The following is a 246721-nucleotide window of genomic DNA, read 5'->3' on the forward strand; positions in this document are numbered from 1 at the left end:
CTTCCTAGAGAGTAGGAACTGTTATTCTCATTCCATGGACAAGGAGATTAATTACAAAGGTGTTCAAAGTGGTAATTAGCAAAGACAGGATTTGATCATACCTCTCCGTGACCCCAAAGCTAGCATCACTTGTAAAAAGGCACAGTGCCTGGTGTTTGCAGAGCACTCTACTAGGCTCAGTGGATATAAAATGAAGCATGAGATGGACATTTGGCAAGAACTTATTACATGTCAGGCATCAGAGACCCAAACATAATCAGGACACACCTTCCAGGAGTTTACACTCTATTTGAAGTGAGAAGCATGTGAAGAATAATTCAGAAAGCACTTTTACACTTATTCAGCAAATTTTTTTTGAGTGCCTCATATGAGCCAGGCATTGTGCTTGATGCTAGGGATTCATCAGGGAACAAAATCAGTCCTTGCCTTCGCAGAACTGACCACACATGACTGTCAGCACAACCCAAGGAACACTGCATATCTGGGTAGTCATGACAGAAAGAGGAAGACTTTGCCTTTTTTTTTTTTTAATGTTTTATTTATTTCTGAGAGAGAGAGACAGCGTAAGCAGGGGAGGGTCAGAGAGAGAGGGAGATACAGAATCTGAAACAGGCTCCAGACTCTACGCTAGCTGTCAGCACAGAGCCCGATGCGAGGCTCGAACCCATGAACCGCGAGATCACGACCTGAGCTGAAGTCAGACACTTAACGGACTGAGCCACCCATGTGCCCCTTGATGTCCGTTTTAATCTCAAAACCCATGCAAATTTAACATCCTTATAACATATCAAGGTTCATTTGAAAGTTATTACGTATTTCCTTCCTTATAAATCCAACAGTTAAGTTCCCTGCCTTTCTTTCACCAATGTCTTAGGAAGAGTTGAGACTTCAGGACACTGGTCATGTTGACTCTGAAACATAAAATAACTCCTAGCACAAAAGCTATGCTTAAGCCAATTAAATGCATAGTTGATGCATAAGCCAATTTAAAAGTACCTGGCGCCTAGGGGCACCTGGGTGGCTCAGTCGGTTCAGCGTCCAACTTTGGCTCAGGTCATGATCTCGCAGTTTGTGGGTTTGAGCCCCAGGTCGGCTTCTGTACTGACAGCAAAGAGCCTAGAGCCTGCTTCAGATTCTGTATCTCCCTCTCTCTCTGACCCTTGCCTGCTGGCTCTGTCCCTCTCTATGTCTCAAAAATAAATAAACACTATATATGTATATATCTACATAGTACCTGGCCCACAGTTCAATTTCCTCAAAAGGCCACTTTGAATATCTTCAGTGTCTTTTATGTGCTAAGCACTTTGCTCAGTGCAGGAGAAACAAAAACAAAAACAAACGACTAGCGACTAGCAGAGAAGTCGAACTCAAATGATTTCTATCGAATGAGATAAGAGCCATGCCCAAAGTCTCCACCAAGGGCAAAGGGAAGAAAAGAAGTGACACCACATTCCTAAGCTCCAGGCTCCTTCCATATTTGCACATTATAAGCACACAATAGACATTTTGGTTCATGGAGTTATATCAGCTTTGCCATAAGCTTGCAGAAGATTTATTCCTTGAAAAGCACATGGTTACAGCTGGCCTTGGAGCTCCGTGTGTGGCTACAGACAGAGGGGTCTGTCCTCTGAACCCTGATGTTGGACAAATTGTTTCTCTGTAAGGCTGCCCAGTCTGCCAAGCATCCTACACCCCAGCCCCACATCTTAGACCTGCCCTTTAGTAGCACCTATAGAAGTGGTCACTCTCCCCGCTCCCACCCCAAGCAAAGAGAGCTTCTCACACTGACCACAGAATGGATTTCTCAGTTCTTGACTTCTTTGGGGTTTAATCCCATTACTTTCTGGGTTGGACTGACAACTGCCCAAGAAGGATTTCCTCAGCCCCCCTGGGATACAGATCAGCCAGCAAGGGCCTCTCTCTATGTTGCCACAGCCCAAGCCCCACGTTGGGCTCTGTGCTGACTGCCAGCTCAGAGCCTGGAGCCTGTTTCAGCTTGTGACTCCCTCTCTCTCTGACCCTCCCCTGCTCACGCTGTCTCTCTCCTCTCTCTCTCTCCTAGAAATAAATTAAAAAATAAATAAATAAATAAAACACAAACGGCTGAATCATCACATTCTGTCCAAATCCAAACCCTTTATTTTTCCAGCCTCATTATAAGCTGTCCCAGACACCTTGGTCTCCCTGTTCTTTCTTCTGTCATGTATGTTCAAATTCAACTAACACCCACTGAGAGCCTACTATGTGTCTCTGTTGTTTACAAGAATTACTTAATTATACCTCCAAAGAGCCCTGAGAGGTAGATTATTGTTGTCATCTTACAGACAGGCTCCCTAAGGCTTAGAGAAAATAAGCTACTGTCCCAGTTACTAATCGGTGGTGGATCTCCAAATTCCAACCCACATTTCCAAACTCCAGTGGTGGTGTTCCTGCCTCTCAATGGCACTGCCCAAAGTTTGGAATGACCTGGGAAGATGGATGGATGGATGGATGGATGGATGGATGGATGGATGGATACATACATACAGAGATACAGAGCTATAGAGATTTTTTTTTTCATTCCAGGGTCCACCCCGAAACTACTGAATCAGAATCTTTAGACATTCTTAGGCAACTAGCCCAGCTGTTTCTGCCAACTGGAATTTATGAGCCACTGCAGGACACCACATGCAGTTTCGTCTGAAGCAAATTCTTCTTTTTAAGCACACAAAATGGGCAGTGACATGAAGAGTGAATAGGAAAGAGTGTTCTTGGGGCGCCTGGGTGGCTTAGTCGGTTAAGCGTCCGACTTTCGCTTAGGTCATGATCTCGCGGTTCGTGGGTTCGAGCCCCGCGTCGGGCTCTGTGCTGACTGCCAGCTCAGAGCCTGGAGCCTATTTCAGAGTCTGTATCTCCCTCTTTCTCTGACCCTCCCCTGCTCATGCTGTCTTTCTCTCTCTCTCCTAGAAAGAAATAAAAATATTAAAAAAAAAAAAAAAAAAAGGAAAGAGTGTTCTTGCCTGAAACTTTCTCTTCCCCTCATCTCCACGAGTGTCCCTTGCAAAAGTAGGTACTAGAGAATGCCAGAACACATGTTAGCCACCGCTAATAATTTAGTTTATGTAGCAAATATTTATTTATTCGGGGGCATGCCAGACCCTTCTTCAAATGATGTGACTACTAAAGAAAAGGGCTCAGTGCTTCCTCCACATGAGAAAAGTAAAGACGACGGCTCTGTAGTTAAGGAAATGTCACTGGGGCAATGTAAAAAGTGCAGTGGGAGCCAGCGGTGGTGGCAGAAAGAAATTTTTGAGGAATGTCTGTCTGTAGTCTCCATGGTGTGCGGCACAAAAAGAGACTCTGAGTGGGAAAGAAATGTAAGTGAGGGACAGAGACTTTACAAAATTCTTTGCATTTACTTTTCTGTTTTTTTCTTTTCCTTTTTTAAATTTTTGTTTACTATTTATTTTTTAAATCCACATCCAAGTTAGTCAGCATCTAGTGCCATAATGATTTCAGGAGTAGAATCCAGTGATTCATCCCCTACATATAACACCCAGTTCTCATCCGAAGTGTCCCTCCTTAACGCCCCTTGCCCTTCCCCCTACCCCAAACCCCTCCAGCAACCCTCAGTTTGCTCTCTGTATTTAAGAGTCGCTTATGTTTTGTCACGCTTCCTGTTTTTCTTCATGCCTCTTCCCCTGGCAAAAGAAGACATTAACTGGAGAGAAGAGATTTCACAAAAGTGGTGATAAATCAAGATGTGTTTGTTTTATGTTTTACACATGGAATTTTGAGTGATTTGCTGTTCATCTCCACCCTTTTCCACCCAAAGTCATTATGAACCTCAAATTCAGCCCTAGGTGGACTGGTTGACTCTTCCTCAGATGTCATAAATGTATCCCCTTACAAAGAATGGAAATGATGCCCAATGAACCCACCCTCTTATTCTCAGAGGGTCAGGGTGAGTCCCTGTGGAGGGGAGATGTTAGGCATCACACTTCTCAGAATCAGACCATCAGACCTGCTGGTCACGGTTAGAACCCCAAGAACCGTCAGGTTGAAGTTTGTTTCCTTCCCACCCCTAGGCTGCTTCCTCCATCCAGGGGCTCAATGCCCCTCCCCAGCCAACAGCTAATGGCTGGCACTCTCTCTTTCATCTCTGACTATGGGGAGAATTCTACATCCAGAAACATACTTTCACCTCTCACCATCTGACTCTGTAGTTCAATTTGCTTTCTTCAGGAGCCCTCCACTCTCTTCCTCATTATTTCTCTAAAAAGGCCATCTCATTCTCCTCCAACCCACCTGCCTCCAACCCACCTGTCATCATGTGAAACACGAATCTCCCTGCTTACCGTCTCCCATCGGCTCCTTTACCTGACATATTATGTCAGCCTCAACCCCAAAGGACACTTGGCTTGTGCACACCCCTGCTGTTCCCATTGGTCTGCTGGTGAAAGCCCAGGCTTGTTTGAAAGTTTGCCATGCTGTCTGTCACGCCACTGTCTCTTCCCGGAGTGGCATCTTCCCCATCAACACCAGGAGATCTACTAACCTCAAAGCCCCATGACTGAGTCTGGTCTGGTTCCAACTATGTCCCTAGCACCCAACTCTACATCTAGCAAGTAAGCAGGTGCTCAAGAATATGTACGTAATGAGTGAGTGACCAACTGAGAGAGTGAGGAAGAGGGAATCTCTGATGAGCCAGGGGCTTCATGATGAGACCTCTCCGAGATGCCCAAGGACAGTGCCATCCTCTTTCCTCGGTGCCCCCACAGCACGTTAGGCACCCCTGTGCTGTCACCCTTAACAACCACATGGCACTGGGCCCCAGCAGCCCTTATTGGACACAGTTGGTGCCATATTTCAGTGACACACAATAATCGTATAATACATAATCACTAACCATTTTAGGGACCCATTTACTCATATACTTTTCTTCATCCCCTCGCTTTCTTCTACAGTTTTACCTAATTCCCCACCTTTCACCTTAACCTTCCTATCTTCAGAAGATTTCAGATCTCACCCCCTTACCCCAGGATTACAAGCTGAGATGCCTTTCCCTGCATCTTTCCCCCTGCTTCTTTAAATCCTATATTCCTCAGAGCTAACAGAAATACCTCCCTGAGCCTCCTCACCCTACAGGAACATTCCTCTTGAGGCTCTCAGGTCTCTCTAATAATGATAATGATAAGCATCATGGCTACCATTTTTTGAGTACCAGGTATACTTTATATAATCACAGGTGCTTTATATAGTACATAAGTACAGACATTTCTATACCTTCTGCACACCGTTTCCAAAGACAGAAAACTGAGGCACAACCAGATTAAATAACTTTCTTAAGGTCAGCAACTGGTAAATGATAGCATATTCAAACCTGGATATCATCCATTTCTTCATTCAACCATTCATTAATCCATTGAACAAATCATTACTGGGTGCCTGTTGGGTAGTTTTTTCCAGACTTGGACACACTTTGGGATGGAATAATTCATTTGGCAAACACAGCCAATTTTGCTGTTTAGACAAAGCGAAGGCAGACAAAGGAGGGAAACCAGAAGGGATTACAGATTAATTGACTCAGAATTAAAGCAAGGCAGGCAAAGGGGAAGAGTGGGGAGATGAGTTTCAGTTTCAGACGAGAGCCCTGAAAAGAGAACAGTTTGTAGGGAGTAGCTTCCTTCCTCCAGGGCTCCTGGTTGAATGAACTCCCTGAATGAGAAATGAGTGTTGAGACTTGTTTTATTGGTTATTTAGAAAAGTAGGTTTTAAAGAAGCAGCGATTTGCAGATTCCACTTGGATGTGTCACACCCGTCTTTCATTCATCACACCAAAGAGAGCGGGGAAGTTGAAGGCATGGAATTTGAAAGCCTGCGTATTGTGAAAGGGGCAGCCTGGGACCCAGTGAATGATTTTTTCCAGAATGAAAGCAATAGCAGTGTCCGGGACAGGAGTCTATCTCCCTCTCCCATCTTCCAGGTAGTTAGATGCTTGTCAGTTTACCCTTTTAGGCTCTACTCAATTAGGGTTCATGATGAGCAAAGATGACTTGCATTTGGAATTACCTTTTTACTTGTAGATCCTCTTTTTCAGTAGATTGTTAACTTTTCAAAGACAGGGCCTGTCCCATTCATTGTTCACCAGCTTCCATGCCCAGCGTGTCACCTAGTGCCATGCTAGGAAGAGCTGCTGGGAAACAAAGGTTGGGTGGAAGGAGAGAGGAAAAGGAAGGAAGGAGAAACAGAAGCAAAGGATGCCTATTTCATATTTCATAGGGTAGTACTAACAGCGTGCACTTGCAATCAAGAGTTTCTGTGTTCAAACTCCAGTCCTGGCATCAATAAGCAGGTAGTACAGACTCTCAGAGCCTCAACATCTTATTCTGGGAAATGAAAATCAATAATAGTGCCTACTTTATCAGACTTCTCGGAAATTAAATAAGGTAATGCATTGGGCAATTTTTTGTAAATTTATCCAACTGTATGGTCTGATAAGAAAGAGGAGCTCTTCAAGATTTCAAGGATTGCCATCAGAAGTCAAAGCTAGTGGCTTTTACCAGGATGTTGCCGACTTATCTGAGCCATGTTCCTCTTCAAGACAACTCAGGTAATCAGCAAATACAGTCCTTGCAAGGTTTTATGTTTAAAGAAGAGATTCTTAGGGGAGCGTAGGTGGCTCAGTTGGTTAAGCATCTAACTCTTAATTTCAGCTCAGGTCATGATTTCATGGTTCATGAGATCAAGCCCTGTGTTGGGCTCTGTGCTGACAGCATGGAGCCTGCTTGGGATTCTCTCTCTCCTCTCTCTCCTCTCTCTGCCTCTCCCCTGATCTTTCCCTCTTTCTCTCTCAAAATAAATAAATCAATACTGTTTTAAAAAAGGAAAAGATACTTGGAGTGTACATTAAAAAGAAAAGATTCTAATTGCCATTGTCAACAGCAACACTTGTTGTGTTTGACAGTGAGTGAATTCTGTCACTTCTACTGGCATTTTTAAAAAATTTTTTTTAACGATTTATTTATTTCTGAGAAAGAGAGACAGCGTGAGCAGGGGAGGGTCAGAGAGAGAGGGAGGTACAGAATCTGAAACAGTGTCCAGACTCTGAGCGAGCTGTCAGCACAGAGCCTGATGTGGGACTCGAACCCACGAACCATGAGATCATGACCTGAGCCGAAGTTGGACGCTTAGCCGACTGAGCCACCCAAGCGCCCGTCTACTAGCATTTATTGAACTCTTATGATGAACATGGCATTCTGAAACATACTTATAAGGAGCTGAGCAAAGATAATGAAGATTCACCTCATCCCCCATGATGTTCAGTCCACTTCCTTTCCTACAACTGGTTTCTCCATTTGCCCAACAAGAGGTTGGGAAGAGCCATATCAGACTTTCCACCATGACCTTTCACAGTTTTATAATGCGCAAATGCCAGGGTACAAAGAGTAATTGTGATTACCTTCTTCTGGATGATTCTTCTGGGATAAAGCTATTTGCTAGGAATCCCAAACTGATGTCAGCTCCAAACAATGGTATGTATACAATTCACAGAGCACTCTCTAATACATTTGCTTACTGGATCCTAACTACCAGCTTGTACGGCAGTGTCCCCAGACTCATTTACAAAGAAATAATTGGGTCTTAAAAAGACTAAATTATTTTTTTTAAAGTAAAAAATAAAAATAAAAGAACTAAATTATTAGCCCAGGTCATTGAGAAAGAAATTAGCTGGGCCAGGGCATAAACCAGATTTTCTATTCATTCATTCATTCGTTCGTTTATTCATTCATTTGTTGTTTTTATTTTCATTCCAGTTAAAAACTATGGAAAGCCTCACAAATTTGTGTGTCACCCTTGCACAGGGGCCGTGCAAGTCTACTCTGTATCGTTCCAATGTTTAGTATATGTGCCGCCAAGATCAGCACCAGATTTTCTACCCTGAAACACAATTTTCTCCATCCCCTTTACTCTACAAGAGCTTTTCTGACCAGGTGATCGAATAATACTGGTTCAGGGAAGCTGAATTTAGCCAGAGGCTACTAGGACCCTTCCAAAAACCCTGCGTTACCTCCTCAAGCACTTGAGAGCCCAGAGTGGGTTAAGTCTTCCCTGGCTCAGTCCCAACAGACATTAAATTCACCTGTGCTTGCTCTGAAATAAATCAGTGTCCTTTTCTGCTGCTGCTGTTGTCTGGAAATAATGCAAATGCAATGGGCCTGCACTGACATTGTGCTTCCCTGGAAGGCTACACATAATAAATTGTCCCTTAATACTGTTAAAGAGACATTTTCCTCCTATTCAGGAGCTTTTGAGGTTGGCTGGGGCTACTCATCCAGCGAGGAGGAAAACATGGCGTCTTTTCCCTGGGCCCAGCCATTCATGTGCCCTCCCCATGCTCTTTGGCTTACTGCATTGCTAAGTTCAAGGATGCATTTTGTAGCCCCGGTATCAAGTCATAGGATTCTCTGCTAACCTAGACTGGTTTCCTCGTTTGTGACTTGACTTTATTTATTTTACTTTATTGTAAGCATTTAAATGTTTGGATGCTTAAAAGCTGAGGGAGACGGGAGGTCCTTGTCCACGCCATTCATCTTTTGGAAGAACGCCAAAGCTGTTTCCGCAGAGGACAGAAGGCATTGGTCTCCCCTGCAGGAAGCCACTGCTGCTCCTTAATTGTTTGCTAGAGGAAGAATCAAGGGTAAAATTTAAAGTAAATGGCTGGCCGGGTTGCGCTAATTCATCAAAGCATGTTTCAAGTTGGTAGTCAGAGCATGCATCAGCCCCTGGCACCACCACCTTCTATGAAAGTAGAAAACCCAGCAGACTTGCAAGCAGATGAAATCATTAGGAGGCATTCAGCAATGCTTGAAAAGCAAAGAGAGAGGAGGCAGGGATTGCTGTGCATGTCCCGCTTTGCCACATGGGGAAACACCAGTTGTCTGTGACCTAGTTATCTGGGAGAGATACCCACAAAACTGTTCGCTGCATGGGAACCTCACCCTCCAGTGCACCCTGGGTGCTCAGAAAACAATTAGAGCTTCTTAGTTTGAATCTATTCCATTTGCCTAGAGATTTTTTAGTTGCAGGAAAGACACACCCACTTAAGGTAGTTTAGAAAAAGGATAGTTTTACAGGAAGAGACTGCGGACAGGAAATAAAACCCAGGTTCATTAGAGATTAGAAGTAGGAACTGGAAAGTTTCCAGGAAACCCATCAGCATCTCCCCCACCCCCCACCTCAATACATAGTCCCTTGTCTGTGTGATGTTTCTTTCTCCTGCTTCTCTATGAAATCTCCTTGTTTTTAAGCATGGAATCATTGATTCATTTAGTAAATATTGAATTCTACCATGTGGCTGGCCCTGTTCAGGATGCTTGGATACAGCAGTGAACAAAATAGCCAAACACCCGTGCCCCTGTGGCATGCACACTGCAGTGGGGCGCTAGGCACTAAGATGATAAATAAGTACAGTGTGTTAGCATGAAGTACTTAGAAGAAATGGTAAGGATAGGAAATGTAATTTTAAGACGACAGTTAAAGTCTTGAATAGGAGGGTCATGGAAGATCCCACTGGGAACGTCATTTTTAAATAAGGACCTGAAGGTAGTGAGAGAAGTAGCCTCACAAATGACAGGCTGAGCACACTGGGTGGAGGGTACAGGAGGTGCAGAAGGATCTGGGGTGATTCAAGGAGTGGCAGGAGCCCAGTAGGTGGGGAACAATGAGTAGAGGACTAGTGAGATACAAAGTCTACACCTGGGGGTTGGGGGGAGTCACGGAGTGAGGACTTTGCCTTTTTCTCTGAGTGAGAAGGGAAGATCCAGAAAGTCTACCTCCACCTGAGTAACCACATGGTCCTCCCAATCCGGGAGTCATTTCTTACTGCTAACTTACTACTGAATCAAAATCCCTTTGTTTCCAAAAGAGAAAATCCAAGAGACACTGACCATGCCCACTCTGCTTCCGCAGTCAACCTGAGTTCTAGGGGCTTGCCCAAGTATCAGCTAACTAGGCTAAAGCCCCACTTGATAACTAGTGACAGCCAGTGTCTAGAAATAAATAATAGAAATAAATAGCCATTTCTATTTTTGCCTATTTCACTCAAGAATGCAGAGCAGTGGGGCCAGCTAGTCAAATTTCAGGGATATGGAGATCCAGCTATATCTCTTGGTCAATCTCTCTCTCTCTCTCTAACTTTCTCTCTCTCTGTTATTGCCTTCCCCTTTCTCTCTCTCTCTCTCCTCAGAATGCTTGAGGAACAGTGGACGGCACAGGGAGAGACTTAGTATCTGAGAGCAAGTACTCGTACCCCACCCCACACTGGGTCTCACAGAATCTTTGCTGAGTGAATGAGTTGACAGTGTTAATAAGAGTGTCAGGACCTTAGGAAACAGATCCTTTTAGAAAACTCCGATTCTCAGATTTTCACATCAGATCTTCAACAAAGACAAAATGAGAACATGTACAATCTCAGCAATCTCTTTACCCGGAGTCCTCAGATGTGCCAGAAGGATCCACAAGAATTGTCATGAACATTTGAGAAGGGGTGCCAGTCATGTTACTATTAATAAATACCATACTAGAGTTGGAGATCTTTTTGAATAAATTAGAATGAAGTAAATATTAACCCCAAAATATCATCATTCTCACTGCTCGCAACCAATATGCCTTCTGAGTGCAAGAGAAAGGGTGAAGCTATGGCTGGACCATCAGAGCTGTGCATACCTTAGACATGTACCACACACATATATCTTCCCTTTTGTGACTCTTGGTGGAAAATAGAATGAAAGCCACTTCTGTGGGGAACAAGACTGGCACAATAGGGTACTTATCTGCAGGGCAACTGCCACTTCTTTCTCAAATGACTGCCACAAGGACGGGCATGTTCTAGAACTTTCTTCTCCTCAATTCTAAGAGCACTGAACTCATGGAATGGCCAAGCAACAATGATCTTTATCTAAGAACAACCCTACAGTGTTTTACTGTATCATTCTTGTAATTAGATGCAAGAAAGTTACCATCTGTAGTTCAGCCATGGCTCTTCACATGGAAGAGGAAATGACTAAATATATATTTACATAGCTCTCATGAATATGCATTTTGTAAATGCACAAATATGTACAATTACTTGATAGACTGTTTTGGTTCCTATCTTTCGAATATTTAATACAACCATAAATGTTTAATTCATATTTACAGAGTTGATTGAACAGTTTTAAAATTATGCCAAGTCTTGTTAGAAACAAGAGTGGATGTCTCTAGCATATTTGTGCCGTGGGATTTGGCCCGCAGAAGCCACGCGGACTGGTTAAGTGATGGCTTTCTTGTAAAGAATATTGAATAAAGCTGCTCATGAAAATTGACTTGGCTGTAGCCAACGGCAATGGCACTGCATTTACGTCCCAAATTAGTCTCTGCCACCCCTTCGCAGCTCTTTCCATCACACGTCGTTTAAAGGATCTCCTCCAGTGGCAGCACCCATATGGAAAGGCTCTGCCGTTGTACTCTGTATATGCAAAACAGGGGCAAAACAGGGGTGTCTGCGTGGTCTTCAGTGAGGGATCTGAAAAGTGAACGCCGCAAAGTAGATGAAAACTTGCCCACGGGCAAGAGAGGAAGTAAAATGGGACTAGTCTTCTCATTAAGTAGGGAATTACTTTGTAGGGTAATTCCTACCCAGAAATTGTTAGGATTCAGCCAAATGCCAGGAGAGGCTATAAAACATGGCCCGTCCCTGCAGTGTGGACACAAAGCACTCCAAAATGTAGCCACTGCAGCAGGTCCATTTTGCAAAGAAAGTATGAGGGGAGGCCACACCTCCTTGGGGTATGGTATTGGACATACCCAATGACAGCAAATAGGGGACTGTATCCTTGACATTACAGAAGACCAGATGAAGACACTAGATCCCACAATGTGTATTTTGAGCAGTTTGTGACAAACTGAACCTTTTATGACACAGAATTCATCAATAATATCAGCCCAAACCAAAATCAAGGGATCATTGGATTGTGAAATAGATCTGTTAAAAAGGGATACACAGTTGAATGGGACAAGAAGACAATGGGAGAATAACAGAGAAACAGAGGACAAAGGATGAAGATAAAAAGGAAGGGCTCATCCTCGAACCAGGAGAGACACACCTCCCTAATTCTCCTGTCTACAGATGTCACCAATATTCTGGCAAAGAAAATTGCTGGTAATTACCAGAACCACACACTCTAGTTATAAATGGAAAGTATTTATAGCTTGTCATACATGTGCGGGGATGTTTAAGGGGATGTTTAGTGAACTGTAAATAGCGTGGGTTCAGTTCTGCCCTACTAATCCTATATGCCGTAATTATAAAGCCTCAAGTAAATACAAGCCCTTCAATTATCAAGAAGAGATATCTGAACCAAATAGAACTAAAGGGCAGTAGCAAACTCCTGATGCCCACAAAGGTGTGGAGAAAGAAGCACTTTCAGACTCTCTTAGGGCATTCTGAGCGAGTTACAAGGAAGTTAATTTCTGGGAACGAATTTTGCAATTATTTTTCAAAGGCTATAAAAATGTTCATAGTATTTATCTCCTTACTCCTCTCTATCCACTCTTACAACAACTTCTGGGAACACAGTCCACAGAAATACTACAAAGAAACGAAGTTATGTGCTCACAGGTGTTTGTGACTGCACGGTTTGGGATAGTAAAAAATGAGAAACACAAGCATTCAATTATTCTGTCTATGGTTAAGTATATTATGATGCTTCCCTTTTTTTTTTTTTTTACACTGAGGTTATGGAGGTTGTTTTATGAGTTTTGAAAAATGTATACAGTTGTGTAATCACCACCACGATCCAGTTACAGAACACTTCCATCACCCCAAAATTTCCCTCGAGTAGCCCATTCCACCCCCAGGAAATCCACTGATAAGATTGTTTCCCTATGGTTTTGCTTTCTCCAGATCATTACATGAATGGAATCATGGAGTATATAAATACTTGTGTGCCTTCTCTCACTCAGCATAACCCATTGGAGATTTGCCCAAGGTGTTGCTGGATGGAATTCTTGATACAGATGGATGCATCAATATTCGTTTATTCATTCACTATCCACTTTGCTTTTAAGAACTTTCTATTTTGAAATAATTACAGAGTCACAATCTATAATTATTAACTCACTAAATTAGGGATTAGAGAGATAGCGCCAAGAGGTGTCATGCACCCTTCACTCAGATTTCACAAACAGTGACACCTTACATTATGTCACTATGTCAAATGATAGCAACACCAGAAAATCGACCAAAGTGCGCTATGTGGGCCCAAAGTTCGATACCCTGTTATCACATGCCTAGAATCCCCGTAAGCACCACTGCAGTCATGATACAGAACAATTCATTCAGGGGCGCCTGGCTGGCTCAGTCGGTTAAGTGTCCGACTTTGGCTCAGGTCATGATCTCATGGTTTGTGGGTTCGAGCCCCGCATTAGGCTCTGTGCTGACAGCTAGCTCAGAGCCTGGAGCCTGTCTTTGGATTCTGTGTCTTCCTCTCTCTCTGACCCTCCCCTGATCACGTTGTCTCTCTCTCTCTCTCTCTCAGAAATAAATAAAACATTAAAAAAAATAAAGAAAAAAGAACGATTCGCTCACCATGGAGATCTCCCTTATACTTCCCCTTCCTACTCACACCCCCCCCCCACTTTTACTCTTTTTCACCTTCTGCCATTGATAAAATAGTTTTAAGTACTTTCCACTTTGACACCCTCCGATAACCACATCAGACAGTGCTATCATTTTGGTTTCAACTATTAAACATAATTTAGAACTCTCAGGAGGAGAAAGGAAGCCTGTCATATTTACACACGTTTTTACCATTTCCATTCATTTTTTGCTTAGGGGGATTCCTTTAGAGAGTCCGCTTTGCTGGTGACAAATTCCCTCAGTTGTCCTACACCTTAGAATATCTTTATTTCCCCCCTGTTCTATAAGAATATGGTCTCTGGGTATAGAACCGTGGGTTAAAGTTTCCTGTCCTTCAGCCCTTAGAAACAGTACGCCACTTCCTTCTGGCCATGGAGGTGGTTTCTGATGAGAAATACATTGTCAATCATGTTCTTTCCCCCCTGGGAGTAACCGTCATGTCTCTCATAGTGATTTCAAGATTTGCCTTTTCCTTAGTTTTTAGAAGTTTTAGTATGATGTATCTTGGCATAGGTGTCTTTGGGCATATCCTGTTCAAGGTTCACTCAGCATCTTGAATCTGTAGGTTTATCTTTTGTCAAATCTGGGAAATGTACCCATTATTTCTTCAGATACTTTCTCAGTTCCACCTTCTTTCTCTTCTCCTTCTGAGATGCCAATATCTCAGTGTTAGATATTTTGTTATTTTATTTTTAAAGTTTATTTGGGCGGAAGAGGCAGAGAGAGAGGGAAGGAGAGGATTCCAAGCAGGTTCTGTGCTATCAGGGTGGAGCCCAAGGTGAGGCGGTGGGGGAAAACTGTAAGATCACGACCTGTGCTGAAGTTAAGAATTGGACACTTAACCTAAGAATTGGACACTTAACCGAATGAGCCACCAGGCACCTTGAGATCTTTTATTTTAGTCCCACATACCTCTGATGCTTGCTTTCCCCGCCTTTTGATTCTATTTTCTTTCTGTTGTTCAGACTAGGTCAGTTCTATTGCTCTATCTTAAAGTTTTACCACTAGTTTTGCTTATTCCTCCATTTTACTGTTGAGTTTTTTTGGGTTTTTCGTTTTGTTTTATTTTTTGTTTGGTTGGGTATTTTTTTTTTAAGATAATCTAACATTTCCATTTGGCTATTCTTCATAGCTTTAACTTCTTTGCTGAGACTTTCTATTTTTCTATTCTATTTTTCAATCATGTTCAGAATGGCTCATAGAAGCACTTTTATAATGGCTGCTTTAAAATTCTTGCCAGACAATTCTAACATCTTAGTCATCTAGGTGTTGGTATCTCATAACTGTCTTTTCTCATTCAAGAATTTCCTGGTTCTTTGAAGTGATTTTTTTTTTTTATTGAATCCCGGATATTTAGGGTTATGAGACTCTGAATCTTATTTAAATCTTCTCTTTCAGCAGACTTCCTCTGAAACCAAGCCAGAGGGAGAAAGGAGCCACCACCTTATTTTCCTGGATGGAAGTGGAAGTCCAGGTGCCCCCTTGTCCTCTGCTGACACTCAGGAAGAGGGAGGGAGCCCCCCTTACCCCCTGGGTGGTGGGAGAGGATTCAGGCTCCTCTAAGACCTCTGCTGGTACCACTCTGGCAAGCAGTGGGAGTATGGGGAGCCAGGGCAAGGGGGTTGGGGGGTTGCTCATTAGTGCCCAGTCAAGATAAAGGTCCCAGGTCCCTACTTAACCTTCTCTGACACCACCCCAGCTAGGTGAGGGTGGAAGTCAAGACCTCCCATCCCATAAAGCCTCAGTTAAAGAGATGGTATGAGGCTGCCCTTTTCTTGAGGTATTTGGTAACTAGTATATAAACGTTTTCTTTCCTGCTAGGCTGGAAAGAAATTCCTTTTTTAGAGAAAGCAATCTTTCCTTGGGGCCTTTCTGTCTGAATGCATCAACATTGCTAGGATGCCAATTTCTCCAGTACCCAGTCTGGGATATCCAAGGCAAAAAAGAAAGTCCAGAAAACTCATTGCCAGGTCATTCCCTGAGCCCTGATGTCCCTAGCCAGTCTGCCTACTTTCCTCCACCTCTCAGAGTCCTCTTACGTTTGTTCGATGTGTACGTCCAGAGTTTCAAGCTATACTTACCCAGAGATACAGGGAAAAGTGCCTGTCCATTTCATTTCAAAAGCCTTTTTTGTAAATGTTTATTTATTTTTGAGAGAGAGAGAGAGAGAGACAAAGCATGAGCAGAGGAAGGGCAGAGAGAGATGGAGACACAGAACCTGAAACAGGCTCCAGGCTTTGAGCTGTCAGCACAGAGCCCACCTCAGGCTCAAACTCACAAACTGTGAGATCATGACCTGAGCTGAAGTCGGACGCTTAACTGACTGAGCCCTCAAACGACTTTTTATAAGACTGTGTTGGAGCATGAGAAAATAAAGATACAGCATTAGGTGAAAAAAAGATTATCAACTTTTCTGCCTAATGTGGTAACTTATCTTTTTTTTTTTTTTTTAAATCAGAAGTGTATAAGAAAAACGACTGGAAAGAAATATACCCAATCGTAATGGGTACTGAGTTTGTAAAACAGAAAAAAGGGGCGGAGCTTTTCTCCTCTACTTTCCAATGTTCTATACAATAGCAACATTACATTAAACGTATACATTAACAGAATAACTAAAGAAATTTGTCACTCAGATATGTAAAGCAGAGACTCTGAAAAATGGGCCCTTGAAGGAGCCCCATTCCAAGGTGGCTATGTTACATTCATAAACTGCATTGTAAACCTCACAATGAAGTACATAAAGGATAGGCAGGGCTCTTGCTCTATGTTGAACAAATCCAGCCGATATTTGAATGGGGAGAGTCATACGGTCAGTGGAAAGCAGTTTTATGGAATCAGTAGAGAAAGAAGTGGTGTTTTATATTGAAGCACATATTCTCTGGCACAAAGCCCACAATAAAATGAAATCGACACCAACAGTTGGCCCAAAAATAATCAACTGCAAATATGCTCAACGTATACGCATTCTTATGGACAGAATCACAAGTCGTGCTCAGCATTGTTCCTAACAGCTCTTTAGAAGTCACCAGATGCAGTTCTAGCGAAAATAACCCAGTGAGGTACAAGTTAATTACATAGTTACCAGCAAAATCACACACATTTTTTGCAGTAATAATGTGGTAAATAAATACACGCTCACTCCATGGGAAATGGTGGCAATTATCAGGAGCACATGTTCACACCATCATATTGCTCACTGATAATTGTGCAATTAGCCAATGGCAGCATGCTAACATGGAAATTTATGCTTCTCTGAGCTTTGTGTGCTATGTGGGGTGCATGTGAAAAGCACAGATGGGGAATTTCAAGGGTGAACCCCAAGAGTGTGAGTATTTTTGATGGTCCCGTCTTAGACCCCCAAACTTCCCCCAAAAGGGGGCCTCTGGTTTATTTCAATAACATCTATTTTTAACCAATTGCTTCACATGCAATTAATGCTCAATAAACTCTTCATTAACTGAATTAATAAAAGTTAATAAAAGATTTGTGTGGTGTGATTAATCCAAAAGGAATATTAAGCAGAATAACTTATGTTTGTGTTCAGGTTTCAGAAAGAAGTTTTGAGTATAAAATCAGAAGTTCCTAAACCAAACACCAGGTCTCCCAATGACTAATTAAGGAATTTCAAACAAATTACTTCCAGCCTTTGATTTTCAGTTTTCTCAACTATAAAAGGGAAGTTAAGAGGTTTGTTATGTGGCTCAAATGAGATAATGTACGTGCAAACATTTGTAAACCAAACAAAAATAGACGCATAGGAAATAGTTTTGCTAAGGTGCTACCATTTCAACAGCAGCAAATCCAGACCTACCTTCACAGAAGCATGTGTCATCTGAGAACCTCTCATTGGTAGCAAAAGAGAGAGAGGGAAAGAGAGTCAGCACAATTACTAGTCAGGAGGGTAAGGGGGTACCACAAAAGGATTCCATAATGGGTAATCTGCAGAGTGAATAATCAATACTAAAAAATGTTGGACATATTGAGTCTAATCCAGAACCAAGTCTATGGCAGGAAGTTCCTAAAATTATAAAAGCAGTGGGAATTGTGTAACTTCCACACCTGTATGACATACACATCAGCTCAAATAATCTATTTTTCTCATTTCAGTGGACTCATTTGGGAGAAACAATATATTTTCTAAATAATAAGGATAGAGGAATTTTTTTAAACATGGAAATTTATCTCTTACCAACCAATAATTCTATCTCTCTAAATTTCTGCTTCATGCCATCAAGAACAACATGCTAATCCTTAGGTTAATTGCAGTCAGAGAAAAAGCATCATGTCTAGAAGAGCTTTTATAAATCAGAAATAATTCAACAAAGTTTTTCTTATTTTTTACAATTTTCCAGCACAATAGAATGTTTTGTTCAATATGAATGGTTGGCTAGTTAATCGAAAAATCTGTTAATATGGATACACATCTTGTACATGTTTTATTTTAGTTGCAAATAAATAAATGTTCCTTTAGTCACCAATCTTTTAATATAAGGACAAGAGGTGTTTTTTGTTTTTGTTTTTTTTTAATTCATGGATCCAGTGATTGGAGATCAAAGGATGTGTCCTGTGTAAACACACCCATTATGAATTGTCTACAAGTCCTAATCTTTCCTGGGGTGGAGTGACAACGTCAAACACTCGGGAAGAAATCTGAGTACAGATCTCTTGTCGATTCCTATGAATGTTTTCCCAATAATTTATAGATGTCTCAATAACTCCTAACTCAATAGCAATTTTATGAAAAAGTTGTCTTTACCAAGTCTTTCCAGAGCATCTAACTTCAATTTCACAGACATCTTAATTCTCACTTCTGTACTCATATATTATCAGTTTATATAATAATTAAGCGATATAATTACAAGAAATAGTTTAACTGACATAACCAAATTTATGCATAAACACAACTTTACTGCAAAAGTCCTGGGTTTCCACTTCACCTTCTCCGAAAGAATAAGAACAGAGCACTTCTCAAACTACAATAAACTAAACTGAAATTTTTAAGTTCTTTAAGTTTCCACTACCCTGTACAAAAACATGTGCTCCATATTTTTTGCCACCATCAGGGATGGGGTCTCTTTCTTCCTTTCCCTTATAAGGTAAGTAACTTTATCCTGTTTCTCTGACAGCTCTGGGAGGTACCTTTGAGTTGTTATAAGATACATTTTCCTACTAGTTTCTATTTTTAAAGTAAATGTTCATTTTAGAATAGTTTCAGATTTACAGAAAAATCTCTAAGGTAGCACAGAGCTCCCATATACCCCACACCAGGCCTCCCCTATCATTAATGATCACTGGTGTTTTTAATGTAACTTTGAAGCATTTTATTCAGAACCAAAGACTCTCCCACCTTATAGAAGTCATCAAAATATGCAACATTTCTTTTGTAATGTTATCACGCCTTTTTGTATTCCCACCACAGATCCATGACTACAGCTACCAAGGGTGTGGACACATTTATTGTTTTGGTTGCCCAGAACCCTTTCCTTCTACTAGGGTGTAAGTACCTGATTTCCAGTATGAGGAACAACACACCCTCACTCACAATTTCTGTTATTCAGGTGGAGTGATTCTAAGGGTGGACACGTGACCGGGCCTGGCTAATCAGAGCACCCCTCACTTTGGCCACAATAATCGAGGTACTCTTAGGGTAGGTTATAGCCACCTGGTGGGAACAGCCTAACTGAGAATATGATCTAAGAGAAAAGCAAAGAAAGAGACAGAGAGCAAAAGAGTATTCTAATGACGTACATGCCCAATCATTGGGACTAACTAAGTTTTTACCTGTTATTCTGATGTAATAATTCATAGAATTTTCTTTCACCTTCAAAATTATAAATGATACAGTCAGCCTAATGAGAGCCCTCAATTTATCAATGCATGAAGTCAGCAACCTCTGTTGTTACATGAACCAAGAAATAGTTTTAGGAAGAAGACAAAGAAGATTGGCCTAAAATAAGTTGAGAAGAAGAGCGTTACTTGCTGTGTTCCTCATCACACATCCATGACTGCAATCACAAAGTCTCGTTGACCGTTTACAGTCCATCTGTGCATAACCTGCAGAGACTAAGCTTGAAGATTTCCCTACGAGGTACATGCAAAGACCTAGAAGCAAGAGAGGGAACAATGTATTTCAAGAACTAAAGGGAGATCAACAGGCCAAAGTGGAGAGAGAAGTAAGAGGGAAGGGAAACAGGGAGGCTGAGTTGCACACCCTTTTATGGGGACTTAGGCTCTATTTTAAGTCAGAGAGAAACTGGCAAGGGTTTCAGTTCAGAAGGAGAGTTGCCATCACTTATTCATTTTGCAAAGGCCACTCAGTCTTCCCTACAAAGGGAAGATATAAAACAGGAAGCTGACCCAGGAAGCAATGAAGTCTTGAGTTGGGGCCATGGTAGCAGTAATGGGAAGAAATGGATGTAATGGAGTTACTATATAGCTAGGCTGCTCCCATACGTCAAGCTTGGAGTCCTGTTAATAGAAACCTTGCCTGAGCCTGGTCCCCTTTCTCTGTTCAGACCAAATCACTAGTGCCCGAAATCTAGGCGTGCGCAAATCAATATTTGTTCAATTAGTGAATCTCAAAAATTTGGTAGTTCCAAAGAATTGGTGAAAACAAGGTGCCTCAAAATTCTCCAATAAAAATATAATGTCTCAGTTCCCAGGGTTTATGCACTCACAGAGGAAGTATTCAGGCATTCACACTTCAGTGTGCCCACCTCAGTTTTCTTGGGCAAAAGCAGAAGTCATACTTCTAAGATTTTTTTTTTAATGTTTTATTTATTTCTAGGAGAGAGAGAGAGAGACAGCGTGAGCAGGGGAGGGTCAGAGAGAGAGGGAGTCACAGACTGAAACAGGCTCCAGGCTCTGAGCTGGCAGTCAGCACAGAGCCCGACGCGGGGCTCGAACCCACGAACCGCGAGATCATGACCTAAGCGAAAGTCGGACGCTTAACCGACTAAGCCACCCAGGCGCCCCATACTTCTAAGATATTCAAATACTTTATTAAGGGTAACCATTTGTATTCCCTTGCCCTTCAAACAATATAGAATCAGTATTTTCTTGGTTCCGTTGATACTAAATAGAGCTATTGACTCTCCTCTTTTATGGCACTATAAAACATGTTGTACTGAAATAAAAGTTTACTTTGCAACTAAGAATCCATGGGCAAGACTTCCTGCTGACATTTCAGAACCCTGGTCACGTGTGTTGCTGTCTTTGTTGATGGTGGTGTTTTTAGAACCAATTAACTGTCCTTTCCAGAGGATTCTTTGCATGAGAATAGCTTTCTTTGTGTGTGTGAGTGTGAGTGTGTGTGTGTGTGTGTGTACATGTTTGTTTGCACATGTGCACATGCATATATGTGCTGGAGAAGAGAAAGTATACCATGTGTACATGAGTAGTGGCTTTTGTACTAAATTAAAAATTTGCCACTGACAGCCTGTACTGTATCCATTCCACTAGCTTCTGCTCAAAGCAGCCGCTGACCATAAAACCATCTTGTTTCCTCATTCCACAGAGGCTAGAGTTGTTTTTTCCTGATGGGGGAAAGGAACCCTTGCCAAATTTCTCCTGTGCCTGAAAGGAACGGACAGAAGACAGAGAGTTCCCCCCAAAATGATGTTTAGCCAAGGCATTTAGCTCAAGACATTGACTCTGTGGTTCTTTAGTCCTTAGACTAATGGTAGAACATTTGGGCTTCAGTGTCATGAGACTGTGAAGCAGGAAGGGGTCTTTGTGCCCAGCAAGACAGAGAGGCATCCTGAAAAAACGATGGGCTCTGGTGTCAGAAATTCCAGGCTTGAGTTCTCTCAGGATTGCTTCTTAGCTGTGTGGCTCTGGGCAAGATGTCCCATCTCCTTTGAGCCTCATTTTCCACATCTGTGAATTGGGGAGAGCAAATGCTGAGGGTAAAACTATCTTCCTTGCTTAACTGTAGTAAAGACTGCATGATCTAGTGACATACAAAATGTATCTGTGAACTGTAAAGAACTAGAGGGATGTATCTTGTTATTGTTCTTCAGTTTAATCCCCCCCCCTTTTTTCCCCCAAAAATGAAACTAGGACCCAGAGAGGGAAAGGAATCATCAAGGTCGATGGCCTGACTATCATCTAGAGTTCTGCTTTTCTGAAAGCTTCATACCCTCAAAGGACCTCCCAATTATTCAGAGCCCCTCCAGCAGGACTAGGCTCATGCAAAGTGCCCCCTTCAAGCCCCGGGAGCCTCTATGCTCAGTAATCCAGTAGTCAACATTCCGATGGGGAATCTTGGAGTATCCAGGCTTATAATTTCTGCTTTTAAGCCCAATCACTTAACCAAAGAGTAGAGGCATTTCTTTTCCCCAGCCTTCTCATCCTCACAATGAGTTACTGATATCACCCAGGTGACTAATTAGTTCCAGTTTGTCTGACATTGGGCTCCTTCGGCACTGAAAGTAGCCCATCCCATGACCCTCCTCAGCCCCAAGCAAACTGAGACCATCACCCTAAAGTTCTACATTTCACTGGTGTCTGCATTGTGCAGACACTTTGCTGAGTTCTCAATCTTCTATTTATTCATTCCAAACAATCTGGGTGGTGCGTATGGTCACTTCCACTTTATAAGATGAGGACCCCCAGTTCTGAGGGACCCAATAACTTGCTCCAGGGCATACAGCCCACATGGGCTGGACCTGGCGCTCAGGACCTAGGGTGCTCTGAAGCCAGGGTCTGTATTCTTAGCAGCATGCGTTGCTGACTCCCAACACTCCCTGAATACTCTCTGGAAGAGGAAGGGCAGGTAGCTTGTAAGCTGGATTATTTTACAATCAGCCAGTCATAACCGTTCTGGTTCTGGACTGATTGGAAAACACTTCTAGTAGTTAAACATCAGTGATTTTGTGGGAAAAAAAAACAAAACAGTGAAGAAGCTTAAAGATCTCAATTCGAGTTTCTACCACCCTGTTTCCCCACTTTACCTCCTATCATGTGACACAGAGAGACCAAAACCTACATCAAAGTGATGCCCTGAGACTCAAATAAATAAGCATATGAAAACGTATTGTGATATGAAAATCTTAATACATTAGTAAGAAGGGGTTAATTTATTCACGTTGAGGATTTATATGGTGTCTCTCTTGCAAGCTAAACAAAACAAATGAAGAAAGGAAAAACTGACAAAAAGAAAAATCAGACAAATGCAAAGAACAAACTGGTGGTTGCCAGATGGGAGGTGAGTGAGGAGATGGGTGAAATAATAAGCGGGATTAAGAAGATAGTTCCCGTGAGGAGAACTGAGAAATGTACAGAATTGTTGAGTCATTATCTTGTATACCCGAAAGTAATATAACACTGTATGTTAATTATACTTCAATAATAACTAACTAAATAATAAATACTCTGTCAGCCACCACTTTTTCATTGGTTTCCTAAAACGCATTCCACTACTAGAATCTTCCAGATCCTCTTAGCAGACACCCAAGTTTGCCTACACAGGAAGCTGTCCTTCCTCTTTCTAACAGGCTCCTCATTTCCAAGTGGGACCACCACTCTCCCCCATGTTAAATCATGGGTTTCGCCAATGACTGGGTGGGTCCATCCATCAGTGAGACATTTGCTAGAAAGTCTGGAAAACAGAAGTTGCCTTCATCTTTTACGAAAATGTTGTCTCTTCCCCACTGGATGTGAGCAAAGACAGCCATAGCCTCCAGCTGCAGGGACATTAGAAGTGTGAGTGGGACAGAAGAGAAGAGCCTAAGTATCATGGAAGCAGAACCAAAAAAAAAAAAAAAAAAGAATGGAAACAGAAACAAGACATTGGTCATGTTAATTTATCCTTAAATCAAGGCACATACAAGTTCCGGGTCTGTCTGTTAATGGCCAAGTGACCTTGGAAAATGTCCGCTAACTCCCCCTGGGCTTCTGTTTCCTTGTTTCTATAACAGTGATGATTGTCCACTCCTCATGGTATTGTGGTGGGTGTTGAATTAGATGACAATCACCACATCTTAGAACAGACCCGGAGAACAGTAAGGACCCAGCTGATGAAGGCTCTCCCATGGCCCAGCTCCTAGGGAGAGGGCTATATTGGGATGATACAGGAAAGATTTGAAAATGAGATTCTTCTTGGAGTTTGAGAAGAATCAATGCCCTTCGCTCATGCTACTTTGTGCAATACCTCACCTCTGTAAAGGGCGGGGGTGGGGCAATCAACACTAAACTATTTCTTACTGTCTTATTTTCATTTCTGTTTGTGTAATTCCATTTGCATTTCCATTTGCATACTAATTCACTTTCCCAGACAACCCTGGACCAATATGGAATAGAATGTGTGTGTGTGTGTGTGTGCATGAGTGTGTGTGATACAGAGTGTGCATTTGGGGAGAGGGCAGCCAGGAACCTAATAAACAGCCAGCTAGAAACACAATTCCCCCAGTTACAGCCATCCCAAACCGCGTCATTTGCAACCTCTTTGACCATATACTAAGGCCCCGGTCTCACTCAGTGCAGAATTGTCTAATTTTAATGAAATCCAGAGAAAGGAAAGAGACAGAGACAAGAAAAGATAAGGAGAGACAGAGAGATCTTTATTATTAGAGGAGACAAGTTCTTCTCTTGCTGTTCAGATATATCTGGGAAAACCAAGGGCCCACCTGGTTCCTTCTCAGCAACAGCAGTAGATACGGAAGCAACATGTCTGACCTATTTGAACATCGTCCAAAAGGAAATCCTCTCCCCACCTGCAGGAAACTCGAAGACTACACCTGGCAAGAGAACACAGGCAACAAGAGGCAGCCACATGGGCGGGCAGGAGCATAAAATCAGTGATTTGCAGCCAGCTCTGTCCCTACCGCCTATTTCCTTTTCTAGCCCCAGGGTCCCCAGCTGTAAAATGGGCTGTCAGTAATAACTCCCCAGAATGAGGACTAATGTCAACCTCCGGTCTGCTACTTCCAGGCCAACCCTTCAAGCATATGTCGCAGACAGGAAAATAGGAGATGTCGAAGTAGGAGGAAAATGAACACCCCAGTACGCCTTCCAAAACTCCTGTTTCACAAGATCTGTCCCCTGCCCGCAGCAAAATCCTCTTTATCTCCCAACTCAATGTTGCCTCTTTTGTGATGACTTCACAATACTCATTACCCAGGCAAACCCAGGTATCCTCACCTCCAGGTCCCATACGGCTTTGAAAGTCTACAAGCCCCTGAAAGATTCGGATGCATGGCTGCTTTCAATGCCTGTGCTCCCCGCCAGGATGTGAGTCTTCCCATGAATGCTGCGGGGTCTTTTCCAAGCCACTGAAGAATCAAAGTCAAATAAGAGGAAGAGCCTGCAGTCTGGCAGTGGATACAGAAGGGAAAATATAATTGCAAAAGAGATTAAAGCTGACTTAAGGGACAGAAGGGGCACAGAGGTAGAGGGGTAGGTTCTGTTGGGAAGGGGTGAGAGGTGCAAGAGAGGCCTCCCAAAGAAGAGGTACCTCAAGTATTAGGATCTGCTACAGCACCTGGCCCAACTGCTCCCCCAGAATGCCTGCTGGGTGGATGAACGGTATCAATGCCAGTGTTTTCCATTCCCTGAATATTCAAGATCCCAGGGACATCTTAGAAAATTACTCACAGCCTCATTCAGTTGTTCTAGCAATAAAAATCAACTTGGAACTCTGCAAATCTATGCTGGCATTTATCATTTTAGATTCAAATGGAGGGTACCAGCCACGTGGCTGAGATGAGATCTAATTCCGTGTTCAGCCCGAGATTCATTAATTATTAGGGAATGATTTTGCTCTGTTCTCTGTGAGGGTTGGAACTGGCATCATCTACTCGAAGACCGGTATTCAGCTCAGCCCAGTATTAATTCATTCAGTGATTCAACAAGAATGTATTGACCACCTACTGGATACTGAGCACCATTCTAAACACAGGGATAACTACAGAGAATAAGACAGTCAAGCCTCTAGTCAGACCTAGTGGGTTTGAAAAGCCTGCCTCTACCTGTCTGCATGTTTCAGAAATCCCTTCTGTGGTTAAATACTCCTGGTTTGTCAGTCACAGTATTGACTGAAAGTGCCTGTAGTTCCCTGCACACACAATGCAGAGCATGACTTTTGTCCTTTTTGCTCTCTCTACATTAATGCCATTCCCTCTTTCCCTCCCATTGCCTCTTTCGTCCTTGAGATTCCTCTCTGTTTCCTTGAGATTCTAATAGAAACTCCATGAAGGCAAAGAAACTTGTCTGATATGTTTGCTGCTGTGTCCTCAGCACCCAGCCCCGGGCCAGACATACTGTGAGCATTCAATAAATATTTGTTGATTGAATACATGGCGTGATGGATGACAAGATAACAGTGTCTCCTTTCGGAGAAGGCTTCTCTGATTCCAAACACTTCTCCTGGCTGCTCCCACAGCCTCTCTGCCAGGTCCAGGAGGACACATTTTCCATGTGTGTCTGTCTCCACTGTGAGCTATACTAGAAGAAAGGTCGTGAACGTTTCATCTATAATGCCCTGGCTCTAGCCAAGGGACAAGACTCAGACAGTAAATAATGGTTCAACGAAATGGAAACCCTCAACTCCGAGGTGACTCATTGCAGACTGGCCCTTGATCAGTTTCCAAGGACTCACTCTACCACCTGAAAACTTCCCAGGTACTGAGGAGCTTCCTAAAGCCCAAAGCACCCGCAGGTTTGGGGTGTATAAAGATGGGAGTATGTTGGATTGACTGTCAGAAGCCAAGAGCCCAGTCACAGGTGTGTGAATGGGGGAAACAGTGAATTATAAAAGCGCTATTGTTTATTGCCATTAAAACTAAACATTCCGTTCTGACTCTGTATGCAGAAGAATCCTGTGCATTCTCTAGAATTCAATTGACATTGGCCCAACGATAGGTAGTGCTAGATCACAAGGGCCACAATAGCAATAGTGCAGAAATGCTGCTTTGTTTATCCCAAGGAGGCATCTCATAGGCTCTCTCTTCTCTAGGTTTCCTGACAGGGATGAAAGAGGCCAATTCAAGGAGGCACCACTTGCTGCTGGGGATGGCACTATGGTCAGAACCCTCTTCAGCTGAGAGTGCTATGCCCAGGCAGCCCTGCTGTGATGGCAATTTGGGTCGGGGGTGGGGTGGGGGAGAGAAGGCACAGAAGGCAGGTTTTGCCACGGATGACTTTAACTTCCTCCCAGTAATGCTGCCCCCACCAATGTCCCTCAATAACCACAGAGGTGTGCAATCCCAGCAGCTATTAACCCATGGACACCTCCTTCATTTATTCATGGAACATATTCACACAGGTGCATCACAGAAGTCCCAGTGTGGCCACGGGGTCAGCTCACCCAAAGCAGGGATTCGTTGGTTTCTCCCTCTCACTGCTACTCAGAGTGATACTTCACTGGGAACATGTACAGTTGCAGGAACCTTTCTAGAAGTAACTCCTTACTCTGCCAGAGCCAATGATTCCTGGAGAGAACATCTGGTAAACCGCAGGACCTTTTTCTCCTTGGCAACATCACCAGATTTGCATGCTTTATGTAGCAGAGTGTTATTTCTACTGGGAAATCCCCCCAAAATGATATTATGCCAAAAAAAAAAAAAAAAAAAAAAAAGACCTGGCTTCCATTGGAGCTAATTGCTTAATTTCTCTGTATCTCACTTCCCTCATATATTAAAAGAGGAATAGGGGCACCTGGATGGCTCAGTTGGTTAAGCATCCTGCTTTGGCTCAGGTCATGATCTCACAGCTCATGGGTTTGAGCCCCCCATCAGGCTCCATGCTGACAACTCGGAGCCTGGAGCCTGCTTCATATTCTGTGTCTCCCTCTCTCTCTGCCCCTCTCCCACTCACGCTCTTTCTCTCTCTCTTTCACAAATAAATAAACATTTAAAAAGTTAAAAAATACAGAGGCATAAAAATACCCACCTCCTTCCAAGGTTGTAGAGAAGAAGGGGCAGCTCCCTTCTTGAACACATGATATCTCAGCAATGTCAGTCACTACGTGGAGATTGTTAAACTTGATCATGATAAGAATAATAAGGACTACCTAGTGGGAGAATGTAGTTTTGAGTGTTTAACCATGTGCTAGGAAGTGTGTTAAATACTTACACTTATTATTACACTTAACTTTCACAACAAAGCTATGAGGGAGGTTTGATGATCAATTCTATTGTGGAGATGGAGAAACAGGCTCAGAAAGACTGAGTGATATGCCCAAATCCCCATGGCTAATTATGTAGAAGAATTACGCAGGCTGTTTGAATCCAAGTGGCCTTATTTCAAAGCCCAGATTCTTAGTTAATCTATGTTGGACTAAGGAGACAATTGGTGGATGTATAAATCAGAGACTAGTCCAGATTTTTAAAAAAGCTTGAGGAGTTTCTCTTCCCAACTGCCTTAACTTTGCAGATGGGGAAAGTTTTGAAATTGGAAGCTTAAGCCATTGTCAGCCAATACCTTGGCAAGAATAAGTTTACCCAGGCTGTCTGCAGTTCCAACAGCTAAGATCGTAGGCTAGTAGCACACTCTGTGTGTGGCAGTCACTCAAGTAATATTTATTTAAAGAAAGAATGGTACCTTGACCTAGACCAAGAAGCTCTAGATCTATACCCATATTTCACCATTAAGTGTAATGATCCCTTCTCTGTGGACATTTCTTTGTCTGTAAAAGGAGGATGGTGTGTTGTTTTTTTTCCCCTCAGCCATCAGACACCAAAACAAGTTAGATAAATTCATGGAAGTGTATTCCAACAGTGTACTTTTATACAGGTCTTAGCTTTCTGATGGCTGGGAAAAGAAAACCTTCATAAAATTTTTTTTAAAAACAATGAAGAAATAATAAATGAAAATGTTCATATTGTTACCAAACTGAAGATTCCCTGTGGATAGAGACCATATTTGTATTAATCACCATGAGTGTATCCTCAATGCTGAGATGGTATATGTGTTTGGAGAATAAAGGAGTATTTAAGTACGATGTAAAGAGATTTTCAAGATAAAGGTGGATGGGAAAATGTGGTATAAAAAATTTGGACGTACAGCATAAACTCAGCTCCATTTTATTATTTTTTGTTTATTTTTGAGACAAAGAGAGAGTGGGGGAGGGGCATGAGTGGGGGAGGGGCAGAGAGAGAGGGAGACACAGAATCCGAAACAGGCTCCAGGCTCTGAGCTGTCAGCACAGAACCCGATGCGCGGCTCGAACCCATCAGTTGCAAGATGACGACCTGAGCTGAAGTCAGACGCTTAACCGACTGAGCCACCCAGGCGCCCTAACTCAGCTCCACTAAAAAAAAAAAGTGCATAGGAAAAAATTTTAACCTAGAAGGAAACATGCAAAACACAAAGTGCTTTCCCTTTAGATAACAGGATGATGGGAAATCATTTTTCTGCCCCATTGAATTGTTCCTGAGCTCCCCAAATTTTCTGCAATGATCAACTGTTAACTGATCATTAGATAATAAATACAAAATAAAACTGCACCCAGGTCCCAGCTTCATAACTCAGATCCTGGGAGAATGAGGAGGTAACTCTGAGTCTCAGCCATGAACTGCTTACTTTCCATTAGAGTAGATGCTTGCCCTCGCCAGGAGATGGGACCCAGTGTGGATGAATGAGAAGGGAGTTGTTAGGAACACATGCTTGCCATCTGCACCAAAATCTGTGCAACACACTTGCTGAAAGCCCCCTGGACCTCTTTGGTGCAGGCCAGGAGGGTGGACAGTGTCAGCGTATCTCAAGACAGAGGAGACCAGAGGCATCCCAACACAAAGTCACGGCCATGGCTGTTTATCAAGTGAAGCCAGAATCTAAAGAACAGATCTAGAAGCACCTCGTGCAGTCACGTTGTATCTCCTTCACCAGCCGCTTCAATTTTTTGCAACCTATAAATAAGCATACTTCTGAGATCCCCAACACAAATCCAGTGGAGCCAAAAAGGGTAAGGAGATGGGAGGAGAAGGGAGATGAAGAATTATAGATGTACCTCAGGTGGGTATTTCATGGCAACTTGCAGAAATTTTACAGAGTGATGGAATGTTCCAGGACCCATCAGTACACTGGGTGATGCTCATCTTGGAAGTGATGACCTGGGCCCTACCACTTCCATTCCTTCCATGAGCTCTGGTTTATGGCTCTGTCTCTGGTTGCCTATTAACATGACTTAGTGCCTGTATTTTATAGTCCAAACCTCCACAACAAAAAAACGGCTATTCTGAGGGCTAGGCGGCCATCCACAGGAATGACCACATACAGAAAGGAAAGTGACTTCTCTGTGTGTTCTCTTTCACCATCTTGCCCCAGTGGAAAGCTATAAATCTTGTCATGAGTGCTTCTGTTCAGTGGGTGCTGGCCCCTGAGCCTTTAAGGCATGGTCCTGCTTCTCTCCTTCTCCATCGCCACCATTCAGGTGAGAGATGCCAGACTCCTCACCACTCTCCTGCACTGTCTGCTTCCACCCTGGCCTGCTATGGCCCATCCTCCACCTGCAGTCAGAGTGAGCTATCAGAAATGAGAATGAATGGGGCACCTGGGTGGCTCAGTCAGTTGAGAGTCCAACTTCGGCTCAGGTCATGATCTCACAGTTCGTGGGTTCAAGCCCTGCATCAGGCTCTGTGCTGACAGCTCAGAGGCTGGAGCCTGCTTCTGATTCTATGTGTCCTTGACTCTCTGCCCCTCCCCTGCTCATGATCTGTCTCTCTCTGTCTCTCAAAAATAAATAACTGTTAAAAAAATTAAAAATTTTAAAGTTTAAAAAAAAATAAAGAAATGAGAATAAAATAATCATATTACTCCTCTGCTTAAGACATCTCACTGGCTTCCCATAAGGCTAAGAACAAAATCAAAACTCTTGACATGGACTTACCAAGAACTGCATGACTTGACATTTCTCCCTGACATCTGGATTCACTTGCCTCCTTTGCTGTGTTTCAACCATGTTGTTGGCAAATGTACTCAGTTTCTTCCTACCTCTGGATTTTGCACTGGTAACTCCTTCTGCCAAAAAGTCTCCCTACCCTACCTCTTACCCCTCAAACTCTTCTTAAATTGGCTCCTACCTGGCTTTCAGCACCTTGCCACAAATACGCATCCCCCACCACTCAGTCACTCTCTATCACATGACCCAGCTCAATTGTCTGTACATTTATTGGCAGCTTTTAAATGTAATGTCTTGTATTATCTATCTTCCTCCTTAAAAAAGCAAAGCTCATAAAAGGCCAAAGACCTTGACATCTTAATTTAAAGCTGTGTCTCCAGAATCTAGGATATTGCCTGGCAATGTCAATTTCTTTAATGCATTCCTGAGTGAATGGATGAGTGGACAAAATTCAAGCTTAAATGCAACCCCAAATCACAGAGGGGCTGTTCTTTACACTGTTACTATGTGCAAATGTCCCTTTCACCTCAAATCATCAAAGGTGAAGTAAAACTTCTTCAAGAGAAAAAGTGATTCTGAATCCTAGTTTGACCACTGACTCTCTGTTCTTTGGTCTTCTCTCCTAAAATAGGGGAAGCAAAAAAATAGGGACCCCCTACATCATAAGCCATGGTGCTGATTAGACGAGTAGATGTGTATCGAGTGCTATGAACAGCACTTGGCACATGAAGTCCTACACAGGTGGTCCACATTACCACCATAATTCTATTCTAGCCACGTTGGCTAAACTGGGTAATAGAGAGAGCCCTTAGTTCTACCACTGGAAATAGTGCTACAGGGAGCAAATCTAAAAGCATGTTAACAGCAAAGAGACTAGTCACTCCCACAGCTGAGCGGTAGTGAGGCTGGACTAGGTTGGGGGGGGGGGAGGTGTGAATAGACTTGAGCTGCTGGATGAACAGGGCAACACAGAGGTAGAGTTAATAGCATTTGAGGCCACAGCTTGAAATTGGGTGTCTGCAGCTCTGAAGAAGGTCTTCTCCAGAACCCAGCTAGGATGGCAATCTGACGGTGGGCCTTCAGCCTCCAGAACTATGAGAAAAACACTGATTTTGTTGATAAGCCACCAACTGTGTGATCTTTTGTTACATCATCCCTAATGGACTAAAATAAGGACTCTACCTCTCCCTTTCATGGGCTTTGCTTCTGAATGTGTTCAAAGACAAGCCACAGAGGGGACGGTGGTGAGGAAGGCACACCCAACATAACATTAGCACTTTCTCTCTTCCATTCCCTCGCTCTCCTCTGTGACTTTCCAAGCCCTCACCTCTAAGGAAATACTCTCACCAGGTCACTAGCTCCTGCTCTGAGGCAGTATCCAACTCACACACCTTTCCCTCTGACCAGCCATCCAGGCAGACTCTGTATGCCTACCTAGACCCAGAAAATCTTCCTCTTTTCTATGTTATTTGGGATATATAAGTAACAAGTACTCAACATTCTTTCATTTAAAAAAAAAATAGTGTTCCTTTCTAATGTTATAAAGAAAAGGAGGCAGCCTAGAGAACATTCTATTCCCTTAATCATCCTCCTGTAGGCCCACCAATCATCAGGCGATTGATGACAAATAAACACAGAGACCCTAGGGACACAGAAGGATGACAACCATGGACCCTTAGGGATCAGTTAAGGTCTAAGATGCAACAAGAATTGAACGAGATACCTTAAAAGCTATCTCTCTCTCCCTGGATTCCCCAGGGATCTCAATACTATCTCTACATGAGGGCGTTCTGAAGCCAAACATTTGTAACTCTGAGGTCTCCTGTGTATAACTGGGCAGACCTACACTATTCAGAAGTTAAAGTCCAAGAAAGTCAAAGGAAGATGAGTTCCACCAACAACTTTGGGGAGAAAGTGGACCTTAAGCCTACATCTGGACATACACATGTAGGAAATCACCTTTCAAGGGATCAAACAAATGTTAATTTGGCAACTGAGTAAGTTTCTATCTATTGGGGGAATCAAAGTCTTTTCAGGGGTAACAAATTCAAAGGCCATTAGGGGTTAGCAGATCCAACAACACATATCATGACCAAGGAGTTGGGGGCGGGGGGGGGGTGTGTGTGGAGTGGTATAAAAACCAGACAATGCAGCTCTCTTTTAAAGGCTCTCAATTTCAGAAACATTTTCAGCTCCATGACTGACAAATAAATACCCTTTGAGAAGTAAAGTTTCATAATCTCACACAAAGCTCCTTAGAAAAGAATCTCTCAACCTGGGCACTATTGACATTTGCGTCCAGATATTTCTTTGTTGTGAGACCTTATCCTGTTCATTCCAGGATAACTGGACCCTTCACACTAGATGCCGGAGGCACCCCCACAGTTGTGCAATCGAAAACATCCCTGAACATTGTCAAACGTACCCTGGGGAACAAGACAGCCCCCTCTTCTCACCACTTGAGAAAAAAGTACAGGATGTCACCAGAGCAAACTGCAGGGCGAGAGGACCCCACGCTTGGAACAGCATCACGAACAATCCCGCCGCGTCCCCACAGCAGTCTGGTGAGGAAGGACTTCGTCCCTAGACGAACAGGTGAAAGAACAGAAGCGAAACCAATTTGTGGTTGGATGTAGCAGAGGTACTCCTCACCAAAGTTAAGCCCTTCTGTATCAAAGCTGCAGTTTTGAACTGCCTGTCATGCCTCAAGCAGGGAATGTCTATGGTGACAGTCAGAGAGAGCTGGCCTTATTCTGCGTTTGGAACATCTCTCCAGCCATTGCTCTATCCACGGTATGGAAGATGAGCTGGAGAGAGGCCACAGCAGTTCTGGGCTATTGCAGTCATACTGATGATAAATGGCAAGGCCCTGTGTTTGAGCAGTGGGAGTAGGGATATAGAAGAAGATATGAAAAATATATAAAAGACAAAATTGGCAGGATTGGTGACAAAATGAACTAGGATTAAGAAAAAAAAATGGCAAATTCTAGAATAATCCAGCATTAGTGTTGATAATTAACATCAGCTGGTTTTTTTTAAGGAGCCCTTTTTTTTTTCAATGTTTATTTATTTTTGAGAGAGAGAGAGACAGAGTACAAGCAGGGGAGGGGCAGAGAGCAAGGGAGACACAGAATTTGAAGCAGGCTCCAGGCTCCAAGCTGTCAGCACAGAGCCCAATGTGGCGCTTGAACTCACTGACCGCGAGAGCATGACCTGAGCCGAAGCTGGCCGCTCAACCAACTGAGCCACCCAGGCGCCCCTGTATCAGCTGTTTTAACAAACAGTGCAAAACATCTCAGCAGCTTAACAAAGGTTATTTCTCACACACATCATAGTCCCTTTGGGTGTTTGGCTGGAAGACTTTGATGCGGTGATTCAGGGATCTTAAAGTCCTCTGATGTACCATCCTCTAGGTCAGAGGTGAGCGAACTACAGCCTATGGGCCAAATGTAGTCACTGCCTATTTTATAAATAAAGGTTTATCGGAACACAGTCACACTCATTTGTTTACATATTGTCTACGGCTGATTTCACACTATACTGGTAGTGTTGAGTAATTGCGGCACAGACCATATGGCCAGCAAAGCCTTTTTTTTTACTTTTATTTACTATCTGGCCCTTTTCAGAAAAGAATTTCCCTGGAATTCCCCCACTGAATCCTCCTCAGTCAACCAATGACTTAAAAGAGCAAGTAAGAAGGATCACACATGAAGTTTTATAGCCAGCCCTAGACACTGTGCAGACCCTTTCTCTCGCCAGACAGCTCGCATTGGCCAGCACTTGGCCACATGGCTGCCCTCACTGAAGTCAGGCTGGAAGATAATGGAGGAGTCCATGGCTAAGGGTGAGAACAACCAGTCCATGCCATGCATTCATGGCTCTGGACAAACTTCCCTTTGCTTGAGGATCATCCTGTGGTTTGCACAGAATGGAAAATCCACATATTCTTGCAAAGTTCTATAAACAACCGTATCTCACTGAGAAGCATTAATGACTAACATAAACTACTAAGTCCCGAGTTTAAACAAATGTGTTATGTTAGTTGATAATAGTAGAATAAACATGACCCCAATTAATGAATTTTCTCAAAGTTATATAGTCTTTATTAGTTGAAGTAGAGACGTAAATGGAAATTCGTTTAACTCAATAATACAAAGTGTCTACTTTATGCTCCATGCCGTGCCAAGCCGAAAGGAAAATAAAGACATACCGGATACCTGCCGGGGACTTCAGCCTATGCGTGAAATGCATAAATACAGAAATAACAAAAGAAGTATTATGGCTAAGTTCAAAGAAGGTAGAGCTTTATCTTTTCATCAGCTCAAAGAAAGAATATACCATGAGGACTAGGGTAGTTGAGACTTACTTCCTGAAGAAGAAAACTAAAACCCATTGTGATTTATATCTGTTTCCCATAAAAATTAAAAGAAGAGTGAAGGTTGACAAAATCTGAAAAGCGTTTTTTTACGTAGAGGTCATTCTCACTAAGTAATATCCTTAATAATTGGCCAAATCCTGTGAAATTGGCATCATCGGGACTAACTCACTGCCACTAGAACGAGTCCGCGGTCACGACTTGCCCGGGGACATGCAGCTGGTGAGGGAACAACAGGCATAAATCAAGGTGTAAAATTTTCTTTTTTCCTTTGTTTCCTTTTTTCCTTCTGATTTCTAATCCAGGCCTCTTTCAACTCGATCACATTGTCATTAAAAATAAAATAGTGTTCTTTGACAGACTTATATTGTGATAACCACAGAGAGCTCGTGATGTGTTACAAAGCAAACGGCAGCCAAGAAAAACCTTTCCACACAGACAGTGAAATTTCTATTGGCCCGAAGACAACCCAGCCAAGGGTGAGAGAAACAAAGCCACGGGCTGAAAGCTCTCTCCAAAGATTGCTCCATCCAGTTCTCAGGTTGAAGGCAGCTTTGAAGTGAAAACACAGCATCCCAGCAGGTAAAGGAAGTGGACCCGTGAGGGATGTCAGTGCCAACAAGTTCAACAAATGAATTAGGCACAGAATAGTTGACCAAGAATGTAGTGGTCCTGTGCAGATGGCTCCAAGGAATTCTGGATCCTACTTAGGGTCATGATCCTTGACCCCCAGGTCCCTTCCATTTGTCATCTTGACTAATAGGCAGCTAGGACAGTAGGCTTCTGAATAACCGAACATAATTTGAATATGTGACATATATGTATACACAGCTTTCTGCCTATGTTAGCAGGAGGTTCCCCCAGGTCAGGGGAACAGAAAAGTGCCATGTCGTGATAGAATATAGACCCGTTATGGTCCATTTGAGCCAACATTTCCATTTAGATGATGGAACAATCGCCTAAACAATCACAAAGCAGCAACAATCACAAAGACCAGTTTAAACAAGGATTTCTCTTTGGGGAAGCTACCCATGGAAATGGGAAACAAAATGAAGTCCAGTTTGCCTTGGCCCTAAATGATAAAGTCTACACGACCAGCATGACATATAAGCTCTTTGGGTTCTGGTCCCTATCCACCTAGCTATCTTCCTGCACCCACTCCCTTCTCCCCCATGCTCCATCACTGTGACCCTCTCAAACATATCACTCAGCACGTACCTAGGCTTTTTCATGATTCCGATTTCTGGTTTGGGGTATGCCTCTCTCACTTTCTCCACCTGTAAAAAACTCCCACACAACTCCCATACTCAATTGCTAATGTCAGTTTCTCTATGACAACCTCTCCAAGCTGTCCTTTAGAGCACAAGTCACACTCTGTTGGAATAACATGTGCTCTTGTCTGTCTTCCTAACTGGTCTGGAAAGTTGAGTGAGCAGACATGATGTCTAATTCTTCTCTTTTTCTCCACACACCTATGATAGTGCCTGCCATGTAGCAGACACTCAACAAGTGTTGAGGGTGGTAAATCTCAGACAAAAATCTGGCCAGAGGGGAACTGTAAAAGAAGCCTAGAACTGAAGCTTGACGTATCCTAGACCCAGAGTTACTCACCAGGGGACTTCAGACACACCAGCAAGTATCTGGAAAGCAGGAGTATTTTTGTCTACCTCACAGGACTAGAGTCAGGATTAAATAATAGAAAGTTAGGGGAAAATCACTGGTTAATCATGTCAACAGTGAATCACTACGAACATGAATGGCATTTTCACCATGCCCTGAGAGCTGCACTGCTCCATTGCTATAGAGTGTTCAGTCAAGAGAAAGAGGAGATGGTATCAACCAATAGGATAAGAGGTCTTTCAGTCAGTGAGCTGGGCAAAAATTCAAATTTATAACCAAATGGTCATTTGGTCCCAGAATCATGGGAAACAGAAAAATAAGAAGGCAGAGACCTCACTGAATGAAATCATGGCTCTCTTTATGCCTCTGGATGCCATTTAGTCACAGTGTTGGTGGGCGGTTGCATTTGCTTATTAACATCTGTGTTCACTCAAAGACCCACACGGCTCACTCTCAGAATTTGGCAACTCTGAAGAGGGTGGTTCCACTGTAGGTGGATTTTCTCTTCTCAACCAGTAGTATTGCCTTACAGTAGAGAGTCCTGCATCTGCCTTATTAACCAGTAGTACTGATGGTGGTGGAAAGTGTAGGAAGCAAAGGTTGTACTAAGAATATTCACATTTATTGAAAGCTCACTGACAGCCATGAACCAGGTGGTCATTTAAGCTCACACCTCATTATACCTGCAAATCCCACCTGTAAGTGACTCACTCTCTTTTATTCAACAGATTTTCAATGAGATGTTCTAGACACTGGGGATATAGCTGTGAACATACTAAGCAAAGTCTCTGGTCTCCTATCAATTGTTACCTACTGGTGGGAGAAGAAAGACAACAAATAAACCAACAGTAATCACATTAGATACTGAGTTTTCTGAGAGGTATATGTAACAGAGGAACCGAAAGGTGGCTTTATTTTAGATAGTAGGGATGTTATAATTAGTTTAATTTGATGGGTGAGGATACAGAGGCTCAGAGAAGTTCAATAATGACTCCAAGGACACATAGCTACACACTGACGGAGCAAGACTTTAAACCCATGTCCTTCTGAACCTGAAACAATAAAATAGCCCACACAAAATAATATAGTCAAGAAATAAATATATTATTCTCGTAGCCTTTTTTAGTAGCTTTTTAGGAATAGGACAAAAGTCAGTGTTGGCTGGAATGAGTACAGATATCTTCACGAGGGGGATAAACTGAAGCTGGTCTTGAAGTTAGGATCTAGAAGAGAAGGAAGGAAGGAAGGAAGGAAGGAAGGAAGGAAGGAAGGAAGGAAGGAAGGAAGGAAGGGAGGGAGGGAGGGAGGGAGGGAGGGAAGGAAGGAGGGAGGGACGAAGGAGAAGAAAGGAAGAGGAAGAGAGAGAAAGGAAGAGGTTGTAAGCAGGAAGAAATAGTTGTTAAGATAATAATAAACTTATTAAGTTTCAGTCACTAGACAAAATATTTTAGATCTGGTATCTCAATAAGTACTTAAAATTTGTTTTTTTTAATATTTGAATATATCCCCAGCACATTTTAATCAGCTTTTTAAATTAAATTAAATTTATTTTTTTAAGTTTGCTTATTTATTTTGAGAGATAGACAAGAGGAGGGAGAGAGAGAGAGAGAATCCCAAACAGGCTTTCTGTGCTGACAGCCCATCGCAGGGCTTTAACCCACAAACTGTGAGATCATGATCTGAGCCAATATCAAGAGTTGGACACTCAACCTATTGAGCCACCCAGGTGTCCCAGTACTTAAACTTTTTAAATAAACAAATACCAAAGCAAATATTTAGTCATTCTACAGATAAATAAACTGAGATTCAGGAAAATTAAGTGGCCTTCCAAGGTGACACAGTTGGTGAGGAATGACACTCGCCATTAAGCATGTAGGTAGGAACGGGCATGCTGTGTTCATTGAAGACTAAGATAGTAAGGGGCCTGAGTCAGAAGTCCACACCTGAGATTACTGAGAACTGTTACTCAGTTAGCAAACCAATCAGAGCTTGCAGAGGGGCGCCTGGGTGGCTCAGTCAGTAAAGCGTCCAACTGTGGCTCAGGTCATGATCTCATGGTTCATGGGTTCAAGCCCTACATGGGGCTCTGTGCTGACAGCTCAGAGCCTGGGGCCTGTTTTAGATTCTGTGTGTCCCTCTTTCTCTGCCCCTCCTTGCTCACCCTCTGTCTCTGTCTCTCTCTTTCTCAAAAATAAACATTAAAAATGTTTGAAAGAGATTGTAGAGAATATTCAAGGGGATGAGGTGGAAGCTGGAATTGACATAGGAGACAATAGGAGGCTACAGCAGGATTTTCGGCAAGAAAGTGAAATTCAGAGGTGAAAACTGAAGCTGTCTTGGACTCTCCTCTCTTCCCTTAAAGTCATGACTCCTAAGTGTGGTTCTCCAAAGATGCTCTCTCATATTACCTTAGAGCTAGTTAGACCTCTGCTAACTGGGCTTCTCAGCAACACAGCCTACATCATTCTAGTCTCTCCATCCTCTTGGCATTTGGCACAGGACCAGGGACAGAGTGTCCAATTCCAGCCTGCAAAGCTCAACAGGCAGGCAGACAGGCTGCAGATAGTAGACGATGGAAAAGATAGCACCAAAGTGGAGTCCCAGTGACAGTGACAAACCAGGAGGGGAGTCACCCACAGGGACTGAGGCAGTGGAGCCAGAGAGAGCTGAATCTGAAGCTTCTAAAGTAAGAAATCAGGATTGTTGCTGTGAAGGGGAGGCAAGCCATCAATTCTAGGTGTGAATAAGGCAAAACTGAAATAAGAAAATGAGCCAGGAGGTGAGAAGGAGAATCTAGAACAAAGTGGAATACGGTGTGAAGAGTGCGTTGGGCCAAGGGATCTGAAACTAAGACCATGAATGATGAGATTCCTAGAGGGAGCTCCCCTTTGTCAGTGGCCTAGAACGAGTAACAGAGCAGACCTCTGGGCAAAGGCCCAGTGTGGTTCAGTAGGAGGCGCTAAGAGCCAACTATGGGTGCAAACAGAAACGAGGCAGAAGAGTAAGGTAGGACACAAAGGGTTTCTCTGTGCTATGATAAGAACTTGGACTTGTTCTAGTGGGTAGGGAATTGTTGAAAGGGTTGGGCATCCAGGAGGAACTTGGTCAGAGTTGGGGCATGGATGGCTCATGATCAGGCTATTAGTTAGGTTCCCAGCATTTCTTCCCCTGCATGAACAAGGGGACTGCAGCAGCGGCCAATGGAAGATCTTTCCGTGCCCTCGGCATCCAGGGAAGCCAAGATTACCACTCAGTCATTGCCTCTGCAGCCCTCAGGCAAAAGCAACAGGACCAGAGACAAGAATGAGAGCACAGGAAAGACCCTGGGCGAATCCCCCTATCGTGCCCCCTGGCTCTGGGTCACCTGCCTACAGAGAGCTGGTGCCTACTTCCGTGCCATGTCTCACATTCCCCAAACTAGGATCCTCCCCACACGTGGTCTGAGCAGCCAGTATAGATCAAGCAGGACAGGAGATAATCAGGTTATTCAGGAGTGGGTGGAAAAAGAAAGATAACTTCCTGATCTGGGTTTACATCATGAGTCGGGGTTTTTGTTCTTCCTTCAGTTCCCCAAATCTCAGTGGTATCTTCTCTACCTCAAAAGAAGGGTGGATTAGGAGGTGATTAATATAGAAAGAACTGCCATGGGAAGGATGTCCGCATGCGACAGTGCCCAAATTCCCTCTTCCTGACTGGTCCTTCTGTTGATGGGACAGCTTAATGGAAGGGGCCAGTTTCCTATTTTTGTTCCTGAAACTTCAGAGTGCCACAGAAGGGGAAACAGGACCAGGTTGCAGTCTGACATGGACAGAAGTCCAAGAAGGACCCCACCACTCAGACGGCGTCTCACCTAATAGAAAAGTATGCATCATATAGGTAGGTGGTCTGAAATTCAATCCCAAGTTCCACTTCCTGTGAGATCTTAAGCCACCTGCTAACCCTTTCTAAGCTTCACTTTTGTTATCTATAAAATAAGGACAAAAATCCTAACTCTCCTGAAATGTTATAAAGTGAAAGTAATATATTCTAAATGCCAATCACAGAATTTAGCATGTTCCAAAGATATTGCATCTGTTATTAAAATTATACCTTCATGGTTTTTCGTGCAATTTTGAATGGGGTCAGTTTCTTGATTTCTCTTTCTGTTGCTTCGTTATTGATATATAAAAATGCAACCAATTTCTGTACATTAATTTTGTACCCTGCAACTTTGCTGAATTCATGGATCAGTTCTAGTAGGCTTCTGGTGAAGTCTGCTGGGTTTTCAATGTAGAGTATCATGTCGTCTGCAAAAAGTGAAAGTTTGACTTCTTCTTTGCCAATTCTGATGCCTTTTATTTCCTTTTGTTGTCTGGTTGTTGACGCTAGGACTTCCAGCACTATGTTAAACAACAGTGGTGAGAGTGGACATCCCTGTCGTGTTCCTGATCTCCGGGGGAAAGCTCTCAGTTTTTCCCCATTGAGGATGATATTAGGTGAGGGCTTCTCATAGATGGCTTTTATGATGTTTAAGTAAGTTCCTTCTATTCCGACTTTCTCGAGGGTCTTTATTAAGAAGGGATGCTATATTTTGTCAAATGCTTTTTATGCATCTATCGACAGGATCATATGGTTTTTATCTTTTCTTTTGTAAATGTGATGTATCACATTGATTGACTTGCGAATATTGAACCAGCCCTGTAACCCAGGAATGAATCCCACTTGATCATGGTGGATAAATTCTTTTTTTGTGTTGTTGAATTCAATTTGCAAGTATCTTGTTGAGGATTTTTGCATCCGTATTCATCAGGGAATTGGCCTGTAGTTCTCTTTTTTTGCTGGGTCTCTGTTTGGCTTGGGAATCAAACTGATGCTGGCTTCATAGAATGAGTCCAGAGGTTTTCCTTCCATTTCTATTTTTTGGAATAGCTTGAGAAGAATGGGTATTAATTCTATTTTAAATGTCTGGTAGAATTCCCCAGGGAAGCCATCTGGCCCAGGGCTCTTATTTGTTGGGAGATTTTTGATAACTGATTCAATTTCTTCACTCGTTATGGGTCTGTTCAGACTTTCTATCTTTCCCGTGTGAATTTCGGTAGTGTGTGTGTGTGTTTAGGAATTTGTCCATTTCTTCTAAGTTGTCCAGTTTGTTGGCATAAAGTTTTTCATAATATTCCCTGATGATTGCTTGTATTTCTGAGGGATTGGCTGTAATAAATCCATTTTCATTCATGATTTTGTCTATTTGGGTGCTCTCTCTTTTCTTTTTGAGAAGACTGGCTAGAGGTTTATCAATTTTGTTTATTTTTTCAATATACCAACTCTTGGTTTCATTGATCTGTTTTAACTGTTTTTTTGGATTCTATATTATTTCTGCCCTGATTTTTATTATTTCTCTTCTTCTGCTGGGTTTGAGGTGCTCTTGTTGCTCTCCTTCTGGTTCCTTTAGATGTGCTATTAGATTTTGTATTTGTGTTTTTTCTAGTTTCTTGATATAGGCTTGAAGTGCAATGTACTTTCCTCTTCAGATTGCCTTTGCCGCATCCCAAAGAGTTTGGATAGTTGTATGTTCATTTTCATTTGTTTCCATATATTTTTTAATTTTTTCTCTAATTCCCTGATTGGCCCATTTGTTCTTTAGTAGAGTCTTTCTTTAACCTCCAAGTTTTTGGTGGTTTTCCAGACTTTTTCCTGTGATTAATTTCAAGGGAATAAACCTAACCAAAGATATAAGAGATCTGTATGATGAAAACTATAGAATACTTATGAAGAAAATTTAAGAAGACACAAAGAAATGGAAAAACATTCCATGCTCATAGATAGGAAGAATAAATACTGTTAAAATGTCATTACTACTCAAAGCAATCTACACATTCAATGCAATCCCAATCAAAACTGCACCAGCATTCTTCTCAAAGCTAGAGCAAACTATCCTAAAATTTGTAGGGAAACACAAAAGACCCCAAATGGCCAAAGTAATACTGAAGAAGAAAACCAAAACAGGAGGCATCACCATCCCAGACTTTAGCCTCTACTACAAAGCTGTCATCATCAAGAAAGGATGGTATTGGCACAAAAACAGACATATAGACCAATGGAACAGAATAGAGAACTCGGAATTGGACCCACAAATGTACGGCCAACTAATCTTTGACAAAGCGGGAAAAAGTATCCAATGGAAGAAAGACAGTCTCTTTAACAGATGGTGCTGGGAGAACTGGACAGCAACATGCAGAAGAATGAAACTAGATCATTGTCTCACAATAGTCACAAAAATAAACTCAAAATGGATAAAGGACCTGAATGTGAGACAGGAAACTATCAAAACCCTAGATGAGAAAGCAGCAAACAACTTCCTTGACCTCAACCACAGCAATTTCTTACCTGACACATCCCCAAAGGCAAGGGAATCAAGAGCAAAAATGAACTATTGGGGCCTCATCAAGATAAAAAGCTTCTGCATGGCAAAGGAAACAATCCAAAAAACTAATAGGCAACTGATGGAATGGGAAAAGATAGTTGCAAATGACATATCAGATAAAGGGTTAGTATCCAAAATCTATAAGGAACTCACCAAACTCCACACCCAGAAAAACAAATAATCCAGTGAAGAAATGGGCAGAAGACATGAACAGATACTTTTCCAAAGAGGACATGCAGATGGCCAAGAGACACATGAAATGATTCCTAATCAGGGAAATACAAATCAAAACCACACTGAGATACCACCTCACACCTGTCAGAGTGGTGAAAATGAACAAATCAGGAGACTATAGATGCTGGCAAGGATGTGGAGAAACGGGCACCCTCCTACACTGTTGGTGGGAATGTAAGCTGGTGTAGCCCCTCTGGAAAACAGTGTGGAGGTTCTTCAAAAAATTAACAGTAGAACTCCCCTATGACCCAACAATAGCACTGCTAGGAATTTATCCAAGGAATACAGGAGTGCTGATGCACAGGGGCACATGTACCCCAATGTTCATAGCAGCACTCTCAACAATAGCCAAATCATGGAAAGAGACTAAGTGTCCATCAACTGATGAATGGATCAAGAAGATGTGGTTTGTCTATACAATGGAATACTACATGGCAATGAGAAAGAATGAAATCTAGCCATGTATAGCAACATGGATGGACCTTGAGGGTGTTATGCTGAGAGAAATAAGTCAGGCAGAGAAAGACAGATACGATATGCTTCCACTTATAGGAGGATTAGGAGAAACTTAATGGAGGACCATGGGGGAGGAGAAAGGGAAAAATAGTTGGGGAGAGGGAGGGAGGCAAACTATGTGAGACTCGAATACCGAGAACAAACTGAAAGCTGATGGGGGGGGTGAGGGGAAGGGGGGTGATGGGCATAGAGGAGGACACTTTTGGGATGAGCACTGGGTATTACATGGAATCGAACTTGACAATAAACTATGAAAGAATAAATAAATAAATAAATAAAAAGCAGGTAGAGTTGATAAATGCAGATAAAATAAAGTATCTCCCTTCTATAGAGGTTACATAATTCTAATGCTCTTAATTTACCTAGTAGCAGAAGTATTCCACTTACTTGTAATGATAAAAACAAAAACAAAAAAAAATTAAAATAGCTTACTACTTGGAAAAATAAAAATAAAAAAATAAAAAGTAAAAAATAAAAATAAAATTATACCTTCAGGAGAACCTGGGTAGCTCAGTCAGTTAAACGTCAGACTTCAGCTCAGGTCATGATCTTGTAGTGTGTGGGTTCAAGCCCCACGTTGGGCTCTGTGCTGACAACTCAGAGCCTGGATTCTGTTTCCGATTCTGTGTCTCCCTTTCTCTCTGCCCCTCCCCCACTCATTCTCTCTCTCTCAAAAATAAATAAATGTTAAAAAAAATTTTTTGATTATACCTTCAGTTGACAGCTTGATGCTCAAGGCAAATCCTCAGGTTCACAATTTAGTCATGCATGATATACTTTAAAAAAATAAAAATAAAAACCCTGCAACATGAAAAGCATAATATACTGAAAGGAGCGTTTGAAGAGATAGTTATCCTATTACTGGCTAAGATTTTCCAAAGCTTCCTTGACTGGCATATAGCAGGTGCTCTGTAAACTTGTTGATTAGACAAATTATTTAGTTAATTAATTTCATACATGAGATAATCAGACTTTAAGAATATAAACCTACATAAAACAAGTTCTAATATACAGGAAGTTTATTTTTACTAGTAAGACTGAAAAAACTAAATTGCCAAAGGATTCAGAGAACAACTCAGAGAAGAGAAACTTGAAATCACAGATTTCACTCATATGTGGAATTTAAGAAACAAAACAGATGAACACGGGGGAGAAAGAGAGAGAGGCGAACCGTAAAACAGACTCTTAACTATAAAGAACAAACTGAGGTTTGCTGGAGGGGAGGTAGGTGGAGGGATGAGCTAGGTGGGTGCTGGGCATTAAGGTGGGCACTAGATGTGATGAACAGTGGGTGTTTTATGTAAGTGATGAATCACTGGGTTCTACTCCTGAAACCAACACTACACTGTATGTGAACTAACTGGAATTTAAACAAAAGCTTGAAATAATAAAATAAGAAGAAAATAAACCTAAGTGTGAAATCACAGATAGGTACCTAAACAAACCCATGTTCAACTCACCCACAGTTGTATAAACATATCAAATTGGAATGATTATCAAATTGGAAATGATTTTTGGGGGCTTCTGGAAGGCCAAGTCGGTTAAGTGTCTGACTTCGGCTCAGGTCATGATCTCACCATTGATAGATTTGAGCCCCGCATCAGGCTTTGTGCTGACAGCTCAGAGCCTGGATCCTGCTTCAGATTCTGTGTCTCCCTCTCTCTACCCCTCCTCCATATGCTCTCAGTCTCTCTCTCTCTCAAAAATAAATTAAAACATTAAAATTAATTTTTAAAAAAAGAAATGATTTTTAAACTGGTAGCATTTTATGATGACCTGGGTCTGGTGCAATGAGTCAATTCATGCACAGTTGGTCAGAATGCACATGTATTAACTTTCTTTTTTTAATATTTTTTATTTATTTTTGAGAGACAGAGAGACAACGTGAGCGGGAGAGGATCAGAGAGAGGGAGATACAGAATCTGAAGACAGTCTCCAGGCTCTGAGCTAGCTGTCAGCACAGAGCCCAACACGGGGCTCAAACCCACAAACCGTGAGATCATGACCTGAGCCAAAATCGGATGCTTAACCGACTGATCCACTCAGGCATCCCTGTATTAACTTTTTCTGGGAAGCCATTGATCTAGTCCTATTAAGAGCCTTTAAAGTATCTGAATATTCTGATGCAATAATTCTACTCTAAGAAATCTACAGTACAGAAACACCAATGCCACAGATGAAGACTTCTCTTTCTTTCTTTTTTTTTTTTAATGTTTATTTATTTTTGAGAGAGAGCAAGCATGAGAGAGGAGGGGCAGAGAGAGGGGGAGACATAGAATCCGAAGTAGGCTCCAGGCTCTGAGCTGTCAGCACAGAACCCGATGTGGGGCTTGAACTCACAAACTGCCAGATCCTAACCTGAGCCGAAGTTGGACGCTTAACCGACTGAGCCACCCAGGCGCCCCAAAGATTTCTCTATAGAAATGTTCATCACATTATTATTTATATAATAGCAAGAGAAGAGGAGGAGGAGAAAAGCAAAGTAAACATTTGAAGTAGAGATGGGTTCAAGGGAAGGAACATCCAGGGCAGCTCTACAGCCAGGCAGCTGGCTGAGAAATTAGCTGAGCTAAAGTATTATACATTTTCTGTGTTGTTCTAGGGTACAGTAAAAATACTAAATTTAGATTTTGTTAACCTAATAGGTGTGTTGAAATCTCTAGGTAACTTCTGAAACTATACTCAATAGAGCGTATAGCTGCCAATGAGTGAGGAAAAAAGTAAAAGGAGAAAAAGAAAAAAACTAAATCAATCACAATGAACACAAGAAAGAAAAACAGTGAAAAGACACATAAAAGACAGGACAATTGGAAAGTACATGATCAAATTATAAAAATAAATCCAAATGTATCAATGTGTTTGTTGGCTTTGAGGGCCATAATAAAATATACTGGCTGGGTGGTTTAAACAATGGGAGTTTATTTCTTGCAATTCTGGAGGCTGGAAGTCTAAGGTCATGGTGCCAACCCGGTCAATTCTGTTGAAAACCATCTTTCAGACAGACACCATCTTGCCGTATATCTGCATGGCCTTTCCTCAGTGCACACGCATGGAAATAAAGAAGAGAGCACTTAACTCTAATTACCTTCTTAAAGGTTCTATCTTCAATACATTCGCATGGGGTAGGGGGTCAGGGCTTGAACATATTAATTCGGCATAAACATAATCCAGTTGCTTATCAAAGAAAAACACCTTATTATTTATCCTCCAAAAAATAGAATGTAAAGTTGTTATTTACATATATTATATTAAAATTAAGTCACTCCTCATAGGGGAAAGGTTATAGTTTTGTTCAGCATTCATAAACAAAAAGCATCTAAAAGGTAAAAAAAAAAAAAAGGGTAAATCAAATCTTTTCCAGTAAAAATGAGATAGAAACTATAATTCTAAAGAGATACATTTACAATGGCATTATAAAATGTAATGCATGCAATAATTAACAAAAGTATGTACACCATTTCTAGATACTATAAAACTTAATGGGAAGATATTAAAGAAAATGTAAACAAATGGTGAGCTATATAATATTCTAAGTAAGAATCAGTATCTTGAAGATATGAATTCTTCCCAAATTGATCTATAGATTTAATATTATCTCACCAAAATCCTAATAGTATTTTTTCATAAAACATGATAAACTGATTTTTAAATTTGTGTGAAAAAGAAAAGTCCAGGAATAGCCAAGATGCTCCTGAGGGTATAGTACAAAGTTATGGGGCTTCCCCTGTAGGATATCAAGAATTATTATGAAGGTACGGGAATTAAGCCAGCATACTACTCCTGAAGAAACTAACACAAAGAAAGAAAATAGAGACCCATGAACAGACACACACATACATAATGGAAAGTTTATTACCATAGAATAGCCATTGCTGATCAGTGGGGAAAGGATGAACCATGTAAAAAACTGCATTGTGATAACAGTTATTCATAAATGCTAACATGATATTTGATTCCCAGCCAACACTCAACTCTAGTTGAATAAAAATTTGGAGGTAAAGGACGAAACTATAAAGCTTTTACAAGCAATATAAGAAACAATATTTAATGTTTGGTGGTAACAAAGTATTTTTTAACAAAACACAAAAATCACAAACTTTGATAGAAAATACTGACAAATTTCACTATGTGGAAGTTGAGAATTTTCATCAAAAGACACGATATATTAGTGAAAAGCTTCAGGCTGGGTAAAGATATTTGAAACCAATCAATAAAGGCTCTGCATTTGGTACATAGAGATATTTCCTACATATCAACTTATTTTTTAAAAAAAAATTTAACATTTATTTATTGTTGAGGGACAGAGAGAGGTAGAGTGCAAGCAGGGGAGGGGCAGATAGAGAGGGGGACACAGAATCCATAGCAGGTTCCAGGCTCTGAGCTGTCAGCACAAAGCCCAACACAGAGCTTGAACCCACAAACTGTGGAGGTCATTCCCTGAACCAAAATTGGATGCTGAACCAACTGAGCCCTCCAGGCCCCCCAATACCAACTTATTTTAAAAAGACAAACAGCCAGGTAGAAAAGGGAGAAAGTTGGGGCACCTGGGTGACTCGGTTGGTTGAACATCTGACTCTTGGTTTTGGCTCAGGTCATGATCCCAGGGTCGTGGGATGGAGCCCAACATTGGGTTTCATGCTGAGCATAGAGCCTACTTAAGATTCTCTCTCTTTCCATCTTCTCTTCTCCCCCACTCACCCTCTCTCTCTCTGTTTCTAAAATGAAAAAAAAAAAAAGAAGGGAAGAAAAACGGGAAGGAAGGAAGGAAGAAAGGAAGGAAGGGAGGGAGAGAGGGAGGGAGGGAGGAAGGAAGGAAGGAAGGAAGGAAGGAAGGAAGGAAGGAAGGAAGGAAGGAAGGAAGGAAGGAAAAGGGAAAAAATAAAAAACAAGCATTGCACAGAAGAGGACATACAAATGATCTCAAAACATAGCATGCTCAGCCTCTTTGGTTAAGGGACATTTTCAACAAGGAAATGAAAATCAATCCCACAGTGAGCTACCATTTCACACATAACAGTTGGTGAAAATTTAAATGATATGTAACACCAAGTATTGGTGAAATTGTGGAGCAATAGGCCCTCTAGCCCATTGCTGTTGAGAAAACATGCTGGCATGGCCATTTGAGAAATATTTGGCATTAAAGAGTAAAACCGAATGGCACCTGCGTGGCTCAATTGATTAAGTGTCTGACTCTTGATTTTGGCTCAGGTCATGATGTCATGATTCATGAGTTTGAGCCCCACATTGGGCTCTGTGCTAACAGTGCAGATCCTGCTTGGGATTCTCTCTCTCCCTCTCTCTCTTTCGGCCCCTAGGTCACTTGCTCTCTCTGTCTCTCTCAAAATAAATAAATAAACTTAAAAAAATTTTTTAATAAAAAGTAAAATTGAGCATGCACATATATCCTCAGCAACTCTATTATCAACTCTATAATCTTGTACTACAAGATTCTGACATCATGAGCCCTTGGGCCAGCCATCAACATCCTGACCCCAACTCCCTCACATCTCACCCCAGCCTAGCAGTCAGACTCTTCAAGTTCCATCAGAGGGAGCTTTACAAATACAGCCCAAGAGCAGATGAGCAATATCTGGTGATCACTGCTTCACTAGGACATGCTCAGCATGGACAAAGATGCCATCATGAACAGAGGTCCTGTCTAGAATCCAACATATGGCCACTGGCTATCAGAGCCTGAAATAAGGGAGGCCAAGTATGAAGTCCTAATGGGTAGGCTCACTGGTGCTAGCTACCCACTGATAGCTACCACCATCTACCTAATGATAACATCCTAATGGTGTTCCACATCTCTGACCATTTCTCATCGGTGTCACACACTTATGTGCCTTCTCAGTGGTACTGAGGACAGCTCGGATGAGCTGCCTGTGCATTCTAACCAAGCATTGCTCCTGAACCTCCATACACATTAGAACTAGAGTTTCATCATTATTTTGAAGCACTTGATAAGACACTGCTTATTGGGATTTGAAATTTATTTGCACTGTGACACATGATTTTAATACAGCATTTTTCAATAAGAGAAATGTTACTAGATCCCACCAATGTTGTAAAACTTTAGAATTAAAAAATACGATGCTCATATTACATCACCTACTGGTGCAAAGTTTCTCATATCTAGTGACCATCAAGAATTGAAGAAATCTCCATTAAAAAATTTCACTGGGGGGTTCCTGGGTGGCTCAGTCGGTTAAGCATCTGACTTCGGCTCAGGTCATGATCTTGCAGTTTGTTAGTTCGAGCCTTGTGTTGGGCTCTGTGCTGACAGCTCAGAGCCTGGAGCCTCCTTCAGATTCTGTGTCTCTCCCTCTCTCTGCCCCTCCCATGTTCATGCTTTGTCTTTCTCTGTCTCTCAATAATAAATAAAAATGTTTAAAAATTTTTTCATTGGAAATCATATAGAGCCACTTTAGGCAAAAAGTTTCATATAAAGATTATATTTATGGAAACAAATTCACATTTATGAAAAATTTGAAAATACTATATTTTACTTTACTTGTATTATGATTATTTATGTAATATAAGTAAGAGGTAATGGTTTATCCCACATGCTCTACTAATAATATTGTCATTTTCTAAGAGTTTCATGACATGAGGAAGATTGGGAATTCGTGCTGGAAAGGAACAACTGCACATGCGTTCCAGAACAAACATTCAAGAGTGTTCTTCACAGTCTTGTTCATTATAGAAAAAATGGAAACTCTCCCAGCTGCCTGTCACCAGTAGAATAAGGGTTGGTAAGCCCCACTCTGCACTACTATGTAGCAGTAACAAGGAAGGATCTACAACTGACTGTGGGCATTAATATGGATGGATCTCAAAATTACAATTAACCATCAAACATTAGGGAATTATCTGTAGGTGGCAAAGTTATCAAGCCAGGCAATGGAATGATAAACACAAGAGGAAGGAGAGGCAGGCGTGTAACAGAAGAGGGAGAGCAATCCTCTAAAGAAGGGACATCATGTTCCCAAGCTAGATGGCAGTTTCTTTATTATTGAAATGTTCTTTATCATTTCAAAGTGTGTGTAATGAATTATGTAATTAAGTAAACAATGAACAAAAAATAGGAGCTCTTACATTTGCCTGCCATTTGGTCAACTATAAATGGAGCAGAGGACAGAGGGATGTGGGGGAGGGATGGCTGGCGGAGAAGCAATGGAGAGGAAGAGAGAGGAAAACACTTAAGTGCATCTAAATCCATTACTTTAGAGTAAATTCCCTGATGCCTTCTTTACTGAGTTCTGCATCAGCTCTAATCACCTTTGCCCTAGGTTCTGGGAATTTCAATTTGCATGTTGATAATGACTCCTCAAAGCACTTGCTCTAAAGGGAAAATATTATTCTAGAAGAATAAACCTGTTACCAAATTCCGTTCCGCATGAAGCTATCCAAACACTCTGCCTTGGGAAAGCTGGCCTTAAAATGGAACAGCACTTAAGAGATGAATCAGGTGAAGAAATGAACTTACAAGTGAATAGAGAAAGGGCAATTCTAATGTGTAATTTACCTCATATAAACTGGTGTTCTTATCTACCTCTTTTTATCACTCTGCAGTTTCATGATGTCTATCATCACAGCACCAGGGCCATTAGATAGGAAATATTAGATCGGGAGAAAGCTGTTAAATAAATGGGGCTTCGGAGAGCCTAATGAAATGTACTTTCCATACACAACAGGCCCTCAGAGGGAAGAATCACCAGTTTACAGGATGATTTATGTGCTCCCTGAAGTTAGGTCTATGCCAGATTTTTCCGTGCTGGGTAAACTCATTTAATTCCGTATTTTATTAAGCACAGGTTAATAATTTCCGACAGTTTTACACGTCGGCCATAGCATAGTGCAGGGGATATAGAAGTGAGTGCTGGCTTAAACACTATAACTCAGCAACTGTGTTACTTTGAGCGAACCAATGACCTTAACTTCCTGTGTGTATAGTTCTATACAATGCCTGCCCCACTGACCTGTGGGTTTGTGTGTGTGTGTCAAATGCTTTCTTATATGGAAATGTGAAGAGGTAGCAAAAAAAGTTTGGATCACTGTAAATGGGCAATCATGTACACTTAGGTTCTGGAGTGTCAACACAAAATTTCAACATGGGTTCCTTTTCCCTTTAGAAAAACCAACAGATGATAGCCAAAGAGTAAGAACAAAGATTTTTGCAACCTACCCCCTACCTGAAGCAAGAGAAGGTTTGCACATAGGCTGACCAACATATCTAATTCCAATGAGACCATACCCTTATAAGAAATAGAAGAGGAAGATGCAGAGGTGTAGATGTTCATCCAGATTCCTAGTGAGTCCAGTTCTACAACTCTCTCTCCAGAACACAATCCATAATAGGGTAAAGTCCAAAATGCAGTGGAGGGGGAGGTTGAATCTGTGCCCAGAAATATTCATTGCAGAATGGCTTGTAATTCAAAAAGTTGAGGGAGGGGAATGTGGAATACGTCATACGTGAAATAATCAATTAATTGTGAACACTTGTGTGCTAGCCACTGTCCTGGGATTTTTACATGTATTTTCTCATATAGTCTTCACACTTACCCTATGAGATGCTTATGTCCAACCCCATTTTACAGAACAGGAAGCTGAGGCTCTGAGAGAGTAACTCTCAAGTAACTTTGTCTAAGAGTGCATGCCTAGACTAGATCTACCTAACTCATTCCGCTATGAATTCTTGCCATTATTCCCCTGAGTCTGGACTCTGGGGAGGGGTCAAAGGTGGGGCCACATGTTATTAGTTGGATGTGCTGGCTATCTTTTGTGTGCCCATCCACCTCCATTCTCCCTCCTTCTCTACCTATTCTCAGCCCAGGAGGCTGACCTGTGTGGGCTGAATTGGTTGACTCTTCCCCATCCCTCTGGCAAGAGGGGAGACAGGGAAGTCTGAGTATTGGGATAAAGGCTGACTGTGTCCCTCATGTCAAAGTTGCAGTCCCTGTCTGGAAAAATTCTTTCTCTGTGTTCTGAAACCACCCCCACACCTCATTCATTCAGCCGGGGGGATAGTACTGCCCCACTGTACTAGGTCAAGGTACTGCACTATCCCTTTGGGTTCCCTATATCCTTTCATGTATTTATATAGATAGATCTTTATGGAACTGTCCTCAAATACAGATTTAGTGTGTCACTTGGGTACCTGTATGGACCCCAAAAGATACAAGTAGCAGAAAAATCTGAACAGAAGAGGGCAGGGGCAGGGTAGAGCCAGAGCTGGTGAGGTCCTAAGGCCATACAAGGGATCTCCCACGTGGTTCTTGATCAGTCAAGTCAATGCCACACATATTTACTGATCCCAAATGCTTTGGTTCAAATGGGGTATTTCACATAAGGAGCTCGCAGTCTTATGGGACAGACCAAGATGACATAAACAATGCAGGACTCTGATAGGTACCACAAGAGTGATCAGAACAAAGTGCTGAGTGGGCAGGGGAGAAAGACTATCTAATTCTGCCTTGAAGCAAAGCCTTCAAAGGGGGGGAGGGGTGAAATTTGAAAGAATAGTCGAGTTTTGCAGGCAGAGAGAACACAAGGTCATCTAACTAGTAGGTAGCTAGAAGAATTGATTGACATCTGGAATTTCATATCTAGGTAGATTTAGACTCATCTTTTCCAACCATCGCCCAAGAAGGGATTTAAGTCGCCAGGCCCCACGGGCCGACTGTGACAGCCCTCTTCTCTTCCCTTGGCCCAGGGCTGCAGGAAGCTGATTTCTCTTTACATTAAGACTCATCCCCCTGGCAGCCCCTCCCCAGATGGAAACAGAATCCCAGCAAATGGATCTTCTATAGCTTTCAGCCTTAAAGACAAGATTTTTGTTGTATAACCTGTCTTGGACAAAAATTGCAGAATTCTGCCTTAATTAACACATTAAACCTTTTAGTATATACATGCCTCATTAATGTTCAGATATGCAAATTCCACACAGGGCAAGTCAGACTGCCCCCCTCCAAACACAACTCCAGGCAGTGAATAAAGACTGCAAACCCAGCTCAATCTTCCAGCACTGTAGGGTCTTCCCACCTGCCTCTTCCTCTCTACATAATGGCATACAACTCAGTGTGCTCCTAAAGCAATGTGTAAATCAAAGGCAAAGTGGCATAACTAACTAAAATGTCAATGTCTTTGAAAACAAGGCAAGGTGGAGTAAGCCTCCTCAATGACCAGCAAACTCTGGAAGATAAAAAGGACCACAGCTTAAGTGGTTGTGGGCTTCTTGAGCTGGTGGGACCGCATTCCCAAAATCTCTACTCCAAAAGCTTAAGCAGAACACTAGGTCTGGTGACCTATTTCCCAGAGACACAGAGCCTCCTTTCCTCTGGACTTTACAATGATACAGATGCTGTTATTTGGCTACATGTAATCTCTTAATGTTTATCTGGGGAATGACAATATTTGTCTAATGAATATGGCGGGTGTCTCAGGCCAAGAGCAGGATTATGGTGCAAGGCCTTGTATGTAGCCTGGGAGTCCAACAGATGTAGCCTCGATTCCCTGACTCACCAGCTGACCTTGGGCAATCCACTTAACAAATCCATTCCTCAGTTTCTCCAGCCATAAAATGGGGATAATCATAGTTCCCACCAGAGATACTCTTTGTGAGGACCTTTGATGTCAGTTTCCACAGACAAAGGGCTGTTATAATTATCCTGGGTACAGTAATAAGGAAGGCAAAAAGCCAGACAGATTTTTATAAGATTTCTCAGGTGCCAGTTTCCGGCTGCTGCTTATGAGACATGTTGGACAATAGGCCCACTTGCTCATGGAGAGAATCATATTCATGTGGTGGGGAGCAGAGTGAGGCTGGAGGGATGTTTGTTCAAACTTTGTAGGTCTGAAGGGTACCGTGGTTGAATGAAGACTTCAGAGCCTGACAGGTGTGCACTTGTATCTCTTTTCTGTTCCTTATTTTTTTTTTTTTTTTTCACGAACTTGGACAAGTTACTTAAACATTCTGAGCCCGAGTTCTTTAATCTACTGTTCACCTGTTAAAAGAATCAATGAGTAGTGTGTGCAAAGGGCCCACCACAATACCTGGAACATTGTAGGTGCTAAAATATGAATTCCTTCTTTAAACAGACTCAGAGGCACCTGGGTGGCTCAGTTGGTTAAGCGTCCGACTTCAGCTCAGGTCATGATCTCCTGGTTCATGGGTTCGAGCCCCATGTCAGGCTCTGTGCTGACAGCTCAGAGCCTGGAGCCTGCTTTGGATTCTGTGTCTCCCTCTATCTCTGCCCCTCCCCTGCTCACACTCTGTCTTTCTATCTCTCAAAAATAAATAAACATTAAAAAAGAAAAAAAAGAACTTTAAAAAATAGACTTATTTAATAGTTTTAGGTTCATAGCAAAATTGAGTAGAAAGTACAGAGTTTGCATATGTCTCCTGCCCCAACACACCCATAGCCTCCCCAGCTATCAACTGCCCAACTAGAGCAGTACATTTGTTACAATTGATGAACCTACACTGACATAGTTTACACTAAAATTCACTCTTAGTATTGTCCATTCTAGAGTCTTGGAAAATATATACCGACAAGTATCCATCATTGTATAACACAGAATAGTTTCACTGCCCCAAAATTCCACTGTTATCCACCTATTTGTCCCTTCTACTCTCCAGCCACTGGAAACCATTGATCTTTTACTGTCTCCATAGTTTTGCCTTTTCCAAAATGAAATAATAGAGTATTTAGCCTTTTGGGATTGGCTTCTTTCACTTGGTAATAAGCATTTAAGGGTTCCCCCTATCTTCTGGTGGCCGGATAGATTGTTTCTTTAGAGCACTGAATAATATTCTTTTGTCTGGAGGTATTGCAGTCTACTTATCCATTCACCTACCAAAGGACATCTTAGTTGCTACCATGTTTTGACAAAAATGAATAAAGCTGCTACAAACGTCTGTGTGCAGATTTTGTGTAAACCTAAGTTTTCAACTCCTTTGGGTAAATACCAAGGAGCACAATTACTGGATCATATGGTAAGAGTATGTTTAGTTTTATTAGAAACAAACTGTCTTCCAATATTGCTGTACCATTTTGCATCCCACCAGCAGTGAATATGAGTTCCTGTTGTTCTACATCTTCACACGCATCTGGTATTATCAGTGTCTGGGATTTTCACTATTCTTATAAGTGTGTTATCTTCTCTTTTTTGGAATCACAAATATCTCAAATTGATCCAAGACCTAGAGAGCAGCAGTACCCCCAAATACTAATAAACCCCCAACCTCTACATTTTAGAGAGTATTTATCTCCAATGTTCAATACATCACCAACTGGTATTTATCATACCTTCTATCCAGTCTGCCTTGATGTCATTATGAGCAAATTCTAGCCACAGAATCCAGGCTCAGAATGGGTAGGCACACCTCACCATGCCAGGGCCCAAAAAGTGAGCAAAGGTTTAGAATTACACAGCCACCTACTTTTTGCTTATTCCTTTTGCAGCTATTTATCCAGTACCTACTGGATTCTTGAAAGGCTTTGACAAAATGAGCAAATGGTTTTGCAGAGAGATGAGACCAGAGACCATCAGAGTAAGAGTCAGGTTGGGATTGGGCAAGGGTTGAAGCTCTTCCATTTGGAGAAAGCTACATAAGCCAGGGGACTGAGAAAGTTTTGCTTCTGGGGCAGGAAGATGAAGGAGAATGGCAAAGGCTGTAGCTTGTCTAGATCAGACTCAGCTCGTGATGGGTACAGTCTAATTGGACTATGTTCCGCCTTGCTAACTAAAGAGGGTTGAGAGGAAGGATGCGTGCTGTAGTCAACACATTTTGTTTAAGGACACCTACTGACATCTCATGAAAACACTTTAATATATTTGTTATAGTGCAATGCTTTCATTAGTGTGTGGAGAAAGCATTTAAGAGTTCATTTAAATAAGGCAGAAAACAGAGTTATGTCTTGCAGTTTAACTAAAATATAGGACAATTTGGGTGGCCATCCAGTTGAAATATTTGACACTCACTACAGTTTTCTTTCTTTGTGTTTTTATTTTCCCAAAATGAGGACATGAGAGAAAACCGTGTTTTAGGTCCTTGTTATTTTATGCATATATGATTTTGTCTTAGGATAAGATAAAACAATTTACCTCCATTGACTACCCAGTTATTTTGAGTGTCATCTTAACTAGCAATTAAGATTAACATGCTACTCAAGGTCGCAGAGGAAGGTTATGACGTAGCTCAGATGAGGACATGGGTTTCATGCTTTTTGTCAGGTTATTTGCCACCCTGAGCACTATTGGCAAAAATGAACAATAAATTATAATAAGAAAGGTAACTGATTTTGACTTTAAATAAAAAAGAGAGCAACAATTGAAGTTCATCTTTCCTCAGACCATGAGAACAATTTGCCCAGCTTTATTAACGGGCATCTTCACATCCTTACCAACTTTAATTGCTAATTAATTAAAAGATGATTGGATAAACAATAGTTTGTACTATAACATGCAGATAACAAAATTTGCTGTCATGGTGCCTAATGAACATTCCTTACCCTATTGTCCTACTAATCTTTCAGCTCCTGGGTTTCTGAAGTAAAGAAACCCAAGAGCTAGTTCCTGAAAATTAGAGTTAAATCACATCAATATTAAAAGACTTCTAGGTCAAAACGTGTCGAAGACCAGCCCTAGGCAATCATAATTTAATTGAAGTGGAATAGGAAAATATCATAGCAAGTGAAACAGTCTGGAATAGTGACAAGAACAATGGTCTTAAAATCAGAATGCCTATGTCTCAAACATTTGCTAGACACTGTGGACAGATACTTCAATTTTTCTGAGCCTCATTCTTCTCATCTGTAAAATGGAGATAATCAGTTCAACCAAAAGGAAGAGAGACACAAAAATAACAGTGGTCTGAACATAGTAGACATTTATATCTCTAATCTGTAAAAGATGCAGAGGTGGACAGTCAAGGACTTTTGACAGCCTTGTCTACAGAGATTTCAGAGCCTAAGTTCCTCCTATCTTGTTCTTCCTCCATGCAAGGGGACGTTATTTCCAAAATCATCCCTTAGTTTAAGAAGGCTGATCCAACACCTGCCTTCATACATTCACATCAACAGAAATGAATGCATAACGGGGGCGAAACATTTATACCCATCTCTAGTAAGGAAAGTTTCTAGAAACATGCAGCTAACACCCCAGCTTACATCCCATTGACTGGAACTTAGTCACGTAGCCATATGTATCTGCAAGGAAGGCTGGGAAAATTTAGTGTTATTCTGGACAGCTATGTATCTAGAGTGGAAAATTTTACCACTATGTCAATAGTGGGGAGTGGAAATTAGGGGATACTTAGTTGTGCCTAACCCAAGATATAGCTCACAGGATTGTTATGAGAGCCTAATAAAATTATGGATGCTAGCAAAGTGTCTGGCTTACAGAATGTGTTTAGTAATTACTGGCTGAAACTTATTGACAAGAGAACATAGTCCCTCTTGCACTGTTAGTGGGAATGCAAACTGATACAGCCCACTCTGGAGAGCAATATGGAGGTTCCTCAAAAACCTAAAAAAAGCACTACCCTATGATCCAGTAATTGTACTATTAGGTATTTACCCAAAGGGTACAAAAATACAGATTTGAAGGGGTACATGCACCCCAATATTTATAGCAGCATTATCATCAACAATAACCAAACTATGGAGAGAGCCCAAATATCCATCAATGGAGAATGGATAAAGAAGACGTGGTGTCTGTGTGTGTGTGTACATAATATATATATATATATATTACTCAGAATATTACTCAGCCATCCAAAAGAATGAAATCTTGTCTTTTGCAATGATCTGGATGGGGCTAGAATATATTATGCTAAGCAAAATAAGTCAGAAAAAGACAGATATATGATTTCACTCATATGTGGAATTTAAGAAACAAAATAGATTAATATCGAGGGTGTGACAAGAAGAAAAGAAAACAAACCATAAGAGACTCTTAATGATAGAGAACAAACTAAGGGTTGATGGAAGAAGGTGGGGGGGATGAGCTGATGGGGGATGGGCATTAAGGAGGTCACTTGTTGAGATGAGCATTGAGTGCTGTATGTAAGTAACAAATCACTGAATTCTACTTCTGAAACCAATATTGCGCTGTATATTAACTCACTAAAATTTAAATAATAATAATAATAATAAAGAGAAAATAAAGTTTTGAGAATCTTGGACTTGAATTTTGAAAAACTTGAACTTTAAAGAGTAATGGGAGAGTGCTCCTGTAGAATATGCATTCACAAAGGGATCCCCAGGGGCACTGATAAGCCAGGGAATGACTTGTCATTGAACCCAGCTTCTGTTTCAGTCTTTAAGGGGCCAAGAAGTGCTAATTGTCTTCTGTGTCTCATTCCTCCATGTCTTTGATTACACAGTTTTCTCTCCAAAATCTTCTCTTGCTCCTCCTTCACTATGCCAAGACTCAATCCAGATATCACTTCCTTCACGCAGCTTCCTATTACCCTAGCCTGGGTTAGGTTCCCTTTTTGCTGAACTATCATATGGGATATAATAGGGAATAAAATAGATAAAATTTTCTTCCTCAACTTGCTGAATGCCTATGGGCAGGACCTGGCACATACTGGATCTTTAGTGAATTCCTGTTCTACACAACCAAATTGACTGAAGATGAAAATTGAGAAACCAGTGTTCCAGAGCAGACCCTGACAAGTTTGGAAAAGATAGAAATCATATGTCAACTCTGTGGGTACATGAACTTGGATACAAGAGAAGGATGGGAGAAATAAAACTAAAAAATAGGCTTAGACATTGTGTGTCAACTATACTCATATTTAAAAGAAAAAAAAATTAATTGTAAAAGTCAGATCTGGCTTTTTTAGGAAGTCAAAGCTTTTTGGTTACCTCCAGAAATTATATTAAGGGAGCAGCTAATGGTTTATCATGGTAAACTTCCAGAATCAACATAACTAACTGAGCTTAAACAAATAAGGTATTTAGGAAGAAATGGAATTAAAGCATGTCTTTTTATAGTAGCCATATAGTTATAAAATAAGAGTCATAGATTTACTGTCCCCCCAGAATGTCTAGGGTACATCCCAAGATTAGGGCTGTGTTCAGGCTGATTGCAGACTATAAATAAAAACAATGCTTAAAGGAAAAAAAATATATGCATAGAAACTTAGTTAGAAGGCAGAGTAATGAGAACTTGGTGATTGGATAAATATGACAAAAGATAGAGAAAGAAAGATATCAGAGTAACTCTAGTTTAAAATATGAGTGGGGCACTTGAGTGGCTCAGTGGGTTAAGCATCCAACTCTTGATTTCGGCTCAGGTCATGATCTCACAGTTCGTGAGATGGAGCCCCCAGTAGAGCTCTGTGCTGACGGCATGGGGCCTGCTTGGGATTCCCTTCCTCCCTCTCTCACTGCCCCTTGCCTGCTCTCTCTCTCTCTCTCTCTCTCTCTCTCAAAAATAAACTTAAAACTAAACTAAACTAAAGTAAAATACAATACAATACAATACAATACAATACAATAAAATAAAAAAGAGAAAGCATTGAGAAAACAAAGGAGGCTCGGCTTGGAACGAAGCCTTCATGGAGGCAAACCTGTTGTCTCCACATAAGAAGGGCTTTATTCCACGAAACAGTTGCTGGGTTTGTTTGGTGTGATCTCAGAGGTTAAAACTGGAACCAGGGTTGGAAGTTCAGGAGGATTCTGTTTGAATGGCATGAAGAATTTCCAGAGATTCACTGCTGTCCAGGAATTAACACAGGCGGCAGCAAGAGGTGGTGACCTTCTCATCAAGGCTGCGCCCAGGGAGACGTTAGATACAGCCACTTTAGGGGACATCTGTGGACGAGGGCTGTCTGCTTCTCATCTCCCCTCTGGTGACATTCTGTCTTTGAAGAACCACTCCTTCCCCTTCTCTCTCGGTCCATGGGAGTCGGGTGAGGCTGGCTCTCCTCTGCCACTCCCGGGATGCTCTTATGGCCCAGGCCTGCACAGTGAAGAGTAAGTCTTAAAGAATGGCTGTAAGGGAGTATGTCATTCAAGCCTGGAAAATAAGGGTTTTTGCAGAAATCTTAGGGGAGTTTTGTTCTCTGTGCAGAGCACCTTCAATGGTAGACAGAAAGTTAAGCTCAGAGTTCCTGGAGGGTATTCAGACCCACTGTAGGGAAAAGGGGCCTAGAAATGAAGACAACACGCAGGAAAGCCAAGTGGAGAAGGAGAGAGACAGAGGCAGAGAGAGAGAGACAAAGATTCAGGAGACAGAGAGAAAGGAGAGATTGAGATGGAAGGAAAAAGAAAGATTCAGAAGGAGAAAGAAAGAAAAGGGGGAAGGGAAGAAGAGAGAGATTCAGAGAGAGAAACAGAGGTTGAGAGAGAGGGAGAGGAAGACATACGTAGAGGGAGAGAGAGACCCAAAGAACTTTTTAAGAGAGTCCTGTACATCGTTATGCCTCAGACTAGTTGCATCTTTTTAGAGACTTAAAAAGAAAAAAACCTTTTTTTCTTTAGCCAGCCAGTTCAAGATAAACTTATCGCCATTCGGCCCTCAAAGAATCCTTACTATGGACACTTATTAAAAAATCCAAGTATAATATGAGACATGGCTCCCAGACAAAAGATCAATGTCAATGAAGCTTTGAAACCAGTGTATTTTGATTACAACTGGACATCTGTAGGCTAAAAATAATAATAATATTTGACATGATATAAATATTAAAATAAACCTGGACTATAGTGTTGGTCCCCAACCCTACTGGGAACTTCCCAGGTGTAATCTGAACCCAACCTCCATTGGAGGGCAAGTAGAGACTGAAGAAAGAGACAGGCCACTCAAGGCTGGTAAGTGGCAGTTTTAATAATAGCAAAGGCCCTAACAAGGCACAGTCATGTATACCATGCAGGCGTTGTCAACACCACACCACTCTCTCAAGGCCATGTCCTTAGAACAGAGCAGCCTCGGGGCGCCTGGGTGGCTTAGTCGGTTAAGCGTCCGACTTTCGCTTAGGTCGTGATCTCGCGGTTCGTGGGTTCGAGCCCCGCGTCGGGCTCTGTGCTGACTGCCAGCACAGAGACTGGAGCCTGTTTCAGAGTCTGTATCTCCCTTTCTCTCTGACCCTCCCTTGCTCACGCTGTCTCTCTATCTCCTAAAAATAAATAAAAATATTAAAAAAAAAAAAAAAAAAAGAACAGAGCAGCCTCTGGGAGCAGGAAGGGCAAGCGGAACCCACATTCCAAGGCCATGGGAGGGGGTGAGGAGCCTCCAGGGCTCAGATCCAGCTTAGGGGTCAGTCTTCTTGATGACATTCCCCAACAAATAATAATAACAAAGAGATCTTTTATTGTTATGGTCCTTACAGAATTTACCAAGCGCCTTCTAATGCATCAAAGGGGAGCATATTTCACCGCTGATCCTGGTTATTATTTGTGGAAATTATAGCACCTCCCTTCAGAAATACGGTGACAAAAGAAGAAAGGAAAAACAGTAAAAATTCTCCAAATCCAGAAAGACAGAATTGGAGGGAGAAATACAAAATACCAAAAAGCAACCTTTTAATTCTAAGTACTTTGGATGTTGCAAGCACCGTAACATTCTGGTGTGGGTCTTCCTCCCTGAAAATGCCTTTTAGCACCTCCCCGTAAGACCAATAGCATACTAAGTAGAACTGAAATGTTCTTTATTACACCACTGGATCATGCTTTTAATAGGAGAGTATAATCTCATTACAGGCTCTAGTAGTCATCCAGATTACAATCTTAATTGCCAGTATAGGTAAAAGTGTAAACATATATGCTTATCCTTTTTTTTTTTTTTTTTTTTTTTTTGTAACGGCATAATTAAAGAAGAGCAAGAAACTCTTTCTGTGAGCATGCCTTCTTGGCCTCCGGCTATTACAGACTTTCCCCCACTTTTAAATGTGGTATGTATGTGGTATCAGTTCTTGGAAAACTATACAATATCTTAAAGACTCTTACGTTTTTGGGAAGTTGTAGAGTGGGTCATTTTTTCCCCTCCCCAAATCTCTTTCCCTCCTTCTCTTCAAATGCTTCTGTTTAAACCATGTTATGAAAATAAACCTTAAACACAGAAAAATCTATGTTCATCTGCTGACATGTCATCACTTCCTACTTCTGTTGACCTTGAGGAAATCAGTTGACATCTATGGGACTCATTCTTCCTCATCCATGACATGGGACTGTAAATGTCTCCTACACATGTGGACTAACTTACAAAAACATGTGTAAGATTTCTGCAACTATAAACTATTGTATCACTTTAAAATGGATTTTCAAGTCAGGCAGAGAAGGACAGATATCATATGTTTTCACTCATATGTGGAACAGGAGAAACTTAACAGAGGACCATGGGGGGCGGGGGGAATAGTAGGGGAGAGGGAGGAAGGCCAACCATGAAAGACTTTTAAATACTGAGAACAAACTGAGGGCTGATGGGGGTGAAGGAGAGGGGGAAATGGGTGATGGGCACTGAGGAGGACACTTGTTGGGATGAGCACTGGGTGTTACATGGAAACCAACTTGACAATAAACTATAAAGTAATTTAAATGAATAAATAAAATGGATTTTCACTGAGCACTTTGTATGACTGGTACACTGGGATGATACACCTTACTTAATTTTTACTCTTCTTTTTTTTTTTTAATTGCTGAGAGAGAGAGCATGAGCAGGGGAGGGTCAGAGAGAGAGGGAGACACAGAATCCAAAGCAGGCTCCAGACTCTGAGCTCTCAGCACAGAGCCCGACGTGGGGCTTGAACCCACAGACAGTGAGATCATGACCTGAGCCGAAGTTGGAAGCTTAACCAACTGAGCCACCCAGGCACCCCTACTTTTTACTCTTCTGATATAGAACCTCAGAGTTGGAAGGGATCTTAAAAGCTCTCAAGTACCAGGTACATTCCTCCAAGTTAAGTCGCCATCCTCTCACGGTTTCCTCTGTACAGCTGGTGTCAAGCTTCTATGGAGGAATGGATTTCAACATGTAGCCAGGAGTGGTATGGCCAGGAATGGAAGCCAACCTCAGAGTCTTGAACAGGAAGGTATCTACGGGCATGGATGAGGGTCAGAGATGGGAACACACACAAGCCAATGATGTGAATCAGATCAAGATGGAGGAATGAACATATGTCCAATGTAGATTCTGAGGATGAGAATCAGGAACTGGAATTGGATCAAGAAGCAAGAATCAATCACTCAACAACATGAGACTTTGCGGATCTAGATTGAACAGGTAAGTCCTCAAGTTTTGCTCAAGTTCTGGAACCTATTTGGGTGATCACCTTTGGACAGTGAGAACCCTCAGGAGAATAGGAACAACTTCGCAGAGTCATTACCACTTCCAGTAGATCCCTACCTCAGGAGGAATCTATGAGGCCCAAGTTGAATGACTGCATGAACTTTTAGTAACATAATTACATGGCTTCAAGTTTCTCTAATTTTAACTTTTCTTGCTCTCCCTTCTGACTATATTATCAGCACCCAGTGCAAGGTTGAGCACAGCCTTCATCAAAAGGTTAATAAATGTGAATTTAGATAGTTCCTGTGCCCTGAACTGAGCTTGGCAAGGGAAATATGAAGCTGAAAAGATAGGCATGGCTCATGCCTAGAAATTATGGTTTGACCATGAAGACAGGCACTTAAAAGCAATTTTGCAAGCACTGCTATTGGTAAAGCACCAGAAATAAAAGGGAAACAGATGCAAAGGGAAGACAATTAGCTGAAACAGGGCTGACAGACAGATACAGCACCAGGAGGAAGTAATTGATTAGAGGCCACATCCTTCAAGGGGCATGGCACATGAGATCAAGGTCCAATCCAGTCATCAGACCCAAGAAAGGTTTCCTTTGGAAAACAGCACATGACCTCAGTGTATAAAGGATGGAGCAGAGCAGAGCACACAGCATGACAAGTGGCCATGTCAGTGTGCAGAGCACAGCTCCAGAGGCTTCCCTTCATGAAGGCTCCCTGGCCTCAGAGCCAAGATAACCAGGGCAGTAGACATAAGCCAAGTTAGCCATGGGAATTTTCCTAGAATATGACATAGAGCTCAATGAGAGCATGTTGACAGATGTGGTGGGTAGTCGTGTACAAAAATCAGCAATGTTGCGTAGCTACGATTACCCAGATGCCTACAATGTGCTTAGCGTTCTTCTGCGATATACATATATTTTAGAATAGACTGTTCATTTGTGTGTGTATGTGGGTAGATTTCTTCATTTACTCTTCATAGCAATCCTCTAAGGTAGGTGCTATTTTGTCCCCATTTGAAGGATGAGAAAACTGAGACTCAGAGAAGTAAAGTGAGCTGACAGAGTTTGCATGGGGCTGGGGCACAAACCAGGAAGTATGGCTCCAGAGCCCATGAGAACCAGCATCTTGGGGAAGGAGAGACGGTTCATTGCCAAGGACCTAAGTGATCCAGCAGAGAAGGACTAACAGAAACATCCTCCCCGCTACCCCCCAGTTTGGAGACCAGCGGCTTTTGCTGTGGTTATGGCTCTTGGGTTTTATTGCCATTCTCTCAAGAATAATACAACAAAACCTATTTCTAAACCCAACAGTTTATGAAATGAGGACCATTGATACAGTGGCTTCCACCAAACTAGAAAGGACTGGGATAGACTATATCTCACTGGATGTTTCCGAGGAACGGCTTGGGCAGGGGCAGCTAACAGGGTATGGCAGGAACCTCACAGCCTCAACACAAATAATACTTCTCAATTGGAAGTAACGTGAATTTAGTGCAGGTCAGCTGTCCCAGAAATCAAATTCAGGTCCAAAACATCTATCCTATATTAACCTTTTATGTTTCCAAATTGCAGCCTTAATCTCTTTCCATCAGCTTACTTGTAATTGCATCAGAGACCCCACAAACCTGTCATTATTCCTCTCTGAGGCCCCGAGGCAAATCATTTGTGTGCCCTCTGATTGAGTGCCCTGTTAGTTAAGTGGGGAAAAGGAAAAAACCTTTCTCACCTCAGTGCCGTGAAAATTCACAAGATTCCTGCACATGGCACTTTGGAGATAAGTTATTCCCTTCAGAGAAAACTTGCCCTTTGATTTTCAAGATGCCCAGGAGGTCAGAGGAAAGGGAAAACCAAGGTTTTGATTCTTGCTTGTAGAGCTCTCTCATTCATTCATTTAAAGAGTAATTCTTGAGCATTTACTATATGTGAGGCATTGTGCTAGGTATTAAGGAGTCAATGATGAGCAGAACACACCTTCAAGCAGCTCTCAAGCAGCTTATAGTCTGTTTAGAGCAATGGTTCTCTGTCCTAGCTGTACATCATAATGGACTTGGAGACTTTTTTTTAATAATATAATTTATTGTCAAGTTGGCCAATATATAGTGTATACAGTGTGCTCTTGCTTTGGAGGAGATTCCCGTGATTCATCCCTTACATAGAAGCCCAGTGCTCATTCCAACAAGTGCCCTCCTCAGTGCCCATCACCCATTTTCCCCTCTCCCCCACACTCCCCCATCCACCCTCAGTTTGTTCTCTGTATTTAAGAGTCTCTTACAGTTTGCCTAGACTGGAAGACTTTTAAAAAGACCCATGTTCCACATGTACCCCAATGTTCATAGCAGCACTTTCAACAATAGCCAAATCATGGAAAGAGCCTAAATGTCCATCAAGTGACAAATGGGTCAAGAAGATGTGGTTTATCTATACAATGGAGTACTACATGGCAATGAGAAAGATGAAATCTGGCCATTTGCAGCAACATGGATGGAATTCGAGGGTATTATGCTAAGTGAAATAAGTCAGGCAGAGAAAGACAGACACCATATGTTTTCACTCATATGTAGAACAGGAGAAACTTAACAGAGGACCATTGGGGAGGGGAAGGGGAAAAAATAGTTAAGGAGAGGGAGGGAGGCAAACCATAAGAGACTCCTAAAAACTGAGAATGAACTGAGGGTGGATGGGGTGGGGGGAAGGGAAGGGGGGTGATGGGCATGGAGGAGGGCACTTGGGATGAGTACTGGGTGTTATATGGAAACCAACTTGACAATAAACTATAATAATAATTAAAAAAAGACATGTTCAGTGGCCCTACCCCAGACCAATTAAATAAAAATATATAAAGTTAAGCCTCCGGCATTTGTATTTTTCAATCTTCTAAATGATTATGATAGCAAGAGACAGATTAGAACCATTGGTTTAGAATGAATGAGTTACCCTCTCTGCCTTTGGCACAGCTTTTTTCAGAACACCATTATACTTACAGACCTTTGGCACCTGTGAGAAATACCCTTGTCATTTTGTCTACGTGACAGTCAGGTGGTCATTTCTAGCTTCTCTGAGGCAGGAGTTGGAACTTTTGAATTGGAAAGCTGGGTATAGAAGTAAAATCATCAGCTCGTGACCCAGCCTGAGTGACCCTTTTGTATTCATTACTCCATGTCCTTTGAAGGGAAGGATTCACGTCTCTACAATCTCTGTGAATAGCCAAGAAACTGAACCTAATAAATGATCGATTAATCTATGGAGGTGGGAATAGACATCTTTTGTTTTTATTTGCCTGGATCCCTTTGTCCAAGAATTCCCCTCTACCATTTGAAGAATGACTTATTCTTCTCTCTCTCTAAATTCATGTGGGTTTTGATAGGGCTACCCTCAATCCCTTAGCGCCAAAAAAGTCTTCATGGCCCATATCAAGCCAGTGAACAACACTGTATACCTTTTGCCTCTGACCTACACTAAGCCAATCACTGTCCATCATCAGCCTTGGCTGAAACAATCAGACATCGTTTTTGCTTATGGTTGCCCAGCTGACATACAGTAAATTGAAGTTGTTGGTGGGCCTTTTAGGCATCAGCTGGGGAAGACTCTGGCTGAGAATAAGGTCAGTGCAGATTTCTGATGATCTGGTTTGAATACCTGGATCCAGAGAAGCCTGAACACTTACCCTTGATCTTCTCATTATGTGAACTAACAATTTCCCAGCTGTGGCTTTAAGCGCATTTGAATCAGATTTCATCTCCTGCAGTCAAAGAAGGCTCATGAATAAAGTGGATAAATGAATGAATTCTCTGGTCCCTACTCTTCAGGTAAGGAAACAGCATGGCTTCTTCCATAGTCCTCTAAATAACTGAGAAGGTTATGATGCCATCAAAGTACTGACTTGCTTGTCTAGTAAAAGTTTCCCAAAATGTGCTCCTTAGAACATTAAATTTTTCCATGTTGAAATAAGTTTAGAGTGGAACTGCTGAAAGGTCTCTGTAGTGCAAAATTTCTCAGACCTTGTGAGAATTGTAAATCTTTCCCAAGAACTGTAGTAGCCTATATTTTCCCAACTTATTTAAGTACATGGCTCTTTTCTGTCCTTCCTCTCCTGGGACTCGGGTTTTGGAGGGAGTGGCATTCAAGCTGCAACCTAAAGAATGTTCTTCCTTCTGCCTGGAACACTCTTTCCACACCCTCACTCCCAAGCCTGTCCAATTCCTCCTTCATGGTCATGCCTCAGCTTGAATTCCATCTTTTCCAAAAAGCCTTTAACAGAACCACTAATGTCATCCTCCCCCAACTCGAGAGAAGGCAACTTATACTTATCTTTTGCTGTCTCGAGCTCTATACTTCCCATTTTATATGTTATTTATCACACAGAATGATAATTGTGCATATGTTTCCCACTTAGATTCCATGGAGGTCACTCTTCAATATGGCTGCCAATGTTCCTTACCTACTGGTATTCATGCTTTTGGGAATCATCTCCCACACTGACTCGTGACTGGCCAATTAAATATGGCAGAAGTGAAAATGTGTAACACCCAAGGTTAGGTCATAAAAGGCACTGAAGCTTCTGGCGTGGGTTCATGAGTTGCTCACTTTGGAGAGAGCCAACCACCAATACCATGAGAACACTCAAACATCCTCATGCAGAAGTACCAGGCCCTTGGCCCACAGCCAGCACCAAATGGCCAGCACTATGAGAGTAGCAAGTTGGAAGTGGATCTTTCAGCCCCAGTTAAGCCTTCAGGAGAATAAAGTTCCAGCCAACATTAGCCTGAAGTCTAGTGGGAGACCATAGATGATATCTATCCATCTGAGCCCTTCTCCCATTTCTGACCCACAGAAACCATGAAATTATAAATTCATCAGGGCCCACTCTGAATTGCCTGCTATTATACCATGCCCTCCACAACACACATGCATACATGCACACACATGTACAATTACACACATACCCAAAAACACACACACACACACTACACAGATCCTAATTACAACACCTGAAGCAAAAAAGGCACTCAACATTTATCAAATGGATAAATAATAAATGAATGACTATGTAAATTATAAATAGATATGTATAGATACATATATATACACATAAATACCTGTGCGTGTATGTGTATATATAGTGGGAACTGGCTGATAATTTGGGTTATGAAGTAAGAGAGGAGACACGCTCCTTTTAAGTTACTTGATACTTAAGGGGCGCCTGGGTGGCTTAGTTGGTTAAGCATCCGACTTTCACTTAGGTCATGATCTCGCGGTTCGTGGGTTCGAGCCCCGCGTTGGGCTCTGTGCTGACTGCCAGCTCAGAGCCTGGAGCCTGTTTCAGTCTGTGACTCCCTCTCTCTCTGACCCTCCCCTGCTCATGCTGTCTCTCTCTCTCTCTCTCTCCTAGAAATAAAAAAAAAAAATTAAAAAAAAAAAGTTACTTGATACTTAAATCCTTAGAAGACTCTCAAACAAAATTCATATCTCTCACTGTGACTATGGCCCCAATATGGGAAATTCAGAAGACCTGATGTTAGCGTGAGATCTGTATGTTTTTAGGCAATTGCTATATTCTCCCTGGAACTCACTCTGCCTACAATGGTAGAAAACAAAAGGGTTAGGGTAAGGTATTTTCAAAGGCTGTGTCACCTCTACATTTTAAAGACTCTGAGATAGCAAACTTGAACAGCAGCAGTGGAAGTCAGCTTGGCTAGTTCAGAGTCTTTGTGTGACAGAGCCACGGAAGGAAGCCCAAGTCACCTGCTGATGTCCTGTCTTCTTCTGATGCTCTTCCACTGCTTTTAATTTGGGACTGGGTAGAGCTAATGGGACCTCAGTCTGCAGAGGGCAGGTGAAGTCTCTGTCAGGACAGCTGTCAGATCTCTGGAGCACACCTCCCTCCCGGGATCGTCTTAGAATGGTGTTGGTCCTTGGCCATGGAGGTGATCGTGGTGGTGTCATTTATAGTCTTTGGAACCCTACTTCTGAGTCAAAAAACAGCTTCTGCCAATGGTCTCACATAGTCAGCTCTTAACAGATACAACAGCTGCTTTCTAAGAACACAGTGTAGCTTTTAGGCAGTCTGCCTAGAAATTCTTTTTCACTGAATTCCTGGAAGAGGCTGCTTGATTTTCTCCACACCCAAGACTCAGAGGAGCCCAGCAGGCCAGAAAGCCAAGAGCAGCCACACACTGCACCTGAGGAAATTATGTCTGCTCAACCCAGGCTCGTGGGGGGAGTGGAAAAGGCTGTTCTGTGAGGATCTTGTGCGTGTGAGCAAAGAAGGAGGGGCCATCATTATGATTCAGTAGCATGTTGGGGGAGTACAACAGAGATTAAAGTTGCAAGTAATATGTATTAAGGACTTACCATGTGTCAGGCATGTGACATGTGTGTCTCATTTAATTCTTAGGAGTTTCTGAAAGGCATGCATATTTTTTTTATCCATTTTATGATTCACAGGACATTGGGTAGCAATGCACAGAAGAGTCTTGTCTCAACCCAAGCCTTCTCAACCACCAGGCTATCTTGCTTTCTAAACAAAGTCGCTGAGGGTGAGTGAGCATGTGGCATAGAGGAAAGGGTAAAGAAATAAATACACTTTAGAGCAGAATTTGGCCAACTGTGGCCTGTGGGCCAAATCCAACCCACTACCTGCTTTCATAAATAAAGTTCTTCTAGAACACTGGGAAGCTCATTCATTTCTGTTATTGTCTATGATCACTTCCACACTACCATTCTCGAGTCTGCACAGCCTAGAATATTTATCATCCTGCCCTTTAGAGAAAAAGTGTCTCAGCCCCTATAAGGCTGTGGTAATATAAGGTCTTGCTGCAATTCTAGGTTCCAGCTAATTAAAATTTCTAATTAGCTTTGCTTAAATATGGAAAAGAATTAGAAAACTGACCCAATGCTATTCACACTTAAATGTCCATTTACAGGACAACTTGGACTAACAGTGTTCTTGTATTCTAGAAGTTGCTAATAGAGCTACAGCCATTGATAAAATCAAACCAGGCATTCAGTGTAGAGCCACACTGAGTAAGGTCGGCTCTCCGAGGGGATACATCCCCACACCATCCTCTGAGGGGTTCAGGTCATATCGGTTCAAAAGAGCTGTCCCCCAACCCTGTTCTGTGGGGCAGTTGGAACAGTCACTCAGACAAGAAAGAATGTTAACAAGACTGAATGAGTGGTAACATTTCCCACGGTCTCCGCCATTCCCTAATTCCGCCCACCGACTTCCCAACCTCGAGCACAAGGTGCCCCATTAAGAATTATTGAGCTCAAAGAGTAAATGGAGGGAGGATATCCCCACAGAAATCTGGGAACTACTGAAGAACCCCAGAGATCAGTGTAATTCAGCAGAAACAAAGCTCTGAGATGGTAAGTGACTCTCCACGACAGGACAGAAGTGCTTACTCAAGTCCCAAAGTCCCATGCAGGTCTTGCTCCAAGGTGACTCTGAGCATGGATGTTTGCAGGCAAATGAGGAACTTCTTCTGACTCCACTCTGGTCCCTCCCATAAAGGGACAATATGGGCCTGAATCAGTGTTTCTCAAACTTCAGACATTTCTGGACCCACTGTTAAAATTTTGCCAGGTCGGTATATGGCATATACCATCACTGACTTCATATATTTAATTAAGTCATTTTTACCATAATTTACCATAAATTATAGGAAATTATGCCGTCACATAAATGGAAAAATCAGTATGGGTCACCCTAAGTAAAAAATGCCACGTAAGTATGACAACAGTCTTACATTCCAGGTAGATAACACTGCTCACCGAAACTCTGTTCCAGAGCCCTCCTCACTCCTTGTTTCAAAAGAATGGAACAAACATTGGAAACGTCCAAAGGAATAGCACCAAACTGAGCATCTCTACAGAACTGAGAAGAGAACAACTTTCTCACAGCCTCATACGATTAGCAGTATTCTCTCCAGACAATTGGGAAACACTGAAACCAGACAGTCTGATTTCATGAGACTTACAGAGCCAGCCAAAGAGCTGGGGAGAGGGAGGAGAACGTAAGAAGGAAAGTCTCCCTTCCTAAGATGGATTACATTCTCCAGTCTCTTTGTTGGAATCTGGTGCACAGCAGACCGTGATCGATGTGTGGTAACCTCGGTGGAAACAGCACAGTACACTAGAGCTTGGATATCAGAGTCAGAGCTGAATCTGGATCCTGGTTACCAAATTTTGACTGCATGTCTTTGGGCGGGTTACATAAAAGCCTAAGTGTTTTCTCATCCAGTTACAAGAAGCGGCAGGAGGCATTAACAGTAGCTACACTGCAGAATCCAATAGCGTGTATATGAAAAAGTGCCTGGCATATAGTTGGCATCCTACAGATATACTTCCTTCCTTCTTCCCTGCACCTACCCACCCAGAATGGATTTCTCCTGCTTTCAACTTTCTGTTTTTGAATTTTTCTTACCTGGTCTTAGAGTACTTAACAAATTAAATGTGTTCTAACTTTGGAAATGAGTTTACTATTTTCTGAGACAAGCAAAGACATCCAGAAACCTTCTCTTCCCTGTAAGTTCCAGCTGCCCAATGACCAAACTGAGCTCTGTAATTAGGGTCTGAGAGTCCCTAGCCCCTGCCAACACCACACAGCATACCCCCTCACAGGATCCTAAGGGGCTGAAAGAAAATGCCATCTATAATGCCAAACACAGCCCCGGGGAAGATACAGTCTATGTCATTGAAGACTCAAGATCACCTGTAAGATTGAAACTCTATTCCCATTTTGGAGATGGAAAAACTAAGGCCCAGAGAGATTAAGTAACATACTCAAGGTCACAGGGTTTGTAAGTAGACACAGTAGAGTTTGAACAGAAGTGTGTTTGATGCCACAGGCCACTTCTTTCTTCTCTACCATTTAATAGCTGAATTCTGACTCCATCATAATCTCAATTGTCCCGCCAGAGATCAAGCCCTGCTTCCTGGCTAATGAGCATAATTGGTCCCTGTCCTTCTCAGCACATCCTTTCATGTGCCTGCTACAGTATGAACACCTCACGTAGCTCAGCCTTCTCTGTGCATCACCCAGTCCGTCTTTCTCAACCTCCTCACATAAATCCAGCCCTGTCAACCTTTTCTCACTCTCTGCTGCCTCCTTTTAACTGCTTCCAATCCCTCAGTGTCTGCTCATTAGTGGGCTGTCTGGGACCAAAGGCAGTCAGTCGGGAGACCCCGAAGGCACATCAGCCCTGAGTTGAGTAATTACCTGGTGCAGCGTGAACGAGTTTCTTACTGATTCCAGCAAGGGGAAGGTGCCAGCTAGAAGTTGAGGGTTACAAGAGAGGGTAAATGGGCAACCTTTGAGAAAGGAAGAGAGTAACAGTGGCAAGAAAAGTAGACAGAGGTAAGCTGGCTTGTGCACAAGTGTGAACATGGAGTTCATATCCATGCAACAGAAGTCAGTACTGGATGCTGACTTGGCATAGGGCATGTTCCAGGCACAAAGATGTTTACAGTAGAGATACATCGAAGAAGAAAAGACAGGTGTTTTCCCCCAAAGGACTCACTATGTGGCTCTTCACTGTCCAACATAGGAGCCACTTGGCACAGGTGGTAATAAGTACTTGAAATAGGCTAGTTGAAAGTGAGATGTGCTGTGTAAATACACACCATATTCTGAAGACTTAATATGAAAAAAGTATGTAAACTATCACACTAGTAATTTTTTACATTGATAACCGGGTGGCCTGATAATATCATTACTTTACTGGGTTAAAGGAAATACACTATTAAAGGTCATTTCATGTGTTTCTTCTTACTTTTCTTTTAATACAAGTCTGCTAGAACATCTAAAATTACACGTGTGGCCCTTGTCATACCCCTGTTGAACAGTACTGGTCAATTCAGCAGGGTAGGCATGGATTCGACATATGAAACTCATGAAATTTTGATACACATTTAACTAGACACAGGTCTCTCTCATGGCGTGGGCAGCCTTCCAAGTGGGGGGAGCACAGCTATTACTTATTTACACAGTACACATCATTTCCACAACATGCATTTCCCACCAAAATTTTTTTCTATTTTTCTCACTCTTTCCCTTAGGTATGACTCCATCAGAGAGCAAACTGTACAGATGACACCGTCTTCCACCTTAAGGTCACCCAGCACCACTGCTAGAAGACACTACAATTCTAGACACACAAGACATGTCTGTAGGAGTCGATGGGTCCAGCGTGTGTTTATCTAGACCCTATTTCACATGCGCCGTTTCTATGTGGACGAGTATCCGAATGGTAGAGAAAGGCTTTTGATGTGAGAGCAGAAAGAACAGACACATGGAGATCCTCAAAGAGAAGGCAGGAAGAGCAGGCTCTCAGCCAGATGCTCACCATGTAATATCTGACATAAGCTTTACAGAACTCTGTAGAAAAAAGTCCACTTCTATTTTACAGACGAGGAAACTGAGGCCCTAGAGGTTACGTAACTGCCTTAAGTTAACACGGTTAATAAGGGGGCAGGGTTGGGAGAGATCATGTCTGTCTTCAAAGCTCAAGGATTTTAGCTTCCGCTTTGGATAACATGGCTGACTTTAGTACAAGCAATTTTGCCGAGCACTTGGGGAAAGATGTTGTGTAAATACCTGTGTCTCTCTGTAGAAGGGAAATCCAGAGAGACATGGGCCAGATGCCTTTGCTTCCTTCTGGGCCCAACTGCCAAGATTAGCTTCCTTTGTGGCTCCAAATTGTGTTTTATCCCACAGATTCACACTCTGTAGACTCCCAAACCCATAACCGAGCACTTGGAAACCAGCCAGCGGAGGAGGGAGGGAAAGAATATTTCTGCAATTGCTAAAGAGCTATTCCTGGAGCAGGGGGCTGTTGACACCAGGCTGTCAGAGAGGGAACAGAGAAGGACTCTAATTTGGAAACATTTTATACCGTGTACTTGACAACGTATACTAGGTGGCAAAAAACAGTGATGGAGGCTCATATTGGGTAACTGAATATGGGCTGGCTTACTGTTGGCCTTGACATATACTAGGTGACAAGAAAGCAGTGACAGTGGCTCAGATTGGGTAACTGAATACGGGCCGGCTCATCGGTGGGCTTGTTAGTACAAAAACTCCAACTTTCCAAAGGTAATGGGAGATATCGGTTGCTGGGGTTCAAATCCCAACTTTGTCACTTACTGGCCACATGACTTTGACTAAATTCAGCTCTCTGTGCCCCATTCCCTCATCTATAAAATGAGGCAATAATAATCCCTGTCTCATGAAGTCATTATAAGATTTAATTCAAGTCAAATATATAACATATTTTCAACAATGTAAGTAGCAGCTACAATTGTTCTTATGGTTTTTAGTGGCCTATCCCAGATGCTGCTTAACCCCACCATCTTCAACAACAGGGTAAATCTAGGTAACCCTACCCAAAAGGTCATTCTCTTCCCACTGATGCATGGAAGTGGTGTGGTTTTCTTCTTATGTTTATACTTAGAAGGGAAAGATACAGAAAATGTTGGTGGAGAGGAGGAATACAACAGAAGGCATAAAGACATTAAAAATGAAAGCAAAAAGTTATTAAAAATGTAAACTTTACATAAGATAGGCTCACATTATCCAGGTTGAGTGTGATCACAAGCTTTCCTCATCTCTGTAACTTCTGATTATTTTCTCCCCTTGCTTTGAAGTGATGTGTCCAATGCGGCTTTATGAAGTAATAATTATAAAGTTCTAATAGCATGTGTTATTTAGAGATGCAGCTAAGTGCTCTCCGAGCTCCTGGAAAGACTGAAATCACCAAGTTGTCTGGAGTTGATATAATTCTACTCTGGAGGCTGGTGTGGTAGTGTGAACTCTACAGAATGGTCAGTGGGTTCTTTAAAAATCCTGAAGCCGATTCATTCAATTCATCACGGACATCAGACTGAAACAGAGTGTTAGGAACCACCATATCTGGAGCTCCTTCTCTTTCCCTGATTTGTCAGAAAGAAGTCAGACATAAAGCTCAGGGTAATTGCAGAGCTGGACAACAATTTTCAGAACTGATGGTGCTTTGACCATGAGCTACAAGCTGTTCAACACGCAATATCTGCATTGAACAGTGATTTCCTTACACGATAATTTCTACATTACATCTCACTTGTGCTTAGCACTTATGAGAAAGATAAATAAAAGAAGCGACACCCCCCCAAAAAAAATCACTCTCATGATTATTACCTCCAAGTATGCTTCTGCCTCTTCTGTGTGATTAGTGTTGAAAAAGGTCAAATGGCAATTTCTTACATGAGACACCATCACGCATTGCAGTCTAGCACAAAATGTTTGGTTTCAGTGTTTGTAAAATGAGGCTCAAGCACTTACTCTTGATGGGAGGTTTGTGGACTAGACTTGCAGCTACAACTTGAGTTTATCCTTTCCTTCTGTGGAAGCTGCAAATAACCAAAATAAGCAAGTAAGGGGGCAAGCATGGGTTTTGTGGCCAACTTTGAGGTCTTGGTCCCAGCTCCATTATCTCATGCCTGTCACCTGGGCAAGTTGCCTCTCAGAGCCTCAGTCTCCTCATCCAGAAAATTTCCCAACCAGCCTACTCTGCTGATCAGCTCCACTGTCTTCCCTGCAGTGAGGAACCAAGGAGAACATTCAGTTCCTGAGTTCAGGATGGATGGGATCTATTTTTCTTTCCTTCATTTATTAAATACCTATTAAGCACCTGTGTGTACATTAACTATGTTGTGAAACAAACCACCCAAAATCTGTGACCTAAAACACTGGCCATCTATTTAGTTAATGGTTCTGCAGCTCGGCAATTTTCACTGGGCACAGCTTGGTGCTTCTTCTTATCACCACTTATCTTCCTCATGTGTCTGCAGGCAGTGGTAGGTGACTGTCACATCTGGAGGGCTATCCCTTATGGTGTCTTGATTCCCATCCATGGGTCTCATGCTCCATGAGTGTGTTTCCCTCTCCTTCAGCAGGCTGGGTCAAGCAAGTTCTCACAGCAAGGCCAAGGTGGAAACACAAGGAAGCCTAGCTGTGCAAAAAGACTGAATGGAAGCATGCAAGTCCTCTTGGGGCCTAGCATGAAACTGGCATGTGAGGGCTGACCTCACTGACTTTACAGCCTACCAGAGGAGAGGAACAGTTAAACACTGGTAATGCGATGGGATGAATCTGGGATCCGAAAAGCCTCAGAAATATTGAGTGGGTGGGTGTTCCCCATTGCGTCAATAATGTTCAGCCCCTCCACCTTCTGGAATTCCCCCCCTCATGCAATAGAGGGAAGCAATATGTTAGGACAATCCCAGGCCATAGTTAAGAACAAGTTAAGAAAAGTTCTGACTTTTTCTGTGTTCAAAAGCTAGATTTGAGTCTCAACTCTCCTACTTGATAGCTGTGTGACCCAAGACAAGTTAATTGACATCTCTGGGCCTCTTCTGCTCCTCCATCATATGGGGAAGTATATGCCACCCGTTTAGCTTTGAGCAATTTTCTTCCATTTTCTAAATTCAGTTTCCTCATTTGTCAAATGAGGCTAATAATATAGTCTCTCACCACCACCACCACCACCATCATCATAATAGAGCCTTCCCATTACCAACATTGCACATCAGAGGGCACATTAGTTACAACTGAGGAAACTTCACTGACACCTCCTTGTCACCCAAAGTCTATGGTTTACATTGGGGTTCATTCTTGGTGTTTCATTCTATGGGTTTTGAAAAATCTGCGATGACATGTATCTACCATTATAACTTCGTAGAGAACAGCCTGATTGCCCTAAACACCCTCTGTGTTCTGTCTATTCATCCCTCCCCTCCTCAACTCCTTGAAACCACTGATCTTTATATTTTCCCCACAGTTTTGCCTCTTGACAATGCCATACAGCTGGGATCAAACAGTGTGTGGCCTTCTTAGGTTGGCTTCTTTCACTCAGAGATATGAATTTTCCATGTCTTTTTGTGGCCCGATGTCTCATTTCAGTTTAGCCTTGAATTATGTTCTATTGTCTGGATGTACCATGGTTTCTTTACTCATCCACCTATTGAAGGACATCTTGGTTGCTTCCGAGTTTGGGTACAAATGAATAAAGACACTATAAACATCCGCGGCCAGGTTTTTGTGTGGACATACATTTTCAGCTCGTCTGTGTAAATACCAAGGAACACAGTTGTTGGATCATATAGCAAGAACACGTTTATTTTTGTGAGGAACTGCCAAACTGTCTTCCAAAGTGGCTGTACCATCCTGCATTCCCACCAGCCATGAAAAAGAGCTCGGGTTGCCCCACAGCCTCACCAGCCTTGGCTGTTGCCAGGGTTCTGGATTTGGGCCATCCCAATACATAGTAGTAACACCTCGTTGTTGCTCTAATTAGCAACTCCCTGAAGGCAAAGAATATGAAACATCTCTTCATATGCTTATTTGCCATCTGTATATCTTACTTGGGCACAAATCTTTTGCCCATTTTTAAATCAGGTTCTTGTTATTACATGTTAAGGGCTCTTTGTGTATTTTGGATACCAACTTTTTATCAGTGGCGTCTTTTGCAAGTATCTTCTCCCACTCTGTGGCTTGTCTTCCCATTTTCTTGAGAAAGTACAATTTCTTTTTTTAAGTCTGAATTCCTTGGCTGGGACACCCAGGGTCTGATCTTCTATGATTTGGTTCTTCCCTTTCCCTCATGTGCATTTTCCTGACACAGGCTTGAACCCTCTACCCATAGAGGATGACTCAAAACTCTCCATCGACCCCACACTCTGGGATGCTCAGATGCCTCTTCTCAATGGGCTTTCTCTTCTGGAAAGACCACTCTGCCATTACCCCCTGTGCCCACACTCCTTTTCCTCCAAAACATGGCTCAAACTTCACCCTCTCTGAAGTGTCCTCACAACACGGGAGAAGTATCCACTTTCCTGGGAGCCTCCACTGTCCCCTGCACAGACGTCTCTTTGTCTATGCCCCAAAGCTCCTTGCCATGAGCCTGCTGGGCTCCAGGCACTACAGAAGAACAATAGTGCTCTTTCTCATATGCTTATATCCCCTTCTAGACACCGTGGCTCTGAAGACAGAGATGTCTTATATAAGCAGGACCTGCCATGCCAGGTGCACAGTCTACATGTGGCAAATGTTGGTGAATGGACCAAATAAGTGGAGTAAATGAATGATCACTTAATTCTCCTTTGAGTCCAATTTGTGAGGAAGAAGTCATCAATATGATTGAACCATGATCCAGTACTTACCCAATCACTCCTCAAACCATGCTCTTTTCTCTTCTGTAGATCACTGTTTTAGGTTCCTATTGCTGGTATAACAAATTGCCACAAATTTACTGGCTCAAAAACCACAGAAACGTTATCATCTTACAATTCTGAAGGTTAGAAATCCAAAATGGGTTCCACGGAGCTAAAATCAAAACATCAGCAGGACTGTGTTCCTTCTAGACTCTAGGGAAGAATCTCTTTTGCTTCCTTGCCTTTCCAGTCTCCAGATGCTGCCTGCATCCTTTGGTTCTTGGCCCCATCCTCTGTCTCAAAAACCTGCAGTGCAGCATTTTCCAATCTCTTTATGTCCCTTGTCTCTGCTGTCACATGGATTTCTGTGAGACCCTAACACTCCTGCCTCCTTCTTATGAAGACCCTGTGATTACTATGGGCTCAGTAATAATGCAGGGTAATGGCTCCGTCTCGTGATCCTTACATTACCCACATCTGCAAACTCCCTCTTTCCAGGCAAGGTTACACAGCCATACATAGGGATTAAGACAGGCACATATTTGTGGGGCCATCACTCCACCTACTACAATTACTGATTATGACCCAGGAGATAAATGAGATCATCCAGGGAGAATGTTTGGAGCCAAGAGAGACAGAAACACAGAATTTATGGGGAGCATCTGGGTGGAGAGTCAGCAAAATAAGGGCAAATTCTGCAGAGAGCTAGAAGAACCAAGTGGAAGTGGTGTCCCAGAAGCCTTGGAAGAGGGAGTCTCCAACCTCTGGAGCCATGGTGCCAAATACTCAGGGGTGCCTGGGTGGCTCAGTCGGTTAAGCATCTGACTTCAGCTCAGGTCAAGACCTCACAGTTTGTGAGTTCGAGTCCTGCATCGGGCTCTGTGCTGACAGCTTAGAGCCTGGAGCCTGCTTCGGATTCTGTGTCTCCCTCTCTCTCTGCCCCTCCCCTGCTCATGCTCTGTCTCTGTCCCTCAAAAATAAATAAATGTTCAAAAAATTTTTCAAATGCTCAGAACTCAGGAGAGGGCATAGGGATGCCATGCCCTGTGGGAGACCACCAGTGACCTTAGCAGGGAAGCGGTGGCAGAATGGAAGCCACACCACTCTGCTAGCAGGAAGCCTCAGCCCTGCCTCTTCTCTCAGCCAGTCCTTATATCCTGTGAACTCAGCTTATTGAAACCCAAAGAGCCTGCAGCTGTCACTTGGATATAATTTGAAAAGTCAGGAGCTAGCCTTTGGAAAAGTTGCTTCAGACAGCAAGAATATTTTAGCTCAGGGAGAAATATATTCATCTGATGAAAGGGTTGGGGACTGGGGACAGGAGGAAAGCAAGATTCCCTTGGTCCCTCCCAGAGCCTCTGTGCCCATTTTACTTCATGCGGTATCGCTGTCATTTTCCAACACAAATGGTGTGACTGTTCAATGAATATTTAATCATGACAGGGTTCTCTTCTCGGCTGCACCTCCAGTTCCCGAGCTCGAGCCTTTCTAGAGTAATAATTCCACTCATCAAACACCAAGATCAGCACCTTCCCACTTCCATGCTGGGTCTGTGGCAGAGACTTTAGCTTGGGTTCTGAGCGACAGGTGGCTGGTTAGGCTGCAAGGGACAACTCCCAAGGATGCCGATTGATGCTGGCCTAGATTACCCCAGGGAGGATCATTAAACCCCAGAAGCCATTTGGCAGTTCTATTAAGGCACCTGCACGTGTGGGCCGCCGCCAACAGACTCGTCTCAATTAGGCTCACGCACAGTGATTTCTCCCTGCCGCACTCACTGACGTGCGTGGATGTCAGGGAAGAGCATGAGCCTCCGCAGAGTGATGGAGAGAGGAAGGAGGCCGAGGAATGCTGGGGAAATCTTTCCTCCTCCTGCACTGGGGCATGAGAGAGAAATGCAACACACCCTTCTTTAGGAAGGACCACCGACAATGGGCAGCTGGCATTGTTCTAGCCTTTACCTGCTCCAGGCCGCACCCACCCGGACACATGGGGTTACTTTTACCCCATTTTTAGGTATGTGGAAATCCAGGCTTCGACAGTTTAGGTAAAGTCCCCAGGGTCCTAAGGATGATGAGGGGCCGTGCCAAGTTCAAGGTTTCAGCCACATCTACATGACTCCAGGACCAATGTGGGTACTTACCACTTTTCCTGTGCCTGGTGCTGGGCTCATTGCTTTGCATGCATTATATCACTTAATAGGTGTGTTGTGAGAGAGGGAGAGACAGAGACACAGAGACACAGATAGAGACAGAGAGAAGGAAGGTACATTTCTGGCTGGCTAAAGGCAGAAATAAACCAAAGTAGAAATAGGCAATGCAGGATGCCTGGGGGGCTCAGTTGGTTAAGCATCCGACTTCAACTCAGGTCATGATCTCATGGTTCATGAGTTCAGGAGCTGCATCAGGCTCTCTGCTGTCAGCACAGAGCCTGGAGCCCACGTCAGATCCTCTGTCCCTCTCTCTCTCTGCCCCTCCCCTACTCATGCATGTGTTCCCTCTCTCTCTGTTTCTCTGTCTCTGTCTCTGTCTCTCTCTCAAACACAAACATTTAAAAAACTGCCAAGCAGTAATTACACTTCTAAAGAAGAAGGAGGAGGAGGAGGAGGAGGGGGAGAGAAGAAGAAGAAAAGAAATGGGCAATGCACGTACAGGGGACTTTCACTTCTTAGCTTAACAAATATTTATTGATAACATCTATGTGCCAGGCACTGTGTTAGGCAGAAAGGAAATGGCCGTGAATCAGATATGGTTCAGAAGAGAGACTGTTAACAAACACATCAGTATCACAATAACTGTGATAAAATTACAAAGTTAATGAGCAAGAATATGAGATCAGAAGCGATGCAAGTGTCTCGCCCTGTCTGGGAGGTTAGCGAAAGACTCTCTGAAATGGAATCTATGAGCACGTCAGTGAGTAAGGAAGTAGGGTTTATGCTCTCCTGGATATAGGGTGAACAGTAATTCAACAGCGAGCTCCTCTGGGAAGTACGCCTTGGTACCAAGCCACCCCAGCACTGGGACAGAATCAAAAGCAGGAACTAGCCTGCGGCTTCATTAGCAGCCAGAAGACGTGGCATCAATCAAATGAGACTCTATAGAGTTGGGACTAGAAATCTCAGGCAAGTGCCAAGAATATGGGCCTCCCAGGAAGTTGCCAGGCTCCCTGGAAGGGGCACCATTCATCTGTGAAGCTCCAGCACCTTTTCCAGACACTGTAACCACAAGGCATGCTTAGTTAGCACGCATTATCTCATCTGGGCTTCCCAACAAACCCACGGGGTGGGCGTGGCCAGAAATATGCAAACCTGACCCAAAGGGGAACTGGGAGACGGCGTGCCTGAAGGCACCCAGACCCTGGGATTACACAGGGGACCTCCCATCCTCAACCAAGACCCCATGCACAGGCCTTGGTCATTGAGGAAGACCAGACTAAAACTCACCTGCTACTTAGTTTTCAGTTAGAAATAGCCGTATAAAGAATGCTTGCATAGCCTTTCATTTTTATGTTCCAAAGCACTTTGCTTCCATTATCTCACTGGAGCATCTCAACAACCCTGCTATAAACAAACAAACAAACAAAAAAACAACACAAAACTCACACACACACACACACACACACACACACTCAAGGCTCCAAGATATCACGTGCTCGAAGCTGTGCAACTAAAACAATGGAAAAGCCAAATCACAAATTCAGGCGTTCTCCATAGAATCCTTTGCTCTCTTTCATACACCACACCACACCATCCCGCAATCGGTCTATTCCACAAATACTTACTGAACATCTCCAGTGTGCAAGCGTGGTCCCAGGTACTGGAGATGCAGTTCTTCCGAGGAATTCACAGAGAACAAACAACCCAACACCTTACCGAACCATATGATCAGGGTTCTAGCCATGGTGGGAGCAAAGTACTGAGGGTTGGGGTATTCAGAGGAAGCAGGAACGCAGGCTGAGTGTCAGGGTTTGGGGAAATGGGGGAGTCCCTAAAGGAGTTGGCATCTGGCTGAAGCATAAGGGGTGAACATGAGTTTTCCAAGACAACGAAGCTAGAGAAATAGTTGAGGCAGACAGAACAAGGGCTCAGGCATTCCAGGAAATGTGGCCAGAGCGGGTACAGGGGAGACAGGAGAGGAGGCTGAAGAGGAAGGGGCAGGCGTGCGCCAGAAGCAAAGGAAAGCCGTGCAAGTGCTTTCAGCAAGGGGTGGGCGCTTTGTTGTTGGAGGAAACTGGCTGCCTGAACATGGTACAAAAAAGCAGGGAAGGAGCCTGAAAGCTGAAACCTCAGGTTTGAGGGTGACGGTGCAGGAAGGACATTGTGTCTGAGAAAAAAATCTGGGGCTGCAATTAGCAGAACTGAGTGACTTATTGGATGAGATTGTGAGAGAGAAGGAAAAGGATGCCTTCTACCTTGAGATGCTGGGGAAAGAGCAAGCCATTGAGAGAACGCTTGTTTCTTCAACACATACACAAACACACACATACACACACACACACACACACACACAAACACACAATACAAAAATACAAGACAAATGGAATACACTTGCACGTTAGCAGTGCTTAGCCTTAAATGACAAATACTTTCCAGAATTTTCCAGACATTCTAAAATATGCATGTATTGGGGCACCTGGGTGGCTTAGTCGGTTAAGCATCCGACTTTCGCTTAGGTCATGATCTCGCGTTTCGTGGGTTCGAGCCCCGCGTCGGGCTCTGTGCTGACTGCCAGCTCAGAGCCTGGAGCCTGTTTCAGTCTGTGACTCCCTCTCTCTCTGACCCTCCCCTGCTCACGCTGTCTCTCTCTCTCTCTCCTAGAAATAAATAAAACATTTAAAAATTAAATAATAAAATAAAATAAAATATGCATGTATTATGATGAGCAAAAGTTAACGGCTTAAAATGACTATTCATAATAATAGTTATGCTTTAAACTACTACAACATTCTCCTGCTTTGTGAGGTAAGGACATCATTATCCCCATTTTATAGAAGAAAAATGGGAGCTCAGAGAAGTGAAGTAAGCTTCCCAATGACACACATCTATTAAGTGGCCTGTCACAACTTGGGCCCAGATCTGCTTGAGTTCACAAGCTGAGGTTTGACTGAATACCTAATACTGACATAAAAAGAACCCAAAAATTGTTCCAGAAAGTCTGAAGCACTGAGGTGACCAGAGATGTTTTTATGCGCATTGAGGAATCCACAGTGATGGAAAAAGACTATCCAAGGATAATACATAGACTGAGAAGAGAAGGAAACTGCTGAAGACGACCCGGTAAAGAAAGAGAGGTCGTGAGGGAGATATGAACTTGGGAGCCAAGGGAGAGGAGAATTTCAGTGAGCTGAGAAAAATCAGCTGGAATGAAGTAGCCTTTGGGTGCAGTCTTGTGAGGTTGGCAAAGAACTTCCAACAGCACAAGCCAGGCTGCACCTGTCAAGGCAGGAAACATGGAAAGTTCTTTCAAGCATGGAACTTGAGGCGAGAGGGGCTTCTCTGAAGTGTTTCTCAAATGTAATCATTTCGTATTCTGGCTCTTGATTCTCTCACGGCAAAACAAACCACTCCAAATGGAAGATGTAGTGGGAAGCCACCTGCTTCTGTGGGTCATCCCTACTGTGATGGGCCACGCCAGGGATGGCTTATCTCTGCCCCACTGTGCACAGAGCCACATCTGGGATGACTACAGTCACTAAGGGTGACTCTGATGGCTGAGAACTAGAATCACTTGGCTCTCGCACACGCATATGGCTGGTGCCAGGGCTGGGAGGGTGTGAAGGCTGGGCTCAGCCAGGCCAGGAGCTAATGCTCCACATGCTTCTCCATGTTCCTTGACCTTCACACAGCATGGTAGCAGGGTCCTGACAGCAGATAACAGCACCCTAGGTATCATCACTACTGCCTCGCTGAAAGCTAAAACCAAAACACAAGAACAAACAAACAAAAAGCTACAGTTCAGGAAGGCTAAGTCATTTGCTCAGTTTCACGTGACCTTTACATCATGATCTCAATTTCATTCCAAAAATGGATTCACACCACATACAGGAAAATGTCTGGAAATACACATGCTAAAGTCTTAGAAGTAGCTGTCTTTGAATGGTGATTTTTTTAAGTTTATTTATTTATTTTGAGAGAGAGAGACACAGAGACAGAGAAAATCCCAAACAGGCTCCGTGCTGTCAGTGTAGAGCCCAATGTTGGGCTTGACCCTCCAAACCATTAGATCATGACCTGAACCGAGATCCAGAGTTCAACATTCAACCAACTGAGTGGCCCAGGTGCCCCTTGAATGGTGATTTTCATCTCCCATTACATTATGTGCTATGTTTTGTTTTCATTTTTCAGCAACGATTATGCATTACTCATAGCTTGAAAATATTTTTTTAATAAAGCATTTCCAAAGCAACTTAGCGACCTCTTGGACTTGGCTGATTTCAGGACAAGCCCAGGTGGTATCTCCCAGTTGCAAACACAAACCAACCTCTGCCAGCCACGGATCAATGGCTTCATGCTCGGCACCACCTCGTCTGAGAGATGAGGTTCCCACACTTGGTACTGACTTAGACATTGTGCAGGACAGAGAAACTGAGGCTGGCTGAGAAGGTCCTGTGCATGCCACATCACAGGTGGGGCATGAAGGGGCCAGGATGTCACTAAGTACCATGACTGTCCTTCGACATATAGGACTGTAACCAGAAACCTGCATGCCTTTTGTTGACAAAACAAACTTGATTTTGGGCAAAGGACCTGAAACTCTTCCAAGATTTTTATAACCAACTCATACTTGAAACACATTAAGGACATCTTGGAACATACTAGCATCTCCCCTGAAATCATGCCCCTCACATATGCAGGGGTTTTCTTAAGTTTATTTTTACTTATTTTGAGAGAGAGATAGAGAGCAAGCCCAGAAGAGAGAGGGAGACAGAATCCCAAGAAGGCTGTACACTTTCAGTGCAGAGACTGATGCGGGGCTTCAACCCATGAACCGTGAGAGCATGACCTGAGCCTAAATCGAGAGTTGGATGCTTAGCCAACTGAGCCACAAAGGCATCCCACCTTATGCAGTTTTAAATTAGGGTTTTTACTGATTGAAAGGGAAATGGAAGAATTTTTATAAATTGAAGTTTTTAAACGGCAGGTTTTGAATTGGCTTTCAACGAAACATAAACAAAATGTAGGTTCAAATTCAACTACCCTTACTGAGAGCAGTGCCTGGCCCTATGCCTCATTCAGCAGCATGCTCATGTGACTTCTCTGTCACCCAGGATGGAGAGAGGCCAGCAAGCACCATCTGAACTCAACTGCCAAGTTCACTCAGAATCTCGTTGACCTTGATTCTGGGCAGCATGTTTGGGTGACAAGTTAAAAGACCACCCAGCTTACAGGCTTGGGACTCATCCTCCACTTAGCTGCCTGCAGAAGGAGGACAGGATAAGGAACCAGACCAGACAATCTTGAAGACCCTTCCAGCCCGAATTCTCTGTTTCTTCAAGTCCCAGATGCAAACATGTCTCTTGTTACATCAGAGCCGCCCTTCATCTGTCATCAGACAGCCACACACCCACAAATTACCCATTGAGAGACATACAAACACACCTCCACACACACATCCTGAGCCCACACCCCTGCAGCAAACAGCCTCACCCAGGCTCACACCCAAGGAGAAGCCACCTGTGCCCCTCAGACCCAGAAACCCGCCCCCCAGCTGCTCTTCTCAGCTCTCTCAAGGTCATTTAAGAGAAGTATTTTTCTCGCTGAAATTTTCTTCCCACTAAAAAGAGTTGGAAGCCCCCTCCTTTCTTGCTTTCTCACTCTCTGGAATTTAATCCTATTTATTGCAATTGCCTATTTACCCATCTCCATATTCCACTCGACTATAAATGTCCATGAGGAAAAGAGGAGCCGTGTGCCATTTTATTGGGTGCTTTGTCTCCAGCAACTAGCTCAGAGCCGCGTGTGAAGTTGCTGCATGCCGGGTATCCTTGTCACCTCTCCAGATCCACGTTTTCTCTGACACTTCTCCCACAGACAGCTGGGGTCCGTAGCCGCTTCCCTCCAGTTTGGGAAGGCAGATGCTATTCTTATTATCTACCTCTCCTTTGTAGGGAGAAAACAGCAGCTCGGAGCTGTAAAGCCCTGTTCAAGGTCACTCAGGTAGCAGGTGGCAAAGCCGAGATTCCAGCTGAGTGTCACTCCAAAGTCCAGGCCCTCCGTCACCGCTGGGGTATCCTGCTTCCTACACAAAGTTATTGAGGTGCTTGTGTGTGGCACTGAGGGAGGCGTAGGAAAGACAAATGCCTTCTACAGCAAGGGCTGGCAAAGTATAGCCCGTGGGCCAAATCCAGCTTGTACTTACGGATAACATTTTATTGAGATGTGGTCACACTCATCCATTTACATATTGACTGTGACTATTTTCACACACGGAGGCTGCGTTAAGTGATTGTGACAGAGATACCGTGGCTCACAAGGCCTGAACCACTATCTGGTCTTTCCAGAAAGTTTGATGCTACCTATTCTAAAGGCCCAGGGTAAAGGATTACTCACACTGTCTCAAGGTCACTATAGGTTTTGTTATACCCAAGGCATCATAAAGGGTGACTGACTTGTCCCCGTTTGCCCCAGACCCTCCTAAGTTTTTCCAGGGAACTTCCTGCCTCGTCCTGGGTAAGCCAGAACACTTGGTCATGCCAGTTCTAGCTAATGCAGCGCAGACTCTGGGCAAGGACAGCCCTGCCCCACCTGGAAAGGCCCTACACTTAGTGCGATAGATGCCAACAGGGAATCAGATGCCCTGGGCACTGGAAGGCACCACCTCCTCTTCCAAGGTCCTGCTGCAGAGCTGACCCAGGGCAAGGTCGTCCTGTTAATGAGCTTAATTGGATTTTGCCAGCTGGGCCATGAGCTCATTGTCCCTGTCAATCCCTTGGCTTCAAGTGCCAAGAAGAATTCCTAGCGGAAATGACAGTGACAGACCTGAGCCCTTTGTATCCCCCTCCCTTCCTGGAAAGGCACACGCAGTCTTGCCTTCATGCATCTCAGGACAGTAAGGAGATAATATCGATGATGGAATCTTCTTGGGAAGTTACATTTTAATACTGAAACAAGGTTTGAGTCTTTTTTTTTTTTCTAACCATTAAGTTCCGTGCTTTCGGGGAGCGGGTGATGGGAAGGGAGAAAGTATAATTCTGGGTGATGTATATATACACTGTCTATGCAAATTTTTCTTCAGAAACATGAACTTTTATAGGCCTAATAGTCAAACTAATGGTCCCCGCACCTTGGAGATTTGCTTCTTGATGGGCAGGGGGCCTACATAAATGAGGCTCTGTGGACAAGCCAGTTGTTGGCATAATCACCGGACATGACAGTAAGTAGCCAGGTACGAGCTGATACTGGGAGGGAGTCAGCCCCCAAGGCAGCTCTCCTGCACAGTTACCAGCGAGGGGCCAGAGCTACACCAATGGGGCTGAGAACGCTTCTTGCCTTCCTCCGGCCTCAACGGCTACTCTCTGATGATTCTCAAGGGACAGACTCAGCTTCTGCAGCCTCAGGGTCAGGGCCAAGGGAAGGGGGTAAAGACTAGAACAGGGGCAGCAAACTGTGGTCCCCAGGCCAAATCTGGCCCGCCACCTGTTCTGGTACAGCCCACAAGCTAAGAATGGTTTTTACATCTTTAAATGGCCAAGACAATTAAAAGAATAATAATATTTTCTGACATGTAAAAATTATATGAAATTCGAATTTGAATCTCCATCAGTAAAGTGTTCTCAGACCAGGGCAAAACTCATTTGTTTTTGTTTTGTCTGGGGCTGCTTTCCCTTTTACAGCTGAAGAAACTGAGGTCCAGAGTAAGGAAGTAAGTACATTCTCCCAACACCACACCATCTGTAAGAGTCAAAGCTAAGATTTGAGCCCAACGAAAACATCATAACTCTGATGCGTCATCATCTTGAAGGAGGCAAAGAAGTAGGGTGCTGGGTTAGTGGGCAGATGGGGGGGGGTAGAAATTCAGATGAACAATATGAACACAGGCCTGAGACACACTCGGCACCAACTGTCAACACTGGCTGGCTAAAGCAGCGTGTACAGACAACTAAGTAGAAGAAGAAAGGGACATTGAAAAATACAAGTTCTTTATTTTACAGAAGGGGAAACTGAGGACATGAGGGAATTGGCCCAAGATTATCTTGCCAGTTGGCACAGGAGGTAAACACCAGTGCATCATCAACCCCAAGAGATGAGGGATGGGTCCCTGTCGCCAGAGATGGAGTCAGGGGGCAATCACTAGCAGTCAAGAGCTCTGGCCGGCAGATTCCAGTTTCATGGAGGACCTCACACAATGCTGGCTATAGTCTGTGAGCCAGAGGCCAAACTGAGCCTGAATCCATTTACCCTTCCATCCCCAAAGTTCCAGAAAACAAAATAAATTAGTATTTGAACAACTGAATAATAAATGTGAAATAAATTACACACATAAAAGTGTGATCAGTTTGAAAAGAAAGAAAAATGTCATGAGAAGAACCCAACTCTAGAGCCTCATATTTGCGGTGAGAATATGAGTGCCAATCAGTGACTTCTTCTGTGATACCTGTACTTTCTCTTCCAGTCTTGACCAGAGAATGGGAGACCAGAGCGGGGACGAGAGGACCAGGTGCTGAAGTCACCAGACCCAGACCAAACACCTGCTGTGTCCCAGGCTGTCTGCATGTGCTATCAGTCCTGAGGCTGAGTGGAAGGAAACTGAGGCTCAGAGTGATTAACTAACCACCAAAAGTCACGCAGCCAGAATGAACAGGATACCTCCGCCTTTAGAGGAGGCTTCTGTGGGGTCAATAGGGAAGAAGACCTGTTTCTCCTCCACCAGCTGGATTCCTCTTAGCCCGGCTGCTGTGACCAAACCTTGCTTCCCCGGCAAGATGTCTTCGGGACATCTTTGGTCTAGTTCTGATGGCTGAAACCAGACTATTGGTGGGAAGCTGCTGCCTTGAGAAGTGTATGCTCAACAGATGCAGATAAAAGTGCCACTGATTGCCATTAGATGGCCCAGATTTCCCCCTTGGGGTCAAATGCCACCACCAATGTCTTTCTGATACAGTCTTGAGGAACTGATAATGCAAACCTTAACAACACAGGCAGGGCACTTTTCATCTCCCTGCAAGCTACGTCGCTCATCTCAGGATGAAATGGGCCGCAGGGGAGGGTTTGCAATTCAACTCCTGACTCCAAAGGCTCCCGAAAGATAAGCCCACACCCTATGCAAAGTTATGACAGGAAGCCCCACCAGGCTCTTGGTGATAAGCTCTCCAAGCCCATGGCCGGGACTGACAATTGTTTGGCAAAGGGGTGGTATCCACTGCTTCAACTGTGACTTTGGACCAGAGAGTTCTAACAGACAGACGTGACTCGGGCCAGTCATGGCACTGTATCTGGTGTTAGGGCCTGGCTGAGATTACTTGGAGAGGGAGATCGAGGCTCTGAAACCCCTACTTGGTTTGAGTGACAGTCTAGCGGCAGGTGACAATCTTGGATGCCTATCAAAGAGACAAGGGGACACATGTTGAATCGGCTGGAGCTGAGTTTGGGGTTGGGGAGTGGTATATGCACTTTGGCTTCCACTGAGCTTGAGCTTCAGCCTTTCTATTCTGCATAACAAATAACTCCCTGCAGCTTCCAGATATCTGGCCCTGTGATTAACCCTCTCTGGGGGAAAAAAGCAGGCATGCCTGCACCAGAACAATCTGTGGAATCCTGTTTTATCCCCTTTTGGGGAAGAGTTAAACTGCGTTCCCCATCCCCCCACCCCCAGAAAACTTAAAGATGCTGGCAGCCCAGCCCATTTCCACAAAGCTGTCCCAACAAATCTCTAGCACTTTTTTCCATGCTCCAAGAGGAACCAAACCATGCTAGGAGCCCCTGGATATATGTAAGATGCTATTTCTTGTCCCTGGGCCTTTGCACATGCTGTGCTCTCTGCCCTAAAACTCTGCTTCCCTTCTTGTCCCCCTGTCTATCCCCTCCTGCTCCTCTATAACTTGGATCAGATGGCATCTCTGAGCTGACTTTTCCCTGAGCCTCCAGGGTGAGCTGTACCCCTCTTCTGCCCCCTCAGGGCCCCACCATGACCTCTGTCACTACTTCCCCTAGGAAACATAACTGCTTGTGGGTCAGTCTTCACACCAGCCAAGCTTGCTGAGAACAAAGACCCTGTCTCCAGCATCTCTATGGCCTCAAAGGAGCTGCTTGACCACAAGAAATGTTCCCTAAATGCTTACTTAACTAGGCAGCGTGAAGAAATGAGCTCAAACTACAGAGCAGATCCAGAAATCTCTGCATTCACTCGTTCAGCAAATATTTTTGCTTACCTGAGGGCGTCTGCAGAGTGGAAGCAGAGGACACTGGGTGGAGAGCAACACAGGCCTTCTCCCTGCCCTCGGGGAGTTTGCAGGTGACTCTAACAAGCAGACGTACAACATTTCACTGGAGTTTTTGACTGGGGGCAGCCAAGATCGGGGCCAGGATTGGGGCGAGGCCAGTGAGGCACTCACTCAAGGTGCAAAATTTAAGAAAGTGACCCCAAAAGAGGCAAGGGGAAAATTTAAGGAAACATTTTCCAAATCAAAATTACTGCAAAAACAGGCATGATGAACAATACATCCAAAATTTAAACACAGACCGTGCCCAGCCAAGCCCTGTTGGAGCTGAAGGAGGAAAAATGTTTACATACATGTTTTTACACATTTTAATAGACTATTTTCCCCCCCAAAACATTCAAGCACTAGAAAACACTGAAAAAAATTTTAAGGTGTATTAAAACTCTATTTTATGTTTAAATATTTTTTATTTCAAAACAGAACACATCATTTTACATCAGTTTAACTCAGAAATCATAGAAGATCGCCACTTGGTCAGAGAAATTGTTGAAGGTGAAGGCGGGGAGATTGCTTCCAGAGCACACATTTTCCTTCTGGCCTCAGGCACTAAGTTGTCTCAGGACAGAATAGGTGTTTATTTAGGATGTGTTACTTAAGACTGTTATTGTGTTCATCATTCTTTTGCATTAATTTTGATACTTTGAAATGTTGAATTAGAACTTGATCACTGAGGGGGTTTGTGGGGTGGGGGGAGGGCATTTACTTGTATTTTGCACCCAAAGCAAGATACGTCATCCATTTCACCTTAATTCCAGCCTTGCCAAAGATTAGAGGAGCCCAGAGGGTTTCACGAAAGCCACGCCCACCCCCCCACCATGGAACAGTGAGCCTGAAGCCTGTAGGGGGCGTAAGGCTGTAAAGGCTGGAGAGAGTCCTCCCTACAGTTCAGCCCCAAGCTGGGAAGAGTCTCAGCAAAGCATAACAAGTATAATGGTGAGCGCATATAAGCCTAATATGCAGAGGCACCGTTAGGGGAAATAGACACGGATTTAATCCTCACCACAAACCCTATGAGACAGGGATTACTATCCCCATTTGAAAGATTAGGAAGTGGAACACAGGTTCAAAGTTCAAAGTCACACAGACATGAAGTGACAGAGACAGAATGAGAATCTAGGCAACCTCATGTCTACTCTGTTCAAAAAACCCTCTGCTTTCTCACTTAGGAAAAAAAGATAGTTTGGCTGGAGGGGAGTGAGCCACCAGGAGCCGAGCATGAGAGGAGAGTGAGATTCAGGGCCAGAAGTTTGAGCCTTGGGAAGGTCCCCACGAGAAGTTCAAAGCCCTGAAGGGAGAGTAAACAGTGCCATGTTAAAGCCCTCACTGCCATCTCTACACGTGTCTTGTGCCTCCAGCTTTGAAATCTGGAAACATTTGGCACAAGCGGTCCCTGCAGAGAAGTACAGGAGGAGCATTTTAACATAATTTACTTTAATTCAAAGGAGGACTATCTCGGCCAAGCCAGGGTGAATTCCATGTACCAGTGACGTAAAGCTCTGCCCATACAGCCAGGGGACAAGGGACCTGCCACAAATAGGAACCTCAGCATCTTTCATCACCGACAACCTTCCGAGCACTTTCACTGCGGGTGGTGATGCAGAGGTGCGGTCCAAGATTCTGGCGTCAGACTGTGTTTTCAGTCTTGACTTTGTGACCCTGGGTGTTACCTGCAAACTCTAAACCTCAGTTTCTCATCTTTAAGAGGAAGTATCATTACAGAACTGGCTTAGCTGGTCACAAACCCAGTCTCCTCTTCTCCTGGCACACAGCTAGACTGTTCACAGCCCCCGTGCCATTAGGTGTGGCTGTGACTAAGTATTGGCCAACAGAATGTGGGAAAGAAGCAGTGGGTACCACTTCCAGGCCTGACTCACACTCCCTCCTTCACCATCCTCCTCCTCTCTCTCCTGGTCTGCTGGTGGGATGGTTACCCGGGGGGGGGCGGTGGGGAGGGTGGTTTGGAAGCACCATCAGCTGGAATTCCTGGTTAACTCCATGCACCACGGAGCTGTCTGGAGCTACGTTCCCTTGGGGCAGGACCTGGGATGGGGACTGAAGTGAACGGGAGCCTTTGATGAAGGGTCTTAGGGGAAGGGAGGGGGGAGGAGCAGGCCAGGCCAGGGATGGGAGCGAAGCAAGGATGCGATTTCAGCAAGTGACTAGCTTTGGCCTGACCACCTGAACTACATCCCAGGGCTGGTTCTACCTCAAGGCAGGACGGAGTGGGGTGCTGGCCTTTGTACTTGTCATCCACTGAAGGCCGCCACCAGCATCCAGGAGGTGGAGGATGTAAACTCCCTCCTGGGCAAGGGAGCCTCTTCTCCCTTCCTCCCGCCATTCAGCAGAAGTCTATTTCCTGGAGAAGGGGGTGCAGCGGGGAGCCACTAGCCACCAACACAGCAGCTGGGGGAACGGGCACGGAGTGGGGCACTAGTATCATCTACCACAGGACCCCCCAGCCTGCCACTCAGGAATTTCTTGTGGACTTTGTTTGAGTGACAAATGAGCACATTCTTTGTTAAGCCACTGCAATTTCTGGGCTTTTGCACATCACTGTAACAAGCATAAGAAAAATCTATTGATTGAGTTGCACAATGATTAAATGAGATGCTATCTGATTGTGGTGATTAGAACCACAGGTTATGCATATGTCTAAAATCATCAAATTCTATGGATTAAATATATGTAGCATTGGGGGTATCAATTATACTGCTAATAAAGCTGTACAAAAAAATCTGAGTAGATAAGGATCAGAAAAAAATTAGAAGTCATAAAAACTTTCACTTAAAAAAATATTTAAAACCACATATTGAAAGGGATACCATGTGCCTGGGAAAATAGACCCAAAGCAGCCAAGAGAGTAACAAACTCTGATAAATCTACCTTTCAAGGAAAATAAAATAACTTATTTGACTACCTCCCTCAACAATGAGATGCCACACTGAGGCTGCGTAGCACGTGGGTGTGCTCAAGGACTGTCAGCCATCATTAGTGATGATTTCTCTGTGGCGGGTCCTGGAGATGTGGAAATGTCCATTCTGCCCTATCTGGTGAGCCTCATGGTTTGAGGGCAGAAGACACACAGAAACAGATGATTACAGAAATATGGTAAGTAAGTAAGGGCAGTGTCTGAAATATGTGCAGGGGAATTCACACCTGAATCTACCTAAGGATGGAATAAAACCCTTTAAGGTGACAGTGAAGCTTGAGTTGACTTTACAAGGATAAGCAGGTGCTCTCCAGCAGACAAAGGGGAGAAAACACTCCCAGAGCAGGGGCCATGCATTTATGATTAGGTCGGGCACCTCTCCTCCAGGCTCCAGAGCTCCATGTATGTATTTACGCAAGTACTGGTAGTATCTGTTGTATGGGTCCCATCTGCCTCTCGGTTGTATGCTCTGGGACAAATCACGGAACATTTAGAGCCTTAGGTCTGCAGTTGTCATGGGGAGATGATGACACCTGCCTTTTAGGCTCGGGTTTGATTCCAGGACTGGGTAACACAATCCCTGACCCGAGTAAATTCTAGGTTAAGGTTAGGAAGCCCCTCCTCCTTCCCCCGCATGCCTCCCGCCATCGTACCTGCCTCAAGAGCCTCCCAGTCACACAAAAGCTCCCACCTACCCAACTGCACCTATTCTACCCAAACCAGAGCCTGAGCTATCGGCTGTGGGCCGGGCACCCCCCCAGCCCCTGCTTACAGCCAAGCCTCATCCCCCCTGCCCCTCCCCCCAACTCCTACCTCACTTGTCAGCAGAAGTTTGGGGGAGTCTGTATGTGTCAGATACAGAGTGGGTTCCAATCCTCTGATGGCCTGCTGTATTTTCAGCAGACACCCAGCCTCCTGCACACCTCCCCCCAGGTCCTTGGCTGCCAGGTCTTTTCAACAGAAGCAAGGACGTGCCTGGATACAAACAAGATTCGAACTCTGAGTCCCTTTTACCTAAATATTTGGAGCTCCAACCAGCGAGTCCAACTGTCCAAGCTTCTGCTTGTGAACTTGCTTCTTATTCCCCACTCTCCACTTCTTATTTTTGGTTCACCACCAGGAGCCATCATTTCCATTTCCCTATAAACGTGCAGGGAGAAGGTTCCGTCTCCAAACACAAAGATCCTAGCGTAGGTGGGAGAGTGGAACCATACTGGACAGTTCAGCAGGGCCAGGGAAAACCGAGGCTAGGACACATCACACAGGAGAGGGGATTTCAGACTTTAAAGACGGGGCAACTGGGTGGCTAGGTGAAGCATTGATTTCAGGGTTCTTGGGATCGAGCCCTGCACCCAGGCTCCACACTGACAGCACGGAGCCTGCCTGGGATATTCTCTCTCTCTCTCTCTGCCCCACCCTGCCAGGTGTACATGTGCTCTAAGAGAGTTTAATAAATAAACATAAGAAGGGAAGGGAAGGGGAGGGGAGGGGAAGGGAGGGGAGGGAAGGGAAGGGGAGGGGAGGGAAGAAGAAGGAGAAGGAGAAGGAGAAGGAGAAGGAGAAGGAGAAGGAGAAGGAGAAGAAGAAGAAGAAGAAGAAGAAGAAGAAGAAGAAGAAGAAGAAGAAGAAGAAGAAGAAAGGAAGGAAGGAAGGAAGGAAGGAAGGAAGGAAGGAAGGAAGAAAGGAAGGAAGGAAGGAAGAAAGGAAAGAAAAGGAGAGAAATTTTGCAAAGAACCTCGGGATTGGTTCTCATCTATTGCTTCAACCCATGGTGTTTGACGGCCCCAGCTAAGGACAGGGGAGCTGGGCTCTGGTATCATTGGACCCAAACTACAATGGCCACACAGTGCTGTCCACTCCACCTGCGAGCAAGCCCTGGCCCTGGGGTGCAGGCCAGACCTCGGTCCCATTAGCCAGACTCTCTCTGGGCCTCAGTCCCCTCCTCCGCAGAGTGGGGTTGTCACCGAGGCCTCCCTCACAGTGGTCCTGTGAGCCCTGGGGGAGATCACTTACGAAGTGCTTCTCCCGGAGCACTGCTCCGCTCACCATCAGCACTCAGTAAAGAGTTGTTACTATTATTCTCGGCCTTGACATTCATCCACACAACAGTCCTGTGAACTCCATGAATTAGGAGCACCTGAAAGACAAGATCAGTTTCTTATTTTTCTGCAGCCCCAGCACCCGCTGTCAGAACACACACTCGCTGTTGGCTGGAGATGAAAAGATAGCTGGTGTCATCCTTACTTCATAGATCATAACAGCCAGGCTCCGAGGAGGAAGACAAACCTAGCCTGTCTGCCTCCAGCTCCTCTCTTCACTGAGCCAGGGCCAGCCTCCAGTGCCTCATTTACAGAAATGACAGATAAGGTCATTGTGGGCATTTGTCTGAGGGGTGAGGAAGGCTAAGTGTGTCCACATTATGGAACAGACCCAGACAGGTGCCCTCTGGTATCCTGGCATCATGTAGAGACGCCCTGAGTTACCAGCCCTAATCTCTAGAATTTCTGGGCTGTTGGTTCATTCGTTCATTCATTCATTCATTCATTCATTCATCAAGGATTGACTGCAAACCTTGGAGGAGGAAGCAAAACATAAAGAGACACAGGATCTTGCTCCTGGAAACTCAAGTCTATCAACAGATGTGGGCTTGTACGTAAATAATGCAGATACAAAGCGATGCAGGTTTCAAAGGAGATTTGCCCAAGGTCCCCATGTGAGATGAGAGAGCAGGAGGTCTTCACTACTTTGGAGGCAAGAAGGGGGATCAGAGAGGACTTCCTCCAGAAGGAAAGGCTGGATCTGGGAGAACATCCCCCGGGTGAACAAGGAGGGAAAGGGCATCCCTGGCAGAGAGAATACAAGACCAGGAGGCACCACTGGACAGGAAGCACAAAGACCACAAGTGACTATAAATGGCAGGATCCAGGGAGAGAGCTCAGAGCAAGGAGTATAGAGAAGGCAGCAGGAGCAGACTGCACAAGCCTCATGGGCAGTTTGCTTCACCCGAGGACAATCACAGACCCTCGAAGAATCTGAGGTAGGGCCATGATATAATAGGATTTGTGTTTTAGGAACAGAGTGCATATTTCTGACCCACACATGAGCCCATTCAAACGAGGCATCTCTATTTTCTTTTTCTTCCTGTCAGTAACGTCTGTCCCCTTTTTGTATTCCAGAACTGAGCACAAGCTGGGCTCTCCTCCTGCTTTTCTGACTATGCCTTCCCTGCTTTCTGAGTAAGACTTTCTCTCTCACCCCCCCCTCAGACTTTCTAAACATGAATGTCTCCCAAGTTTCTGCCAAGAGCCAACTGCCTACGTTTTCTCTCCACTCTATCCTCTGGGGATCTCATCCACATCTGACGCTCCAAGATGGAAGTGCCCTGAGGGTGAGCCCTGAACCCAAATCTCCAACACAATCTTATAAATGATGGGAAGGTCTCCACAATTCTGCTAAATTACCTGAATGTTATTGGCAAACATTATTTATAAAGCTGTTCTAGAAGAGCAGATTTCTAGTCCTAAAAGAAGACAGTTTAGCTGAGTCCAGTTGTATGTTGAGATTGCCCCAAGTGTATCAAAGTACCAACTAAAGAAGTAAAAAGTAGCATCTATACATATTATTTTGCATATCAAATAGATTCTTAGCTCTCTTGGGACACTTAGGTAGCTCAGTTGGTTAGGTGTCCTACTTTGGCTCAGGTCATGATCTCACCGTTTGTAGGTTTGAGCCCCGCATTGGGCTCTGTCCTGACAGTTTGGAGCCTAGAGCCTGCCTCAGATTCTGTCTCTCTCTCTCTCTGCCCCTCCCATGTTCATACTCTGAGTCTCTCTGTCTCAATAATAAATAAACACAAAAAAATTTTAAATAGAATCTTGGCCCTCTTAGAAGGTGTTTACTGGGAGCCTATTCAATATCCAGACCTGTGTTGGGCAATGCAGAAAATACAAGGCCAGCCTTCAGCCCTGTTCTTTCTTCAAAGTGCTTCCATTTCAGTGGGCACAGGATGGGGGACAATGGGACATCATGACCAAGAATACATGCTTTGTGCTTTCATCCTTGCCCCTTACAAGCATGATCTTGGGGAGGGAATTTCACATCTCTCAGTCTCAGAGTCTCCATCTGTAAAATGGGAACCAATAAGACATCCCTTATTGACTTGCTCCAAGGATCCAATTCAATTAAACTGCAAAGTACAGTGTCTGGCGTGTTATCAATGAGCCATTGTAGGAAGGAGTTAGGTCATTCCTTAAAAAGTGAAACATGGAGTTACCATCAATGTATGACCTAGCAATTCCGCTCCTAGGTATGTACCCAAAAGAAATAGAAACACATGTGCACATACAAAGGCCTGGACAAGTTCATTGCCACATTATTCACAACAGCCAAAAGGTGACCAAACTGTCCATCAATGGCTGAACAGATGACAATTGTGGAATATCCATACTATGGAATATTATTCAGCCATAACATGGAAGGAAGTATTGATACATACTATAATGTGGATGAACCTTGAAAACCTTGGGCTACCTGCAAACAGCCAGACACAAATGGTCACACATTGTACGATTCCATTAATCTGAAATGTCTGGATAGAGACATAGAGACAGAACACAGATTGAAGGTTACCAGGGATGGGGGAGGGAAGAATGGGAAACAAATGCTTAATGGGTCCAGAGTTTCCTTTTTGGGTAATTAAACTGTTCTAGATAAAGATGGTGGCTGTACAATATTGCGAATGTGGTAAATCCCACTGGATTGCTCATTTTAAAATGGTTAATTTCATGTTCTATACATTTCACCTCATTTTTTTTTAAAAACTGAGGTTTCACCTTTTCCTAAGCCAATCATGATCATCCGGTTGGCTTGAAATTAGCCCAAAACCTCACAGTGCCCAGGGTGCTTGGGTGGCTCAGTCAGTTAAACATCCAACTTTAACTCAGGTCATGATCTCATGGTTTGTGGGTTTGAGTCCCACACTGGGCTCTGTGCTGACAGTGTGGAGCTTACTTCAGGTTCTCGGTCTCCCTCTCTCTGCTTCTCTCTCTCTCTCTCAAAAAATAAAAGTAAATAAAAAATAAACAAACAAACAAAAGAAAAAAACTGCCATGCAGGCAGGAGCCCTCAGCACCTGTGTGGCCCTCGGGCCCAGGAGAAAAACAGGAGGCTGCCCCTGCCCCAGGGAGCTCATGGATAGTCACGAATGCCCCTGAGCTCTGGAGTCCGGTTCTCTGGGTGTGCATCTTACACCTACTGCAGTCTCTGTGCAAAACATTCAAAATCTCTGGCCTTCAGTTTCCTTACTGGTGAAATGGAAGGAACAGGGGCCCCTGGGTGGCTCAGTCGGTTAAGTGTCCGACTTCAGCTCAGGTCATGTTCTCATGGTTCATGGGTTCAAGTCCTGCATCGGGTTCTGTGCTGATGGCTCAGAGCCTGGAGCCTGTTTCAGATTCTGTGTCTCCCTCTCTCTCTCTGCCCCTCACCCGCTCATGCTCTGTCTCTCTCTGCCTCAAAAATAAATAAAAACTATAAAAAGTTTTTTAAAAAAAGAAATGGAAGGAAAAATGGTGCCAACAGCAGAGATGTGAAAATTAGGGGGATGGATCCTTTTCCTGGGCCTACCCCAACAAATTAACACAAACCGGGGGGCTCAGGACAACAAACTTTATTCCCTCAAAGTCTAGAGACCAGAAGTGTGAGACCAAGGTATCGACAGGGCCAGGCTCCCTCCAGAAACTGCAGGGAGAAGCTGTTCTTGCCGCTCCAGCCTCTGCTGGCTCCAGACACACCTTGTCTTCTGACTGCATCCCGGCCTCCACCTGCACGTGACCTTCTCCTCTTCCCAATCTCTATAGGAACACTTGTCACAGGATTTAGAGCCCAGCTGGATGATTCAGGGTGATTTCCTCTTGACATCCTTACTTTAATTGTATCTGCAAAGCCCCTTTTGTCCAAATAAGGTCACGGTCACAGGTTCTGGGGATAACAACATAAACACATCTCCTGGGGGGGCCACCATTCAACCCACTATGGAGAGAATCCAGATGAAGGGCTTCTGTACCACTTTGTAAATGTCAGAGACTTCATCATCGTCCCCATCATTGTCACAGTTATTAGCTAAGCTGTGTCTCAGTCTCTCTCGGGAATAGTTGAAATCTTCAACTCATTGGGGCTCCTTCCTTCCAGGCCACAGACATGCCACCACCTTCATTAGGAGGCTTGATTTCCCCTTCCCCATTCTGAGTGAATTCTCACAGGGCTTTTTACAGCTCTTCTTCCTCATCACCAACCATCTAAAGTCTCCCATATCTGGGTCCCGCCCACTACTCTGATATTAGACCATAGTCCACACTGGCTGCATACAGTTATGGGGCAGCCCCAGTTACCTCTGCCCCATGCCTCCCATTCAAGCTCCTGCTTTCCTCCCAGTTGCTGCCTCCAATCCTTAACTTGGGAGTTTATAAAAATCTAAGGCTCAGGCTGTATCCCCAAACCAACTGAGTAGGAATTTCCTGGGAGTGGAAGACAGTCATTCAAGAATGGCAATGTCCCATACCCAAGCCCTTGGAATTCCCAAGATATCCATGGGGCTCAGCCCACTGTGCAGACATTAAAAGAAAAACTTTGCACTTACTGGGTAGTCCTGGACCAGAAAGAGATATAATGACAACAGCTTGGGTTCTGGTGGCAGGTTTGGGATCAAATCTTGCTACTGACTAAGCTGTATGGCCTTGGCCATGTCCCTTAACCTCTGAAGCTCTGGTTTCTTGTGTTGAAAATGGAGACAGTAATGTTTACCTGAGAACTAGTTTATGTAGTGAAGGATATTCACATCTAGCAGTGTCTGGACCATAAAAGGAACAATCAAAAGCCCTTCTTCTTCTCTTCCTCCTGGAATTTGCAAAAAGTTTGAATCCAAATTCAGACGCCAAAACCGTACCTTCTATAAGTGGCCATGTGGCCCCAGGAAGGAACTGATTGTTTAGGCTAGATTCCTTAATGTTTTATTACATGAGGGGCAATTCCAGAAACCCACTCCAGGATTACTAACATAGAGGAGAGCAGAGCTGATTGGTTCACGGCTTCCAGACACGTAGTGGTCATCTGCCTGGTTTAACACAGGGAGCACACAGAGATCTGGCCCTCTGACAGGTGACCAGAGCTGGTAGCTGTAGACATTCTGTTGAGCAACTTGGCCGAATTCTCCATCTTCCTGCCAAAGCAAAGAACCCAGAGGCGCTGGTTCCAAGACGCTTGAACTTCCGGGGGAGCCCCCGAGTCCCTACTCCTGACCACCCCATGTTTTCTTGGTCATCCCTACAAGTGAGGGGCAAACTCCTCTGAGAAACCAGAAACCAGAACTCACCAGGCTGGGAAGCGAAGAATCAAAACCCTCTGCATTTTGCCTTCCCAATGAGCGCTCCTAGAATCTTGCTACCCCAATAAAAACTCAAACCAAAAGCCCCTTCCTTGCACTTGTCATCTTTTCATCCTTCTCATACCTGCTGCAGTTCTTCTCCTATGATATAGCAAAGCTGGAGGTAGCTCTGCGATCTTTTCCCATCTTTTCCCCCCATCTCTTTTCCCCAGGGCCCAGTTGAACATCTGACACAGTTAGCCATTGATTTATTCAGTAAATACTTATGGAGCTACGTGCCAGGCCTTGTGCATGCTTCGAGAATGGCACACAGAAGACAATCCACCAAGTAATTGTTGAACTGACTTAAGCTTGGGGCGCCTGGGTGGCTTAGGCGGTTAAGCGTCCGACTTTCGCTTGGGTCATGATCTCGCGGATCGTGGGTTCGAGCCCCGCGTCGGGCTCTGTGCTGACTGCCAGATCAGAGCCTGGAGCCTGTTTCAGTCTGTGACTCCCTCTCTCTCTGACCCTCCCCTGCTCACGCTGTCTCTCTTTCTCCTAAAAATAAATAAAACATTTAAAAAAAAATTAAAAAAGAAATGACTTAAGCTTATTTAGAAGCCACTCATACCAGCCAACTGGTTCGCAGATACTATGCTGGCACAATTCCTATGGGACATATCATTCTCATATGTCCTGAGCAAAATGTGTAATTCCATGGGGAGACCAACATCAGTACCTTAAATCTTCACCATGAAAGGAATCTTGGCGGGGGGGGCACCTGGGTGGCTCAGTCAATTAAGTGTCTGACTTCGGCTCAGGTCATGATCTCATGGTTCGTGGGTTCGAGCCCCGTGTCAGGCTCTGTGCTGAATGCTTTCTCAGAGCCTGGAGCCTGTTTCAGATTGTGTGTCTCCTTCTCTCTGTCCCTCCCCACTAGTGCTCTGTCTCTCTTTCTCTCTCTCAAAATAAATAAATGTAAAACTTTTTTTAAAAAAGAACTCTTAGGGTTCATATAAAACACTGGATCCCAACTCTGGATCCCCAGGTGATTCCAGTGTACCAGCAGAGTTGAAACCACTCAGCTAGTCCAACCTTTCACCCAAAAAAATACATGTCCCTGCTATGGCTCCCCATTGCCTTTTGTATAAAATATCCAACTGTTTTGTCATGACCTACAGTGCCTGGCACGATCTGGCAGCTGCCCGACCAAACCTCACTGGTCACAGTGCCCAGACACACAGACCTCTCTCCGTTCCTGAGAGCACCGAGCAGGGCCTTGGTCTTTGCTGGTCCTTTTGGTCATGTAGGACTTACACAAGGCTTATCCCATCAGAAACAGCTTTTCTGAGTGTGCAATGGTAAATACAACACACTCCATGCACACATGCACACAAAAACACACGTGTGCACATATACACCCACAGTTGTTCTTGTACATCTCCTTTGGTTGTGCTGACACCCATCGCCAGCTACAGCAATCTTTGTACCAGTTTCTTCACGTCTTTCCTGATTGTCTCCACCCCTAGGAAGGAAAGTTCATGAAAGCAGGGACCTTGTGTATCTTGTTCACCACAGGATCCAGCTGCCTCATGCATAGAAGATGCTTAGTAAGTACTAAACTAATGAATCAATCAACAGATCAGTCATTGAACTAAAGCCCCTACCTGCATGCCTCTAGTGACAGAAGGAAGCATCTTTCTCCCTCCCAAGGTGATCTCATGCCACTGTTGGCCAGGTGAGACTGTTAGAAAATTGTTGCCAGGGCACTTGGGTGGCTCCATCGGTTAAACGTCTGACTTGGTTTCTGCTCAGGTCACGATCTCGCAGTTGGTAGGTTCAAGCCCCTCATCAGGCTTCATGCTGACAATGCAGAGCCTGCCTGGGATTCTCTCTTTCCCTCTCTCTCTCTCTCTCTCTCTCTCTGCACTCTTCCCCTGCTCTGTCTCTCAAAATAAATAAATAAACTTAAAAAAATTGTTTAGAAAACTGTTTCCAATACCAGGCTGGTACCCGCAGCTTTCTCTCCTCCTGCCCCTGACTTTACTGTCACTCCCTGCAGCCACCCCATCGAGGCCAGTCCTCCTGCCCCATGATAGGCCTCCAAATATTTGGAGACTGTCAAGTTTCCTCGCGGCCTTCTATCATCCGGATGAATAGCTTCCGGGAGATGTCGTCAAGAAACACGGCCGTGTTGGCCTTTGATGACTGTGTCCATAAAACAATTCATCTTCCTGAATCTGCAAACGGCCTGTGTTTTTATTTTCCAGGACAGCTGCCTACACGCTGCCAGGGCGGGGCCTGCATTTGCGTTTTCCCCATCTCTGAGCTGTCACTGCTAAGGTCCAAGTGTCCTCTTTAGAGGACCCTGAGAAATGTGCTCCCGGCCATTATCAATTTCCATGAGAGATTCTTAGAAGCTTCTTAAAGACAAAAATTTTTTTAAAGAGCTATGTGGGAAGAAGTCCCTCTAGGAGCCCACTGCTGTGTGGGTGTAAAGAAGGGAGCATAGAATTCGTCTTCCTTCAGATTCTACTTTTATCTCCTCCACCAGGCTTCCCCCATCACCCTTTCTGAAATAGCACATACACCCCCTCTCTACCCTCTAGCAGCCAGCACCTTCTACCCGGTTCCAAAGTTGTGTTTTCTTTAAAGCACACTGTCCTATTTATCTACTTAGTCCCTTGTTTATTGTTCCCTCAACTTGAATGGAAGCTGTGTGGAGACAGGGACCCCACCTGCCTTATGAAACATGGTATCACCAGGAATAAAATGACACCCGGTGCCCTGACAGTGCTTGATAGCCAAAGAGAGAAGAATCAAGGGATGCCTGAAAGGTTGTGAGATATTAGACAAATCAGATCTCAGTTTCCTCTTCTGTAGAATGGGGAGAGGAGATGGTAATCCCCTCCTTACCTGACAAGGGGAAGGAGCAACTCAGACAATGCCTGTGGAAGTACGTCACCAGCTGTAACTCCATCAAATGTTCAGGGTTATGGTGTCATACACACACACACGCGTGCGCACACACACACACACGCACACACACACAGGGTTGCATTTGTAAGCAGAAAAAGTCAGTAGCTGCCCCTTGAGTGTGACTTAAAGGGCCTGATTGCTCTCAAAGAGTCTCCCTTATTGTTTTACTGTCTGAAAATTCCACCATTAGACATTCCTTTCAGTAAAGGCATCGTGTTTCCACTAACAGAGAAATGCTTCCCTCGATCTGAAGATGGGAGGGTAGAGATAAGGGAGGGGAAGATAGCTTTCTTTCTCTTTACCGCAGCCATTTTCCTTTCAGCCAGGGAGTCTTGCTAATTTTTACAACACTTCAGATGCATGAGCCTGGATTACTTTCCCTGCCAACTATTTTTAAAATGGAAGGATAAACTCCACTATCATCAGCCTATCTTTCCAGCTTGGCTTAGGACTTCGGAGGCATTTTCCATCTGGACCTCAGTTCTGTCGCAACGCACATTCCATAGGAGGAGAACCTCACCGTCAAGTGTTTCCTGTCTTGCCAAAAAAAAAAAAAAAGAAGAAGAAAAGAAAAAGAAATGGGCTCCGAAGATGAGACTCCAGGCAAAGCTTTGGCCCAGATGGGTGCAACAGGATTATCACTGTCTGGAAGTAGTGGCAGGGGATCCCCTGTACCTTCAGGAGTGGCAGGAAGAAGTAAACTTGGGAGAAGACTTGACCAACTCCCCATGGTGATGCCTACACTCCAGCTAACCCAACTGTCGGCCCTTCCCTATGCCCTCTTTCCTGTTCCCGCATTCCAACCTTGGTGCTGGCTGTCCCTCAAAACCCAGTCACTTATTTAACAAGCAAGGGCTTAGCTCCTGCTCTGACCTGGAGTCATATGTGATCTCTGTCCCGCAAGACTTCAGAACCAAGTGAGGGCACCAGAAGAAAATGGCAAGCAGGATGCACGGAGACAATCCCAGGATGCTGGGGTGCTCGGAGGAGGAACATCGAAGGGGGTCATTTAATAAGGTCTCAGAAGGTTTGGGAATACTTGTGAGAGTAGGGGGTAAGCTGAAGCTTAAAGAGTAAGTGTGAGCTAGCCCTGGAAGGAAGGGAAGAAGAGTACCACAATTTCCGGGAACAGAATATGCAAAATGAGAGAAGGGCATCTTCAGGGAAGTGAGGGAGGTTGGTTTGGCCCAAGAGAAGAGCATGCAAGGCAATAGCCAAGAAGGGCCTGGAACAGCAAGTGGGTTCAGATGACAACAGCCCCACAGGGTGTGCTGAGGGGGATGGACTCATCTCTAGAATGTCATATCCCATAAGCCACTGACGGAGTTTTAAATGATCAGGGTTGCCTTCAGATCAATTACTACAGCTGCACTTTGGAAAATGGATCCCGGGGAAGGAGGCTTGATGGAAGAGTGGGGAACAAATAAGAAGCTCTGGCAAAACCCACCCAAATGGTGGTGACATCATAAATGAGGCAGTGGCAGTTCAGGGAATGGGAAGAAACTTAGTTCAGGGCATGTCAAGTCCCTTTGGTCGTCCTACGGACCTGGGTCTTTATCTTGGCAGTGCTCTGCCTACTCGTGTGGACCTGGGAAGACAACAGGCTTTCAACACAGTCACTTTATCTGGAAAAGAAGATAATAATACCCAGCTTGCCAGGTTGGGAGGATTTGAACTACAAATGCCCAATGTCAAGTGCAGTGAAGAGTCAGGCACACAGTAGGTCTCCAACAGAGAACAGCTTTTCTGTTTATCTCCAACATTAAAGAAGAGAGATCCAAGATTCCAGATCTGCCAGTCTTCTGCATTTAGCAACACCAAGTCTCGTAGTTATGGGCTACCCAATGTTGTATGAAACTTGAAACATCCTATTTCCTCCTCAACAGGTGTGAACAACTTATAAAGCATGTCATCGTCTTAAGGGAAAAAAGCAACAGCAACATGAACAACCATCAACCTACAGGTATTTAGTGGCTGCCTTCCGCACGCGTAGCCCTGCACTTGAAAGTGCAGAGACCCAAAGAAGAACCCAGCAAAGTGCTAGATATAATATCTGCCTCAAGATATTTACAGCTGGTTGGGGAAATGGATTAGAAACCCATGAGATTCTTTAAGAACAATATCTCTTTTCATTTCTTATCTTAGAAGAACTCTTAACAGCTTTTGTCCCTAGTGACCTTGCCTTCCTTCCTGAAACTCACTTTACCCTGATATTCCAGGGCACCACTGTACACTAAGGAGCTGTTTTTCCAGTCTCTCTTCGTGGTTCTTCTTCCATCTGCCATTCACTGTCGGTGCTCCCCAGGGTTCTCTGCTCCTTTTGTCTTCTCACTGCACACAGCTCCTGATTCACACCTCCAAGTCATGGTTTCATGGACCTCCGTGCTGAGATGATAGCTGAGCTACCACCACCCCAATTCCAGGCACAACCCCTAGGTTTCCCATGCACATGCCAGGCCTAAGATCCTCAAGGCTGAACCCATTGTTTTTTTCCCTCAAACTTCTTCTTCCTGCAGGCCAACCCCAAGTTCATGATTTTACTATCTACTTAGCCGTCCAAGTTCTGTTATCCAAGTGATAGCTCGCTCCATGGTTAAAATCGCAAGTGCTAGAACTGGGCCATCTGGGTTCAGGTCCTAGCTCTCCTCCTGATTTGCTCTGTGATATGTAAATTACTAAACATCTCTATGCCTCAATTTCCTCACCTATGAAATGGGTACTTTAGGGTACCTATCATATAGAGGTGTTAGGTGGAGGAGATGAGTGACTATTTATATAAAGTGTGTCACACACATCACGTATGGCACATTGCATGTGATCTATAAAGGTTGGCATTTATTACTATTATCTCAGATTCTTTTTCCTTCATCAAACCTCTACAAATGATTTGCCCTCAATTGCAGCAAATTCCTGTTGCTTAGATGCTCACTTATCCATTCCAGCTGCTACTGTCTGTGTGTGGGCCTTCATTATCTGTGGCAGGAGGTCCCCAATCTCACACCTGCCCATGGAAGAGCCCCAGGGTGGAGGCGCAGAAATCACCTGGGTGGTGCTCCTGAAACGAATGCCAAGACCTTCTAACTCTCAGATTCTGTGGTTCTAGAACCCCAGTGTCCAACCCAGGTCAGCATGAGTCCATGTAAGTTCAGAAAAGGTTTCCCCCCCATACCCACTCACCTCTAAAATGTCCCCTATCGGGATTCTTCCTACTCTGCTTTCCTGCTTTCAGCCCTCCCTTATTCCCTGGTCCCTTTCAGTCTTCAGACAGGTGGGAAAAGAAAGCAACCTGGCCTTTGACTCCCACTTGCTCTCCCCTAGGATCCCTCCTAGTGGATTGATAAGGGCAAGAACATTCAAGCCACAGATAAGACCTCAGCTCCTGGCTCCTGCCCCTCCACTCCCTCTAGCTCCACTTTGAAGTTCCCAAAACCCTGCCTCTGTGGGCTGATTGTGTTATCTTCACAGCCAAGGTGAGAGCGCAGAGAATGACTTTATGGTTTCCCGTAAGCAGCTCTCCCCAAAGTCATGATTTCTTATAAGAAGAACAAAAGGAAGTGAGGAGTTGGGATGGAAGGAAGCCCAACAGTTTTACAGCCCTTAGAATGCCATTCCTCATGAAGTGAAGGCCCCGTGCGGGTTTAGAGAAGGGAAGGGAGATATGCTTAGCAGGTATTTGATTCACATTTTGAGCAGAGGTTCTAAACACAGGGTGATCTTGCTGTCCAGGGAGCATGTGGCAAAGTAGGACCTATTTCTGATTGTTACAACCTAGAGGCATGGGCGCTCGCAGCATCTGATGGGCGGCCCCAAAAGAATCCTAAACATCCTGCAAAGCACACCACAGCTGCCCACGATAAAGAGTTATTGGGCCCCAAATGCCAATCGTGCTGAGGTTCAGAAAATGGTTTAGAGAATGGAAGGAACAGAGGAGGGAAAGAGAAAGATCCTTCCGCTAACATGAAGGGCAAGGTACCACAGCAGTTGTTTGCTGCTTTTTAATCTTCCAGTATCTATACTACTAAGAGGTCTCATATCCCACTCTGATTTGCGTGGGGCGTGGGGGACGAAAAGGTAAGTGGGGTACATTCCAGATACACACACAAAAGAATACACATGTTCCTGATTCTCAGAGACGTTATTCCACCGTGGCTCTGTCTTTGGTGACCTACCACATTCGGGCAAGTGGCCTCAGCTGGCTTTTCCGCACAAGGAAGGAGAGGGATCCAGGGTTCCCGAGTTCCAGGGCAGAGTGGGTGCTCCTGGAAGCAAGAAGGGGGGGAACCTCAAAAGGGGTCAGCCAGGTGGGCTGGAGAGCATACTCAAGGAACAGAGGTACAGGAGCCAGACCCAGGCTGACCCACCTGACAGCTACCGTAATTACAGACAGCCCCCCCACCCCCCTAGGATGGGAAAGCTGGGAGAGAGCACCAAGACCATCTCCTTCAGTGATCAGCCATATTTCCAGGTAAGAGCCTTTTCAACATGATTTCCTCATAATTTTACTTGTATCTCTATTGTCAATTTACTAGTACATCATAGCAAACAGGTTTTTTTCCAAATCCTGCCAAATATAAAAGAATGTGTGTTTTTGTCATCACAGTGTCCATGTGTTCTTTTTTCTTTCTTTTAATAGACCACTTTTTACAAGAGTTTAAGGTTCACAGCAAAACTGGGAGGGAGATACAGAGATTTCACAGATACTGCCAGCACCGCCCCCCCCCCCCACATATGCACAGACTCCTCCATGATCCATGTCCCCACCAGAGTGGGACCTCTGTTACAGTTGATGAACCTACATGGGCACATCATACTCACCCAGACTCCATAGTTTAAGGAAGGATTCGCCCCTGGTGTTGTACATTCTCTGGATTCAGACAAATGTGTCTGTACCATTATAGTATGATGTAGAGTAGTGTCATTGCCCGAAAAGTTCTCTGTGTTCCATCTATTCATCCCTTCCTCTCCCCAGCCCCTGGTAACCCCCGATCATTTACTGTCTCCATACTTTTGCTTATTCAAGAATGACATATAGTTGGAATCATATAGCAGGTAGCCTTTTCAGATTGGCATCTTTCACTTAGTAATATGCACTTAAGCTGCCTCCATGTCTCTTCTTGGCTTGATAGTGCATTTATTTTTAGCACTGGGTAACATTCCCTTCTATTACCTATAATATTAATGTCTATAATATTCTATTCACCTACTTACTGAAGCACATCTTGCTTGCTTCCCGTTTGGGCAATCATGAATAAAGCTTCTATAAATATCCATGTGCAGTTTCGTGTGGACATAAGTTTTCATCCATGTGCTTTTGAGAAATGGCCATATATGTATGAGGCACCTTGAACTGTGGTCTCTGGGTAATGCCCGGAGGAGAAAATGATGGCTGAGTTTCCTGGAGAGACCCCGTGGCTCCCCTATAAATAGTAGCTAAAAAGGAATCATACTTCAGATCATCCAAACTAGGCTTCATCTAGATGGCCATAGTTCTTTCCTAGGAGACTCCAAAGGATAGCCCTGGGCTCTTGCCTACTGGCTGACTCTACCTGCCCCCTCCCCTTCTCTCTGATACCCTTGTCTAAAATCTCTCCTTAGACGAGGGGCATGCCTCAGCCAGTCAGAACAACCCAGCAGTATGGTTAACTACAGAGTACAGTTAAAGAGTCACATTCCTCCTCTGACAGATAAGTTCCTAGAAGGATCTTGCCAGCTCTGAGGCAGGGAAGCACAATGACGAAGGCCCTGAAGTCAGATTCCATTCTTCATTTAACAAGTGTTTTGGGGGGCACCTGGGTGGCTCAGTCAGCTAAGCATCTGACTTTGGCCCAGGTAATAATCTCACAGTTTGTGAGTTCAAGCCCCATGTCTGGCTCTGTGATGACAGCTCAGAGCCTGGAGCCTGCCTTGGATTCTGTGTCTCCCCCTCTCTCTGCCCCTCCCCAGCTGATGCTCTGTCTCTCTCTGTCTCTCAATAATAAATAAATGTTAAAAAAAAAACAACACACACACACAAGTATTTTGGAAGATCTATCTATGTCAAACACCATTCTAAGAACCAGCCATGGTGGAGAGCAGGGTAGCTCACAACACCTGAGTTTCTGGCTCGGCCACTTACCAGCTGAGTGACCTTAAACTATGGTTCAATATCTCTACGTCTCAGCTTCTTCATTCGTGAAATCGGATTTTTGTTAAGTGTGTGCCCACATGGGAAATGAGATAACATCTGGACATTTCTTGGCCAATGCTGGCAAATCATGAGCACATGATATAAGTTAGCGACTAATTTCAAGAGACAAAAGGAACTGGGACATTCCAGGTGGAGACTTATGTTAAAACTCTGAGTCAAGTGGATTGCAGGGCCTCCCCCATTAAATGACACCAAGAGTAAAAGCAGGTGCTTTTTTTTAATGTGAGTGCTTGTGCACTGGCACAGACCTCCCTTCTCCTAACCTCTGTGCAATGGCTTTGAAGAGAAAATACATCCTTTTGCCCAGGAGCTGACCTACCCTTTCCTTTGCTTCTTGAGTAGCCATTAATGGCGAGTGTGGCTCCCATCCCTCAGAATCCCACTTATCGCTGGGATGGTTATAGTGGTCAAACACCTGAGCCTCTGCAACTGCATCACGAAATCCAGGTCCCTCCAAAACCAAGCTTTTAGTTTCAGCATTTATAGGCACGCCTACAAAGGGGCTAAGATGTAACAGGAAGCTTCTATACCTTTGACTTGTATAACTGTTTGTGTTTTAAATTCACAATACTTTTCAAAAGCTTAAACAAAGAAAAAAGCCCTCGTTGTATTGATTCAGCAATGGGTCTTCTTAGGCCTGGGCTAATGGAGCACTCAGAGGCTTCTTCATTAGATAAAGTCTGTCCCTTTTCTGCTTGAGAGTCTCATATCTACACAGAAGTCTTCCTTTGTGTATTCTAAATAGCTAGTAAGGTCATAAAGAATCAATGGGGCTTTCATAAACCTAGGGGCTTCCTTTGTCTTGGCAGTAAGACCCTGTGAGATGACGGACTCGACTTTCACCTGAAGATTCTACTCACGAGTCTGGCCAAAGGCTTGAGGCACAGCCAACACCTGTCACACCCGTCAGCGGACCTGGGAAAGCCGTGAGGGAGCCCTACCATGTCCTAGGGGTTCGGGCATCCTTGATGGCAATGAACACCTGTGGCTCCGTGCAAAATGAAGCCACAGGCTCAGGATAATAAGAATCACACTCTTTGTATCCAGACTAGGTGTGCGCGTGTGTGTGGGGTGGGGGGGGTGCCGTCATCAAATCCCCAATGAAAGTTTCAGGTCAGGAGGTAAGCCTTCCGGGGAATGAGTACAGAATTCCAGAAGTTCTCTGCATCCTAACAAAGCAAAGATAACCACAAATCCGGAAAGTGCCCCAGGCACCATGGTTAACAAACCCAAATCTGCAAGGCTCTAGTGGCCCTCATTGTCTTTGAAGTTCCTCCTTTCCCTTCAGGTCAAGTCTAAACTCCTCAACCTGGCTGTCGAAATCCTTCAGAAGTTGACCCAAATCTAGGGAACTTATCGTGATGGCAAAAGTAAGGCCACAAGATTATAGCACCGGGAACAGGAGGCGCCAGGTCGGAGGCCTGGCTCCTGGAGTTCGCAGCCCTGCAGCCCTGAGTGCTGGGCAAGTCTCAGCAGCAGCCCTATGAAGTGGGTCTTATGGGAGAGAAAAGGGAACAGTGGCCGGGGATGGAGGGTTGGGGGGGGTGGGGGGGTGGGGGGGCGAATCCAGTGACTTTTAGGATTTACAGGAGAGTCAAAGGCACACCCAGCCGGCCGAGAACAGGAGTTTGCTTCCCGAGCCCTTTGTTCCTTCTCTTAGGCCACGCCTGCCCCTTTCTGCCTCAGAACATCTAACTCACACTCTGTACAGGTCTTTACGTACGTAGCCTTTGCACTTCTGAAAGTTTCTGCTAACTAAAGTCTTGAGCTTTCCTTACTCTGCTTAGATGCCGCGTGACTGTTTGCATCCATCCTCCATCCATGCTTTGCCCATTAGATGCCCTTCAAAGAGATGATGCAGGAGGATTTTCCTTCAGTGACATTCACCTTTTGTTCTCCCATGAGAATGTCCCTTAATTCTGTCCATTTCACTTTTTTTTCCCTTCTCCCTGACCATGAACCCAACCTCAACTTACAGAAGCCTGAAATTTTCATCAAATAATTCTCTATGGGCTAGACAGGCTAAGAAGCAGATGTGGTTTATCTATACAATGGAATACTGCTTGGCAATGAGAAAGAATGAAATCCGGCCATTGCAGCAATGTGGGTGGGACTGGAGGGTGTTATGCTGAGTGAAATAAGTCAGGCAGAGAAGGACAAATACCATATATTTTCACTCATATGTCTTGAGAAACTGAACAGAGGACCATGGGGGTGAGGAAAGGGAAAAAAAAGTTACAGGGAGGGAGACAAACCACAAGAGACCCTTAAATACAAAGAACAAACTCAGGGTTGAGGCGGGGGTGGGGTGAGGGAAAGTGGGTGATGGGCATGGAGGAGGGCACTGGGTGTTGTATAGAAACCAATTTGACAATAAATTATATTTTTAAAATTATATAACTTATAATATATAAAATATGTTGTCATATATATCATGTTAATTATATACACATTTTATATACACATTATAATATAAATCTTTCACATGTTTATACATATAATTTACATATACATGCACACGCAAAGGAGTAAAGTCAGAGTGCATACATAATCAATGAATAAGCTTTCAACATCACCCTGAACCCCCTAACTAGAAGCTTGATGCCCACACATGTGAGGAGGACCCTTGAAGGCTTAGTCAATAGAAAGGGGAAAGACTGGGAATGATTCCCTTTCCCCATTCTCCAAAATGAGCAAGTCAGAGGCTTGGAGGTACAGGGGAGAGATTTGGGAATGGATGAGGGGAAAGCACAAGAATGAGGGAAAAACAAGGCAGTTCGGGTGGTTAATCGTCCAATTCTTGATTTCAGCTCCAGTCATGATCTCACGGTTCGGGAGTTCGAGAAAAGACAGCAAGGAGCCTGCTTCGGGTTTTCTCTCTCTCTTTCGGCCCCTCCCCCACTCATACATGCAAAATAAACAAACTCTCTCAAAATAAATAAACTTTAAAAAAATGAGGGAAACACACTCAGATGTTTTTCTTTTCTTCCTCCAAGACTACTCAGTCTGGCTCATTATACCCAGCTGGTTATCCAACACCCCCCAAATGTCCGTGCTTTCATTCAAGACAAGCTTGTTTCTTCTCTCCTACAGCAATTCAGTGTGAGGACTCAGTGGTCCCCTGTCCAAGGGGTCCTGCTGAAGCCTCTCCCCTCAGAGACACAGGTGAGGGAAAGCACCTCACCCCTGCCCCATCAGAGGGTCACAGAGCCCAGCCCGCAAGCTACTTGTACCATCAAGTCCTCTTCCCCCGTGCCTTCATATCCTCATGGGGGTGAGGGACGTACCCAACTGACTCTTGACCACCTACTTTGCAGAGATTTTTCTGGGCGGTCCGTCTCATAGTACACTATGGTATGTGATAATCTGTTCCCTTAGGGTCTCCGCCAAAAGTTTCATGTTGACATCCTTCGATACAACCTTTACTGTTCTGTAACTTCCCCCTGAGCAAAGTCCCGACCCTCTCACCTTTGTAACCCAGCCCCAGACAGAGTGCTCGAGTCTCTGCTTGCATGAAGGAACGAATGGGCTGACCGACGCTGGAGAAATGCGCACACCATGTTTCTCAAACACTAGGACATCAGTCTGGCTGGGGTAGAGTTTGTTGAGGAGAGGATCCGGAGCTCAGTTTAGAAGAAAGCTCAGACCTATTTGGAGCAGAGAAAATTATAAATGATGGACTGAGGAACAGGTTGAAAAAGCATGTGCACCAGGAACACACGGGTCCAGGTGGACACCTCGCTCTCTCCCTAAGGTTAACTGGGGACCAGAAGCAAATTACTGAAACTCTCTGGTTCTCAGCACTCTTGTTGTTACATACATACCATCATTCCTAGCTGGTAACGTTTACGTGAAGTTTCACAGAAACAGTGGATACAAAGTATCTGCTACAGGCTTATCACACAGGGAATAATTGACATAGGATCTTAATTATAATTTAAAAACCATATTTGAGTGCTTGCTGGTCTCATGAAATGACACACAGACTATGTCAAATGCTTTATAGGCATGATTTTGTATAATCCTTGTACAAAAGCCACAAGACAGGGGAAAGTCAGCCTGCTTTTAACACAAGGAATTGTACTTAAGTGTCTTGCTCAAAGTCGCAAAGCTAAGTGAGAGATAGACAGGATTTGGACCCACATCTGTCTTTCTACAGAGCGTGCTATTAGCCTGACATCCCTATGCATCTTTCATGAAGGGTCATCTCCCATTCTGAAACTCCAGGAAACAAACAAGAAAGAGTGCCAGATTTCAAGGAGCAAACCGTGCTAAAAGCAATTACAAATTCTCCTTTCTCGATTAAAAACAAATCACTGATGTCGGAACCAAAATATTTGTTGAAAATCTCTAAGGGAATGGGAAAATGTGACTATGAATGGACCTCACCCTGTGTATGGGGGCCCGTGGAGAGGATGAGAGGAAGGAGTGTGAATAATACTGGGAAGCCTGTGAAGGGCTTTGGGGAAAGCGGAGGCAGTAGGCTTCCAAAGGTTTGGGGAGAACTGGGTTATTCTCCCCCTCTCCACTACGGTGTTCTTCCCACCAAAAGCAGAATAAGAATGCTAAGGAGAGAAGGAAAAGGCAAAATACATGAGGATATTTTGGAAGGGCATCCCACCAAATTCACAAAGCCCAAATCCCAAAGAGAAAACCCCCACTGAGCTGGAAAAGCAAACAGAGAAAGCCTAGTAGGCTAACTCAACACATGTTTCATCTGACGCCAGGGCCAAAAGCCAGAGTGACCTAGATATCAAACTCTAAAAGACTTCCAGAATATAGTACTAAAAAGGCAATTGCTGATACTTAGGAATACAGATGGCAAGCATGACGGCACCCAGTTCTAATTCATGAGGCCAGGATGGATGGCCAAACACAAGGGCTGGACACTTTTGAGGCGGTCTAGTGGAGTCAATGGGCAGAGTGATCAACACAAGCTCCTCCCGTGGCTTCAGCTTTAAATAGACCTTTCGCATGATTAGCTAAGAACAACAAAGATAATAATAACAATAACCACAACATTGACAGTGTCGTGCCTTGAGAGTGTGCATTATACATAACACTTTTCATACGTGAGTCAACTTAATCCTTATCACCATCCGACAGACTGGCTATTTTAATCACGAGTTTAGTAAAGACACAGAAAACAAGACATGGCGGTATTAATGACTTGCCTGAGGTCACACGGCTAGCAGTGGTAGCACCTGAATTCCTAAGTCCCTGCTTACAATCATTCTGCCATATTACACATGTTAGAGGGTCAGGAACCAAACCAGAGGCCAGGATGAAGATGGGAAGAGATGGTAGCATGAACCATAAGCAAAATGGGAAAAGATGTTGGGCTCTAGAAGTAGAGTGCGTGGCTCCAGTCTTTGCTAACTAAAAGACCTTTTAGCAGGTTACTTCACAGTCCTGTTTCTTAGTTTGTTCATCCATAAAATGGGGATAGTAATACCAACTACTTCCTAGAGTTGTTGTAAGGAATCTTTGAGTTAACAGCACACAAAACTCTTAGAAGTGCTATCTCAGCTACTGTGGTTATTAAGATGGGTGGGCCAACCTGTGTGTTTGAGACCCCCTTCCTGAGTGCCAGGACCAGATGGCTCACAGGAGCTTCAAGGAGCGACAGTGAATTAGAAGAAGTTACTGTTGGTTTACCTACAGTAAGCCTTGGCAAATGCATGGATTTCCCTCTCCTAATGGGGTTTCAAACCAGAAATGCTGACACATAGTAATCAAAGATTTTGAGGTCTCTTAGCACATTTTGGTAGCAAGAGGGAGAACTGTGATCTTCCCAAAGTTACAGGTGGTAGATTCACAGAAGGTCGAAGAATGTACCTACAGAAAGCCATCAACGGGTCCATGTGGTCATCATCTACTGGCCAAGCCAGGGCTTTAAACTTGCTATTGGTTTTCTTATTAGTCTGGAAGAAGACAGCAATAAAAAAATAAAAAAAAAACAAACCCACCATACTTGTCAAGTAGGCAGGTGACTCCAAACTTAGAAGACAAAGCAAATACATGGGATGATTGACAGATAAATGTTCAAAATGGCATACCTTGTCAAGATGGGAAGGAGAGACAAACTTACATGCTAAGGGATTGATGTAAAGTCCTGCCCACATATTTTAAAAATTAGGCTGAGGTCTAAATGAGAGGACTTCGCAATTTTCATCGAGGAAGAAGAACAAGAAGAAGAAGGAGAAAAGGCAAGGGGGAAGAAAAGGAAGCAAAGGAAGGAGAGAGGAGGAGGAGGAGAAAGAGAAGGGGTATTGGAGTTGAAGTGCATGCTCCATGCAAGTCAACCATAAGAAGGAGAAGCTCCGAAATTAAACAAATCCTGCTGATATTTATCAAACACGCAAGCCCTTAACAAGGAGCCAGAGACAGACCTGAGCTCTGGAGCAGACAGGTCAGGACTGAAGTGCCGTGTTCTCGTCCAGGGAGTGCTTACACAGAGGAAACTAGCATCAGACTCAGCCGCATTTAGGAGAGGGGACACTATCTCAGAATCATGTCACAGCTGGAGCCGTTGATGGAATGAGAGGTGTTTTCCTTGGGGAACTGAATGCAAAAGGGACCAGGCCAGCTATCTTCAATATTTTAAAAGGGCTGTCATGAAGACAGGGATTCAACATAGTGCTCTGTGGCTCCTGATGCCAAGTTAGGATCAAAAAATAGAAGTGACAGGGTGGGAGATTTCAACTCCAAATCGAAGAATGAAGACACTGAGCCGGTAAAAGGGGTAGATGATGGGCTTCTTAGTGGCAGCGAAATATTTAGAGATGTTTTGTGAACATAGAGAGTTACACCTCTCTGGTTGCTTTCAAATCTGACATTCCACCATCCTTTGACATGGTGACAAGGACTCTTCCCAATAGGTAGCAACAATAACTACTGAAATTTGTAAACTTCTTTGCAGTTTACAGGTGTCTTTCCTCTACATTATCTAAAAGAACACTCTACATACTTGGACCATTGCAAAGAAGAATCTTTTCATTAATTGACTTATTTCCTCATTCAACAGATTGCTTTTGCATGCCTGCCATGTTCCAGTCACACTTCTAGCTGCAGTGGATACAGTTGCCTAAAAATAAAGCAATCCCTCTCTCACGGGGGTTATGATACAATGGCTGGGGATAAGCAATAAATATATATGTCAGGTTCTGTTAATCTCTGTAAATAAAACCCAAGCCATGAAAAGACACAGAGGAAACTCAAATGTGTATTACTAAGTAAAAGAAGCCAATCTGAAAGGCTACATACTCTAGGATTCAAAATAGATGACATTCTGGAAAAGGCAAAACTATGGAGACAGTGAAAGAAGATCAGGGGTTGCCAGGGCTTGGGGGTGGGGACAGATGAATAGGCAGAGCACTCAGGAGTTTCACGTCAGGGAAACTCTTCCAGACGCTATGAGGATGGTGGGTACACATCTGTATACATTTGTGAAAACCCACAGGATGTAGATTATGAAGAATGAACCCTAAAGTATACTTGGACTTTGAGGGATAAAGATGCATTAATTAGTATGGGTTCATCAATTATAATAACTGTTCTGCTCTGGGATGGTAGGGTGTTGTTAATGGGGAGGCTGTGTGTAGATGGGAGATCTTTGTGTCTGCCTTTTAATTTTGCCCTGAATCTGAAACTGCTATGAAATGATAGCTAGATGATGGATGGATGGATGGATGGATGGATGGATGGATGGATGGACAAATGATAGACAGATCAATAGAGCAGGAAAAGGAGACTGACCATGACAGAGAAAGTTCTTTCAGGTGGGTGTTCATTGGGTCTCCCTCACACAGGGACTTTTGAACAGAGATACAAATAACGTCAGGGATAATGCAAGGGCAGTGCATTCCAGGCAGAGGGAGCAGTGCCTGTGTGCCCTGCACAATGGCTAGGGTAGCATGTGCTGGAGTGATGAGAGCAGGAAAGAATCTGAGTGATGAGCTTCAGGGAGTCAGGGTGCTCGTCAACCTCGAGAACCACTGTAAGAACTTTGGAGTTTGCTCTGAATGTGATGAGAAGCGACTGGAGGGTTTTGAGCTCAGGAGTCTGTCAATCTAATACATATTTTGAAACTATCACCCAGAGAATAGGCCACCAAGGAACACAGCTGGAAGCAGGAGAAGAGTTAGGAGACCAGTGCAGTAGAAGAGGCAAGAGATGAACAGCCGGTGCTAACAATGGAGGTCAGAGAAGTGTCACATTCTTCCTGTATTTTAAAGGTGGAACCACCAGAATTTGTTAATGGATCCAGTGTGAAGAGAAGAGACATCAAAGACGAGTCTAGATTTCCTAACTGATCACTTGGAATTGAAGAAAGGAATGGTGATTTACTAAGAAAGGGAGACTAAGGCAGGCACACCTTCGGTCTTGGGATAGACCAGGAGTTCAGTGTTGATCTTCGAGATCAACTGGGCAGGTAGTTGGATATAAAAGTCTGGGGCCCAGAGGGGAGATCTAGATTTGAGATAACACTTTGGAGTCCTTGGTATATGGATGACATTGTAAAAATGTGCAACTCTTTGGAAACAGGGGAAAGAAGAAAAGCAAAGACAGCTTTGCTGGGGCCCTCCAACAACTTAGGATCTAGAAGGCGAGATGAGGAGGACTTACTGAGCAAGAGTGGAAGCAGCCGGCGAGGTGGAGGAGGACCCAAGGAGAGGGAGGCTCTTGCAGCCAAGTGCAGAGTGATTCCACAAGGAGAGGACAATCAGTTGTGCCACATAAGGCACAGGTGGGCGGGTGAGGCCACTTGAGGACGGAGGCTGAGGTTGAGACTAAGAATGCTGAATTGATGACTAGATTTAGCAACAGAGAGGCCACTGGTGATCTTGATGGAAGCTGGGTTTAGTGCAGTCCTGTGGCCACGGCCTGCTTGGAATGCGTTGAGAGGGAGTGGGAAGAGAGGAAACGCTGACAAGTCCAGACAATTCTTTTGAGAATTTTTCTACAACTGCAGGAAAGTGGGATAGTTGCAGGCGGGTGTCCAGAGTCAAGGACAAACTCCAGTGTCTTTTAATACTATTTTCCAAAGACAACACTTGTGGAAAAGAAATGTTAATTTCTGAAGGCTAGAAAAAAATCTATTGATTGATCCATGCTGACTATTTAATTATGTAAGGGTCTAGAGTAATGAGACACTTCCTTGGATGTGACACACTGGACTGCCCATGGTGACAGAGACCAAAGAGGCCATGTTAAAAGTGTCCCATGCTGAGGTCGGCTCAACACCAATTATCTACAATATTCCCAGAGAGGAAGGTAGGAACCTACTTTTTTTTTAATGGAGCAAACATATAGGACAAGGAAAATATCAAAATTAAAATTCTGGATACCTTATCAAGTCATTGTTGAAAGAGAAACATTCTCCCTGGCAATCTCCAGTGCTAAATTAGACAAAGTTTGGTGTCCCTGAATTTACAAACTTCCTTTAAATTTACATCCATTAACTCATTTAAGCCACACAACAGTCCACGATGTAAGCACCTACTGCCCCTTGAGTACTGCTGTGTAACAAACATCTCCAAATGTAGGGAAATGACAACAACGATTTTATTAGGCAAACAACATCTATGGGTCAGGATATACATGGGGCACCATGTGGGAAGGCTCTTCTCTGCCCCATGATGTCTGGGATTTCCCTTGGGAAGATTCAAACAGCTAGGGGCAAAAGGCTGGGGGGCTGCCTGCTATTATCTGCAGGCTCATTTACTCACATGTCTGGCTCCTGGGCTGAGATGGCTTGAAGGCTGTTAACCAGAGGCCTCTCCACAATGTCCTTGTCATGGTCATGGTAGTTGCCTCCTCATCTGCAATGTAGAGCCCCGAGAATAAATGTCACAGCAAATGAGACAGAAGCTATGTGGCCTTTTATGACCCGACTGTGGTAGGGTCCCCTCCCTAAGGAAAGAAAAAAAAAAAAAACAACTTCAAGGCAACCTTGCTCTTTGCCTACTTGACAACATCTTTCACGACCTTGTAACATGAGACCATTTAATCAGACTACGTGTTTGTGCATTACCATATATGGGAGACAAAGAAGTAAAAAATATATTTAAAAATCTATGCCACATGGTGTTCAGGGCTCAGTTCCTTGGGGATGAACCCAACTGAGAAGTGCCGGCAGGAATAAAGTTGCTTCCTGGAAAGAAAAGCCTCGGAGTCACCACTCTGTGCAAGAATCCTGCTACATGACCTCAGAAGTCACAGGGTCACTTCTATGGTGCTGTGCTGAGCAAGCAGTCAGTCACAAGGCCACCCAAACCCAAGGAAATGGGACACAGACTCTCAAGGACCTGCAGCCATTTTTCCAAAGCACCACATCTGTTTTGCACAGGGAGGAAAATTAGCACAGGTGGTTATATCACTCACCCAAGGTCACGGAGCTGGTGGTGGAAGTTTAGCTTGGCTTTTTCACAGCCTGACCCCCCTCTATACATACAACCCCTCTGCCTCCCCAACACCTATGCCAACTAGATGGCTTCATTGTCTCTATAGCACCAGTCACCCCGGACAGGACCCAGGAACGCAGAGCCTTGGTCTCGCTCAAGCTCATGTTCTTATCCCCCAGAACGGCACCCAACACACAATGGCTGCTCTGAAAAATTGCCCCATGGCAACAAAATTCTGTTTATTTGGCCACTACCAGATATTTCAAGAAACTCTAACATCCTCAGGAGGTCAGACTTTTAAAATTAAGCTCTGCTCAACTAAAAGCCTTAAACATGGACATTGTAAACCCTTCAAACACCCTTGACTCTCTTTAGAGATTCTTGGGTTTATCTCAAGGAGGCAGTAGGTGGTTTTTGCACTTACAACATTGTTTGAGAGACTGCATATTTAGGGATGTACATTTTAGTGATATAGGAGAATAAAAACCACACACACACACATACAAATAAACCCACTTTTCCTAAATCCACTTCTGTTCTGTCTCTCGCTGCACAGCTCATTTGCTGAGACCTTCCCATCTCTCATCCCTCCTCTGCTTCCAACATGAACCCCCTCTCCCCTACTCAGGCCCTTGGCCCTAGACACCCCCAACTCCTCGGATCCACCCCACACACACTATGCTATCATGTCTCCCTGCACCTCTGTCACTTTTATGGAAATGTGTTTCTGTCCACTTTTATTTCCTGGCTCAAAATAAGCATAGCCTCCTAGAGTGGGCTGAGTGGTACCCCTCCCCCACCAGCAAATGTCCATTCTTAACCCCAGAACTTGTGAATGTTACCTTATACAGTAAAATATTTGCAGATGCAATAAAATTAGGGATTTGGAGACGAAGAGGCTCTCCTGGATTACCTGTGCAAACCTACGAAGCCATGACAAGTAACCTTATTATAAGCGAGAAGCAAAGAGAAACGAGGCAAAGGGAGGAGGGGAGGCCATGTGACCAGAGAGGCAGAGATTGGAGTGATGCAGCCACAGGCAGAAACAAAAACAAAAACAAAAACAAACACCACCTACCAGCAGCCAAACCGGGAGAGGCAAGAAGAATCCACCCCTCCAGCCTCCAGAAGGAGCTCTACGCTGAGGATACATCTATTTCAGCTCCGTGCAACTGATTTCCAACTTCTGGTCCCCACAACTGTGAGAGAGTAAGTTTCTGTTGTTTTAAGCCATCAAGTTTGTGCTCATTTGTTACAACCAGCAAAGGAAACAAACAAGAAAACCTGCCCTGACCCTACCCCACCCACCCCTGCCTTTCCGCCAAGCCTCAGGCAGGTGGTCCCAGCTGCAATCCCTTCTTCCTTCCTGCAGAACTCTCCCACCAGGGGATGCCAATTCCCTGCCCCCAGGGCACCGTAAGTAACATCAGCGTGTGCCGTGGCTGGGGGTATGCGGTACAAACACCAAGAGCACTTGTCCCCGCAAAGCCAAAAGAGTCAGGAACCGCAACAAAAAGATGAGCAAAGACTGTGAAAAGTACTTACTAAAGGGGATGTACGGATGGCCAGGAGGCATAGGAAAAGGTGTTCAAACTCATCAGTAAGCAGAAAAAAATCAAATGAGATGAGACTTCAGTAAAGCTGGGAAACACCAAGAGTTGGTGGGTCTCGGTGGCGTTGGGGAATGACCACACCCCACAAGGGGCAGCGAAATGCTGCAGCTGTTCTGGGGCGGGGGGGGGGAATCAGATACACATGCAACCCTATGACCCAGCCCTCCCTCTCCTGGATGTGTTTCCCCAGAGGATTCCTCCCACCGGTTCGGCAGGGGACATGGCTTGCTCTGATTATCACAGCAGATGGCAGACAATGGAAGCACCCGTGTGGCGGTCATTGGAGGAGAGAGTGGATGTACACAGTGGACACTGACCCCAGCATAGCCAGCAGCAGTGAGCAGCTGTGGTGCGCAAGCGCACGCACACACACACACACACACACGCACGCACATACACAACAATGCACTAGACCTTAAAACCCAAGGCTGAATCCAACAAGTAAGACACAGTATGAGATCTCTGAAATAGCACCATTTATGTAAATTAAACTGTGCGCACACAAAGCGCTATGTATCATACCAGAACACCCACAGACAGAAAGATAAATGTCACATACATGACAATGTTGCCTGTGAGGAAAGGAGGATGGGCATTAAAGGGGAAAAATAAATAAGAAGATAAATAGATGCAAACATAAACGAGCCGGGTTTTGCAGGGACCAGCGGTGTGAGGATGGCCGCGTGCAATTAACTGAGTTTAATTAACTCCGCCAGCTGTATCTGAGGATCAGGTTAAAAGAATAAAATAGCACCTGCTCTTTGGAGATTTGGGGGGAGAACAGGCTACAATTTTTTGCCTCCTCCTATCAGTGCAGCAGAAATGATGCTTTTGGGACTTCAGGGGCTGGGCCCTGGACGGGATTTCCCCTCCCAGAATACTCCCCTCCGAACCCAGCAAGCAGGCGCTGAGATTGAAAGCACAGGCGCCTGGAGAAGCAGGGTGGGGATGCGGGACTGATGGTCCCGGCTGAGCCCCACCTTCAAGGGCACCAGACATGAGCAAGAAGCCATGATGGAAGAGAACCCCCTCCTTCACCCGACCACAGCCCCACCAGTCCCCAACTGCTGGAGTGACCTCCAGAAAGTCTTCCCAACTCAGACCCCACACATGGTGGAGTGAAGACATGCATCTCCCCGTGTCCTGTTCCCATTCTTGATCCATAAAATCTGTGAGCATAAAAAGATGGTTACACTAAGATTAGGGTAACTGGAGACTCAGCTTTCCACAACCAAAACATGCCTTCTCTAAAGGCCAACTACTACTCGGCTCCCACTCTTTTCCCAGTGAAATGGGTGCCTAGGTTAGCTAAATATTCTGGGGTTTTTTCAAAAGAACGGGAATATCTAGATTTTTCTTCTGATTTTTCAATTTTACTTTTTCAAATGTTTTTCTTAAAATACAGCGGAGGCAAACAAATCCCTTCTGCATTTCCCGGTTGGCCCCAAGCACCCATTTGCAAACTTCTGTCTGTCGTTTTCCAAAGGTCTGTGAGCTCATGTGTTTATCTCTTTGTCCCTCACACTTTCACAGCATAAAGATGAGACCCCGAACCAGGGACTCCATCTCCCAGCACTGGCTTCGGCCAGCAGATGTGGATGCCTCGCTGCCCAGCCAGGGTCTCACTGCACTTCCATTACCTGCCAAATGGGGGCACCAATGACTCCCTTAGCTGCTCCGTGAGGGCACCATGAGGCTGGATTCAAAGAAGTGTGTGTATAAAGATCAATTTGTGAAGAATGAGACGGTCAGTACAAGTAAGGGGCTACATGGTGGCCCCCGCAAAAGTTATGTCCATGTCCTAATCCCTACAATGAGCAAATGTGACCTTACTCATAAAGGATCTTTGTAGAGGTGATCTGTTGACAATTGTCCTTACAAAAGACACAGAGAGGGAGACAGACACACACAGAGGAAAAGACTGTGTGAGGATAAAGGTAGAAATTAAAGTGATGCAGCCACAAGCCAAGGAATGACAGGAGCCACCCGAAGTTGGAAGAGACCAGGAATGAAATCTTCCCCTGGAGCCCCTAGAGATTCCCTCTTTTCACCCCAATAATCCCTACAGCTGTGCTCTTCACCCCTTTCTCTGTGCCGCCTTCTCCCCAGTGCATGCACTGCATAGCATAGAACCTGGGGCCCCAGACGAGGCCACCAGATGACACGTGTTTAAGTTCCAGGACCAGGACTTACTAGTTGTGTGATCTGATCTTTCTGGGCCTCCACCCCCTTATCTCTACAATCGGAATTGTTATAAATCTTAAATGAGGTGATTCTTGTTAAGTATCAAACATGGTGCCTGGAACGTAGTAAGCAACTAAAATTCCATGCCACTCTTGTTATTATTTTGCAGAGAAGTCTAAACTACAATTAAGGCGTCTTTATTTTGCTCTCCAGACACCCACAGAGAACTGATGAAGACAATCCATGATGAGATGTGTGAATCACAAAATCCCAGGCTTGGGAAGAACCTCAGAGATAATTTGATCCATCTCATTTTACCAACCACAATAGGACTATATCGTTATGACTGGGGGTGGAAGTCAGAGGGCTCTGTCTGTGTGACTGAAGGATCCAGAAAAAAACAAAAACACACTGCAAACCCCATCTTCACAACTCCCTCGAGGAACGGATGTGCGGCAAGGACTCACAGCCCCAATTTCTAGATGAGGGAACTGAGCCACAGGGTTATGTGACCGACCCAGTGACACAGCCAACAGAGAGGGTCAGCTCCTAGATAACCTCCCCCATGCTGTCAGCAGACAACCTCAAGACCAGGAAGTTGTTTGGGTCACAAAAACTGTTCCTGTGGGAAATGAATGTGAAGGGGTAACGTGAGCTTAGGGGAAATGGAGCAAAGGAGGTCACGTTCAGGTTTTGTTGCTGTTCTTATGAAACCCTGGGCCATGGTGAACACTTGTTTTCCTTCATTCCAGAAAAGTCTTATGATGAGAGCAGGCAGTGAAGCATCAAGGAAGGCAGCATGGCCTCATGGGATGTGGGGATGGTTTGAAATCCAAAGGCCCAATTCTGAGAGCCCAGCCCTGCCTGGCATTAGATGGCAAGACTCACAGATCCTACGCCCCAAGGGCTCCATCCTCAGCTCTAGGACAGGGCAGTGGTAATGCCCCCCTTGTGGCATCTTAGATCAGGATCTTAGAGATGTGTGTGGAATGCCTGACTTATGCTAGGCCCTCTATAACTCTACTGCTATATGGCTGGGGCTGTTGGGGCAACTACAGATATAAGCTCCCCAGGAGGAGGTGAAAGGTGTTTGAAAAGACCAGCTCAAGTGTTAGAGAGGTGGTGCCTACAAGAAATAATAAATCTTCATTGAACGCCTGCTCTGCGCCAAGCACAGGCCAGCACCCTACAGTCATACTCTCATCCCTGTGTCCCCCACCCCGGGCACAGGGCCCAGAAATCATTCAACGAAGTTTGGTGACTTATGTTATGAATTCAGTGGATGAATGAGGGAATGAATGGATGAATGAATGAACAAGCAATGGCATTTAACTCTCACCACCAAATAAATATTATGATTTTTTCCACCTTCTAAATGAAATGAACAGAAGCCTTGAGCAGGGAAGTCACTTCTCCAAAGTCTTATGGTTAATAAGCAGAGGAATCAGGCAATGGGGTAAGGCCTCTTTTGCAAAGTGATTTCAACAGAAACCCAGAAGAGGAGGCTGCAGTGAAGGAAAGAGCACAGGGAAGAGAAGTCCAAGTAGAGGAAACATCCATGCAAAGGCCATAAAATGGGGTAAGAACTGCATGTTGGAGAAGCAGAGAATCCCGGTGTGGTCTGAGCACATGAATCTCGGCCTAAGATGAACTCAGGGAGCAAGGTAGGGGGTTCAGAGCAAATAGGAGATTGTATTCTTCAGTCAAGGTTTTGCATTTTATTCTGGGCATCAGGGTAAGATGTTAAAGCCTTTTCAGCAGAGGAAGGATATGATTCCAATCTCATCTTGGTGCAGTTTAGAGAATGGCCAGGAAGAGGGGACAGAAAGAGAGGACAGGAATAGAATCCAGGAAGCTTTTGCAGCAGAAGCCCAGAGAAGAGCCGAAGTGCTGGTGTCATGTTGAGGTGGATGAAAATGAACAGTCTAGAGAAGTCTTTGGTTAGTAGGCCCAGTAGACCATAGGTTGGCAGAGAGGATTAAGGAAAACTCAAAACAGTCTTCTGCCTGGAGCCATTTCCTAAGACTTCAAAGGCTAGATGAAAATCAGGTGGGGGAAGACCAAGCATGTAGATGGAGCACCGTGAGGCTGAACAACCATGAGACATCCAAGTGCAGATATCAGGCAGATACGTGAGGGCTGGGTAGAGATCTGCCTTCAAAAGTCCTTCCTTTATACATTGTGGGGTTGTATAAAGTCACACTGGCTTGGAGTGGAGAGTGGGAAAGTTAAATATAGCGTGAGAAATGCACCAAGCCCTGAGGAATATTTAGAGCCTGAGAGGAGGAGGAGGCGGAGGAAAAAGAAAAGAAAATGTGATTAACAACCAAGGATGAAAACCAGGAGGATTGAGGATGCTTCAGGAGACAAAAATGGGCATTGACTCAAAGTAAACAGAAGTCTAAAATTAGGGCAGATCCACTGCTTTAACTGCCTTGTGTTCATATGGGAATCTGCAGGCCACATAAGGGAAGTGGCTTGCCCAAGATCACACAAACCAGATAACCTCAGAAGAACTTTCTAATAATGAGAACGACTACCCAGTGGTGACATAGTCTCTCTTCTCATGTAGCGGACTCTCTGCTGTGGACAGATGTGAAGGGAAGCTAGATGTCAAGGGCAGCTGTGTATAGTGGGGATGGAGGTGGGGAGGAAGGTAGAGGAGACTTCTCTCAGCTCTAAGGGCTCAGGTAGAGCCAGGAAAAAACTTTGTATCTCAGGATTCCACGGGCCTCTTTCATTGGCACATGAATGTGAATCAAGATCCACAAATGCGAGTAAGTGACCACATGGGTGAACAATGGAATAGTTGGACAAAAAGCACATTTACAAAAAGCACCTTATAACAGGAGTTTCTTGCTGATGCTCTGTAACGATGCCAGGAAAGCAATCAGACGTATTCACAGGTCTCCATCCGGTCCCCCACTCTGTGGGGGAAGCCTCTGTGTCTGTACCACTACTCAAAAGTATCAAGAGCTTGAAGACGGAGGATTCTGCATCTCCGGTGCTGTGTGAACCCACGATGCAAATTCCAGATGCCAGCCCACCTGGGGTCAGAGGTCGATCCCCTCCCCCCAGGATTCCTGGGCCAGGGTCTCCATGCAGGCACCTGTGGGATAGAGCACAAAGCCCTTTGTCAACTCGATCTTCATAACTTCCCTATGAGGCAGCGAGGTGAGGCAATCTGCCCCCAACGCTCAAAGGGAAGCAGAGAAAGATAAGGCCATTGAGAGAACACTCAGTGGTAAAATAAATAAACCAAAAAAAAAAAAAAAAAAAAAAAACCCAGAACATTGGAGGGAAGGGCTAAGTACCTGTCTCCCTTTTCTTCTCTCTGTCACCACCTCGGCTTTCCTACTGCCTTTCCCTTTTTCTCATTCCCTTCCTCCTCCTTCCTTCCCTCTCTTCTCTTACTCCTACCTGCCCCATGTCATCTGGTCACTGTTTAATCGCAGAGGCTAGGGGTGGGGGGGCTACGGTTTCTGACAAGGGTCATAGGGCCCCTAAAACATAAAAGGAGGTGGAGGTACAGATGAAGATAAAGTTTTCATTGCACAGAGGGCAGAAGCCGAGGGGAATTCCACTCGGGGAGTGACTCTATTTTCTCCCAAATAACAGTACAGGTGAGGAGGAGGTGGGAACTGAGGGCCAGTTACAGGGCTGAATAAGAGACACAGCTGGCCAAGGGCCAACAAGAGGAATGTCAGGGGACCCGGGGCCCCAGCACAGCAGCGATGCTGTGAACCTGTGGTGGCAGCCATCTGCACAGCGGCGTGACCCGCCCCACCAGTGCTCAGGGGCCCAGGGCCAGCAGGGAAGGCTGAAGGACTGCCCAGGTCCGGTGCAGTGGGCAGTGTTCCCGGGCCGGTGAGGTCCGTCCTAATGATGACAATGGTGAGGTTAAGGGAAAGGCGCTGAGTCAGGACCAAAGTCTCCAGCCAATAGTGGGGAAGGGACACTGGCAGCCACAGGATGGGGTGAGCCTCCAAGGAGAAGGCAGCATCATGGGAGGAAGGCGCAACAGAAGTCTAACCGAGCAGTGGGGGCCAGGAGAGGCCGCTCCGGCACTGTGAACCCACCCCATGATCGGAGGTGCGGCGCGGGCAGGAGCACCGCAGAGGGAGCAGGTTCTCGCGAGGAAGCAGGTTCTCGCGAGGGAGCCGGTTCTTGCGAGGAAGCCGGTTCTCGCGAGAAAGCCAGGTCTTCTGAAGGCCGGAGCAACGTTTAGTGAGGAGGGTGAATGCAGAATAGTAAACAGAAGGGAAAGGTTGTGAGAAAGGACAGGAATACAGAATGCACAGAAGACAAAGATGTGTAGAAAACTTCTACTTTGGAATCCTTAATGAGGGATGTATAGATAATATGTGTTTCCTTTTTTTTAATTATTTTTTTTAATGTTTATTTATTTTTGAAAGAGAGACAGAGAGGGGGAGACGGAGGATCCGAAGCAGGCTCTGTGCTGTCAGCAGATTGACCGATGCGAGGCTCGAACTCACAAACTACAAGATCATGACCTGAGCCCAAGTCAGAGGCTTAACGGACTGGCCCACCCGGGTGCCCCAGATATTATGCGTTTCTTTGTCAAATACTATTAATGGAGTGTTCTTGTCAAAAATCAAAAGCATAACCCAAATGTCGATCAAGAAGTTAATGGGTAAACACAATGTGGTATATCCACACGACGAAGTTCTAGTACCTGTTACAAGATGGGTGAACCTTGAAAGCTTCGTGCTAAGTGCAATGAGCCAGACACAGAAGGACAAATATTGTATGGTCCACCTACGTGAGGTCCACTTACCTGCCTGGAATAAGCAAATTTATAGCGACAGGAAGTAATACAGAGGTTACCAGGTGGGGACTGGTGTACCGGGGAAATGCAGAGTTCTATCTGGAATGATGAAGTTCAAGAAATGGAGAGTAGTGATGATTGCACAACATTGTGGATGTACTTAAAGCTACTGAACTGTACATCTTAAATGATTAAAATGGTAAGTTTAATGGGCACCTAGGTGGCTCAGTCAGTTAAGTATCTGACCCTTGATTTTGGCTCAGGTCATGATCTCATGGTTCATGGGATCAAGCCCCCCGTCTGTTCTGTGCTGACCACACAGAGCCTGCTTGGGATTCTCTCTCTCTGCCCCTCCCCTGCTCGTGCTCACTCCCACTCTCTCTCTCAAAATTAATAAACATTTAAGAAATGGTAAGTTTAATGTTATATGTTTTTTACCACAATGAAAAATAATCAAAACCAAATCTGATCATGCCATTGAATGCTATGCCCAAGTTCCAGGAAAACCAGAAGACAAAATCATGTATTAACTGGCGCCACTGAGGTGCTATACAAAAATTCTTAATTTAAGAAACTCAAAAAACAACAAGCAGCCTGGCTCCTAAAAGAACAACAAAAACTCAAGGCAGAAACGGAAAAATAAAGAGAAAACCCATTCACTAAAATAGGCTCAAAAGACATATCCACATGGACTCCTGATTTGAACAAAGTAATTGAGATCATTTGAACACTGACTGGATATTTAATAATACTGAGGAAGTACTATTAATTTATTTTGGCATAAGAATGATCTTGTGAGTAAGTTTTTAAAAGACTCTTTATCTCTTATTTTATTAGGAGCCTTTATCTTAAAGATACATACTGGAATATGGGTGAACTGGCATGGTGTCTAGGTTTTGCTTAAAAACAATTGGAGATCCAATGTCATGGGTGAACACGAGTCTTCACAAATCAAGACTGTCCATGTGTTGTAATTGATAGAGTTACTGGTGGTGACGTTTTCATGCAGGTTCGTTATGCTATTAGTCTCTCTACTTTTGATTTTTTTTTTTATTTATTTCTAGGAGAGAGAGAGAGACAGCGTGAGCAGGGGAGGGTCAGAGAGAGAGGGAGTCACAGACTGAAACAGGCTCCAGGCTCTGAGCTGGCAGTCAGCACAGAGCCCGACGCGGGGCTCGAACCCACGAACCGCGAGATCATGACCTAAGCGAAAGTCGGACGCTTAACCGACTAAGCCACCCAGGCGCCCCAAGTCTCTCTACTTTTGAATAGTTGGGAGTCTTCCATAATACAAAGTCGATGGAAAATGGACTTTGATGGGATAAGACGAGCAAAAAGATATTTTAATGTGCATAAACATAAATCCTACATTTGAACTCAGAACAAGGAGGGGAGAGCAGGTGTCAAGAATTCAGGAAAAAATGGTCTAGGGATGTAGTTGGACCCAAGATCAGTACGAGCCAGGAACAGGAGACATCTGCTATAAAAGTCAATCCCACCTCTGGCCAAGAGTCCCCTCATATGACCTTCTGTGTCTAGGTTTGCGAAGGCATGTGTGGAGTAGTGTGCTCCGCTCTGGACCCCAGAACCTTCAGGGGTAAGGAAGCTATGCACTGCCAAGTTCAAGCTGGAGAAAAGAAGGCTCAGTTAAGGACACATAAGGACACAGTGGTGGAGAGTCCAGAGAGGCAGCTTTTGGCTAAATACAGGGATTTTCTCCACATCAGCAGGTAGCATGAGACATCAAAGAGCTTTCCAACATTTTTGACTCTATCAGGCCCAAGAATAGAGGAGAATAAATACACCCCCCTGAGGAAGCAGCACAGACCAGACATGTCTCAGATATTTGTCTGGTCTTTAAAAATCAGGTGTGGGGGGACCCGGATGGCTCAGTCAGTTAGACATCTGACTCTTGATTTCCACTCAGGTCATGATCTCATGGTTCATGAGATCGAGCCCCACATCTAGCTCTGTGCTACCAGTGTGAAGCCTGCTTAGGATTCTCTCTCTCTCCCTCTCTGTCTGCCCCTCCCCCACTAATGCACATGTTCTCTGTCCTCTGTCTCTCAAAATAAATATACTTTAAAAAATAGATAAATAAAATAAATAAGAATCAGGTGAATTTACGTTCTATGCAACAATACCTGGAGCTGTCAAAGATGATGACCCAGAGATAGAGACTCATCTTGTGGCCTCCCCTACCACTAACACAGTATCCCATATTGGATGTAAAAGGAGATTCACCCCATGGTGAGACGTATGGGGTGTGGCTAGAGCCCCTGCCCCTTCCTAGCCCTGTACCTTTGAGTAAGGGAGTTAACCTCTAGGAGTCTCAGTTACTCAGCTATAAAATGTGACTGTTTATCCTTACCTTACTGAGTTTCATGAAAGGCTGTTACAATCCCAGCTATCATTTATGGCACATTTGCCATGAATCCTGTATAGTCAGCTCTGCGATAATGATTATTTTGAAAACATTCATTTGTTCCGGCACAACCGATGTATGAGGGAGCAATTCGAGCATAATGCCAATTTCATGTTTGCTAATGGGGGACTTCGTCTGTGAGAAACAGTAGATACACCCAGCCAAACCACACTGGGTAGGGGCATACCGAACACACTTCAAATATCTACCGGCTACCTCAGGTGGAAACGCAGGGTGTGTGTTATGAGCCGCACCCATGCACATCTGGTGTAGCAACTTCTCATCTGATTTCACATATACTCCTGTCACGGCTTTACGATGCTTCACAAGCTACAGCCCTTCTGACACCCACAGACGCGAGGAAACTTCAGGTCACTCTGATACTAAAGTGACGTATTTATCACAGTGTTTATGCAGTTCTTGGCCATTTAGTGTGTCAGACTGTGCTACCCTTTTATTAGGCCCCTATCACATGCATATATTCGGGTACGGGTGTGTGGGTCGCTGGTGAAGTCAGTGAGTGTTTTTCCCCTCACCCCATTTTCCCCTAAGCCCTGTGGTTTTATTGTGTGATTTTGCATAGCATGGTGATTTTTAGGAGTGCAAATGTTGTGTTCCAGCAGATCTGGCTGTACTAAGCAATTCACATGCTTTCAATTTTCAATAACTCAGTGACATGGATGCTATTTTTGTCATCACATCATAGGTACTCAGTAAATGGCAGCTGCTGCTGGGACTAATAATCACAGTTAAATCAGCCCGGGATTGGGAAAAGGCCCCTTGTCTACTGGTAGGAAGGACACTTTTCCTCACTGATGGTCAAGCAAGTGGATGATCGGTGGTAGGATTTTGCCTGGGTGGTGTAGGCCCTTCCGTTTTTCTAGAGCCTCCCATTCTGCAGCCCTTTGACCAAGGAGATCAAACCAGAGGCCTCGGTGGACCAGCCCCCTGGTCATTCACCCATCAGACAGGTCAGGTAAGCCTGTGGCCTGGCCCTTCCCTCCCGTTCAGCCCTAGGAGATGTCTTTTTAATCTTCCCTTTCCTCGCTGACTCAGTACCTTCACTGAAAGAGCAATTTGCTGCAGAAGCTTCTTACAGTTCAATCAAATGCTTTCTGTAAAATCTGCGTGATTACTTATGGCCCAGATGTCTTCAACGTCTGTCACTTCCTGTCCTGGGTTCTCTCTGAAAAAGGCCCAAAATGAGTCATTGAAAGATTCAGGCAGTCGATCAGAATTTGCTCCGGAAGCCCTCCCAAGTCCGTGTCTCTATTTCTCCAGGCTTCCCTTCTGGAGAGCTCTTTGTGGAATAAGCGACCTCTTGAAATCAAAAGCTGAGAAACTCGTCTATTCATCTGTCACCGCCCCTGGTCGAGAGCCATAGCTGTGCTGTGCTGGGTGCAGGTGGTGGGGCACAGCTGACCCCATCCACTCTCATGGAGCATACCCTCCAGTGAGTTCACAGAAATAATATAACACAAGTCTGCCCATTTTAGACACATCTTCGAATTAAATTATGGGAAAGATGCCCACAATCTTTCCTTTTACTAGGATTTCAAGGGCAAAAAAAAAAAACCAAAAAACAAAAAACTGGCAGTTTACAAATCCCAGCTTTGTGGCCTTTTGCGTTTATCACCAGAAATGATTTGGTTACCTTCTCTCAGCCTCGGTGTCCTCATCTGTACATTGGGGACCGTACCCATGTTGAAAGGTTGCTGTGCAGATCACAAAGTTTATGGCACGTAAGTCATCCAGCACAGTGGCACTTGACATAAAGAAGCTGTTCATTGTCTCCCCCTTTCAATGCAATTGGCCCTTGGCCTTCAGGGTGGCAAGCATTTGGCACAGAGAATTCTGAGCCAGCGCTTTTTGAATGTCCATCCCGTAAGGAGCACTTCTGGTTCACTTGGGATCTTCACTCAGGCACAGATATTTATGGATTGGGATCCAGAAGTCAGGGGCGTAGCCTTGGGCAGAGACAATTTACCCAAAGGTCTTGGTGTAAGAGCCCGCCCATGCTCTAGCTCTGCCAGCTTGGCCCCTGGCAACTTCTCCATGGTTCTGGACGTGACGAAAACCAACCAGTCACTTTAATGGTGAACGGAGCAACACAAGCCACCAGTCTTCCCCACCCACCCCTGCATTTGCTCCTCGGAAACTGAGTTTTCTTCATTCCCTTTAAATGGTCCTTTTAATCCATTAACCCACTTTTGACTACCTGCAACACAGATGTTTGCTTGCTGGCTTGTTTTTTGCCAGGAACTACTGACGGAATAACTCTGACATCAAGCCAATTCACAAAAGGTTTTTTCATTATGAAATGTAAGAATCCCTTCTTTTTTCCCAGCATCGTCCGGAAATGAGTTCTGAGGAACCACCAGAAAATCATGGCTTTTGGCTTGGACCTGGGCTGTGCAAGAGAATTCCAAAATGCAGTCTCTTCCCCCATGTTGGTTCTTCCTGAGGACTTACCTGAACTGCATTTTAAAAATATTAAATGTGGGGCATCTGGGTGGCTCAGTCGGTTGAGCGTTTGACTTCGGCTCTCATGATTTGTGGGTTCCGGCCCCATGTCGGGCTCTGTGCTGACATCTCAGAGCCTGGAGCCTGCTTCAGATTCTGTGTCTCCCTCTCTCTCTCTCTGCCCCCTCCCCCATTCATGCTCTGTCTCTGTTTCTCAAAATTAAATAAATGTAAAAAAAAGGTTAAAAAATATTAAATGCATTATCTCTAACCTCTCAACAACCCTTGGGAATAAGTACTATTATACTCAGCTAACAAATAAGGAAACTGAGTCCCAGAGAGATTGAGACCAAAAAATGTTTACCGGCCGGTTTCTTGGGATGGCCTTTCTTGACTGTTAGGTCCCCACGGAATTTGGTTTCAGAACACTGAAATATGTTCATCTAATGATACTTAATCAAAATTGAGTTCAAAGATCCATTTCATTTTTTGTTAAATGCCTCTTTTCTCCCTGGTCAGCAGAGTCCCCACAGTAAGGGATACTGTCTGCATACTTCATTTGGGCAACAATTATGGGAGTCCCCTGGATGCTAAACTCTGGTCCAGCCACTGGAGACTCAGGTGACGATGACGGAACTGGACCCTACGGACATTGGAGTCCCACTTTCATCACTGCAGCCCTGGCTCCCAGCTTGGGGCCTTGTGCACAATAGGCATTCAAAAATGCCACTGACCGCACGAATGCCTGGGACTCAGGCCCCCTGTCCCCAAGACCTGATATGCCTATGCCTCAACCATCAGTGCCTCTTTGGGGTCCTTACCAGGTCCTTCATGATCACAGTCTCATCTGCTCCTTTTCCAACCCAGTAGCCCGAAAACAAACATGCCTTCATCAGATAACACTCTCAGATCTCCCTGCCTTTGAATGTACGATTCCTTCCTCCTGGCTTGGAAAGCCCATCTGACTCAAACCTCCACCTAAAGCCACCTCCTTTCTGAAGCCTTCCTCACCCTTCCAGGGCAGACCAAGTCCATTCCCCTGCACCATCCTGAAGCACCTAGTTTATAACTGTATTATGGTATTAATTGGACCACACTGGCATTAATTGTTGCCTTGCAGCCTTTAAAACCAGGCCGTGAGATCATGAAGGATAGATAGATAGATAGGCCCATGGTTTGCTCACTGTTGCATCATCTTATATCTGTTAGGAAGCTTCAAACTGCAAGTAATAGCCAACCCAATGAAATGGTCAAACACTAAAGACATCTGTTGTCTCACAAAATAATATAAAGTTGGGTGCAGAGACCCCAGGACTGCTTAGTTCAAGACTTTGATGAACTCTTCAAGAAACCAGCACATTCCAGGGGCCCACTCAGCCATCTCTGTTAGCAGTACCTCTACTGTGATTACAAGATGACGGCCACAGTTTCAGGTGTTACATGTGGACACAGCAAGGTCAGCAAAGGGGAACTGTGAGAAATGGGGAAATAACCCCTCTCTCATGTCTCCTTTTAATATTGAAAACCTTTCTCAATCATCCAAATTTCCTTTCATATCCTATGGGCCCGAAATGCCTCACATGTATACACCCAAACTATTCCGTGGCAAGGAGAACGAGGCCATCTTCATTGCTGAGATTCATTCTTTCTCTTCTTTTGAAAGACACAGCCTCCAAAGAAGGTGAACAAAAACAAGGCTTTGTTAGCAGGGAAGAAGTGTTGGGAATAGATTAAGTTGACAAAGCAGTGGCATCTGCCACACCCCTTGTGATTTCTTACTGTACAAACTCACTGTTCTCCTGAATTGCATAGGCTCACTACCCACAATGGAACTCTTGCCATGGTAGACCTAGATAAAAGCTGGCTGCTTTATTGGGAAGATGTCACCAGGTCACCTCTGGCTGGCTTTTCACTGTGCAGGCCCGACTCCGTCTCGGTCTTACTGCTTGCTCTGGGTTGGTGCAATGAATTCACTCAACAGAAATGTGTTGAGTTCCATCATGTGACAGCTCATAAGTTTTGGAGTCCCAGGAAATAAGCCACAGGCTCTGTTCTCAGTCTACTTCATGGCCTCATTTGTTTTTTTCCTCCAAAACATGAGACAGGCAAGGAAGACCTTCCCCTTGGACAGATTAGGATATTCAGGGACAGATGAGTGAGGTGATATACAGAAGCTCTTCTCAGACAGAAATGATCCGAAACGCAGCCAGCCATTTCTAATTCTGGTCAGCTTACAGACAATGGCCCTCTTTGAGGTCTAGTCCACAGGCTAAGGTGGAAAACAAAGCATTTCATCCTAGAAGTTCCTGGGAAGAAAAGAGTCCCATGGTCAATACTTTAGTGCTGCCCACTGGCCCCACCCCCCTCTGAAGAGCACAATTCACTTTAATGCACTGAAGTCTCTGAGAAGTTCCACAAGAAACGATCTGGTTCCAATCAGCAGGTCAAAATGGTATTTGCTCACTGAACACTTTCTCATTGCCTAACACTTCCTACATCATTCATTCATTACATAGTTAATGAACATCTTCTATGTGACATGCACTGGGTATATTTGAACAAAATAGACATGGTACCTGTGTTCGGGAACTTTATTAAGGTAAATGGAACAAAGTCCAACACCATGAAGAGCAGTGCTTACTGGGGTAATGAATGTTATTATGAAATGTATGGTTTGACAAGTGTTTTTATGACTAAGTACTGTACTTACATTAATTCCCACATATACTATTATCAACCCATCCAAGGGGGCACAGATAAGAATCAAATCCAGGACCATTTCCCTGAGGCCATTATTATCTACATGATCCATGTGTCTCAGAATATCCTTGGACATGTTGGTCAGATTTGGGAGCGGTCCCAAAAGCACCAAAGTCTTGGTAGCTTAGAACAACAGCAGAAACTTATTTCTAGCTCCTGTGGTATATTGATGGCTGAAGGTCAGCAGTGGTAGCTCTGTTCTGTGGATTAAATATTACTGTTCCCTCAGGATTCATATATGGAAACCTAATGCCCAATGTGATGGTGCTTGGAGGTGGGACCTTTGGATTTGATAGATCACAAGGGTGGCACCCTCACGCATGGAATTAGTTCCCTTATAAAAGAGACTCCAGGGGTGCCTGGGTGGCTCAGTCAGTTGAGTGTCCAACTCTTGACTTTGGCTGAGATCATGACCTCAGCGTTTGTGAGTTCCAGCCCTGTGTCAGGCTCAGCGCTAACAGCACAGAGCCTGCTTGAGATTCCCTCTCTCTCTCCCTCTCTCTCTCCCTCTCTCTCTCTCTCTCTCAGTGTGCCTCTCCAACTTGCTTTCTATCTGTCTTTCAAATAAATTAAAAATAAACTTAAAAAATTAAAAAAAAAAAAAAGAGAGGGACACTTCAGAGAACTCACTCATCGTTTCCACAGTGTGAAGACACACAGCACAAAGATGGCCACCTATGTACCAGGAAGCAGGCTCTCACCAGACAACGAATCTTCCAGTCCCTTGAGCTTGGGCCTTCCAGCCCCCAGAACTGTGAGAATAAATGTCTGTTGTTTATAAGCTACCCAATCTATGGTATTTCTCTCATAGCAGCCTGAACAGACTGAGACATTCCGCTCCACATGTCTTCTCACACTGGGATCCAAGCTGAAGGAGATCCAAGCTGTGTGGAGAGTGCCACTCTCGTGGGAAAAGCAAGAGCACTGACAGAAGTGTGTAATGATTCATAATGTGGTATGTGTCACATGCACTTACAATCTACGCTCCATACCAAGTCATATGGCCAAACCCAAAGTCAGTCAGGGAGGCTGGGCAGGGGGGAGGGGGACCTCCCTCCCTTCTACAGGGGACACTACCAGTCACGCAGCATGAGGAGGAGGGGTGTGTGCAATCCTACCACAGGAAAGGGGCCGGCGGTGAATAGTTCTGGACAACATAGCAACATGGGAAAGAGAAGAGTAGTGTTATATAGCATTAGAAGGATGAGCTCTGAAGCCAGATCGACCTGAACTTGAATTCAGCCCTGCCAGTTATTAGGTAGGTGGCCTTGGGGTGTTAAATAAACCTTAATCCTCAGTCCCATCATGTGTAAAATGGGAACAGTAGTGCCCACTGGGTAAGGTTCTAGAGAAGATTTAATGAGTTATCTCATTATCTCAAGTTCTTCACGCCATGCTTGCTATGGTGAAATACTCAGTGAGTGGCAAATATCCTGCTGGAGTTTTGTTGGCATCTAAATCAGTGTTCTCAGATGAGATGTCGAGAACCATTCTGTGATTCTTACCCCCCCCCCCACACACACACACCATTCTGACCTTCCCTTGGCAGGTCTGTGTCTCACAGCCTTTTTAGGAAAAGGCCACTGGGTCCACAGTGAAGTGAGGAAGAAAAACAAAGAAAAAGAAAATGAATGACAGATTGGACAAGCTGTTCCTTCAGCAGCCACTTAATTATGGACAAGTCAACCCGAGAGACCTGTGCAAATGACACACCCAGAACAAGTAAATATACCTTGGCCTCCTGGTATCCAAATTTGGCTTTGGAAGAAGAAGAAAATTCATCCAGGAGTGGAAAACGAGCAACTGAAGGCTTATGGGAGGAGGATCAGGATAAGGAGACTCACACCCCAGTGACCTCAGACTAAGCCATGAGCCTTTTTTTTGGTCAGTAGAACATGGGTGAAACTGTATGCCACGTCAAGCAGGAGCAGTAAGAGGCATGTCATTCCCACCTCACTCTTCTCTGCTACAAGAATGACAGTGTCCCTGATACCAGCTGCCCCTTTCAGAGAGAAGGGAACATGGTAGAGGTATAGCTGACCTGCAATCAACATGAAATGTGAACGAGAAATACATTTGGTTCTTGTAAGCCACGGAGATGTGGGCGTGGTCTGTCACCATAGCATCACTTCCTCTGAACCCCACAACAGCTGTGACAGATGGAGGGAATCCCATTTTACAGATGAGGGAATAAAGGCTGCAACTTTTTAGAAGCTGCAGAGCTGGACAGTGAGAGCCCAAGCCGGTGTCTCTTTTCCCCAAAAGTTGTGCTCACTCCACTACCCTGTCTCCTTCCTGAACAAAGCTTGGTTCCCTCATGGAACTTGTCATAGTCCAGGGGCACCTGGGTGGCTCAGTCAGTTGAGTGTCTGACTTTGGCTCAGGTTGTGATGTCACAGTTCGTGGGTTCAAGCCCTAGGCTGGGCTTTTCACTGACAGTGAGAGCCAGCTTTGGATTCTCTGTCTGCTTCCTTCTCTCTGTGACCCTCCCCTGCTCACACTCTCTCTCAAAAATAAATAAATATTAAAAAAGAATTTCTTATAGTTCAGAATTTCATTTATTTTTTTTCTTCTTTTTTTCTTATTTCTCCATTGATCTAAGCTCCACAGAGGCTAGAACCGTGTCTGTTTCATCAATTCATCCTCAGCTCTTTGTACAGATTGAACACCACACCTGGATGAATGAATGAATGAATGAATGAATGGGTGAATAGATAAAGCAGCCTGTTCATTGCCTTCCTTCCTGTCTTGATGCTGGGGAGACAAGATGTCCACACAAAGAAGTAGAAACATTTTAGCCTAAAAAGAGACAATAGAGCCAGTGGCCTGGTCAGAACCAGGAGATGTGCTGGATGGCAAACTTATTGCCTGAATTATTCACTTCCCTTACCACTTCCACCGCCACCACTCAGCCCGGGCCTGGGGAAGGGGCGGCTACAGCTCTGCCCATTGGCACCTCATTGAGTCGCACGCAAACCCATCTCTATTCTTCCTCAGACCCGTCCCTCCATTAGCATCTGCTGCCTTGGTCAGGGCACAGCCCTGCCCAGTCACCCTACACAAAGACCCAGGGGTTCTCCTAGATTCTTGGATCACTTTCCAAGTATAACCAGTCACCATGCCCAACTGACATGTGAGATTTCTCTTCACCTCCCTGGCTCTCCTGACCTGACCTCCAGACCTCCTGTCCTATCCAGGGACCTCCATTGTCTCCCTGGCTCCTCTAGAACATGTTCTGTACTCCTGCTGTGGAACTTTAAAAATAGGCAAACCACACACGCAAATACACATTCAGAAACAACAATCAGCCTCCTGCTTAAAAAAATATGAGTGGGGGGTATTTTACATATAGCTGGCATGGTGTCTTTCAAACTTTCATCGTAAGAATCGCCTGAGGGCACTTGTTAAAATGCAGGTTCTTGAGCCCCACCCTTAACCTACTTACTAGGAGTCTCCTAAGGAAGGGCCTGGAATCTCTTTTTAATAAATGCCTCTAAGGATTAGGAAAGTTTGGGAAACACTGACATAGCCTACCAGTTAGATGAGATTCAGCTATGTTGGCTAAAAATACAGAAGTTCGACATAGAGGGGCTTAAATAATGTAAAAGTTTATTTGCGGCACACAGTAACAGTTACAGTATCCCATGGGGGGACAGGGGAAGAACTACAGCAAAAAAACCTATCTTTGTGCCATTTTCTTCTTTAATCAGGGAGAGCCTTTTTCCAGAAGTTCCTCAAGCAGGGTACTGGTCAGAGCTGGCCACATGCTTACCTATCGTCTAGCTCAAACACTGGTAAAGACAAATGGAATCACCATGATGTCATGAGAGCCATAGTGATTTGTCCCCTAAGGCTTAGCACACTGTGGCCCTAATAAAGTCAGGTTTCCATGAGCAAGAAAGAAGGGGAAAGAACTGTTAGAGGCCGTGGGCATACTCAGTGCTGTTCGCCAAATATATCTAGTTCTCTACCCTTCTGGTACACGGTGGCATCGCCCTTCCCCTCTCTGTCTAGTGAAGTGTGAGCAAGAGTAATCTGTGTCGCTTCCAGAAAAAGCATCAAGAACCAATGCAAGCTCTACCACGTTCCCTTTTCCTGCCTTGAAATTCACGGAACTGGTTTCACGGAGCCTCTCTCAGGGGGATCCTGGAGAGGCCAAGATGATTCAAGCGCCCCTGCTAACCCCCAATGGATGGGTAACGTGAGTAAGAAACCAACCTTTGAGTTGGGGGCTACTTGTTACTGCAGCACAGCACAGCCTGCCTGGCTGGAAAGAGGACCTTACAGACCACACAGGCTAGGAAGTCCACCTTGGAAACACCCACTGGGAAAACTATACAGAGGCAGGAAAATTTCATTTGCAGCAGCTGGTGTAACAACTGGAATACCTCCCTCTTGACTGTTGTCTTGCTAAAAACAAACAAACAAAGAAACAAATAAAAATTCTCCCTCTGAAAGAAGCAAGTGGCACCACCCATGGAAAAGGTAACCCCATTTTCTTTCTCTCCCCTGCTGATTGTCTCAGAATTAGGAAGCGAGTAATCCCTGCCACAGAAGCATTTACTAAGCGCTTATTATGTGCAGAGCCCTGTGTTAAACAACTGTGAGAGATTGCTGCTGTTATTATTACTCTCGTTTTTCAAAGAATAAATTGAGACTTAGAGAATTTAAGTAACGTGCTCTAGACCATGCAGATAGCAAATGTGGAAGCTACAATTCAAAGCCCATCTGTTGGATTCCATTCTGCGTGTTATACTGTATGTTTTGTCTGTATGGGATGTTCTTCCCAACACCAACTCCCCTACCTATGTTCCTTATACATCTGTCTCCCCCCACTGCACTGAAAAAATAGAAAGCACAGGGAGCAAGTACATTTTATTAATTTTCACATGCCTTAAACTAGGCTCATTGCCTAGTATATAGTTTGTGCTCCATGAACACATAAATGAATACTGTAGCCTTACCAAGACCTGAATTTTCATGTTTCTACAGCATCTTACTGTCTACAGATGCTTTGACTATCATGATTCTTAACAACTCTGTGAGTTACTCAGGGCAGAATCCATTCCCATTTTAAGGAGGAAAAATCAAAGTTCCAACATTTCAAGTGACTTGGCCACGATCACCAGTGAGCAGTCTGTATGACCAGACACCAGACTATGTTAAACATGTAGCAGAAACACAATAATGCTTGTTGGGGAGATAGGAAGAAAAGAGGAGAAATGGAGAGAGAGAGGAAAGACAGAGGTGATTTGGATCCAACCCTGACTCAATGGTCTGACCATCTGCCCATGATAATTTGGCAAGACCCACGTCGAGGGGTTGAATCAATGATTGTTTTTATAACCAGAGATAAGTGGACACATTTTCGCGTTGACGAATTATCAAACAGCAATATCAATAATGTCTTTAGACTGTAATAGAGATAAAATGCAATTTAGATATGCATATCCTCTTTCTAATAATCATTTGTCCATCAGCCTTCTAGGTCAAGTTGAGTTTAATCTTCCTCGGTGACCATACTTTTGGTTTCAGTCTCCCCATACTCACTGTGCCTCCTGTAACTTGCATCTAGCACATAATGGGAAAGGCATGTGTCTGGAGACTGGGAAGGGAGAATGATTCTTCTTTGTTAAAATAATACAAGAAAGGTTTGTTGTAATGCTACTTTTCCTCAGACCCCCCAGCCTTGTCCACACCTCCACAAAGATACCCGCTTGAATACACTGATGTATATTTTAGGCAACTCTCAATGGTTCTGCAAACACAGATGACTGTTCATAGAGGTTTTTCAGCAGCTTTGGAAAGCGTGATGTTTGAATTCTTGAAATCATCTATTTTTTATGGGTAAATAAACAGTGGGAGGAAAGGAGAAGGCATCCATACAATTTTAATGAACAAGATTCCCATCGGTCATCAAAAGAAAACAAAAGGTAGCTTAATGGGCACAAGGAAGCTATTTTTCTAGTGATTTTTCTGCTCAGCTCTCCGGGGAAGAGGAGTGGCTTCTAAATTAAAAAGAAAAAATGATGCTCTGAGTATATTTTTTTCCTGTCATTTCATTGTCTTTGATCTTGCATTTCCTAAGAAAGAAGCACTTAACCTCCAGTGTCAGATCAATGTTGGAAATGCATGCTTTATTTTAAGATCCTTCTTGAGTTCATAGAAACTGTGGATCTGGCCAAATCTGTATCTTCACGTATGAACTTACAGAGATTCAAACAATAGGTTACATTCAAATAACCAATGTACTTCAAAACGATGGGCTGAACTCGGGTATATAACCAGGTTTTTCACCAAGCAGTAATGAATTATTTTTGAGATAGCAACTATTTTCCACTATTTCCTTAATTACCAAATTTACTTAGCTAAATTTAGCTAGTCATGATGTTTTAAAGCGAGTTTACACATGGGTACTAACCAAGTGGATACACCCTTAACCAAAATGGTGGATTCTCCACAGATTTCTCCTGAAGGGAGGTGAAAGGCCCCCGCAGTCACACAAGCAGTCTATCATGGATCTGTTTGAATTCCCTTTTCAGGTGAAAGAAGTGTATTATGTTGCCAGAAGGATACTCCATCATCTATAATAAATATTCATCTGCGTGTATCATGCACTTGAGCTGCATGACTGATGAACTCCAGTTCCAGAAATGAATGGGAAACTCACTAAGACAAATGTCACCTTTCAGTGCTGTTCTTTCAGATAAATTGCAGTTAGATTTAAACAAAGTCAGTAATTTCATGCTTTCCAACTGGTCCCGATTCAGTTAGACAGCCCCCACTGTCTGTATAAGGGTACTAACACCCAATTTGATTTGTTGGATTTTGGCAAGCTCTACCAGGGAACAATCAGCAATTTCTGCCCAGCAGCCTTATTATTGGAATACAATAATGCTAAAGGTATTTATGCAATTTGGCCAATTTAAAATTTGGGCAGCTTCACTCATAATTGGTAGGGACATACAAAGGTACAGCTCTTTTGGAAACCAATTTGGCACCATGCTATAAAATCACATTTACTCTTTTATTCAGGAATCCCCCATCTGGAGATTAAGCCAAAATCTTTTGTAAGGGGAACCATTTATCTCCCAGTCCCCTGGGTTATTTTCATAGGGGGAAATTCCATAATCTAGAAGGGTCAGAACCCTTCCCTCTTTCCTGTTAGTCCAACTGGGAGAAAAGGACTCAGCAAATGGGTACATTTGGGACAAGAAGCCCAACAAGAGCCTTCAGACATATGTTTGACCTCCTCTCTCCATGCTGCCTGCAGGAGACTTGTTTTGTTCTTCATTGAGCAGGAAAAGATGTGAAGTTTGATTCAAGGGAAATTCATATGGTTGATAACTTACCCTCCATCCTTCGGACTCTAATGCTTCTCTCTCATTGTACCAGGTCTTAGGAGAGGAAGAGAAAGGTTTGTGTATGTTAGTTTTTATGATATACCAACACTCTTTAGACTCCAAGATATCCACTGTGGTATTATTTACTATCCAACAATGGAAAATTTTCAGGAGCATAATTCACTGACTGTAATGTGCAATAGTAGACAGCCACTGCAAATAATGTAAATATGTGCAGAATTTATTTTAAAATGAAAAAGCAAAACACTGAGGGATAGATAAAACAGTGTCAGCAAACCCTCAATATCTGTTAAAACCAAGTCCTGAAAATGTTAGTGTCCATTACACTGATTTCTCTCTAAAGATATTCAAATGAGGTAAAATGAGATGTGGGTCACACTTACCTATTTGAATAGATTGATTCAAGTTATTGATTTGAATAGATAACCTCTATTTGAATATTTACTTTATATGGATTTTTATTCAACTTTCCCATATGGTAATAAAGGTGCTACTTAACTACAGAGTTTTGTAGCTTGTTGGATTGCCGAATAACCAAAGTGTATTCATGTAATGGGGTTCAAAACAATGTGCACTGGGGGTCCCTTGATGGCTTAGTTGGTTAAGCGTTTGACTCTTGATTTCGGCTCAGGTCATGATCTCATGGTTCATAAGTTCAGACCCCACACTGACAGTGCAGAGCCTGCTTGAGATTCTCTGTCTCTCTCTGCTCCTCCCCAGTTCATGCATGCTCTCCCTCTCCTTTTCTCCCTCTCCCAATAAATAAATAAACTTTAAAAAACAAAACAGTGCATACTGAAATATTTAGATCTGCAAAGTCTTTATGGAGTGTACATGCCAGACTGTCCCCTTATTTACTGTTGCCCCTCCCCCCCCACACTCACTGAAATGTTTCAAGTATAATTGTTCTTGTATAACTTTGTACAGAACTCTGAACGTGTGCTGGAGGCCTTTTAAAGTTAAAATATAAAAAAGCAAAAATGTTAACATCGATCCAGCAGGTGTGCTCCTTGTTTCTACCTCAATGAGTTGAAAAGTTAGCCCATGAAAAAATCTACACACAAATATTTATACCAGCTTTATTCATAATTGCCAACACGTGGGAACAACCAAATTGACCTTCTATACACTGGTGGCTAAATAAGCTATGGTACATCCGTACAGTGACACATTATTCAGTAATGGAAATGTATGCGCTATCAACTCATGAAAAGATGGCGGAAACTTAAATGCGTATTGCCAAGCAAAAGTAGCCAATCTGAAGAATCTATGGACTGAATGATTCCAGCTGTATGACATATTGGCAAAGGCAAAACAATGGAGACAGTAAAAGATCAGTGGTGGCTGTGGGCTTGAGGGGATGGAAGAAGGGGAATATGATGGAGCCCACAGGAATCTCAGGGCAGTAAAACTATTCTGTATAATCCTGTAAAGCTGATAAATATCATTCATAATACATTTGTCCAAACCATAGAAGGAACAATAGAGTGAACCCTAATGTATCCTATGGTCTTCAGCTAATAATAATGTATCGATATTGGTTCTTCAATTGTAACAAATATACTAAATTAATACAAGATGTTCATAATAGGGTAAACTGTGGGTGGGAGCTGGGAGGTATAAGGAACACTCTACTTTCTGCTCAACTGTTCTAGAGACCAAAAGCTGCTCTTAAAAACAGTCAATATTTTGTAAATGATAATTCGAACATGATGATTACGATAGCACTATGCCCCAAGTACATGCCCGTGACTTCTAAAGTGGTGAAGACATAGGTCCAGTCTTCCAGCCACTTCTCTGATACTGCTTTCATGGCCAAGGCCATGAGAAGTTCTCAGTGACACCTGAGACCTTATCTTCATAGACTCTGCCTGCGCCTCCTATTCCTTTGCTCTTGGAAAATTTACATAGTTGGAAATAAGTCAGAATGTCCAGTGATTGACAGGTGCAAAGTCAGACAGCTCATACATTAAACAGCAACAACGATGACACTAATGTTTATTAAAACCACTCAGCAACATCAAAACGCTTCCATAGTACTGAATTCAAACAGGAAACATGAGGACACAAAATTCTATACACATGAAAAAATAAGAGTGTGTCCTCAACTGAGCTTCTATTTAATATCTGATTTTATGGTCCTAAAAAAATCATTATGTATGTTATTTGATTGGAATTACAGTTAAAACTGCACTTGAATATATGACAGGAAAATTTAAAAGACCAGAAGAAAACTACCTGGAGTTGGCGTTGCTACATTAAGATACTGGGATTATGTGTGATTCGAGCAAACCTTTATGACTTTCATCATTTCAATGTATTTTTTGGAAGCTGATCATCAGTCATTCAATTGCGGAAAGAGGATTCTATGTAAAGTATTCTGCATTCTTAGGGAGTGAGTCCTTGGGGGTGCCAAACATCTTTTACATCTCAGGCTCAAATATGAAATGGGGAAATTAAGGCCAGAAATTTGCCCAAATCTCATCATTTGGAATGAGGGCTAAAATCTGATGGTCCTCATACCTTTCTTGGGGAAACACTTCTAATATTGACCCCACCACCCCGTATCGAAATTCTTGTCTAGGACTCACTAGACTGCAAGCAATGTTCTTCTGACTCATTCCCATGTCCCCACGACACAACCTAGTCCCCAATACGCAGTAGGTGCCCAATAAATGAACACGTGAGTTCGATTAGTAGTACCCTGAGTTGCCTTTCAATGGATTCCTCATGAAGAATTGTAACTTCTTTGACAACCAGGATGACCTCAGCTTATACTCTTCTAGCATCTTTGTAAAACACGATACGGGGCTCGGTGAACTACATCCATCTACATTGACAGATGAATGGAGGGGAAATCAAAAGCTGACAAACCTACCAATCCATTTGGCCTCATTGTGGGTCATTGACCTTGAGCATTTTAAACCTTACAGGATTATAATAATGCCAAACACTCAGGACACCTGGGTGGCCCAGTCAGTTATGCCTTTGATTTTGGCTTAGGTCATGATCTTGTGGTTCGTGGGTTTGAGCCCTGTGTTGGACTCCAAGTTGACACCTCAGAGCCTGGAGTCTGCTTGGGATTCTATGTCTCTCTCTCTCTCTCTCTCTCTCTGCCCCTCCCCCACTCATCCTCTGTCTCTCTCTGTCTCAAAAATAAACATTAAAAAAATTTTAATAATACCTAATACTCATTGAATATCTACTGTGCACCAGGCACTGTCCAGAGCATTTTTGGGGCCTTTTCTTAGTCACCACATCTCTATGCTATACATACTGTTCAGGCCCCTATATTCTAGTTGAGCAAAATAATGAGGCACAGAAGAGCTAAGTCCAAGGTCCACAGCTACTGAGAGGTGAAGCAGGGGTTCAAATCCAGACGCTCTGACCCCAGAGCCCAAGCTCATCACCATCTTTTTGCAGTGCTTATTCCTTATGAGTGAGATCTTCCCTCTGGCAGAATTTGCAAGACAGGAGTAAGAACTTTATCCACAAAGGGTCCGGTGTATTTTCGTTATTGCCAAATAAATCAAGCTGGCATCACAGAGTTATTCATCATGGTTTCCATACAGCAGAAGGTCTGCCAACAGGCTGCCACACTATTTGACTTCACATTGACACCACGTGATAAGAAGTCAGATCACAGAGGTAATGCTGTCCTGATTCCCAAACAGATGAAGTCTGGCAAACAATATATTTTTCCACTCAACACTGACTCCAACTCCAAAAATTTCTGGAGCTGGCAGTAGCAAAATGTAAACATTGTCAGTGCTTTTAATAAATGATGTTTAATAAAACCTGAAAAGATTAGAGCGGAGAAGCCTAACTTCCTGTGTTTCCCATTATTTAATAATTTATTATATGAAATCCATTGACCTTTCAGTGGGCTTTTTTTAGAGGAAGCCGGAGCGTTAATTATGGTTTAGCTACTTTATTGAGCAGCATTAGCATACAAATAGGACATCAATAACCAATTACAATCTTCATCTTGGAAAAGCAGGTCTCTTCCAGAGCCTCTGTGCCTGCTAACTCAGCCACTTAAAGGTCTCAGCAGCTAATGATGGTGGCATTCAAGGCTCTTCCTAATCGACCCCCAGGGGGGTCTCTCCAGCCTGACACCATGCTCCTCCCTTCCAGACGAGACTGTACACCTGCTGCCCCCACGTAGAGCCTTGGCTCATACATCAGCACTTCCTGTCTCCTGCTGAGCGGGTCCACCCAATCTCGGGCCCTTTGATTTCCTGGTTCTGTGTCGCCCTCAATTCTTCATTCATTCAGCAGATGTGTATTGGACCTTGGCTAATACTAGTCTTTGGGGAAACACCAGGGGCAAGGTAGGCACGATCTCTTGCTACTGAGGCTAGAGGCTGGTGCAGGGATTGGAAAATGCTCTCTCTAAAGGGCCCTGGAGTGCATATTTTATTTTCTTTTTTTTAAATATTTTTTTTATTTATTTCTAGGAGATAAAGAGAGAGACAGCATGAGCAGAGGAGGGTCAGAGAGAGAGAGGGAGATACAGACTCTGAAATAGGCTCCAGGCTCTGAGCTGGCAGTCAGCACAGAGTCGACGGAGGGCTCGAACCCACGAACCCCGAGATCATGACCCAAGCGAAAGTCGGACACTTAACCGACGAAGCCACCCAGGCGCCCCCCGGAGTGCATATTTTAAACTCTGCAGGTCACAGGGTGTCTGTCACAACTGGTCAACTCTGCCATTGTAGTGGGAAAGTGGCCGCTGACAAAACATAAACAAATTCAGGTGTCTGTGTTCCGATGACAATTTATTTAAGAGTAAACAGAGAGTAGGCTGGATTTGGCCCATAGGACATGGTATACTGACCTCTGGCTTAGAGCCTGGACTCTGGAGTCGGAAACCTGAGTGGTCTTCAGGAAGTGACGCTATTTCTCTGCCCCTCAGTTTCCTCATCTGTGAAATGGAGAATCTACAAAGTACACCAGACTCTGCCATTCTCCCGTTAAAACCCGCCCAATACCTTCCCTTGAGTCAAATGAAGGCTCTTCACTGTGACAGATGAGGAAGCCCTTGAGTGACCTGCCTCCCACTTGGCTCCCTTCACTGCCTCCTTAGCAGTGTCCCCGTCGCTGACTCCATTTCTGTCAGGCTGATCTCCTGTCCCGGCCAGAACCTTTGTGATGCGGCCCTCATTGCCTGGAACTCTGTCCCTCCCACTCGCCGTGTGCGCTGCTCCCGTCCCTCAGGGTCTAAGGCCAAATGCAGTCTTCTCCAAGGGGCCTTCTGTGACAATGCCAGCCGAAGAGGCCCCCTCACACATGGCAAAGAAGCCACCCACCCCTTATTTGCTTCTCATGGAGCCTTATCCCTATTCGTCTTCATTTAATTCTTCATTGCATCCTCTTCATTTAATTCCCCCACTAAAACATCAATTCCATGAGTGTTAGGACTTCATCATTGTGCTGCCGGCACCTAGTCCAGTGCCTGGCAGAAATAGGCAATCAATAACTGTGTCATTAATAAATAAAATCAATGGACGTCAGTAGTTGAATGCATCTCAGATAAGGAAGTGCCTGGCATTTTAAATCTTCCACCGTTAATTCATGGTAGGCCAATGACTCACATTCCTTCAAAGAGCTGATTTTTTCTAACACTCATTTCACCTTATAGCATGGTGATGGTTTGATTTCTGGGATGAATAAATCATGAACTTATAGCACTTAATTTGATTGTGCCCCTAATGTCCCATATCGAGCTACCTTCTCAGGTTCCTAGGACTACCTGATTATTTCTGGCAACATCCCTTTCCATCTATGGAAGACCGGCTTCAGACCGAAAAACAGAAGGACCAAGGCAGGAAAAGCTGAAAGCTCTGAATTCTGGTCCCAGCTCTCTCAGATTTGCTGTGTGACCCTGGATAATTCAAGTCACCTCTCTGAACTCGGTTTCTTCAACAGTTTCAGCAAACAATCCAACATTCCCTGAAGCAGCCCTCAGCTGTGAAGCTGCTGGTGCGGACACATAAGAGTGAGGAAGAGAAATATTGAACCCACCTGCTTCATGGAAACACACTGCTTCAAAACAAATACTTCGGTGCTACCCACGCTGTAGAGCTCTCAGGCAGAATGGACTTTCTGGGGCCAAGGCAGTCCCCGAAATGATTAATTATTGTAACAGCAGAAAGGTAGATGAAGAAGCGACAGATGGCCCATGTGAAATAGCCTAGAATCACCTGCTATGAAATTAATTCCACATCTTGGAGGCTTGGGGCTCAGAACACCGTGCAAAAAATGACTGTTGATAAATCGTGTGTGTTTGTGTGTCAGCCTCTCTGCAAACACCTAAATAATATATGTCATGTCATGTTTTCTTTCCTCCATCTCGTTTTCATACATTATCATTTATAGAAAACTGTGGGGAAACGTGGAACATCAATCAAGCCATTAATTCCTGAGATTATGCTAATGAGATGCCTGGAGCGTTTGTTTCCCAGAATAGCTGCTCCCCCAGGAAGGATGCTCCGGGCTCCCCCCTGCTCGGCCCTCCCTGCTTAGATCGGGAGCCAGGGCTCCACGGTGCTCCTCTTAAAAGGGCACCCAGCACGCCAGCTCTGGCACAGGCAGAGATGGCCCAGCCAGGCGGCAGAAGCCAGTGGCTTCCCTGGCAAGCTGCGGATGAAACGGAAACGTGTGCAACATGAGGGGAGGAAGATGGGAGACCCCAGCTAACGAGCTTAGGAGGCCTCCACCGCATCTCCCACTCCTGCTGGGGAGAAAAGTGGAGAAGGAAACCCAAAAGGAGATAAAGAGCCTCCTCAGTAAGATGCTCGTCAGCTGGCGTGACGAGGGGGGGCCAGAATGGCCGTGACTTCCATTCATGCGGAAGAAAATCAGGGTAATGAGGTTGATGCCAAAGGAGAAAACCTCGATTATAGCAACTATCACTCACTGGGCGCTTATTGGCTGCTGTACAACCATGCGGCACCTTCTCGCAAGCACCGTCACCGCATCCTATCCACAGGCCCGAGGAGGTGAGTCAAGGTTGCCCAGCTGGGGAGGAGCCCTGCCTCAGAGCCAGGCGTGCTATGGCCGAGAGTGTATGCCCGTTCTATTCTGTGCCCTGCATACAGATGAAAACTTTGTGGATTTTAACTCACCCTTTTGAAGTCGTCCTGAGAGACAGAACGCGGGTTTAGCCAGCACTGTCTCTAAGATGCTTCAAAACGAAAATGACAGGCTGGAAATGGATATCAGGCGGGAGTGTCGTGGCGATGAGGCAGCTCTGTGTGTGGACCGTGGTGGTGGTTAATCAAATCCATATATGTGATACCACCACGTAAAACCACACACACACACACACACAAACACACACACATGAAAGAGCAAGGAAAGTCACTACAATCTGAATAAACTATGCAGTTGGACCAATGTCACCTTCCTGGTTGTGATACTGTCCCATATCGAGGCAAGATGTCACCACAGAAGGGACTGGGTGTTAGGTACACAGAACCTCCCTGTACATTTGCTATGGACCAAATGCTTGTGTCTCACTCCAGATTCATCTGTTGAAGCCCTGAGCCCCAGTGTGAAGGTACATGGAGATGGGGCCTTTGGGGGGTGATCAGGTTTAGATAAGGTCATGAGGTCGGGGGCCCCTATGATGGTATTAGCATTCTTGTAAAAAGAGGAAGAGACACCGGAGCAAGATATGACTACACAGTGAGAAGGCAGCCATCTACACGCCAGGAAGGGGTCCTAAGCCGTCAGTAGGAAAACAATATACGACCCCATAAAAAATGAGCAAAAAATCAGAAAAGTCAATGGAAACACAACTGGTCAATAAACACGTGTAAAGAGGGGCATCTGTGGGGCTCAGTCAGTTGAGCGTCTGCCTTTGGCTCAGGTCATGATCTCACGGTTTGTGATTTGAGCCCCTCATCAGGCTCTTTGTTGTCAACACAGCCTGCTTCAGATCCTCTGTCTCTCGCCTCTCTCTCTGCCCCTCCCCTGCTCACACTGTCTCAAAAATAATTTTTTATTAAAAAAAATTTTTTTTAAGTTTTATTTATTTTTGAGAGGGGGAGAGAGAGAGAGACAGTGAGTAGGGGAGAGTCAGAGAGAGGGAGACACAGAATCTGAAGCAGGCTCCAGGCTTTGAGCTGTCAGCACAGAGCCCGACATGGAGCTCGAACCCACGAACTGCGAGATCATGACCTGAGCTGAAGTCAGACGCTTAGCTGACTGAGCCACCCAGGCACCCCTCAAAAATAATTTTTTAATTAAAAAAATAAATAAACACATGTAAACATGTTCACCTTCACTGGTAGCCTGGGAAATACAAATTCAAACAAGGATACATCGTTTCCCATCATCAGATCTATAAAAATGCTAAGGTCAGACAATGCCACAAGCAGATAGGTCAGAAATTTTCGTACATTCAGAGGGAGTGTGGATTTTTGCAACTAGTCCAGGGAGCCATTTAGCAGCACTAGGTCAGCCTGAAGGAGTGCGCATGTACGGGCTGACGACTGCTCTCCAAGCTGTATATACCCCCAGAGACACTCCCATGGGTGCACAGGCATGGGTCTGGAGCTTTATTTGTGACAGTAAAACATCTGGAAACAATCTCAGCATCTATTCGTGGGTGGGTCTGGGTCCGTGAATGCTGGGCCTGACTTCTTCAGCTCCGCCTGGTCCTCCCAGGTCTCAGCTCAGCTGAAGGACAAAGTTTCTGACAGAAACGGCATCCCACGGGGGCAGTCTGCGCTGTGTAGGTTATGCTGATGTTCTGGGTTCTCTGATGTCAAGTCCAGGGAATTCAAACACATTTGTGAAACGTAAACCCACTCCCTTGTTCTAAGAGCCACCATCGAGGTTGGGAGCTGGACCTGGATGGTGACCACGTGCAAGGAGGCGGCCATGTGGAATTTTTCCTACTCCAAGAGCACACCGGGCATCAGAGGAGGGAAGCCAGAGGCTGGCGAGGTTCAAAGCAGGTGAGGAGGACTCCTTTTGTGTGAAATCTACAGAGAGGGTGGACCAGACAGCCTGGGGCAAGTACAGTGGGGGGCAGGGCAGGGAGCTCAAGGTCAGAGGCTGCCATGAACAGCTATTAAATGGGAGGCGGGATGAAAGAGACACACATCGACCTAGCGGAGCTAGGGGATATCCAAAGGTTGTCTTGTTTAATGCAACACTGTCCTTCCTTTACAGAGATGTCAAGACTGAGTTCCAAAGGTGTTCATCAAGTTGCAGGCTGTATGTGATGGGTCCAGGATTCAAACCCAGGCCAGTCACAGCCCAGAAGACACCGTCATTCATCGCTTGTCACCTCATCACCATTCCCTACAGTGAATTCTGCAAGCAATCCATTCATCTGTACTTTGGTTAATGATATTCTGGACCATTGGCTCAGATTTGGGTCTGGCTGGGGCGCCAACTCATTGAGTTTGGTAGCATCACTAGCTGGTTGAGAAGAGTTGGTTTTTTGAGTTGTCTTTGGAAAGATCCTAAAACTCTCTAAAGTTCAGTTTCCTATGCTGTAAAATGGGGGTAAGAGAAACAGTACTGATCTCATCCGATGCAATGAGGTAACACTGAGAGCAGGTCCAGCCTGGTTCCTGACATAAGGGCAAGACTTCCATGGGAGTCTAGTATTCGAAGCACTTCACGTCTATATGTGTGTCCATCTTCTTTCCCCAACTAGATTCTAATACCTACGGGAGATGAGCTAACTCCTGTTTCGTTTCCATCCTGCACACACAATGCCTAGAACAACACTTTCGGTCTCATAGGTGTTAAACCACAGTGTACCGCACAAAAACAGTCTTTCACTGGACTGCGAAATCTGGAAGTGCCCTTTCTATATCCTGAGGCTTTACATTCATGAGTCCTGGAACATTCCAGGCCCAGAACAAATATTAGGGCTGGCCAACCTGGGCACACTTGTCACCAAAAGCTGGAAATAGTACGAGCACCAGAAATAGAAGGCACATCTTTTAGGTGTTGTTTGGTTTTAGGTAGTTGGTTCATCTTGTGCTTACCCAGAAGACTTTTCCTGCCCGTTTTCCTACAAATTTTGAAATCCTGGTACCTCATTACATTATAATTGGAAAACATACTTTAAAGCACACCATAAGGGGCGTCTGGATATCAGTCGGTTAAGCATCCAATTTCAGCTCAGGTCATGATCTCATGGCTGGTGGGCTCCAGCCCGGATTAGGACTCGGTGCTGACAGCTCGGAGCCTGGAGCCTGCTTCAGATTCTGTGTCTCCTTCTCTCTTTGCCTCTCCCCTGCTCGTACTCTGTCTCTCTCTCTCTCTTTCTCTCTCTCTCTCAAAAATAAATAAGCATAAAAAATTTAAAGCACACTTAAGATATAGGAAGGGAAGTCTTGAGAAACAAGCTGAAAGGTGGCCAGATTTCTGTTTATTATGTCATAGTTAAAATAGGGGCATCAGACAGAAATATGACAGTGACAATAGTAGCTTGTGTTTGTCTGGCTCTGGCTCATGCCTTTTGTCATGTGACCTTAACCATAACACTGGTGAAGGTCATCGTTAGACCCATTGTACAGAAAAGAAAGCTGAGACCTCAGGTGAATGGTCAGGTGATGAGATACACGCCCTCGCAAGGGAAGAGGCAGAGCACAGCCCCTGGGGCTTCTGGCTCCAAACCAAAGTCCCTCGCTTAGGCCTTCCCACGTCAACCTCATTGCCAGCACCTCTCCTGTCTGATCGATGACCTCTTTCACTGTTTCTCAGTTTAAACGACTAATTCATTCATGAGTTTCAACTTCTGCAGGAAACTCCACAATGATTTCTCCCTTCCTGACGGCAGGGTGAGCCCCGCCCGCCTGGCACACACGATGCGTCTTCTCTAACCCACGACGAAACGCCACAGGTGAGAGGCCGGCACCCTGGACTGCGGTCGGGGCTCTCCCATCAGTCCGCTGCGCGGGTCCCTTACCTCTGCCTTTGTTTTATCACCTCCAAGTGGGAATTCCAGCCCTGAACCATCTCCTCGGGTTGTTGTGAAGCCACATGCAGATAACATATGTAGAAGCATTTTGAAAACGTTACAGGCGCTATACAAATGTAGGCATCATTATTGCAGAGGCAGTAAAAGGGTTGATCTTGCTGATAAATGGCGAGTGTGTTTTCGTGCCTTCAGAGTTTCCAAGAACAGCTAGCACTGCACTTGGCAGATATATCCATGGCAGTTAACCAAAGCCCAGAGTACTGGGGAAAGGCACAACTTGGCCAAATCCAAATGATTTTAAAAGACTCTATAAAAATAAACAAGTATTCCGATATAATTAATTCCAGTCCCGTCAACCCTTCCCGGTACGTGGAGCCGCACAGCGTGTTAGGAAGCAATTACCCTTTGAGTCCTTTTAATCCCAGCTGATCATTTTCAGCTTTAATTGTCTTGCTGGGTTTGAATGTTGTTATAGTTCAAATGCAGCCAATTAGCACGGGCCTGGCCGCCCTGGGATTGTTTCCCATGCAGTGAACGCGCCACCACGTCCCTGGGGGACTTTGTCCCAGGTTGTCCCAGAAGCCACAGTTCACACCCTCGGGTGCGGTCTTGGGGTCAGCTGAGGTGCAGAGAAAGCCCCAGAAGCGGTGGGACACGTTCTCCTGAGCACGACAAAAAGGATAACAGTCTCATGATGCTCGTGCCAAACCTGTCCCTGGATACCTGGGCAGCGCAGAAGGCCCTCGTCACTAGAAATGTCCAAGCAGACGGCACAGGAGGGAGCTGAACATCTGGATGGGGGCAGGCACAGGGAGGGGGTGGCTAGTCTTTATGATCACAAAGATTTCTCCCCTCCCCGGAGGTCTGTGATCTGACGTGATTAGGTAAGTGAGAGAACAAATGTGCGCCGCGGAGAAGTTAAGAGGGACAGCTCTGGACCCAGAGTACGCAGGTTCAAATGCCACCCACTGCCTGGAGGAGACAGACCGAGAGGACACATCTCTTCTGGGTGTTACTCAACCTCTCTGTGCCTCAGGTTCCTCCCCTGGGAAACGGCAGTCATAGCGGCACTTTCTTGGTACAGTTGCTCTGAATATTACAGGAGCAAGCACAGAAGGGCTCTGTCCTGTGGCCACCTCATCACCATCTTTACTCTCTCTTTGTTGGTGTTAGAATGACTGTTCCTCCCTCCTGCCCTGCCCCCCCCCCCCGCGCCGACTCCTGCCCCCCACATTGCTGCTGCAGGCTCTAAGTCCAATCCTGTTCTTCATTTGAATACAACTCTTCTGTTGTTTTCCACCACCCACAGGGTAAACCCTTGTCCCTTGGCCTGGTGGGTAACTCACTTCAAAGCCAGTTCTGGCCACTCTCCTCATCATCATGTCCTTCCCCCTTTCCCCAAAGCCCCCCGCCCACCCCACCTTGCAGCTTCTCTCCCAAATGACTCAGTGTTCCCCCGTGCCTGGCCATAGTGAGTGCTTAATGCATGATAGCTATGTATCTTTTAAGTCAATGATCTCAGCACATCTGGGATACGTATGCGGGGGGGGGGGGGGGGAGAAGGGAACTTTAAAGGGGAAAGTACGAGTGCAGGCTCCATTCTGAGGTGTGGCACTGGGCAAGTGTCCCGAACACTCACAACTTCCTCGTCCTCATTAGTAGATGGGAATAACAAGATCTTTGCTGTAGAACAATGACGGAGAGTAAACGGGATGACCTATGTGCTGATTCTACCACAATGCCTGGCGAACAGCGGGAGCTCCCGGGCCACTGGCTTTCCTCCTTTCTTCCTAATCTCCCCTCGAACCAGCAAGCAGAGCATCACAAGGGAAGACTTGAGAATCCAGAGCAGGCTGCCCCGGGCAGGAGGTGTGGCTGTAACCATCTCTGCAGGAAACGACAGCACTGGCACTGGGGGTACAGATCAAGAACACAGATGCTCGTGGGGGGCCTCGTCTCACATGAAAGACCCACTGCACCTCAAAACAGACTTGCAGAAAATCACACAGGGAGGCAGGTTATAGGATGAAGAGGAAAGGCCACTCTCCAAGAGGCTCTGAAAGGGCACGAGTGTGAGAATTTAGTCTCTCCCCAAATTTGGGAAAATTAGTCAAGCTTGTCATTTCCCTCCTTAGCAGTCCAGTATAAGCAACAAGGCAAGTGACCCCATCGGGAACTTTCTGATGAGTGGAAAAACCAAAGCCACATTGACAGAGACCACACGTGAAGGATTCATCCTACGTACCATTCTCCCAGCTGTATTATTCAAAACCGGACAATCGCAAGAATATAAAAAAGACTACCTGTCTCAGAATCTTGAGATCACTCCAGGCTGGCGGAATCCCAGAGTGGTATGTTGCCTGGGCCCATCATAGCACAAACCCACCCTCCCCACTGGCTCTCCCCAATGCTCCCCCATCAGCCATATCCTCCTCTCCTGGTGCATTTTGGGTGGATTTTCTTTCTCCTTCAATGCTGGTTCTGATTTCACCAGGCTGTAAATACTACAGGGGAGGCATGAAGCATGGCTTATCTGTCTACGCCACCACACCCCCAGAGGACCACCTAGGATCTGACCTGCCCTCCAAAGTGAAGCAAGGATCTGGAGCAATGAGACCTCTTGCCCACCAGCAGCAGGAATGGAATAGGGTAAAATCCTATCACTCCAGTGGAGAGTACACGGTGCTGGCTCCCTGCCTGAGCTGTCCTTCCCTCTGTACCTCGACGTGCTGGCTCCCTAAGTGAACCAGGTGAATCTTACCTGGGCTGGGATCCCTAAGATGAACTTCTCTGGTCCAGATTAGCCCGTATCTCACCTCCCATCCTCCTCCCAAGCATCCGGAGGCAGCCTGGGGTCAGCGAGCAGCAAGTCTATCATGAGTTTCAGAGTCTCTGCAAGCTCGATGTCCAGCGACTCTCCCGGAGCCAGTTCCTGCTCTTGACTGAGAAGTTCAAGGACGCTCGGGGCATCCTGAGGGAGTGCAGGGGCCACCCCACCCTGTAGGTGCCCCTATATCGGTACTGGGGACACTCCCTGAACAACAACTGCTTGTTACAAGTCTGTGGTACGGTAGCCACCAGGGCCCCCCTCGCTCTTGTCCTCAGAAGACCTGACCCCTGAGCATGGCCTGCAAGCCCCGGGCCTGTCCCAGCACCTCTCCGGGATAGCCATCCCCGGCGGGCTCCTGTGGCCTTTGTGTTAAATCGTATCTTACTTTGCAGACCAATCTGCGCGGTCCTCGTGAGAAACTTTGTTTAGAATGTGAAATTCTGGAACCGTTACCAATGATAAAGAAATCCTTAGATGTGGGAAAAAAAATTGTTCTGCTTTGGAAAACAATTTGGAAGTTTCTTTAGAAGTTAAATATATACCCACCACATGATCCACATGCTCGTCTTCTAGATCTTTAAGAAAAATGAAAACATATGTCCATACGAAGACTTTTATATGAATGAGTATAGGTTTATTAGTAAAACCCCAAAACTAAGAGTAACCATGTGTCCATGTAGAGTAAATGGATCAACAAATTGCAGCGTATCCATATAATGGAATACTACTCTGCAATAAACATGGATGAACCTACATCAACATGGATGAATCTCAAAATAATGAGACTAAGTAAAAAAGAGTCAGACCCCTCCCTCCCAAAAAAGAGTACACACTGCCTGATTTGATTTATGTAAAATTCTAGAAAATGTAAACTAGTATCTAGTGGGGAAGGAGGGAAGGAGAGATTACAAGGGGGCACAGGACGCTTTGGGGAGTGATGGATATGTCCCTTATCTTGATTGTGGTGCCAGTTTCGCAGATACGTGCATGTGTAAAACCTTAACACTATACACTCTAAATATTTCTATTTATTGTATGTTAATTACACCTCAATAAATATTTCTACTTATTGTATGTTAATTACACCTCAATAAAGCTGATTAAAAATAAAAGATGCCTGATAAACTGAACAAGTATCAGGTAAGAAGGGAAATGAGGGCAATGAGAGATAAGGATGAGGGTGTGGGAGGAGGGCCTGAATCTCAGGTGCCCGTCTCAAGCAGAGGCATGCCCCCCAAACCGTTTATCGCTGGAAGTGGACTTTGGTCTACCAGAGTTCAGGCAGATAGCAAGTGGAAAGAGAAATGTTGACACTAGACCAATATGCTATAGCTTGGGGTGAAATCCCAAGTATTTGGGCAGACCTGGTTTACTCAGAGATGTGTAGGAGTAAACATTTGGGTGACTTACTTAGAAAGGAGTGCGCGAGTGTGTGTGCACGCGCGCATGCACACACACACACACACACACGCACATTTAAAAAGAGTGCCAGCAACCAGTGTGGCAAGACGAGAATATGTTCAAAACCAAGCAAATGTTTGGCTGGAACCAATCACTCTGAGCTTCTGATATTGCTGGTGTGTCGGACGGTAGCAGATGGAAGAGGAGGCCCATCGAGGAAGGTCTGAGTATGAGCTGAGAAAGGAAGGAGGTCTCAGCAAGCCAAGGATCAACCCACAGAGAGGGAGAGGCGAGACAGAGCAGAGGGCCAGCAAGGGGCGAGGCAAAGCTGACCCATGTGCTCATCAATTACCAGTGGACAAGTATCAGCTTTTACAGGATACCAGTGGATACAAGTTAAGAAGGGTTGAAAGGTTCTACCTGAGGGTACTCCTACTTTGGGGGATAAAGAAACTGGGGCTCTGAGGGGAGAAGCAATTTCCTCAGAGAAATCTAGCTTTTTGTGACCGTACACTACACTGACCACCTCTTAAGAAGAATCCGAGAGGCAGAACCAGCTGCCTGGCCTTCTAGACTGTTTCCCCCACTTCCCCTGCAGCTGAACTGCTATTAAACTGCTTCCCCACCTGTAAAATGGAGCAGACTAAGAATACCACCTCATTGGGGCTGTATCAGTCAGGCTTCTTCAAAGAAACAAAACCAATGCTTTGCATATACAGAGAAAGAGAGGTTGAGAGAGTGAGATTTCTAAAATTCGGCTCATCTGATAATAGAAAGTGGAAAGTCCAAAGTCTGCAGAGAGGGCCAGTGGGCTGGGGACCTGGGAGAGACTTGCAGGTCAAGTCCAAAGGCAGTCTGCTGGCAGAATTTCTCCTTCCTTTGGGAAGGTCAGTCTTCTCCTACCCAATCCTTCAACAGATTGGATGAGGCTCACCCACATTGTGGAAGATAATCTACTTTACTCGAAATCTATTGATTTAAGTGTTAATCTTATTGAAAAATACCTTCAAGAAAACATCTAGACTAATGTTCGACCGAATACCAGGGGTTTGTGGCCCAGCCAAGTTGACACGTAAAATCAACCATCACAGAGGTACTAGGAGAAGCTCTTTTCCCTTTCCAACACTTCGTCCTGACAAATTGCACAACAGTGTTTATGCTTAGATTAGGTTTAGTAACAACTGGCCTCTCCATCTTCTCCCTCTTCTTTACTCTCATACTCCCTCCTACAAAACATCTGGTAGCTCCTCTGCCCCACCTTGCTTGCCCCAGGGTCTTATCAGTACCCCCCACAGATCTGCCCTTTCTACAATCCCCTGTGCTCTCAACCAGTGGCTACATGTGAGAATTATCTGGGGACTTTTTAAATATCCCCCAAACTAGGCCACACGACAAACAAATTAAATCAGAATTTCTGCAGGCAGGGCCTGAGCATTCGTACTTTTTTGTTTTAACTCCTCAGGAAATTCTAATCTCCAGCATGTGCCCGCATCTTCCCTGTCTTCCATTGCTCAAGCCCCAGCCCACAGCAGGTGGTCAGAAATCTCAACTGCCTCTACCTAGTGATGGACTCAATGTTTGCTTTTATACGGCTCCTCTGGAAACAGTGCCTCACTGGGTGTGTGACTCATGAGACAAAAGGGTGAGAATCCCAGACAGACCACCGGTGGGGCGTGGGGGATGCAGTTTAGGGTACTATGCTTCCAAGATGACATTTCTTAACAGGCCACCTGCTCGGAGGGTCAGCCTCATTCATGCCACAGCTCCTGGAAGAGCACCTGTCCACTAGCCATGGGTGTCAACAGCAGCAAGAAAGAAGGAAAATATGAACACACTCAGTGAGTCAGATCAGCCCAATCAGCTCTGGAGGCCAATGAGACACATGAATTCAGATCCCACTGGTACAGACCAGTAAGAATAAAAACCATCATTAACTGGGCATGTTGCCAGACCTAATACTATGGTGCCCAGCTTTCATTTCTTCAAATCCTCACTACTCGAAGTAGATTTTTAAATCCCCATGTTAAAGATGAGGCTGAGGAATTATATATACACCATGTGGCCAACATTGGGCAATTATGAGGACCAGAGTGAGATTTGCAATGCATTTTCATATCCATTGTCTCATCGGATCTTCAAGACATCACCTCTCATTTTTCTCAGAAGACTGTGCTTCCTTTTTCTAGCAATTGACAGAGGTATGTGTTTCACAGATGAGGAAACTAAGGTACCCAGAGTTTTTGAGATATCTCACCCCAGTCACATACCTGGACTTGCACCTTCATTTCCCCCTGCCAGCTCTCCCCTGTTCTCATTTATATACGGCACTCTTTTTCCACTCTTGGCCTTCGCAGAAAGCTGACATGCTCTCTGCCACTTTACTAAGGTGTATGCATATCATAGTAATTTGCTCAACTTAAAGTAACTTCTCTAACTTTCTCCACCACCACCCATCCAAACAATGGGCTCCCACCAGCCATATTTGTACAACAGGCACCCTATCCCTGCCTCAGTGAATGGGACCACCAGTGTGTCTCTCTGACTCAAGCTGAGCCAATCAGATTCTCTTCCTCAAGAATCTGGAATTATACTGAGGGAATGTCTCCTTCTCCATGTGGCCAGCACTATAACATGTTGACTTGGAAGCTGAGAAGTAAGTAATAATAATGTGGAAATCATTAGTGATGCTTGCCAAATATTTCCAGCTCCCTGCTTTCTGGGCACATGGTAAGATTGCACGTGGAGAGTGTATTTCTGGGCCCCTTGTGATTGGGTGGGTCCATGTGCCTAGAGCCTGCCAATGGGGTTGTAACCGGACATGCCGTGTGCACTTCTAGGCATGATCACCTCGTTGCTGCTGTAGGACCCTTAAAAGCTCTCCCTCCTTTGCCCTCAGACACCAGAAACATCTGGCTGCTTTATCAGACTAGGTCTCAGTGTGAGGAGGCATGGAGTGGAGCCCCAAGCCCACTCAAAATAGACGTGCAGTGTGAGCAAGAACGAAATCCTTCTTTTTATAAACCACTAAGATTTTGGAGCTGTTTCTTAACACAGCCTCATCTAGCCCATTCTGATGGGTAATTATAGAATAAGACTAAACCCTTACAAACCAGTAAAGTTTGGGGATTGTAACTAGAGACCTAGACCAAGGTTGGCAAAATATAGTCTATAGACCATGGCTTTTAAATAGTTTAGGGGCACCTGGGTGGCTCAGTTGGTTAAGTGTCCAACTCTTGATTTCGGTGGAGGTCATGAACTAATGGTCACAGGATCGAGCCCTGTGTTGGGCTCCATGCTGAGCACGTAGCCTGCAGCCTGACTGGGATTCTCTCTCTCCCTCTCCCTCTGCCCCTTCCCTGCTCACGTGAAAGAAAGAAAGAAAGAAAGAAAGAAAGAAAGAAAGAAAGAAAGAAAGAAAGAAAGAAAGAGAAAGAAAGAGAGAAAGGAAGGAAGGAAGGAAGGAAGGAAGGAAGGAAGGAAGGAAGGAAGGAAGGAAGGAAGGGAGGAAGGAAGGAAGGAAGGGAGGAAGGAAAAGAGGGAGGGAGAGAAAGTTTATTGGAATGCAGCCATGTTCAATCATTTGCGTATTGTGGAAGGTTTCTTTCATGCTACCGCAGAGTTGAGTGACTGCAAACAGGCCTAATGAAAAGCCTAACATACATACAATCTAGCTCTGAGTAGAAAAATCTGCTGACCCCTGACTTAGACGTGCTGACTGACTGCAACAACAATAGCAAATACCTACATGGTAATGGGCCTGTGCCAAGCACCATCCTAAGCATTTGATCTACATTAACTCACTCAATCCGCTCTACCTACCTGGATTTCTCTGCCTCCATGCTGGCACCATGTGGGTTTAAAGTTTTCAATTTGCCTCCAGCACCTACCTCTCACCTACTATTAAAAAAAAAAAAAACAGTCTTCTCATGACATAAAAGACCCTCCATAATCTGAGCCTCCTCTCCATGTCCAGCTTTATTCTTCCTACTCTTGCTACAAATTTTACATTCAACCAATTTTGCCTATGCTGTGCCTCCTCTTGGAACTTGCCTTCCCTCCTTTCTTGGCACAATTAACTCAAGTCTTGGCTCAAGCTCTATCCTCTCCAGCAGTGAGTCCCTAAAACCTCCCATACCAACCCCTCCAGCCTGACTAGTGCCCATGTCTGAGCCCAAAAACTGTTCTGTGATTATATCCATCTTAATTGCTTGTCTTATTACCTTCTTCCAGAAAGGTTAATTCTCTATCTTGCAACCCCTCATTGGCCTGTGTGCTCCTGGAGGGCAGGGGCTGTGTCCTCTACCCAGTTACCCTCAGGCTAGCATAGCACCAGGCTGGGGGGTGACACACAGTAGATGTTCATTGAAAGAATATCAACCTTCTTAAAAGCCATATTGATATTTATTGTCAATAATTATTTACTTAGAGAGGGGTAGGGAAATGATTCCTTTCCCAAGTTCAGAACCAACAGAGAATAAGACACAAAGACTCACATGGTGGGGCGCCTGGGATTCAGTCCATTAAGGGTCCAACTTCAGCTCAGGTCATGACCTCACAGTTCAGGAGTTCGAGCCCCATGTCGGGCTCTGTGCTGACAGCTCAGAGCCTGGAGCCTGCTTCAGATTCTGTCTCTCTCTCTCTCTCTCTCTCTCTCTCCCATCCCTCCCACTCATTCTCTTTCTCCCTCTCTCTCTCTCTTTCTCTCTCCCTCAAAAATAAACATTAATTTTTTTTTTAAAAGACCCACCAAAGGATCAAATCAAAGGATCAGATTTGTTGCTGATAAATAATCTGATTGGAGAATCTGGCTCCAAAGTTCTGGAGTAACAAGAGGGTGGGCTAATACATCACTCCGAGTTAGGCAGACCCACCAGCCATCCTGGTTGAGCTGGAAAATGGTGGGTTTCTCTGGCACATGCAGAGTCTGTCTCAGGGGAGAAAGTATGTGTCCTAAGGCAGGCCACACTGCTGCGCATAGTAGATACTCAATAAATACTTGTTACTGGAAGAAGTCAGTAATCACAGTCCAGAGGATGCCTGAAGCCAGGCAATGAGCTTGACATTGAGCTTGTCACTGGAGCCCCTTCTCCCCTCCAAGGGCCCAGTCACTCTCTCCATAATTTCATGGAATGCATTCTTTTTTTTTTATTGGAACATACTATTTATTACAAAATAACACAGAGAATTAAGATATAGACAACAAACATATGTATTACTTCTTTAAGTCTCTTTATATTCAATTTGAGGATGCCTAGTCATTTTTTTTCCAGAGTGCTATTTCATGCAGAAGGCCTTCTGATTTTTTTAAATTTATATTTTAGTGAGTTAACATACAGTGCAACATTGCAACATTCAGGAATAGCATTCAGTGATTCATCACTTACATACAATACCCAGTGCTCATCCCAACAAGTGCCCTCCTTACTGCCCATCCCCCATCTAGTCCATTGCCTTGCCACCTCCCTACATCAACCCTCAGTTTGTTCTCTATTGTTAAGAGTCTCTTGTGGTTTGTTTCTCTCTCTCCTCTGCCACCGCCCCACTGTCTATATGCTCATCATCTGTTTTGTCTTTAAATTCCACATGAGTGAAATCATATGGTATTTGTTTTTCTCTGATTGACTTAGTTCACGTAGCATCTTACATTCTAGCTCCATCCATGCAGTTGAAAGCACTCTCCAGCTAAGGTGGGCCATGAACAGACAAGACCCCCTAGAGCTCTGTGGCTGTAGTCCCATCCAGTGGAAAGGAAGGAGCCATATCAGTTAACATGAGCTGGGTTCTTCTGCCAATGAATCTCTGGGGTTCTGTAGTTCAGCACAGACAACTTTCTTTCCTCTACCATCCCAGAGGTACTGTCTGAGCCATCTTCAGAATCCTGGTGATTTCAGCTCCAAATCCCATACTTTTTTTACACCTCACACCTTTTTTCTCCCTTTTTTAAAAAAATTTTTTAAATGTTTTATCTATTTCTGACAGAGAGAGAGAGAGAGACAGCATGAGCAGGGGAGGGTCAGAGAGAGAGGGGAGACAAAGAATCCAAAGACAGGCTCCAGGCTCTGAACCAGCCTCCAGTACAGAGCCCAACATGGGTCTTGAACCCACGAACCGTGAGATCATGACCTGAGTCAAAGTCGGACGCTCAATCAGCTGAGCCACCCAGGAGCCCCTCCCCCTCTTTGAAGGTAACGAACAGGGTGATGCCTATTATGTGGCTGTTCATTCCTGACAGCATTACTATGTTGTACTAAGAACCTGGAATCTGAAGCAGACTTGGGTCAGATCTTAGCTTCCATTATTCCTTAACTGTGTGGCTTTGGCCATATCACTAACCTTGCTGTGCCTTGAGTTTCCTCATCTGTAAAGTGGGGGAGATGTTAGTAAATCCTAGACTTACTGGAAGGATGGGATGAGCTCCTTCAACCTTGACACTCAGTACAATTCAATGCCTGGCACTTAGTACTCCAAGTATTAGCATGAATAACAAAAATTGCAACCCCAAAATTACATATGAGTGTCCTCATTTACTGGTGAGAGTATGTATACTGTCACATAATGCCAGCACATAGTAGGGGCTCAACAAATATTTATTAAATAAATGAATGTTTGTTCTCATGCCTGACACTAACTTCTAGGAACTTTGCTAGGACTCCTCTCTACCTCACCCCAAAGTAATACCATCTCCTTTCTGTTTCCTGGCCACATGAGAGCAGCCGAGTGATTCCCACAAAGCGATTGGCAAAGCCCCTCTCAGTGCTAGAGTGCTAGGAAGGAGTCGTTTGGTTAACAATATGGTGGCTGCTGTGTCATTGTTTTAAGCAATATATATATTGAATTCCAGAGAAAAAGTGTTACATAAAAAGGAACATTGCATCATTAATTTCCTCCTTTCCTCCAATGTTATCTTATTTTCTTTTAAACTGAACTTATGTGTGTTTAAACTTGTCCCTGGACTCTCAGTGACTCAAAACACAAACACACATGTTGTAAAGGAGTTTGCCGCCCATAAGATCCACAGAGTAGAGGCATTTGAGGACTTTCTTTCTCTCTTTCTTTCTTCTTCTTCTTCTTTCTTTCTTTCTCTTTCCTTCTTCCTTCCTTCCTTCCTTCCTTCCTTCCTTCCTTCCTTCCTTCCTTCCTTTCTTTCACATGTACTTTCCCCTTCTGTCACTCCTTAGCTTGGCTTAGCTGTACCTACACTCCGTTCTGAAATGCTATCTTATGAATCTTGTCTTGTTTATTCTTTTAAGCTGCTGTCTTTCAACACGTTTCAAGGGAAATGCATTCACAGTGGCATCATTAAGACTCAGTAATACCTTTGGGTTCCACATGTTTGGTCAGGATGAGCCCCGTTTCTCTCTTCTGCCTCCCTTCCCCTACAGTTGCTTCAGCCTCCCCTAGATAAAATCAGCACACCAGCCCGAAAGACCCTTAATGAGGAGCACCTTTCAAAGGAGACCAGACATCTTTAATTTCTCTACATCTCATTTCCAGGAGCCGAAGAGAGGAGATAGGAAGGGAGGCTAAAAGTGCCCTGGTCTTCTCTGAACACCAGCCTGAACCTCTCTAGAAACAGTGTCCTAGAGAGTGTGGGGTGTGTCCCAGAAAAGCCATGTCTATTACTGTCACTTCCAACCTGCCTCCATGAATTTTAATTCCCAAAGAGAAGTTAAGATTCTAAAAAATGACTGTTTGCAAGTCTTCTGTTATGGGTTGAATTGGGTCCCCTAAAAGGACCTATGAATGTGACCTTATTTGGAAACAGGGTCTTTGCAGATGCAATCAAGCACTGAAATAGGGTTGTGGTGGGCTCTCATCCAACACGGCTCGTGTGCTTGTAAGAAGAGGAGGGACACTGATACAGACACCCAGGGAGAACGTTGTGTGATGACAGGAGATCCCAAGTGATGTATCTCCAGCCAAGAAACACCAAAGAAGGCCAACGACACTAGGAGCTAGGAGAAGGCCATTGAACAGATTCAGATTCCCCCCTGGAGTCTTCAGAGAAAGCAAGGCCCTGGCAACACCTCGATTTTAAATTTCCAGCCTCTAAAAGTACAAGAAAATAAGTGCCTGATGTTTTAAGCCACCCAGTTTGTGGTACTTTGCTATGGCAGCCCTAAGAGACCAATACAGCCTCCAACGGGCTCCCTCCTGCCTCTTTCCTTCTCTATGGGACATTCCTTCTTCCTCCCAAACCTGTCCCAGGTCCCGGAATGGTGCCTCTGGTCTCCTATAACCTCTGCATTCCCAGCCTGACACTCTCCAGGGTGCATTCTGATGGTCTCTGTGTGCCCACAGACAGGGTCTTAGTCTTCTTTCAATGGTTTGCACACAGTGCATTGCTTAGTAGATATTCAATAAGCGTAAAAAGAGAAAAAATAAAGGAAGCAGTCACAGGGAGGAGGTGGGAAATGTCTGAGGTTCAATGTGAAAAGGTTCAAACAAGGGATGTGGCTTTAAAATCAGGGTGCAAGTGACTAAGGTTCTCATTTAGTGAACAAAATGTATATGTAACAGAAGCAGGTGGAGTTTGGGGATCAGAGGAATAATAGGTGAAGGGAAAGTCTGATTTAAAATGCAAAAGCTGCTAAGGAGGCCAATTAAAGCTGGTGAACATAAATCACTGGGATAGATAGAGGGACGAATACAAGACACTTGAACTTTGAATCATACAGAAGCATGTATTGCTGGCTTGGGGCACTTACCTTCCCGTTTCAGCTTTGGGCACATCTTAAAGACGCCTCCTATTTGACTGAAAACTAGGAGCAAGGATTCGTTTGTCATACCCCAACACACTTATACTGGGACACAAGTAGGTGCTCATCTAGGAAGCTCTGGATGGGCAGACCTTCTGATACAGCTGGCGGTGGGGTTATGAAATCTTCACCCCATAAGGATAACAATGGCAAACAGGTGAATAGTGGTAGAGTGTCAAGGAACGACCATGGATTTCCACACAATTATTTTATCTAGACTTCACGTCCATGAGGTGAGGTGGGTGTCATTATCCCCATTTCATAGATAGGAAGACTGAGGCTCAGCAAGGTTTACGTGGCTTCCCACCTAGCTAATGAGTGGTTTACCCCATTACCTCCCTTGGCCAATAACTTCCCAGCCTGCCTAAGATGAATATGTGAGAAAGCCTTACTTGTTGAATTGCCTTAGAAATAACAGCAATTATTAATGTTCAGAACTCAGTAATGGCCAGAGGTGCTCAATAGTGAAAACAGCTGCCTCAAAACATGTATCTGCCCACCCTCACCAAAAGGTCACAGTAGAAAATACTGCCTCTGTAGGCAGATCAGGGCCCCTCAAAGACCCACCTCACTCTCATGTTTGGTCCTGAATTATTTGCCTTTGTCTGGTCATATGTGGCTCCTCATTCTCCTCTCACTTATTTCTTCATCTGGCCAGCCCCCTCTGTTTTTGGTTGCTCTGCCTGGAGCACCCCCTCTCCTCCCCATCCCCCTTGATGGCTCACTCTGGGGAACTCTCATCCACCCTTCCAGGCTCAGCTTGAAAGTCCCAGAACACTGTAGCTTATACCTATGGTTTCACATCCTAACACTTGCCATCTTCTGCACTTGTCCACTGACACCTCTCTCTCTCCTGTATTAGGCGGCAAGACTCTGGAGGCTGGGGTCACCTCTCCCTGATGTCTCCCCGGTGGCCAGCACAGAGCCTGGCACATCAGTGCTGCCATGTTGATTCTACACAGAATGACAGCTCTGGCAGCCCACCTGCCCTCCATTTGCCCCTTCCCCTTCTCAATGCCCCAATTCCCCACCCACAAAGATACCATCAGTGGCATGATGCACACTTCTCTTCCTTGTTTGCCACCCTTCTAGAGACTTCTATGCTCTGCAAAGCTCAACTTGCAGAGGGGTAGAAAAGGGGACCAATTCCTAGAGTGCTTGAAGGATTTGACAGAGACTGATATGGGCCTGGTTGTTTTGTTCTTCCTTAACTGGGAGTTTTCCACCGAGGCTGAGGGTCTCATAAGAGCAATGTTTTGGCCAGGCATCTCCCAGAGTCCCAGGTCCCCTGGGGACTTTTCTTCATGTATGGCCCTGGATGATTTCAGTGAAAAACAAGGAAAGTGAAGCAAATTGGAAAGCCCTTCCAAAGGACTTAACCAAATAAGGAGAAAGGTGGGTCTGGAAAGATGGTGAAAATTCTGAGCTTTATATTATTGCAACAGGCAAGGAGAAATCAGACTTCTGGACCAGAGAAGAACATGTCCAAAAGCCCACATACAAGACATGGGCTGTGGATTCAGGATTCCACCAGGGAGGAAAGTCACAGGACACTACAGATGTTTTCCCCATTTATAAGATAAGGCGACAGGCACTGGATTGACTTTTGAAGATAGAGAGATGAGTAAGAAATTTTTTCCCTGGAGGAATCATAGTACTTTAAAAGAGAAAAGTCAAAAGAATAGCTCATCGCTCAACATCCTAACTCTATGACCAACATACTCTTCCAACTCACTCGCATAACAGATATTTATTCATGCAGGGTCTTTCACATTTTTACACTGTGAACCACTTCATAAAAAAGACCTGTGCCCCAGCAACAGAGGTATAGGAGGGGAAATACCTAGAGATCTGGGATAAATCCATTTACAATGCTGGTAAATGCTTTCTTCCTGTTATTAATGTTATAACTCAATTAATCATTTATCCTCAAAACCAGTATGACAAGAAGCCAAGATCACCAAACTGACCACAGATGGAGATGTTTCATTTCTATTTAATCTTCCAGATTCATCTAAGATTTCATTTCCTCTGGGAAGCCTTCCTTGATTTTCTCCTCTATATAACAGGATGACTTTCTCTTCACCCTTTGCCGTCCGCATATCATACTGCGCCGTTATTTCTGTTTGTGGGTGTATATGTGCATGGGTCCGGCATCAGACCATGAACTAACCTCTCAAGGGCAGTACAGAGTGTCCGTCCTTGCCAAATCCCTGGATTGTCTCTCTGACAGCACATAGTGACGAGGTCCAGTCATGCTCTGTTGAAATAGACGGACACGAGTCTAGAAGAGAAAGTCGGTTCACAGGTTGTCACCTCTTGATATGAACCTTTTGAAAGCTTACCTTGGCTTCAGCATAAATAAATTTGCCCCAGAGAGCCCATCTACGCTGAAATCAAAGGCCAGCTAAAGAGACGGATTGCTTTGGTGAGACACTGGAGGTCACTCAGATGTATGACATTAAATTCCCCACCACCGTGTAGAGAAATCAACCAAGTTGTTCTTCTTTTCTTTTTAATTTTTTTAACTTTTTTTTTTTTTTTTTGAGAGAGAGACAGAGACTGAGTGCAAGCTGAAGAGAGGGAGACACAGAATCCGAAGGAGCTGTCAGTATGGAGCCTGACACAGGGCTCGAACCCACAAACTGTGAGATCGTGACCTGAGCTGAAGTCAGCCACTTGGCCCACTGAGCCACCCAGGCGCCCTTCAACCAAGTTGTTCTTGGTCAAAACATGGTTACCAGTTACCTAAACTTCTCCCACAAAGAGATGAGCCATCATATACGCAGGTTCCTAATTCTCTCCAGGGAGTGTAACAGATTGGCTATTGAGCAGATAAATCATCCAATTAAGCCTCCTCGTTGGCCTCAGCCCAGATCCCCCGCCTCCTCCTGCAGGGACCTGATTCATGCCCCGTGACACCTATCAGCAGGGCCCCTGACCTGGTTCCCAGGGAAGGACAGGGCAGGCGAAAAGATCAAGACAGAGAGGCAGGGTGGAGGCGCAGCCCAAGGGCCAGCGGGGAGGGAGGTTTCCTCAGAAGATAGACGTAAGCCCAGCTCTGGGCGCACACACTGGCTGTTACCTGGTAGCCTCACACTCCATGTTTCCAGAGCACCTTCATGGACAGATTGCAGCCTGCAGATTACTCACCTCAGCAGGCTGAGCCCGGGGAGAAGCACCAGCCTTCACAAGGAAACCAGCCCACGCCCCGCTTACACATTTTACCTGGGGAACTTGCCCAGGGCCAATTCCTATGCCCGCTGCCAAGAAAGCCAGCTTGAATGGGAGCTTGGCAGGGAGCTGCTGCAGGTTCTGAAACTTGTTTCCCATCCCTGGTCCATTCTCCACTTGCCTGAGTCTTCCTGTGTGTTCTAGGGCTTCCCCCACTGAGGGCCCGGGACAAGTCAGTAAAGACAAGAATGGGGGAAGGGGTGTCCCAAAGAAGGTTTTACAAAGAGAAGATTGTAGTGGGTGTTTGTGACCATCACCGTCTTCTTGAACGACCATCCGCCATCATCCACTCCATCTCCCTCAACGCTCCCCAGGCAACTCTCTACAAGGCTCATGGGAACCTCTCACTCACCTTATGAATCCCTTCAAGGGCTCCTTGTTGACCTAGTCAGAACTCAATAGCAAGAGAGACACGGGGGCACCTGGGCGGCTCAGTCCGTTAAGCATCTGACTTCGGCTTAGGTCATGATCTCTCAGTCTGCGAGTTTGAGCCCCGCGTCAGGCTCTGTGCTGATAGTTCGGAGCCTGGAGCCTGCTTCGTTTCCATGTCTCCCTGTCTCTCTGCCCCTTCCCTGCTCGCATATTTTGTCTCTCTCTCTCTCAAAAATAAATAAGCATTAAAAAAAAAGAAGAAGAAGAAAAAGACAGGCACAGCCCTACCTGCCTTCCATCTCCACAGACTTGCCTCCAGGCTCAACGATGGGGCCAAGGAGCAAATGGGGAACAGTGACCCCCGCCACATCCACTTTTCCCAATCTTACGTAGACGATTGTGCCGACACAACTTCACAGTCCCCTTGGTTTCCGCACTCCCTGAAATAGAGAGAGTTTGGAGACACCATGTCCCACCCTCATGGCGTCTTCAGCTCTGGATTAGAAGCCCACTTCGAGTTTCCCAAATATACCCCGTTGTTGTTTATTTACCCAATACCAACATTTCTGGAGCCAGGCACTGGCAACCTCATCAGGAATGACACTCAGGGCCGGTCTTCGATTCCCCAGGAGAGAAGGTGAAACCAAGCCAACAGCTATGCCTTTGTTCAGGCCGTTCCTTCTGCCTGGCAGCCCCTCTCTTCTCCACTTCCTGCCCCTGGAGCAAACTCTTGCTTCCTCTTCCAGACTCAGCCCAAACGCCATTTGTTCTGTGAGGTCAATCCAGGCTCTTCCGGTGATAGGCCCTCTGGGTTCTCAGCATTTCTTGATCTGTTTTGCTGGGTGTCTCTCCCCAGGAAAGTGTAACCTCCTTGGGGACTCGGGGGTTGAAATCTCACCATCTCTTTTCTGTAGCATCATGATGTGAGCTCCATCAATACTTGGTGACATATCATGTGCCACCTTATAGCATTTTGGATCACCTTCAAAATAGAGCCCCAAAAGGACCTGTGACACCCTCCCCGTCTCCTGCAGGCATCTTAGACCCCCAGACCTCTCCAGCAGCCCCCTCCCGATCTCTCCACTTGCAGGCTCGCTCCCTGCTCTAGCACCCATGCAGCAGCCAACAAGATAAATGTTACAGCCTAAAGCCGGCCACATCGCTCCCAGTTGAAAATCCTCCTCACCTGCAGTCATGTCCCAACTCCCTCCCGTGTCCCATAGGGCCCCACGTAATTCAGAGATCTAGATGCCATCATCTTCCTCCACATCCTGCATCTCTCGCCAGCTGACCTGCTTCTGAAACCCAGCAGACATGCGTCCGCCCCGCCGCCTTTGCGCTGCCATCCCCTCTCCCCACACACCTCTCCTCCAACACCTTCATGCCTTGCTTTTTCCCTCCTTCAGGTCTCTGCGGGCCTCTCTGCCTTCTGCCTGGAACTGCAGCCTTCGCCCCCTGCATCCTCTGTCTCTGCCTTGTTGCTAGTCTCACAGTGCTTTTCATCGTTAGATGAGCTCATTTGTTTGCCCACACAGGAGCCCCCAGCGGCCGTGGCTGGTCTCAGGCCACAGGTGCAGACAAAATCTCTAGAAGATGCCCCGGGAACCCCAATTTCTGACTCCTGGTGGAAGACATTGAGGGAGTAGGGTAGAGGGGACAGACCACCTTCACTCTCTCTCCCGGTCCAAGATGTGAGGATGTGATCATGGAGTTTCTGGGGCAAGAGCTGGGCTGGAGGAGCCTACCCATGAGTGGGTGGGGGCCCCAGGAGAGGCGCATTGGGCTGCTTGGGAGGGTGCAGTGCAACCAAGATGCTATCACACATTGGCTAAACCACAATCCTGGAGCCGTTTCCTGGCAGAGTCTGGAGCAGCTGGAAAGGCAAGGGCTCTGCAAATCAACCTGTGTCTACACTGCAGCCACGGCCAGGATCTGGTCACAATGTTCCTCTCCTTGACCTCCCTTGAGGATCCCCTTTGCTTCTTTTCTGGGGCTTTCTGCGGCTTACAAGACTTCCCAGTGGGTCCTGACTTTCTCTCCACTCCTGACTCACCCATTCCTGACTCTTGTCATCCACTAGTTCATTCTTTTGGTTCCAGCCCTACTGAAAGTTGTCTGTGGCTCCTCCATGGGCGACGCTCTGTCCAGCCTCCCGCCTTTGCTTACGCTGGTCTGTCTGCCTGGACCGCCCCTTCCTCTGTCCCTCGGTGGCTATGGTTCATTCATCTTTTAAGCCGCAGCCCCAAAGGCAGCACCTCTATAAAGTATTTCCCAGCACCTTTTCAACGTTTGCCACAGTCCGGAGACAAATGCTCTCCTTTGTGTCCTCTGTCCCCAGGACAGCACTGATTTCACTTTTATGGACATACACAGGGCTTTCTCTCCCACTGGGTTATGAGCTCCTTGAAGGCTGAATCCTTATTCATCATGGCTCCCAACAGCCAGAGAAATTTAGCAAACCACAAGTCAGATCTTGCCACTCCTTTGTTCAAATGCTTCCCAGAGCTCCCACCTCACCCAGAGTGAAAGTCAAAGTCCTTATGTGGGTCTATGAGGCCCTATGAAACCTGCTCAGCCTCTGCCCACCCATTAGCTCTCTGACCCTATTACTTGGCCCCTCACTGGCTCTTCTCAAGCTACATCAGCCTCCTTATCATTATTTAAACATATTAGGCACATTCCCACCTCAGGGCCTTTGCACCAATTGTGCTGGCTTCCTCAAATACTCTCTTTCCCCAGTTCGTTCCTAAAGAGCTCCCTCATTTCATCAGGTGTTTGTTCAAATGCTGTCAGCACTCCAGTGAGACCTTCCCTGACCAGCCCACTTAAAATCGAAGCTCACACCCTACACTTACAGGCATTTCCTATCTTCATTTTCTACTTCATTATTCTCTATAGACTATCAGCATCTAACATATTATGTTTTATTTATCTATGTTGTTTGTTGTACATCCACTCCTTAGTGTAGTATACACTTCAAGAGAGCAAGAATTTAGCCTTTCTGTCCATTACTATGCGGTCAATGCCTTGAACAATGCCTGGTGTATACATAGTAAGGACTCCGTATTTTCTGAATGAATTAACGAATGATATCTCTAGCATCTGTGTATTTCCTGGCACATGGCAGACTCCCAATAAACACTGAATAAATGAAAAGAAAGAAAAAGAGAAATAAGACAGATGGAGGAAGAGAAAAGAAAGGAAGAGGAGAAGGGAGAAAGGAGAGAGAGAATGAAGGGGGGAAGGGGAGGAGGAAACAGACAGAGAAAAGGGCAGGCTGAATTTGCTCCAAGTCCTTGAGAATTGTGCATGGTACGGGCTTGAGGAGCAGAAATCTATAACTTGGAACTGCCTGTCTCAGGGTCTCCAGGAAACTTCTCTGCCTTCAGCTTCTCTTTGCTAGCACAGACCTGACCAGAAAAAGAAAACATGAAAGTTTTATAAGGATGTTGGACTCATCTTTGGCAAATTCTATGGGACAGACTGCCTACCTATGAAGTCTGCACACTCTCCACTCATCTCAAGCTTTGGTCAAGAGTGCTTCACTCAATATTTTGCAGAGACTTCTGGTTTTCAAAAAATGCATTGCTTCACAATTACAAAAGTAGTATATGCAAAGACACGAAGGAGAAAACAGCAGAGCGCAAAGCCTTGTTTGCTTCCTTTTTCCTGTGCCTACATAGGAATTTTTTAAATCAAATTGCAATTACCCACTGCATGCATATAACTTCTCAGCCAAGGAGCAGGAATTCCACCTGGGGGCAGCGGAAGGTACAATCTTTGCACACAGGCCCATCTCAGACCAGTCCTGGCTCAGATACTTGGCATCTGAGAGACTCCCTTATGTTAAAGTGATCATTCCTCATGCTTTGCCAGGGACTGTCCCTATTTACACCTGCTGTCCCAGTGTAACTAATAAGAGCATCCATTTCATGTCCAAAGTGCGCCAGTTTAAGCAATTCATTATATGGTCCTACTACACTTAACCCTGTGAGCTTTTGTTTCCTCGTCTATAAAAAAGAGAAAATAATACCTGTCTCCAAACTATAAGAGCTGTATCAGTTAATCCTGCTGTGTAACAAATTATCCCTAAACTAGCTGCAGTATCCTTTACTTTCAGAAGTGACAAGACCTCACTCTGCCACATAGACCCACTGGTATGGATATAAGGACGTAAGATCCCTGGGGCCATCTTGGAGGCTAGTGATCATAGTATGGATTTATATGGGTTGTTGTTTTTTATTTTCTGAGAGAGAGAGACAACATGAGCAAGGGAGGGTCAGAGAAAGAGGGAGACACAGAATCTGAAGCAGGCTCCCAGCTCTGAGCTAGCTGTCAGCACAGAGCCCGACATGGGGCTCAAACCCACGAACCATGAGATCATGAACTGAGCTGAAGTTGGCCGCTTAACCGAGCCCCCTAGCCGCACCCATAGTATGTAATTTAAATGCTGCATGTTAAGTTACCAGCACATAGTAGGCACAGAATAAATATTAGCTGCTTTAGAGCAGGGTAAGGCAAGTAAATCTTTGGCAACCAAGAGTAACTTTCCCACAGATAAAGACTGCAGTGCAATGGCTTTTTTTATAAGCAGATTCCATTCCATTCAACAATCATTTATTATATACCTGCTGCTGGGTATTCTTTAAGCCAAACACACTCACAAATTACTACTGAGCTAGATTAGATCCCTAAACTCTTTATCTGAATAACTAAACATTGACTGTTTTTAGGTTCAAGACTTTTCTTTGTTGTATGCTTAAGCTCCTGCAATCTCAGCATGTTATGTGAGTTTCGCTGTCAGAAACACTTGATGTTTGTTCCTAAAAAGGAAGACTAACAGACTTTTCTGGAGTTGATGTACAAATGAGCTAAATTTGCATACTGTTGGAATGTATTAGGTGGTGGATTCAACTCCAGGCACATAAGACGATGAAAAGAAATTAGGTAAGAGCCCATGCAGCCCTCTGATGGCCACACTCATGCCCATTATGTGGGTTTTGAATGAGTTACAGAGTCCATTCAAAATGTGAGCCACTGTTCTACCTCTGTCATCACAATCCCAATCCAAATCATCATAGACGAACTATTACAACAATTTTCCATCTGTTCCTCTGGCTTCGTCTCTTGCCCCCAGCATATTCCACACACACCAACCAGGGTGACACATTTAAATATTTCAGATCACGTTTTTCTCTTGCTCAGAAACCCTCAGTGGTGTCAAGGAAGCATCGGTGCCCAGACCCTGTCCCTTCTGCATCCACCTGTACAGGCCAAAGGCCATTTCTCTGCAACTCTCTGCCTCAGAGGCTTTTTCTGGTCGGGAAAGTTCACACAGCCAAGTACAGGGCATGCAGAACGTGCCAGATGGTGGACGCCCTTGGATATGGCCCTCAACCATCCATGGCTGAGGAGCTGGTTGATATGATAGCGTGAAGACATCACCTACACCAGCTTCCAGAACAGCATCAGGTTGAGCTCCAGTTGCTCCCAGGGGCAACCAGCTCCATGATTCCCCTTCCATTGGTTTCTTTTTCTTTCCTGTCTCCCCTTCCTGCTCCTCTTCTGGTATTTCCTGGAATCACCTCCCACGTGAAACCCTCAAACCCTTGTCTCAGGACATGCATCTGGGGTACTACACCAAGATAAATGGCTTCCCCCTTGAGAATAAAGGCCAAGGTGTGCACCATGGACCATGAGGCCCCACATGCTCTGTCCCTGTGCCATTATCCTTCCGGTTCTCACCACTCCAGCCACGTTGGGTTCCTGGCTGTTCCGGAACACTCCAGCCTTTCTTGCTTGCTTTTTTTTTTTTTTTTTAATTTTTAAAAAAATTTTATTTTATTTTTTTACAAATAGTTTATTGTCAAGTTGGTTTCCATATAATACCCAGTGCTCATCCCCACAAGTGCCCTCCTCCATGCCCATCCCCCCTTCCCCCCACATCCATCAGTCCTCAGTTTTTGTCAGCATTCAAGAGTCTCTCATGGTTTGCCTCTCTCCCTTTCCCCCACCATTTCCCCCCTTCTTCACCCCCACGGTCCTCCGTTAAGTTCCTCCTAATCCTCCTATACGTGCAAACATATGGTATTTGTCCCTCTCTGCCTGACTTATTTCACTCAGCATAACACCCTCAAGGTCCATCCATGTTGCTACACATGGCCAGATTTCATTGTTTCTCATTGCCATGTAGTATTCCATGGTATAGATAAACCACATCTTCTTGATCCATTCGTCCGTGCATGGACACTTAGGGTCTTTCCATGTTTTGGCTATTGTGGAGAGTGCTGCTATGAACATTGGGGTACATGTGCTCCTATGCATCAGCACTCCTGTGTTCCTTGGGTAAATTCCTGCCAGTGCTATTGCTGGGTCCTAGTGGAGTTCTATTGTTAACTTTTTGAGGAAACTCCACACTGTTTTCTAGAGGGGCTGCACCAGTTTACATTCCCACCAACAGTGTAGGAGGGTACCCGTTTCTCCACATCCTAGCCAGCATCTAGAGTTCTCTGATTTGCTCATTTTAGCCACTCTGACTGGCGTGAGGTGGTATCTCAGTGTGATTTTGATTTGTATTTCCCTGATGAGGAGGGATGCTGAGCATCGTTTCATGTGTCTGTTGGCCATCTGGATGTCCTCTTGGGAGAAGTGTCTGTTCATATCTTCTGCCCATTTCTTCACTGGGTTGTTTGTTTTTTGGGTGTGGAATTTGGTGAGTTCCTTATAGATTATGGATATTAACCCTTTATCTGGTATGTCATTTGCAACTATCTTTTCCCATTCAGTTGGTTGCCTATTAGTTTTATGGATAGTTTCCTTTGCGGTGCAGAACCAGCCTTGCTTTCAATTCAGGGCCTGTGTTCTTGCTATTTCCTTCTGCTCGAAGACTTGCTTATAGGTTTATAGGTTTGATGTTTGTATGTTTATAGCCATCACCTTTGATACCACCCTTCAAGTAGGACATAAACTCAGGGAGGGAAGTGACTTTCCTCTGCTTTATTCACTGTCCCATCCCCAGTGCTTGTAAGAGTACTGCATACTTAGTGCATGTTCAATAGATATTTGTTAAATCGTTGAACTAAATTGACACAAGTGAAGCCCAATAGGTCCAGCGAAAATCCTTGTGAAACATTTGCTGCGTCCCTAGCTATTATTGGAGCCCCTGCAAGGAACCTTCCACTTCATTGTGGATAATAATTCAATCCTTTCATTTCCAATGTGATGAAGGCCAGAAAGGTTGAGCATAGTGCCTAATATCACACAGCTTCCCGGAAGCAGAGCCAGGAGCAAATCCTGGCATCTCCCAGCCTGTGGAGGAAAGAGACCCAGTCAAGCCAGGTATAATCTCAGGAGAGGCACTGGTAAGCTTTGTCATTTTCAGGGCAAATTTCGTAACCTTTCAGAGTACCTGGCAGTGGGGGCGGGGCATTGTTTTGTTTTTCACTTTTTTTTTACTGTAATTTTTTTTAATGTTTTATTTATTTCCAGGAGAGAGAGATAGAGACAGAGTGAGCAGGGGAAGGTCAGAGAGAGAGGGAGTCACAGACTGAAACAGGCTCCAGGCTCTGAGCTGGCTGTCAGCACAGAGCCCGACGTGGGGCTCGAACCCACGAACCACGAGATCTTGACCTAAGCGAAAGTCGGACGCTTAACCGACTAAGCCACCCAGGCGCCCCGTTTTTTGCTTTTTTACAGAGAGAGAGCATGCAGAAGGGGGAGAGAGAGAGGGAGAGAGAGAGACACAGAGAGAGAGAATCCCAAGCAGGCTCTGCACCCTCAGCACAGAGCTCCATGCAGGGCAAAAACTCACAAACCATGAGATCATGACTTGAGCCAAAGTCAGATGCTTAATTGACTGAGCCACCCAGGCGCCTCAGTACCTGTTTTTTTCATCAGTAAAATAACATGGTGCACCTATTCGAACAAATTCAAATCATCAAACAAACAAATTCAATAACAAGCCTAAAAAAGATAATGAGCCTAATAAAGCTTAGCACATAGTAAATATTCCATAGATGCTCATCGAATCTTAGAGAGAACAAAAAGATGCTCAGAAAAGAGGAAAACATGCTCACAGTAATAAAGGCAACACCTCAGTGAGATTGACAGTGTCCAGGGCACAAAGCTGGGAGATTTTACATGCATTATTTCGCTTAACCCTTACAACACCCTCTCAGGTTGGTTCTAATTCTTAGTCATTCTCCAGCTGAAGAAACTGAGGCTCAGAGAGGTTTTCTGATTTGCCCAAGATCACGAAGATTAACTCCCATCGATCTGACCCCAGGCTCTGGGTTCAGAACCCCTGGGCCACACGGAAGGGCAGCGACTGGTCTGCCCTTGGAGACCTTTTTAATCTCAAAGTCTCGTGAAACATGGAGGACACGGTCTGCTTCCCAGCAGGACGAGGCGCAAGGCATTTCCAAAGTCTGATAAGAGCTAACCCTTCGAAATCTGCATAGAGAGACTCTTTGAGATGTATTGACTGTATATTCCACGGCCTCACAGTTTTAAAATCTAGAATGCAATTTGATGTAATTTAAGCTCATCTTCACCCTGGGTAGGAAACTTTCCTTCTGAGAGTCAAGTCATTACTTATGTGTGAGTGTGTGTGTGTGTGTGTGTGTGTGTGTGTGTGTATGTGTGTGTGAGAGAAAGAGAGAGAGAGAGAGAGAAAGAGAGAGAGTGTCCTGTCCCTGGTATCTCTCTGATTCATTGTCTCTCTGTCTCTGTGTGTGTCTCTCTCTCTCTCTCTCTCTCTCTCTCTCTCACACACACACACACACACACACACACACACTTTCACCTTAATTCATTGATTCTTCTAAGCCAGTGATTCTCAAAGTGTGGTCTGGAGAACCACCACATCAGCACCATCAAAGAATTTGGTGGAAGAGCAGAATCTCAGGCCTTCCCCCCAGAGGTACAGATTCCAAACTTCTGAGGTTGGGGCCCAGGACACTGCGACTCACTGAGCCCTCCAGGGGACTCATGTACACTAAATTCTGAGAGCAACTATGTTAGCCCCCAGGAAGCCATCTTTCTGCTCTCCCCACCCCCTTCTCCAAACTGAGTTTAAGAATAAATCGTGGGGCACCTGAGTGGCTTAGTCGGTTGAGCGTCCAACTTTGGCTCAGGTCTTGATCTCGCAGTTTGAGGGTTCGAGACCTGAGTTGGGCTCTGTGCTGACAGCCCAGAGCCTGGAGCCTGCTTCAGATTCTGTGTCTCCCTCTCTCTCTGCCCCTCCCCTGCTCATGCTCTGTCTCTGTCTCTTAAAAATAAATAAACATTAAAATATATTTTTAAAAAAAGAAGAAGAAGAAAAATAAATCATGGCTCTTCTTGGCCTTTAAATGTCAAGGATCTTGAGCTCAGAGAAGGACCTTCCCGGGAAATGCCAAGTTGAAGCCGTGGCCCTGAGCGGGTGAGAGCCCCAGCCTCTCCCAGGGTAACATTTGCAACCCACTCAGAAATCCCAGCTTCTCAGAAAGGAGCCTCCCTGTCACTTAGAAAAACAATAAAATTCACATTTGGAAGGACGGACAATACAAAAACAGACCTGGGAAGGGAGCAGCCTCGGAATGGAGAAGGCTGGCGTTCGGGAAGGCAGGAGGGGCCGAAATGAAGGGGCTCCTGGGGCCTCGCCGCCTCCCCGAAGTTAGGCCGTAAACACTGCCCCCCACCCTCACCCCTACCCCCAACCTTACCCCCACCCGGCTCGGCAGCCTCGATGGCCTCATTTGGTGCCGCTCACCCACTTCAGTCGTATAAAGAGCGATAAAGGAGGACAAGGGCGGAATAACCTCTAAATAAAAGATGAGGTAATTTTGAAGGCACATTAGGATTTTATGTGTATTATGGCTTGTGGTTTTTTACTCAAACCCAGGGACGGCCAGCCGCTTGGCTGCGTGGGAAGGTGGCCCCATAAAGCGCCAAGGCTGGGCACGCGCATCGGCAGGGCTGGGCTCTGCAGCTTGGGTGGCTCGGGGGAAGGGGGGCATTGGACAAAAAGTGGGGAGACACTCCCGGGGCCCTTGGCTGGGGAGCTATTGCACCAGGCCTTGCCACCTCAAGAATAAAAATGAAGGGCACTGGGCTCTGCCCTTCCTCTCAGGTTTACATCTCCACAAAGGAGAAGCCCGCAAAGAACCCCCCAGAAGCCCACAGAAACCCCCCCCCCCCGCAAATGTCTGGCTGACCCATGGTGGCCTGGTGCAGCTGCAAGTTTCACTGTAGGCCGAAGAAGGGCGATGCTTACAACTCAGAAAGCATTGCCCTTTCAGAATCAAAATGTCCAAAAGGCGCAGAAGCCGGAGAGGAGCCCCTTTGCAAAGGGCCGAGAAGATATGGGTGGGAAAGGGTGTGGGGAAGAGGTGGAGGGCCAATTTGGGTTCTTCTACAATTTCTTTTCAGGTTGCTGGACTCGGTAAGGAAGTCTGGCTTTCTTGAAAAACAATGGCCCTAAAGCTAACTGCGAGCCTCTTTGCCGCTTGTTTCTCACATGTGACGCTGGGACTGTGCTTAATCACCAACGTTGTGGGCACCATCAAGGCGCCAGCATCCTCTGAGTGCCTACTATGCGTCCCCTCTGCACCAGGGGTTTTTCTTGCTCATCGCCAGCACCCTATAGGCTGGAAACTTTGTCCCGGCTTCAGAGAGGTAGAAATTAAGGCTCGCAGGGGTGTGATAACTTACCCAAGACACAGCAGAGGAGCCAGGATTCAAATTCAGGCCTCCTGACCCCAGAACTCTCATCATGCACAGCGAATGGTTTGAAGGCCATGGTACTATTAACAGTGTGCTAATAATATGAGGAATAGCTAACACCAGCAGAATCCTTACCACGTGTGAAGCACTGTTCTGAGTTCTGTATTAGCTCATTGAACCCTCACAACAGTAAGAAACTGAGACGCAGGGAGGCAAAATATATAGTGAAGGTCATACAAGTAGGAGATAATAACATTTATGTTATTAATGTGCTTGCAACACCTTCTATGTGCCAGGCACCGTAGCAGGTGCTGGGAGGAGGTGGAAACATGCAGACGGGGGGTCCGGTCCCTGCCTGCAGACCAGCCTGTGGCGCAGTGAGGGACAGACACACGCAGAAAGGAAATAAAAGGGACAGGGGAGATTCTTCGGTCTCACACGTCTTTACACCTGGGTCTTCTATAAACCTGGAATCTTCCAGGGCACCTGGGTGGCTCAATTGGTTAAACTTCTGACTCTGCATTCCAGATCAGGTCATGATCTCCTGGTTCGAGAGTTGGAGCCCTGCATCACATTAACTGTGCAGAGCCTGCTTGAGATTCTCTCTCTCTCATTCTCTCCAGTTCTCCCCTGCTTGTTTGCTCTCTCTCAAAATTAAAAAAAAAAAAAAAAAGCACCTGGAATATTCTGTTTACAGTGGGCTCTCTGCAAGCCTGGCCTTCTGAAAGATTTTACTGGGCTTGTTCCCATAGATACGTGCAGACACAAGCAAGCTTTGGGAGTCCCCAGCGTCTGCTGTCCTAATTGCCTGAGTCAGCAACAGCAAAACACAGATACATTCTGAATCCTTTCAAGGACCAGGTAGCCGGGTGTTTTTCAAATCCAAGAAAGGGCATCCAGGCCGCCCCTTCACCCCTGGGATGTAACAATGACGCTGTTTTGAGATCATCTTGGCCATCTGTTGATATCCCCACCCCGGTCTAGAGTCCCTTTACCCTAGCAGAAAAGAGCATGACCAAATAAGTAAATAAAACCTTAGAAAGCAAAGCCATGGGATTACAGAGCTGGGAAGACCTGGGGTTCCTCCCTTCCAGGACTTCCACTCCCCAGCCAGATGATCTTTGACAAGTCGCTTAACCTCCTTAGATCTGTATTTCTTCTTCTGCAAAACAGAGATAATAATTACACTGTTACAGCATGCCAGTGAGGGATAGAGGGGTTAATACATGCAGTGCTCTTAAAAGAGTCCCTAGCACCTGCTAAGTATACCATAAACCTGGCTCGTTGCTATTCAATGAACAAATATTTATTGAAGACCAGCTAGGGTTAAGGTGACTGACGTGGACGCTGTCCGTGCAAAGCACCACACCAGACACAAGCCTGGGATGCAGCGGCCCCAGGATGAGGAGCCCCAGGATCTTGGCAGGGGGAGTCCCAGCTTAAAGAGGTCAGGGTCTTCCCAGCAGGGCTCAGTGGCGCACATGCTATAGGTTCAGGCAGGCTGGCGTCACACCCCGACTCCTCACTCACTAGCCGTGAAACCTCGGGTGAACCCGTTATCTGTTGGAAGCGTCAGTTTCTTCACCTGTAAAGGGAGGAATAAGGAGGGCACCTGCCTCCTGGGTTCTCCGCTAGCGTGGTTGAGCTCTGTATGCCTCCTGACAGCAGCCTGGCGCTTTCCACCGGAACGTCTGGAATCCTGGAAACGGGGCCTCTGTTCCGTCCAGACAGGAAGCCCTACTCTTTACTCCATCTCTCTGCCTCAGCTGCATATCAGACCAAACCTACTGTTGGACGGGGCAGATGGCAAAGAGGATGGGCAACCCCAGAGTCACCACGATACCTGCAGCACGTGAGGGGGCTTTTAGGACAAGTGGCATCTCGTTGCATCTCCTTAGCCAGACTGTGCTTGGGATAACCCACTCAAGTGAGTCCTTTCTGTCCCTCAGCCCAGACCCGTGAGCCCCTCTCCGGGCCTACCTTCACCCCATTATTCTCCCAGAAAGTTCGGTCCTCCAGGGTTCACATCAAAGGTTGTCTGTGCCTCCCACCTGAAGGTAACTAGTCAGCAAGCAAATATATAGTAGAAGTTTCCATGAGCCACTTACCTCTGCTGGGCAGTGGGGACAAGTCCCTACCTTCTGGTCTGATAAGCATTAAACCAATGTCCACAGGGGCTCCTGGGTGGCTCAGTCGGTTAAGCGTCCGACTTCCACTCAGGTCATGATCTCACAGTTCGTGAGTTCAACCCCCGCATCAGGCTCTGTGTTGACAGCTCAGAGCCTCTCTCTCTGCCCCTCCCCCACTCGTGCTCTGTCTCTCTGTCTCAAAAATAAAAATAAATAATTAAATAAAAACCAATGTCCACAAAAAAATTAATTACCATGTGGAGACTGTTTCAAGGTATGAGAAACAAAGGAAGAGAAAAGAGGAAAAGGCATTTGTGAATTGGGGGGGCCCCAGGGGACCATCAGCTGAGCACTGCTATGTGCAGGGGGGGACTGGCTCCCTCCCACTTTGAAAGGCCCTGCCTGGTGGTGTTTGTGGGCACAGTCTCCTCAACACCCCCACGTGACCTATGTGTTGTGGAAGACACAGAAGGCACGACCTCTGCCCTCCAGGAACATTGCCTGTGATTACTCATTAACACACATGACGATGGCAAATGAAATCTTCGTGTCCATTTATCCAGGGGAGTGAGTCAATGTTCACCGAGTGCTTCTGAGAAGGAGCCAGGACACTTCATCCCCGGCCATCCAGCACAGGGAACAGGAGGCTGGTAAGTGAGTGTTCAATAAATGAGCAACTCAATGATTCAGGAAAAAAATAGAAGACAGAAGGAAGACTCCAAATCCAATTAGTGAGAAGGCTGACTCAGGTAGCGTGACTATACGTTCCAGTTTGCCAGGGACAGTCCCTGAGTGTGCCTGTTGTCCAGTGTAATTATGAATCACACCCCCTTTCACTCTCAGGTTTCCAGGTCCATGCTCTCGTATTTGGCCCCGCACTTTCTAAAGAAGCGCTGCACTGTTATTCTTCAGAGAGTGACCGTGGACACAGGTAAACACCATCTGCCACAGGTGAGCTGGAGAGAGAGGTCTGTCAAAGGCATGTTGAGGGTCTGGCATGTGAGCCCCGAGCTGATCCTTAGCTATGAACTTACAGAAATTCCAGGGAGATTCAGGAAAAACACTCCCAGGAAACACATTCAAACTGAACGGAGCCCAAACCCAAGTCCTCGACTTATGTATCATCAACAGCGGGCATGACATCCCACAAAAATCAAATCATTCGTGTCTTCAAATTCATTGTCTTCAAGTTCATTGTCTTTAAGACGTGGGTGATCAAACCCGTCTGACCTCTTTGCAGAGCTGTTGGGACTCACCGATGAGTTAATGCGTTCACGTTCTAACTGGACGTGCTGATCCGAGGCAAGGCGCTATCAGCGAGCGTTAGTTAGGCAGAGGTCATTACTGACTCCAGCTAGCTCAGTGATGTCAGCCTTGGCCAACACAGCTTGTCATGGCTCACATGCCCCTCCGCCGTGCTCCTACGGCAGACCCAAGAACTAGGTCACACTCTTTCTCATTCCATTGCCAACATCGGAACCTTTCTGTGCCTTATTCCACTGTGACCTCCCTCAGGACAGGGACCCGTTTCTGCTCCCTCCCTTGCCATAGGCAGAGCCTACTGCCTGGCACCTTGTTCAATCATTTCTGCTGGCAAATAAATAAAGGAAATCCCAGGTCCCGAGCCATCTCGGTGAAGCCTACCTCTGACCTCATTCCCCTTCTCTCTGTTCCTTGTCAGTTTGGTAGTGGTTGTGGGATGACTGCTTTTCCTCTCTTCAGTTTGGTGTGTGTCTGCACATGCTGGATTTCCTCTCGGGGCACCCTCGTCCCTCTCTCCTTCCCCCACTAATCTCCTATCACCCTTCAGATCACGTTGTGAGCATCAGTTCCTTCAAAAGACCTCTCTGCCCCCACTTAATTGGAGAAACCCTTCTATTTATTTATTTTTTACAAATAGTTTATTGTCAAGTTGGTTTCCATATGACACCCAGTGCTCATCCCCACAAGTGCCCTCCTCCATGCCGATCTCCCCCCTCCCCCCACACCCATCAGTCCTCAGTTTGTTCTCAGCATTCAAGAGTCTCTCATGGTTTTCATCTCTCCTTCTTCCCAACTATTTTTCCCCTTCTTCTCCCCCACGGTCCTCCATTAAGTTTCTCCTAATCCTCCTATAAGTGGAAGCATATGGTATCTGTCCTTCTCTGCCTGACTTATTTCGCTCAGCATAACACCCTCAGGGTCCATCCATGTTGCTACACATGGCCAGATTTCATTCTTTCTCATTGCCATGCAGTATTCCATCGTATAGATAAACCACATCTTCTTGATCCATTTGTCCGATGATGGACACTTAGGCTCTTTCCATGTTTTGGCTATTGTGGAGAGTGCTGCTATGAACATTGGGGTACACATGCCCCTATGCATCAGCACTCCTGGATCCCTTGGGTAAATTCCTAGCAGTGCTATTGTTGGTTCATAGGGAACCCTTATTTAAACCCTCTTAGAGCATCATGGATCCCCTTTTCCTGGTGCTCACCTCAGTGGGAACCTTGCATTGTGGGGTTCTTTTTTCTAAATGTCTGGCTTCCTAAACTGGACTGTGAGCCAGAGTGGACCCAGAGTCTTTGACTGCCTTGTGCACTGCTCCATCCCCAGCGCTTAGCAATGCTTAAGGGCAGTAAATAGTGGCCAAAGGAATGCCTTACAGTGAAGAGAGGACACTCAAGTGGAAATGTCCAGAAGCTACTTGGAAGATGAGGGTGGGCGTTCTGCTGGTCCCCTTAAAACCATGATGGCGACCAGCCCTTATCAAGCACCTCCAGAGGGTCCGGCCCTGAAGCTAGTGCATGTACGTATGTAATTCTCCCAACAGCATGCTGAGGAAAGATTCCAGTTTCACAGATGAGAAACATGAAGCCCAGCTTCCACATCTGAATTATACCGGGAAACACTCCACTGGACAGTTTTACCAACCACATTGCCCACAAGTCCCAGAACTCTATGAAGGGAGGTGTATATCAGAGAATGTACTGGAGGGTCTTAAAGAAATTCTGGGACATATAATTTATGACAATTTTCACTTTTCTGGTCCTAGTTTTGTGTCTGTGTACATGAGGGTGTAGGAGGAGGGAACACAGAGGAATCTAATCGTGTTTTCCCACTTCTGGCTACGGATGTGGCATCTGGAGCCGGGGCAGGCGGCACTTGCTGAGGCACTGCCCTGGCGAAGTCCCCCCTCTGCTTCCGCCTGAGTTTCTGCACCTACAGAGGGTGGATAAATACTACTTCACGCCACGAGGGGTTTGGAGACTGAATTAACACTTGCAAAGCACTTCAAGATACCAGGGCCAGTACAGGAGCTATTCCATCACAGAAGCCACATCATCTCTCCTTGTCCCCAAATCTGAGCCTCTTGCCACCATGTTGCTCCCCGTTCACTGCTGGGTCTGCAACACCCCTCCTCCCCTACTCCTCTTCTCCATGTATTGAAGCCCTCCAGGAGCACTTCAGATCCCATCTGCTCTGCAGTCTTCTCTAACCATCCATCCATCCATCCATCCATCCATCCATCCATCCATCCCTTCAACAAGGCGTTGTGTTGTGGAGTACCAACTATCCCAGGCTCTGTGCTAAGCACCAGAGACACAGAGTTAAATATTCTTGTCCCCATGTAACAAAAGAAGAGACTGAGGCTCAGACAGGTCATACAACTCACCAAGGTCATACAGCGAGTTAGCAGCTGAATCAAGATGCATTCTGGAGGAATCCTACATTTCAGGCTTCAGAACTTACAGCAAGTATCTCCTCTGCTTGGCACCACCTCTCACGACAAAGCAAGGTACATGGTCCAACAGGGAGAGAGTTCCAAGTCACCGATTATAATGCACAAGCTCAGTACCCCTGTGACTTGATGTCACATATGGCTTGTCCTTGAAATTCCTTTCCTCACTAGTTCCCCATCCCTGGTGTCACCACGTGGATGACTTGCTGCTGCAGCAAGAGGAAAGGAAAGCACTTCATGCCAAGAAAGAAAAACCCTCACTCCCTCTATAAGCTCTGCCTCACCAGTCCCCCGGGCCACCCCCTTCCAGTCACACTGTCACTGCTGAGATCCCCTCAAACAAAACCTTTACAGACCTCTCTTTTTTGATCCCAGGGAGGAACAGGAGAGTAGATAGTAAAGTGGGCTTTGGACAGACCCAGAAGAGACTCCTGCCCTGCCGCTTACCGGCTGCAAGACCTTGGGCAAACCAAAAATATTCCTTGGGGCTCAGTTTACTCCTCTGTAAAATGGGCACAGTGAAGGCACCAATATCTCAGGGCTGCTGTGAGTATCAAATGGGCTACCATATGTACAGCCTCATGCCTCACAAGGTAAGAGCCAGATAAACTCACTGGCTCCTCTTTCTACGGTGTAGACCCTTGTAGGCTACATACCAACATCTCACAAAGCCATCCTACCTAGCCAGCCCTGAAGTCACCTATGGGCTTTGTGCTTCAGAGATGCACATGCGGCACACTGTCCACAGTGTTTCACTACCTTGTGTGCTGCAATGTTGCTTCGACACTGTTGCTACAAGAGTGTTAGGCTCAGACCACTTTGCAGAAGTGCTATGGAATTCTGCACGTGGATTAATACTGACTTCTTCTCCTCCCCCTGGAACTCAATGCAACGAGGGTGTTATTCGCCACCATCTAGGAAACCACTGGCACGGTTAATCATTGCACCAGTCATACCGGACTCAGGCGAAGCAGGAGACAGGGGACAAAGGCTTATGATCAGCCCTCAAGAGAAGCGAAGTGTCCCCCAGACTCATAAGGAGTTCCCGAACAAGGAGGTGTGGATGCGTGACACCTGGCCACTAACAGGTTTGGGTTGGCTGCCTTTTGAAAACGAGATTTCATATTTAAGTACAGTTTCTGGCTTCTCTTGACACATTGGGAGATCGGCGAATTTGGGTCTATATTCCGGCATGGCGGCACTCAGCTGAGGGACTTGGGCTGTCCCCTGGCCCCACCCATCACACACAGTATGCGGCAGCATAAAGCATCTGCTTCACTCATCTGCATTACCTGCCTGGCTGTGGTGGACATTTGAGTCTCCCATCCCTAAGTGAGCAGCATTCAGGACTTACAAGAGATTGTTCCTTCTGCCTGGAAAGCTCTTACCACCCAACACCCTTTCTCCTCATCCTTCAAGACCAGCTCAATTATCACCTCCTCCAGGAAGCCCTTCATGATTACTATCCCCATCCTGGGTTTAGTCTGGGCTTACTATCCCAGGCTGGGTTCCTGAGTGTCTCGGTTATCCAATGTTGCATAACAAATACCTTAAAACAGCAACCAACACAGGTCAGCCCTGTTGGTGTGAGAGATAACTGAATACACAGGGCATAAAATACGAGGATGTGAGGGCCGCTGGGGGCCATCCTGCAGACTGGCTACCAGAGTTTCGACTGGCCCCCAGCCTCTGCAGGGCCCTTTCCATGCCGTCTTGAAGTTATTGCCTTGTTTATCTCTCCCCATAAAATGGGGACTTAATATGGAATTGTTGCTGTAATCCTGATATCGTCAAGTATTGGCAAATAGTTCCTGTAAGCTTCCTGAGGTGAGAAGTCTGTCCGTCCTGTTCGCTGTTAAAGCTGTAGCATCTAGAGCTCAGTTAAGTGCTCAAAGCAAAAATGTTGACGTGAACAAGTGAATGAGCCACGTTGTTTATCGGTACTCCCTGGACTAGATGTCAGGAATGTTGACGTATGATTTCAAGTTGTAAATTTTAAAAATTCAAGATTCTCTTTGATAGAGAAGGTTCCAGAGATGCTCAGAGATGCATCAACCCATGAGCATTTATTCAGGATACAAAGTGAGATCATGTAAACAAAGGGCCCAGCCCTGTGCTCAGCACCCATGCCTGTGCACCCACGCAGGATTAGCTCCTGTCACTGCGGGAACAGGGACTTCCCACCACCCGCTGCAGGGATCCCCGTCCTTCAATACAGTGTGGTGGTCAAGTGCGCGAACTCACAAAGGACAGCTCGACGTCAGTCCTAAGTTTCCTACTTATCAGCTAAAGGAGCATTAGCAAATACGGAGTGTCCGTATTTGTCAAATACTGAGTGTCGATACCTCAAGTTTCTCATCTGTAAAATGGGAGTTGAAACAAATGCCTTTTCACACTCTTGTGGTGAGGACTGAATCAGATCGTAGGTGTCACTCAGCCAGGGCCCAGCACAGCTACAGGAAGCATTGAATAAACGCTAAATATTATCACTATTCAGCACATCCACTGCAAGGCTGCAATGGAATATATTTAAAATGTCAAAAAGATAATTTAATAAACAGTGGTTTTCATGTCTCCATTAGCATGGATTAGAGGATTCAATCTATTCCAATTCCTGCTGTCTGGGTAATATGCCAGCTAGGACTCCACAAATATAAAACCACTGCACCTACCTTTCATTTGAGGAGGAGGAATAAAAAATTCAATGCATTTTTGTTCTCCTCTCCTACCCTTTCCTTATCTGCATGCCCAAGTGAGGTCACTGTGCACATCGCGACTGTGTGGTCCATAAATAATGAACAGCCTCTCCATGTCCTCCGCGTCAGCACAGAAGGGGTCTAAATAGGTTTGGTGGTTTTTTATTTTTTTGGCCGAATCTTTTCCTGCCCCAGATCTGGCCCTAAGTGTAAATACAGGCAGCCCGGCTGGCGTACACAAGCCCCATTGACCCATTGACCCAGTTTGGGGAGACAGCATACACAGATCCACTTCAGCAGCAGCTGTCGAGAAACCTGTGGCCACACATGCCGAAACCTGCTCGCTGACTCACGGCTGGTCCTTGAGCCCCCATGGCAGGCGAGCCCCGGACCCACACCCGGTTTTGTCTAGGGTTGACTTGAGTCCTGTGTCTGTGATGAGCAAAGAATAACAAAGGCTTTTCTGATGTTCCTAGAAGTGGCCAGTGGTCATGTGGCAGGATTTAGTGAGACGGCGCTCTTGAGTCTGCCCCCCGATCCCGCCCTCCCCAGAGACCCAGCAGATGTGTCTGTGTAGCAAGCATCCATCTCTGTCGGTGCTCTTGTCTGCTGAGCCATTCCCACTGAGCGGGACAGAAAGGCAAAGCAATCCCGCCGGGCATGGGTCCTCCCCACAGGGACAGGAGACTGAAATAATGCGGAATGAGGCCTGCCGCCTGAGGATCACCCCCAAAAATGACACTTCAGGCACACAGCCTCATCTTTTGGAAGGTGGCCGTCGTGTGATCCCAGCTTCTCTGTCTCCACTCATGATGGGATGAAAGTCCCACGGTCACTTGAAGATATCAGAGCACCTTCTGGTTGACAAAGAGTTGTTCTGTGCTATTTATTTCATTTGGTCATGCGAATGCTCAGGTAAGTGTGTGTATCAACCCCATTTTACAGATGGGAACACTGAAAGCTTGCGAGGCAAAGTAGCTTGCCTAAAGCCATGTGTTAGTACACAGCAAATCCATGAGTTCAAATGGGGTTTAATCACTCTGGACCCCACAATACAGCATAGAGGTTATGTGTGCAGCCCCTAGGGCTGCCCTACCTGGGGTCAAAGCTGAGCTCTGCCCTTGAGCCAGTGCATCTGTTCAATGGGTATGTTGCCCATGGCTCATGTGACAATAAACAAAGGTAATTAATACACGTGACCAACACACAGTGATTGCACGTGAAGATTTCTCAGCTGGGACCACCAGCGAAACCCCAGAGTACTCACAGAGATGGGATCTGCTACTTGCCCCTCCCCCTCTTCCTATAACAAAATCCCAGTTTCCAGTCTCTCGGGCAGAAGGTGTGTATATAAACTAAGTTATGCTCAAAGGGATAGAACTAGGAGTGGGGTGTCTTCCCGGAACTGTCCTTATGGGGGGGGAGCATCTCTCTGCCCCTTCTACTGGCGCCCAGGCAGCTTTCTTGGACCCTACAGAAGAGCCCATGTGTTGAGGACTGTGGAGCATCGGGACAGAACCTCAACACCAGCCCTGGGTGGCTACATGTTCAGGAGAAGAGAGTAAACAAAAGAACAAAAGAAGCTTGATCTCGAAGTTGCTTCTGCTGTAAGACCGGAGCTCATGCCTCTGCTCACCGAAGCCCCCACCAGCTGACACTTCGGACCAGCATCTCTGTGTCTACCATTGGATTATCTCCCTGCATAATCGACCATCTGCTGAATGCCGCACGAGGGTAGGGAATGAATGCACGTGCCCCGAAAACACCCATGAAAACACCACAAAGCAGCTATTGATCCCATTTTGCAGGTGAAAAACCTGAGGCCCAAGAAGAGGTCAACACACTGTCACTAAGGCAGAGACCCGGGTCTAAAATCAGGCTTCCTGACTCCCACCCCAACCGTTCCCACCAAAGTCCCTGACTCAGAACCCGGGAGCACCACAGGAGTCTCGCACCCACCAGCAGAAGTCCTCTTGCGGCGGCTGTGGGGGCTGGAGGTGTGCAAGGATGGAAGCCACGGAGGGCCTTCGTGGTGAAACCAGGGCTAGGCTGCCGGGCCAACTAGGTTTAGCAACTGTGCAAACAGAGGCAAGCACCTCTCGCCTCTCTGATGCTCAGTTTCCTCATCTGCCACATGGGGATGACACAGGGTCTTGTAAGGATTATATAAACGATCACATGCAAAACTTCCGACATTGTTCCTGTTATTATTTTGTCCTAAGCAGAGTTCAAGACGGGGACTCCAATCTAAGTGGTTTACTAGGGAAATGCTCTCTCTCTCTTTCTCTCTCTAAGTGTATTCATTTTTTTTTAATTTTTTATGTATTTGTTTTATTTTGAAAGACAGAGAGCAAGCAAGGAAGGGGCAGAGAGAGAGGGAGACACAGAATCTAAAGCAGGCTCCAGGCTCTATGCTGTCAGCACAGAGTCCGATGCGGGCTCAAACCCATGGACTGTGAGATCATGGCCTGTGCCGAAGCCGGATGCTTAACCAACTGAGCCACCCAGGCACCCCTCATTTATTTATTTTAAAGTAACAAACTGAAGGCTAATGGGGGTGGGGAGAGGGGAAGGGGGTGATGAGCATGGGGGAGGGCACTTACTGGGATGAGCACTGGGCGTTATATGGAAACCAACTTGACAATAAACTATAGGAAGAAAGAAAAGAAAAGAAAAGAAAGAAAGAAAGAAAGAAAGAAAGAAAGAAAGAAAGAAAGAAAGAGACTTCTACACACAACATGGCGCTCAACAACCCTTAGATCAAGAGCCTCACACTCTTCCAGGCACCCCCGGCTGGGGAAATGCTCTTGAGTGAACCCTGCAAGGGGAAGAGGAGGAGGAAGGTGGTGACGTCAGCTGAAATCTAGCCTCAGCCCGTCCCATGGAGAACCCTAGATTGTGAATGGCACCCCAGACCTGGATCACTCTAAGGCAAGGCACTGATCTGCCTCAACTGCGAGCCACCTGCAGGGAGGGAGCATAAGCGCCCAGGCATCAGGGGCTCTTATCGACAGAGACAATTCTCAGGACAAGGTACGGCTCTTAGCCTTAGCAGCCAGCCACCCCAGCAACCAGGGATGGGAGGAGGCACCAAAATCGTGACGACTTTAGTGTGAGTAATCAACTGTCATTTCCTTCCCTGGGTCTGTCTGTCCTCCGGCTACTGCGCCCTCCCCAGGTCTGTCCTTCACCTCTGAATCCCCACAGCACCTTGTCTTCACCTTTCTTATAGAACTTAACTTTCTATAACCTCGTGTTACAGCCGTTTAAACACAGTTGGTTATGTGTACCCTGCACCCCATCCCCATCCCTGCAAGATTTCCGTGACAGCTAAAATGGGGCTGGAGATGAAGGTTGGCCATGGCGCCTGCCCCCTACATTTGCGAGAGCTAGCACAGTGCTCTGTGCATAACAGGCATTCAGCAAACTGGAGCATTTGCTCACACATGTCAAGATGCTAATAATACAAAAGCTCTTGGAAACATGTGACTGAAAGAATTAAAACTGAAGTTTAAAAGAAGCCAATAAATCTATCTGGTGCGGTAAGTGTAGATGGATGTTTTCATCCATCCTCTAACTCCAGCTGTCCGACAGGAGAGCCCTGGGAGTAAGCACCTCTTTAGATTTTGCACCTTATGCCCTTGGCTCCCCTCACCCTAATCCCAGCCTTAATGTGCAAAATCATGAGACTGGTAGCTGGTGTGTGCACGAGCAGCAGCATTTAAAAACGTTTTACCCACTTCTTATCCCTGGATCAGGCACTAACATAACCAGTATGAAAATCACAGTCATTCCCTCAATGAGCTTCTGCATTTGGAGAATACAGACATGAATACAGACACTTTCAGCACAAAGGCGTAGGCACCAAGATAGAAGGGGGCTCAGGGAACAGCCCTGAACTCTGCTATATCTGCTGTAGATAGAAGTGATCCCAGTGGGCTTCACAGAGGAGGTGATGCTCCAGCTACGTACTGAAGGTTGAGAATAAATTCGACACAAGAAGACAAGCCATGTGCATAGAGATGGGAGAAAGGCAGTGTGGATGGGAAAGGCAAAGTGATTCAGAATGGCAGCATCTCCTGTGACAGAAGATGGATGATGTCAGATTCCTGAAAGACGTGGTCATGGAAGAGCTTCCAAGCTGGTGAACACGTGGAGTTTCTGGAAGTGTGGCAAGTCTGCAGAGGACGTGGAAGTGTCACGCCACCAGCCCGTACTTTACCCTATGCATCCCTTCCCTTTAGCTATTCCCAAATTGTAGCCTTTATAACAAATTAGCAAATGCAAAAACAAGGAGGAAGAGAAAGAAAAAAATGTTCATTTAATAAATGAATGGAAGAAGGAAGGATGGAAGGAAGGAAGGGTCATAGGGAAAAAAAGGAAGGTAGAAAGGAGGGGAAGTTGTTGCTAAGGTAAATAGTAGTATTATAATATTATAAAATCATAATAATTTATTGAGACAGCTACATTTCAAAACCTCTACATCCATTCATTAACTCATTTAATCTTGACTGTGATCCTGTGAGATAAGAATCAGAACCCTCACCCCCCATTTGACAGATGTGGACCCCCAGAGGTCAAGCGACAGCCACACCCTCTACCTAGTTGGAGGCATTGCTTGGGTCCACACTTGGGTCTTTCTAACTCTTTTCAAAGAAAGATAGCAGCTACCCCTCAGGTACTGACCTGGGTGTTTGAAATCTTGTCTATCTGTGCCTGAGAGGGCTCATAAAAGTTTGGTTGAGCCCCTTAAATTTTTTAACAGACTTCTTCCCAGTTGATTGCTAATTCCTTAAATGCTTCCCCTGCTTTAAAAGGATGACAGGCTCGTTAAGCTATGAGACAGTATCCACTCATTAATGCATGCTAAATTGCCATGCAATTTCTATAGAATTAAATTACATATTCACTGAATAAGCAAATAATTCATCAAGACTAATGTTACTTCCATGAACGCCAAAATACGATTTGGGCCATTTACTTATCAAATGCTGATTTTAAAAAACTCACAATGAAATAATAAATAAATCATCAACTCAAAAGTTTAATTTGGTATCCTGGCTTAATCAGGAAAATATGCATAGTGCCAGGTACCCTTCTTGGTTTCCAAATAAGGCAGGAGTCAGAAATATGAGCCCACCCAAGTTCATTCAGCTGCGTGATTACCTTTAAGGCTATAGGCTTAAAATACACATGCGCACAAACTCACTCACACACATAGCCAAGCATGGATATCTATGTTACATGATAGGAACCACATGCAAGGGCAGTAAAAATAATTAAAACGTTAGTATTTTATAGGATCTGCCTGACTCTGAGCACCAGTAGACTGAGATAAGGAAAAGCTCTCTAGAGCTTTACCTCACTACTCTGGAGTTCCCAAAGTATGGTCCTTAAACCAGCAACATCAGCATCACCTGGGAACTTGCTAGAAATACAAATCTCAGGTCGCACCCCAGACCTGCTGACTCAGAAACTCTGGGGGTGGGGTGATTCCTCTAGGTGTTTCTGATACAGCTAAAGTCTGAACCACTAAGTTTAGATGTATAAAATGCCAAAAGAACTTGGGATTTTCCCTTATACAGACCCACCTTTGAATCCTGATGGCTAAATACCAGTTGTTTGATCCTAAGCGTCTGTACGTAAACTTTATCTGTGTGTGTGTTTGTGTACAAAAAGGTGATTTATTTAAAGCACAGGGACAGGAGGAGAGCCAGCTCCTTCCTGACGTTGCTGCTGGGTTAGCTGAGAGGCTGTGTATAGTACTGGCATAGGGAACAGCGCACACTGGGGAGTATCCTATGGTTAGTTGGCTTCTCCCTTGTATCAGATTGTCTCTTGTGGAACCCACATCATTCCCCTTCCTTCTATGTTCTCCCCCACATTGCAAAAAAGAACCGGGGCTCCTTTCCCCCAACCCCCCTCCCCGGGTGGTTCCAGAGAGAGCTGGCCAACGAGAAGGGTGGGCTGGGTCTGAAGGGCACGGGAGAAGAGGGGCCCTTTGCTTTGGAGACAGTAGCAGCCAAGCCTGAGAGATTCACAGCAGCCTCCCAGAGGGTTCCTGAGAACCACGGCTTTCCCGCCACGATCTGAGAACTTGGATGGGAGCTTCCCAGACATTCTTGAGGAGCGGAATTCATGAGAACCCCTACGGGTGCTTCAGGCTGAGGCTGGCCATGGTAGTGTCCCTGATGTCCTCTCCCCCAGCTGTTACAACAATCCTATATGCCCCTCATTCCTTTTAGCGAAACCGTATCCCTGAAATTGACAAAGCAGCTTGTTACTACCAACCAAACCCTAACTTATACACATCGATTTACCTCCCTTCCTTGCAAAAACTGTATTCTCATACTAGACAGCAGGATGTCACTTTCTTCCGAGTTGAGAGAGTCTCCTGATTAGCTGAAGGCACCCCCACTTAAATGTGCGGTTCCCCATGCATGGACATGTCTCCAAAGAATCCAGTATGTTTACTATCATGAGACATTCGTACTCCCGGTCTCTATTTGGCATTTTTGAATAAATGCACAAAGATTTTCAACACTTCTGAGTGTGATTCTGCTTCGTTGCAAGCCCCCTGCCCCCGTGGAAACCAATCATCATTCTTTATGCAAATCGATGGGGAAATATGATTCAATTAACAGAAACCAGCTCAACAGTCATCATGCATTGGCTTGTTTTTTATTTGACTTTTAATGCTTTTATAATGTCATATAAGCCATTTTTCTCCCCATCTGCCAAAAAACGGTTTTAACTATAAAAGACAAAATAATAATGAAACCTCAAATAGGTAAAGCACTTACAGCACTTCAAAGCCCTGTGATATTTTATCTCTGGTCAACAGATATTCTCAGATTCACACAGAGAAAGAGTCTGAGGCACCGAGAAGGAGTGCGTGTTACACCAGGTCACACAGATTGTTAGAGGGGGCGTGATATCTGGTATTTCAGTTCCCCGATGCCCCATCCCAAGTCCTCATTGTATGGAAATAAGTCTGTGATTAGGTGCTAAATAAATTATCTGGTCCTTAGTAGAAAATTTCTTATTAGCAGAATTAGGTCAGAATTTCAGGTGTGGCTCTCTCCTATCTCTCTCTCTCTCTCTCTGAAACTTTTTTGGGATTTTTTTTTTTTTATTCATGCAAATCTGAACAGTAGTTTGAGTTCTTTGGCTAAAAGATTTTCCCCAGAACATGGGCAGGTTTCCAGGCTTCTGTTTTATAGTGAATATTCCTAGTGTTTGGGACTTCTTGGTTTTCCAAGGCCATGGCTACTCAATCTGGCCGTGGTGGGGATATTGTTACAGTAAATCAATTAAGTCCTGAAATGCAGAATTTTTCTCAAAACCAATTCACAAAGATGATATCCTTGGGGATATGAAGAAGGAAAATGTCCTAACCAAGACATTGGTCCCATTGATTTTCAAGTTGGGTACAGAAAATATAACTGGACGGCGCCTGGGTGGCTTAGTCGGTGAAGCGTCCGACTTTCGCTTAGGTCATGATCTCACGGTTCGTGGGTTCAAGCCCCGCGTTGGTCTCTGTGCTGACTGCCAGCTCAGAGCCTGGAGCCAATTTCAGAGTCTGTATCTCCCTCTCTCTCTGACCCTCCCCTGCTCACGCTGTCTCTCTCTCTCTCCTAGAAATACATAGAAAATATTTTAAAAAAAAAGAAAATATAACTGGAGATTTTAAAAAAAAATAGAAGTTGAGGCATAATCCAGAATGAGGTCTTTGAACAAGAATCAAAAGAAAATCAAAATAAGGGGCAAAGATCTGTATATAAGTTGTCAAAAGCTCTCATGCAAAATTGAGTGTGTAAAAAGGATCACTGCCACCAGAAAGTCACTGCTTTTTGCTTCTGGAGTGAGTTGGTAGCTTCATGTCACCCTCTTGATCCAGACCTAAAATAATCCAACCATCCTTCTCCCAGAGATAACGAAGAGAGCTAGTCCCTCACCTAAAAGGTTTGCTTTATATGAGTTATTCTTTGCTGAGTGTCCTGTCAGCCCAAGGCTCAGTGGTTCCAAACAACATTAATGATTGGCGACTTCCCGTGGTTCTGTGCGTGAGGAATTCAGGAGTGGCCTGGCCAGCCAACTCTGGCTTAGACTCTCAGACGCTGCAGTCAAATGTCATTTGCATCATCCAAGGTTTGGACTTGGGCTGGAGGGTCCCCTGCAAGGTGGCTCCCTCACATGGCTGGCAAGTTGGTGCTGGCTTCTGGACAGTTATTTTCTATGATGTCATCTCCAAAGGGAATCTTGAGTCCCAGTGGCATGGCAGCTGGATTCCCCCAGAAAGAGAAAATCAAGTGATCAAAGCCAAAACTATTGTGTCTTTTATGACCTGCCATCCGAAGTCACAAACTGTCACTTCTGCAATATTCTATTGGTCACACAGGTTAGCCCTAATTCTGTGTGGGAGGGCATCAACATCAAGACGCTAGATCATCAAGAGCCATCTTGAAGGCTAGTTAGATTAACTTATTCAGCACACTGCATGTGATTTACGCTGAGAAATCTAAAGGGGAAAAGACTCACCGAAGCAGTAGAGTCAGCAAGTGTGTGGCGGAGGATGTGGGTTTCCCATGGACCAGATGTGGCCTCTCTGTGAACGAGCCCCACTGTGGAGTCATCTCAGATTGGAAGCATGGTGAATATAACAGACCAGAAGCAGAACCACCTTCACACAGCCATGCAGGGCCTTGCCCCCCAAAGGGCCCTGCACTTGGTTTAATGCTACAGTCATCTTGAAATTCTTACTGTTTTTTGCACAAGGAGCCCAATGTTTTTATTTTGCACTGGGACCCATGAATTATATAGCCGGTCATGGCTAAGGGCAAAGGAAGAAGACAGTCATCCATCCATAGAAATAAAGATGCAATTTTCCTGTCCAGGAAGTACAGGCGATGCATTCTCAGTGACAAGGATTCCTGAAGAACCCCAGGAAAGCACATACAAAAGAGTCAGCTCTACACCTCTAAGAATCCTGAAATGGTATCTAATTGCTAGATTTCTGTTCCTCCAAAGGGCATAGTTTAAGACAAGGGCTTCCATGAACATAGTCTGTTTGGGGGAAATGGCCACTAGACACAGGAAGAGGAGTCCAGGAACTGTCCAGCAGGGCAGGGAGAAAAGCTGTCCCACGTTGCATGATACTGAACTCATTTTTCTGTGGGTGACTAAGGCTCCGTCTCACCCCTCTAGGGGCTTTATAGGATGCTGTTTGGGATCAACCTTCTGAGACATGGGAATCCAATTGCCACCCCCAATGATCAACTGTTGCCCAATGAGGTCATCATCCCCTCTCCATGCATCAGAAAGGCCGAAGGGCCTCCCTGGCATCCTGTAGAGTGACAACAAGGAAACCCTGGGGCAGAAAGCAAAGAATAAGGAGTTGAATTGGTTGCCAAAGCAAGAGATGAAGTGAAAGCTTGGGCTGAGAGCACAGCACAGGGCTCACACGGCCATGCAGTGTCCAGGCCAGTATCGCTCCTCTCCCTCCTTCCCTGAACCCTGCGTTGGAGGCACAGAAGCCTGAGATGTGCGGCAAGGTGGGAAGGGAAAAACGAGTAAAGGGCAGAAGGAGCCAACCCTTCCCCATCCCTGCCTGCAGACCTCACTCCTAAACCAAAGAAAGAAAAAAACCTCAGCCTTAATCCATTTAGAATGGTATTGGGTGAGACATCTTCATTCCTCCACTGAGACTCTGTTTGCTGATAAAATGAAGAAGGACCAGAACTGTGGCCTGTCTACGTTTTCCTCCAGAGCCAGGAAGATTAACTGGCCCCCAGAGTGGACTTAAATGGGAAGGGATGGAAGGCCCAACACAGCTCCTTTATGATTACCTCCTACAGGTCTTGCTTGCTCAACCCAACAGAACACAACAGAAATATACAGGGGCGCCTGGGTGGCTCAGCCACTTGAGCATCCAACTTTGGCTCAGGTCATGATCATGGGTTTGAGCCCCCCAATCGTGGCTCTGTGCTGACAGCTCAGAGCCGGAGCCTCCTTCAGATTCTGTGTCTCCCTCTCTCTCTGCCCCTCCCCTGCTCATACTCTGTCTTTCCTTCTCTCTCAAAAATAAACAATAAAATTTTTTTTAAAAAAAGAAAAGAAATATCCAGAATGCACTTGGGTAGAAGAAGACAACCATGTGAAAGAGAAAGAGGTGTGTTGTTGTATGAATCCCCTTTATACCACTTAAATGGAGCCAGGACCCACATCCATTTCACAACTTTTTTATATGCAGTTCATTTTGCCTAAAACCCCCTCCTCTATCATCAGGCTCACCTCCTGCTGTCTCCTCCTGAGATTGGGGGCAGTTTGTTATTATCATCATGTCTATCTTTTTTTCTGCCTTATACCAGAAGTATCCATGGAAACTTAAAAATTAGACCAGAAGTCTAATTAAAACTAAATACACACAAATTAAATAGCATTCAGGAGGAAAGACAGAGATTTTTAAAGGGATAAGAAATCACAACAGCCTCTAGAATCTGTCTGTACCTCTCTGCACATCTTCACTTACTGACAGTTGCTACCATGAGCTACAACGCTGGGCCCAAACTCAACAGCAGCTGAGATGGAAAAGAGCCCCTGATCCTGCCCCAGGCAAGGCAAAAATGAGCCACTTCTCAGGAAAAAGCAGTTACTCCTGGTTCTAAAGCCAGATGAACTCTCGCTCTTAGGGTTCTCCAGAGATCTAGGACACACAGCGTCTACACGTTGAATACCATTCTCCACGTCTTTTCACTGGCACTTTTTTTGTGATATTCCTCCACTGGTCACAAAAGCACCACAACGAGGAAAGAATTGCCAAGGCCCCGAGTGGTCCAGCAACACCCTCAGGCCAGCCCGCACGCTGATTCCAACCCCCTTCCTAGCAACTTACCATCTTGTATTATAGTAGTTTCTACATGTGTCTTTTTCCCTCTTAGTTTCTGAGTGTCTCATGGGGCTGAAAACTATGTCTCATTCTATGTGTCACCACTGCCACACATTTTCCTTGGTGTATATACCAGGAGCCCATATTTTCTGCATAATCGGGAGACTTACAGATGAATTCCATTGTGCTATGTGAGGCCACATACAGGGAAGGAGACAAATAAATGGGTGTTAGCCTGGAGCGCTTGAGAAATACAAACCATACAGCAACCAGCTTGGCTGGCCTCGGGGGTGGGAGAAGCCAAGTGGGACCAAATTCTCTGCATGAAGGAATCCAAACCCATGTGCAGAGATCATGGCTGCAAAATGTCTCAAAAGTGTGTCAACACCCATGCTTAGTATTTCTCCTGCCCATTTCCCCATGGGGTTGATTGATAAAATTCTTTCAAAATAAAAATATCCTTTGTGTGCATCTTGAGGCAACAGAGAAGGAAAAACTACCCTGCAGTCTGCAGCCCTCTTCATGTTGAGTGGATCTGTCTAACACAGCGTTTAGGATAGATGGTATCTGACCTCCATTTCTTCAGCCGTCATTAACTGAACACTGCTGGGCTTGGTACAGAAGATAGAAAGGTGAATAAGACATAGTTTTTGTCCCCAAAGAATTTATTGTCTATTTGAATCTTCTTAGCAATGAGCTGGGTTTCTTCAAATCCTAGTCATTTCTTTTGTCTTAAAAAAAAAAATACTATTTACTACACACCATAGTCAAAACCCACACCAAGACTTATCACACTACTTTCTCACCAAAGAGACCTCTCTGAGTGAAAACCAGAGAAGCTATGAATTTTCAGGGAGGGGACAAGCCTGCCTGCAGTTGTGTTAACCCAAGCTTCAAGGTTCCCTGCACAAATCTTTGTATTTTCCAGAAGCTCTATGGGATACGCCTGGAGTGCCTCTCGTGGGTGATCATGTTCAGGGGACTCTTGAGATATGAAACTAGGAACAAGTTTTCAGACTCCTCAGACTCACCTTAAATTAGAGAAACAAAATAAATCCTTTGCTCTCCTTACTCAGATGGGACAGGATTCTTTTCTGTGGTGCCCCAATGTTATTTCCTTACTCATCATGAGTCCAAAGGTAATGTGTACATTTTTCAGAGGGAAATCTGGCAAATGTGTTCATTTCAACACAAATGTGTTTTATTAAATACACACTGCACAAAACAAACCTAAATGTGCTTTAAAAAAATTGCTGGACTGGTTTAAAATATTCTGAGAACCAAAGCAACTACCCCGTTCCAGAAGACGGGAGAAAAGGCTGTTGGACAAGGTCTCATTTCTCTCCAGTGGTATCTGACAACATATCTTGCTATGAACATAATTTGAGAAGAATGACTCCCTTCTAAACCCCTATTTTTGGTTCACTCAAAAAAAAAAATGTTTCTTTCAGCCTTAAATTTCTCAGCCGTGGTCTCTAGTCTGAGGACCATATCCTTTCTGAAGATTTGGGCAGTTCTATGGAGCCATATTTAAATTGGGTGAGTGAAAAACTAACTCCCTTTAATAAAAGTGGCATTGTTTTGCAGTCAGGTAATTCCAAGTGGGCTCACTTTTTACTTTCCATGGGAAAATAGTCCTTGAGAAAGAAAGAGCCTTTGTTGAGTTTTGTTTTGTTTTGAGAACAGTCAATTGGTTCTTTCTACCCTTCCTTCTGGGTGCCAATCTCTCCAAAGAAAACCACAAAGTTCAAACAGAAGTAATGAAAAAGGAAAGAAAAGAAGGAATCTGCACATAAACTCAATTTATCCCTATATGGGGTTGTTTTGTGTCATTCTTTCTTTTTTAAGTTTATTTATTATTTTGAGAGAGAGAGGACTTCAAGCAGGCTCCACAGTGTCAGCAAGGAGACCGACATAGGGCTCGAATTCACAAACTGCAAGATCCTGACCTATGACCTGAGCTGAAGTCGGACTCGTAACCAACTAAGCCACTCAGGCTCTCATTTTGTGTCATTCTTGCCCCCGCCCCCACCTGCACACAGAGGACCCCTGCCTCAAACTCTTTGCTTTATACATGCCCCACTTCTGCATCAGAGGAGTACAGGGTGTGACCTTGTTTTAAAGGTCTTGTTCTCAAGGAATTCTGTCTTGAGTTTCTGCTTAAGTAACTTCTCACCTTCAAACCCACTAAAGTTGTTCTTGTTTGGCTTCTGATAAGTGACTGAGATTTTAATTGTTCTCAATTAGTCTGTTTATCAGTGTGACTGTTTCGATTTCCTTCAAGACAAATGATTAGGTCCACCAGTCTTTATCAATGTATTTCAGTATGTTGTTCAGGTGTGGACTCAACTTTGCCCTCCACTTCCAGCTGCCAACTCCTTTCCACACTAGGGTATAAATAGTTTGAACACAAATACACACACCAATCTGCTCCATGCTATTTTAGAAAGTTTATTCTTTCTCAGCGACACCAGAGCAACCACAAGAGTCTGTTTTCTCCAAAACGGAAGCAATATTCTATATCTGAGTAAGGATTCAGAAAGGGGGAAAAAGACATAAATGAATAGGAAAAACCAAGTGATCTCAATGGACAAGAAAGACAGGGAGAGATTAAAGTTCACAAAATACCTGCACTGGGCCCTTACATTTTCCACTTTACTCCTTAGGACAACTGTGATGGATGTGGAACATTATCACCTCTTTCCTAGCTATGAGGCCATTGAAGCCGGGAAAGAGAAGTAGCTTGCTGAAAGTTATATAGGCAATAAGTGATGGACCTCCCAAAAGCACACATTTTCAACTTTTTATTGAACTGAGGTTCAGAGATGTAAAGCAACTTGCTCAGGGTTACCAGTAACTCAGTAGCAGAGCTGAGATTCAAGCCAAGTCTGCTGCTTCAAAGTAATTTCAAGGCAAAGCCTAAACACCAGAAACTGCAAGGTGGATAAATATATATAACAAGACAATCTTGTTTAAATACATCTCAGTCAGCAACCATCCTACAAGTCTACTGAGGGAGGAATGTGTTATTAGTCAGGATAGGCTAAATTTGCTGCAGTAATAAATAAACCCTCAAATCACAGTGGCTTAACACAAGAAACATTTGACTCTTACTCAATGATCACCACATGTCAAGCAACTCTTTGCAACTTTCTTTGGTGACTCCAGGATCCAAGCCTCTTCCATGCTGTGGTGTCCCTATGTTGATAAAGATTCCATGATCACCCCCACAGGAAAGAAAAAGGGGAGGGCACAATGCTTTTAATTGCCTGGGCTTGAAAGTCACACAGATCACTGCTTCTCACAGTCCATTGGCCAGAATCAATCATGAGTCCTAACCATCCCACAAGAGGAGCTGGGACACAGTGGAGACCCCCGGACATCATGCGCACTAATGACCTCTGCAACATGTCTCACCTTTTCTTGGCATCATAGTTGAATTTTGAGTAGCTCTGTAAAAAAAAAAAAAATTTTAAAAGGACACCATTGAATTCCCCAATACGTCTATTGGAAGCAGCAACAGGTCAATGGCAAGATGCTTTGCACAACAAAGAGTGGCATCTAAAAGCTGAGTGATGATGGTGAACTGGAAGCTCCAGATGTGCTGAGAAATCTGGAGATCACAGTCACAGCCGTCATTGCATAGAGTTAAGGAAATGCAGTGGGCCACTTTTGAGAGGAGCTGAAAACACCTACCTTTTTCAAACCCATCATGACTAGTTATCCTCAGACAAAAGGGATGTTCTAAATTCAGCCCCTTTACAATAAACGGAATGTTTAACATGTAACAAATAACATACAGTAATAAATAAACCCTGAAATTTCAGTGGCTTAACATAAGACACATTTGATTCTCACAGGATCTTGATTTCCACAGGAAGAACACTCAGGTGAACTTACACTGTTTAATGCCATCTGCCTAGGGAAGGCGAGCTCTCATTAAAAAGTCACTGAACCCAGGGTGCCCAGGTGGCTCAGTAGGTCAAGCATCCGACTCTTGATCTTGGCTCAGGTCATGATCTCATGGTTCATGAGACTGAGCCCTGCATCCGAGTTTCCACTGATAGTGCAGACCCTGTTTGAGATTCTCTCTCTCTCTCTTTCTCTCTCTCACTCTTTCCGCCCTCTGTGGCTTGCTCTCTTTCTCATGCATGCTCTCTCTCTCTCTCTCTCAAAATAAATGAATGTTTTTTTATTTTTTATTTTTTTAATATTTTATTTATTTCCGAGAGAGAGACAGCGTGAGAAAGGGAGGGTCAGAGAGAGAGGGAGATACAGAATCTGAAACAGGCTCCAGGCTCTGAGCTAGCTGTCAGCAGAGCCCAGTGTGGGGCTCGAACCCACGAACCATGAGATCATGACCTGACCCGAAATCAGGTGCTTAACCGACTGAGCCACCCAGGTGCCCCTGAATATTTTTTTTTAAAGTTGCTAACTCAAGCTTCCTGGGGAGGCAATCAGTGAGAGACTCAGTTTCTTCCTCCTCAGGCCCCATATCTTTATTCATTCCATTTATCTACCCCATGCCATACTCCAAATAGGTGAGAGAGTATTAGTCAAGACCTTTTCCTTATTTAAAGTGACAGGAACTTGACGGAGGAACAAGGGGGAGAAGAAGGGCGGAAATGGTGGGGGAAAGGGAGAGAGGCAAACCATGAGAGACTCTTGAATGCTGACAAAAACTGAGGACTGATGGATGTGGGGGGGAGGGGGGGATGGGCATGAAGGAGGGCACTTTGGGGATGAGCACTGAGTGTTATGTAGAAACTAATTTGACAATAAACTATTTGTAAAAAATAAATAAAGAAAGAAAGAAAGAAAGAAAAAATAAAAAAAAAAATAAAGTGACAGGAATCCAACTCAAACTGGCTTAAGGAAAAGAAGGCAGTGTTTTGGTTCATGTAACTAAGAACTGCTAGATGGGGAGAGTCTGCTTGAGAATGAAGCCAACAGAGAAAACAACTGATCTAGGAGATGTCAGTTTTGATGAGTCAACTGGACTCCTTGATCCAACTGTATCTTAAGAAACAAAAACAAAAACAAAAACAAAAAACCAAAAATATGTAGTTGGATAAGCAATAAATGTTGTTGTTTTTTAAAATGTGTTTAAAAGGTGTCAAGGGGCTCAGTTGGTTGAGTGTCCAACTCTTGATTTCAGCTCAGGTCATGATTCCAGAGTCATGGGATCAAGTCCCACATCAGGTTCCAAGCTGAGTGTGAAGCCTGCTTAGGGTTTTCTTTCTCTCTCCCTCTGCCCCTTTCCTATACTCCCAAGCCATCTCTCTCTTTCTCTCTCTCTCTCTCTCTGTCTGTCTGTCTGTCTGTCTCTCTCTCTCTCTCTTTCTCACACACACACAAATAAAAAATAAAATAAAATAAAATAGAATAAAATAAAATAAAATAAATGTGTTGTATATTGTTTTGTTTAATGAGATTCATTTGATATTAGTTTCTATTGTTTACAGTTGAAAGAGCTCCAGCCAATAAATGTTGAAGTATCAGGCTTGGAAGGATAGGATTTTGGACAAGAGGACACAGTCAAGTTTTCTTATGAAATAAGTCACTGACCATGGTCTCATGTAAGCATCTGACTTCAGCTCAGGTCATGGTCTCACGGTTTCTGAGTTCAAGTACTTCATCAGGTGAGCTGGAGCCCCACTCCCAGTGAGCCCCACTTCTCTCTCTCTCCCTCCCTCTCTGTCTTCGCCCCTCACTCACTTGTGCCCTCTATCTCTCAAAAAGAAAAAATAATTTTTTAAAATTGGTATTCACTCATTTGTTCCATAGGTATTTATACCTACTAAAGACCAGGCTCTGATTTATGTGATTAATATAGAAGTAAAAGGGACAGACAAATCTCTGTGAAGTTTATATTCTAATACGGAAAACAGACAACAAACATACGGATAAGATGACTGATCTTCAGTCAAAAGGGAAAGTTTGATGAGTGCTGCTTTCATCCCAGGGCCGTCTCAATTCTGGGGAGATGAACTGGTCTTATATTCTGACCCTGGAGGAAGATTGGTTTCTGGGTCAATGACATCCCAACCTCCTTTCCCCAACTCTGACATAGTGAATTCGCTCTCACCTTTGAGATCTGCCAGCCATTCCTTTTTTTTTTTTTAATTTTGCTTTATATTTTTATTTATTTCTAGGAGAGAGAGAGACAGCGTGAGCAGCGGAGGGTCAGAGAGAGAGGGAGACACAGAATCTGAAACAGGCTCCAGGCTCTGAGCTGTCAGCACAGAGCCCGACGCAGGGCCCAAACCCACAAACTGCGAGATCATGACCTGAGTGAAAGTCGGACGCTTCACCGACTAAGCCACCCAGGCGCCCCCATTCCTTTTTGTTAGTCAAGAGAGCAGTTGGACACAACTCCATGCTAGGACTTCTTGGACCTGGGTTGGAGCCCCAGGTCTGCCCAGTGAGTTATCCCTCTGTTGCCCTTGTTTCGTAGTTTAACAACAGAATGAACTGGGGACTCCTGGCCTGCTCAGTCAACAGAGCATGCAACCCTTGATCTCGAGGTCATGAGTTTGAGCCCTACATGTGGTATAGAGTTTACTTAATAAAATAAAATTTAATTTAATTTAATTTAAAAAAAATAAGATAAAATAAGATAAGATGAAATAAAATAAAATAAAATAAAATAAGAACAATAGAATTGGATAAGACAATGCTTGCATTCTATGACCCTAAGAGCAACATGAGAGATTATATTGTAGAACCAATTCCTGGTTCGTGGTACATGCACACTAAATATTTACTGAATTAGTTATTGACTGATTAACTGAGATACATAAGAAGATTATAATTTAATACCTCCAACATGAGAACATGGATATCAGAGAAAACCAAAGTTATATACTTCTCTTCAAAGTATCTGACTTCTGGATTAATTGTGTATCTCCCTCCTGGCAAGTTTCCTGAGAATTGTCTGGTACGTGACTGAGGCTCAAAGCCTAAAAGAGACACTGGCATGCAGACAGTGCTCCATAAAATAAATGAATGAGTGAATTAATATTATAAGGGTTTACACAGTGAGCCAGGCAGTAGCATTTGACCAGAACCTAGAAAGATTCTTAGAATTTCCAAAGTGAAATTACAACTTTGCTTTGGTATGATCAATGTCCAATGCAACATTACAACAGATTGTCGACCAAAAGACCAACATTGGAAAACAGTCCAGGAAATAACTTGGAAAAACCAAATTCAGAGAGGCGTGAATGCAGTGAGGGAGTAGTATATAACAACTATCTGCTGCTGCAAGACAAATCATTCCAAAATGCAGCGCTTGAGAAAAAGAGTAACTTTACAGTGAAGAAAACTGGAAAACACTGTTCCAATTAAGGGCCAAACTTGTGCTCACTTTAGCAACATATATACTAAAATTGGAATGATACAGAGAAGAATAGCATGTCCCCTGCACAAGGATGACATGCAAATTCACAAAGTGTTCCAGTTTTTTTTTAAAAAAGTGTCAATGTTAACATCACCAAATGATGTCAAGTGGGTCTCATGTATCCCCTGGCATGATGTGATGTGAAGTACATTTTACTTCACCTCTGTGATATTTTTCCCAAATCTGTAACTGCAGTCTAATCGTCGGGGGAAAACAAAAACAAAAACAAAAAAAACAGACGAACCTAAGTTGAAGAACATTCTACAAAATCCCTAGCCAGCGATCCTACAGCTGTCAGTCAGGAAAACAAGAAAGACTGAGAAACTTTTCACAGATCAGAGGAGACTAAGGAAAGATGCATTTGGCACCTTGGATTGGATCCTGGAATAGAAAAATGGCATTATTCCAAATATTACCAGCAGGTTAGTTCATAGTAATATACCACTGTTGGTTTGTTCATTTTGACAAAGAAACTTGTACCACAGTAGTGTAAGATGATAATATTGAGGGAAATTGAAACTGAGTGATGGACATGTTATCTTTCCAACTCTTCCATAAACTTTAAATTATCCCCCTCCCTAAACTATAGAGTGCCATTCATTTAGCACACAACTGTAAGGGGTAGGAGGTTTGGGCTGGACTCTCCTGGGTGGCTGTAGTCTGCACTGGGCTCACTCATGAGTCCACATTCAGCTATAGCTCAATGAGGTAGTTCTGCCTCTAGGACATGGCTGGCCTTGGGCAAGGCCACCTTGAATCTACTCCATCTCCTATCTCACCCACTAGCATTCCAGCCTCTTTGCCTTGACAGCAGTTGGGCAGGTTTCTAAGAAAGAGCAGAAAAACTACACAAAGCTTCTTGAGACCTAAACTTGGAACTGGCAAGCCATCAACTCCATCTCATTTTGATGGCCAAAGCTGGTCATCAGGCCAACCCAGATCCATGGGAGAAGAAATAGAAATCACCTCCTGATGGAAGAGCGGCATACGCATGTTGCTAGGAGATATCAATGCCTGCCATTTCTGCAGTGTTTCATGTAGTGTCATTTAATCCCACTCTCCTTGAACGTTAGAACAGTTGTGAATGGCCAAGAGGAGTTCAATGAAACAGATTCTTGCCATTTGTCTGCAGCCACTGGCAGGTAGAGCTTGGGGTGGGGAGGTCAAGCCTCAGTAACAATCATACTCCCTGTACCTGAAGAAGGTCACAGACACAGGTCTGAATCCCAGCTTCTCTACTTACCAGCTCGGTCATCTTTGCCAGATTTTATGTCTCTGCACCTCAATGTCTTCTTGTATCGGGGGGAGGAGGGGAGCCATGTTAGAGCCTTGGTATAAGGATAGGACGTATGCAAGGCAGTCCCTATCTCCCCCTGTCCACTGCCCAGCCCACACCTCGCTATAGGAGAACAAAAACACTAAAGTACAATTCTCGCCCAAGAAGTTTCAAGCTCAGTGACACGTCACAGCTCTTTTCGGAAGCACAACCAGAGCAGCTTCCTGTCCCTTCAAGGACCAGACCATCCTCCATAGAGTCTGAATTGGACAACAGCACACCAGACACCAGGCTAGGCTTCACACCCCATCTCTTTCTTAAGACACCAGTTAGGAGGGTTTTACCATTCCTGCTTCATGGAGAGCCAAACATGGAGAGCTTGGGGTCACAGAGCTGTGGCGTGAGAGAATAGAGGTGAAAACCAATCCCGCGCTGGCAACGGCAGCGTATGGTCCCTACCCCTTGCTGTGTTATCCTCCGACACTCAGCCCCATGTTAATAGCAGGCTCAATTCCAAACAGCGTAGAGTCCTTTCTTGAGACTGGGGTGCCCCAGGGACAAACTCTGAGCAGCATTTCGTCACCAAGATTCTAAATTAAAAACTCCTCATACCCTTCACTCTCCCCAGTGGAACTATTTCTGACACTATTATTCCAACACCCGCCCTCAAGAACTACAGTTGTTTAGAAGCAAAACATTAGGGAGTGAGATAATGAGACTTCAAAATCGTCAACATTATTCAACCCAAGGCTCAAATAGAAGCACTCACAGCTTCCCCTCCTTCCCCCTGATAGCCAGTGTCTCCAAATCACCACTGAGGAACCAAGAGAGGTGCGAACATACAAAATGCTACACTTCCAGAACTGGAAAGGAGTCCAAAGCTTTCACTGAACAGATGTGACCACGAAGCCCAGAGACACAGCGACTAGTCCCCAGTGCTAACTGGAAACCTGAGAAATCCAAAGTGATTTTCTGCCCAGGATTGCATTTGACAAGGACACTGTGAAGCCATAGAACACAAATCATTGTTTCACAGAGGAGAGGCTGAGTTAGCAGATCGAGGGCATCCAGATGTCCAGGCAAAACTGGGAGTAAGACCTCCTTCTGATTCCTAGTGCGTCACATGAGCGACAAGGACCCTGTCTGATCTAGTCTGACTTTGACTCTTCACTGTGTGTCATTAGGTAAATCGTGACTCTCTGAGGCTCAGTTTTCTCATCTGTAACATGTGGATGAGGATAATCATACCACAGAGCTGTTGGAAAACATAAAATGAAATAATAGTAATCATGTTCCTTGGTATTTATTCAAACAACTGAAAGCAGGTCCACACAAAAACCTACACATAGATTTTTAGAGCAGCTCTATTCATAATTGCCAAAACTTGGAAGTAATCAAGATGTCCTACAGATAAGTAGGTAGATATCATGGTTCACCCAGAAGATGGAATATGACTCAGGGCTAAAACGAAATGAGCTATCAGGGCATGAAAAGACATTGACGAACCTTACGTGCACGTTACTAAGTAAAAGAAACCAATCTGAAAAGGCTACATGCTGTATGATTTCAACTATTTGACATTCTAGGAAAAGCAGAAGTATGAAAACAGTAAAAATATCAGTGATTCTGGACAGGGTAGGGGGTGAGGGAAGGATGAATAGATTGAACAGAAAGTTTAAGGCATTAAAAAAAACCTGAATGATTAAAAAATGATTTAAAAAAATGAATGACAAATACATGTCATTATGAATTTGTCCAAACCCTAGAAACTATAATGGCAAGAGAGTGAACTCTCAGGTAAACTGTGAACTCGGGGGATCATAATGTGTCAACGTGGATTCATCTTTTTGTGGAAAGTGTACCATTCCAGTGAGTGCTATAGACAATAGAGGGAGGCTGTGCATGTGTGGGGCAGGGAATGTATGAGAAATAACATCCTCTCAATTATGCTGTGAACATTAAATTGCTCTAAAAAATAAATTCTTTTTTTCAATTTTTTTTAATGTTTATTTATATTTGAGAGAGAGAGAGAGAGCTGGGGAGAGAGGCAGACAGAGGGGAAGACACAGACTCCAAAGCAAGCTCCAGGCTCTGAGCTGTCAACACAGAACCTGACGCAGGGCTCGAACTCACAGATCATGAGATCACGACCAGAGCCAAAGTTGGACGCTTAACCGACTGAGCCACCCAGGTGCCCCTAAAACATAAATTCTTTAAAAATATTTTTTAATTAAAAAACTTTTAATAAAGGGCACCTGTGTGGCTCAGTCAGTTAAGCATCTGACTCTGGCTCAGGTTGTGATCTCATGGTTCGTGAGTTCAGGCCCCGCGTCAGGCTCTGTGCTGACAGCTCAGAGCCTGGAGCCTGCTTCAGATTCTATGTCTCCTTCTCTCTCTGTCCCTCCCCTGCTCGCACTCTGTCTCTGTCTCTCTCTATATATCAGATATGAACATTAAATTTTTTTTAATTTTTAAAAAAATGTTAATAAAATGAAGTCTTGGTGCATCACGCTTTTGATGTCGAATTTAAAATGTGGCAAATGTTGCTTGAATGATAGCTGTTTATATAACAATTCTGGTTCCAAAGCCCAGTTTTAGTTACTTAGTCAAATGCCTTATTTGGAGTTTAAAAGGATTCTGATTATCTCCCTCATCTCCTTTCATTCTGATCCTTTTTTTTTTTTTTTTTTTTAAATAGTGAGGACACCTGGGTGACTATATCGGTCGAGTGTCTGACTCTTGATTTCAGCTTCGGTCATGATCCTAGGGTCGTAGGACTGAGCCCCACATCATGGATCTTGCTTAAGATTCTCTTTTTCTCTCCCCTCCTCCACCCATCTCCTGCTCAGGCCTCTCTCTCTCCCCTCTCTCTTAAAAAAAAAAAATTCTCTTTTAAAAAAATGTCACTTTAGAGACAAAGAACTTTTATTGAGGTCTGATGTAATATTTAGATGATTTATTCACGAAAGGTGATCTGCTGATTCAGGCACCTTGTTTTAGGACCCAAATTCTTTCTAACTCATTCATCTCACCTTTAGCTGATTTTCTAAGACAAAGTCTAAATGTTGCTTTCCATGACAGAGATCCCTGTTTTGATCCTAAGTAACAGAGAAGCGCTACATTTTCCCCTTTTGTTTTCTTTTGCTCCTCCTAGTCAGCTAAAAGGAGCACGACTCACAACCCATGTCAAAAAGGCCTTACTTCTGGGTGCTTCTGAGTCTATCATCTTGGTAGATCTTGTGTGCACTCCCTTTGCCCTGATCTATCGCTCTGTCTAGATAAGTTATAAAGTCCTGTTTCTCAAAAATTCTTACCCCTCAATACATATCAAGGCAAGGGACTTTTGGAGCTAAAGTCTTTGGCCTCAGGACTTTTTCTTATTCCTTTCCTGGGCCATCCAAGACATTTCCACTAACCCAGGGGAGTACAGGTGAGGCTAAATGGACACTTCCTGAAAGCAAGAATAAATGCACATTAACCGTGAGCGTTTACTGAGCACGTGTGATGTGCCGGACAAAAGAAGCAGATTGTATGCATGGCCTCATGTACTCTTCCCCAAAAGTCTGGTGAGGTTGGTGCCCTTATTGTGCCCATTTTAAAGATGAGGGGACTGAGGCTCAGCTGGATTTATAGGGTATGGACAGAGGATTGAAACTTAGGGACTTTGTTTTCAGTCTACTTCCTGCTTCATGAAGTATCAATGTGGGAACAAATAAGTGAATGGATTGTTAATAAGAATGTCCCATTTATTTCCTCGGGTTCTGACTCTCAAATGGCTACAAGGCATTCTACTGAGCCTCCCTGACATCCTGTCTTCTGCTCAATTCAACCATGTGATTTCATTGATATCTTTCAGGAAGCCAAGGTTGGTTAATATCATTTTCACTGGAAATTAAGATTTAAAAAAAAAAAAGTCAGGATATCTACCCTAACGGACCGCATTTTCCCCGTGACTATCCGCCTAGTCATAGTTTGTGCTCTCCAGTTCCTAAGTCTCTCTTCTGCCCTCTTCAGACTGCCTGGGTTTGAATCTCTGCTCTAGCGTTTACTCACTGATTGTAGCCACATTATCTGACCTCCTTGTGCTGTGGTTAACCTCCTGTGCAGGACGTAAATAAGAACGGTATCCTTCTGATTGGGCTGCTGTGAGGACTGAGTGATTAACGTACCTGAGTGCTTAGAGGAAAGTCACAGGATGAAGATCTCTCCATCCTGTAGAATGTCCCTGCTACATGGGGGTAGCAGTGCATGACATTGGTACCCCCTCTGGAAACAAGATCCAACATCTTGATGCCCTTTGTGAATGACAGAGTGGACCACACAGCCTTCCTACCTCTCCCTTCTACTCTCCCCACCCTGACTTCCATGTGGCCATTTTGCACAGAAATAAAATATTCCAGGATCGCCTGGGTGGCCCAGTGGGTTAAGCGCCCCACTCTTGATTTCAGCTCAGGCCATGATCTCACATGTTCGTGAGTTTGAGCCCCACTGTTAGTGCAGAGACTGCTTGGGATTCTCTCTCTCTCTCTCTCTCTCCCTCTCTCTCACCCTCTCTCTGTCCCTCCCCCTCTCCCAAAAATAAATAAATAAAACATTTTTTAAGTTTAAAAAATAAAATAAAATAAAACAATGAAATAAAATGCTCCACTGGGCAATGAAACTAAGCTAAAATGTTTGAAAAGGCGTCACCTCCCGGTGTTGGCTGAGCCTTCTGCAATCACAACGTTCTATGCCTTAAATCCTGTCCTGCACACCGGGAGCTGTCTCCGGCAGCTCCCTCTGCCCACCTGCAGCGCGCACATCTTTTTATTGCACACCCAGGTGTAGCTCATTTGCTGGGGAGCAGGCCTCTATGCTGATAAGGCACAAAAAATGAGCTACAGAGAAATCGTCCAGCCATATGTCCTTCTGCCTTATCTGCAAATCCCAGTATCTGCAGTTTTATTGAGGCTGTTTGGGCCACTTCATTCTCTTATCCTCACCAACAAATGCCCTTATTCAGTCATTTTGGGGGGCTCCTTCAGGAAGATACACCAATAATGTAGTATCTATTTTTTTAATTGGCATATCAATTAAGATGTGCTTCCATTGTTTACATAATTATTAGATTTGTCCCCACTGTTAATCAAAGAAATGCAGATTAAAGCAAAGCTTTTTTTAGAACGATAATGAACCCAGAGCTAACGCCGTCATATGTATTTGGGGCTGTCTAAATCACCACAATACCTTTCTGCAAGGGCTTTAGCGATATATATCAAGGGCCTTACAAATACTTCCGACTCCATATTCTACTTTTAAGACTCTACCCTAAGGAAATGATCCTGTAGATAAAAGCTTTATGCCCCAAGATGTTCCTATCAGTGTTCTTTACCATAGCAAAGCAATGATAAAATTTAATCTTTTTTTTTTTTTTTGAGGAAGGGAGGAGGGACAGAGGGAGAGGAAAATTGAAAATCTCAAGCAGGTTCCATGGTCAGCACGGAGCCCAATTTTACAACTATGAAGAGATCCTGACCTGAGCCAAAATCAAGAGTCAGAGGCCCAACCAACTGAACCACCCAGCTGCCTCTAAAAGCTTAAACATTTTTAAAGGAAATGGTTAAATGGGCTTTTCATCATCACTTAATATTTTTATAGTCACTTAAAATTACGCTTTCAATTATGTCACTGATTTTTGTAATACAGTGTTACATTTTTAAAAAGTGGAACACAAATGCATGCAGATAGCATAATTAGAAGTGAATAAAACAAAACATTTTCTTTGAAAGAAAGATGAGAAAATATAAAGACACAAATGAATGAATGTGATTATGGTAAGTCCAGAGTCTTGTAAGGGCAAACAAGTTTCCAGATTTGGACTGGAGGGGCCAGGGAAGCCTCTCAGAGAACCTCAAATATGAACAAAAGTTAGCCAGGGAAGGACTACTCAAGACAGGGGCAGCTGGGTGGCTCAGTTCATTGGGCGCTTCAGCTCAGGTCATGATCTTGCAGTTCGTGGGTTCAAGCCCCACATCGGGCTCTGTGCTGACAGCTCAGAGCCTGGAGCCTGCTTCAGAATTTGTGTTTCCCTCTCTCTCTGCTCCTGCCCTACTCATGCTCTGTCTCTCTCTCTCTCTCTCTCTTTCTCTCAAAAATAAACAAACATTTAAAAATTAAAAAAAAAAAAAACTACTCAAGGCAGAGGAAATAGCACATGCAAAGGTCCTGAGAGGAAATGAACGATAAGTAGGAATTACTGAGGAATTACTGTTCAGGGCTGACTACATATCAAACAGACTTCTTTTGAGGTTTACACTCCTATCTAGAACCAGGAACTAAAATTCCCTTGTGTATAATAAGGATTAATTTCATCCTCTGAAAAGAAAGCTTACAACTGAAAATCTGATTGGCAGGTGATAGGGAAGGGTGGTAATAATAATATTTATCTCTCAAGGTTGTTGTGGTGCAAAGAATTATTGCACTTAAGCACTTAAAACAGGGCTGGAAAACGGCCAATACGCACTTGAAAAGACACTCGATATTATTAGCCATCGGGGAAATGCAAATCAAAACCACAATGAGATACTACTTCACACCACTAATGTGAGTATAATAAAGAGTATATAGATAAATACAGGTGTTGTCGAGGCTGTGGAGAAACTGGAACCCTCATATACCGCTGGTGGGATGTAAAACGGTGCCGCTGCTTTGAAAAATAGTTTGGAAGCTTCTCGAATAGTTAAACATAGAATTACCATATGATCCAGCATTTCCAGTCTCACCTATGTATTTTCATACACATATATATGTATGTGTACGTATATATTTACACACTTAACCAAAAGAAATTAAAACATACATCCACACAAAAATTTGCACGGTAATGTTCATTACAGCATTATTCAGAATAGTGAAAAAGTGGAAACAACCCAAATGTCCCTCAGCAAATAAAGAGATCAATAAAACGTGATTGAGCCATACAGTGGCATATTACACAGCAATAAAAAGTAAGGTGCTAATACGTGCCACAATATTGAACACAATATGCTAAGTGAAAGAGGCTGTCCCAAAGGACCAGACACTGTGTGATTCCACTGATATGAAATGAACAAAATAAACAAATCCACGCAGACAGAAAGTAGAGTAGTGCTTGCCTAGCGCTGGGCATTGAGGGAAGATAGCCGAGTAACTGCCAACAGGTATGGGGTTTCTCTTGAGGGTGATGAAAATGTTCTAAAAGTAATCACTGTGATACTTGCATAATCATGCAAATATACTAATAACCACTGAACAAAGTACTTTAAATAGTATGGTATGTAAATTTCATTTCAATAAATCTATTATTTAAAAAAAAGGGTAGGTGCATGGGCATGTAGTGTGTGCTTAATACTAGCTAGTATCATCATTATCCAATAACTATTTCTTAAATACCCCCTTTCTAAATTTTTAACATTTATTTATTTTTGAAAGACAGAGTGAGACAGAGTGTGAGCAGGGGAGGGGCAGAGAGAGAAGGAGACACAGAATCTAAAGCAGTTTCCAGGCTCTGAGCTGTCAGCATAGAGCCTGATGTAGGGCGTGAACCCATGAACCTGAGCCGAAGTCAGACACCTAACCGACTGAGCCACCCAGGCGCCCCTTAAATAGTTCCTTTCAAAAGATGAAGTTTTTCCTTGTAATTAGAGCTGTAAATAGACTGGGCAATTTTCTAAATGGGACATGATAAGCTCAAAGGCCTTCAAGGACCGGGCAGAAGCCAGAAAGGAGCTGTAAGTTAGTGGAGTGGGCTCAGCGTAAGGAGTGGTGGGGGCTGAAGCAAGGTGAAAAGCTCGAGGCTCTTCTGAAGCAGCGGCTGCCCTCAGCCTCCATCCACATGAGAAGGCAAGCCCAGGATTAGCAAAGCTGGCTTTTCGAGGGAAGCAGAAACTCAGACTTGTATGTGTAATCTATTGGCTTTTAAGTGTTGGCACCTATTTCCAAATGTCATCAATGCTGAGAAGGTCAAAATCTGCATGTGAGCCAACATATCAGCAGGCAGGCGCTGGTCCTCAAGCCGGTTTACTCTCTCGGCTGGAAGTACTTCAGCGTGACTCCCAAAATGATCCCTGAACCCCCACCTCACCATCCCTTCCCCACCAAAGCCAGGTTCTCCCCTCACTGCCTTTGCCAGAATTCACCCAAGCTACAAAGAGAGACAGAGGAATTCATACCTAAATCCAGAGTCCCAAAACATTCTCACAGAAGCTAAAGTAAGGGCAGGGTGGCGATGAGAGGGCTTGGGGTACACCGGTTTTGATTCCTAATCTAATTAGAGAGCCCTATAACAGAGTCTTTGTTCAAAGACCAAATTTAATTTACAATCAAATATCTCCAGCGAAGCCAGTTTTTATTAATTTCCAGCACAACATTCAGTTATACCCTCCAGAACCTCAATATGTTCTTATTTAGTGTTGAATCCTCTAATGCATTAAAATTAATTACTTCAGTCTTATGGCAAACTGTCTATAGCCAGCTTCCGAGGTGGGCACCCCATGCCTCTCCCCCCACCTGGTTAGCTGGGGAGGTGTCAATATAATTATTGAAGGGGTTGAAAGGTAAAGGGCAAGGAAGGGGAAAGGAAATGAGCCTGCAATTATGCACTACAGAGAAGCAGGTGGCATCCCTTGCATAAATTATTATTTATCCATGGAATTCCCCTCTGCCTCTTACCAAATCAACCCTTTAAAAAAAAAAAAAAAAGTCTTTGTTGGGCCTGTGAAGTTCCCTGGCCAGTTCCCAACATCTACTCCCTCCCCCCAGCCCTCCCCGCAGACAGAGGAATGAGAGTGCTAATGCCAAGATGGCCCACAGACGGCAGCAAGCGTTTCCAAAGGCACTGATGGGGTTTGGACGGAGGGGCACAGAGGGGAGTCCGCCTTACCTCGCAGACTGGAGGCCGGGTGCAGTGACTGCCTGGTTGTGCAAGCAGAAAGCAATGGCCAGAGTCACCAACCTGTGCATCATCCCCAGAAATAAGACCTACAGGAGGAGGGCGCCCACCTAGATGCCAGCTAAGGCACACGTCTTGGGAGGTATGATGCATTCTCACCCTGAACCCTCGAATAAGCCCCTGAGGTAGGTGACAGCCTTCCAATTTGAGAAAAGGAAGAAATGGGAAGCTCCCAGGCGGAGGACCCTGCGAAGCTTAACCACAGGGCAGCTCTCGTTTCTGAGGACGTGTGTTCCCATTCAGCTCTACGGGGCAGCCACGGTTGTCACCACTTTCTACAGAAACTGGGGAGGCAGAGCCACATCTCGGGGAAGTGATTCTTCCAAGGCTCCATATCCAAAGTCAGTGCCAGAATTTGAACCTGACCTAACAAGGCTCACAGGACTGCCAGCGTTAGAGGATTGTCAGGTCCAGGTTCTCGCCTCTGTCCACCACTTCTTCCTCTGCCCTCACCCCCTCACCGACACAAGTCTGCAAGCCTACCAACACAAGCAAAAATGTGGCTAATCTGCCTTACAAAACTTTCCAGGCAGACAGACAGACAGACAGACAGAGAGAAAGAGTGTGTTCTTTACCAAGCTCTCTGGAGGGCAAGGACTCGTCCATTTATAGATATTCATTGTCTTAACACTAGTGTTCCCTTTGACACCCAAATGTCTTTGGCCCTATGCACCAGGGAAGGGACAGCAGTGAGAGGTAAAGGGCTCTCTTTGACTCTTCCAGCATTTCCCAAAGGAAACTTGCCCTGATCAGCAGCACCGGCGGGGGCTAAGACGCTGTGCACCACGGACTCTGTGAATGGCAGCTCTAGCATTGTGCAATATGTTGACTTTCTCGGCAGATGCAGACGCAAATCAGGCATCATCTGCCCCCAACCCCACAAGCTTCTGCTCAAGGAGTCAGCTATGAAAACCCACCAAAGCCATACACTGTTAGATTTCTTATCACAAAAGAATGAGGGAATGGTCAAGACGCTCGAGGGAAGGCGGAAATCATCAGGAAAAGCTCCTGCAAGACTATCCATCAGCTGGATTACGAAAACCTAAAAGCAGAGACCTTAGACTGGCAGCCCGAGGGCTGAATCTATCTCACCGACCTGTTTTGTTTCTACATATATTTTTTAAAATCAGTTGCCAACATTTTAAAACCAGAGTTTCTACCTCTCCCTGAGGAATCAGAAGACCAACGCTGAAGGGGCTGTGTAGCAGCTGCCTAGCTCACACGGGCACATGTTCTGCTGTTTGGTACAGTCCCCACCACTCCCTATTGCATTCCCCTTTTACATTCCCTGCTGGGCCCCTGTAGGCGTCGGAGTTAGCAACGCTTGAACTAAAATCTGATAGGAAGAAATGTGGGCTAGAAGTCAGAGTTTCCAAATCTAGATGTCTGTCTGTGCTGTGAAGGAAACGTTTTTCCAGTGTCCAGGCCAGCTCGCCAGGGCACGAAGGCAGAGGCAGATTTCAGCACAAGCCTCTTGTGGCCTGGGATCAAGGCCATCCCTTGCACTCCTAAGAGACCACTCCCTGCTGGTCAGCCCCTGGACAGACCATGGGTCCCCCCAAAGGACAGCAATTCTAACACAATGCCTTGGTTTGTCTTAAGTAAGAACAATACATAATTCTGCCTTACAGAACTTCCAGGATTTTGCTCTTTCTGGACGAACAGGTCTATAAGATGGCTTATGCTTAGAATAATAAGTCTCGTAGCAGTTGGAGTCAGGAGAGGGGTGGGTTAGGAATTAGTCACCAACATTAGGTAATCTCTTTGTGATGCCAGACCTCACTTTTTCATCTGTCCAATGACAAGCTTATATTAGTCCGCCATTTTTCATGCTTGATGAAGTGATAGAGGATATAGATGTGATGCGATTCTCTGTGGAGCACCATGAAATAGGGATAGATTAAACTTAAAATAGCTCAATAAATAATTTTCTGCTAAATCAAGGATCCATACCAACCACTGCTAACATTCACTAAGTGCGAGCCGGGCACAAGACTCTGTATAAAATGCATTATCTCATTTGGTTCTTACAGCATCTTCAGTAAGATAGGCATTATAGTTCTGGTAGTCCAATTTTACAGATGAGAAGAGTGAGGTTCAGGGAGGTCATGTGACTTGCCAGATTTAGCAAGCAGTCATGACAGAAGAGGTGCCCGGGGCAAGCTGATTCCACATCTTCTCATATACAGATTCCTACATAGCCAAAAAGTAATTGGAAAAGCCTACCCGTTAGATTTCTCACCCAGTGGCGTGTGAACATGCATCCATTCTCTGTAGGAGGATTAACTAATCACTCACCCAGACTTGATTCCCGACTTGTGACATTTGTAGTCTTGTCAGAAGACTAAGCCCATCGCTGAAGAGAAGAGAAGGGAAGGCCCATCGCTGATGACTAGAAAAGGCCACAGTGAGTCCATATTAGCCAGGCATCCCCTTGAAGCCACTCGGAGAACACACTTGTTTCCAACCACTTAAGTAGATGTTCTCCAATACTGCTTCCGGCTCCAAACGTTGATGATTCTGTAAGATGATCACGGGCTAGGGTAAGTAAGTAAGGGGAGACTCCACAGAGAAAATAGGGCTTTTGCTGGGTCCCGAAAGAAAGGTAATTCTTAGATAAATCCAGAAGAGGCAGTAAGACAAGAGGAACTGTCTGAACAAAAGTGCTGAGGTGGAGGCTGGCTTGTCACTCAGAGTGACTATAAATAACCTGTTTCTCTGACATGCGGGTTTGGTGGAAAAAAGAGTAAGAGTAGGTGGTGAGCAGCTGCACGAGGGCCTAGAATGCCGAGCCCAAAACATGGAGCCTCCTCTCATCCATTGGAAGCCACTGAAGACTTCCAAATGAAGAAGCGAATGAATCGGTGTGCAAGGATAAACGGATTGTGAGACTAGGAACAATTAGGAGTCCACTGCAAGATGATTCCAGCAGCTACACGTAGTGATGTGTAGGAGGAAGAGCGAGGGGAAGGGGGGAACAAACTGGAGAGGTGAGAATGACCTCAGCAGAATGTGGAGCTACACCAGGTATTCCCAACCTGACACACCTTTCTGTTATGGGGCTGTGCTGGGCACCCCAGGACATTCCATAGTAAGCCCCACCCCTTTGTAACAACTCAAAATGTCTCCAGACTTTGCCAAAGATCCCCTGGGGGGTAAAATCACCTCCAGTTAAGAGTCATCATTTTATGAGAATCAAAAGAGCAATCATTTCCCAAAGCCATCAGTTCCCCTCTAGAGAGAGTAGCAAAGTCAAGAAGGAAAATGGAAAGAGGTCATCGGCTTTGGTGATCAGAGGTCACTAGGTACCTTCAAGAAAGCTCCTTCTGTGGGGCGCCTGGGTGGCTCCATCGGTTAAGCCTCCAACTCTTGATTTCTGCTCAGGTCATGATTTCCAGGTTTGTGAGTTCGAGCCCCACAACAGGCTCGGCGCTGACTTCTCATGGAGCCTGCTTGGGGTTCTGTCTCCCTTTCCCTGCCCCTCCCCCCAAAAATATAAAATTTAAAAAAGAAAAGAAAGAAAAAAGAGAGGTCCTTCTGTAACCAAGTCCATTTGAAAGGACTTACAGAAAGAAGAGACAATCTAAAAGGAGAACAAAGGTGAGCTACCCGCAGAAAGTCAGAAGCCTTGGTCTGGGACTTCCACAAACCCACGAAAGAAACAAGCTCCCATTCCCACTGGCTTCCAGAGGAAGGTCAGAGATTAAACAGCCCAAATCCTCCCTTAGAGAGTCTCCTTTGCAGTCACCTCCACCTCCAACCCAGCTAGGGTCCATCCTGGGGACAGATGTCGCCCAAAAGGACCATAGCAAAGACAGGCCAAGTGAGTGCCAAAGTGTGGAAACTTCTGAGATTGGTTGAGAGTTAGCACTTACAGAACAATAAACCGAGCCTTTGAAGAGGCTAAACAAAGGAACCATTTGTCTACTCCAGCAGCTACAAAGGAGGCAGGCTCACAGAGGACTGAGGAGTCAAAGAATGCCAAGCTGGAGACGAGACCAGGCTTTACTGGGTCCAACCCAGGACCCTCCGCCAGGATCTGAAGTCAGTGGGTAAGAGAGCGACGAAATGTACTCAACACAACGCAGGAAATGTAGGCTCTAGGGTTTTAAGTTAAAAACATCTATTTTGTTTTCCTTTCTCGGTTGCTTTAAGCTGTGCTATATAAAGGTGGGGAGAGGGAGACAACATTAAAAAAAAAAAATGCATTTTTTTTTAAAAAGCACAAAGATTTTCATCAGTGCCTTTTTTGTGACCATACCTGTGAATTAATGATTGGCTGGATTTCCTTGACTCGTCTGCTGCAGAGCTTTCCTGTGTTCCTCTCACAGGGTTGTCGGTTAAATGGCAGTTAAGACCTTCCCCTTCATTTAACATTCCCTGGCCAGCTTGGGTTTGAACCTCATGGCCCTTCTTTCAAAATGATCTTGCTGCTGGAGAAATATATTTATCATGTTCCCCTCTCTCCTCCCTCCTCAACAGGCCCCACATGACCTCAAGAGGTTTTGAAATTATAGACCAGCTATCGAGAGGGGCTTTTTGTCTCGCTCCTAAACTGGAGTTGGTTGGATCACCGGGGTCCAGTTTCTGTCTATATTAGTCACTTCTCTTACCTGTCAAAGATCAACTCCCCCTATAGGAAACTTTTTGAGGGTTGGGGATAGGAGATATTCAAAGAAGAGGGGAAGGTGGCGACTGGCGTTATGTTCTGCGAGTCACACATTCTGAATCTCTCCTTTTGTGTCTCTGGAAAGAATGGAGAAAGTTGGGTGAAATTGCTCATTCTTTCTTACACATCTTTCTTTTTTCCTAAGCATGAAAGTGGCGCTCACAAAGTCTCTGTGAGAATATGATTTGTGAGAATCAACGGCTCTTATTTGTACCATCCTAGAGGAAAGAATGTTCTCTGCAGTGACACAGTGTTCTCTTCCAGGAGGCAATCTCACTGAACTGTTTCCCCACAGTCCCAACCCTGTGGGCCATCACAGAGCCGCTGATCTGAAGACCTGCCTCTTCTTAGAAACCCAGCAACACCCTAAAAAAGGGGAGACACAGCCTTAGCGTGCCTCTAGGCCAGCAAACCAGGAATGCCTGGCCAATAGACACCTTCTCTTAACCTGCAAAAGGAAGTAGAGAGACCAAAGTTGTCCCTTAAAAAGCGTCCTTAACAGATAAACCCCAACAGCTATCTCTGGCTGATCAGGATTACAAACTTTTGGTTCTCTTATTCCTTTGTTTTCCTATGTTACAATTTTTCTTTCACAATGAGCATGAATCACTTTGGTCATCTCCAAAGATATTATCTGTTTTAATCTCTCCAGCCCTTTTCAACCCAGCAAATGTCTACTCTAGGTCAAGTGGTTCTTAAAAGTTACTGAAAGACAGTGAAGTCCCTTAACCCGGCTGAGATCTGATTTTTCCATTTCCTTGGCTGTAAAATGAGATGGCCCCTGCTTTGTTCCGAGGCACAAAATAACTCCAAGCTGTTACTTGAAAGTAACACCCCAGGTGATGTCACCAGCCTGGGGGAGTTGAGTCCCAAACCCACAGGCAGCTCTCTGCGGGGGGTGCACATGTCCTTAACCATCCCGCACGAGGCTGCCATAATTCAGTAGTCAGACATGAAGACAGGGCATATTTTGATTTCACTCATATGTGGTATTTAAGATACAAGACAGATGAACATAAGGGAAGGGAAGCAAACATAATATAAAAAGAGAGAGGGAGGTGAACCGTAAGAGACCCTTAAATACAGAGAACAAACTGAGGGTTGCTAGCAGGTGTTGGGTGAGCGGAGAAGGGCTCAAGGGGGGAGGGGCATTAAGGGAGACATTGGTTGGGATGAGCACTGGGTGTTGCATGTAAGTGATGAATCACTAAATTCGATACCTGGAAAAACATAATAAATATATTTCGATTTTTTTTAAAAAAGGTAGGGCATTTTGCCGTCTTTAACAGCTTTCGAAAACTACCCTCGAGTTCGGGCTAAACCTACTTTTGCTGTCATTCTTTGATGGGTTGGATGGTTGGCTTTGTGTTTTGTTGTTTTTGTTTATGTGTGTCCTGTGGCCTGTAGTCAGTTAGCCTCCAGCAGAGCAAAGCCTAAAGTGCTAGATTCCTGGGAAGCCACCCTAAGAGGCCTCTTCCAGGAAGGAACTCCTGTTGCCAAATTTCCTGAGGATAGACCTAGGTGGTCAGGCATTGCCAAGCATCCTTCTCATCAGAAAAAGAAACCTACTGGAAATATTCACCTACTAAGCATACAGTGTGAATTTCCGACACGTTCACTGCAAGCTTTATTGCCCAGTCTTTTGGGTACGAAAACATTTTATCAAAATGTTCCTTTACACTTTTCTCCAGAGGAATCCCAAATGCCCCTCCCCCATCACTATCAAAACATTTGGCTCTTGTTCACCAGCCCTATTTTTGGGGAAAAAAAACTTTTTATAATAACAAAATCCAAATCCCCCTCCCCTTCCACTGCGCCTCGCCTTCCCCAATAAATCCAGTGTCTTGGTTTAAAAATTGGTGGTTAGGAGATGATGGGTTTCTAAGAAGTGCGAGCTAAAGCTTGTTTCACTGCTTTAGAGTTTCGTCGGACATTGTTTTCCGTGTCTGTACTTGTTAATTGTTCTGCATTTTCCATAAATAGCATCAGTTCTCCATAGGGTGATACTCGTTGTCAATAAGTAGTGATGGATTTATTTTCACCACTGCTTAGGCGGTTCAAGAGCTGCTTCTGAACCACTTTTCCTTCCAATTTCTCTCCCTTCCTCTCCTCTGCAATCGGCCTGGGGTCGGTAAGGAGGGCTGGAAATTCTTTTCAAGGAGCCGCCCCATCCTACGCCCCGAAAGAAACCCCGGGGATCCGGACGCCCCTGCCCCCACCCACCTCCCTGCCTCGGTTGGCATCCGGACGCGGTGATCTCGGCTGCCAGTAGAGGGCACACTTACTTTACTTTCGCAAACCCGAGCGCGGGTGTAGCCTGGGGAGGGGGCGGGGGGAAGACGCTTTGCAGCAAAACCTCGACTAGGGATTGGTCGGTCCCCGAGTTTGCGGCAAAGGCCTGGCGGCCGGAGTAATTTGCAACCTTTAAAGCTGTATTGCGCTGTGCGCTCTTTTTGGAGAAGTTCCTACTCATTTAACAATTGAAAGCTGCGCTGCAAGCTCAACGGGTGATAATTTACCTCAAACACAAACACGCTACGCAAGATCTCCTCCTCCCTTCTCCCCGAATTTTCTCCTGTTGGGGGGGAGGGGGAGTTTACCTAAAATGCTTTTGGATGAGGGGCCACGGTTGGGAAGATTGCCTTTGTTTTTAGTCCCCTAGTATAACGAAAAAAAGCAGATCCCGAAGGAATCGGAGGTAGATATTGAATAGGGATTAATTTAGGGAGCGAATAAGTCATGTGTCGCATTGAGCAACATTCTGAGTTGATGTGTACAAGAAATGTTCATAGATGTACGCGGATTATACTTAAGCACTTTCACTGTGGTGTTAAAAAAAATTTAGTCAGTGAAGTAGGAAATTAATGCTTGAAATTTGCCAATTTTTAATTGGCCCAAGACCTACTAAAAAGGCACGGAAGTAATATTTGACTCCTCTACTTTGATCAGAATCGATGCTTGTGTGTGTGCGTGTGTGTGTGTGTGTGTGTGTGTGTGCAGGATCTCAATTCCAATAATAAAGAAGAAAGAACACCCGTGAAGGAAGTAAGTGTCCAATTTGCCTGAGGAGGAAAGAGTTAACGGTCTTCTTCAGCAGGGTCTCTGCAAACTCCCAGGGCAGGGTACGCAAGCTCGCCTGCTCTCCCCTTCCTGGGAACTCCATTCCCAGGCTTGCGCCCTCCTCCCCAAAATTCTCTCGTCTGGCGCCTTTGATTTCCCCCAAACCTGGAACCCCCAGACGGGTGCAAACCAGCGCCACGGGGCGCAAAGAGGATTTGCCTCTTTTCTGAAACCTGGCTGCGGAATTGGGGACACCGGGGCGGGGGGGGGGCGTTTTGCGGGTGCAGACCCGTGGGGACAGGACCGGGGAGGGTCCCCTGTGGCGCGCACCCACAACCGCGCTCCTCCCAGAACCCAGTTCCGGAACACGCAGAAAAGATCTCAGGGATTATTAGCACGTCCTGGGGAAAAAGCCGGCTCCTGTCGAGCTCACTGTAGGTCTGCATGGGCGGGGCGGGGGCTGGAGGGGGTTGCCTGCTGCTTTGACAGCAAATTGGGGAATTCATTCGGGGTAGAAGGTATCCAATCGCGATCGATAGCTGTGCGCATATAAGGCACAACACCCCCGACAAATGCAATGGGTGTTTGTTCATAACGCAATCTCCAAGTATACGTGGCAGTGGGTTGCTGAGTTATTTTAATATTCCAGGCATCATTCTCCTCCTTATACCTCTTAGTGTTTGTCCCCATCGACACACACTCGGGGCGCGAGCCCATCCATACCCCCCTTCTTCCCTCCTGTCTTCATAGGATTTATTTTCCGAACGCTGCCCTTTCCCCAGCCTTCGGGAGGCGCCCGTCCAGGGACGTGCGTGGCGGGGCGGTGGGTACACGTCGCGTTCGGTGTTGAAGGCTCAGCTGTTCCGCCTGCGAGGATTTAGGCGCGCGAGCCAAGCATGCGGGCTGTCCGGCCGAGCGCGGCGCCGGAGGAGCCGCGGAGAAAGGCAGACGGGGCTTGAGCCGCCGCAAAAGAAAATGGTAGGCGCGCGCCCTCGGCTCGGGCTGCGCTCCGACTGTTTACATCCGACCGCTCCGCGCGCACTGGAGCGCCAGGCAGCCGGGGCCCAGTCTCCTCCCCGCACCCCCTCCCAGCCAGGCCCCGGCAGGAGCGCCCCTCCCCGGTTCCCAAAGCGGAGGGCGGGGGAGAGAGAAAAAAGATCCTCTCTCGCGAGTCCCCGCCCACCGGCCCTTTATAGGCGAGGGTCTGCGCGGCGCAGGACCCCCGAGCGGCGCTTCTCCCCGCCGCGGCTGCCCGCGCCGCCGCCGCCGCGCCCCGGCCGCCGCCTGGCTCCCTGCCGGCCCCTGGAAGGGCAGGGCTGTAGAGAGGCTTGGCGGGAAAAAGAAAAGAGGAGGGGAGAGGGGATCGTGCTGTATAAAAGCCGGTTCTTGGGGCTTTATCTGACTCGCTGTAGTAATCCCAGCGAGAGGCAGAGGGAGCGAGCGGGCGCTCCCGCCCGGGTGGAAGAGCAGAGCGAGGCGAGCGAGGCGCGTCGCGCTCCGGGCGCCCGGGGAAGGGAGATCCGGAGAGAAAGGGTGCGTTGCCCCCGGCCCACCCCACCCTGCGCGCAGACCCCGGCCCGCGCCGCCCTCCCCCTGCCGCCGCCGAACTTTGCCCGTCGCGGCGGGCGGACGCCGTTCCCTGGACTTACAACACCCGAGCGAGGACGCGCCTCTCCGGTCCGCCTGGGCGAGGAGACGCTTCCCTCCCTGCCGCTGCCCGGGACCCGCTGCTCGGAAAGGCGCTCCTCGCCGCTTTTTGGACGCTGGATTTCCTTCGGAGAGTGGAAAATCCGGTAAGCACCCGGATCTATGCGTCTTTTCATTTATTTTCCCCGGCGCTCTTGAATGCCGCGGCGAGTCGAATGCCCGAATCGGGGGAGTCTTTTCTGCCATTCCTGCGCTACTGACACTTTTCTCCGAGTAGTTGTGGCAGCTCTGGGGGGGGGGGGGGGGGGGGGGGGGGGGGGGGGGGGGGGGGGGTGAGGACGACCCAGAGCTGGATGGGGTAAAGGGGCCGGTCAGGACGGGACGGAAAGCGGGTGCGTTTTTGAAAGTCAGTCTTTAGGGTTGTTGCTTGCGTATATATTGACGCTGCCCTCGACCGGTTGGACATTCCTGCTTTATTGCATTAATTGCTTTTGATTTTTGGGGGGAGAAGAGGGGAGGGAGAGCCCGGTGCATCCCGAGCTCCTGGGAGTAAGAATTACACATTGCGTGTGGGAGCCGCTGACTTTTACGCGTCTCGGAAAGGGCATTTAAATTCCGGCTTAGCGCACGCATTTCTGACAGCCGGAGACAGACCCCGCGGCGCGTCCCGCCCGCGGATCCCCGCCGCGCTCCCCGTTCACCCCCTGCTCCCTGGAAGAAGTTGGCACTCGGCTTTTTAAGCGAATCATAAAATTGGGGATCTTGGTCTCCCGAGGTGGCTGGTTCGGACTCGGTGTTGGCGAGGCGCAGGGAGCAGGGAAAGGGAGGCTGGGCAGGGATGTGTCCGAGTCTCCCCGAATCGCGGACTTGGGGGAAACGCGGGCAGATCTCCGCGCCCATCTCCCTCGCCCCCTCGGGTGTCCCCGCGCCCCCGGGGTGCGAAGGGAAGGCAAGGAGCGGGGCTCGGGGCTTTCCCAGAACAGCTGCTACCCTCGGCGGGTGAGGGGAAGACGCCCGGCTCCGGGCTCTGGCGCAGTCGCGTCGCCGTGCTGGGTGTTGAAGGGAGGTGCCCCGGTTATTATCCAACACCCCCTTTTATTTATGGGGGGAACTGTTACGGCCGGCGGCTAGGCTCGCCCCAGCAGCCAGCGAGAGACGCGGAGGAAAGCCGGCCGAGGCGGGAAGGGGGGCGCGCTGGGAGTGGGGATGGAGGGGGGGTGCTGGGAGGGGCGCCGGCGGGGGCAGCCGCGCTGCGAGCGCGCGGGTGGGAACGGGCGCGGCGCGGAGGGGCCCGGCGCGGGAGGGGGTCGCGCGCAGCCGCTCCCGCCGCGGCCGCCTCCCGCCGCCTCCTTCAGGTGGCGCAAACTTTGCGCCTTCGGGTTCGGCGGATTGTGTGATCCCGGCTGCCGCCGCCTCTGGCCGCCCCAGGAGGCCGGAGCGGATTCCGAGTGCTCGGCGGCGGCGCGGTCGCCGCGGCGCTGCGCCGCCGGTTCCCCGAGTGTGTGTCCCAGATCGAGGAGGGCGCCCCCTGGGACCGGGTGGGACGTGCCCTTCGCCCCCCCTGGCCACCTAGCCGGCGCTGCAAGGGGAGCGGAGCGGCATCCGGGCGCGCGCTGCGCGGGGCTGCGGCACCCACCCCAGAGCCCCCTCCACTCAAGAACCCCCGCTTTGTGTGCCCCCTTCCGCAGGCTGCCGCGATGCCCCTCAACGTCAGCTTCGCCAACAGGAACTATGACCTCGACTACGACTCGGTGCAGCCCTATTTCTACTGCGACGAGGAGGAGAACTTCTACCAGCAGCAGCAGCAGAGCGAGCTGCAGCCGCCGGCGCCCAGCGAGGATATCTGGAAGAAATTCGAGCTGCTGCCCACCCCGCCGCTGTCCCCCAGCCGCCGCTCGGGGCTCTGCTCGCCCTCCTACGTGGCCTTCGCGTCCTTCTCCCCGCGGGGGGACGACGACGGCGGCGGCGGCAGCTTTTCCACCGCCGACCAGTTGGAGATGGTGACCGAGCTGCTGGGGGGAGACATGGTGAATCAGAGCTTCATCTGCGACCCGGACGACGAGACCTTCATCAAGAACATCATCATCCAGGACTGCATGTGGAGCGGCTTCTCGGCCGCCGCCAAGCTCGTGTCGGAGAAGCTGGCCTCCTACCAGGCGGCGCGCAAAGACAGCGGCAGCCCGAGCCCCGCGCGCGGCGCCGGCGGCTGCTCCACCTCCAGCCTCTACCTGCAGGACCTAAGCGCCGCCGCCTCCGAGTGCATCGACCCCTCCGTGGTCTTCCCCTACCCGCTCAACGACAGCAGCTCGCCCAAGCCCTGCGCCTCCCCGGACTCCGCCGCCTTCTCGCCGTCCTCGGACTCCCTGCTCTCCTCGGCCGAGTCCTCCCCGCGCGCCAGCCCCGAGCCCCTGGCGCTGCACGAGGAGACCCCGCCCACCACCAGCAGCGACTCCGGTGAGCTGCGCCCCCCCCCCCCCCCCCCCCACCCCCGGCCTGGGTACCTTGGCTCATTCCACCGGCCCCTCGGTCGACCCCGCCTTTTCTCTTCTCTTCTGTTTGGGAAGGGAACTGCTAGATCTGGAAGGATCTGGGAGCTCGTCCCGGAACACGGGGCTTTAGGGTTGCCTCCCATCCCTTCTCCGAAGAAGGCCGCCCCAGTGGCCGGCCCCCTCCTCTCCCTCCCTCCCCTTAGGAATTTCTTTTGGGTTTTTAAATCGGCTGGCTTATCTTGCAACCCAATCCACTCCCTCTTAGTTTTCTCCAGCGTTTTAATTGCCCCCGCGGTGGGGGGTGGGGGCTGCCAGAGGAGGGGGGTAAGAGGGGATTGATCTCTGTGAGAGCGAAGGGGGTGCCTCCCTCGTCCCTTCTGAGTAGTTCTTGGGTTTTCCCGGACTACAGATCCATAGAAAATGAAGATGGGCAGGCAGTGGACAGAGGCAGGCAGCCGGCCTCCCTGGTGCTGTGAGCTAGGGAAAGTGCCTTAAAGATGGGCTGAGGGGCTTGGGCTCTGTTCAGCCTGTTTTGAACCCTTAAAAGCAGATCCTTGCCAAAACTGGGCTTTATTTTTTTTCCTTCCCCCACCCCTAGAACTTTTGGCAAAGCCACAAGAATTTTTTTTTCTTTCTGCACTTCCAGTAAAACAGGGAGTTGCTAAAGTCACACCAAGAGACTTCCAGCTATCATTTGCAATACCTGAAGGCTTCTTGGTACAATCCCTTAAAACCAGGAGGTGCTTGGGAATGTGCTTTGCGTTGGGTGTGTCCAAAGCCTCATTAAGTCTTAGGTAAGAATTGGCATCAAGGGTTTATCCTGGTAAATTCGTAATTTTCTCATCTGTGCCGTAAACCCAGGTGTCATTGTCCCTCCCTGACTTTGCCTGCATTGCGAGAGGAGCTGGGTTGATTGGCTCATTTGTTCTCTGGGGATGACATTGTTGTGCCAGGGCCCTTTCTCACACAATAAGGCCTCATATTTGCATAGCATTCATTTAATCTGGTCCTTGATTGCTGTAAGGGCATGTAGCTAACCCTTGCGATTTCTTTTCTCCTTTCTTAAAGAGGAAGAACAAGAGGAAGAAGAAATCGATGTCGTTTCCGTGGAGAAAAGGCAGGCCCCTGCCAAAAGGTCGGAATCGGGGTCCCCCCCCGCCGGAGGCCATGGCAAACCTCCTCACAGCCCCCTGGTCCTTAAGAGATGCCACGTGCCCACCCATCAGCACAACTATGCAGCGCCCCCCTCCACCAGGAAGGACTATCCCGCGGCCAAGAGGGCTAAGTTGGACAGTGGCAGAGTCCTGAAACAGATCAGCAACAACCGCAAGTGTGCCAGCCCCAGGTCCTCGGACACGGAGGAGAATGACAAGAGGCGGACGCACAACGTGTTGGAACGCCAGAGGAGAAACGAGCTGAAACGGAGCTTTTTTGCCCTGCGCGACCAGATCCCCGAGTTGGAAAACAACGAAAAGGCCCCCAAGGTGGTTATCCTTAAAAAAGCCACCGCGTACATCCTGTCGGTCCAAGCAGGGGAGCAGAAGCTCATTTCAGAAAAGGACTTGTTGAGGAAGCGACGAGAACAGTTGAAACACAAACTTGAACAGCTTAGGAACTCTTGTGCATAAGTCCACCTATTAGAGGGAGGAACTGGAGTCGCTCATGAATTCTCACTTGTTACTAAGGGAAAGTAAGGAAAAAGGTTCCTTCTCACAGAACTGTAGCAACTCCTCGTATCTGAACTTGTTTCAAATGCATGGTCAAGTGCAACCTCACAACCTTGGCTGGGTCTTGGGATTGAAAGGTTTAGCCATAATGTAAACTGCCTCAAATGGAACTTTGGACATAAAAGAACTTTTTTTTATGCTTGCCATCTTTTTTTTTTTCCTTTTAACAGATTTGTATTTAAGAATTGTTTTTAAAGAATCCGTAAAGTTTACCCCGTTTTCCTGTGTAAATATGGCCATTAAATGTAAATAACTTTAATAAAACGTTTATAGCAGTTATACAAGAATTGAAACCATGTATTATAAACCATAATTTTTTTTATTTAAGTACATTTTCCTTTTTAAAGTTGATTTTTTTCTATTGTTTTTAGAAAAAATAAAATACCTGGCAAATATATAATTGAGCCAAATCTTAAGTTGTGAGTGTTTTGTTTCTTTTCTTGCCTTTTCCTTTTTTTCATTCTCATCAATTCCAATTAACAAAATTTGGCCCTCACGGGAATGAGTTTACAAAGATGGAAGAAGAAGTTATTTAAGAAAAGGGCAAGGGCTTTTCTTTGTCCAAATGGATCTCGGTCCTTTAAATCTTTAAATTCTCAGGGTTATAAGATGCTTCCTGGAGATCTTGATAGGGGTCAGAGTTGGCTATCTGGAAGAATGAACAGGCAGTAAGCTGGTGAGAAGGTAAAGGGATGCCAGAGGTTAAAGATAAGTATACACAGGGGGTAAGGATTGGGGGAGGGGGAAGATGAAGAAACTCATTTGGTTAACCCATGCCACCACCCCCCCCCCACCTACATTCAAACCCAGACAGGAGAGTAGGAACCAGCCCCCTGATTGCCTTGAAGATGAAAATGCTTTAGTGGTCCCGGAGGGAGGCACGTTATTAACCCTATTGCGCAAACAATGAAACACAGGGGCGTAGAGGGGTTTTGTAACTTCTCTGTGGCCACACTTTAAAAGGCTGAATCCAGGTCAGCCCCCCTCCCATTCTTTGAAAAACACTTAACACTTCACTATCATGCCTTAGCTCATCCTGTGTCTAAAGTGCTGAGGTCAAGAATGCTTTTGGCTTGGGGCCTGATGGTCTGACTCAAATAATAACCATAGTAGCCTACTTCATGTGCCAGGCATTCTTGTAAGCATGTTCCTTAGAGTATTTCCACAGCAGCCCTATGAACGGGAATCAGCCCAATGTTGACTTCCTTATAACAGAAGGGGGATCTGAGGCACAGAAAGACTCACCCATGTGCCCAAAGACCACTGATAATGAACAGTAGAGCCGAGATTCAAACCCAAGGAGTCCACTCGTAACCTGTGCTAGACCTCGGCAGTGAGCCAGTGGGAATAGCCTGGCCACTCACAAAAAGAGGAGTCCCCAATCTAGCACATTATATGGCCTGAATTTCAACATTTAGGCCCTGTGGGACATCAGTTCCCCCTTTTTTTTTGGTTTGTTTCATTTTGTATTTTGTTCATTGTTTCATGGTTTTTAAATTTTTTCTAATGTTTATTTTTGAGAGAGAGAGAGAGAGAAACAGAATGCGAGTGGAGGAGGGCCAGAGATAGAGGAAGACGCAGAATCTGAAGCAGGCTCCAGGCTCTGAGCTGTCAGCACAGAGCCTGAATAGGGGCTCGAACTCTGGGACCACCAGATCATAACCTGTGCCGAAGTCGGACACTTAACTGACTGAGCCACCCAGGCACACACACACCCCACCCCATGTTTTCTTTATGAGAAATCCACAAGTCATTCACTCCTACCTTAGCCTTAGCCGTTTGTTAAATGAGATTCACCCGTTCTCCCCTGGGAAGCAGCCAGTTTGGAGCGCTACTGTTCAGATCATAAAATAAAACATACTTAACTCTTTGTCACTTGAGTCATTATTTTGGAAACTACAAACCCCCTTGCTTTCAACCTCTTTGAGACATGGACACTCATGACACGTGGTTATCATTAGGACATGAAAAGGCATATTTGAGTGTAGATAGTATTAATTATAAGGCTTCGCAAGCCGGGGAACTGGAACATTGACTAAGTAAATGCAAGTTACTATCGCTGTTCTAATTATCTCATTGTCCCAGCCTCAGAGTAGATTCAGATCCTGGACTCTTCTTTAGAACTTTAATCCACCACCACCAGCACCAACCACCACCCCTACAGCAGTAAATAATTACCGTCTTTGGTTTGGAACTCTAGGATAATTTATTCAAGCCCTTAATGTCTTTTTCTGGATCCTTTGTTTTGGATCCTAAGTCCCACCCTAATGGTTTCATGTAGTCACACCCTCAAACCTAAATTCAAAGGGAGATACAATCCACAGAAGTTGAATAGTTCAAAGCATTATTAAAGCGGGGGCGATCTTAAACGATTCATTCTTTGTCCCTTTGTGGCTGGAGTGCGGTTCTGGAGTAACTTGCTTGAGAACAAGGAAGGTGTTAATTTGAATCACTCAGTCCAGGCAAGCAGGCGGAATAGGAGAGAGTGTTCCTCACTGGGAAAACAACTCCCCTTTCCAAATTATCAGGAAACTTAGTGATGCAGAGCTTGGCTGTGGGGATGGAAGGGAACCATTCCAACTACTGATTTTAAGCCCCCCTCTCAGGTATACAAAGCTAGAGACAGGTCTCAAAACAGAACACATGCCAACTTTTCTCCAGAAAGTCAGGCGGATCTTGACCCCAACACAAATTGGTTCCCAAAGCCACCCAGAGGGTCCCTAGGGTCTGTGCCATTGTTTGATCTATTTTGTAGATAACAATAATCAAGGATCGGAGATGGAGGGGAGGAGCTTGCAATTTTGTCGAGAATATACGGGAAGGAATGAGCTACTACTGACGATTGCCTCTTACCCAGGACAATGTCCAGGAATTAATGACTACCCCGGGGGGTTCTGGGGGTGATTTTGTTTAGGGATGCAATGCATAAAGAGGAAGGAAGTGTTATTTCATGCTGCCGTTTGGAAGCAACAAAGGAGATCCACATTATAAAAACAATCAAATTTTTAAATGAACAAAGTTTCCACCCTCCTGCCCTAACAGCCACAGCTAGGATATGTAAATAAAGTTGTCTGCTGGTCTTTAAGCCATACTCCGGCACAAAGCTTGGGAAAGAAGACAAGTGTTAGGGGGTCTTCTGTGGTTTGTTTTCACAGCTAACGATTGGCTCAGTCAGTAATAATTTTTAAACATACACGCTAGGGGCCCCTGAAGCATTTCTTCCCGACAGTAAATAGTCTGTAGGCTCAAAAATGTTGAAGGGTATCCCACAACACTATCTATAAATGCACTGGTAGCTTTACGAAAGTCTCCACGTTTAAGGTTATAGACCATTACAGGCCTATTTCAAAGGAGAAGGAGGGTAAAAACAAGCTAATCGGATGAGAACAGAGATGCATTAAAAAAATAAAACTAAAAAGACTCTACAGCCAGCACTAAGACTGTGGAAAGAATCTTTCTCCATTCTAGATCCTCCAGGAGAGAATTTAGACTAATTCCCAAGAAAGTTCATCTTGCGTAATTGGCAGGAGGTGATTCTAAATGACTCCTAAGATAATTTTGCGTTTTGTTTTTAATGCCATTTCTCTCCATATTAGTCTACACCAAGAAGACACAGTTGAGGGGAACCAGTGGTAAATGGGATATAGGTCTTCTAAGGTTAAAAGGAATGTTCTTTGTTTTTAAACAATGCCTTGGGAGCTCAGCCACAGACCCCAACATTTTCTTCCCATTGTTACCCCATCAGCTGATCATGGGATAAAACAAGCCAGTGCAGTCAGGGGTCTCTGGGGGTGGGGAAAGGGACAGCTTGGAGAGAGAGAATTAACCTTCATTACACACCCACTATCTGCCAAACCCTTCATCTCACGGACCCTCACAACAGCCCAGCGGGAGGATTGTTGACTGTGACAATACTGAAGTTTCCACAGTTCATTAGCACTCCCAAAGTCACCCAGTACCAACAGTAAACACAAAAACAGTAGTTCATGTTTACTACGTGCCAAACACTTCACCTACATTATCTCTTTTCAACCCCAAGGCAACTCTTAGGAGATAAGTTCTACTTCTAGTCCCCATATACATAAAGAGATTGAAATTTTGAGAGATTAAGTAGCTTGGTTTCATTCACAGAACTGGCAAAATGGTGACAGCAAGAATTATTCATTGGTTCATAAATACTTACTAAGCACCTACTGTGCGCCTCCACCATGCTGGGGGTGGGAAGAGGCGCCTAGAAATGTCCTGGCCCTGAGTCACCTATGGGCTAGCCGAGAACCAAGAAAACTGGTCATCAGCTTCTACGTTATTTTAAAACACTTTTAGGGGCCGCCTGGGTGGCTCAGTCAGTTGAGCATCCAACTCTTGATTGTGACTCAGGTCATAATCTCATGGTTTATGAGTTCGAGCCCTGCATCTGGCTCCATGCTGACAGTCCAGAACCTGCTTGGGATTCTGTCTCTCCTTCTCTCTCTCTGCCCCTCCCCTGCTTGCTCTCTGTCCCTCAAAAAATGAATAACAATGTTAAAAATTTTTTTAAATAGTAAAATAATAAAATAAAATCTTTTAAAAAATAAAATAAAACACTTTACAGAGTGTTCACTATGAAGCAGGATGGAGCTGAAAGTCTCTGTTGAAGACCTCACCCCTTTCCCTCAGGGAAAATGGAATCAAGGCTACAGCTCAAGAAACGCTGGAAGTTAAGAAACTTTTAAATACAGACAACAAACTGAGGGTTGCTGGGGGGTGGAGTGGGGGTTAAATGGGTGATGGACCTTAACAAGGGCACTTTTCGGGATGAGCACCGGGTGTCATATGTAAGTGATGAATCACTGGGTTCTACTCCTGAAGCCCAGACTACACTGTATGTGAACTAACTTGAATATAAATTTAAAAACAAAAATGCTGGAAGAGGAAGAAAGGAGAAGAGTCATCAGAAGGGACGGAGGGAAGGTAGAGGAAAATGGTGTCGCTGAAGCCAGGAGGAAGCCCTTCTACGAAAGCAAGACAGGGGGGCAGCAAGATGCACAGAAGATGGTTCATTAAGCTTAGCAACATGGAGGAATCTCCTTGGCCACAACTCCTCCCCTCGATCCTCCCTCTTTTTCATTCACTTCTCAGTTCAAACAGCTGCCCACTCATCCCTACACATCCCGCCCTCCTGCAATACCTTCTCCAGGACCTCCCAAAGTGTGATGCCTACACCATTGGCATCAACATCACCTGTGAATGTGTTACAGAAGGAAACACATAGTCCACAGAGTCCCTTGAATTAGCATCCCTGGAGATGGGAACCAGGAAACTGTTATAACAAGCCCTCTGGGGTTGGAGACCCACTGCCTTCTCCATCACTGCCACCCTAGCGATCTTTCTAAATCACAAATATGAATATGCTCCTCCCATGCTTGAAACCCTTCAGAGAAGGGTCCTGGTACCATTTGGATGAAGTCCAAAGCAGGTCCTACACCTCTGAGGTCCTCCACACACTGCCTTCTGCCCACTCACAGGTCTCGTCTCTCTGGCTTTCCTATGTCCTGCAAGATTTTTCAGACACTTTGCCTTCTCTGCCCAAAACACTGTTGACCCACCACCCACCCATCCACCAACTCTGAGCCTACAAGCTTTTCACTCATCTTTCATGGCTCACCTTCTAATATTCTCTGACCGTTGAGACAAGGTTCCTTAGGAGAATAGGATTACCCGTCCCAACATTTCTTGTTCTTACAGAGATCATGTGTCCTGCTCTGAGATCAATAGGACCCACATGGGTCCTGTTCTACAAACCCTCACTCGGCGCCAACATAAACGTCCGGCATCAGACAGCAACTCACCAGTTCCTTCATGAATGGTTGAAGGAACAGCCATTTTAAAGCAAAGTGAAAATATTTCTCACTAACCTTTTCAAGAAGGGTAGCTGTGAGGATAAGGAAAGAGATAAATACATCCAGTGAAGATAGGAGTTTTCTTTGGTTTCATTTGCTTAAATAGATTTTGGTCTTATCTTATTAAAGATGGAAGAGATCATTCATTTGTATGCTGATGGGGCAGAGCTGAAGGGGAGAGAACTGAAGATACCAGAGAAAAGGGAGACGAAGCCAGATGTAGCCTCTTCAGGGACGGCTCCCATCTTTATCCGCCTGCTACAATCATGTTGCCTGGAATTCCAAAGGCCTTTAGCTGTGTGGGGAATGTGAGTGAGCAAAGGTGAGGGGGGTGCATTCCGGACATGGCCACTCCTGCAGAGAATGGTTCTTGTAGGTAGTCATGACAGAGGTCGGCCCAGGTCTCCTCCTCAGGGCTCCCAGAGCCCTCTACAATTTCTCTTTCACAGGCCATGTTTACCTGTGTTAGAAATATCATTCAATATCATCTTTCTTTCTTGCTAGACTCTGAACTCCTGGAGAACAAGGTCCATGACTTTCTCCCTCACTGTTGTACCCTGTAGGGCAGGCATATGTCTGAAATCCAAAATTGTATTGAATGAATGAGGGAGTGTATCAACAAATGGATGAATAAATGTATTTGCCATACATTTTAAGTGTCTACTTCCTGGGGCCATCAAAATCTTCTTTTTAAATCTGCTCAACCCTATGCTTTGTGCTAAGCCCCTACCAAATCTATCTCCACCTCTGATGTCTTCATAACTCATCCTGGACAGCAGGAACCTCAGCAATAGCTTCTCTGAGTCTATCAGTCAGGGTCTCGGGATTAGCAGCAGCAAAAACCCAGCTTTAATTGGCAAATGGAAAAGAAAAATGAGAGAAGAAAAGAAAGAAGAAAAAGTGGGCATTAGCTTATGTATCTGAAAAGGCCAAGGGGTGGCTGGATCTAGGGGCTTGAACGGCAGCTTCAGGATTCTTTCCACACCCTCAGGTCACCTGGGATCTCCCCATCCGACCCAGGACAAAGATCGCAGCCAGCAGCCACAGGTCAACACACGCTCCTCTGATTGGTCTCCTAGGATGCCCAGGAGGCTGGTCTAGGACAGATTCAGACCTGAGGCTGGTTCATCAACCTGGTTCCTAGCCCCCTTCCTGTGGTAGAGCACTGACTGACAGCCCCTTCCCTCAGCAGGAAAGACCATCCCTAAAGATGTGACCATCTTTTGGGCACACAAAAAGAAAAGATATTCACCAGATTGACCCACCGGATAATTGTGGTGCTAAGCTTCTCAGAGCTGCATGGGAAAGCCCAGCTGCTTTAAAAACCCTGACTAACTCTCTGAATTGCCTGAATATCTTTTTTTTATAAAATAGAGATTCCCAGGGTCCAGCTGTGTCCAGAGGGTGGGGCCTAGGATCCCATATTTTTTCAAAGTTCCACAAGCAACAGAAAGGAACAAGTAAGTCCAGGAACTTACATCAGAGCTGAAGGCACCTGGCTTCTGAAGTCTCACAGACTTGAGTTTCAATCTGGCTGTGCCACCCGCTGGCTGTGTGACCCAGGCCAAATGACTGCCACTCTGAGCCGGACTTTCCCAACTGGCAGGGGGAACCAAAAATAAAGGGGTGGACTGGGAGTGTATGGGAATCGCACCTCACTGCCAAGACTTTTGAGAGAACTCATTGAAGTATTATATGAAAATGGTCTAGCAGAGATTCAGTAAATGAGAATTTCCTCTCCCTCCTCCCCCTTGTTGCTCTCCATTTTAATGCATCACCAAGTCTTGAAGATTCTACCTCTGAAGCACCTCTCGGCTCTGTGCACGTGCCTCCTTACCTCTGCTATCACCTCATTTCACCTCCCATCATCTTTTGTCCGGGTCCCTGTAGTAGCGTCTCCCTGCCTCTAGTCTGGTCTCCTCGAAGGCACAGGAACGATCTTCAAAAGATGGCTGATCAGATCATTTTCCAAACTAAGAATTTACTGGTTCTTCTTATTCTGACTGTAAAGTACAAATATCTTTGTATCCATTTGTGATCTGTCCCCCGGCTAACTTGTCCAGCCTGAGGCCAAATCGCTCCCTCTGATACAGGCTACACCTTTATCGAGGAAATTGCATTTCTTCTGAAATGCCAAGCACATTCACTCCTTCGAATCTCTGCTCTCTTGCTCTTCCCTCGGTCTGAGTGATGTTTATCTCCACCATGTCTCATTTTGAAGGTCACCTCTTCAGGGAAGCCCTCCCCGATCTCTGCTCCCTTGTTCCCTTTTCCAGGCTTATCTTGTTCACAGTAACCAATGGCAGTTAAGCACTGTGATTCCCTCTTCATTCACCATGTTGTTTGCCTGTTTTGTCATCTCACAACATCCCCCTGAGATGAAAACACTCACTTCCTCATCATACTGAGCTTTAGAGTCATCAGGTAACTTTCTCAAGGTCGTAGAGCAAAGCAGTGTCAGATCAGCAACTCCATGCTCGGTCATCTGCTTCCATGTTACCTGGTTTCTCCCCTCCCTGCTACTTTCGGTCTATCGCCCTACAATGAAATTACCTCTGTGTTCCTCTTGCTTCCCCACTGGACCCGGAGCTACTCGCTTATGTGTCTCAATATTTCCAATGTCTAGTGCTAGCGAAGCACCGAGAAGGGACTCAGTTAATGTTGCTAAATAAATGCAGTCAGTGCACTCATGTGCTAAGATCTGTGGCCAGAAAGAAACTGGTGACAAGTTTATGTCCAAAGGAGTTTCTTCCCACCATGCTGTTTCAGGGTTAGGATAGGGGACACGTGGTAGAAAGCTGGAGGCAAGCTTATCCTTTGTTTTCTAGATGAAGACCCTAGAGAAGATCCAGTCTTCCCAAGGGCCTTCAACTACTCTTTGGCTGATTTGGTTTGAGATGTCAGGTCTTCCAAGCTAAAGGATCTGTTTCCTTGCCTTACTTGAAACCAGAGTAACCTCCTAAAGTAGGGCCACCCTACCACCAGCCCAGTCCCCAAGCCCATGCCAGGTCTTAACCCCACTCTCAGACTTTCCCAGTCAACAAATATTTATTGGGTACCTCCTACACACAGAGCAGACGCCAATGTGGAAGAAATCAATTTAACAATGTAGTAAAGAAGCATGACATTGAACAAGTATTTACATGCATAATTAAAGAAATTCAAGGACCAAAGCAGTAGGAAGAACAGAGCGTTATGGGGCGGAGGGGGGGGGGGTGTCTAACAGCCTAGGGGTTCAGGGAACGTGTTCAGCCAAGACATGGAGGATGGGTCTGGGTTAGTCAGGCCAAATATTCTGAGACTCTGCTATGACTCAGGGAACCCAGAGCAAACTAGAATGGAAGGAGTGGATGGTACAGGAAGAACATCGCCAGATGAAGCCCAAGGGGTAGGCTCTAAGCCAGATCAACGAGAAGCCTCATGAAGGGGTCTGGACTATGGTCTAAGGAGGAGTTCACATCGTTCTCAACATGCTTGTTGGATCCTTTGGTCATGGTGTCATCATGGCCCCATAGCCTTGGGTTGTGGTCAAGTCAAAAGTCATTGTGCTGATTTTCTGCACTGCCATTGTCTCTGCCGGTCTTATTTTATACCTTTGTCTGTAACATAGATCAGTAAACCTAGACCAAGTAACCATTACTATTAAGTTCTTCCCAACTGGGGCATAACAATAACAATAATAATAATAATAATAGTAACATAACATAATAACATATGTTATAATAATATACATAATAACATAACGTAACATAACATAACATAACATAATAATAGTAACACTATTAACACTAATATTTATCAAGTATTTTCTAATGGCCCAGTACTTTGCAGAACACTTCTTGTGATTTTTCTCCTTAAATCTTCATGACAACCACATGAATGAGAAACTATGATGATTCTCACTTTACAGATAAAGAAAAAAAAAACTCAGAGGAAAATTAAATAAATCATTCAAGGTCCCCAAGTGCAAGGGTGGAAGAAAGGGCGTTCAAGCCCTGGTTTGCTCTACTCCCCCACCTGACTCCTTACCTCCATATCATACTGTTACAATCATTTTCAAAGTCCTGAAGGCTCAAACCCCATGATGGCCTGTGCTAGTCTACTTTTAAGGCAGTTTTAGATGCTCTGAACTTAAAAAAAATTTTTAATGTTTATTTATTTTTGATAGAGAGGGGGAGACCACAAGTGGGGAAGGGGCAGAGAGAGAAGGAGACACAGAACTCGAAGCAGGCTAGAGGCTCCAGGCCGGCACACAGAGCTCACACAGACTGTGAGATCATGACCGGAGCTGAAGTCGGATGCTTAGCCAACTGAGTCGCTCAAGCAGCCCTTTGAACTCTTAACAAAGTACCCAATGGGATGCTAGAAGGCTCTGAGGAAGCACTGCAGAAGCATTCCATGATGTGTGGGAGCATTTCCAAAGTGTATAGTCCCACAGCTGGACATGAGACACATCTTTGCTCCTCAGCCCCTGACCATCACCGGAGAGGCTTCCTGAGGTTGTCTGTCCAGGAACATGGCACACACACACACACACCCCCTTCTTAACCAACAAGGCTGTCATTCTTTTCACCTCACAAGACTCCCTCCCCAGGTGCCGAGACTGCTACCTCTTCCTCTTCCGAGGAAGTAAATTCAAAAAGTTGTTGTCGAGTGGGTTCCCACTGCGGGAGTTAGCCTGCCACCCTCCTCCCTGCAATCGGCTCTTCAGAAACTCATCTGTGACTTGAAGAAGTCGGTCACGTGTGACCATAGGGGTGGAAGAGGCTTAAACACGAGGAGGGGGTTGAGGAGGGGCGTGACCAGAGCAGTGGCAGCTAGTGGGGGTCAGAGAACATTCAGGATGGAAAGGACCCCAACTACACATGAGCTGATCATCTATCTCATTTTGTAGATGAGATTGTTAAGGTCCAGACAGAAGAAGGACAGTGGATGGAACACACACGGCCATTCAGGACCAGGTGGGGACAGTAACCTGAGTTTCTCAGGCCCACTTCTTTTTTTAAATGTTTTTATCTATTTTTCAGAGAGAGAGAGAGAGAGAGAGAGAGAGAGTGCAAGTGAGGGAGGGGCAGAGAGAGAGGGGGACAGAGGATCTGAAATGGGCTCTGCACCAAGAGCAGCAAACCCAATGAGGGGCTCGAACTCATGGACTGAGAGATCATGACATGAGCTGAATTTGGATGCTCAACCGACTGAACCACCCGCATGCCCCCCAAGCCCACTTTCAAAAGCTCCTGGGGCATGGGGGTCACAGACGCCTTTCCCTCTTCTCTGAGTAACACATCCCCCATCTCCTTTTGGAATCTCCTCTTACCCAATGTGGGAGGTCCCAGGAGTCTCAAAGGCAGGCCAGGCCTCTCCTACTAGGGAGAACAGCCGGACAGTTTCTCCCAGGCCCCCGCAGGACTTTGACCTTCACTGGAGTGACCCAAGGACAGAGCACAGAGGTGGGAGCACATTCTTTTTGGTTGCCGTCCCTGGAGAGAATAAATTGTCTGGCTCTCTAGGGGCTCGGCATTCCCCATTCCAAGACTGTCTTGGCCATGTCGTTCCGGGTCCCCATCATTCCTGGGAACCCTCCAATGTCCTTCTAGAAAATTCTGTTGAGGATTAAATTAGTCATTAGAATTTTTTGTTTCTTAAAACTAAAAAGCTCTGAGTGATAGAACATTCCTCAAATTTTCCCCATAGTATCAAGCTGCCTTGTTCTGGAGCAAGACAACAACAACCTTCAAAAGAAGAAAGAAGAAAGAGAGAAAGAGAGAAAGAAAGAGAGAAAGAAAGAAAGAAAGAAAGAAAGAAAGAAAGAAAGAAAGAAAGAAGGAAGGAAGGAAGGAAGGAAGGAAGGAAGGAAGGAAGGAAAGAAGGAAGGAAGGAAGGAAGGAAGGAAGGAAGGAAGGAAGGAAGGAAGGAAGGGAAGGAAGGAAGGAAAGGAAGGAAGGAAGGAGGGGAAGGAAGGAAGGAAGGAAGGAGAGAGAAAGAGAGAGAGAGAGAGAGAAGGAAAGAAAGAAAGAAAGAAAGAAAGAAAGAAAGAAAGAAAGAAAGAAAGAAAGAAAGAAAGAAAGAAAATGGCAAAGAGGCAGGAAACTGAAAGCCATAACACGGTAGAAATACAATCGGATCCCGGGCACTAACATCTTCTGCGTCGCGTCTCATTGTCTCAACAGCAGCATATTTTGTTCTTCGATTATCTACAATTAGGGATAATTTGTCCTGGGCTTCAGGTCTGCAGACACAGCTGATAGCTGGCCGTCTGGATGTTGTACTGTCTCCACTCTGCCTGTCTAGAAGTACTTCCTCCCAGCAAACCCAAATAAACTCTGTACCACTTAAGCACAATTCTTAGGGTTTTTTTTTTTTTTTTAAGCTCTCATTGAAAAAGAAAAAAAAAACCCTCCTATTTAAGAAATCATTGTTTTATGACAGGTATTGTGCTAAGAGTTTTACATGTACCAGCCATTCTATGGAGTACTGAGATTTATCATACTATTATTAGTGCATATTATTATTAATATGTGCTATCATTAATTAGGGCAAATGTTATTACTATTTTGATTATTACACTATAACTAGCTCCATTGCATTAAGGAAAAGAGTCGCCCTCAAGAGATGGGGGTGTGGGGCTGTGGTACACGCATTGCCAAGTCCCATAGCTAGTGGGTCATGGGCCTTAGATATCAACCCATTTTGGTCCAGCTTCAGAGGTCTTGCTCTAAAACCCTAAGCTGAATTGTCTGAAAAAACTGAGAGACACCCCATGCAAGTGGTTTTCGGTCAGGGAATCCCTCTGAGGATCAGAATCTCCAAGGACAATTGTTACTTGAAAAGCATATTAATTTTTTTAATGTTTTATTTATTTCTGAGAGAGAGAGAGAGAGAGAGCACGAGCAGGGGAGGGTCAGAGAGAGAGGGAGATACAGAATCTGAAACA

The 246721-nt window shown here is 45.2% G+C and overlaps 1 protein-coding gene, 3 long non-coding RNA genes and 2 other non-coding genes across 7 annotated transcripts; 2 read left to right on the forward strand and 4 right to left on the reverse strand.

Moving 5' to 3' along the window:
• Positions 1–7799: 7799 nt before the first annotated feature.
• On the reverse strand, positions 7800–7907 carry LOC120240882. The gene has a single exon (XR_005530764.1). It is a non-coding gene; the product is annotated as a U6 spliceosomal RNA (small nuclear RNA).
• Positions 7908–60209: 52302 nt separating this feature from the next.
• Positions 60210–75531, reverse strand: LOC120240875. The gene is made up of 2 exons (XR_005530758.1): positions 75470–75531; positions 60210–60622 (listed from the first exon to the last, which is right to left on the reverse strand). It is a non-coding gene; the product is annotated as an uncharacterized LOC120240875 (long non-coding RNA).
• A 25909-nt stretch (positions 75532–101440) lies between these two features.
• On the reverse strand, positions 101441–105763 carry LOC120240877. Its single transcript, XR_005530760.1, has 2 exons — positions 105662–105763; positions 101441–101665 (listed from the first exon to the last, which is right to left on the reverse strand). It is a non-coding gene; the product is annotated as an uncharacterized LOC120240877 (long non-coding RNA).
• A 577-nt stretch (positions 105764–106340) lies between these two features.
• On the reverse strand, positions 106341–223662 carry LOC120240876. Its single transcript, XR_005530759.1, has 6 exons — positions 223626–223662; positions 222615–222836; positions 128018–128287; positions 122460–122580; positions 120707–120799; positions 106341–106413 (listed from the first exon to the last, which is right to left on the reverse strand). It is a non-coding gene; the product is annotated as an uncharacterized LOC120240876 (long non-coding RNA).
• Positions 210032–210138, forward strand: LOC120240881. The gene has a single exon (XR_005530763.1). It is a non-coding gene; the product is annotated as a U6 spliceosomal RNA (small nuclear RNA).
• A 601-nt stretch (positions 223663–224263) lies between the features above and the next one.
• Positions 224264–234192, forward strand: MYC (MYC proto-oncogene, bHLH transcription factor). 2 transcript variants are annotated; one of them, XM_039245733.1, is made up of 3 exons: positions 224264–224368; positions 231381–232146; positions 233250–234192. In XM_039245733.1, exons 2-3 carry the CDS (start codon positions 231390–231392, stop codon positions 233807–233809), a joined length of 1317 nt encoding a protein of 438 aa, XP_039101664.1. In that variant the 5' UTR covers positions 224264–224368; positions 231381–231389; the 3' UTR covers positions 233810–234192. The 2 variants fall into 2 exon arrangements, with proteins under 2 accessions (XP_039101664.1, XP_039101665.1); XM_039245734.1 differs by lacking the exon at positions 224264–224368 and adding an exon at positions 229461–229838.
• The last annotated feature ends 12529 nt before the right edge of the window (positions 234193–246721 follow it).

The sequence above is a fragment of the Hyaena hyaena genome, unplaced genomic scaffold (genome assembly GCF_003009895.1).
Source record: "Hyaena hyaena isolate Hyena2069 unplaced genomic scaffold, ASM300989v1 scaffold_268, whole genome shotgun sequence".
Taxonomy (NCBI): Eukaryota; Metazoa; Chordata; class Mammalia; order Carnivora; family Hyaenidae; genus Hyaena; species Hyaena hyaena.

Coding starts and splice junctions, on each gene's coding strand:
- MYC (XM_039245733.1), top strand. CDS start 231,390: ATGCCCCTCAACGTCAGCTTCGCCAACAGGAACTATGACCTCGACTAC. Junction 232,147..233,249: donor CACCACCAGCAGCGACTCCG/GTGAGCTGCGCC, acceptor CCTTTCTTAAAG/AGGAAGAACAAGAGGAAGAA.